The 275,956-nt window shown below is 54.0% G+C and overlaps 9 protein-coding genes across 43 annotated transcripts in view; 7 read left to right on the forward strand and 2 right to left on the reverse strand.

Moving 5' to 3' along the window:
- SIGLEC1 (sialic acid binding Ig like lectin 1) overlaps positions 1-2,385 on the forward strand; it is a 20,149-nt gene extending 17,764 nt beyond the window's left edge. The window contains exons 19-22 of one of the 3 annotated variants that reach the window (XM_055698425.1): positions 162-458; positions 1,263-1,362; positions 1,462-1,540; positions 1,923-2,385. In XM_055698425.1, the coding sequence (XP_055554400.1) occupies positions 162-458; positions 1,263-1,362; positions 1,462-1,540; positions 1,923-1,940 (494 nt within the window). In that variant the 3' untranslated portion in view covers positions 1,941-2,385. The remainder of the gene's footprint in view (positions 1-161; positions 459-1,262; positions 1,363-1,461; positions 1,541-1,922) is intronic. The other 2 variants (XM_055698416.1, XM_055698432.1) reach the window with 2 other exon arrangements.
- Positions 2,386-12,522: 10,137 nt separating this feature from the next.
- On the forward strand, positions 12,523-39,630 carry VAX2 (ventral anterior homeobox 2). 4 transcript variants are annotated; one of them, XM_055700815.1, is made up of 4 exons: positions 12,523-13,118; positions 13,587-13,850; positions 18,457-18,644; positions 35,805-39,630. In XM_055700815.1, exons 2-4 carry the CDS (start codon positions 13,589-13,591, stop codon positions 36,291-36,293), a joined length of 939 nt encoding a protein of 312 aa, XP_055556790.1. In that variant the 5' UTR covers positions 12,523-13,118; positions 13,587-13,588; the 3' UTR covers positions 36,294-39,630. The 4 variants fall into 4 exon arrangements, 3 of the variants coding, with proteins under 3 accessions (XP_055556790.1, XP_055556789.1, XP_055556788.1); XM_055700814.1 differs by having other exon boundaries at positions 12,523-13,106; XR_008730653.1 differs by lacking the exon at positions 12,523-13,118 and having other exon boundaries at positions 13,481-13,850; positions 35,805-36,651; positions 38,900-39,630.
- Positions 39,631-40,774: 1,144 nt separating this feature from the next.
- On the forward strand, positions 40,775-62,993 carry ATP6V1B1 (ATPase H+ transporting V1 subunit B1). Its single transcript, XM_055700604.1, is given in 15 exon segments — positions 40,775-40,847; positions 52,354-52,409; positions 54,004-54,102; positions 55,450-55,543; positions 57,571-57,648; positions 58,018-58,157; positions 59,061-59,162; positions 59,350-59,447; positions 60,354-60,477; positions 60,917-61,067; positions 61,554-61,638; positions 61,868-61,970; positions 62,428-62,493; positions 62,495-62,558; positions 62,659-62,993. Coding segments are annotated over 15 exon segments (1,500 nt in total). The 3' UTR covers positions 62,826-62,993.
- Positions 62,994-63,381: 388 nt separating this feature from the next.
- Positions 63,382-75,867, forward strand: LOC102054491 (shootin-1-like). 7 transcript variants are annotated; one of them, XM_055722959.1, is made up of 19 exons: positions 63,756-64,266; positions 64,882-64,949; positions 65,269-65,332; positions 65,617-65,711; positions 65,876-66,002; positions 66,656-66,753; positions 67,005-67,086; positions 67,337-67,431; positions 67,721-67,867; positions 68,293-68,446; positions 68,597-68,720; positions 69,070-69,119; positions 69,584-69,693; positions 69,860-69,919; positions 70,114-70,321; positions 72,052-73,578; positions 74,178-74,316; positions 75,037-75,166; positions 75,615-75,867. In XM_055722959.1, exons 1-16 carry the CDS (start codon positions 63,915-63,917, stop codon positions 72,333-72,335), a joined length of 2,118 nt encoding a protein of 705 aa, XP_055578934.1. In that variant the 5' UTR covers positions 63,756-63,914; the 3' UTR covers positions 72,336-73,578; positions 74,178-74,316; positions 75,037-75,166; positions 75,615-75,867. The 7 variants fall into 7 exon arrangements, with proteins under 7 accessions (XP_055578965.1, XP_055578976.1, XP_055578934.1 ...); XM_055722990.1 differs by lacking the exon at positions 63,756-64,266 and adding an exon at positions 63,382-63,540 and having other exon boundaries at positions 72,052-74,316; XM_055723001.1 differs by lacking the exon at positions 63,756-64,266 and adding an exon at positions 63,382-63,540 and having other exon boundaries at positions 65,272-65,332; positions 72,052-74,316.
- TEX261 (testis expressed 261) lies at positions 75,163-82,025 on the reverse strand. The gene is made up of 6 exons (XM_055723010.1): positions 81,875-82,025; positions 80,949-81,028; positions 80,298-80,451; positions 78,264-78,331; positions 77,050-77,152; positions 75,163-76,622 (listed from the first exon to the last, which is right to left on the reverse strand). The coding sequence occupies exons 1-6, from the start codon at positions 81,942-81,944 to the stop codon at positions 76,507-76,509; spliced, it is 591 nt and encodes a 196-aa protein (XP_055578985.1). The 5' UTR covers positions 81,945-82,025; the 3' UTR covers positions 75,163-76,506.
- A 19,350-nt stretch (positions 82,026-101,375) lies between these two features.
- NAGK (N-acetylglucosamine kinase) lies at positions 101,376-104,326 on the forward strand. 2 transcript variants are annotated; one of them, XM_055724226.1, is made up of 10 exons: positions 101,384-101,442; positions 101,848-101,932; positions 102,177-102,275; positions 102,388-102,529; positions 102,636-102,746; positions 102,819-102,931; positions 103,372-103,459; positions 103,705-103,802; positions 103,880-103,958; positions 104,039-104,326. In XM_055724226.1, the coding sequence occupies exons 1-10, from the start codon at positions 101,414-101,416 to the stop codon at positions 104,221-104,223; spliced, it is 1,029 nt and encodes a 342-aa protein (XP_055580201.1). In that variant the 5' UTR covers positions 101,384-101,413; the 3' UTR covers positions 104,224-104,326. The 2 variants fall into 2 exon arrangements, with proteins under 2 accessions (XP_055580209.1, XP_055580201.1); XM_055724234.1 differs by lacking the exon at positions 101,848-101,932 and having other exon boundaries at positions 101,376-101,442.
- Positions 104,327-105,519: 1,193 nt separating this feature from the next.
- Positions 105,520-124,767, reverse strand: PAIP2B (poly(A) binding protein interacting protein 2B). 4 transcript variants are annotated; one of them, XM_055724253.1, is made up of 5 exons: positions 124,650-124,714; positions 116,437-116,600; positions 114,192-114,346; positions 108,600-108,776; positions 105,520-107,647 (listed from the first exon to the last, which is right to left on the reverse strand). In XM_055724253.1, exons 3-5 carry the CDS (start codon positions 114,336-114,338, stop codon positions 107,591-107,593), a joined length of 381 nt encoding a protein of 126 aa, XP_055580228.1. In that variant the 5' UTR covers positions 114,339-114,346; positions 116,437-116,600; positions 124,650-124,714; the 3' UTR covers positions 105,520-107,590. The 4 variants fall into 4 exon arrangements, with proteins under 4 accessions (XP_055580228.1, XP_055580220.1, XP_055580246.1 ...); XM_055724245.1 differs by lacking the exon at positions 116,437-116,600 and having other exon boundaries at positions 124,650-124,767; XM_055724271.1 differs by lacking the exons at positions 116,437-116,600; positions 124,650-124,714 and adding an exon at positions 124,537-124,629.
- Positions 124,768-126,094: 1,327 nt separating this feature from the next.
- ZNF638 (zinc finger protein 638) lies at positions 126,095-192,846 on the forward strand. 5 transcript variants are annotated; one of them, XM_055709723.1, is made up of 26 exons: positions 126,095-126,204; positions 149,944-151,564; positions 159,039-159,100; positions 159,370-159,408; positions 162,044-162,351; positions 163,766-164,106; positions 165,039-165,185; positions 165,559-165,690; positions 166,083-166,141; positions 166,310-166,353; positions 167,468-167,539; positions 168,014-168,196; positions 168,316-168,390; positions 169,362-169,414; positions 170,163-170,294; positions 170,487-170,615; positions 170,943-170,984; positions 173,199-173,339; positions 174,923-175,048; positions 178,685-178,731; positions 182,967-184,392; positions 185,026-185,091; positions 187,488-188,484; positions 190,448-190,540; positions 191,559-191,677; positions 192,535-192,846. In XM_055709723.1, exons 1-26 carry the CDS (start codon positions 126,110-126,112, stop codon positions 192,592-192,594), a joined length of 6,609 nt encoding a protein of 2,202 aa, XP_055565698.1. In that variant the 5' UTR covers positions 126,095-126,109; the 3' UTR covers positions 192,595-192,846. The 5 variants fall into 5 exon arrangements, with proteins under 5 accessions (XP_055565698.1, XP_055565494.1, XP_055565566.1 ...); XM_055709519.1 differs by lacking the exon at positions 126,095-126,204 and adding an exon at positions 134,539-134,747; XM_055709591.1 differs by lacking the exon at positions 126,095-126,204 and adding an exon at positions 134,539-134,747 and having other exon boundaries at positions 190,451-190,540.
- A 4,387-nt stretch (positions 192,847-197,233) lies between these two features.
- DYSF (dysferlin) overlaps positions 197,234-275,956 on the forward strand; it is a 104,429-nt gene continuing 25,706 nt past the window's right edge. For 2 of the 16 annotated variants that reach the window (XM_055713924.1, XM_055713995.1), the window contains exons 1-49: positions 199,429-199,567; positions 201,713-201,768; positions 202,547-202,638; positions 205,696-205,801; positions 206,475-206,589; positions 206,739-206,932; positions 207,089-207,217; positions 207,911-207,973; positions 208,165-208,215; positions 208,307-208,337; positions 208,987-209,102; positions 209,317-209,443; positions 209,766-209,869; positions 210,751-210,819; positions 210,897-210,940; positions 211,089-211,171; positions 212,738-212,779; positions 213,442-213,557; positions 213,862-213,975; positions 214,490-214,667; positions 215,384-215,508; positions 216,466-216,572; positions 221,377-221,569; positions 222,121-222,276; positions 223,259-223,390; positions 223,815-223,981; positions 224,593-224,707; positions 224,827-224,932; positions 225,488-225,630; positions 226,715-226,888; positions 233,102-233,195; positions 233,547-233,624; positions 238,381-238,562; positions 239,489-239,629; positions 240,729-240,758; positions 241,372-241,398; positions 242,256-242,297; positions 245,095-245,196; positions 245,728-245,889; positions 246,414-246,579; positions 246,917-246,990; positions 255,371-255,433; positions 264,107-264,205; positions 264,929-265,057; positions 266,489-266,644; positions 268,337-268,428; positions 270,680-270,850; positions 271,422-271,564; positions 274,069-274,208. In XM_055713924.1, the coding sequence (XP_055569899.1) occupies positions 199,474-199,567; positions 201,713-201,768; positions 202,547-202,638; positions 205,696-205,801; positions 206,475-206,589; positions 206,739-206,932; positions 207,089-207,217; positions 207,911-207,973; positions 208,165-208,215; positions 208,307-208,337; positions 208,987-209,102; positions 209,317-209,443; positions 209,766-209,869; positions 210,751-210,819; positions 210,897-210,940; positions 211,089-211,171; positions 212,738-212,779; positions 213,442-213,557; positions 213,862-213,975; positions 214,490-214,667; positions 215,384-215,508; positions 216,466-216,572; positions 221,377-221,569; positions 222,121-222,276; positions 223,259-223,390; positions 223,815-223,981; positions 224,593-224,707; positions 224,827-224,932; positions 225,488-225,630; positions 226,715-226,888; positions 233,102-233,195; positions 233,547-233,624; positions 238,381-238,562; positions 239,489-239,629; positions 240,729-240,758; positions 241,372-241,398; positions 242,256-242,297; positions 245,095-245,196; positions 245,728-245,889; positions 246,414-246,579; positions 246,917-246,990; positions 255,371-255,433; positions 264,107-264,205; positions 264,929-265,057; positions 266,489-266,644; positions 268,337-268,428; positions 270,680-270,850; positions 271,422-271,564; positions 274,069-274,208 (5,433 nt within the window). In that variant the 5' untranslated portion in view covers positions 199,429-199,473. Of the gene's footprint in view, positions 197,337-199,428; positions 199,568-201,712; positions 201,769-202,546; positions 202,639-205,695; positions 205,802-206,474; positions 206,590-206,738; positions 206,933-207,088; positions 207,218-207,910; positions 207,974-208,164; positions 208,216-208,306; positions 208,338-208,986; positions 209,103-209,316; positions 209,444-209,765; positions 209,870-210,750; positions 210,820-210,896; positions 210,941-211,088; positions 211,172-212,737; positions 212,780-213,441; positions 213,558-213,861; positions 213,976-214,489; positions 214,668-215,383; positions 215,509-216,465; positions 216,573-221,376; positions 221,570-222,120; positions 222,277-223,258; positions 223,391-223,814; positions 223,982-224,592; positions 224,708-224,826; positions 224,933-225,487; positions 225,631-226,714; positions 226,889-233,101; positions 233,196-233,546; positions 233,625-238,380; positions 238,563-239,488; positions 239,630-240,728; positions 240,759-241,371; positions 241,399-242,255; positions 242,298-245,094; positions 245,197-245,727; positions 245,890-246,413; positions 246,580-246,916; positions 246,991-255,370; positions 255,434-264,106; positions 264,206-264,928; positions 265,058-266,488; positions 266,645-268,336; positions 268,429-270,679; positions 270,855-271,421; positions 271,565-274,068; positions 274,209-275,956 lie in introns of those variants that run through there. The other 14 variants (XM_055713943.1, XM_055713934.1, XM_055714007.1 and 11 more) reach the window with 14 other exon arrangements.

A 275,956-nucleotide genomic window follows, 5' to 3' on the forward strand; every position in this document is an offset into this window, starting at 1 on the left:
ACTCTCCAGCTTGGGGGGGCACCATCAGCCCCGGGCTGGGGGGACTGGAGCTGCTCCAGACTGGAGGAGGGATGCATTAAGCAGCCCTTGGCGAGTGTCTAGGCCAGTGTGGCAGGGAGACCCCACCATGGCCCACTGCCAGCCTCATCTCCCCCCACCAGACCCCCCCCGGGACGTGTCAATCAGCACCTTCCTGGAGAACCGCAGCGGGCGGGTAGGCATCGTGCTGTGCACAGCTGACAGCCACCCGGCTTCCACCATCGCCCTGTACCACCATGGCCACCTCCTGGCCTCCAGCCTGGCCCCCGCCACCACACCAGGGGTCCGCAGCACCCCCTCCCACAACAGCCTCCGGGTGGAACTGGGGGCTGTGGGGCCGCAGGACTCAGGGGAGTACACCTGCATGGCCGGCCACCCCCTGGGCAACGCCACGGCCAGTGCCTACTTCAACGTGCACAGTGAGTGGGGCTGGACCATGTGTGGTGTCTGCAGGGAGCGGGGAATTTTGTGACAGAAAGATAGTTTTGGAGCAGTGGGGGAGCAGGAGTGGGTTGAATCGGCCCTGAGTACTTAGGTGAAAGGGAAAACAGGGAGGATTTTACTGCAAGAATTGGCAATTTCCTTTCAAGGAGCTTTTCTGTAGCATCCCAGGTTGGGGCTGAAGGCTGGTTCTCATGAAAGGGCTAAAAAAGCTCACAGAAGCAGAAAATTGAATTGAATGCTGCAGAATGATCAAAAAAGTGGAGGAGGAATTGGCCTGGGTTCAACAAACAGCAAATCATGTTGCTGCTGCTTGTTGTTGTGCTGGGTGACTCCCCCTGCCCTGTCCAGCCCCTGCCTGTCCCCAGGTGCTGGCAGGGAGCAGCACACCAGCCTGCCTGACCCCTTGGTGGAGGGGACAGTGATGTGGGCAGGGGCAGCAAGTGTCCCCGTGTGGCACTGTGCCACCCTGTGACCCCCCCATGCTGTGTCCTCGACCCACTGACTGGCTGTCCCCAACCCTGGTGACCCGGCAGTGGTGCCAAGGAGTGTCCAGCTGTCACAGCCACCTCCCCAGGGTCCCCTTCACCCCTCATGGGGCATACTAAGGCTTTGGGGGAGTCCCACACACACTGTCCCCATACCAGGGCCATGGGAAGAAGGGCCAAGGGAGGTCACCACCCCCCCCCCCCCCCGCAGGGGTCCCTGAGCCCACTCCAGTCTTGCCGAGTCGGCAGCCCCAGCACTGGCGGGGATCTGCCCTGGCTCCCCTCTGCCCACAGCTCTCACCCACCTCCTGGCCTTCACCGTCCTGGCCGGGCTGCTCATGGCCGTGCTCTGTGTGGCTGCCCTGGCCCTCCTGGCTGTCAAGCTATGGCCCAGGTAACGTCCCTGACTGGGACAGGGTCGGGGGACAGGGACTCCTGGCTGAGCTGCGCCATGGCAGGAGCAGGGCTGGCAGCTCCCTCTCCTCCTTTGCAGGATAAAGAAGTTTTGGGGCTGGTCCAGTGCTGATGACACCTTCGAGCTGAGGAGCAAACAGGAGCAGGAGCAGGCGCAGGTAGGGACCTTGGTGGGGCCAGCTTTGAGGACCCCCCCACCCTGAGCTCCCAGGGGATCCCAGTGACAGGGGGTCCATGGGGTGCACTGTGCTGGAGAGCATCTTGGTACTGCTGCGGGATGCAGGTCTGGGCTCACACACTGACCAGGATCTGGGCCAGCCAGGTGGCTACGTGCTGGTGCTGCAGCCTTGGCTGGCATTGCCAGAGCTGGGGAAAGGCCAAGAGGGGCAGAGGGCCAGAATTTCCCCCTGCAGTCTCATCCAAGAGGGGCTTCACAGCACACACTGTGCTGACCCCTCTGGGAGATGCTCTGGGGGCTCCCCTGGCCCCACGGGCTCCAGCGTGGGCAGGGTTTCCCCAACCAGCCCCAACCTTTTCCAGGTAGATGGAGCTTCTTAAGCTGGTGGCTCTTTCCAACTGATGCTGGAAGCACACAGCACTGGCCTAGCTGGATCCAGGCAGCCACTACCCTGGGGATAATCCATCTCCATCCCCTCCCGGTCTCCTCTGCCCCCGTTCCACCGCGCCCCTTGTCCCCCCCCACCATGGATGTTGTTCTCACACCGGGTACAGTCTGTGCTTGACACCGCGCATGGTGCACCACATGTGCCAGGCACCAGCAAGCTGTGACAGCTCAGAGCTGCTCTCCAGCAGTGAAACCTTGGGAAAAAAATAAATCTCTGGGTGATTATGCAAGCCTGGGGGCAGCCTCTCCATCACCACTGCCCTCCTGTCCCTCCACCAAAGCTGCCACTCCAGGGTGCTGCCCACCTTGGTGCTATGCGTGCCAGGGCATCCCTGTGTGCAATTCCTCTGTTGGGAAATAAAACCGGAGCAACATGCAGCCGGCGTCCGTTGGGATGAGCTGGGAAGGGTTTTATCACCCTGCTTTGGGAAGGGTGGAGGAACTAGGTAGCCACAGGGCTGGGCAGGGCTGGTTTGCCCAGGGATTCTCCCGTGTTGGCAAGTGATTCCTTCCCTGCTCTCTCCTCCATGCTCCCTCCAGAGCCGGGCTGTGGAGCGATGGCTGTGGCTGCAGATGGGGCTGCGGGGCCAGTGGGAGATGAGGGACGTGATGCTCGGAGACAGTCTGTGATCACAGCATCCCATTTTCCTGGCATCTGTCTTGTCAGTCCCGTTGGACAGGAGGGCAGAGGTGTCCCCGGTCCAAACGTGTCCCCTTGGTGCCTGGGAAGAGGTGGGGGATGAGGAGGAGCCTGGTCCTGTCAGCTCCGTGCTGCCAGAGGGGAGCTGAGGCTGGGGGCCATGGGAGGGCTTCGCTCACAGAAGTCGTAGCCCCCAGCAAGGAAGTTGGCTGCTGGGCCATGTCCCTTCCTGGCCTGCTGCCGTTAGATGTCACTCTGCGGCCACCTTGCCGCTGGACATTGCTGGCCACCCCTGGACAGGGGCTTGGTCGCAGATATGCAGCAACCAGAGCTTCGGGGCATGGGGCTGGAGCTTCCCAAGCACAGCTTGGGGCTGCGAGGGCCCAGGGATGATGCTCTCCTCATATGGGTGCTTAATCCCCCCTTATCTGCCTGTTCAGCTGCCCCTGTTTGTGCACCGGAGCAGCATGCTGCTGTTCCCGTGGGCTGTGGGAGTGACAGCCAGCGCCTCTGCCCACGAGCCATCCCCTCTGCCACTCCACCTCCCTGCACTCAAAGTTACAGAGCTACCGGCCATTCCTAGCTAATCTCCCTCTCGCTCAGCTCTCAGGATCGCACAGACCCTCATCCTCCTCGGGTGCATCCTCCCTGTGCTGCGGCTCACAGTGCCGTGGCTGCGGTGGATGCAGCCTCTTCCCCTGCATGAGCAGGATGGTCCCTCAGGTGCGGGGCTCAGGGACAGCAGCACCCCAGGGAAGGAGTCTCACCAGCAGTCATGCAATATACCCCTGTGCCTGGGCCCAGAGTGAGAGCAGGGCCCCACTCAGCTCACCAGAGGGCTGTGTGCTGGGAGGCTGTCCCTGTCCTGGTCCCCAGCCCCAGCCCTGTCTCTGTCCCCATCCCCATCGTTATGACCTGGGCTGGTGACAGGACTTGGGGCACAATGCCACAGCATTCTCCTGCACTGGGAAGTGCCCAGATCCCCAAGCCCAGGCAGCCAAAGCCTCCCCCAGTGCTGGGCTTGCAGTGAGGGGCAACACCAACGGTGTGGGGAACAGAACTGGGGGCAGCTCAGACTTGGCACTGGGCAGGAGTGACTCCGGCAGAGCTGTTCACGCTTGCAGCACTGGGATGAGGGATTGTAGGGACTGGTGCTGTCTGGGGACTCTGTTGTGGCTGTGGTGGATAATGCTGGGGACACAGGCAGTGACCAGGTCCTCTGGATTTGGAGCAGCTGTTTGGAAGCATTTGGCACAAGGTTTCCTAAAGCAATTCCTGCCAGCAGGTACCTGCAGGTGTGCCAACGTACACCAGCCAGGGGCTCGTGCAGCCTGTTTTCTGCACTGGGAGATGGAGACACCAGCCTGGGGGTGGGGGGGAGCCCCATACAGTGATCCCCCAGGAGCTCTCCCCCAAGTACCCTGCAAGGCCCTGTGCTCTCTGAGTGAGGGGCTGGCTTTGCTCCCATGGCCTCAGCTTGAGTCTGTGTATGCTCTGGGCACTGGGATGGGATGGGATGGGATGGGATGGGATGGGATGGGATGGGATGGGATGGGACAGGAGCAGTACTGAGCCCACAGGTCATGGGCAGGGTGATGGGCAGGGTGGCAGGCAGGGTAGCAGCAGGCATCTCCGACCCCAGCCCTTTGCAGCAGCCGCTGTCTCCTCACTGAGATCCCTCCAAGCATCTGGCAGCAGCAAGGTTAAATCTCCATTGTCTGCTAAACTGCAAGCCCAGACGGATGAGTTCAGATGGAGCCGGGGTGACCTGGGCAGATCCATCCCTCTGGCTGGAAATCACCTTTTCAAGGTACCTTCATGGCAGAGCCCTCCAACCCCACCACAGACAAAGCTGCGTCCTCCTCCACCACCTGCGCCCACACTGCTCTCTGCCTCCCAACCAAGCCCTGGGCTTTGCAAAGGGTCCCCGTGCACATCTATTCTCTCCCTCCCACATCTCCCCAGCCTGAAGTTAATTAATTCTTGCCCAAAGTCCCCTGGGCAGCCGACCTGCTCCAGCTGGCCCCTCCTGCCCACTGTGCCTGGCCGCTTGCAGGGGAGGCCAGGGCAGATGCTGCTGGCTGCCATACATGCAGCTGTGCCAGATGCCAGCTCTTCCCAACAGAGCAACCGGTGCAGCCTGGTCCTGGGGGCACAGAGAACAGGGTGTGGGGAAGGTCCCACCGGTTACAGGACCTACATCCAACCCAGAGCAAGGGCAGCACGGAGACAGGCTGTTTGCAGGCACCGGGCAGCACGGAGGGAGAGCTGAGGGATTGCTGCTGTAATGCTAAACCTCTGCAAACCGCCTGCCTTGATCTGCACGGAGGGGCTCAGTGACACAGGGAGCAGCAAGCAGGAAGGTCTGGGGGAGGACCAGGGTGTACACAGGCCTTCAACCAGCCCCACAGCTGCAGGAACACCCCGGCACCGTGGGCAGGGAGCCAGCGATTACCTCTGGGCCCTCTGAGCTCCTTCTCCTCCTTTCCTTCTGGAGCGACACACATTAAGCCAAATCCTCCCGTCACATGGTTTAAAGACAGAGCAAGGGAATAAGGGCAGGTCAGAAGGTGAACTGGAGGCCACGGATTTGCCATCGGGCAGAGGACCTTGCAGAAATGTGCTAGGCATTTCTCCTTGGATAAATCAGTGCGCGCTTTGATTTGCTGTTTGCAGTAATCCTGGGGAGTGCTGAAATGCGCCCAATGCTGGAGGTGAGGGTGGTCTTGGGGCATGCACGGTGCTGGGCTCACTGTCCTCGCCCTGGGCTCGCAGAGCTGTCTGTCAGTGTCAGCCCGGCCAGCCTCGACACGGCAGCGATGCTAATGGCTCTTGCCATGATGGTTGCTGGCCTGCTGGGATGAAAGGTCCCGTTGGGTTGGGAAATGAGCCCACCCGCTCCGTGCGAGCAGTGGTGGATGCCCCCACGTGGATACGGCTCTCACCCCTGCCCCTGGCCCAGACCCTGCCAGCTCTGCGGGGGAATCAGCTCTGAACCACCAGGTCGGTCCCGGTGGCGCGGGATGAGAGTGTGCTGCCAAAACAAGACACGTGGGGCAACATCATGCTGCCCACCTTGTGGTGCCTCAGCATTTCCTAGGATTTACCCCTAAACCCAAATCATCGGCAGCCAATTCCCCAACACTCCCAGCGGGCATCCTTCCCAGCCCGCTCCAAGGGTGTCCCTGGCCAGGGCCACCTCTCCTCCATCCCAGCTCATGCACTTTTCATGTCCAAGGTTTAGTACCCTCTGTAACATCTGCTAAGTCCATTCAGCTTCTTCCTCACCAATGTCATCAATTATCTGTAGGTTGCCACTAACGGCAGGCTGATGGCAGCAAGGCTTGGTGGCTGCAGTGGGACACCATGCGGACCACCCCTGCCTGATGCTCCCGCTGGGGTCTGAGTCAGCTGTGATGGACACAGTGGTGGTGGCCAGGTGACTGGACACCCCCCCTCCTTCCCCTGCCCCCGCATCATGCACGCTGCCCAGTTCCTGGCACGTGGCTGCACCTCGTGGCTGCGGTCATGTGGGGGGGCTGGGCTGGGGCTGGCGCAGTGGAGGGGACGGTGCTCGCCATAGCCCTGCAGACCCTTCGCAGTCCCCTCAACCCACAGTAAACACCCACGTGCTGTGGAAACCAGGAGGAAAAGCTGGTCTCTGCCCTCCCGTGGCTGTGAGGGTCATCTGGGTCTTGCCCAGACCCCCAGGAATCCCATCCCTTCTTCTCTGCCTGGGGTCTCTTCACCCCACTAGCCCACGGGGGCTTGGGAGGGTCTGTGCTGCTGAAGCACCCCCAGCCCCAATGCTGCCTGCATGCCCTCGGGACCCCACTGCTCCCCCTGAGAGCAGTGAAGGCTTATTGCTGTTCCTTGCTGCGCCCTCCCTTGCCTGCCAGGACCATCAGCTCAACCGGGGCCACTGTGGGAGCCCACACCCCCAGGGGCTCCACAGACCCCTCAACAACATTAATTTGATGTTTATTAACTGGAATCACCTGCGTGCGGCGGTGGTGGGTGTCTGGGGGACAGAACATGGTTTGGAGCCAATTCCCCCCCTCCTCGGGAGCAGCAGGCCCAGGGGGGTACACAGCGGCTGCAGGGCCCCGCATGAGGGTTCTGGGGGACCCTGGGGTCTGGGAAGAGGGAGGTTTCCAGCAGAGTAGCATCAAAACATGGTAGCAGGTCCCTGGGGCTGTGATCACATCCACCTTCACACAGATGGTGGCACACAGCATGCCAACAGCACCCACACCCTGTCACCTGCGTGTCCCCGCAGCCCTGCGGGTGGGTTGGGCTGACGAGCCCCCAGTGCTGGGAGCAGCCGGAGGGCAGGGAGTGATGTGCAGGGCAGGACATGAACCCGAAAACTGCCACAAAACACTGAGCAGCATCTCGTGATGCAGAATAACCTGCAATTGCACTTCAGAGAAGCCAAGCCCCTTGGTCTGCCCATCCTCCTCCTGGCCCCCACTTCTGAGTTCCAGCCCCCTGCCCGGCTGGCTCTTGGCAACTTGTGGCCCCGCGTCCCTTGCTGGTCTGGGTGCTGCCGTGGCTGTTTCAAGTGAAGATGCTGGTCTGTGGACACCCATGCGCATCCAGCCTTCATTGCAGGGATGACATTGGCTGCACCAGGCTCCCCAGCAGCCGGATGCAGCCAGAGATGAGAGAAGGGTAGGGGGGGTCCTGCAGCTGCACCACCTTCCCCAGGGTCCTGTGCACACCTGGAGAGGGTAAACTGAGGCACAGATAACACAGCCTCTGCATGTGGGGGTGCTGGGAGAACATTGCACCCCACTCCCCCAAGCCAGTAACTACCCAGAGTTGGAGCTAGCAGGATGCTTGGGGTCAGGCCAGTGCCGGGATGTGGGGGGCTCTGGGGCCAGGCCTCTTCTGGGCCCACCGCCCTGCTATGCCAAGCCAGGGGGAGCAGAGCTGCCCAGATCAGAGATGCCAGGAGCAGGGATCCCAGGGCAGAGAACCCAGAAGCAGGGTCCCTGAAGCTGGGATCCCTGAAGTGGGCACCCCAGGAGCTGGGATTGCAGAGAGGAGGTGGGAGAGGGGATCCCAGGAATGAGGATGCTGGGGAAGAGGATGCCAGGAGCGGGGATGCCAGAGGAGGGGATTCAGAAGTGGGATCCAGGAGCAGGGATGCTAAAGGAAGAGATCCTGTGTGCGGGATTGAGGAACAAGGATGCTAAAGAAGGAGATCCCAGGAGAAGAGTTCAGGAGCGGGGATGCCAGAGGAGATCCAGAAGTGGGATCCAGGAGCAGGGATGCTAAAGGAGGAGATCCCAGGAGCAGGATCCAGGAGCAGGGATGCTAAAGGAGGAGATCCCAGGACTAGGATCCAGGAGTGAGGATGCTAAAGGAAGAGAGCCCCAGAAGCAGGATCCAGGAGCGGCGATGCTAGAGGAGGAGATCCCAGGAGGGGGAAGGATGTGGGAGCCCGGACCCTGCCGCTCCCCGGGTGGAGGTGGCCCCGCCGTCGCGGGCTCGTTTGAGGCGGGGAGCCCCGGGGATGGAGGTGCTGCTCGCGGGCTCGGGGCGATGGACGGGGACCCCCAGTGTCGGCGGGCTCGGCCGCTGACGGGGCGTAGGGGCCGCCGTGTCGGGGGGGGGGGCTGCGTTACTGGCCCGCCTTGATTTCGTTTGATTTCGTTTGATTTCGTTTTATCCGAGCGGGCGCGGCGGGGCCGGCAGGCCGGGCTGCAGGGAGGGCACCCACCCGCGGGGCAGCCCGGTGGGGCGTGGGGGCGGCCCGGGGACGGGTGGTTCCCGCCCGGGAAGGTGGGTCCCCCGCCTGCCCGCCACCGGGGCCGCTCTGGGCTCCCCAGGACAGCGGCTCCTGAAACGAAATCTGCGCTGCCGGGGGGGCGGGGGGGGCAAGTCAGGGCTGGACACCCCCGGGGGGAGCCCCGGGACCCCCAGCGCTCCCCACCGCCCTTCGCCCTTGGCGGGGTCCCCGGAGCAGCCGTCAGAGTCCGGGGCGGGCGGAGCCGCCGAGGCCACCCGGTCGTCACTTGTCCCCGGCGAGCAGCCCCGGGGCCCCGTGGGTGTCCCGTGCGTGTCCGCGGGGCAGCGACCCACGCCAGTGCACGGCAGCGCTGCAGAAGGGTGGGTGCACCCTCCGCCCGGGGGGACCCTGGCAGGGCGCCCTGCCCACGCACACCATCACCTGTTGCTGGTTCCACCGTGCCCGTGCACACCCACCCGTGTCCGTGCACGGGTAGATCTGTGTCCACCCACACGTGCACCGTACAGCTTGTCCGTGCACACCCACGCCGCAGGACGTGCACGGTTCCACCCGTGTCCGTGCCCGCTTCCGTTGCAGCCCTGCCTACGGCTGTGCACGGTCTCGTGTGCACACGCACCCGCAATGAAGAAGGAAATTTGTGCGTGCCTACGGTGTATCCCTTCACACCCACGCCGGAACGTGTACACTGGTACCACGGGGCTGTGCACGCTCACCCGTTTCTGTGCACCGTTCCACTGTGGCCATGCACACCCACCCGTGTCTGTGATCATTACCATGTGTCCGTGCACACTCACCTGTGTCCATGCACCGTTACCGTGTGCCCATGCACACCCACCCGTGTCTGTGCATCGTTGCCGTGCGTCCGCCCACACTCACCCGTGGTGGTGCACCATTACAGTGTGCCCATGCACACCCACCCGTGTCGGTGCACGGCTGTACCGGATAATTGCATGGGCTGTACCGGGGGCAGCCACCCCGATTGCTGTAAAAACGAACAACCAAACAAACCTCAAAGCAACAGCCCCACGAGAAGGCGGCACGGCTACACTTTGCCCACGCGCGGCTGTGCCGTGTCCGTGAGTCCGTGCACGGCCACACCGTGCGCCTGCAGCCCCGAGCCCCTGCAGTCCCCCCGAGCCCCGGGAAAGCCGTGCACACTGACACTGGCCGTGCACACTCACACCGAGTCCGTGCACACTTGCACCGGCCACGCACACTCACACCGAGTCCGTGCACACTCACACAAGGTCCACGCACATTCACGGTGTGTGCGTGCACACTCTCGCCGTGCCCGTGGACATTTACAGTGTCCGTGCACAGTCACACCTTATCCGTGGACATTTCCCCCGTGTTCGTGCACGGCTCTCCCGTGGCCCTGCACATTCCCTCGTGTCCATTCCCCATTTCCCCGTGTCCCTGCGCAGTCCCCCGTGCACCTTTACCCGTGTCCCTGCACAGTCCCCCCGTGTTTTCGCACGGCTCCCCCGTGTCCCTGCACATTTACCAGGTGCCCCTCCACAGTCCCCCCGTGTCCGTGCCCAGACCCTCCATGCCCCTGCACAATCCCCCCGTGTCCCCGCCCAGTCCCGCCGCGTCCGTGCCCAGACCCCCGTGTCCCTGCCCAGACCCCCCGTGCCCCCGCCCCATCCCCCCGTGTTTTCGCACGGCTCTCCCGTTCCGCGGGCGCCCGCCGCCGTTACCGTGCTCCGCCGCGCTGCCCCGGCCTGGGCCCGGCTCCCGCCCGCGGCCCCGCTGCGCCGGCCCCGGGGCACCCTCGGCGGTGCCCCCGCAGCCCCCAGCCGGCAGCACTGAGCTGGGGCCGGGGGTCTTCCCGGGGCTCCCCGTTCGCTTGCGGGGAGGGGAAGGAGGAAGCGGAGGAGGGTCCCCCGGCCCCGGACGGCCGCGGGTCCCTTGGCCCGGCAGAGCCGCGCGTGGCTGGCCGGGACTCCCCGGGGGTGGCGGGCTTGGTGGCCGGGGAAGCCCCGGCTCCGCTCCCGGCGGACCCCCCGGCCCCCGCCGCCCGAGCCTTAGGCCCGCAAGGCCTCCGGCGTGGGCCTTGGGCCGGGGAACGCGGTCGCACCGAGCCAAGCCCAGCCCCAGCCAAGCCGAGCCGAACCGTGCCGAACCGGGCGCCCCCCCCCCGCCCCCGGCACGGCGTTACCTTGATGTCCAGCGAGCCGGGGGTGCCGGGCCCGGGCAGGTCTGGGCGGCGGCTCGGGCCCCTTCGCCAGGGCATAAACCGGCAAAACGAAGGAATATTGGGTGGGTGGATGGTGGGGTTCGCCCCTTCACCGGCCGCCGGAGCGGGGGGGCAGCGGGGCGGCGGCTGGGGGGGGCTCGGCGGGGATGGAATCAGGCGACCGCCGGAGCCAGCCAGAAAACGGGGCTGCTCCGGGAGAGCGGGGCCGCCCTGGGCCGGGGTCTGCTCCGCACGGCCCGAGGGAGAGAGAAAAAATTGCAATAATCAATAATAATAATAATAATAATAACAGCAATAATAATAACAACACAAGAACGGTACTAACGCTAAAACAAAAACAATAATAATGATGTCATAAAAATAAGCAGCATATTTTTTTTATTATTATTATTGCTATTATTATTGCCGACGAGAGGGCAGGCGGGAAGCTGCCGCCGCCCCGCTGCCCCTGCGCAGCCCGAGGAGCAGCGCGGAGCCCCCCACCCCGGCTCCTCGGGAGCGGCGGAGCCGCTTCGCGCCCGGAGATTTTCCCCTCCCGGCTCCCCCGCCACCTCGGACCCACCCAGAGCAAATCCCTTTGCTTTGCAATTAATGCCACCATGGTCATAACGAGGAAAAAAAAATTGACATTGGGGGAGCAGGAGACCGGGGGGCTGCGGCGGGGTGCGGGGGCTACCCGGGCTGCGGGGCTGCTTCCCGCCCGGTGGTACGGCGGCCCGAGCCGCCGCCCGGTGCCGGGGCTCGGCGGAGGGAGGGTATTTCGTTACAGTGGCTCCCGGGCAGCGGCTGCCCTCCGCCTTCCCCGGGGGAGAACGACCCGGCCCCGCCGAACCGAGGGTGCGGCCCGCGGCCACCGGCGCTCGGTGAAGCCTGCTCAGCCTTTCCTCCGCGCCCGGCCGGCCGCGTCCCGGCTTCCCGCTCTCCTCCTGCTCTGCCTTTTTCGTTTGCTTTCTTTCCTTTTCCTCCTGCTTTTTTCTTTTTATTTCATTTCCCTCCATTTTATTTTATTTTTGACCTTTATCGGCTTTTATTTTCTCCGCGCCGTTTCGGTTACTCCAGGGCTGGACACAGGCTGCGGCAGAGGCGGACGCTGGGGCCCACTGCAGCCCAAGGGCGCACTTGGAGGCCTTGAACTCCCCGTCCCTGGCAAGCCCCCTGAGCCGGCCGCCTTCTGCCGCGGCTGGGCTCTCCCTCGGGGAACCGGGCCGGGCCCAGCCCCCGAGACACCCTAACCCCGGGCGATGCTCGGTGCGGCGAGCAGCAGAGCCGGGTGGGCGTCGAGGGCACTGGTTTGGAGCCCCGGTCACTGGGCATTGAGCTCTCGGGGATGCTGGGCTCTCGGAATTGGATTAACAGCTAATTTATTTATTTTTAATCCACCGTCATTCCAACCACTCCGATTTGAGGGGATTCGGGACGAGGCTGAGAGGGGTGCCGCCCGCCCGCTCCCCCCGGGGAAGCACTCCTGACGCTTCTCCGCCGGGAGCTGCCCCTTTGCAGAGAGCGGCGGAACGGAGTCCGCCGAGGCGGGGGTGCTGCCTGGGACCCCCTCCCCGGGAGGCCGCCCGGGGGCCCGGCCGGCCCCGCTGGGCACGGGGAGCGGCTCGCCGCAGTCCTGGTCCCGGTGCCGGTCGCCGGGGCGGAGGGGCCCGCGGCTGCCGGGTGCGGCTGTGCCGGAGCAGGGCGGGGATGCTCGGGGCAACCCCACTGCCCGGTCCCGGGGAGGAGGTGGGGCGGGGACCCTCGGGCTACCAGAGGGCACCGTGGGGAAGAGGGGTCGAAGTCCCCCCGTCCCGGAGGGGTGCGGGCAGCCTGGGGAGCAGGGGGCGTGGGGGGAAACAGACCCGCACCGGGGCAAGGTTATTTCTTTATCCGTTTCTACCTCGGCTGGCCCTTCGCCGAGGTGGGGGTTCCCCGCGGGTGAGCCCCCCGAGAAGGGGTCCCCGCGGGAGCCGCCGCCCCCGGCCCTGCCCGCACTCCTGGGGCCGGGCAGCGGCCGCCGAGGGGCTCTTTGTTTACCAATCGGTGGCACGGACCGGGAGAGCAGGAAATTGCGTCTGTGCCCGGGCCGTTAATTTAAAATCGCCCCTTTCCCCCATCGCCTTCCCCACGGCCCGCTCCCCGCCGCGGCGGGGGCTCGTCCGCCCGCTGCCGGCTCCGGCGGCCGGGGGATGCGCAGAGGAGCGCGGGGGAGGGCCGGGCCGGAGGAATAAGGACCCGTCTTCTTCCCCGGTCCCACCCCCGGCCGCTTCCTCTGCAGCTCCCTCCCATCGGCCTCCCCTTCCCCTCCGCCCCCCTAAAATCACACACACACCCCGCTTCTCCCCATCTCCCAATACTGATTTCCCCGCACGCGAATCCCAGCGCAGCGCGGCGAGCCCCGGCACCGGCTGTTCCCCCGCCCGCTCCCGCCGCCTCCCCACCGGCACCGGGACCGGGACCGGCGCTCCATGGAAGGGCAACGGCTGCGGCCGGAGCGCCTGAAGTTTGCCCGGAGCGAGGTGCCGCGGGAGGTGGAGCTGGGGAGGGCGCAGAGCTGGGGGGGGGCTCGGTCTCCTATCAAAGTTTTTAACTCCTTTTTACCCCCCACTCGCACCCTCTCGGGACGCCCCGACGTGTCCCACCGCGCCCCCCCCGCCCCCGGTACCACCCCTGGGCCGGTGGAGCGGGGGTGTGTGTGCACGGTTTAAATGCCAGCCCCCGGGGGGGGAGCGGGCTGGCTCCGCCGCGGAGAGGCGGGAGGGCGACGGGCCCCTGGCGGTCTCCGGCCATGGGGGTGAGCTGGGGCACGGTGCCCCCAGCTCTGCCAGGGCGCTGAGCCCCGGGGGGGGGTGGGGGGGTAGGGAGGGGCGGGGAGGGGAAGGGGTCTGGGGAGGGGGGGGCTCCCCTCCCCCCCCCGCCTAGTCTTGCCTCCTCTCTCCTTCTCTCTGTCTCTTTCCCTCTCTCCCTCCTGATGTTTGATCCCGCCGCGGCGCCCGCAGGGATGAGCGATGGAGGGGCCGAGCCTGGCAGGAGCCCCGTGCTGCTGGCCGAGCCCGCAGCCACCGGGCGGGCCCGGGAGAAGGCGCCGACCCGGGCGGAGCTGGAGAGCGCTCTGCGCGGCGGCGGCGGCGGCCGCGGCGGCTTCAAGGACATCCCGGGAACGTCGGCGGTCAGCCCCGGCTCCTCCAAGGAGTGCGCCCCGGACAGCGAGAGCCCGTCGGGAACCGGCGAGGCGGACTACTGCCGCCGCATCCTGGTGCGAGGTATGGGCAGGGTCCCCGGGCCCCGCGCTGCGCTCCCCACACCGGGGCACTGCCCGGCTGCACTCGCCCCCGCCGGCCGGCTCCTCGCTCCTCGCCCCGGGGCCGGGGGGCAGCGAGATGGGGCACGGTGTGTGTGTGTGTGCGTGTGTCGGTGTCTCCCCGCCGCCAGCCCCGGCACCGCTTTCAGCGCATCCCCGGCCGCTCCCGGGCGCTGGCCGGCTGCGAGTCCCGGCCTCCCGGCCCCTTCGCCGCGGCGGCTACTGCGGGCTCCGCTCCGTGCGGCGGGGCCCGGGCCGGGCCCCCAGCCCGCTCCGCCGTGCGGCTCCCGGCAGCGGGGCCGGGCGCGCCCCGCCTGCCCGCCTCGGTTTGCGGCCGAGGGGCCGCGCTCGGCCGGGCGCAGCGGGCCGAACGGGGGGTCAGGGGATCGGCCGCGGGGCCACAGAGCCCCCGGGCCGGCCGAGCCCCGCCGGGGGTAAGGGCGGGCAGCGGGAGAGGGGTGAGAGCATCGGCTTTGCTTTAAAGCGTTGTCGCAGGAGAAAAGCGTCATGGAGCGGTGGCGAGTTAGGGGCTATTTTTTTTTTTTTTCTCTTTATAATATCGCTTGCTCGCCCGGGGACGGGAACGCGGCGAGCTCGGGACGCGGCGGGACCCAGAGCCGGCGCATCCCGCCGAGCTGCCCACGCTCGGCCGCCCGCCGGCCCGGGGCTCGGCGGCAGCAGCGCGGCTTGTACAAGGCGAACCCCCAAAGTTTGGGGTGCCGCGGCGGGGAAGCGGCAGGTGCCGAGCGCTCCCCGGGGCGGGGGCTCCCGGGGCGGCGGCGCGCCTCCATCCCGAGCCCTCCCCGGGGATGCTCCGCCGCCTCCGCCGCAGCCCGGGGAAGCTCCGCGGCCGCTCGGTGAGCAGGGCCGAGGCCGCCCGGCCTTTGCCCCGGCGCCGAGCCGAGCGCTCGGGCAGGGCGGCAGGGAGCGGAGCGGCGGCCCCGACCCGGCCGTGCCCGTCCTCTCGTGCCGCCCCGGGGCCGGTGGGGCCTGGGCCGGGTCCCAGCTCGTTCGTCATCCGCGGGCCTGGCACGGCGCGGCGCGGCTCGGCTCGGGCACCCCGGCCCGCCCAGAAGCTGCGAAGCGGGTGCAAACAGCCCTGCCGGCCGCCGAAGCCTCTTTCCCGGTTGTCGCGATAGGTGACTGTCGCCGACAGCCCGGCTGTCGCAGCCCCAGCCCTCCCCGTGCACCTCGGCGGGGGAGCGGGCAGTGCTAGGGAGCAGACCTCGGGGTGGCTGCGGGCCCTCGGTGGTCGCCCAGGCCGGGGTCAGGCCGGGGTCAGGCCTCCCCTCCGCCCGGCCTCGGCCTTACCGGGGCCGCCCCGACGGGCCCGGGGCAGGGAGCAGACCGGGGGTCGGTCCCCAAGCCTGGGGCAGGGTCCCCGCTTCATCCGGCCCCGGGGACCCCTGCCTGGCAGCGGCTGGTCTCACCATCTTGCTGCAGCCTTTACGGCGCGGACAAAATGGTGGCGGGGAGAAACGCTGCAAACCAACAGGAGCGGACCCGAAATAAAGCGAGGGGACAGCGGGGGGCACAGCCGGTGGCGGGGCCAAGCCCCTCGCTCCAGCCGTGCCCTGGCCGGGCCGCGCTCCCGGGGGTGGGGTAGGTGCCAAGCACTGGCCGGCGCCAGGGAAGCGCTTCCAGGTCAGTTTTCTGCAAAATGCGGGGTTTTCTTAAAAAAAAAAAAAAATTTTTGAAATATATTTTAAAATCTTTTTCATTTCGGCCCTGGCTGTGGGGGCCGCTCCCCACCATCCCGCTGCCTGCCACGGGGCTGGGACCGCATCTCCCCGTGGCTGCCCGGTGTGGAGTGGCTGCCCCGGGGCTGCCCGTCCCCGGTGGCTTCGGTGTGGCCGGGGCTCCTGGTGCGGCCTCGGCCTTTGGTGGGATCCCGTTGGGAAGCGGCGCGGTGGTCTGTGCCCAGGTCCCGCTCGGCCGGGACGGCACGGTACTGGGCACTGGCCGGGACGGAGCCTCCAGCCGGCGCAACGGGGCGCCCGGCCATCCCCATCTCATCGGGGCGGCAGGGCTGGCGGCCACCCTTGGCCGCGGGTACGGCCGGGGTGTGAGCCGGCAGTGGGCAGGTGCTTAGGGGATTAATGAGACGAGCCGGGCCGCTCTGGAGCTGGTCCCACTGGCAGTGTGGGGGCTGCAGCCCCGGTGGCAGCTGGAAGGGGAGGGGGCAGATCCCGGGGTGCTCCCTTCCCGGCCTGGTCCTGTGGGGGTTGCCCCGGCACTGTGCCTGGGGGATGCGGGTGGGTGCAGGGACAGTGGTGCTGTTTGGGGGGCACCAAGAAGGGCCGCGGGCTCCCGTGCCCCCAGGCGCATCCCGAGGCGTGTGTGCCGCCAGCCCCGGCGTGGAGAGGGATGCATTTGGGGGTGTCGGAGCGGGCATGCACCCCAGAAATGCCCTGGCAGCTGTGTCGGTGCAGAGACCCTGTACACATGGGTGCGTATGGTGTGTCCCTGTGCAGGGGAGAGGTGTCCCTCGTGCACATGCGTGTGCGCGTGGTCTGTCCCTGGGCCTACCGGGCCATCTGTGCGTGCCGGCTCCGCTGTGTGGGTTGGTGTGCAGGATGTGTCCCCCAGCCTGCTGTGCTGTGCTGCAGCGTGTGCAGGCTGTGAAATTGCTGTTCACCAGCTCAGGGTTTCCTGAAGCTGCTGCCCACTCGCCTTCCCTCCCACTCCCCCGCCGCCTCTGCCTGCCCTGCCTCGTCGTATTTAGCCACTATGGCGGGGAAGAAGTCAGTGACCTCGGCCCCAGACCTCGTCTGGGGGGTGTCAGTCCCAGGCCTGGTCCTGGACATGCTGCCATCAGGTGCAGCCTGGCCGCAAGAGCAGAACCTGTCGCCTCAGCCCCGCCGGAGCAGCTGCTGGAAAACCCTGGACAGCCACGGCAGGACCTGGCGGGTGCTGGGGGTCTGGGGTCCAGCAGCTGATGGGCTCTCAGGAGGGGTTTCTGCAGGCAAGATGGTGTTGTGGCCTTCCTGGCATGGTGGGGGTGGCCGTGGGCCCCCCCAAAACCTGGCCAGCCAGGCAGTGGGGAGGATCGGCGGTGTGCCATAGGGCTGCGACCTGCTTGTGCTGCGGGGGCTGCAGCGGGGGGTTTTGCCTCTTCCCTGCCACACTGGCACCGCGGGCTCTGCTTCCTTCCCTCCCCTCCGCTGCTGTGCCCAGCCCGCTCCCCCCACCCCGTGCCCCAGCTGCTGGGGGGAAATAACAATAAATAATACCCGTAATAATGCCGGCAGCGCCGTACGGAGCGGTGAGGGTGGAGGGGCAGCTACTTGCAGCTGCGGCTGGGAAGCATGGGTGTCTCTGTTAGCCACTAGTCGCTGGCAGCCCCGGCTGTTGTTGTGTTGGGGGACCATGGCGTGGGCACGGGAGTGCGGACGTGGTCTGGGCATCATCTCTGCAAACACGTTTTCCCTTGCAAAATGGTTCCCAGGCTGGCGTCCTGATCCCACTGGAGATTCCCTACCAGAGATACCTCCAATCCCTTTCCTTTCTGGCAGCCCCATGCTCACCCATGGAGTTTGGGGGTGTGGATTGGAGCCCACACTGCTGGTCCCAGCAGACCCTCCCCAGTCCCTCTGTGGCCCTGGTTCTCTTTGTAGTGCTGTGCTCCAGCTTGGAGTGGGCTGGCCCGACCGGGATGGTGCCTCTGCCACGTACCACAACATAGCGGTGGGAAACCGGCTTCGGGACTGGGCACCCTCTCCCCACCCTGTGCTTGCCCCCTGCTCCCACCATCCCCATGCCAGCTCTGCTGTCCCTGTGCCGGCTCCATCATCCCTTCCCAGGCTGCTCCTCACCGTTTTCCCCCTTCCTGCCCCAGCAATTTTATAATTCTTTCACGCCTGAGTCAGCCAGAAAGAGATAAAGCCACTTACCTCCAGCCAGGGCTGGGGGGACCTCGGGTCCCCCTGGGCTTGGGAGCCAGGAGCCCTGACAGTGGGGCCCAGCACCGGGCACCCTTTAGCCAAGAGCTGCCCCAAAGCAGGAGCTGCTGCTCTTCAAGAAAATAGCCCTTCAATGAGAACAATTCTGGAAAGGAGGGAATTGTAACAGAGATAATTTTTTTCTGGAAGGACAGAAATAAAAAATAATATATATTATTATAATGAAAAAAATTAATTATAACTCTTTCTTGGTATAGAACTCCTTTCTGCTTCTGGCTTTCAGAAACTATTATTTCTGTGACTAAACAGTCTGTTTTCCTTAAAGACTTTTTTGTTTCTATTTATCTCTTTGAGGAAAAAATAATAATCGTGAAGACTTGTTACCGTTCCCTGGAGGTTTATAAACTTGCAGTATTTGGGGCCAGAGGGGACAACCGAACTATGGGATGTTGCTTCTTTTAGCTGCAGCTTGGGGGATTTTCACAGTTACTGCTTCAGCGAGCCCCCCAGGTGGGCAGCAGCCCTGATGGGGTTTAACTCAGCTTTTCCTCCCCCAGTAACTGGCCTTTTGGTCCAGTTCCGCCACTGCTTTTCCTCCCCCCCCCAGCTTTTTTCCTCCCTGGAGACTTTTTTTCCTGACAGCCTTTCTCCCCGCTTCCCTCTCAGATGCCAAAGGGACGATCCGGGAGATCGTGCTCCCCAAGGGCTTGGACCTGGACCGGCCCAAGCGGACGCGGACATCCTTCACAGCGGAGCAGCTCTACCGCCTGGAGCTGGAGTTCCAGCGCTGCCAGTACGTGGTGGGCAGGGAGAGGACGGAGCTAGCGCGGCAGCTCAACCTCTCCGAGACCCAGGTAAGCGTCGTGGCGGCTCCTCCGTGGTGGGGACGTCCTGGTGGCCCTGCAGCGTGTCCGCATGCAGCCGGGTGTGCCGGCCACCGGTGTGCTGAGGGTAGTGGGGACAGGCAGAGCAGGCAGCAAGTGGGGCTGGGGTGGTTGAGAGCCGGGGCTGAGCTGAGTCCCCGGTCCCAAACCCAGGCGGCGGGGCTCGGTGCTTGCTGGGGTGGAGGAATGCTGGCCAGTGTTTTGGTCAGGAGCTGGGGCTGAGCGTGGCCAGGGAGAAGTGTTCATGATGCTATGGGCAGTGGCTCTCCTCCAGCCCCTTCCTCTTGAGCCAGAGGAGTGGTCAGTTTAGGGTTAGAGGGGACAAGGGGCAGCCCTGAGTGGTGTCTGTTGGGACCCCCACCCTGCCAGTTGTCGTGCTGCTCCCCCGTGAGCAGCATCCCCCTGGGAGGCTCTGGCAAAGCAGGGAAAGGATGAGAGCAGGAGGGCATCAGCAGGGACCCTTATGGCAGCACCCACAGTGCAGGGTGGGCGAGCAGGGTCAGGCGGTGTTGTGGGTGCTGCTGGGATCAGGTATTTGGCTGTGTACGAGCTGGATGGATCCCACATGGATCCTGCACCCCGCCGCTCCCCCCTCTCTGTAGCCTTACTCTCCCACTTCCAGCGAGGTGGGATGCCACTGGGGACTGTCCTTGCAGACTGGGGGACCCCTGAGCTGTGGCGTGGCCTGGGCATCTCTTCTCCATCACACCCCACATGCCCGGCGCCCTGGGCATCTCTTCTCCATCACACCCCGCATGCCCGGCGCTGTGCAGAGCTTTGCCAGTGGGGTGGGATTTTCCCGGTTCTTCTCTGCCAAGGTTTGCCTAGTGTGGAGAGAGCTGGGCTGCTCGGAAAACCCTGGGTGAGCAGAGGTGGGAGAGGTTGCGCGTGTTTGAAAGTTGATGTTGATGTCTGCTAAGCAAATAGTGCATCTGCTGGGGTTGTGATGGTTTTGGCTTGAAAATTCATGCAGAAATAGTAAGAATAATAAAATTAATGGAGTCTGCAGTGCCAAACAGCACAGCTGGGAACTATGGAAAAACCCTGTCAGCCCCTTCTCTGGCCAGTAATGCATATTTGGAGGCAGCTACGTGGTTTCACCGATTCAGATAGGAAATAATTTCGATTTTTTCAACCCCCTCATGGAATGAACCTATCCCAGCTGTCAGCAGCCAAGCCCCCAGCTCCAGGCTCCCCCTGTGTGCTGACGGGCTTTGGTTTTGGGGAGACCCTGTTGCTCTGTGGTGCTTTGGTATTCGTTGTGCAGCTGCTGCACGATCCTGCAAGGGGGATTAGAGGCCCTGGTGCACAAAAAATAAGTCGCTCTCGGCTCTTTTGGTAGCAGAGTGGGTTTGATTTTTGGTAAGGAGCGGGTTTCTGTCTGCGGGATATGTGCACAGAGGCGCTGGTTAGGAGCAAAGCAGCTGGGTGCTGCACAGGGGTCCCTCTGCGTGGGGTCCCAGCTGAAGCTCTGGTCCCAGCATCACCTCCAGGGAGCTGGGAGGAACATGGGTGGGCTTGGCCGTGCTGTGCCGGGGGAAGAGCTTCATCTCCCTGGCAGGCACGGGAAGGGATGGGCAGCCGGTGCGTGGGGCAGAGGGCTATGCCGAGCAGGGTGCCGGCTGCCGCAGCCCGGGGCCAGGAGGGCGCAGCCTCTCCATAGGGACTGATGTCTGCTTATTTACTGCTTGCTTGGTGCCTCATTGCTGCCTTCATCACTCAGTGAGAAAATTCACACCCTGTAGGCCACGGCTGTCTCTTCTCTTTTGCTTCCTGCATCCTCTTTTCCCCATCTCTCTCCTTCATCTCTGTCTTTTTTAATCCCTTTCTGTGCTTTTCATACCATTTCTTTCCCTACAGCAAACTCCCAGTTGTACCTTCCTGGCTCTCTGCTGCTGTCCGTCCCTCCCCAGCCACCACCTTGCCTGGGGATGGCAGTGCCAGGCTCAATGCCTGGCTTCCTCCTCTCATTAGCAGGGTGCAGGTCCTTGTGGGTCATGGTTTCAGGCTCTCTGAACACTCAGGCGTCACCCCCCACCCCAGTCCCTTGCTGTTCTTGTGCTGGGAGGCTTGTCCTTGTGGATGAGAGGTTTCCTTCATTGCTGTAGGAGCTAGGTGATGGCAGGGTTTTACAAGACCCCGTCGATCTGGAGGGTATTGTGTGGTTCCATGCAGCATGCTGGTCTGGTCTAAATGTGGCTGGGACACTGGATAGTCCCCACCAACTGCTCCTGTCCCACCAGGCTCCTCTGTGTCCATCAGCTCAGACAGGGAGAAATCCAACATTTGCAACAATCAGAGTATTTTGGATACTTCTGGGGATTTTCCTCCCAGCGTTATCCAGCAGCAGCTCCCAGGGCTTAGGGCAGTTCATGGTATAGTTACTCCATCTAAAGTTTTGTGGGTGGATTCCCGACCAGCAGCATCTTGTGGCTCTTTCTTGGTTGACATTTGCATTGTGCTGGTGGTTGGGACAGTGGGACGGATCCTTTACATCCCCTCACTGGGTTATATCTCTGTTTCAAGGTTAGGAAGCCAGCTGCTCCCAACTTTGCTCTCTGCTGGCATCCCCGGACACAATGGGAGCTCACTGTGTCCCACTATGGGACGGGAGAGCAAAGCAGAGGGGCATTAAGGAAGGGGCCCCCAAGAAGGTTTTTTTGTGTGCCTGTGAATGTTCAGGGGGAGAAGAATGATTCATCTCCACTCCTCTGTGAGAGGAGAGTGGTGCAAGCAGCGTGATGAGATAGGAAGAGACACGATGTCATCACAGCTGGAGAGCTGCAGCCAAGCATTCCTGTAAGTGGGTCCGCCGATCAGGCTGCACCTCTGAGAAATCCTGCTGGAGTAAAAAAGGGCCTCTTTTAGGCTCTTATTTTACTTTCCTGGCATCTGATCCTGCTTTTTGGCAGACTTCGAGGCAGAAGGCTATCGCTGCCCTTGGCAGGGAAGCCAGAATGACCCACCTCCATGCTGGGGAGCAGGGATCTTCTTGCTTTCTTGTCTCTGGCCCCTGCCTCAGGGAGGGGGGATCACCCAGGGCAGAGGGAGGATCACCCAGGCTAAGGCAGGGAGAAGCAGCACAGCCACTCCGTGCCAGGGGGAGGCTCAGAGCCGCGCATGCCGGAGCAGCAGCAGCTGCAGAAGCTGGTGCCCAGATGAGCCTGCCCTTGCCCTGCGCAGGGCCACCCGCTGTTGTCCCTCCATGGCCACCTTGCCATCTCTCCAGAGCCAGCCCTGCACCTTGTCCCCCATGCCTGCTTGTGGGGCTTAGCTAGGCCTGCTGCACCCAGAGCATGTGTGTGTGGGAGTTTCGGAACCACTTGTGCTCTGGTGAAGATGAGGAGGGTGCTTCGACCTGCCCTAGCTCTCTCCAGCCCAGGGAATTCACCTCATCCCTGCAGGGAGCCATGTACCTGTTCTGCGTCGCTGGGAGCTGCTTGGTCTCCAGCCCAATGCCATTTTGCTTTTTCTAATTAATCCATGGATATGGTTAGTGTTAAATGAGTTTAATTAGCCCGTAGAATATTTTCATTAACTTGTCAAGCAGCGGCCTGGAGATGCAGATGTTCCGGCTGCTGCATCCCAGGTGAGCTGTCATCCCCGGTGAGAGCGGCAGGGGGGCTGCCCCAGCCCACCCTGGCACAAGCCGTCCAGAATCTGGCCCCCTGTGCCCAGCGGAGAGTAGCCCGTATCCCTGCATCAGGCTTTCTCCAGGCAGCACATCCCAAGGCATTAGTGGAAAAGTGTCCCTTCTTAGTGTCATTAAGGGATAGAAAACACAAGGCAGAGAGGAGGCTGAGGCAGAAGGACCACGGGGGGGATGGCGAAGGGAGGATAATTCCCACAAATCCCCCGGCAGGAGGAGAGGCGGGATGGGCTCGCCGAGGGGATTTGCCTGGGCCAGGAGGCTTTGCTCTCTGGGTCAGGAGTTCAATGCCAGGCTCAGGTTCAAGTGACCCGGTGTATTTGCCAGCTCTTCTTGCCCTCCTTAGAGCAAGGACAGAGGAGTGACACTACATTGAGCAAGGGCCCCTTCTGAGGGCTGGGCACCCAGGTCATGACAGGGCTGGTTCTGATGTTCTCCACGCAGCACCCAGCACTGAGCTGCCAAGAGGCATCTCACCCCTTCCCAAAGGCAGGAGCTCTGGGGGACAGGGCTGTCCTCAGTTGAGGAGGGCACAGCTAGGAGCGCTGCTGGCAGCTCGTGGACCCATGCACCGCCTGGAAGATACTGGTGAACTTTTGGGCTCTTTGGCTCCTGTGCAGCATCTGAAGACCTTTTGTAGAGGAACGGTGGAGCACAGGGTGGAGAGAGGTCATAGCATCATGCTTCTTGCTTGCCTGGCCACTGGAAAGTTGATGGGACCCCCACAGATCCCCTGGTGTTCCCCTCACTGCGGTGGGCTCCATCGCAGCCGGGCTAGCGGGGCTTCCTGGGGACAAACCCTTGGGCTGTCCTTGGCAGAGGCTGGGCTCCTACAGCTCTGTCACTGCCGGTGGCCCAGCACCCTCCGAGCAGCGTGTGCAGCGTGGGGAGGGTACTTGCAGCACAGAGCTTTCAGGACTGTGATCCCCTCAGCGTGGAGCAAAGCACGTGAGAAAGCAGCTGAGCCAGAGAAGGGGCAGGAAAGTCTATTTATAGCCCGGCAATTAAGATGATGCAGTTAAAAATGAATCGCACCTCTACTCGTTAACAACTATTGGTCTCTGCAGTGAGAGAACAGTGAAACAGTGGTTGGTGCCAGCACAAGTTGTCCTCTCATAAGGAGAACTGCAGGAGGGCTGTGGTCTGGAGGAGGTGAGGGTCACCCAGAGCTTGGTGATGGGAGCTGCAGGCTAGGGCTTCCCCAGGGCACAAGAGGCAGGTAGGACCGTAATGCTGGTCTGCCTGCTCAGAGCAGCACACTCCTCAGCCTTGGGGCCTCTGTGAGTCCTCAGGGTGTGGGGAAGCTGAATTTTCGAAGTTTGTTGGAAAACCCTTTTCTAGACCATGCAGAAAATACCGGTGTCATGGCTGAGTATGTTCTTTTCTGAGGAGGCCTCCATCTTTCCACCCCTCCATCCCTCCATCCTTCCACCCGTCCTTCTACCCATCCCTCCTCCCATCCCTCCACCCATCCCTCATGCTCTGCTGTGCATAGAAAAATAGTCCCGGACATCTTCTGTGGTTCACGTTGCCTCTACCCCACTGCTCTGACGGCATTGCTGTTCCGTGTCATGGTTGCTCACACCGACTGTTCTCCTGTGGGTCATTGCTCCACGGGGAATGTTTTCTCCCCTCTGCCTGGGAAGCTGCAGCCCTGCTGGCACTGTGGGGTGCCCCATTCTGATGCATCCTGGTTTGATGCTTCCACCGCCAGTGCTGTTCCCAGCTGGGTGCTCCTGTCCATCCCCCTAGACTGCTTCTGGTGGAGCTTTTTCTGGATGGGCTGAAGGGTGCCCTGTTTTCCTGGAGGAGTTCTCTGCCAGACTGGGTCTGACTCAGCTTCTTGAGGGACCTGGGGTGCCTGGAACTGGCCCAGGGGATGTGGGGATGGTGGGATGGGGAGGCAGGTAGCTGGGGGAAGCATCATGTCCAACCGTGGTAGCCTGCAGTCAGCTCCTGCTGCCAAAGCCTTGGGTACCGAGTCTGCTCTGAAGTGAGTAGGAGGCAACAGGGCACATCAGCTTGGGTGATCCTGTATTCAATGACTCCCAGGTCGCATCCAGATGCTGGCTCTGATGTGGAAGAGAGGGGAGTCCTGGGTCCCGTTGCAGGAGGTGACCACTGGAGATGCTCGGTTTCTTCCAGGGTGACTCTGAGCATCTCCAGTAGCTTCAGGGTGCCTGTCCCACATGCCAGCCCGTGTCAGAGCACGCTTGTGGAGTAAACCTGCTCACATGGACAAGCTAATCCCATCCTCTCCTCGTGGCGGGGACATGTGGTGGGGTTTACCCTGCAGCCGCGGGGCCCTGGGCTGGTGGCAATAAGTCTGTGTCATAACCAGGTACCACACAGCGGCAGGACCGGGCTGGCACAGCCTGCCCACTGCCTCCGCCTGCCTGACCCCAGCCCTCTGGGTTCCTCCAAAATGCACCATTTTGGCGTTTTGTTTCCCAAAGCATGTCAGGGAGCACTGGCTTCTTGGTGGGGGATTGGAAAACATTTCTAGGAGAGGAAAGGAGCAGCTCTCCTTCGGAGGGAATGAGGGGAGCCTCTGGAAATAGGGCTCTTATACAGGACAGCTGCCCCTGTGATGAATTAGATAACCTGAAGTATCAGGGTACCTCTACGGTTCTCAACTGGCACTAGGCAAAATGGCCGATAAAAGTAAATGTGAAATCATTGAGATTTTTGTCATTAAGCATTTTCGATCAGAAGTGCCTGCACAGTAAAAAACAGTTTTGATGGAAAATTTCAATACTAAATGTTGCGGGAAGGCTGGGTGTTTCCAGAGCAATCTCCAAGGCTTTCTCAGCACACTCCAAGTAAATATAATTTAAGAAAAATTGTTTCCTAAAAATGACAGTTTCTAATGGAAATTGGTTTGAGTGACAGTTTTGGAGCTGTCTCTGATGCTGGGGCAGGAATCTCAAATGTGATGGCCCAAACCCCAGCCGCTGCCCGGGGTCCCACGACCTGCCCGCACACTCTGGCCAGGTGCTGGGTATCAGACCCGCGGGGCCGGGGCTGCGTGGAGAATGTCCCTGCCGGGGTGGGATGGACAGTGTCTCCCATCCTTTCCAGGCAACATTTTCAGAAACCCCAATAAATGGGGGAAACCAGCCAATTCCTCCGAGGAGACCAACGGTTTGTCTCTACCCAATTTGGGTGTGTTGGAGGATGCTTCTCCCAGGTCACCTTGCTCTGGGGCCACCGGGCTGGGTGGTGAAGGACAGGTCACCCCTGGCAGACCTGCCTGCAGAGCCCAGCCCCCTCCCTGCTCCTTCGTTTCCATTCACAAAGGGCGTGGGAGCACCGGGATGTTCTGTTGTGAAGCAGAAAATATCCTGAATTTTGGAGCAAAGGCTGAGGACATGCTTCTGCCGGGATTCTGGATCAGCGGTGGGGTGAGGTGGTGCTCAGGGGACAGGCTCCTGGCTGAGGGCACACAGCAGCTCGGGGTCAGGTCCCACGGTGGGCTGCAGCTCAGCACGGCTGGAAGCATGGCCCCGTGTGTGTCTGTCCTGGGTGCAGCAGCGGGTTTGGAGTGGGGGGTGGTGTTCAGGGGCGCAGAGGGGCTGGGGGAGAAGCCAAGGGATGAGTCCATCCCCACTCTGGCTGCAGCTGGGGAGAGGCAGATGGGTCATGCAGGCTCTGCACCGTTATGAAACCTCTGGGCAAGGCGGCTTTGGGCAGCGAGCCCGCCAGCTTACACAACGCCGGGGCCCGAGCCTGTGCCGAGCCTCACCAGCCCATGGCCCCACGCGGGACGGAGGGAGGAGGAGGAGGAAGAGGAAGGGTGGCCGGCAAGCTGTGGAGCTGGGGCTGGCTGGGTCTTGCCTTCCTCCGTGCCGTGCCGCAGTGGGCATCAGCTGATGGCGGCGGGGAGCTAATCCGGTGAGGAAAATGACCTCGGCCGGCAGCTGTGAATAGTCCTGGGTGGCCGGCGTACCGGAGGTGTGCGCAGTGTGGGATGCATGATGGCACCGGGATCAGCCCCGGGGCAGGGCTGCCAAATAATAAACACCATTAAAAAGCAGTAACATATCCCCCAGCCCTGCCCGCACGGGTGCCGGGGCGATGCTCATGCAGGTCCTGGGGGAGGATGAGCGTCATTCCATTGGGAGGCCGAGGGGCTCAGGTGTTTTGGGGGCATTGGGGGATGCTGGTGTGTGGGAGCACATGTGCTGGGGCAAGCAGGCTGCAATGAGCAGGTGTGACATGCCCACTGCTTGGGACTGGGGTGGGCAAGGAACAGGGGCTTCGGGCTCCCACCGGCAAACCATGATTGCTCCGGAGTGATGTCCCACCGCTGCTTGGCCACAAGCCAGCAAAACACATCAGTTAGGTGCCAGCTGATATAAAAAGTTAGCTGAAGAGAGGCGAGGGCACTGCCCGGTCCTCGGCTGGCCAGCGTGGCCACATCCTGCTCTGCAGGCTCTGGGGTGGGGATGAGAGCATGTTGGGCAGCGTGTGGGGGTGGATGAGTGGAGCAGGGGCAGTGTGAGGCAGCTACTGGGCTGAAACCCTCAGCAGATCCCTGCATCCCTGAGCACCGTGGGGCAATGGGCTCCTGCCCTGTGCCTTTCCATCCCCGAGCGTGCGGGAAGCTTGGCTTGCTGGCAGGGGGTCTCTGTCGGGATTAACCGCTTGGAAATAATTTGTTTTGTAGCTGGGAGGTGTTTGTTTTGTAGCTGGGAGGTGTTGGAGGGCAGGGATCGGAGCAGCATCCCGGCTGCCAGCATCTGCAGGGCAGGCTGAGCCATCGGAGAAGGGGCTGGGGGAGGCTCAGGCGCTCCCTAGGTTCGTGGCACAGGGTAGGAGGGCCCAAACCACTCACGTGCTCCATCCCGGTGGCACCAGGCTGCCGGTAGCTGTGGAGAGCCATGCTCGTGGCACACGCTGCCCCATGGCTGCTCCCGGACGCTGCCGCACCGGGCTCAGCCGGGCTGCCGGGAGCAGGGCCAGGAGCTCCCGCTGTGCCATGGCACGGATGCTGCATGCCACCGCGCCTGGAGCTGGGAGCCTGCTCGGAGCTGACGCCACGGGCTGCAGCCGCCGCTCCAGCGAGCAGGGAGATGCCACGTCCTCCCTGCCTGGGTCTGTCCCCTTCCCCAGAGCCCTGCCTGCGCTGCTGCCTGTTCCCTGCCCGTGCTTGAGCGGGGAACTGGCATGCTCAGTGAGCCCCTCGAGCAACTGCAGGTAGATGTGACCCCGTGGCAGATGGTGCGATTTGGGGGGTTTGCGTGTGCGTCTGGCCCCTCCGGTGCACACACGCGTGGTGGGGCATGTGCGAGCACAGGTGTGGCGTGCGGGAGCATGGCAGAGCAGGGTGCAAGCGTGCACACAGTGCGCAGAGTTTGCAGTGTGGGGGTCTTGAGCGGGAGCAGAGGGTGGCTCAGCAGCCTGCCTGTCCGTCCTGCTGCTGGGCAGGCGCAGATGGACAGATGGTGCCGTAGCAGAGCACCCGCACCGTGCCGCCCTGAGAAGTTCAGATGCTCGGTGACATTTTGCATCGCTTTCCCTTTGCGAGGAGAGCAGGTGAACCGAAGCTCTTCTGCTTCCCTCCCAGGCGGGGAGCAGCGGTGGTGCTCCCTGACACGTGGAGAGGGACGCTGGAGGTTCCAGTGGGCTCCTGGAGCCTGTTCCTGTAAGGGTGAATCCTTCCTCGTGGTGGGGGATCCATGTGCGGAGAAAAGCCAGAGGATGGAGAAATCTGTGGGTACATCTGTGACCCTCAGCAGCTCATTCAGTTGCATAGCAGGCACTAAGAGTGTGTAGAAAATAAAACAATATAAAAGAAAATGTTAAAAATAAAAAGAATTGAATGTAATGGAATAGAATAGAATAGAGTAGAATAGAATAGAATAGAATAAATATAAACAAGAATAGAATAAATATAGGGTAATATAAACCAGAATAGAATAAAAGGAAAAAAAAAAGCTCCTAGCTGCCCGGGTCAGACAGGCTGGGACCTGGGCAGCAGCGCGGCCGGCTGGGGTTGCTGCAGGGACCCCCCGCCGGGCTCTCCGAGGGCTCCACGTCCCACTCCCAGGCACGCTGTCTGGTGATGGTGGCCCTGTGGACACTCCCGCTGCAGCAGGAGATGCTAGGGAGCAGGGGGAGTTGCGGTGTTGCTTTCCCGGCGGCAGTCAGTGCTGTTTCTGCACTTGCCTTGCCCTTCTCTTTGGAGGGCTCACTCGGTGTTTGGGCAGCGTTTGCTCTGGTGAGGCTCTTATGTGATCGGGGGGGAATGGGCCAGGGGAGAGCTTTTTTTGGGAAGAAGGGAAAACACGAATATTTTTATAATAATATATATGATATATATTAAATATATACAAATATATTCAACCTTTACATCCCTGCTCCAGAGCTGCTGCATGGCGCTGCCAGCTCCCCTGAGACCATTCTCCTGGCAGTTTGGGATTTGTTTTTTGTGATTTCTTTTCCCCTTACTCTCTGTAAATGGGAGCGTGGTGGGAGTCACGTAGCCCACAGCGGATGAACTTGCAACCCGAGGTCCTCGTGGAGCTGAGCCCCCTCCTATGCTGCTGGGTGACAGCAGGACTTGCAAGGAGAAGAGGGCAACGGGGTGGGAGGCTCCGTGGTGCCATGGGGAAAGCTACCGCTGGTTTTCACACCACGCACCGGGAAGCACATCCTGAAATGATGAAGCAGCAGGTTTCAACCTTCTGAGCTGCTTTTCCACCCAATGCACAGCTGAGTTCTCATACTCTTGGTCATTCCTAGTTGGACACCACATCCAGCCTCTCCACCAGCGAGAAAGGATTGACCTTGCTCTGAGCAATAGGTATCTCCAGCTTCTGGCGTGGTGGAAAGAGGGAGTGGGAACAAAATCTGCAGCTATGGGCAGGTCGGTGAGGTGATGGTGGTGTTTTATTGTGTGCTGAGGACTGTTGTAATGAGTCCTGAAAGCTTTGGGTGGGTCTGCCAGTCTGGGACAGACCGGACAGACCTGTTACAGCACTGGGGTTATTGCCTTCCTTTTCTGCTGGTGGGTATTGCAGTTCATGCTCTGGTGGCACCCACAGGTCCTGGGGTGTGTGTGGGTGCCCACCATGCTCAGTACTCAGACACCAAAGCAGAAGTGTTGCTGTCCCTAAGCAGAGGGACAGAGGGGTGAGAGGTGCCAGTGTCCCATGGGGTTGGTGTCAGAGGTGGGAACCGCATGCCTGTGTCCCAGCTAGATACCTTTGGTCCTGTCTTCTTCATATGCCGTGGGACGCTTAGACCTGGCTAAGTCTTCTAGGAAGGAATATGCTTTATTAACACTTTGGTTAGAGTCTCTGCTGTGGAAGCCAGTTCTCCAAAATTAACCTTATTGCTGTGTTCAGCCTCGAGCCATCTCATGCTGGCCAAGTACCAGCGCTCTGGGCTCTCAGTACATCCATGCATACATACCAGAGGGGGGATGCACGATGAGGTGACCACATTTGTCACACATGACCCACAACCTGCAGGTGAATGTGGATGGTTGCAGTGAGCTACGGCTCCCGTGTCCCTCCCTGGTGAATGCACACATGGCTGGTGGCTACTCTGCTGCTGTGTGGGTAGGCTGAGGGCCTGATTTTTTTATGGAAACACCTAGCCCAGGATGCTATTTTCCTGCTTGATTTTCCTGCTGCAGGACCTAGAAAAGTCACATGCTTCCAAGCACTAATGGACTTGAAAGGCAGATGGACCTTTCTGACCAGCTTGTAGGACTTTCCTCCTCACTCTAGTCGATCCAGGGCATCTCTCTTAGGAGAACCTTCTGTGCTAACCAGACAGCCCAGCACAATGGCAAGCACACTCCTGCCCCAGGAATGGAGCTCCACGGGAAGTTATCCCCATGGTCCACCTATAGTGTCTCTGCCATTCGAGTCTGCCTTGCTTCAGCCCAGGGATCATGTCTTACTCCTGCTCACTCTGACAAGACATCCCCTGCTCTTACCAGTCTCTTCTGTGGCAAGAGACCGAGGAAAGCAGAATTTCCAGATACAGAAGCACAAGGGGTTTCATCCCGAGATCCCTCCAGCCACTCACCCCATAGAAAGGTGGACACTAGATCTGGTCACGGTGATGGATTGAATGCCCAGTGCCAGGACTCATTCTCCAAACACTCGTGTACATCTATAAATCCGCAAGCTGTGCTTCATACCTTCAGCATCATGCTCTCTCTTGCATGCCGTGTCTCCTAGGGCTTTCAGAGTCATCTTCTCTACACGGTTTGCCTTCTCCCTGTCCTCTGAGAGTCACCTTCCTTTTCTGGTGAACGCATGACCTCTCATGTCCTGCTCTTCAGTCGCATCCAAATGCATGTTGTTGTCTATTTGTCTGCATCCAGGCTTGACCTGACATGATTGTCACGTGTGGTCCTGGATCCCACAGACCCAGGCAGGGGATTTACAGCCTCCAGGAGCCATGGGCTCTTCCTGGGGCTCCTCTGGAGCAGGGGGAGGCTCCCCCCCCATCCCCATGCCCTCCCTGACCATCTGTCCTCGCTGCCCCCTAGGCATCTGGGGATTGGCCTTTCTCTCTCCATTCCCAGGGAAAAGGTGTCCTTGCTCTCACTTTCTTCTTCACCCCCTAGTCTGGCAGGAGAGCTGGAGGTGGCTGGTTTCCTCCCACAGCCCTTCAGTTATTAACCATAGCTCACCGAGCTGGTAACTGAGAAACAAAATATTGCGCACAGGGCTATGTTGCCTCCTCCATAGACGCTGGAGATGTGGTGTCCACCAGAGATGTGCCAGCATGGTCCTCCCTGCCCTTCCCCCAGGCCAGACTAGGAAGGGTGTCATTGCCCCATCACAGTCATGCACTAGTTCACCCAGTAACTTGGACGAGGAAGACAGCTGCTTTTTTAGAGAAGGAAACGAAGCCAATCTGGTCAAAGCAGATTTCAGCAAAGCACTCGCTAAGGTGGCCGATGGGGAGCTATGAATGAAACCACAGCAAAAGACGGGTAGAGAACTTGTGGTGTGGAGGAGAAACTGTAACTGAGGGGAGATGGTGGAGGGGATTGCTGAAAGACGAGGGATCAAGGCTGGAGGGAAATTACTCACGGACTTGTCAAGGACTGCGTCTAGCTGAGCTTATTTACATCTCCACTGGTAGAACTCAGGGCTTGATCATAATGGAGGATGAAAAGGACATGGATCTACTAATTAATGACAAGCTGTATATGAACTTTAGCCGTGAAGGCAAATGTGATCTTGCTCATCTGATATGTCACTAGTGCAGATGGGGAAAAGCTCACGTCAGTCTACGAGGCATGAGGAAACCTTATTTAGCAGAACACGTTCAGCCTGGGTCATGGTGTTCAAGGGCAATGGGCGCAGAGGTGAGGCAAGGATGGGAGAACCTCCTGCAGGAGGATCAGGCGTTGGGTGAAGGCGGGGAGGGCTACAGAAAGTTTCTATCTATGCCTATCAATGGAGGTATCATCACCGGTGGCGTCAGCCAGCCCAGATGAAAGAGGAGTGAGAGCAAAGGATATTCTGGCTGGGAAGAGTCTCCCAGAACAGGGAGACAGGACAGTCTCCCAGCAGCAGCACTGAGGAGGAGGAACCCAATGGGTTTTCTTCTCCTAAGGACCATATTGCCACCCTTCCCCAGCTGAACCCCATGTTGAGCCATTGGAGACTGGCGTCACCTCCACCCTTTACTCCCTCTTGTCCTTCAGTGTTTCCCCTCATGTCCCCAGTGGTGTGGAACTGGGTTTCAGCACCAGAAATTCATGCACATCAATATCCACTTCAGTTTCTATTGATCTATTTATTGGACTTCCCCATCTGTATTGCTGTTAATTGTTGGTATTCAGCGTCATACCCAGAGAGATGACGGCTGCCCCGGGAAAGTTCCTCCCCAGCTGACCAAGAGCTCCCGGGAGAAGTGGCAACACAAACCAAATCCTGAAATGCTCAGGAAAAAGGAGCTGCCGTGGCCAGCTGGAGGAGGAGGTGGAACAGAACAGACCTCTGAAGACCCTGGCAAGGTCCCTTTGCTTTTATGGAGCTGTGTTTTACAGCCTGTAGAAGACAACCAGAACGTCAGAGCTGACCTTAGGGGACACAGAGGCTGAGGAGCTTCTCTCCACTGGTGGTCAGTGGTGGAAGAGGAGAGAAAACAGTGCGTGGGGTGTAAAGTGATCCTGTCCTTGCTATATCTTTCCAGCCACTGGCATCTTGGGAAGCGCTCACCACGAGGAGGTGCCTAGATCTTCACGTTAAATCTTGATGGGTCTGTTCTCCCATGATTTTTCCGAGCCCCTTCTTCAGCCCACTCATGTTCTGACTTCCAGGGCACCCTGCAGCAGGGACTAACACCATCTGTGCTGCCCAAAGGGGCTCTGCCTCCCACGTTGCTGTGGTTTCTGGCTGCTACCTGGCGACAACCCCTGATGCCTCCTAGTCCTTGCTTTAGGAAACCCCCTGACTCCCTGTGGCGGTTCCCCTTGCCTGCGCCAGCTGCGATGCTGCAGAGCAGGAGCATGCCGCACCTGCCTCTTCCCCTGGGGCTCAGTTCTTCCTTCTGCAGGGTGCTGTGGTGTCTCTGCTTGCCCTTTTTTGATGCGTGGTGATGGGGCTGTGCCTCCGCTCAGGTCACTGGTTCCCAAGTCAGTAAGAGCAGTAACCTATCAAGGGACACCCTGCCCTGGCTAGTGCTGCTCAGCACAATGCCAGAGTGGGTATAAGGAAGAAATTGTTTATGATGAGGGCGGCGAGGCGCTGGCACAGGCTGCCCAGAGCAGCTGTGGATGCCCCATCCCTGGACGTGTCCAAGGCCAGGTTGGATGGGGCTTGGAGCAACCTGGTCTAGAGGAAGGTGTTCCTGCCCGTGGCAGGGGCGTGGAACGGGGTGTGCTTTAAGGTGCCTTCCAACCCAAACCATTCCATGATTCTGTGATTCTGTGCCCTGTGGACTCCTCCTGCCATGTTAGAAGCTGTGATTCAGTGTGCTTTGCAATGCAGAGAGCTTTGCAGGGGCTGTCCGTGCCACAGTTTCCCTTTGCACTGAAACATGGTTTAGTGGTGGCCTTGGCAGTGTGGGGTTAGCGCTTGGACTCCATGATCTTAAAGCTCTTTTCCAACCTAAATGATACTGTGAAGTCCCTGTGCAGCCTCAGAGGGTCTCTGAGACCTGTCAGCATCTCAGGGTACCTGGAGGCGATGAACTCAAACCAGGAGGGCGCAGGGACCAGGAAGAGAGGGAGGAAAGCTGGGGGTAGGCTCCCAGCCTCCAAGCCTGGGCAGCAGGCTCAGACGTACACCAGGCTGAAGGAAGCAGGGTTTGGGTTGGGCATGCGACAGCAGAGCTCCGCAGCACCCTGGTTTGGGGCTGAGGGATGGAGATGGCTGAGAGGGTGGGCTCCATCCATCCATCTCCATCCTCCCTGGCACAGCGAGGCGAGGCTGGGACTGGGCTGCTATGCCCAGGAAAGGCCAGGAGATGCTGAGCCTGATCTGTGGGTGGTGGTGTCGGGAGTGGGAAGGGTGGGTGCTGGTGCACCCTCCCTGCTGAGGGGATGAGGATCCCACTGCCACCTCCCACTGCGCACCCGGCTGGGCTGGGAAAATGCGGCTTGTGGGCACTCCTGGGCACTTCATGCCCATCCTCAAGGACATAATCATGCTGATGGGGATTTTTTTAGGCTCTCACTCTTCCAGAGTTGGCTGGCTGGGGGATGCTTTGAGCAGAGCACGCTGGGGTTCTACATGTTTCTGTAGGGATTTACAGCAGAAGCTTTGTTAAGATGTCAACAAAGATGCAGGACTGTGGGGCTGTGTGAGTCCCGATTGGCACTGCCACCCATGCACTGGGGCTCTGTGCTCCCCAGAATGTGGCAGCTCTACCAGAAAAGCTGGTGGGCTGCGAATTCTGCATCAGGTCGCTGTGCCCCAGGCTGCGGGACCGTGGGAGCAGAGACCCCTGCCTGTACCTGGGGGGGACAGTGGGGAGGGGATGTCAGCCCTGGGGACCTGGCTGGGCTGTGACGTGAGCCCTGCGGTCCCAGTGGCACTGAGGGATTCAGGATCCCTGTGTGGGGCCAAGCGAGTGAGTGGGCGTGCATGGGCAGTGAACGTCCTTGGGAGCTTCCATGCAGGGCTCTGTGGGTATGGGGGGGTAGGATGTGGGCTGGCAGTGGCCCGTGGTGCCAGGAGGTTTCAGCTGTGGGGTATGAGCTCAGCCCCGTGGTCCTGGTGTCCCCCCATTGCCCAGGAGCACCTCCCACTGCTCCTCCCTGAGCATCCCCAGCCTCCGGCCGGCTTCGCCCAGACGTCGGCTCCACTATTATGTCCCCTGAAAGGGGCCAGGGGGCTGAGACCTCCTCCACCCCCACGCTCCATTAGCTCTGTACTGTGGGTCTATTGTGCCAGGGGACGCGCGAGGGCTGTGTCAGTGAGTGACTGTCCTGCCCCAGTGAGTTTCCGATGACTCGGATGAGTGAGACCTGCTGGCCCCAGAGCAGATGGGGACAGAGGCTGTGCCCGTGTGCTGGGGTTTACTCCCAGGGGCCGGTCAACATCCAGTTCATCCACGCAGGTGCCGCCCCGCCATCCACCACGCTCTAATCCGAGTGTCTTCCCATCCGTCTCCTTCCCTCACCTCCATCTCCGTCCATCTGTCTGTCCCTCATGCCTCTCTCTGTCTCTCTCTCTCTGCCTGTCCTACCCCTCTGCTCTGCCAGGGAGGGACAGAAACAGGGGGCTGCCCTCCCAGGGGAGAGGTTAGGGGGTGTGGGGGCAGCCATAGGGGGACGGGAGCCACGGGCTGGGGACCAGCTCCATGTCCCACCCTGGTAAGTCAGGTGCAGTTTTGGGGCTGGGGGTGTCCCATGGGGGCCACAGTCCGGACTTGCTCCTTTGGCCAGAGGCAGGTTGGGGCGGGAATGTCCCCAGCTGGGTTGGGGCACAGGAGTAGGTCTGTGCCCAGAGATCCAGGGCCACCAGAAGCCATCCTGTCCCCTAACATGTTCCCCTGCACCGTAGCAAAGCCAGGGACCCTCCATCCTGCCCTGTCTCTTGGCCTGGTGAGGGAAGGGTTTGCAGGTGGGGGCACAAGCCTGGGTTTGATGGCCACCACAGAGGAGAGTCCAGCACATCCCGTAGCGCAGCAGCCCCGGGAGAGCCAGCACAGGGCAGAGCCGGGCAGCAGCAGAGGGGCTCAGCCCCGGGCTTCTGGCTCCCGGCTCCTACCCTGGGTCCTACCCCGGGCTCCCACCCCCAGGCTCCTGTCCCACTCTCTCCTGGTGACACCTTCCAGAATTTGCCATTTCCTTGGAAGCAGCAGGCGGGAGCGACTTATCCACAGTCCCTGTGGCGGGGGATGGATCTCACTTGGGCGTTTATTTTAATACGTTTCTCTCTCTCGTATCTCTCACTCTCTCCTGGTTCTCGCCTCTCTTTCCCCGGCCCCCCTGCACTCTCTTTCTGTCCGTGCCTTCCTGTCCCCCCACCCCGTCCCCCCGCTCCCCCCCTCAGGTCAAGGTCTGGTTCCAGAACCGGCGCACCAAGCAGAAGAAGGACCAGAGCAGGGACTCTGAGAAACGCTCCACCACCACCTCCGAGTCCTTTGCCACCTGCAACATCCTCCGGCTGCTGGAGCAAGGCCGGCTCCTCTCCGTCCCGGCCCCCCCCAGCCTCCTCTCTCCCACCTCCAACCCCATCGGCAGTCCTACGGGCAACGGATCTGGCTTGGCCACCCCGGGAACCACCTCTCCCGGGCTCGGCGGCGGGAGCAGCCCACCGGGACCGGGAGCCTTCAGCCTGCAGGTCCCTTCTCTTGCCTCTTCCTCCTCCTCCTCGTCCTCGCCCAGGCTGCCGGCCGCCCCGCTGTGCTTTGCGGGGCCGTTCCTGGGCAGCCTGCACGACCTCCCGGGCGCTTACGGACTGGGCACTTCTGCTTTTGAGCCTTACACGCGGCTGGAAAGGAAAGACAATTCTATACCCAGCAAGAAGCCAAGCCCTTAAATGAAAATGAGTGTCAAAAGGTGTCCCCCCCTCCACCAGCCCCCACGTCCCCATGCACCCTGTGCCCCCACACGGGGTTTGATTTGGCAAGTGGGATGTGGAAGACTATTCGCCTTCTGTCTGGGGGGTGTGTGTGCCCGTGCGAGTGTGTGCACACACGTGTGAGTGTGCATGCCTGGCCCCCCCACCCCCGGCACGCCAATGCAGCCGTGGATGGCTCCCTGCAACTCCTTGCTGCAGGGCTGGCGCTGAACCTGCTCACACCTCAGGGGGTGTTCCTGGGTGTCCCGTGTCACCAGCGATGTCCTGTCCCTCACTGACGCCGCTGGATCTGCCAGGGCCACATTCCCTCCTTCAGGTATCGCCCACTCAGGGTCTGGAAGATGATGCTCTGGTCTGTGCTTCGTGGGTTGAGAGAGGAGCAGCTCTGGGCGATGGGGCACTGGGGGGGGGTTGCTGATGCCCCATGGTCCTTTGGCACCCCATACAGGTGGGACTGGAGAGCCCCGGTCCCTCTGGACTGTCACTCTGGGGTCTGTGCTGTTGGGGTCACGGCCAAAGCCCCGGGGAGCAGGAGGGCACCCCAAAGGGAGAGCACAGGGCAGTGCTGGGCTCTGTCCCTGCCATGCCACGGTGTCCTTGGGCAAGTGTCAGGCCTCAGTTTCCCCACCTGCAAAGGGCTGGGTGCTCTGGCTGAGGCTGTCTTGGAGCATCCCGGTGGCTGTGGGGTCCAGGTCCCCTCTGCCAGCAGGGAGCACCGCTCCTGTGGGATGCTTGTCCTTGGAGGGCAGGGGAAATGGGGAGGTTTGGGGGGGACCGACAGTGCTGGTGATGTCTCCAGCCCCCAGCACTGGTGGTCCCTGCGCTCTGGAGCAAGCGGCCACCCCAACTCCTGAGACATCCCCAGGCTCCTCTGTGCCTGCTTGTGCAGAGTTAACCATTGTCCTAGACCCTGTCCCACCCCAGCAAACCCCCAGGAATGCCGGAGAGGCCTTGGATCCCCCTGGGGGGGCTGTGGTGGGTTGGGGTCAGGCCACCATCATGCATCCCAACAAGGAAACTCCACCGAGGGGGATGCAGATGCATGGGCAGTTGTGATGCTGGGATCTGCTCCTCTGTGTCAGGTCAGGTCACGGGTCTCTTTGCCGTCAGCGGGAGCCCAAAGCACCCCCGTCGCCATCCTGGGGTGCTGGGTGCTCAGCGCTGGCACTGCAGCAAGCCCCACCCTGAGCACTGGCCTAGCAGCATCTCCCTGCCTTGCTCCCATCACCTGGCACAACCAGGGTCCAGCCCTGAGAGGTGCTGAGCACCCACTGCTTGCAAAGGCAGGGCCCTGCCCCTCGGGCAGCCTCAGCTGCTCTTCCCGCCTCAGTACCCTGATTCCAGGGGGTGACGATGGCTTCCCGTAGGGCAGGATTTGGCCTCAGATGTGCGGTGCTGGGGCCATTCTCAGGCAGGGCACGGCACAGGGATGTTGTGGGGGAATGAGCTCCATAGGGTTGATGGTGGGCTTGGAGTCCTGCTGCTGGCAAAAATAAGAGAGACGTTGCATGAGGTGGCCCTTGGGGAAAGGGGCAGCATGGGCCCCTGGCATCTGCTGAGGGAGGTCTATGCTGGGCAGAGTCTGGCCCTTCTGTGGTGTGGGCTTTGCCTCGGCAGGGTACTCTGTGGTGGCATCACCTCAGCAGGATGCTTTGCAGTGGCATTGCCTTGGTGGGGTACCCTGCAGTGGCATCACTGTGGCAGGATGCTCTGTGGTGGCATCACCTCGGCCTGGTGCCCTGCAGTGGCATTGCGGTGGCAGGATGCTCTGCTGGCACAGCCCTGGCAGGACACCCTGCAGAGACATTGCTGTGGCAGGATTGGGGGGATACCCTGAGCCCCCTCCCTGTGCCCAGGAGCTGCCATGGGGCTCGTGCCCCCTGCACACCCCCAAACCGAGGGGCTCCCGCATCCTCCTGCTGCGGTTTCATGCAGAAGAATAATTACCACTGAGCAAGTCGCTGGCCTGACCCAGGCCGAGCGTCCCTGCGTGTGCTGCAGCCCCCCCGCCCAGGCTGCTGCTCTGTAGGGACTGGTCCCTAAGGGGGACACAGCTGCTAGCCCACCTGTTCCCAAGATTTTGCAGGGAAATATTTAAAATAAATGATTTTATGAAAAGGTTTCGGTGATTTTTATTTTTCCTTTAAATCAAGCATTTCTATGAAATAGTATTTATTGATCACCTCAAGTCTGGAGCACTTTATGGGAGTGAGCCCTCAGGTCTTGTGCTGCTCTGCAGAGCTCAGGAGGGGTCGGCACCCCCCCAGCTGCAGGTGGGGAAACTGAGGCAGGGTTTGCTCAGAGATGCAGGAAGCAGGGACAGCGTTTGGCTCACGTAATGACCTCCCCTCTCCTGGCCCACCTCAGACCACAGCTCGCTGCCAACACCTCCGTACCTCTCCCTAAATGTATTTGCTGGATCTCTTGGTGCCCTGGGGTGCTGAAACCCCGACACCCCAATGACGTATTTGACTGAGGTTTTGGATTTTGACAGGACAACGACCTTCTCCCTTCCCTTCATCACTTAATTTATATTTATATTGCCGTTCTTCATCCTTTCCCAGTCTGCAGATGTGGTATTCCAAGACAGAGAGCTGAGGCGGGCAGAGCAGGCAGCAGGGAAGCCGTGCCCACCTGGCTACGCCGAGATGGGGGAAATGCTGCCATCAAACCTCCCCAGGATTTGTTTTGCTTTGGTTTTCCCTCTTCCCCCTGGGAGCAGCTGAACTGCAGGAATTTCCGGAGGGTTTTGGACCCTGGTTCCTCCCACCCTGGGCTCACTGGGAGGAAACTTGGTCCAGTTTGATGGAGAAGTGACCCCCTTGCACCTTCATGGGTGGAGGAGGTTTGGGGGCATTTCAGAGAAAGCAAAATCCAGTTTTATTTTCGAGGGAACTCCCAAAACCTGGGAGTTTTTGGGGTAGTGGTCCTCCCAGTGTGTTCACCCAGCTCGAGGCATCTCATGGGTCTCCATCCTCCTCCCATGCGGGCAGGGGGAAAGGTGGAAAGTGAGGCAGGGAGGCCATGGGCTGCCTTGCAATGCGATGGGAAGCCCTTTCTGCCAATTTAAACCCAAATGCTGCTTTCACAAAGGCTCCAAACCTGATCCAAAGCTGCTGCTTCTCCAAAGTTTCTTCTCCCAAAGCAAACAGCCCCAGCGAAGCTGTCCTGGTGGGGTGGGAAGGTGCCGTGGGGAAGCCAGCTCGCCCCAGCCTGCCCCGCTCCGCTCGCCTCCGGCAGCTCCTTGTATGATTGGAAAAAACATAAAGGTTAAAAAAAAAAAAAAAGTACTGGATGTAAAACTTTAACAAATAATGTGGTTTCTTATGGTTTCTAATGGTTAATAAAAGTTATGTCCTGCCTCCTGCCTGCCTCCTCCTCCTCCATCGCCTTTTGGAGTGGTGGCTCTCGTGGGGGGCTTGGCAGGGAGGTGTTTGAAGCCCGTCATTGCCTGCTCTCTGCTGTCCTGTGTGCATCGTCAGAGCCCCCCCCCCGAGCATGCACACTCGGAGGTACCTCCGCTACAGCCCCCCCAGCAGCACCCCCTCACCCCCCCCCCCGATGCTCCCCCCTCCCCAGCAGACACAGGGCTGCCCTGTGTACTCGTCCCCGTCCCAGATGCAGCCTGACAACCCCCCATTACCCCTGGCACGAGGCTCCCTGCCCCCCCAGCCTGCCCCCAGCCCTGCCCTACCTCTGCACAGACCCACAGCCTGTGGTGGGCGGGGGGGGGTCCAGACCCCTCCCCCCTACCTGTGCCCATAAACCCACCCGTACCCCAGACCTCCCCCCAAACTGTCCCCACCTCTGCCCTTGCCCCTAATGCTGCCCCGAACTCCACTTTTACCCTATCCCTGTCCCCACACCTGTCCCGACCTTGTCCCCATCCCATCCCTGTCCCCATCTCCATTCCATCCCATCCCCATCCTATTCCCATTCCCGCTCCACCCCATCCCACCCCCCTCTCCATTCCCATCCCCATCTCATCGCATCCCCATTCCCATTCCCATTCCCACCCTGTCCCACCCGCACCCCCATCTCACCCCATCTCCATTCCCATTCCCATTCCCATTCCCATTCCCACCCTGTCCCACCCGCACCCCCATCTCACCCCATCTCCATTCCCATTCCCATTCCCATTCCCATTCCCACCCTGTCCCACCCGCACCCCCATCTCACCCCATCTCCATTCCCATTCCCATTCCCATTCCCACCCGCCCCCACCCCTTCCCACTCCGTTCCGCCCCCCCGCCCCGTGCCCACCGCTCTCAGCCGCCCTTTCCCCGCCCCCGCCCGCCCGGCGCCCGGGTGCGGGGCTGGGGGCCCGGCCGCCGCGGGCCGGTCACGGCGCACGGGGCGCGGGCGGGGCCGGGCCGGGCCGGGGGTACAAAGCGCGTGCCGCCGCCGCCCGCCCCGCGCCGTCCCGCTGCACCCCGGCCATGGCCGCCCCGGCCGCCGCCCGCCAGCACGTCCTGGCCCTCGCCCGCCGCCCCAGCGGCAGCCCCCGGCTGAGTGAGTGCGGGGGGCTGGGGGGGCACGGGGGGGCGGCACGGGGGGGCGCGGCGTCCCTTTGCTTCCGAGCCGGGGAGGCGCACTGGGTGCGGTGGTGTGGTGGGGGCGGGTGGTGGCGGTGGGACAGGCAGGGAGAGGTGGCAGGGGGGCAGATAGGGACAGGTGGTGGCAGTTGGGCAGGCAGGGACAGGTGGGCGACGCTGGGGCAGTCAGGGGTGGCAGGGATGGGCGGGTGGCAGTGGGGCAGGCAGGGGTGGCAGAGACTGGTGGGTGACACTGGGGCAGGCAGGAACAGGTGGTGGCAGTTGGGCAGGCAGGGACAGGTGGGTGATACTGGGGCAGGAAGGGATGGCAGGGATTGATGGGTGGCAGTGGGGCAGGCAGGGGCAGGTGGTGACACTGGGGCAGGCAGGGACAGGTGGTGGCAGTGGGACAGGCAGGGATGGGTGGCTGGCAGTGGAGCAGGCAGGGATGGGTGCTGGCAGTGGGGCAAGCAGGGGTGGCAGGGATGGGTGGGTGGCACTCGGGCAGGCAGAGACAGATGGGTGGCCATGGGGCAGGCAAGGGTGGCAGGGACAGATGGGTGGCAGTGGAGCAGGCAGGGACCCTGGCTCTGGTGGCCCTCTATGGCCCCTACTTGCAGGCAGGGGTCCTGCCTTTGCTGCCAGGAGCAGGAGGGAGCACAGGGGCCATGTGGGTCTCAGGAGGGGCACAGGGGCTGTCGGGGGGTTGTCACCCATCCTGGGGTCTGCAGCTGCGGGGGCTGGCAAAGGTGTTGCAGACCCCCTGAGAGCTGCGGGGTGTGCGGTGGGCTGCGGCCGATCCCACAGTGGTGCTGCGGGGCACCGGGCAATGGAGCCCATCCTGACCTACTGCAGCGGGGGGTAAATGGGATCAACGTTCTCCCCACCCACCCAGCTGCTGCTCCGTGTCCTCTCTGGGTGTCCACTGCCCTGGTGGCCCCCTCTACCCCCCCAAAACGGTGCAATGCTCCTGTCTGCAGGTGTGAGTGCCCCCGGGGTCAGCCACGTGTGGGGGGAGTGGGGGGCATGACGAGGCGCCAGGGGACCCGGGCTTGCCAGGGAGGTGCTTGCCGAAAGCCATGTTTGCTGTGGCCTCCCAGCCCACTCGTGTGGTGGAGCCTGAGGCCGGCCACGTCCGTCACGGTGATGTCCGTGTGTTTGTACTGCCAGGGCTGGTGCTGTGCCGTGCAGGTGTCCCCTGCGCAGCACCCGTGGGTGCTGGCAGCTCTATCTGTCCCTGCATGCCCCACTCGCAGTGGTGCAGGGGTCCTGTGGGCAGCACTGGGCTGCTGGCACCCTCAGCCCACCCCCACAGGCTGCACCCCCCAGCCCAGCCCGACCTCATCGAGCCCACCAGCCCCACATCTTGGGGGTGGGGCATGACTGCCCCCCCAGCGCCCTGCCCCGGAGCCCAGCAGGCTCTGAGGCATCAAGGACGTTTGCTTTGACCTTTGCGCCTTCACTCCCGTCTCAGGATGGCTGCAGGGAGCTTTGCTGTCACCTCCCTGGTCCCAAACCGGGTGGCTCCGGGCTGGCACGGTCCCGGCTGCCCCCCCCCCGGCACGGCTGAGTGCAGCCGGCTCTGCCCGGCTACCTGCCCGTGTTTGCTGTCAACAGGGCGCTGGGAGCAGCCACCCATGGGTGACTTCTGTCCAGTTTGCACTGGGTGACAGGCAGCCCTTGGCCGCAGGAGGGGCACTGGGGGGAGGGGGGCAGGGGGAGGACAAGCAGCCAAGGCTGGTTTTTGTCGCACGAGGGGCAGGTCCTACCCCCGTGCAGGCTCAGCGCACAGGCTCTCGCTGCTGCAGCCGCTTCTCGGTGCGCCCGTGGGAGGTTTGCTGGGCTGGGAGAGCAGCCGCCCCCATCACCTGCCCGGAGCGAAGCCCCCACAGAGCAGCCCCCCACGAGCTGCTCCACAGTGGTACGGCCTCTCTGCCCCAGCCAGGAGGGGACAGGGACCGAGGGCTGGCACCCGCGGGATGGTGGGTCATCGTCCCCACAGGGCGCAGCGTGTGGCCAGGCTCCTGTGGGGTCTCCATGGGCTCTCCCCTCCCTGCAGCTGTCAGCCTGGCATCCCGCATGCGGAGCCTGGCACGTGGCCCCTGTGCCCGTCCTGGCTTTTCAAGGCAAAAATGCCCATTTTCATTTTTCAAGGCAAAAAGTGCCTGCCATGACCCTGGCCGCCGTGCTTTGCCCCCCTGTCGCTGGGCTCCAGGAGCTGTATGGGCAGGGTCAGCTTTGCCAAGCTGGCTGTGCAGAGCCAGACCCCCAGCAGCCACATCCAGGCTGGGACAAAGTCCTGCCTGGGCTGTCCTGTCCCCACTGTATGTCAGAGGTGGGAGACGTGTGTGTGAGGGCTGTAACAAGGTGATGCTCTGCAGCCCCACGCACCGGGGGGCATGGGAGTGGGCCCCTGAGGCTGCCCCAAAAATGCACTGCAAGGTGAAGGTGAGGGTGGGAGCCAGGAGAAGGGACCCCACCAATGTGGGAGAGCTGCGGGGGGTACCTGGGGGTGACGTTTGGAGCGGTCTTGGGGATGTATATCGAACACTGCCCCGTGCCAGGGAGGGCCCTGGTGTGTGCTGCTGCTCCGGCTCCTCACCCTGTGTGCCCCACGGCAATGCCATAGCCTGTCCCCAGCCCCATCACTGGGTGCTCAGCGGCCCAGGGTGCCTGGGGTCCCAGCGCGGGGCCCTGATATGGGGTCCTGGCATGGCACTGGGCATGGCAGCAGCTACAACAAGCTCCAGCTCCAGCCCAGCACCGTGACCCACAGCCCAGCACCCAGCACTGGGGCGACCCGGGGGGCTGAGCCGAGCCGTGGGCAGGCAGGGCTGGCTGGCAGGAGTAGGCAGAGCGCTGCCTACACTGCTCTGCTGGGGCCAGCTCTCCTGAGAGGCAGAGGAGGTATTAGCAGCTGCTTCCCCGTGCTGCGAATCCATTAGCACAAGCGAGTGGAAGAAGCACTTATCACCTCCTGGCCTTTGGCTTGACCCATCTTTACAAAAAACAATGCAGCGAGCCATGCTGCTGCCCGCACGTGGACTCAGGGCCGCTGCCCACACGTGGGCTTGGGGCTGCTTCTGCAGAGTGGGGTGCCCCACGCCCTGCCCCATGGTGCACTTTGAAAGTGGCAGGCATGGGCTGGGAGCAGCTGGAGGGCTGGTCTGCAAGGGGATGCTTGGATGGATGGATGGGTGGATGGATGGACACATGGATGGATGGATGGATGGACGGATGTGTGGATGTTTGGATGGGTGGGTGGACATTTGGGTGTTTGGATGGATGGACACATGGATAGATGGATGTGTGGATGTTTGGGTGGATGGATGGATGGAGAAATCTTGCTGGCAGCAAGCCCAGTGACACAACAGCTGTGCCATGTGATTGCAGCCTGGCAAGGGGATTTTGGTAGGACACATCTTGGCTTCTCCTGTGCCATGTTCCAACCAGCCCTGTTAGACTCATCTCCTGCTGGGACTCTGCACTGGGTCCAGGCGTGGTGCTAGCCCTGGGCTGCCCCAGGCAGGGGACGGTGCCTTTGGAAGCTGTGGTTGGTGGGGTTTGGGACATGGCATTGCCCGCTGGGGACACGGGAAGCAGGAGAGGAGGAATCAAGGAGATCCCCAAGCCCTGGGCACCCCAACACATCTCTCCATGGGGGCTGCTGGTGGGCAGGGGCTGGGTGCTGAGCCTCACAGGGCCACATCAGGCTGTGCTGCCAGCCCAGGTGCCCCCAGCCTCCGTGTGGGAGCTGTGGGGCGCTCAGGGGGGAGCGAGGGGCTCATAGGGCTCAGCACCAAAACACAGGATGGAGGAGAATTAAATTATCTGATCTCTTTGGTTTATCTGCCCTTAATATTCCCTGCCTTGCCCAGCAATTTGAATTCAGTTTCAGACCCGAGGTTGCTCGCTGGGAGAGCAACCCTGAACCACGGCGTGGCAGAGACTCAGTGGAGGAGCCCAAATTTATCTCCCTGAGAGCCTTGCGGAGGGTTCCTGGGAGCCCCAGCAGCTGCAGCAGAGCCCAGGCCTGCATGGCAAGGGCCGGGGAGGGCAGGGACAGTGGCATCATGGAGGGGCACCGCACAGGGGATATAGCCTGGCCCTGTGGGGACCTGCAGGTGGAGGAGCCTGCAGAACATGTGAGCCCCATATACCCATTTCCTAAGTGAAACTGGATTTGTTTTGTACTGCCTTGTCCCTGGGCAGAGGGAGGTTGCTGGTGGTGCAGAGTTGGGCTTGCTGCTCCCACAGCCTTTTTCCCATCTCACAACGATCCAGCTCTGCCCTGCTCACCCTCCCTGGCACTGCCACTGTGGCATCCTGGTGCTGCAGATGGGAAGGTTGTGGATGACCCCAAGAAGATGCCGGCAGCCCCTTGCCCTCTGTGCTGGAGCTGCCGGACTGCTGGGAAGCAGAGCTGGGCTCATGTCCTTGGCATGGCTGTAGGAGATGGCAGCTGCGGTGAGTCCATAGGGCTGGTGAGGGGGCTGGCGGGTTCCTGGGGGCTGCAGCCGTTGCGTGCCTGTGTCCTGCTGCTGGCCGAGCCTAGGCAGGTGGGTTCTGGCTCTTCCCCATCCTCCAGCCCCTGCCTGGAGGAGCCATCCATCCTCCCACCCCAGTAGTAGCATCGCCAGCACCCCATGGGCCATCCCACAGGGGTGGGATCCTCTGCCCCATGGTGTGGCAGGATCCCCCAGCCCCACAGCTCTGGTCTCCATCACTTCTCCTTTCCCCTTGGGGCCATCTCCTCCCCTCAGCGTCTTGAAAGCCTTCGGCCCAGCTGATGCCTGCATCTCCTGCCCGGGGCTGGGGTTCAGCAGCCCTGCTCCTCACCGCCCGCCCCCCCAGCTCTGTTTTGTCTGATAGAAAATGCGACAGCAAGCCCAGCAAATTTTTTTTTTTCTTTTTTTTTTTCCTTGGGTTGGCTTGTTTGGTTCACGCTTGGCTGGCCCTGCCATTCTTTGCCTTTCCTCACATGACATGCAGGTGTGTATGGGAACCCTTGGCCGCCGGGTCCTAATTAGTGGCATAGAGTGTGACCCCCCGCCGGGCTTTTCACCGGCTCTGCCGGGCTGGGGCAGGCCGGTGGGTTTGACAGCGCGGCACAAAGTGACACATGGCACAATGGGCAGGTTGTGGAGGGGGAAAGCGGTCACTTAGGGATTGTCGGAAAAGTCCCAGGACGGCTCCGGGCTGCCGCACTTATCATCGGTGCAGGATGAGGCTGCTGGGCAATGCTGATGCTGGGCTTTTGGGGGGCTCAGCGAGGGGTGTCTGGGGTGATGCTGCCATGCCTGGAGGATGGGTCACCACTGCAGTGCTGGTGCCGGTGCTGGGCAGGGCTGGCCGGGATTTTGAGGTCAAAGTCACCTTCGAGGCCGTATTATTGCCCCATCCTGGAAGCTGGGCTGCAGCACCTCAGGTGTCAGCCTGGGCTGGTGTTTGGGTTAAAAATTAAGCACGCGTGTGATGAAATGGTGAGCAGCATCCAGGGAGGGATGCAGGATGCATCCAGCCTGATCGGGAGCAGCCATGGCCACCATGCCTTGTGCTGTGCGCACCCAGCCCCCTCTTCCCCGCAGGGTGTCTGCTGCCCGTCGCTGTGGGGTGCCAGGTCTGGGGCCACACGGTGGGACCCCCCCTCTGTGCCTGCCAGGTGTGAGCTGGGGGGATGCTGGGGACCCATCCTGATGCCCTGTAGTGGCTCTGGACCGGCTCTGGACCTGCTGAGACACCTTTTCATCCCCATCCTCGCTCTGGGCCAGAGGGGAGAGGATTTGGGGGATTTTTGGGCTGTTTATCAGTGCCGTTTGCTATCTTTACTCCAGCTTGGTTCCCCTTCAGCCCGTGCCATCCCGTGCTTCAGTCCACATGTGGGTCTGGGGGTGGGAGAGGGTGTTGGAGGTGCTGGTGGCCTCATGCAAACCCCAGGTCTGTAATTTGGGGTAGGGGATGTGCAAAGTCCCTCAGGCAGCGAACAGGGATGAGCATCCCTCCTTGCACACCCAGTCCCAGAGGTCAAGACAACCATTGCCGGGCAGAGTTTGCCAGGCAAATTTGTCCAAAATCTGCCTCGATCGCTTGTGAGAAGGTAATAACCTTGCGCAGTTCTCTGCCAGCCTCTGCGCGGCCGGGGCTGGAGGAGGACGGGGCAGGGCTGCATCCATCCCCTCGCCGCGGCGGGTGCCGGGACCACCACCCCACGGAGGCCGGGAGCGAGCCCCCCGTGCACTTTGGAGCAGAGCCCTAAGGCGTGCTGGGGCTGGGGGCGCCGGCAGCGATGCCCGGGCAGGGGCAGGGGGCTGGGGAGGGCAGGGCGGTGAGGGGGAGCAATTAGTGGCGGGTGTAGTTGGGTCGGGTCCTCTTTGTCACCGGGGGCCCTTCCCCCCCTCCGGCCGCCACGGTGGTTAGTAGTGCGTGAGTGTCAGGGCTAACAGAGATTGCATCTGACAGGAGCTGTGAATTTGGGGCTGGGGGTGTGGAAAGGCCAGGTTGAAAGACTTTTCTTTTCTCTTGGCCCCTCTCCCCCTGCCTCCCGTGCCCTCCCCCCCCCCCCCTCTCCCCGGCCATGCCCCCCGGCAGCCGGCCGGCCGCCGCAGCCCACCCACCCCGCCGCTCCTCCCCCCGCTTGTTCATAACAGCTCAACATCTTAATTATCTGAATTAGTGCTTTCCGGTAGCAGGGGCTCCCCCTCCTCTGCCCCGTCCCTCCCCATCCCTCTCTTCCTCTGCCTCCTTCTCCTCTTCGGTTCCCCTAGCCCTGGACCCCTTTGGTGGGCTGTCACTTGGTGTTACTGTCGTGATTTCCTTCTCTATCGTGATAGAGCCCTTTTGCACTGCAGGGGTGGGCACGGGTGAGGGGGCTGGAGCCATGCAACAAGTGCGAGGCAGGGTGGCACGGGTACCGGCACCCGCTTTTCCGGGGATGGCTGGGTTGGGGCAGGCAGGGGCTGGGGGCGAAGCCCTGGGGCTCCCTGCTTTGTGAAGCCAGGAGCTGTGCGTTCCTTGGTGGAACGTGGGATGCTTTGCACAGAAATCCTTTGCAGGAGATTCATTTTTTCATAGCGTGGGCTGCAGTGTTGTTGGCACAGAGAGGCAAGCCAAACCAAAGGGAATCCCCCGGGTGGCTGGCGAGGCGAAGCCCCTCTGAGTTTTTTAATAGGCTTTTCAGTGGAAATGGTGAAGAACAGGGAATCATGGAGCAATGTTTTTTATCACCCCCCTGTTCATTTCTCCATGACCAAGCCTGGCCGTCCATCTGTCCATCCCCTGGAGGCCCACTCTCCAAAAAGCCCTTTTTGGCTGGGAAGATGTCTAGGCACCAGGCCAGGCTGCCGGAGCTGCGGACCCTCCAGCTCTGGAGATCTTCATCCCCCTGGGACGGGACCCTGGGAGCAGCTCCAGGTGACCCTGCTTGGGCAGGGCTTGGACCAGGAGATCTCCAGAGGTCCCTGCCCACTGAGAGCAAGCCTGGATCATCATCTCTGAAGTCGGAGGTGACATTGCAGAGCTGTGTGGCCAAGCTTGGACTCTTGGGTTACATTTCTCCCTCTGTATTGGAGATGCTGGTGATGTTGCCACCACCCCACAACCCATTCCCAAAACAAAGTCATGGTGGGGGAAGAAGGGGAGCCGGTGACAGCAGAGGGCAGCTCCTCTGCAAACAGACTGGTGTAGCTGGAGAGAAGCATGACGGAAAGGCAGCGCTGAGACCCTGCACTGCCAGGGACCCTCATGAGTCTGGGCTGGGGAGCCTTCCCTGCCTCAGTTTCCCCATGAGGAAATGAGAGGAACAGCGCTTCCCTCCCTGCGTGATGGCTGGAGGGCAAATATATATGCATATATGTTAGTTAAAGATAGGTAGATTGGATAGGTGGGTGGATGCAGAGCTGAATGAGTGGGTGGGTGGATAGATGGGAGGATGGATGAGTGGAATGATGGGGATGGGTGGATGGATGGAAGGATGGATGGGAAGATAGGCAGAGAGCTTTGCCAGCGATCCAGTGTCGCAGCCACAGTGGCCTAAGTGGTGCTGCCAGAGGGTCCGATGCCCTTGGTGGGAGGAGACAGCCTGGTGCAGTGGAAGGGAAGCCAGGAGGGTCCCGAGGGGGCTGGCAGCCATCAGGGCTGGGTCAGAGACCACCATGCTTGGGAGAGAGGGATGAGCCCTGTCGCCCTGTCCCATGTGGGTGGCTCTCCAGCAGCTGGAGCTGCAGAGAAGATGCAGGGAGAGAAGAAAAGAGCCCAACAAAACCTCCCGAGGGAAGGGAAGCAGGAGAGGCGGTGGTGGATATTTTGTGAAGGAGCTGGAAGGGGAAATAAAAGGCAGAATGGTCACTTTGGGAATAAAGGAGACAAAAGCCGAGGAGGTTGGTGGCAGAGAGCCGGCTCTGGGTGTGCCAGCCCCCCAGGCTGCTGAATGGAGGACAGCAGGAACTGAGTGTAATTGGGTAACGGAAAGAAGGCTAATTAGCTAATTAGCTTGAGAAGTGGGCCCATGTGAAACTCGTGAGGTTCAACAAGGCCAAATGTAAGGTCCTGCACCTGACTTAAGGCCATCTCTGGTATCTGTGCAGGCTGGGGATGAAGGGATGGAGAGCAGCCCTACTCAGAAGGACCCAGAGGTGCTGGTGGATGAGAAGCTGGGCATGACCCAGCACTGTGTGCTCGCAGCCCAGAGAGCCACCTGTGCCCTGGGCTGCATCCCCTGCAGCGTGGCTGGCCAGGCGAGGGAGGGGGCTCTGCCCCTCTGCCCTGCTCTGGTGAGACCCCCCCTGCAGCGCTGCCTCCAGCTCGGGGGTCCTCAGCACAGGAGAGACGTGGAGCTGTTGGAGCAGGGCCAGAGGGGACCACGGGGATGGTCAGAGGCTGGAGCAGCTCTGCTGTGGGGACAGGCTGGGAGAGTTGGGGGGGTTCAGCCTGGAGAAGGGAAGGCTGTGGGGAGACCTCAGGGCACCTCCCAGTGCCTAAAGGGGCTGCAAGAAAGCTGGAGGGGGGCTTTTTACAAGGGCATCTAGGGATAGGACAAGGGGGAATGGCTTTAAGCTGAAGGAGGATAGATTTAGATCAGATCTTAGGAAGAAATTCTTTGCCATGAGGGTGGCGCGGCTCTGGCACAGGCTGCCCAGAGCAGCTGTGGATGCCCCATCCCTGGCAGTGTCCAAGGCCAGGCTGGACGGGGCTTGGAGGAGCCTGGGCTGGGGGGGGGGATTGGGTGGGCTTTAAGGTCCTTTCCAACCCAAACCATGCTGTGATTCTAATTGCAGAAATGGCAGGGATTACTGGCACCTGCACCGGGCCAGGGGCTGGGCGAGGGAAGCTGAGTGCTGGGGCCCTCCCTGGCTGTGCTGCTGGGGGTGGCCCTGCGCTGGGCTGTGGGGTGGCCCGGGATTGGTGCTCCCAGATGTGGGATGCAGCCAGCAAGCGGCAAACAGGGCCTGACCCCTAGAAATGAAGTTCTTGTGGCTGGTCCGGCTTGGCTGCTTAACACATGTGCAGGGCTGGCTCCAGCACCGGTGCTGGCATCACCAGAAGGGTAGCCAGGATGCTGCGGTGTAGGGACCCGCATCCCACTGCCCTGGACCACCCATCCCTGCAGCTGGTGGGAGGGAGGCTGGCAAGCTCACCAGCTGGCCCAGCCTCTCCAATCCGATTAGGATCATGAGCAAATCAGAGAACTTGGTGTGAGAAGAGAGGGCAGGGGGATGAAAGGGCCCAGTGGGGTCAGCAAAGCAAGGCCCTGCCATGGCAGGCATTACAGCATTTGACACATTGGTAAAATGATCAGGGACCTGCAATTGCCTGGGAAGCTGCTCCCAACCCTTGCATTCCCCATCCCTGGGGACCTGCCTCCTCTTGCTGGGCTTCATCCCTATTTGTCATCCTTGGGCTTTACATCCCAGGAGCTTCCCTGCCCTACAGTTATCCCCAGGGTCTTTGTAGTCACTTTGGAGAAATTGCATCCCCAGCACCCTTGTTTCCTTGGCTGAATGCAGCGCAGTCCCTGGTGCCCTGAGGTCTCATCCTGAACTGTGGGGTCCCAGGCTGGCACCCCAGGCAGTGCCACTTTGCACCCTGCTGGCAGGACCAGGCAGGATGCTCGGAACTTGCCTGAGTGGTGGTGGCTCTGGAAGTCTGTCCTCCAGCCCAGCAGCATCCAGCTAGGGTTGTCCATCCCAGGTCTCCCCTGGGGACAAGAGGTGACTGTGGTGAGGGGGGCAGCTCTGCTGATGTGCTGCTGGCGGAAGGGCAGTGGGAGATGACAGGGCTGTGCCCGTTGCACAGCATCTGGGGTGCTGTCTGTGCCCGTGGGTTTTGGAGGGTGTGTGGGCTGTGCTGTAACAACGGGGCTGGGCGGTGGAGGGAACGGGGCGGAGGCTGCTGTGGGCATGGGATGGACGAGGAAAAGCCTGGTGGAGATGGGGATGCCCTGCTGGGAAGGGAGCTGGGATCTGCAGGAGCTACTGGAGTGGCCAGCACCTTGCCAGGGCTGCTGTGCCACTGGGATAGGGCTGCTGAAGGTTGGGAAGCTCTCCTGGTGCTGCTGGATGAGGGGGGGTTGAGCCAGGGAAGCTGGGGGACAGGGAGACGTTGCTCATCCTGGATCCAAAACCTGCTGGTTGTGGTGGCATCCCTGGTTGTGGCATCCCTGCCCGGCACATGGGGGACCTTATGAAGGCGATGCAGCCCCCAGGCTGGCTGCTGTGTAGCCACTGGCACAATGGCAGGAGCCACTGTGGAGCACAGCCATGCAACGGCACGGGGAGGGGCACAGACCTAATCCTGCCTTCACTGTGCCACAGGCAGCATTTGGTGAAGGATGGCAGCCGCGGGGTGCGAACCGGTGTCTATTGCGGTCTGGGTGGCTGAGGGAGGCACCAGGGTCTCCCTGCATGAGGGGGTTCCCATAGTGGGAAAAGGAGGGAGTGACAGGCCAGTTTTGGGGTGGAAACTGCCTGCCCCTATCTGTGCTGCCAATGGCCCCAAGCCCCTCTCTGCCTGGGTGGGATGTGGCTCTTGCAACTTGTTAATATGTATTTTCCACAAAAGGGCTTTTTATTATGGTTTTTAAAAGCAAAATCTTGGTGTAAGGAAAAACTGTGCTTGGAAAAGCAGAATGTTGACTTGCAGAAAGTCTTTCAGTTTGCTGGTGGGGGCAGGCTGCTGCTGCCTCGCTCCTGGCTTTGTGTCCTTCCTTCCTGCACATTTTTTTCTACTTAAGTTTTTTATATGAACTGAAATAAAATTATTTTAGTAAAAGTGACATTTCCTGCAGGATGGATCTTCTGGGTCTCAAGTTTAGCAGCTGCTTGGTCTGTAGCTAGGATAAGGGATGGGATAGCAGGAATGGATGGTGCTGAGGTGGAACAGAACCTGCCCTGCTGGTGCTGTGGCCCCCCAGCCCCCGCGGTTTGGGGGTGACAATGCTGGGAGCATCCCCTTCTCCGGGGGCTGATGGTGTGTCCTTCCCCTGACAGCCTACCAGACGGTGTGTGGGGTCAACGGGCCTCTGGTGGTGCTGGACAATGTGAAGGTAGGACCCCGTCTGCCGATGGGTGACAAGGGGACCCCTTGATAGTGTCACTTTGGGCTGTGCGGGGACCACCGTGCTGTCCCTGCCCGGGCCTGACTGCCAGACCCCGTCCCGGGCGGGGAGGGTGCAATGGGGGAGCGTGTCCCTGTCCCCTCTCCCTTGTCCCCTGTCCCCTGGGCTGTCCCCTCCTCTCTGGGGTCCGTCAGCCAGCTCCGAGCTCCCTCCTCTGGACGCGGCCGGCAGCAGAGCCCGTGTGCCAGCCTGCACACGTGTGTGGGCGTGCAAGCGTGTGTGCTGGCGTGTGCACGGACATGGGACGCGTGTGAGCGCACGGGTGGCCGTGTGTGTGCGCTCTGCATGGGCACCCTGCACTTGCCCCGTGTCCCCCCGCACCCAGGCACCTGCTGTCCCCCTGCCTGGGCTCCAGCTCCTGTGCCTTGTCCCCTGTCCCTCTGCCCAAGCTCTGGCTCCCATCCCTTGTCCCCTGTGCCCCTGCTTTAGTGCAGCTCCTGTCCCCTGTGTCCCAGCCCGAGCTCTGGCTCCTGTCCCCTGTGCCCTTGCCTGAGCCCTGGCTCCATAGGGGAGCCTGCTCTGAGCGAGACCACCGCACAAACCCTGTCTCAGCCCATGTCCCCAGCACCAGGTGTCACCTTGGTGGCACCCTGCCTGTCCCTGCTCCAGGAGCAGGGCCTGTGCTCACTTGGGTGGGTGTTGGGCATCTCAGCATCGCTGCGTGGCCTTGCCAGCTGGGACCCTCCGAGGGGCTTTGTTAGCTGGTGGCTCATTTCTATGGCCCCTTCCACACCGAGCCTGGCAGGATGGAAATTAAGCTCAATTAAAGAGCATGACCATGGTGGGTGTTTCCTTCACTTTGTTGTCCTTTATGCAAAGGTCTTTACAGAAGAATTAAAGTCCAAAGTTCACAGAGCTGGAGCCAGCCCCAGTAGCTGGGAGCAGGGAGGAGGAGGAGGAAGAGAGCACAGGGTGTGCTGGGCAGGCACGCTCAGGGAGTGAGCCCCCTTGAACATTGTCCCCAGAGCAGGACGTATCCCTCAGCCAAGGGGCTGCTGAGAAGTCCCCTCCATCTGCCCTGGGGGTCCCAGCTGGGTGGGAAGGCTGGGGAGGTTGGTTGGTGTCCTTGGGGGGGCTGCAGCCCTTGTCCCTCAGAGATGCCACCGACTCCGGGGGGTTTACCCAGGGCTGTGGATGTGCTTTGGCAGGCTCTCAGAGATGCTGCTTTATGCAGGTGATGGGTCTGCCTGCTTCTGGTATGGAGAGGGGGTTGAGTTTGTTAGCTGTCAGGCTTGGGGGGCGCCTGAAAGCACCCCTGGCAGGAGGGGGCTGTTGGGGAAACTGAGGCATGGAGCAGTGCCACAGCCTGGAGCACGCGCCGGGATGGGGCAGGGGCATCAGCCGCTGAATCCCCCCCTGCCAGTGCTGGGTGGCTGCAGAGAGCATGGACACCCCAACCATTTCAGGGGAAACTGAGGCAGCACTGGCAGGCAGGGCTGGTGGGCAGGGTCTGCAAGGGGTGGCCTGGAGTGGAGGGAGAGGAGCCCCCTGCACCCATCTCACACCAGCCCTGTCCCTACAGTTTGCCCAGTATGCTGAGATCGTGAACTTCATGCTGCCCAACGGCACCCGCCGCAGCGGGCAGGTCCTGGAGGTGATGGGCTCCAAAGCCATCGTCCAGGTGAGCCCAGCGTGGCAGGGATGTGGCGGGATGGGGGACACACCGGGACAGCATGGCTCAGGGGTCTGCCTCCTTCCAGCCGTGGCTGCTGCAGCCAGCACAGCCTTGCTGGGCTCTTGTCCCAGCTCTCTGGTGTCCTGGGACAGGCAGTGTCCTGCTGTGCAGCTCCTGGCTGGCCCATGGCCCTTTGGCTGGAGCGGAGGGAGCTGTGCCGGGGCTGGTGGAGTGGCACCAGTGGCGATAGAGCTGGTGCCTGCTCAGGGCAGGAGTATCTGGGTGCCAAAGGCAAAATGATGACATCTGTGCAACTTCAGCAAGATGCTAGGGCCAGATGTGGGCACGACCCTGTGCTGGGTCTCCGTTCTGCTGTGCCCATCCTCCCCTCGCTTGAGCTGCCCACCCAGCTCCCCTCCCCGTGTCCGTGCCAGGGAGAGCCTGCCTGGGTGATGCCGCAATGATGGGACCCCCCATCCCTTATCCCTACATCTTCCCCACTGACCTCCTTGTGCTGACCCCCCCAACCCTCCTGCCACCAGTCCCCTGCGGGACCAGGACCGGCAGTGGGTTCCTGGGGTGCTGCCCCCCAAAACCAGGGCAGCCAAGCAGTGGGGTTTCACCGTGAGCACTGGGGCTGTTTGGGGCTATCTTGCCCAATTAGCTGGGGTCCTCTCCCACCCAGGTCCCCCCCCAACCAGCCAGCCCAGGGCTCCGGGGTGGCTGCACAGCTGCAAGCCACCAAACTTCGCTCCTCTAATGCCGCCCGGACCTCTGCAGCGCCCTTTTAATCCTATTAGGGAGTCAGCCTCAGGAGGAAAAACAAGAGGAAAAAAGGAGCCTTTTGCAGAAGCAGCTTTGCTGGGGGCTGACCTGCACGCACCTGCACACACCCAGCTCCTGCGGCCATCACCTGCCCTCGTGCCTGCTGGCATCCCCGCCAGCTGTCTGCCCCTGGCATTCCCAAGCCTGCCCTTCTCCCAGGGGCCACATGGCTCTAATTAAAGCAGCGATCTGGAGGTTAATTAATACAAATGGTGTCAAATATTATACCGATCAAAATGCCTTGGGTTTCCCTGCCCGAGGCCCTTCTTGCCGTGCTCATTGCATTCACAAGAGTGTGGTCCCCCCTCCCCTGCCTCCCACACGCCAGAGCCCCTCAGCAGGGAGTTTTCTTAACCCTGGGGTCTCTCACCCTCTTTTATCACCTCTCCCTGATGAGTTTTTCGGGTGAGTGCAGATCACATCACCTCCCCATGGAGAGCCTTGCTGCCCCTGAGCCCCATGGCCCTCTGCGCCTGCTAATCCCAGCTAATTGCCACCCACCTGCCTCTTGCCCTGGGGTCTCCACAGGTGTTTGAAGGAACATCTGGGATCGATGCCAAGAAGACCTCCTGCGAGTTTACTGGGGACATCCTCCGGACCCCAGTTTCTGAGGACATGCTGGGTAAGCCCAGCCAGCCGCTGAGCCCCCATACACCTCGGTGCATGCATGGTGGGGTATCCAAGTGCAGGCAGCCAGAGGAGTCTGGGGGTCTTGGAGTTTAGCTCTCTGCTGCCTAGGGGCTGAGCACATTCCTGGGCATGCTCTCTGCTCCTGGGAGAGTCACATCCAGTGTGGAGAGATGGTGACCCTTGTACAGGGCTAAAACATCCCCCGGGGCCCACTCTGCCCAGTTATCCCAGGAGAAAAAGCTTGGGCTGCACTGGAAGAAGATTTCCCGGGTGAGGAGAGGCAGATTTTTGCCCATGGTCATGCCGTTAGGACTCCCATTACCTTGGCTTTAGGAGAGCAGCATCTTCCCAGTCTCTGCTGAGCCCTGAGATCTGCCCAGGTGTGAGCACAAAAAGGGGACCTGCCACCCCTGTCCCCACAGGGTCATCCACCTGGGCAGAGCTGGGTGCTGGCAGACCCCCCCGGCCCCAAGCAGACTCCCCTGGGGCCGTTCAAGTTCAGCCGCAGGGCCTTGATCCCCCTCCCCAGATCCTGAGGGATTCTGCAGCCCCCAAAGCAGCCCCGGGGACTCGCAGGGGTTGCAGCCGGTGACAGCGGTCACTCAGGGTCCCGACAGAGGGATGTGGGCTGACGCACGGCGTCGCTCCCCGGTTGGGAGCCGAGTGTCTCCTGCAATCTCCTTCCCATCTCTGCCGGCAGCGCAGAGCCCGGCCAGAGCCCTGCCTGCAAAGGGCAGCGGAAAGGGCAGCCTGGCTGGGAGCGGGCGGGTGTCGAGCACGGTACGGCAGCGCACGGTGACGGCCGGACAGGTCCCGGCTCCCCGGCAGCGGGGAGGGAGGCCCCTGCTCCTTCCCCAGGCGGGGTCCCCCTGTCCCCACACGGGATCCATCCCTGAGCCCCCCCAGGAGGGGCTAGGGGTGGGCAGAGGTACGCGGAGTCCATCCCAAGCTGGCCCCGCTTGTCCCTCCGAGCCTTCCCGCCCTGTCTCGGGGGGGGGTTCATCTGGGGGTCTCCCAGGTGCTCGGCTGCATCACCCCTTCCCTCCCCTCTGCCCTGCTTTGTGTCGCGGCGCTGAGTTCAGTGGCTGCACGCCGGCAAGATGTGGGTGCCCAGCGAGCACCAAGGTTACTGACCTTTCATGCTCTGTGCCTCCGCGCCCCGGCCCCGCCGTCAGCTTGATCTGCTCTGACACGGCGATGCTTCCCCGGCCCGTGGGGACCTCGAGAAAGTCCCATGGGGGTGGCAGCAGCGGGCGGGGGTGCCGGGGGGGGCCGCGGAGCTGGCACACCGCCTTTGCCGCTATCGATCCTGCAGCTCGGAGCTGGTCGATGAGGCTGAGCACGAGCTCAGCAGCTCTCCGGGAGCCTTGTACCCCCTCCCCAGGGCTGGTATGGGGGGGGGTCTTGGTGTCATCCCACCTTCACGGGACCCGGGAACCCCATGGGGGAGGTGATGGAGGCTTGGATGGCATGGGGAGGTCTCTGGGGATGTGGCTCTGTGTGCTGGCATCTTGCTGTGGTGTCACCCAGCCCTTGGGTGACATGGTCCCTGCCTGCCCCAAGCAGTGATGTGGGCACACCTTGTCCCCTGGCACAGGGACTGGGGATGCCTGCAGCCACCCCAGGTGCAAAGTCCTCTGCTCCTCAGCCACAGCCACCCAGCACCCACGTCCCCTCTGGGGCACCCCAGGCAGCTGGGATGTCCTGTGGCACCCATAGGTGCCCTCCGTGCCCTCCATTTCCCAGGTTTCCCCACAGCTGGGGGTACTCAGGAGGGGCAGGATAGCCCCCAGGTGCCCCTGCACGCTATGGGGGGCTTGCAGGAAGACTTCAGCAGACCTTCGGTCTCGGAAGCACTGCTGACTGTCCCAGCACTGCCTGCAGCAGCACAGGGCACCGGGAGCCGGATGGAAACCCTGCCCTGCAGCCACGGAGCAGGCAGCTGCCCGCTCGCAGGGCTGGGTGTCCCCCCTCAGCTGGTGCCTTCAGCCAGGGACCTCTGAAGCTCTCTCCTTGCAGGTCGGGTCTTCAACGGCTCTGCCAAACCCATCGACAGCGGTCCCCCGGTGATGGCCGAGGACTTCTTGGACATTAATGGTGACAGCTCTGGGCACGGCGTTGCTTTGCCAGCTTCTTTTACCAGCTGCAGGCAATGAGGGTCTTGGGGACAGTCTGGATCTGGGGATCACACTGTGCCCTCATGGCTGGAGCAGCCCCACGGTGCCATCCCCATGCCACTCTCAGGGGGGGTCCATCCATGCCCCTTGGAGTGCCCTGGGTGGGGGTATGGGTGCAGGGGTGGTGGCTGGTAAGCCCATCCCACCCCAGGGCTGGTGCTGGGTGATCGCACTGCTCCAAGAGCCTGCTCCTTCCTTATCTCCAGAAGTTCATGCCTAATTTTTGGCACCAACCGGGGCGATTCCCCCATTTTGGGGTACCCTGTGGGTGCCTAATTTCCTGCTCCAGGCCAGCCCATCAACCCCCATGGCCGCATCTACCCTGAGGAGATGATCCAGACTGGGATCTCGCCCATCGATGTGATGAACAGCATCGCCCGGGGCCAGAAGATCCCCATCTTCTCTGCTGCCGGGCTCCCCCACAATGAGGTGGGTCCTCACGGGGTGCTAAGCTGCTGATGCAGCCCTGGCAGCAGGTGGAGGATGAGGATGAGGATGAAGGAGGCAGTGTGGGGGGATTTGGGAGGGCTGGAGCCTGTCTTCTGTGTTTTAACTCCTCTCCCCACTGTGCTCTGGTTCTCTGCTTGCCGTGACGGGGCCAGACCCACCTTTTGTGGTGGCTGTTGTGTTCCCTGAGTGCCCCCAGCCATGCAGGGTGATGGGCTGGTGCATGCGGGAGAAGGGAAGCTCACGTTATCTTGTGCCTCAGTTTCCCCATCTGCACAGCGAGGGGTAAAGCAAACCCTGGCGTGACAAGAGCTGCACTGGCGGCAAGGCAGAGCTGATCCAGGCTGGTGTGGGGTGCCTGAGCCAGTGGGGCAGGGGGCTGCACATCATCTCGTGGCCCCACAAGCATGGCTGTACCAGGGGCAGGCAGGGCAGGAGGCAGTGGAGATAACCAGCCTGATCCATAGGCGCACCAGCGTGGTGGGTGGGCAGTGCTGCCCTGACCCCCTCAACACAGACAGTGGTGCGATGGGGTGGAAAACCATCCCTGACAGATCGGGAGTGACACAGGAGGGTGACCATGGTCAAGTCAGGGCCCGGCACAATGGGCACGGTGCCATGGCAAGGGGGCACGGCTGGCTTGGGGTGGGGGGGCTGGACCCCACTCCCCCTTGACCTGTGGGGCTGGGTGGGCAGCTGGGGGTGCTGATGCCTCTCCAGGGATGACCTCTTCTCCGCTGGTTTCTATTCGTCCTATCTCTGTCCCCTGCCCTTTGCTGCTGTGGGGCTGTATCCTGGTCCCAGGGGGGCCGTGGCCCCTCCAGTGGGGGGACTTGGCTATGGGCACTGGCCCTGTGCTGCCCGCCTGTCTCTGTCCTGCTGCAGATTGCTGCACAGATCTGCCGGCAGGCTGGGCTGGTGAAGAAGTCCAAGGACGTGATGGACTACCATGATGACAACTTTGCCATCGTCTTCGCTGCCATGGGGGTGAGTTAGTCCCGGGACAGCACAGCCCAGCCGACCTCAGCAAAGCCTGCTGAGGAGCCCAGACTGCATGGAACATGTAGGCAGCCTGGCTGCCGCCTCCCTGTTGCTGCCACGGCAAAGCCTGCCTCAGTTTCCCTGTGCATGAAGCTGCCCTGCTCTTGCTGACCAGCCTCTCCCACCTGGGCAGGTGAACATGGAGACAGCTCGCTTCTTCAAGTCGGACTTTGAGGAGAACGGCTCCATGGAGAATGTGTGCCTCTTCCTCAACCTGGCCAATGACCCCACGTGAGTCAGCCTTGGGGCTCTGGCATGCAGTTCTCCTCTCCTTTTCTCCTTTCTCCTCTCTGTTTCTCCTTTCTCCTTTCTCCTCTTCTTCGTTTCTCCTTTCTCCTCTTCTTCGTTTCTCCTTTCTCCTCTTCTTCGTTTCTCCTTTCTCCTCTTCTTCGTTTCTCCTTTCTCCTCTTCTTCGTTTCTCCTTTCTCCTCTTCTTCGTTTCTCCTTTCTCCTCTTCCTCGTTTCTCCTTTCTTCTCTTCCTCGTTTCTCCTTTCTCCTCTTCCTCGTTTCTCCCTTCTCCTCTCTCCCCACTGAGGGCCTGATCCGTCTCGGGTGGATCACGGTGCAGAGCCTGGTGCTGGGTGCAGCTGGGGGTCATTAGGGTCCTGCTGTGTGTGGGACCCCCAGAGGCTGCGGGTCCCTCTGCTCCCCAGCAGTCAGCCCTGCTTCTGGGTGCTGCAAGCTCTGCACTGAGTAGCAGAGAGGGGCTGCAGAAGTGTGTGTGTGTGGCACATCTTGCACGGTGCTGAGTCCCTTGGGCTCCTCCCTGTGCCCTCCTGGCACCCCCAAAACTGCCGCTGTGATGGGATGGGGAGCAGCCTCCAGTGCAGCTCAGCGCGGGGCACTGGGGAGTACAGGGGGGTGCACACAGGATGGGAGGGGCAGCTGGCACTGAACCCAGCCAGTGTTTGGTCCCCATGCTTTCCTGCAGTGGCTGGGAGCCGATGCCTGGGTGGGCAGTGGGTGCCTCCCTCCTCCTCCTCCATGGCCATTGCCTGGTCCCAGCTCAGGGACCCCGAGAGCTGGGGTCCCTCCTCTGGGCATCCTTGCCAACATGCTGCAGCCTGCCGGGCTCTGAGGATGCTCTGCCAGGGTGGAATTGGGATCTGGGGGTGCCCACGCTGTCTCCCTTGCAGCATTGAGCGGATCATAACACCCCGCCTGGCCCTGACCACTGCTGAGTTCCTCGCCTACCAGTGCGAGAAACACGTGCTGGTGATCCTGACAGACATGAGCTCCTATGCCGAGGCCCTGCGGGAGGTCAGCACATGTCCCCCGGATCCGCCCCAGTCCCTGTGTCCTCCCTGTGTGGCAGGGGATGAGGACTGCCCACTTGGGCTGCCCGGGATGCTTGGGGTGTTTGGGATGCTTAGGGTGCTGGGGGTTCCAGGGTGCTTGGGGTGCTGGGGGTACCCAGGGTGCTCAGGATGCCTGGGCTTCCAGGGTACTTGCAGTGTTTCGGATGCTTGGGGTGCTCAGGGTGCCTGGGATGCTTGGGGTGTTTGGGGTGCTGAGGAGTGCTCAGAATGCTTGGGGTGTCTGGTATGCTCGGGGTGCTGGGGATGCCTTGGGGTGCTCAGGGTGCCCAGGACACCTGGGGTGTCCAGGATACTTGGGCCACTTGGGATGCCTGAGGTGCTGGGGGTGCCTGGGGTGCTTGAGCCCCCCCAGCACTAATGGCAGCTCCCCTGCCCCGCAGGTGTCAGCAGCCAGGGAGGAGGTGCCCGGCCGCCGCGGCTTCCCTGGCTACATGTACACCGACCTGGCCACCATCTACGAGCGGGCTGGGCGCGTGGAGGGCAGGAATGGCTCCATCACGCAGATCCCCATCCTGACCATGCCCAACGATGGTCAGCAGCCCGGGGGGGACACGGCACGTGGCCTTGGGAAGCCACAGGGCTGGGAAATCCCAAATTGTTCTGTTTTACCACATTCTGGGGGAGATTGTAGGATCTGTCAGGGTAGCAAAGCTTGCTGGGATGATTTACGGTTATTTCCACACACACCCCCCCCCAAGTTGTCCCTCTGGCCCCCCAGCTGGAGCAGAGCGCTGGGTTTCAGCCAAAGGGTGTAGCTGGGGGGCTCACACTTGAGGGGTGTGGAGGAGGGGGATGCGTAGGCATGGGCATAGGGGTGCACACACATGCAAGCCTAAACCAGGTGGGTCTCTGCCTGGCAATGGGGGGAACTGGCTCTTGCTCACAACCACAGGCTGGTGCAGCTTCCCTGGGGCCACGCTGCGCCGCTCAGCCCCAGCGTGGGGCACAGCCATGTCCCCTGCCCGGCTGAACAGCCAGACCTGCTTCTGGGGCTCACACCATCCTGCCTCCCCTTAGACATCACCCACCCTATCCCCGACCTGACGGGCTTCATCACTGAGGGGCAGATCTACGTTGACCGGCAGCTCCACAACAGGCAGGTTCGTTCCCGTGCCCCTGCCTGGCTCTGTGCTGTGGCGGAGTGGGGTTGGATCTGGCACCACTGTCCCCCTCCCCGGCATTGGATGGGGCTGGAAACCACCTGAGAGCACCAGGATGGGGGTGCCAAGGGCAGGGGGGAGTCCGAAGTGGGGGCAGCAGTCCCCTTGCCAATACCCAGCAGTGCTGGCAGTGGGCAAATGTGTGTGTGGGTCCCCCTCTTCCTGCAGATCTACCCCCCCCATCAATGTACTGCCCTCCCTCTCCCGCCTGATGAAGTCGGCCATTGGGGAGGGCATGACCAGGAAGGACCACGGGGATGTGTCCAACCAGCTGGTAAGGGCTGGGCTGCGGGGTGGGGAACCGTGATGTGCAGTGTGGGAAATGGAATCATCTGTCCCTCCAGAGCCCTCCTGCTCCTGCCTGGGGCTGAGATTGTGGTGCTTTTGGCCATGACAGATATGAGCACTTATTCCTGTCATCTCCTTGACATAAGGGAGAGTTTAGGTAAGGGGGTGGGATGCTTTACCCTTGGAAGTGGAAAATCCAGGGGATGCAAAGCCCCAGAGCACAGCTGGAGCCGTAGCTTGTCCTGCTGCAAGAAACCCAGGCTGACAGCAAGCTGGATTGTTTTCCATGCAACATATATTGTTGCCTATAATATATATACACATATACAATTATATGTATGCTGCTCCTGGAGCTGGTCAGGGGAGAGGCTGTGCTGCTGCCCGTGCTTTGCCTGCCCGGTAGGTTGCACAGTGTCTGTCCTGCTGCCCTGTCTGTCCCACAGTACGCCTGCTACGCCATCGGGAGGGATGTGCAGGCGATGAAGGCGGTGGTGGGGGAAGAGGCGCTCCTCGCCCGATGACTTGCTTTACCTGGAGTTCCTGCAGAAGTTCGAGAAGCAATTCATCACCCAGGGTGAGGCGGGTGGCTGGACCCCAGCCCCCAGCCGAGCGGTGGTTTGGGGGTTGGACCAGACCCCCCAGCATGTCCTTGCTCCTGCCTGCTTCTCTTCCCAGTCCCTACGAGAACCGGACCATCTTTGAGTCCCTGGATATCGGTTGGCAGCTGCTGCGCATCTTCCCCAAGCAGTTGCTCAAGCGCATCCCTGAGAGCATCCTGGCCGAGTACTACCCGCGTGATGCCAAAGCACCGGGCCAGGGGCCAGCCAGCACGGCCCTCTAACCCCTGAGCTCTGGGCTGAGCTGGTCAGCTCTGGGGAGCAGCCCTGTGTCCCTGAAACCATCCACAGGTCCCTCCTGTGGGGCTGCTGAGCAGGTGCAGAGGGCTGTGGGTCCTTGGCACCAGCATCCCAAAGCGGTCAGAAACCTTCTCTCCTTGCTCAATAAAACCAGCGTGGTCACCAAAACTTCGATGTGCTGTTGCACTTCCCACCGTGGCTGTCTCCTTCCCACCCCTGGTCCCTTCCCACCCTCCCTGTGGGAGCAGCACTCCCTGCCCAGCCCAGGCAGGCAGCCTGGTGTGGGCAGAGCTCCACGCCTGGTAGGGCAGAGGTGTGGGAAGCTGCCCAGGCACCCACTGAGACACTTGGCATCTCCTCACACTATGGCATTTTTGATTTTAAGATGACCCGGAGGTGGAAAGGCCACGAGAGGGGTGCGTTTGCTGCAGGGCTGCACGCCCGAGCATCTCCCTGCATCAAAGCAACTTGCAGCAGGGGCAGAGGGAGTTTCGGTTCCCCCTCGAGCCCTCGGTGGCTGCTGTGGCAGGGCCAGCCCTGCCTGCACCGGGGTGCTCAGCCCCCGCTGTAGCCGGTTTCACTTCCCTGCAGCAGAAGGGAGGGTGAGGGGGGCAGGGCACCCGGCCAAGCAGGGGGTGCTGGGTGCCATCGGCCCTGCCACCATGGCCTGGGCTGGGGAAGGTGCCGCGCAGCTGGCAGGTAAGGTTGGGGATGGGGGGGGGGCTCGTGTGTAGCTGGATGTCCCTGCATGCCTCAAGGCAGGGTGGTGGGGGTGGCTCTGGTTGTCCCCTGTGACAACCACCGTGGTGGCTCTGGGTGCCGTGGTGGCCTCTGGGTGCAGTGGGCTGAAGGATGGTTTTCAGGGGGTGAAAACAGCCTGGAACTGTGCCTGGAGGAGGGTTGTTGCTTGTTCAGCCCCTGTGTCGCGGAGGGGTGAATAACCAGTGTGTTGTATTTAGGTTGGCTGCCAGCTCCCAGGCGTGACATGTCTGTCCGTCCCTCTGCCACCCCGGGCTGTGGGACGTGCCTGTCCCAGCTGCCAGCTGCTCTTTAGGGCTTTTGCAGGCATTTGCATGCTCGTGCAGCTTCCCCTTGCAAGAACCGAGGCTGGGGGAGCAGCATTGCTTGCACAGCCTCAGCTCCACAGCTGGCCCGGGGGTCCCGGCATGGGGGTCCCAGCATGGGGTCCTGGCAAAGGGTCCCAGGGCCTTTTCTGGGCAGCACACATGTCCCGTGGGTGCCTTGCAGGCAGTGTACGGTCCCAGCAGTGGTGGCTGGATTACAAATGGGGGGGATTTAGATTCCAGAGTGCATTCCCCACCAGATTAGCTCTGTTACGGGAAGGGTGGGAGGAAGGTGCTGGATTCCTGCCCTGCTGCCGTGATGTACCACAGCCACTCTGCGAGCTGTCCTGGGGGCAGCCAGGTAAGCAGCCACCCCCCCAAGCCCACCAGCCCAGCCCCTGGAGCACCCGATGCGGTCTCACATCCCCCAGACCATTCCCCAGTGCCACAGGGCCTGGCTCGACAGGGAAGCTCAGTGGTGCTGGGGGCTGTCCAGTCCCCCTGTGTCATGCTGCTGTCCCCCCCACACCTGTGGGCACCAGCTGAGCCCAGCAAGGACACAACTCTGTGGTAGCACCTCTTGGGCAAGCTGTGGGCAAGGGGTTCCTGTGGCAGCGGGATGCTCTGGGGCAGCTTTTCCCTCACTCAGAATCTCTCACTGGGATTTTTCCCACCTCCTCCGAGCAGCCCTGTTACTCCAGTGCCCTCCGCTCCTTTGCTGCCCCTGGGTGCTATCAGGTCGGAGTTTTGCAGGCTGTTCCTTCTGCTCCAGGTTGTCCTGCCCTATGGACTTTCCCCATTGCCTTAGGACACACGAGTCCAGCAGCACTGACAGCCCCCTGGCCTGTGGGATGGGGGGTGCTCAGTCCCTCTCTCACAGAGCAGCATGAGGCTGAGAAAAGCAAAGGGATGGAAACATGTCTCGGGTTTCCACCTGCATGGGTGACCTTCTGGTGTGCTTTTGGTTCCCCTGCAGCCATCCTGGAGTCAGGGAGCAGTGAGAAAGAGGATGAGGATGAGGATGAAGAGGCAGCTACGGTGCAGGTATCACTCATGGGCTCATTTTCTGTTTTATTTCTTCCTCCTGCCCCTGTAACTGAGGTGATGAAGGGCTGGTCTCCCTGTGCCCTCCCATCCAGCCGTGGCTGTGTGCCACAGCACCAGGGTTCTGATCACCGGGGTGTCACAGCCACAGTACCCTCAGTGCAGCTGGCAGCATCCAGGCGGCTCACTGGGACCCTGCAGCACTGTGCCAATGCCAACGTGATGCTGTGCCAATGCAAAGCCATACTGCATGCCTATGCAACGCCATGATGATGTGATGCCATGCCAATGCAATGCCATGTGTGTGTTTCTCCCCCAGCAGCATCCATCCCTTGGCCAGGAGGTGGGTGAAGCGGAGGAGCAGCTGGCCAAGCTCGAGCAAGGTGAGCCCCGTCCCACTCCAGTGTCACATCCCAGCACGGTCCTGTACGGGGACTCAGGGTTGGCTTTAGCCAGCAGTGATGGTCTCAGTGGGATGGTGGAGGGGGAAGGTCCCTGCCATGGTGCAGAGCCAGGTGCCATCTCTGGTCCTGGGTGACCTGGTAGGGCTCAGCTGGTGCTTAGCGAGAGTGGCTGTGGTCAGGGAGGAGGGCAGGGTGCTAGCTGGGACCCCCACCCAGCACTGAGAGCTTGGCAGGTGCCTGAATCCAGCTTCTGCCACTGCCAGCATCACAGGCACTGCTGGTTGAGCTCTCAGCACTGGAGACTGAGTTCGAGATCGAGAGGACATGCCGGCAGCGAGCCGAAGCCTATGCAGCCCAGGTAGGGCTGGGCAGTGTGCCCCCACCACCATTCCCCCCACAGCATCCCAGTGCCTGCAGCCCCTCGCTGTAGGTGCAAGGGTGCCAGTGCATCCCCCTGGCACACCCAGCTTGGTGGGTGCAGTAGCAACCCCGATGCTGGGGGGTATCTCCATCCAACCCCAGGTGAAGCAGGAAAACAAGCAACTGAAGCGGCTCAGCCTGGCACCAATAGCCCCCGCGGTGCCCCCCGAGGAGCTGCGCCCCGAGGAGGACCCTGACCCTGCCCAGCACTATGAGCAGCAGCTCCAGGGTGAGCCGGGCTGGGGGCTTCCAGCCAGAAACAGTGAAGCCAGAGGCAAAGCACTGTCCCTGTCCTGATGCACCCTCAGCCCGGCTCAGCCTGGCCCTGGGGTTTTGGGTTGTGCCTGGGTCTTGTTCTGGGTAAACAAGGAGAAAGTAATGCTAACATTGAACAAAAAACATGAAACGAAAGCGCTGTTGCTCACGCTTCCTCCTTTCCCATCCTGTTTTCCCGTGTTGTCAATTTGGGCTGTGTTTGCAGCCTGATACTCCTGTCAGTACTGTGGGGATGCACTTCTTGAGGGAGCACCCCCCTGCCGTGGGATGCACACTCCAGCCAAACCCTCCATGACGAGGTGATGCCATGGCTTTCCCGGTGGGCTGAGCTTTGGTGGGGGTGGGAGGATGCTTAGGGGCAGCTTTGGGCAGGTAGAAGGGTGCTGAGTACCGGTGTGCCACTGGTTGCTGTCCCACCGTACTGCACGTGTCTGTCCCTCTGGGTCACCTCCCAGAGCGAGCTTCCAGCAGGGTCACTGGTGATATGGCCAGGATGGGGGTGAGCTGGGGGGGCTGCTGTAGCACCAGCAGCCTGATCTCAGGGACAGGCTCCGGGAGGGCTGCACTCCCCTTTCCCATGCCCCTTGCTCCCCGCTTCCTTCCCAGATCTGCAGGAGAAGATCTCCTGGCTGCTGGCACAGCAGAAGGATCTCACCATCCAGCTCCAGGACCTGCAGAGGCAGAACCAGGACCTGCAGGACCAGGTACCTCCTGGGACCCTCACTGGGACCCCCCAGCCAAGCAGGAACCCCTGGGTCCTCCTTCATCACCCTCCCCCTTTCCTTGCTCCTGCTCATCTTTGTAGCTCCTTGCTGAGATCAGGACAGGGTTTTTGGGAGGGAAGACCCCGACCTGCAGCCCCTTACCATCTCTCTGATGTCCCCGGGGGGTGGACTGGGCATGGCAGGCCCCCCCAGCTGAACTCAGGGCTGAGCAGGGGCTTGTCCTGCGGCAGCTGGAGATGGGGCAGGAGGAGCAGCAGCGCTTGCGGGCAGCCCTGGGCAACAGCCAGCGGGCACTGAAGTCCTTCAAGAGAGGTGAGCTGGGTGCTGGGTCCCCATGTCCCCTCCCTGTCCCCCTGCCAGCACGTGAAGGAGCAGCTGGCAGCTCTCCAGTGCCACCCAGTCTGGTGAACCAAAGGCAATGGTGCAGCGCTAGGAGCTGCAGCTGGATCACCAGGACATGGGTGTCCCTGTCCAAGGGAGGTGGCTGTGCCGAGATCCCTGTGGTGGCACACCCCTCCCCGTGCTGGCCTGGCCCTCCCTGAGCCCCCACTCTCCCTGACAGTGTCCCAGATTGTCACCCAGGATTACTGTGAGGTGGTGCAGCAGCTGGAGCTGGAGCAGGACCTGCGCCTGCATGCCGAAGCCTTCGCCCATGAGGTGCGGCCAGCCCCCGAATCACCCTACCTGTGGGTGCTGGGGGGGCACGTACCCACGGCAGGTCAGAGAGACAGGGGGCTGCTGGCTCTCAGTGTAGACTCCCAGTACTCAGCCCACTGCTGGCTTAGCCCTGGGTCCTGAGAGGATGAGGATGCTCCCAGGCACCCATCACGGTTCCCTGGGATGAGGATGGATGGGGTTTGCTCCCAGCCTCCCCAGAACGGGATTTTCTCTGGCTGGGGTGAGCCTGGGGGCTCGCTCCCTCCCTGACCCCCTTCCCCATGGGCAGATGTTGGTGCAAAAGAAGGAGGCGAACAGGCAGAGCACGATCCTGCTGCAGAGCGCGGAGCCCAGCACCCAGCTGCTGGTGGCCCTGCAGGAGGTGGCACGGCTGACCCGGGCGCTGGAGGAGGGCAGGCAGGAGCAGCAGCAGCGGGTGAGGAACTATCCCCAAGGGTGGGTGACGTGGAGTGGGGGGAGCAGGGCTGGGTCACAGCACAGCTCCAGGGCTGGTGGTGGTTTCCCTTGGGTGTGGGAACTGGTTGGGAGCAGGATCAGACCCTTCCATCGCCTGCTCCCTGCCCATCCCACACCCTGTGATAAGCCTGGAGGGGTTGTTCTTCCATGGATTTCCACTAGCGCATTTTGGGTGCTACCACACTGTGGGAGCCCCCACACTGGGCTGGCACCCCCCCCAACCCCCTGGGCTGCCATCACCCAGCCTAGAATTGCCCTAAAATCAGCTTAAAGTTCCTTGCAAGCAGCCAACTTGTGGGACTGGGGAGCATCCATGTCCCTGGCAGGGATGGCACCGGGGGTCCCCAGCTCCTGGGCTGCACCCAGCTCCCCCTGCTTCTACAGGTGAAGGAGCTGGAGGAGCAGCTGAGCAGGCGGCCGGAGCCAGAGGAGCTGGATGTGGCCCAAGCTGCGCTGGCCACGGCAGAGGATGAGAAACTGCAGCTGAGGTTGCGGCTGCAGGAGGCTGAGCGGCGGCTGTTGAGCCTGGAAGAGGAAGGTGGGTGCTGTCACCCCTTGCCCGACACAGGCAGGAGCCTGCAGCGGTGCCACAGGGATGCCCACGGCGCCGCCTGCCCACGGCTGGGCTGGGCTCAGGCTCCGAGGGGCAGCAGCCCTCCCACGTGGCCCCAACCATACCCTGTTGCAGTGGCGTTGCTGCAGGAGAAGCTGGCCCAGGATCCCCCGCTGCAGAGCCAGACCCCTGAACCAGTTGCACGCGTACCACCACCACCACCACCGCTGCCACCACCTGCACCCGCTGTCCCCGTGGAGTAAGTGACACCACTGGACATCCTGGTCACCTCCTGTGGAAAGCAGCTCCAGCAGCCCAGGGGCTTCCAGCTTGTCTCTGCCATGGCAAATAAGCTGGGCTGGGGGCAAACTCCTCTCCCCCCATGCCCATTGCTCTTGCCCGCCGTGCCAGGCTGTCCCCAAGCCATGCCTGGGCACTATCTCTGGGCAGGGGCAGAGCTGGCTGCAGGGGCCAGACCCCAGCGGGATGTCGGGGAGGGTGAGGTGGCTCTGGCTCTGAGCCGGGGGGGTCCCGGGGGCAGGCTGGGCGTTTGTGTCTGGCATTCTGGGGGCGAGGGGTGCAGCTCTCACCTCTCCTCTCCCTTCCAGCCCACTGGCAGCAATCAGGCAGAGGAAGGGGCTGGCAAACCTGCAGCGAAGTAAGTCCCCCCCACTTCCTGCATCCTGGGGAGGTCCTGGTGCCACGGGGGTCCCCTGGCAGTGCCACGGGGATGGCAGTCCCTAGGCAGGGAGAGATTGGCGTTTCTCTGGGACAGAGGTTTGCCAGCACCGTGTTGGTTCAGGCATCTCCCATCCATCCAAAGGTGTTGCTCCAAGCTCTCACTGTGGAGTGAGGGGCACCCCACCAACATACCCCCCCCCCCCCCCAAAGAGGGTGCTCAGGCCCCAGCACCCCTGTCCTGCCCAGCATGCATGGCTGTGCCAGCCACAGTCCCCGGCACAGGTGGGAGATGAGCCCTGGCAGGGTTGTACCTGGGTTTGGCCTCGAGAGAGGGACCCCCCAGGCTTGGGGGGACTGCAGGGTGGCAGCAGCTCCCCACCCCAGCATGTACTGAGCCCTGTCATGAGTGCATGGGGTCTCAGCATGGTGCTCCCTGCACAGCCAAACCAGAAGCTGACGATGCTAAAGCTCGAGCTGTGCAGGAGATGATGGAGCGGATAAAGAATGGGGTGGTGCTGAGGCCCGCCAAGGACCGGCTGCCCCTGGGCCAGGTAGGCAGGAACTGGGGCTTGGCCACTGCCAGACACCCCCATCCTATGTGGGAATGTCCCCAGGGAGCCCTGGGACTTGGGGTGGGTTTGGGGTGCATCAGCAGCCCCGGGGAACTGCAGGGCCAGCAGGATGGGGCCACATCTCCTCCCTCCTCCCCTCCTGCAGGGTTCGGCAATGGTGCCCGGCAAGCAGAGGAGCGCGGCGCTGGAGCTGCAGGGCATCCTGGTGAGCAGCCCTGTCCCCCAGTGGGTTGACACCAGGCAGTGGTGTGGGGACACTTGGGTGCCACTATCCCCAGCTGCAGCTGTCCTGTGTGGGCCTGTGCCAGGCCTGTCCTGGCTGGCCGGGATTGCATCCCTGGGGGTCCCAGCACCTGGATGTGGCCCCTCAGCATCTGAGCCGTCTGCGGTGTTTCCTAGGGTGCCATGAGGAGGGCGAGCAGGAGGTCCAGCCAGCGGCAAAGCAGCCTGAAGGGCAGGGACAAGCAGCTGGAGTCCATCTTGCAGCGGCGGCGCTGGGCGGTGGATGCATCCACACCTGCATCCCCACCTCCATCCGCGGCGCCCGGCACTGGCTCCCTGCAGCAGGACCCTGAGGATGCTGGGGCTGTGGGGAGACCGGATCCTGGTATGGAGTAGGGCTTGGTAGCAAGTGGATGTGGGGGCTTGGGCTGGATGACCCCCCCAGAGTGAGAACATCCCCAGGGCCAGGTGCAGTGTCCCCTTGGTGTCCCACCGCTAGCCCCACTGATGCTCTGCAGTCCCCTCCCATCACCATCCCTGGTGACAAGCTGCTGGGTGCTGGCATGGGTCCCCATGGGCTCTGCTCTTGCTCACACCCCACTCAGCATCTCCTCTCCATCTGTCTCTCCATTTCTCCCCAGGGGACAAGGACATCGGCACAGCTCCATTCAGGTGCTCATCGGGGAGTGGGGAGGGGGTCCCGTTCAGACCCCGAGCAACAAGTGGCCTCCCCAGGGCCCGGCCCCTCTCCCACCTGGCCAGAGGCAGGGGAGAGCCAGGGTAGAAGCAGCTTCATCCCCTGCTGCCCTTCGCCCAGCCAGAGCTGCACGGCTGTGGCGAGACAAGGAGTGAGCACGGTGGCAGGAATGGCTGCTCCAAGCTTTCACCCTCATTTTCCAGTAGCTTGCATCCTCTTGTGCTTTAATTAAAGCAAGGTGCCCCTGGGTGCCTGCATGCCACGTTGTCACTGGAGTGGCACATCTGCTGGGTGAAGGGGGTGGCAGTGGGATGGGGATGGCACTGGAGCTGCTGCAAACTGGTCCTGGTGAGAGACCTCATGGGACCGGAGCAGGGCACCCACCCTCCTGCCACCCCAGGGTGCCTGGCAGCTGGGCAGGGACACGCATGACAGCACTTACCCACTGTGAGGAGATACTTGTGTTCCACTCCCTTTGACATCTGAAGTCGCCACGTTTAAGGAGGTAAATGGCACCCAGACCCTGATGGCAAGGGACTGGGGCTTGTGTCAAGGCAGAACGTGCTGTGGTGTCCCATGTCCCCTGCTGCGGTGCTGACCAGGGGATGCAAGACCCCTCTCAGTGCCAGTGGAGCCCCTGGGAAAGCTCTGAGCCCCAGCTGGCAGCATGGAGGGGCTGGCACCGTATGTCTGCAGGTGGGGCCCCCCATGGTGCCCTTCGTCTGCAGCTTTTGTCTCCTGTGTGGGACCCTGGGGAGTGACACCTAAACTCCTGCTTCTGGTGAAGGGAAACCCCCACACCCTTGAAGGTCTCGGGTTTTCCTTTGGATTCCCCGATCCCTCAGGCAGCTCCCACTGGGTGATCCCCATCTCTGCATCCAGCCTTGGGGAGGGCTGCACCCCCATTGCCGGGGCCGGGGGGGCGGGGCAGGTTCAGGTCAGCTGTTCCTGGGTTCCCAGGAGAGTATGGTCCAGTCAAATCCACTTCTCCTGGTACGCCAATGTTGGGGAGCCCAGTGCTCCCAGGCTTCACCCAGCAGCAGCCCAGGTTGAACGGTCCCTCTAGGCCCGCAGCTCCAAGGCTGGGGTCCCCAGTGAGCCAGCAGACCCCCATCGCTCAAAGGGATGATGCTCTTCAGCCTATGCCTGTTTTTGACCATTGGGGTGCACAGGAGATGGGGTTTCCCCTCGAGCTGCTGACTCTAAGGCTCAAACCCTGCCATACCCATGCCACAGCTCTTCCTTTCAAACCCAAACATAACCTTAATTTAATTGTGGTTTCTCCAGCTCCGCTGTTTTATGGCAGGCAGGCAATGCCGAGTGGGGGAAAGGCAGTGAGAGCATCCTCATCCCTTGCACCAGATAGTTAATTTGCCGGGGAAATTCCCCTTTTGGTCTCAGGGCTGGTGTCATTGCAGGCAAGTTGTCCAGTTCAAGACCTGAACTTGCAGCAGGGAGAACGAGCTGGGTCTGCACCAAGCCCCTACGAGAAGCCAGAGCTGCAGGTGGCGGCTGCTCAGCCATCAGCATTGTGCCAGAGCGTGGTTTTCGAGGGGGAAGCCATGTGATGGGGAGCTGGTGGCTCCTCAAACGTCCCTTCTGCAGGCGGAGGGGGGCACCCCTTCCTTCAGACGATGCCACAGGGACATGGAGGGTGTTAGGGCAGGTTTGTGCTGCCCATCACTTGTGTGGGCCCCTATAGAAGCAGGCACATACATCCTGCATCCCCTATAGAGGGCTAAGCCAGCTGCCCAACCCAGGATGCCTTCTCTCTTCTCCAGTTTATGCCATTGTGTACCACAGCAGCGCACCAGCCGTGGCTGCTCCCGAGGAGCGTGCCCATTCCACACTGCATCTCCCTCCCAAGGTTAATTATCCTCCCTGTTAAAAACACCGGTGTTAGTTGTAGTCTGGATTTATGTACCTCCCGCTTCCAGCCAATGATTTCATAATGCCTTTTTGCAGTAATTAAAGAGCTGTCTGGGATCAGGCCGAACGGCCCAAAGCACTAATGACATGCCAGGAAACCTGCTCCGCGGCCACGGTGGCACCGGAGAAAGGGTGAGCTGGCTTGGATGCACCCAAGGAGGGGACAGGTCCCTGCCCAGTGGACCTGTGGTAGCTGCGGTCCCCCGTTCCCTGAGGACAGCCTGGAGTGTTACAGCACTCCATCACTCTGCTTTTTAAAGTACATTTTCTTTCTCCTTCTTGAAAGCATAGCCAACTTGAACTAAAATATTTAAGGCAAGGAGCTGATCTTTCTAATTACCAAGTGTTTTTCGTCCTGGCCTTTCGATTCTCCAGACACCTGAGGGCTATCATGTGGAAAGCAGACAAGGAAAGGCTGCTTGTGAGATGTACGAGCTCACCAAACTAAAGGATGAATGTCAGCTTGTTCAACAGATCCTCTTACTGGAAAAGAAGGCAAGAGCCACAGGGACCACAGCACCGAGACCAGCTTCACCAGTTCAGAAAGCCCAGGGAGGCTGGAGCCAGGCTGCCCCCCCTGCTCCTCCTCTCCCCTGGAGCTGAGTTTCTCCAAATCCAGGTTTTTAGGCGATTCCAATCATGAGGGACCCAGCACCACCGGGCTCTCACCTTTCGATCCCTGCTGAATCCGGCCTCCTCTGTGCACCTGCTGGGAGCCATCGGGGAAAATGTCGCGGCCCCAGCACGGTTACTCATCAGCTGCCTGCCCTTTCCCACCGCCGTGCTGCCCGCTCCGTATCGAGTGAATTCCTCTCCCCTGATTACACCCTCCAAACACCCATGAAAATCAATGCCGGCTCTGCTCCCGCCGGATGGGAAAGCCGTGCCCAGCCGGCTGCACCGTCCCCAAGCTGCTGGAGCCCCCGCAGCCAGGGCAGAGGGGCCGAGCAGGCAGAGATGCTCCGGAGGGCAGCTGTGTATTAATATACATGACTCTTCAATACTTAATCACAGTGGTAATTCACACTTCTTTTTAAGCTACAGCTTCTTGCAAACCCACTGTGGGTGGGCTCTGGAGCATCCTTGCCTCAGCCCTAGGAATAATCAGGGATTTTAGATCTTATTCACCAGGTTTCCCAGGTTTCAGGGCAAGGAACAGGGCGTTTTGACCAAAGCCGGGCTCCCGTGAGAGGGTGCATTTTCAGGAGCCAGCCCCAAACCTCTCTGGTTACAGCAGGAGACAAGAGCCCAGCCGGGGAGCAGAGCATGGTCCTCACAGCCCCACAGCCTTACCTTCTCCCGTGCAGCTGTAGCCTTTGGGGGTGTGTGTGTGTGCTTTTGCTGGTGCTTGCCTTTTAAATATTTATAGGGTTTCGCTCGCTATTACTCGTCTTCTCTGAATCTGGTTCAGCTCAAAGAAATGTGTGTCATTAACATCTTAAAACACCCGATGATCACAAGCCATAGTCAGGAAAAATGGATTTGTCATCTGGAAAAATACAAAGTAATCTACCCTTGCTTTCTGGCTAAGTGAACAGGCAAACAAGGATTAAAAAGACTTGGTAAAAGGGACATTAGAGCTACTGATCTTCTCCATTTACATCCTATCCACTAGGTTAGTGGCAGGAGTCCCAGGGCTCTGCTTTTACTGCTGTACCCTGCAGAAAGAGCCCTCCATCATGCCCTGCTCTTCCCATCGTGGCACTGACAGCTCTCAAGGAGTTTTCCATCCCTCCTGCATCATGTTCTATGAGGTAAAACTAAACTTAAAACCTGAGCAAAGGCTGGTGAGAGGCACGGTGCTTGCCCTGCCATCCTCAGCCATGCAGACCTGGCTCAGGGGGGGTTTTGCCTCTCCTGCTGCCCCTGGCCAGCGCCTCTCGCCTGCCCGGGCCCAGCTGCCTGCACCCGAGGCGATGGAAACTGTGAAGCACAGTTTAGAGCAGAGCTGTGAACACACATCCAGAGCTTCCCAGCAGCCTGCTGCCCCCCTGGTGCCACCCCCTGCGCTGCTGGCCTCCGCCTCCCTCCATGGCTGGAGCCCTATTCTTCAGCCTAAATGTGGCCAAGGTTAAGCTTCAGGGAAGGGTGCAAAAGCATCCGGCTTGTCCTTCTGCTTGCCCAGGCAGTGAGCAGGGGCAGGGGGGCCCAGCGTCCCCCACCCTGTGGCCTTGAAGCAAAATTACAGCACAGCACCCGAGCCAGGGAGCAGCTTTGCTAGGAGCTTCCCAGCTCTACAGGCAAGGCCAATGCTCTTCTCCTACCCCTACCCTTGCATCTTCTTGCCTGCTTTGCCTGCTGCTAATCACTCTGCTTTGCTTTCAGTGCTTTTACCTTTCTGCAACTCCCCGATAACAAAGAGCTCTGTATAAACACCTCCTGCTAACCCCTTTCAGTGATCAGCATCTCCCAAGGCCTCTGCAACATGCCTTCTGCAGCCCTCGGGTCCCCTCAACAGCTCTCTTGTCCTCCAGTTTTTGTCTAAAAGTATAAAAAATAACCAGCAAGCACAGAGGGTAATTTCCTTACGTGACACCAGCTCAACATGGGAGCTGAACACTTGTGAGCCAGAGGGACGCCACCGCATCCAGCCTCTCCAATAAGGTGAACTTCCATCTATAACCTTTATTAGAGGAGCAGCTCTCAAACAGAAACCACACATCTACTGTATGAGCATCAGATCACACCAGTGTTAGTGGGCCCTGAACATACCTGTGGCAGGGAGGGGTGTGGTGGGACCACGTGCCTCACTTTTGCCTTCAGCCAGAACTGGCCACAAGAGGAAAATGAACCATTTTCTTCTGAAACACCTCAAAAAGCCTTCCCAAGCTGTGAAATGCGCTGTCAGTGCCCAGGCATTCCTGCGCTACAGCCGCACACAGCCCTGGCTCCTGGCTAGCGTGGGGACACCTGGCTCTGGCACAGGCTGAAGGTGACCAGCAACAAAGCAGAAAGGGGGAGGATAAAAAGAGGGGGTTTGTGATTACGACGAACAAGAACAAAGGGTTCACCTCCTTCTCAGTATGATCATCTACTTTTTTTTTCCCTTTAGGAAAGGAAAGCCCTGGTGAGTTTAGCAGCACTGGGAACACCAAGCAGATGAAACCCAAGGGAAGTCACGGTGACCTGCTCAGCATCTCATTCCCCTCACATGGAGTGGAGAATTGCTTTCTGTGAAATGGCTTCCTGGGGCCTCGCTCAGCCAGCCAGCACTACTGCAGCATCCTGGCCACTCAGGGAGGCTTCCAGCAAAACCAGAGAAGAGAAGAGTGGGTATTTCCAACATTAAAATCACACAAAACGCAGCGTCGAGTCCTTCCAGGTCACCTCCCTGCAGCTGCAGAGCACAGGGAGAAGTGCCTGCCCTCATGCTCCCCTCCCAACGCATGCCACACAGAGGGATGCCGGCATCCTCCAGTGCTGGCAGGCTCCCAGCAGGAATATGCGGGAGTTTGACAGTTTGATTACTTTATTCTTTTTTTTTTTTTTTTTAATTAATGGCTCTGTGTAAAACTCATTTAAACGTCAAGCACGTTCTGCCACCACTCTGAGGGAATGGTTCCCCCACAGCCAAACTACACCATGCGCAAACTCCTGGCTTTAAACCCCAGCAGGTGACAATGCCTCCCAGGTCCCTGAGCAGGGTGGGCAGCGCTGGGGGGGCCAGACACTCCTTGCGCTCAGCTGGAGCCAAACATCCTTCTTGCACACAGTCCCGGGGGATCAGCAGAGCTGTATAAAAAGGTGCGAGCCCTCCCCGCGCGTGTCCAGCGCTGCTGGCACCTCCGGTCACTGCCCAGTTTATACGTTCCTAGCAAAATCCCTTTGAGAAACATCAAGGAGGGTTCGAGCAAGGCCTGGGGACAGTGCTCCCTCGCAGCCCTCTGCACAGTTTGGGTCTGCCCTGCTCCGTCACCGCAGCCAATGTTGGCTGCCTCCGGGGCTCAGTAAATCTTCTGTCGGCTAGGCAGGATGGCCTCCTTGATGAAAGAGAAGATGAGTAGGATACCGGAACGCTTACCCCTCTTCCCCTTGGTGAAGTAGTTGGAAACCACGTCGTCTGCAGAGAAAAGGGAAAAAACAATCAAACACAAACCCACTGACGGCCATGGGAGCCCTGGGATGGGTCATCTTGATTTCAGGGCAATGCATGAGCTGCCTTTAAAGCATGGAATTTTTCGGTTTGCTCACATCTAGCCTGCCTGGGTGCTCCCAGCAGCCACTGACAGGGAGCCCAGATCCTGAGCTCCCTTTCTTGAAGGTGTAGGGAGGAAAAGGACAGGGCCCCAGGACCAGAGAGAAGCAGGATGCAAAGCTGGAACAGCCCTCACCCTGCAGAAGCCCCCCTTTTTCCTGCCTTGGCTTTTGGAAGGGTTTACCCAACTAGCTGACCCTGCTCCCCACTCTGTGCGGAGGGAATGGGGTAGGCTGAGCACAGCCCCTGTCAAAATCCAGCAGGTGTCTGCCCAGGCTTTGGGAATGCTCACCTCCAGGCTGCACCGTGGAAGGCAGGACGTTCTCTCCAGCCGACAAAGAGACAAAAAATGCAAAAGGAATTAACCACAGGCAGAACGTGAAGTAGGCGAGAACCTGCAGGCAGAGCAAGAGAGGCAGTGAGGACTGAGCCACAATGCACCCAGGAGCCCTTCACACACTGACTTCTGTCCGGGCTGATGCCCACAAGCGCTGCCTTAGCCCCAGCTGTAGCTCCCTATGACACACCCCACGTTCCCACCTGAACCCCTCAAGAGAAAGGGCACTGAAGGGAGAGAACTGCAACTCAATCTCTCCCGAGTCTCTCGGGTGCAGAGATAGCATTGCCCTGCAAAGCTGATAAGGGGATAAAATTCACTCAGTAACTTCCACAGAAGGACAGGGCACACAGGAAAAGCCCTTGCTCCTGTCTTAGGTGCCCGAAAACCCTTACTGCTCCCAAAACCCAGAATTAAAGAACAGAATTAAAAAGGAGGAAATTGGTCGTGCTGTTATTACTAATTAAATCCTCTTTACACCTTCCAGGGACTAAAAGGAAGAGCCAAGACCTGGGCTTGGCTCCTCCTGCCCTGGGGTGGGACGCTGGTACCAAGCTGCCACACCAGCTTCCCTGTGCATACAAATGCTGGAGAAGTGTTAAACTTCATTAAAAGGTTGTTGTTTCTTTTATTTTTGGTGAAGGGTGTTTTTTTGTGTGTGGTTTTTTTTTTTTTTTTAAATTTGCACTAAGTGGCAGCTACTGTTGGGCCCAAACAAGCCTTTTGGTGAATCTAGACCTTTGTCTTGGCAGGTGTGAGAATGGTGACACAGAAGAATTAGTGTGTAGAAGACATAAAAATAATGAACAATAATTCCAAAAGGGAAGTTACTTGTGGTTAGCTTATAAAAAAAAAAAAAAAGATTATTTTCTACTTTCCTAGTTTTTAGCATTTCAGAAAAAAAAATAATCTGTGCTTAACATTCAGTATTTCTTCTGCTCTGGAGTTGGGTGAGAAAGGCCCAAGCCCACAGCTGAGAAAAGAAACCGTCATTTCCCTGGTACTTCTGAGGGAATGAGCACAGGAACCCCCAGGGAAGGTCTACGAAAAATATCCTCAGCGTGTCTTACTGCTGACTGAAAAAATAGCATTTTCCTCTTGCCCCTCCCACCAGCAGCTCCACGCTGGCTGGAAGAACACGGATCGACTCCTTCCCAAAGGTCTCTCACCTCAGAGAACAGGTAATACTCCTCGGCGAAGTACTGGAACGCTAAGTAGTGATTGAATATAACCAGCACTGCCAAAGGAAAACACAGCAAAGTCAGTCTCCAGCCAGGAAAAAATACCATCTGCTTATTCCAAGGCCCCCGAAAGAGGACATCCACCTCCACTGCCGCAGCCCCTGCGAGGAACACCTCCTCTGTCGCACGTCCCCTTCCCCTCAGCCCCTGTACACCTGGAATCCTGCTGTTGCTAAAATATTTTCACGCATCTAGTGAGAAATGGTGTGAGCAGCCAAAGTTCCCTCCCCCAGCTCCATACCGTGCAGCCCTGGTCGAGTCCCTCGTCCCTCTGGTGCTTTACTTTCAGTGTCCCCAAGGGCACCCTGGAGAGCCCAGCTTGACACTTGCTAATGTTGCGTAGCGCTGAGAGAAGCAGCGAAAACCCCTGTGTCCCTGACAGCTGCTGCGGAGAGAAGCTCTTCTGCCATCTGTAAACCAAGTCAAGCTGAAATGCAGCCAGGACAGGAGGGTTAACGCTGTCCTTGGCAGCGAAAAACACCACTTAGCTCTTAAGAAGCAGGAATCAGAAATTCTTTTGCCTTTTATCTGAGACACCAAGCCCAGGAGCACCAGCTCAGCACAGCCCCAGCAAGAGACAGCCCCAACACAAAACGCTGCACCCTGCGCTGCTTTGCTGTCCCTCTAGCCTAAGGATGTCACCCAAGATTCAGATGAGAGTCTAGGTCTGTCAGAAAACACACCTCCTGGTCTACACACCGCGGGAGAGCTACATGCATTTTCAAATAGTGGATAAAATCCTGCCTACATGAACGCTTTGAGGAGCAAAGGTATTTCAGTTGTACACAGACAGCACCCTGAAATATGCATAAGGACTCCAGAAAGTCACAATGAAGGAAATTTTGCCCGTTTGCTACTTAAGGTGTCACTACAAATCACTCAGAGCAGAGATCTGAAGCCAGATCCATGCACAGGACACCGAAACACGCAGGAGACTCGGCAACTCGCAGCAGGAGAAAACCATTTGACCTACTCAGAGCAGCCAAAACCCAGTTTAATTAGCACAGCTGCTGGCCCACAACCTCTGAACTCCCATGTTTGGCCCACGACATGGCTCTGGCTGTTTGTCAGCCAAGCACAGCAGACAAACTAAGCTGCCCACTTTGGTCAAAATATCAGTGCTGCTAATCTGAGCCCCTGCTCAACCCCACATCACAACCCTGCGCCAGCTGCTCAGACAAGAGGAGAGACCGTCATGCCTGACCTGCCCCAGGGTTTGCCCAGGCAGGGCCAGGCAGCCTGCAGCCCAGCCAGGGATGGAGCTACAACGGCTGCAGAAACAGGCTTGGCGAACACCACAGGAAAGGTGCAAATGTGGCAAATAAAAATCCCCAATTTAAGCTCAGCAACACACTTTTCTAACTATACTTTCTACAGTAACCCTGCTGAACTTCTACATTAATTGTGAAAATTTGTCTCAAAGCTTTTCTTTCTCTAAACATAAGCTCCTTATGATCACACACACATGCACCATCTCACACAGCTCAGCGTGACACCAGGATGCAATTAAACATGCCAGGTTTTTTTAGTTTGCTTCAGATCCCTTCTGTTCTTTATCAAGACCCAGTGAACACCCAGAACAGGAGGTTTACAGGAGAACGCCAAAGCTTTGGGCTGGCTAGGATTTCCTTTCCCCAGTGCTGCTGCCTGAGTTTGGAGCAGAACTGGCTGGAGGCGAGGCAGCGGGTGCCCGAGAGAGCCCGGCATCCCCAGCTCTGTGCCAGGGCACACAACCAAAGGCACTTCCCACATCACCATGCCCAGCCCACAATTACCGCAGCCACATCATCAAACACCATTGAAAAGTACAGCACAAAGCTCAAAGTCCTTTTAAAAGCCACGGGGGCTGCAACAGTAAAACCCAAACCTTTGCTGCCACCCAGAGCCCACCCGGTGATGGGGCTGATGAGGCTTCCTCCACCCCTACGCCCACTCCCATAGGAAGGTGACAGCTCCACTCACCGCAGGACAGTATGAAATTGGAGGACGTCAGGACGATGAAGGGAAAGGTCTGCAGCAAACCGAAGTAGACCAGGTTGGTGAAGAGCCCTACGCCCACCATGAAACCAGGAAAGTGCTCGAAGAGGTAGAGGCCAACCAGCACAGCTGAGGAGAACTGGAAGAGAGAATGGGGGTTGCCTGGGGCAAACACAAAGGTGCAGACAGAGAGATCGTGGGCAGCTGCATGGGCAGGAATCCTGCTGTGATTTTTACAGTGGTCTGATGACACATCTCCCCACGCATCTCCCTCTCAGCCCCTTGGGAAAGGTCCAAACAAGAATGCCACCTTCCTGGTGCAGCTCCTGGTAGGACGTACTATGGCTGGGCCTCAGTTTCCTCAGCCAGGGAATGCAGTGCCACCCAGGAGGAGTTAGGCAGGATCACCACCTCCCTGGTTAAATTAAGCGAAGCGCCAATCGAAGCAGCCCCTGACAACCTCCCTCCTTGGGAGACAGAACTGCCTTGGGACCAGGGGAAGCAGGAGCTCCCCAAGTGCTTGTTGCCTCTGCCCAAAGCCAACGTCCCACATCACAGCTGCCCTGCCAGCCCCGCTGCTGCCCCAGAGGCACACTCAGTGAGAAGCCGCCCGCTTCTGCGAGCACAGGGACTTACCCAGATCATGTATTTGATTATCCTCCTGGTGACAACTGTGTACTCCTCAATCAGCTCCGCCAGGTAGTACAGCCCAGCAGCTGCAGGAGAAACACCCAGCTCAGCCCCGCGGGCCAGAGCAGGGGGATGGGAGGGACCGAGGTAAACCCCGGTGCCTTCAGCTGTGGGGGTCCGTGCTCACCCAGTGCGGGAGGGACTGAAGGGCAAGGGTGACACCCCCCTCCCCACGACACTCTGGGGCACCCAGGGGACCTCAGGGGCACCCAGTCTCTGGAGGACCCAGAGGCACTGGAACGCCAATGGGACGCCCAACCTTTGGCTCACTCTGTGGCACCCAGGGGCCCCCAGTGTCTGGGGAACTCTGTGGCCTCGGTGGCATGCAGGGGACCCCCAATCTCTGGAGGACCCAGGGCATCAGAAACACCAATGGAACCCCCAATCTCTGGGGCACCCAGGGTGTCCCCAGGGGTCCCCCAGTGACCCCCTATCTCCGGGGTACCCAGGGGGCCCCCAGTCTCTGTGGCACTCTGGGGCATCCAGAGGACCACCAGTCCCTGGAGCACTCGGGGACATTGGAAGCACCGACAGGACCCCAACCCTCGGGACATCCAGGGACCCCCAATATCTAAGGCACCGACGGCACCCCCAACCCCTGGGGCACCCAGGGACCCCCAACCCCTGGGGCACCCCGGGGTGCCCGGGACACACCGGCCAGGCCCGGGCCCCCGGGAGCTGGTGGACCCGCGGCCCCTAACCGTGTGCCAGCAGGAGCCCAGGCTTCCCCATCCCGGGCGTCACCTCCCCTATCGAGAAACACACGACATATCACGACAGCCCCTGGGCGGAGCCTGCGGCCGGGCCCAGACCCCGCGCGGCGGCACCCCCGAGCGCCCCGGTCCGCGGCAGCCCCCCGGCGGCGGCCTCACCGATGGCCAGGGTGACGAAGGCCACCTGGATGAGCAGGGACAGCCAGCTCAGCACGTAGATGAACCACATGGCGGGGCAGCCCCGGGCCGGGCCCCGCCGCTCCCGCTCCTGCTCCCGCGGCGGCGGCGGCGGCGCTGAACACGCGGCGCCGGAACAAGAGAGACCGGCCCGGCCCGGCCGCCCGCGCCACAGCGACCCCTGCAGGCGGGGAGGGCTCCCGCCCGCCTCCTACTGCGGGGCGGGGAGCCACGGGGGACCCCGAAATGTGCAGGGCCCCCCAGAACTGTACACTCCCCCCCCCCGAGATGTACAGGGACCCTCCAAAACTGTGCAGGGACGTTGAAACGTGCTGGGACCCCCAAAACTGTGCTGGGACCCCCAAAACTGTGCAGGGCCCCCCAAAACTGTACAGAGATCCTCCAAAACTGTGCAGAGCCACTGAAACGTGCTGGGATCCCCAAAACTGTGCTGGGATCCTCAAAACTGTTCAGGGACCCCCGAACTGTGCTGGGACCCTCAAAAACTGTGCAGGGACCCCCAAAACTGTACAGGAACCCCGGAATGTGCTGAGACCCCCGAAAATGTGCAGGGACCCCAAAAATGTACAGGGATCCTCAAAACTGTGCAGGGACCTCCAAAACTGTACAGAGACACCGAACTGTGCAAGGACCCTCCAAAACTGCAGGGATCCCCAAAACTATGCAAGGACCCTCCAAACCTGTGCAGGAGTGCCAGAATATGCTGGTACCCCCAAAATTGTGCAGGGACCCCCGAACTATACAGGGATCCCTGAAACTGTACAGACACCCTCAAGACTGTGCAGGGATTCTGGAATGCGCAGAGACCCCCAAAACCGTACAAGGGCCCTGAAACACGGAGAAGCTCTCAAACTCCCAGAGACACCCCCAAATTGTACGAGATGCCCCCCGAACTGTACAGGACTCCAAACTATACAGCCCCCCCCCCCAACCATGCAGGGACTCCTCCAAACTATACAGGGACCCCCAAACGGTACAGGGACCCCCCAAACTGCACAGGGACCCCCCAACTGTACAAAGACCCCCACAACCGTATAGGGACTCTGAATCACACAAGGATGCCCCCCACCTGCACAGGAACCCACGAAGGGATGCCCCAAAACCGTTGAGGGACCCCCAAACTACATAAAGATACCCCCCAAAACTATATAGGGACCCCAAAAATGCATGAGGACCCCTGAAACTTACAGGGACCCCCTCCAAACCGGCATAGGGACCCCTGCACCCATATAGAGATCCCTTTCCACCCATATAGAGATCCCCTCCCATGTGTATAGGGACACCTCTTGCAGATGTATAGGGCCCCCAGCACCTAAACAGGGACCCCCTGTCCAGCCATACAGGCAGGTTCACCCTCCAACACCCACAGGGATACCCTCTGCACCCAGGCAGACCCCCCCATGCTCTACAGGGACCCTTGCACCCATATAGGGGACTTGCAACCTGTATAGGGACCCTTGTACCCACACAGAGAGCACACAACCTGTACAGGGACCCCAGCATTCATATAGGGACCCCACAACCTGTATAGGGACCTCACAATATATCTAGGGACTCCAGCACCTATATAGGGACCCCAGCACCCATATAGGGACCCCACAACCTGTATAGGGACCCCAGCACCCGTATAGGGACCTCACAGAGACCCCCACCCCAGCATCCTCACACCTGGCCAGCCCCCAGCTTCTCCCTCCCCTCCAGCTGCCGTGGGGCTGCATTGGAATGCACGGGACTGGGCTGCTGCTGGGCTGGCACTGACCCGCACTGGGATATACTGGGTGGGTGTCCCCCGCCTGGAGCCGCTGTGCCCCCTCCTGGCAGCCTCCTGCATTCCCCCCTGCACCTCTGAATCCCTCTGCATCCCTCCTGCACCCCCCTACACCTCTCTGAATCCCCCTGCACCCCCCTGCATCCCTCTGAATCCCCCTGCATCCCTCCTGCACCCTCTGCATCTCTGCATGACTCTGAATCCCCCTGCATCCCCCTGCACCTCTCTGAACCCCCCCCTGCATTCCTCCTGCACCCCCTGCATTCCTCCTGCACCCCCTGCATCCCTTCTGCACCCCCTGCATTCCTCCTACACCCCCTGAACCCCCCTGAATCCCTCTGCATCTGTCCTGCACCCTCCTGCACCCCTCTTGCACCCCCCTGCAGCCCCTGCATCCCTCCTGCATCTCCCTGCACCCTCTACATCCCTCTGCACTCCCTTGAATCCCCCTGCACCCCCTGCACCCCCCCTGCACCCCCCTGCATCCCTCCTGCACCCCTGCATCCACCTGCATCCCATTTACTCCTGCACCCCTCTGCACCCCATCTCCCCACTCCTCCGGCACCGTTGCTGTTCCAGCCCAGGACAGTGGGGTGCAGCTCAGCCCCCTGCTCCACCGGGCAGGAGCCAGGGGACCCCTGGGGAGGGGAGCAGGGGCCGGCTGGGGCGGGGGGCAGAGTGGGCAAGGGGGCAGTGGGGGAGGCAGCTCCTGCATTTGCCTGTAGCACACGGCTGTGGTGGGGTTGCATGGGCAGCACGCTGTGCACCCCGAGCTGTTATTGGAGGGTTGCACGGGCGCCCAGTTGTACCCCCTGCGCTGTTACTGGAGGGTTGCACGGGCACCCAGTTGTACCCCTGAGTTGTTACTGGAGGGTTCCATGAGAAATGGGTTATTTACCCACAGCGCTGCCAGGTGCTGCGAGAGAAGCTGGGTGCACCCCCGAGCTGTTACTGTGGGTTATGTGAGCATCGTGCCACATACGTGATCTGTTTGTTACTGTAGGGTTGCTCGAGAAAAAGGGTTATTTACCTGCCGTGTTGTCAGTGGGCTGCGAGAGAAGCAGGGTGCAGCCCTGAGCTGGTACTGTGGGGCTGCGTGAGCATTGTGCCGTGTATGTGACCAGCATGTTTGTTATTGTAGGGTCGCACGAGCACCAGGTTGTACCCCCTCAGCTGTTATTGTAGGGTCGTGCAAGCACTGTGCTGCGCACCCTGAGTTGTTACTGGAGGGTTGCATGAGCATCATGGCGCACACATGACCTGGTTGTTATTGTAGGGTTGCACAAGCACCAGGCTGTGTACCCGACCTGTTATCGTAGGGTTGTGCGAGCACCATGCTGTGTACATGACCTGTTTGTTATTGTAGGGTCACACGAGCACTGTACTGCATATCTTGAGTTATTACTGTAGGCTTGCACAAGCACCCAGTTGTACACCCTGAGCTGTTGTGGCATTGCACAAGCACCAGGTTGTGTATCTGACCTGTTTTTGTAGGGTTGCACAAGCACTGTGCCATGTATGTGACCTGTTTGTTACTGTAGGGTCGCACAAGCACTGTGCTGTGTACCCTCAGCTGTTACCATGGGGCTGCGTGAGCATCATGCCATGCACGTGACCTGTTTGTTATTGTAGGGTCTCAACGAGCACCCTGTTGTGTACCTGACCTGTTTTTGTAGGGTTGCACAAGCACCACACTGCATACATGACTTGTTTGTTATTGTAGGGATGCATGAGCACCCGGTTGTACCCCCTGAGCTGTTACTGCAGGGTTGCACAAGAACCACGTTGTGTACCCAACCTTTTTTTGTAGGGTTGCACGAGCACCGTGCCATGCACACAAGCTGTTTGTTATTGTAGGGTTGCACGAGCACCAGGTTGTGCACCCAACCTGTTTGTGTAGTGTTGCACAAGCACTGTGCCGTGCACACGAGCTGTTTGTTATTGTAGGGTTGCACAAGCACCGGGCTGTGTACCTGACCTGTTAGTGTAGGGTCGCACGAGCACCGTGCTGTGTACCCTGAGCTGTTTTTGTAGGGTCGCCTGAGCACCGTGTAGGGTACCCCACCTATTACTGTGGGTTGCCCTGTGCTGTGCCCCTGTAGGGGTGCAGCCCCTGGCAGCACCCCCTCTTTGGGGCAGGGCTGAGCCGAGTGGGATGCCGGGGTCCCCCAGGGTGTGTGACCATCCCTGCCCAGCTCGGGGTGCCAGCAGGGTGACATGGAGCCAATGACTGGCTGGGCTTTTCTGGGCTCACCCCGACAATTCTTGGGGTGCAGCAGCATTGGCCTGGCCACCACCGGCTCCCAGCCCCCAGGACAGAGTTGGGGGGATGGGGTGGGGGCTGCAGCACCCCATGGGGGTTCTCCACCCACAGCAGCTGCGCTGAGCCCCCCCAGACCTCGCTGATGCCCCACAGAGGTGGATGGGGATGCAGGGGGTGTATGGGCAGGGGTGTGTGCATGGGGGGGGTGTGGTGGGGTGCAAGGCGTGTGTGTGCGTGGGTGTGTGTGAGCAAGAGGGGTGTGTGTAATGGGAGTGTGCAGGGGGTGTGCATGCATGGGTGTGTGTGCACGGGGGGTATACGAGGTGTGTGTGTGCATGGGGGTGTGTGCATGGAGTGTGTGCAAGGTATCTATGTGCAATGGGTTGTGTGTGCAAGGAGTCTGTGTGCAAGGTGTGTGTGTGTGCAAGGAGTCTATGTACAAGGTGTGTGTGCAAGGAGTCTATGTGCAAGGCGTGTGTGCAAGGGATCTATGTGCAATGGGGTGTGTGTGTGCAAGGAGTCTATGTGCAAGGCGTGTGTGTGCAAGGGGTCTATGTGCAATGGGGGGTGTGTGTGCAAGGAGTCTATGTGCAAGGCGTGTGTGTGCAAGGGATCTATGTGCAATGGGGGTGTGTGTGCAAGGAGTCTATGTGCAAGGCGTGTGTGTGCAAGGGGTCTATGTGCAATGGGGTGTGTGTGCAAGGGGTGTACGTGCAGGGGGTGTGCAAGGGGTGGCCATGCGGGGGATGTGTGGGGTGCATGCGCATGGGGACTGCGTGCACAGGGCAGGGGGTGCACTGTATATGTGGTGAAGGTCAGGCCCCGGTCCCGGTGCTGCTGTGGCAGAGCCAGCCCGGTGCTAATGGCCCTGGCACACCTGACACTGGCTGCGGCCCTGGTGCTGGGCCCGGGGGGCTCGCTGACTGAGCACCGGCCCCCATATGGGGGGCTCCAGCCCATCACCCCAGCCCCAGTGCTGCCCCAGGCAGCCAGGAGCTGCGGGGGGAAAGGGGGTGCAGGTGCAGGTGGGTGCTGCCATGGCCCCTGGGAAAGTCCCTCTGCTCCTCGTCTCCCATCACCCAGTGCCTAGCATCCCTGCGCTCCCCGCTGACACCGTCCCCTGCACCCTACCACGCTCCTGCCCGCACCGAGGGCAGGCGGGGGGCAACTGCAGATCCCGGGGGGTTCAGGGTGCAAGGCACCTGCTTCCCCCCAGCGATGCCCCAAAACAGCCGCAATGCTGAGCGCTTTCCATTGCAACAACATGTGGGTTTTCCCAAACTAGTGCCCGGCGCCCGGGGTTTGCTGGAACAGGCAGGTTTCCACACCGGTGCTGGAAATATCTGCTAAAAAACGGTCCCTGGAAGCTGCCGGGAAGCTCTTTGGAGAAGCAATCACCTGGATTTAGCAGGATTCGTGCTGGGAGCGGTGGTCAGCAGAGCCAGCAGCCCCTCCCTGTGCCCCCCGGCCTGAGGTTTCCCAGTTTCCGCGTGAACCCCCCCTTGTCTCCCCCTCGGGGGAGCCGCCGTTTCTGCAGGGTCTGCTCAGGCCTGGGCCGGCAGCTGTCAGCTGTCCGCTCCCGAGGGAAGCTCCGGCTGGAGCGAGAGCTGCGAGCTCAGGGCTGTGAGCGAGTGCTGGGGAGCGGGGAGCGAGGGGGGCAGTTCTGCCTTTTGCACCCCAATGTGCAACTGCTGCCAGTGTCAGCACCCCTCGCCACTTGCCTGGGTGCTGAGCACCCTCGGTACCCAATGCACCCCAGGGCACTGCAGGTATCCTGGGCACCCTGAGGACCGTAAGCATCCTGGGCACCCCAGGTACCCCAGGCATCCCTGGCACCCTGAGCACCCTGGGGGCCCTGAGCACACCAGGCACCCCGAGCACCCCAGGTATCCTGGGCCCCCACGGTACCCCAGGCACCCTGGGCACCCCAAACACCCCAAGCATCCTGGGCACCCTGAGCACCCTGGGCACCCCAGGTATCCCAGGCACCCTGGGGACTCCAGGCATCCCAGGTAGCCCAGGCACTCCAAGCATGCTGGGGACCCCAAGCACCTTGGCCATCCTGGGCACCCAAACAGGGCAGCCCCCATGCCACCCCCACCCAGGGACAACCAGGTTGCAGCTCCCAGGCAAAGTACCCGCATCACCCCGTTTCCCATCCCACCGGCACCAGGGTCCCCGGAGCCACCACGTCCCTGTCCTGGAGCCTGCAGCCTCGGGGGATGCTTAGCGCTCAGTCTCCATGCTGCTGACCCCAGGGTGCAGGATCTGGCCTGGACAGGCCCTGGGGATCCCATGGGACCCCAGCAAGGGCCTTTGGGCCCCTCTTCGTGCTGCAGCGGGTGGGTGGGCATGGCCCCACACTATCTGTGGGGCTGGGCTGCGCGGGGGCTAATTTTTTTGAGTGTTTTTTTTTTTCTTTCCTCCCTTTTTTTCTCCAGTTCAAAATGCAACAACAAAATGGCTGCCAAGTTCATCTCCATGCCCTGCTGGGAGCTGCCTCCCCTGCCCGCACTGCTGGGGCACCCAAGCACGAGTAATGTGCGAGAGCACCCCAGGAGGAGGCGCGACCGGCTTTTTCCCTTCTCTTTACAAGCTCTTTATGTATTTGACAGAGCTTTTTGCTGCTTCCCACACCCCCGCACCCCCCCACCTCCTTCTCTGCCTCCCCGCTCCCTGCCCGTGTGGCACAGGGCACCCCGATTCCTGCTCCCCTGGCCACCCGGCATCCCTGGGCATCCCCAGGGATCAGGGTTTCCTTGCTCCCCACCAGACCCTTTTCATCCTCGTGGATCAGGGTGGGGGTTCCTCCGCCGTGGAACCCCATGAATCCTGTCTGCCACCCCCTAGTCCCAAGCATCCCCATGGAGGAGATTTTGCCCCCCAATTCCTGAGCAAGCCCACAGATGGGATTTCACCCCCCAAGCCCCATGCACCCCCACGGATGGGATTTTGTCCCCCCAAGCCCCACACAGCCCCACGGAGGGGATTTTGCCGCCCAAATACTGGGCATCCCCATGGATGGGATTTCAGCCACCCAAGCCCCACACAATCCCATGGGTGGGATTTGCTCCCCAACCCCACACATCCCCATGGATGGGATTTCACCCCCCCAAGCCCCACACATCCCCACTGGTGGCGTTCTCCCAGCCCCCCCAGCTCCCCAGGCATGGGTTTTGCCTTTGCCATCCTCACACCTCCCCACACCAGGATGCCTCCCACACCCCACACACCCCACCGCCGCCCCCCGGGTCTGGTGGGGGGCAGGCAGGAAGGGGGGCAGCGGCTGCGCGGGGCCAAGCCCCATTCCTTATGCATCCCTGCCCTGATGCAGCCTGACAGGCCAGTTGCATTTGGTACTTCGCACATCAGCGGCCGGAGCTGCCTGCTATTTTGGTTGATGCTAATTTGCTCCGTGTTGGGCTGTGGTTCACGCTCCGGTCAGCCTTGCCTGATACTATATTCCCGTTTGTTCCAGTAAAGGTTTTTCTGTCAGCTCCCCTTAGCCTTGACGTGCTCCCCGAACTGTGAATGCAACGCAGTTGGGGACTGTGCCATGTGAGCCTGTCAGCTCAGCTCCGCTCAGCGGCTGGCGCTGGGGGCACCCCCGGGTGGGGGGCACCCCGCGCCCCCCGATCATTGCATCTCAGGGAGGGGAGAGGCAGTGGGGTGAGGTAGGAGCAGCGTTAGGAGTGCCGGTGGGATGGGGAGGTATGGAAGCTATAGGTACCAGTGTGATATACCGACCCCAGCCACCTGTGAACTGGCTCCCCCGCCCCAGCATCAATCCAGCGCACCCCAGCTGAGCCCAGCAGGTCCCTGTGGGGTGGCAGGGAGCTGAGCACATCCCCATGCGGTGGCAGGGAGCTGAGCATGTCCCTGTGGGGTTCTAGGGGAGTCTAGCCACCCTCATGGCATTCTAGGGGAACCCAGCACATTAATGTGGGGATCTAGGGGAGCCTAGCACATCACTGTGGAGTTCTAGAGGAGCCCACTGTGTCCCCATGGGGTTCTAGGAGAGCCCAGCGTGACCCCATGGGGTTCTAGGGGAGCCCAGTGCGTCCCCATGGGGTGTCAGAGGAGCCCGGCAGGTCCCCATGGCGTTCTAGGAGAGCCCAGCATGACCCCATGGGGTTCTAACGGAGCCCAGTGTGTCCCCATGGGGCAGTACAGGAGGAGCCCCCATGCTCCTGCCCCATACAGGTCCCATGCAGTGCCACCAAGGTCCCCAGTCCATGGTGGTTCCTCCCAGAGGGACCCCACAGGGGCAGAGGAGGTGGCCAAAAGCCTGGCAGGGCTGGTGAGACGGCCCAGGGACCACTACCCTGGCTGTGTGCTGTGGGGTGCTGTGCCTCAGGGACCCCCAGGAGGAGACTTCAGCCACCACTTGGGGAGTGCAAGGGGCCGCCCACCATGGCCCCAGCTCCCAGTGCCCCATGATCCCCAGCTCCCTGGTGGTGAAAGCATCTGTGGCTTGGGGTGCTTCCCCAGCCTTGGGGTGCCCACCTGGATTTGGGATGCTCATCTGGATTTCAGGTGCTCCTTTGGCCCTGGGATTCTCACTGGATTTGGGGTGCTCCTCTGGCCTTAAGGTTCCCATGCAGATTTGTGGTGCTCCCCTGGCTCTGGGGGAGGCTTTGATGTTCCCACCTGGATTTGGGGTGCTCCCCTGGCCCTGGGATGCTCCTCATCCCTCACAGCCCTCTCTGCTCCATCTCCTGCCCCTCTCCCCTTCACTTGTGGAGTGTTCGTGCCTGCCTTTTGCCTCCAGCTGGGTTTTGGGGGTCCTGTCTCCCCTCGGCGGGGTGTTCAGCAGCCACTTACCAACCCAGGCTCTCCCGAGCTTGGACTGCCCTCTAGTTTCCCAGCTGGCAGGGACACACAACAGGAAGCTCCTGGAGTGGCTTCTCTGCAGGGCACCCAGGACACCCACGCAGTGGGTGCCCCACTGGTGACACTGCTGAGCCTGGCCCTGGGGCTGGCAGCCCTCGGTGCGGGGACATGGGCACAGTGCCGGGGCATCGTCACCCCCCAGCTCTGCCTCGGGTCCCCTCCTTCCTACGGAGCCCCCCATGGGGGCAAGGGGTGCTGGGGCTCATCCTGCACACACCAGCACCCATGAATGCCCCACACAGCACGTAGGGGGTGCCAGTGCCCTGGGGGCAGTGTGGCCTGCAGCGCTGTGACCCCAGGGCACACGCATGGCCTCCCACTGCATGCACAGCATCGCGCTGCACACGCAGTGTCCCACTGCATGCCAGCACCCACGTGGCACAGCTGTGCACCAGCACCCATCCAGCACACCAGCACCCATTTGACCCACCAGCATCCATCCAGCACACACCAGCACCGGCCAGCATCCATCTGACCCATAAGCACCCGTCCAGCACACTGGCACACATCTGGCCCACCAGCACCCATCCAGCACACCAGCACCCATCTGACCCATCAGCACCCATCCAGCACCCTAGCATCTCCCAGCACACCAGCACTCGAGTGGCAGGGTGCCGATGCAGCACCCCACAGCATCCCCACGGCACCCCCTTGCCCCCTCCACACCCCACGGCACCCTCATGAGTGGGGCAGGCAGGGGGGTTCTGCCCTGCTCCACGCCGTGGGATCTGGGGGGAACAAGGGGACAACCTGGGCTTCCTCCCCATGGCCACAGGGGCTGTGGGAGGACCAGGGGCCCACCGATGACCATGAATCCCCATTGGTGACCCTGGCCCATGACTGCTGGGGCGGCAGGGGGCCAGGGGCTTGGGGCCAGCAGGGGATTAGGTGGGTCGGGGTCTGCCTGAGCCCCTGATCACGCTGAGCACCCAGCCTAGGTGCCCAGGCACCCATGCCAGTCTGCATGGTGATGCAAAGCCGGAGGTGGCAGAGCCGGCATCACCTGTGGGCTCTCATCTCCTGGATTGTCCCTCAAATCCCCCCCTGCCACGCCAGATGGTGGGCGTTCCCTGCCATGGCGAGGGGGTGGGGATTCTCAGGTGGCTAGTATGGGGTTGAGCACCCCCCTGCCCATCCCACACTGGTGTTGCACCCATCAAGGCAAGAAGGGGCTTTTTTAGGGGACACCCTCCTGCACCCCAGCATCACACTCTGAGACTTCGCTCCTGCCACCGACTCAGGGCTCAGCACCAGGAGATGCCCAGCACAGACCCCCACGGGTGCACGGAGACCAGCTCTGCCCTGGGAAGCAGGGTGCAGGGCTGTGTCCTGTCCCGTTCCCCCCCAGCACTGTGGGACCCCCAGCTGCCACCACCTCAGTGGCTCAGCCAGCAGTGCCATGCCCGGGGAGGCTGTGGGCAGTTGATGACACCAGCTTGGTGACGCCAGCCGGGTGACGCCAGCCCGGCTTTACATCCCTCCTGTGAGCCGGAAAAATCCCTCCTTTGGAGTTTATTAACTCATTTTCAGAGCCCAGCCCCGCCGGCTGCCGGAGTGGGAGCTAACTAGGTCAGGCGTGCGCCTCTGCCGCCGGCCAGCGTGGCCACGCTGGGAGCCACCCGCCCACCAGCCAGCCAGGGGACACGGGGGGACACGGGGGGGGCCCCGCAGACAGTCCCGTCCCCCCGCCATCCCTGGGGGCTGACGCACAGGCGGGGGCCGTGTGTGTAGGCAGCCACGTGCAGCCCCCCGCCGTGTGAGCACACGCCTTCCCACGCGTGTGTGCACGGCCGCGCGGCCGGTGCAGGCTCATGCACGCGTGTGCCCCTCCTACAGATGGGGAAACTGAGGCACGGGGATGTGGGAAGGTGGTAAATGGTGCTTCAAAGGCACCCAGCCCCAGGGTGGCCTCGGGGTGCCCCTGTCCCGGGGGATCCTGCCCCTGCCGCTCCCCAGCCTTGCCCTGTAATAATATCAATTAGCGAGGCACAGATCAGCTTTAATGAGCGGCGTCCAGCAGCTCAGCCGCCCTCTGCCCCCGCTAATGCGCTGCCTCTTGCGAAGCAGCTCCGTGGTCCAGATCCCCCCACCCAGCACCAGGACCCCTGTGCCGGGGCTGAGCTGGGGCTGGAGGGGGGGGGACATCAGCGTGGGAAATGCTAAGCTGGCAAAAGTGCTTGGAGGGTGGGAGGGGGGTCTGGTGTAGGACAGGGGGTGGGGGTCCGGCCTGCTGGTGATGGACACCCACTCAGCATCAGGTTGTTGAAGGGCATCTCCCCATGCATGGGGGGAGCCAGGATCTGTCCCTGTCCCCAACCCTGTCCTTGTCCCCATCCCCTTCCCCTTCCCTGTCCCTGTCCCAATCCCCACCCGCCTCTTAACCCCATCTTTATCCCTCTCCCTATCCCGGTCACCACCCCCCTCCCCATCCCCATTCCATCTGCATCGCTGTCCCTGTCCTGTCCCTGTCCCCATCCCTGTCCCCACCCCACCGCAGCTGACCGGGGAAGGTGGGAGCGTGGTGCACAGAGGCAAGGTGGGCTCTGTGGGCGATGGACATGGGTGACATTCCCAGGTGGAAATGTCAGGAGCACATCGCTGTGCTCAGCCCCAGCCCTCGGAGCTGCCGCTGCTCCTCAAAACATGCGGCAGCCCCCCAGTGCCATGGGGGCCACCCTGGGTGTCCCCGGTGCCACAGCCCCACAGCGGCTGCTCAAGCTTGGACCCTTCCCCATGGCCCCTGCCACGGCCCGTGCCCGTGCCCTTCCAGTGGTCACCTCCATGTCCCCCCTGCAGGTGTCTGGGTGGAAGGTGGCAGAGCGCAGCCACAGTCCTGCGGTTGTGACAGCTTGCCATCAGCCTGTCCCCTGGGCAGGCAGCGGGGCTGGAAACATGTGGGGGGTTGGAGGGAGGGAGGGATGGAAGGGTGGAGGGATGGAGCTGTGGAAGAATGGAGGGATGGAGGGGTGGAAGGGTGGAGGGATGGAGGAATGGAGGGATGGATGGAGGGATGAAGGGATGGATGGAAGGATGGATGGAAGGAGGAATGGAGGAATGGAGGGATGGAGTGGTGGAAGGATGGAGGGACAGAGGAATGAAGGGATGGAGGGGTGGAATGATGGAGGGATGGAGGGAGGGATGGAGGGGTGGAATGATGGAGGCGCAGAAGGATGGAAGGATGGAGGGATGGAGGGGCAGAAGATGGAGGGAGGGATGGAGGGGCAGAAGTATGGAGGGAGGGATGGAGGGGCAGAAGTATGGAGGCATGGAGGGATGGAGGGAGGGATGTAGGCATGTAGGGGTGGGAGGATGGAGGGACAGAGGAATGGAGGGATGGAGGGGCGGAATGATGGAGGGGCAGAAGGATGGATGGAGGGAGGGATGGAGAGATGTAGCAGTGGAAGGATGGAGGGACCGAGGAATGGAGGATGGAGGGATGGATGGGAGGACAAATGGACAGATGGACAGATGGATGGACTCTGTGGGAATGCACAATACAGAACTTACCGCACAGACGGCACCTCTGGGAAGGGAGCGGGGTTACGGAGCCAGGGGAAGGTGGCCGGGCGCAAGGAAGGACAGACGGACAGGGCCCGCTTCACCAGCATGTCCGGGGCTCTGCGCTCCCAGAGCTCTCCTGGCCGGCGCCTTGTCCCACTGCTCCTGGTGCCGGTGGCACAGAGGTGGCCCCGTGCTGTGCCAGACCACACCGGGAGGCACTGAAGCCCTGGCACCACTGTGCCGGGATGGGAACAGGTTCGAGGAGTCAGCTGCTCAGGGTGGGTGCTCCCAGGTCACCTCAAATCCGATCCCAAGGGCTGCCTGGCCACAGCACAGCATCCAGCCCCTCTGCAGCCACTGACCCCATCCCACCACCGCCCCAAGCCCCATTTCGCTGCTCACCAGCCTCTTCCTCCACGCAGAGTGTCCCTGGGACAAACCCAGTGCTGGCCCCAGACCCCAGCTCAGCACTGCACCCAACCCACCCACCACCGTGGACCATTTCCCAACCCACCGGCAGCAGGATGGATCCAGACCCCCGAAATATATCTCAGCCCCTCCAAGATCGGCACTTCCATGCTGGCGCCGAGGGCAGCAGAGCAGAATAAACCAGCTCCCGGTCACCACGGCGGGGCCTTCCTCCCACCTCTCCCTCCTCTGCCTCCTGAGCTGGGTCCTGCACAGCAGCGGGTGACCCCGGCACCCACGGGATGCTTGAGCTGATGAAGTGGGCTCAGGCAAGCTAACGAAGCAGGGCTGAGCCCGAGCTAACGAAGCGGGGCTCAGCCCATGTCCCCGCACGCCAAGGTCCTCCCTCCACCCTGGTGCCCTCGCTCGCTCTCCCCACGCCCCAGACCCACGGCGGCTTCGGGGATGGAGCCACCGGGGATGCCCAGGGTCCGCTGGCATCAGGGTATCCCCCGGAGCACTCCTGGCTCCTGCACCCCATTTCTGGGGGTCTGTGGAGGGCTGCAGTGGAGGAACTGGGGGGACTGACTGCCTGTTTGCCCGCAAACCCTAAATCACCGTGTCTTACCCCAAGCCGGTGTGGGGCACACGCACCTCCCACGTGCCTGGGCTTCAGTCCAGCCAGGGAGGTGACAAGTTTGGGGACAGGGTCAGGAGGTCCTGGGGTCCACTGCCCTCCAGTCACCGTCCCCCAGCCAGTTGGAGGGATGCAGTCGGGGTGCTCCCGGCATCACCCCACCGGCTCCCTGCCACTGAGGGTGGCATCCAGCCCACGCGGGGACATCGATGTCCCATCCCACGGGCCTCATGGGACACACGCCACGACCCCACGGACTCACCCGCAGCTCCCGGCCCCTCGGCAGCTGCCGCTGGCTCCGCTCAAACTTTACCACAAGTTGAGACAAAGGCAGTGGGTCCGGTCCCCTGTCCCCGCTGTCCCCAGACAGCCTGGTGCCACCAGGACTTAATGAGGGCATGAGGGCGGTGGGCTCAGGGGCTGCACACACACACACACACACACACACACACACACACACACACACACACTGCAGCTTAACCCTTCCCCTGCCGCTTGTCTCCATCCCATCTTTGGGGTAGCTGGGGATATTTTGGGGGGCTCCCTTGTGACCCTGGTGCTCCCTTAACCTGGTGTTGGCCTTGGGGGGTCCCAGCCACAGCCCCCCAGTGTTCCCCACCGTGTAATATTCTTGGGAAGGATGTGGATGCCCCCAAGCATATTCATCTCCCAAGCCATGCAGAGTGGAGTGGCCATGGTCCCTGTCCCATCATGTCCCTCTGCAGCACCCCATGGCCACAGGGCACCCCCCAGCCCTAGGAAGGAGGGTCCCTGCTAGGAAGGAGGGACCCCCAGCCCCAGGTCTCACCCGGTGCCCCATGGCACAGAGGACCCCCAGAAGGGCTGGAGCCAGCAGGCAAAGGGGAGAGCTGACTTCAGTCTCTGGCTGGCCGCTCCAATGGTGTCCCCATCCTGGTACCCCGGGACCAGGGAACCCCTGGCAGCAGCAGTGCTGCTGGGCCATGTGTGGGATGGCCTGGTGTGTCCTGCTGGGCTGGAACTAGCCTCCTGCCCACAGTGGGCCACTCTCCCCTCCACTCATCCCTGTCCAACCATCCCCACCCTGTTGGGCTCCCTCCTACACCTCTTCCTACCCGACCCATCTTCCCCCACCTACTCCTTCCATTCTGATACACCCGCCCACCCATCCATCCGCTCAGCCATCCACCTTCCCTGTCTCTCCAGCCACCCCATCCCTCTGCCCTTCTGTCTTCTCCACCCATCCATCCATCCATCCATCCATCCCTCCATCCATCCATCCATCCATCCATCCATCCATCCATCCATCCATCCATCTATCCAACTTCTCAGCCATCCAGCTCTTCATCTTCTCCATCTTCTCCATCCATCTGCCTCTTCACCTCCATCCATCCTTCTATCCATCCATCCACACCCATCTGCCTGCCTGTCTTCTGCCTCCATCCACTCAGCCATCCACCCCTCTATCCTTTTTATCTATCCACCCCTCCACCTTCTCCATTCATCAGTCCATCTGTCCATGCCTCTATCCCTCCATCTTCTCCATCCATCCGCCCATCCATCTGCCTGTCCATCCCTCCATCTTCTCCATCCGTCTACCCATTCCTCTGTCCCTCCACCTTCTTCACCTTCTCTGTCTATCCGTAAATCCCTCTACTGCTCCATATTCTCCATCCGTCTGTCCATCCCTCTATCTCTCTGCCTTCTCCATCCGTTTGTCCATCCCTCCACTCCTCCACCCCTCCACCCATCCGTCCATCCACCTACCCCTCTAACCCTGGCACTTTCCCCAACTGTCTGTCCTTGCCATTCACCCTCCCCTTGGTCCCCTCCGTCCTCTGTCCCCCCGCCTGTCCCCCCATCCCCCAATTCCCCCCACCGCCCTCATCCCTCCCCGCCCCCAGCCCCTGCATGGGAGCACTGCCGGGGCACGGCAGCTATCACCCGCTGTCACCCACAGTGGGGGCCGCGGCGCCCGGGGGGGGGCTCAGCTGCCTCTGCCACTCGCTGTGCGGATGGGAGCTGACAGCTGCCCCCGCTCAGGAGCGATGCGCTAACGGGGGGAAGGGGTCTCCTCTCGTGGTGAGGGGGCCTGAGTCGCTGGCCCTGGCCCCCCACGCCAGGGGCTGGGGGCAGAGGGGGACCCCGGTGTTACAGTGGCTCCTGGCCCGCAGACCTGTTCTCCGGCACCAGGATGAGGGTGATGGCTGAGGGGGTTGGGGGGGGGACCCCCGCGCTGGGGCTGGTCCCCGTGGGAGCCCCCTTTTGGTCTGATCCAGATCCCACAGCGTGCCTGGGTGGGGTGTTGCGACGGAGGGAAGACACAGTCGCTCAATATGAGTGATCAGCAGACTTCGTTTATTGTCCCTTACAGTCACCTTTTATGCCTTGTTATAATTAGCTCATACATATTACAAAAGTTAAGCTCATTATTGGTTAGTTGCCTAAATACCAAGCCCGCCCCTAGTTTCTCTTCTGTAGTTTTCTGTTCCCACCTGCAACATTCTTTTCCCACCAAAATCTTCCTGTTATTGTGTAACAAGAACAGCCAAAGACAGTTATTTTTGCTTTACTTCAGATAAGCTGAGAGCGATGTGCATTGTTGTCCAGCCAGCTGGACTATGTCTATGTGACCCTTTTCAGCTAGTCAGTTATCCACAATTCCCCCGTTTTTATTTTGGGCGACATAGGCTTGGTTGACCATTTTCAATAACAGCATTTTAACACAGGAAAATACACAGCCAACTTATAAAATCTCAGTTCAGAAGTATAATTCCTGAAATACTTGAAAAATAAAGTTAGCTTGAAGCTTTAATTTAGATGCTCTTTCTGTTCCAGTGATATAAAAAGTTTAAAAAATTCAAAGGTAATTTTAAAGTTCTGAACATGGACTAATGCAAGCTCAAAACCCAAAAAGAAACCAAACTGATGTTTGACTAGGAATATTTGCAAATATTTTAGTGGAAAATCCCTGACCATTAACAATTTTCTGTCCAAATAACAACTGCCTTTATGCAACCAACCAGTCCATACATTTTCTGAAGAATTCCTCATTGATATCAAAGAATTAACAAAGGGAAAAAATTAGTTCTAAGCTATATACATTCATAAGTGGATTTTTCAATAGTTACATACAGATTTACACACTAAGCCATAATGGCTTGTAGGTGATACACACAAGAAGAGTACGTTGCTTATCTGTCTGAATGTCTATGCTAAATTTGACAACTATGCCACAAGCCAAGCCTACATGGGTGCTGTGTTATGCACGTTCCTTAACAAACAGAAGTATAATAGGTAAATTCCCAAGATCTAGTCCCCAACCTAATTATATTATTTTGTAGCCAATTAAGGAAAATAACACAAATGTGCATATCTACATGTGCACACACCTTTTAGTTCAGAACCAATCTGTGATATAAGGCCTTAGCCTTATGGCATCATCAAATCTTAACGAGTACAGTAATTAAAAATGCAGTCTTACTGTAAGTGCGATTTATGCTGACATTCCCTCAAATGCTACACGTGAGTATTTCTCACTCAACTGCCTCAAGGTAAAATAGTAGTATTCGTTAATATGTATTAAAAAATCATTAATTCTCTACAATAGCAGTTGACTTCCATAACACTATGTAAGCAAAAGAGGCCTAAGATGGGTTTTCTGAATACTAACAATTTATTTTAGACTGTCTAAACTCAGGTCTTGAAAGATTTCACTCTGCCAGACATAGAAACACTGTTGCACTCCAGTTGTGATATCCCTTTTCCCAAGTTGTCACATGCACATCTCGCTCAAGCAACATTATTGTCAAAGTTTCTCTCTGCTACATAAAAGCATGTTGCACTTGTAGATATAAAAGACAGCACGCTTACTTAGATTATTACCTTATTACCTCATAACTCTTAGTATACCTTGTATCTCTGATTTCATCACTTCAAAAATTCACCAGAAGCAGATAAAACCACAGCATCAGACTAAACTACACCTTAACTGCTGATTCAAATAAAGGCATTCTCTTCAGATATGCCTAATGCTTACAAATAGTGTTGGCTGGTTTTGATCAAGAAACTATTATTACAATAACGATCAAAAATAATAATCCCGTTTGCAAAATGCCCTTAAGCCAGCCTCCTAGTCCCAACCAATTTCCACATTCAGAATACAGCATAAATACAGAATACAGAATAAATTATCTCCATCAAGGCAAAAAGGTTTCTCTTTAAGCACAGAGATGTTTGCTAGTTCAAGGCAGAAACCCATTTCTTGTAGGGGACATCTGAAGCACTTTTTTTGGTGGGTTTGTACTCAATTCCGTATTTTTCCTTCAGAAGCTTAAGCTGTTCCTCTTGTTTCAGGAGTGTTTCCAACTCTGATTTGTCGAATAGGTCCGTATTTCCCAAAAATATCATACATTTCCTCCGCTGTGATTTCATACGGCAGGTTCCGAATATAAAGGATCCGATTGACCTCTGGGGGCAGCCAGATGTCAGCTCGCTTGGCCGCTTGCATCGCCATGGCGCCGATCGGAGGGGGGGGGGTGTGGGGGGGTGCCGCCTCGGAGAGAAACCGCGGCCGGGAAGGGGCCTGCCGGGCTGCGCGCCGCTCGCCGCTGCCGCGGGGGACCCGGATGCTATCCCATACGCTAATAACCCGGGTAATGCCTTGTTACAATCTATGTCCTGAACGCTCCGCTTTTCTAAAAAGCATATGAGCGAATCGTACGTCGCTTGTCTCTCCATACCTTCGTCAGCGCTGTTGCAGCCTTTGCGAGACTTCGGCGACGCGTGGCCGGCGGGACCCTCTGTAGGTGCTCCCGGTCGCGGGGACTGTGCCCTTCCGCCTCCTGCGCTGCTTTCGGCACCGGTACCCGAATCTCCGTCGAACCGTGGCTCGCAGGTTCAGCCCTCTCTAGGGTCCCTGTTCGGGCGCCATTTGCTGCGACGGAGGGAAGACACAGTCGCTCAATATGAGTGATCAGCAGACTTCGTTTATTGTCCCTTACAGTCACCTTTTATGCCTTGTTATAATTAGCTCATACATATTACAAAAGTTAAGCTCATTATTGGTTAGTTGCCTAAATACCAAGCCCGCCCCTAGTTTCTCTTCTGTAGTTTTCTGTTCCCACCTGTAACCTTCTTTTCCCACCGAAATCTTCCTGTTACTGTGTAACAAGAACAGCCAAGGACAGTGTATTTTTGCTTTACTTCAGATAAGCTGAGAGCGATGTGCATTTTTGTCCAGCCAGCTGGACTATGTCTATGTGACCCTTTTCAGCTAGTCAGTTATCCACAGTGGGGGGCTGTGTGCGTGGGGCTGTGTTCCGGGGGGGGCGGGGGGGAGCTTTGCGTCTGCGTGGGGCTCTGTGTGTGTGTGTGTGTGTGTGACACTGTGTGTGCGTGGGGCTGTGTGTGTGCGTGTGTGAGAGAGAGAGACACTGTGCGTGTGTGTGGGGCTGTGTGTGTGGTGGGGGGGGCTCTGTGTGTGCGTGTGTGACTGTGTGTGTGCGTGGGGCTCTGTGTGTGTGTGTGAGAGAGAGACTGTGCGTGTGCGTGGGGCTGTGTGTGTGTGCGTGGGGCTGTGTGTGTGTGTGTGTGAGAGAGAGACTGTGCATGTGCGTGGGGCTGTGTGTGTGTGTGGGGCTCTGTGTGTGTGTGTGTGTGTGTGTGTGTGAGAGAGAGACTGTGCGTGTGCGTGGGGCTGTGTGTGTGGCGGGGGGGGGCTCTGTGTGTGTGTGTGTGTGTGTGTGTGTGACTGTGCGTGTACGTGGGGCTGTGTCCCGGGGACGGGGGGGGGGCTGTGCGTGTGCGTGGAGCTGTGTCCCGCGTGGGCACTCAGGGCTGCGTCCTGCGTGGTCCGGTGTGACACGCTTGACCCCCGTAGCCCCCGGATATCGGGCCCTCGTCCCCTGTCCCCGTTCCACGGGCGCCGGGGCTCGGTGCGGGGAGGGCGGGGGTTGGCGGGGCGGCAGAGGGACCCGGGGCGCGTAGGGCCAGGGGTGGGGCCAAGGCGGGGAAGGGGCGCGGCCACGGGCGAGGCCTGGCACGGCACCGATGGCGACTGTCTTCGGCGGCGTGGAGGGGTGAGGGGCCGCCCACGGGTGGGGGGTCCCCCCGGGGCTCTGCATCCCGTGTCCCCAGACCCCCGGCTATCCCCAGACCGGGGGGGGAGCTGCAGCCGGACTCCCCCTCCCCGAGCCCCCCCTGCCCCCCCGGGTCCCCCCAGCCTGGAAGGGGGGAGTCGGGGCGGGGGGGGCAGGGACCCAGTTCAGTGGGGCAGGATGGGAGCTCAGCAGCCCCCACCCCAGGACCCCCCATCTTGATCGCAGCACCCCCGAAGGCTGGGTTAGGGGCTGCAGTGGGTCCCCGGGGGGGTTGTAGAGCTGGGGTGTTGGGCTGAGCGAGGGTCCCCTGCACCCCCCTGCCCGCTTTGGGGGTGGGAGGCACACGGGGCAGTGGTGGCAGTGTGTCCCCTGGTCTCCCCGCAGAGGGGGCACCCACTCCAGGGTGGTGCTGGTCTCCGGAGATGGCCGGATCCTGGCCGAGGTGGAGGGACCCTGCACGAACCATTGGGTGAGCTGGGGGACATCCCCATACCCAGCCCGGAGGGGTGACACGGGCCGCGGGGAGGGCAGGATAAGGGGGAGGGGGCTGGCTGAGGTTGTCCTCGAGGTGCTTGGGTGGGATGAAGCCCCTGGAGAAGGTGCTGGGGTGTTGCCGGCAGCTCGAGGCCAGTGGCGAAGCTTTTTCTGCCATGTGGGACCCCCCAGGGATGGAGGGGTTGGGGGCTGGTTTCAGTGTGTGTCCCCCATCCCAGCTCATCGGCTCCGAGAAGTGCCTGGAGAGGATCGAGCGGATGGTCCGTGAGGCCAAGAGCAAAGCTGGCATCGACCCCCACATCCCCCTCCGCTCGCTGGTGAGCCTCCTGTCTCCCCCACCGCACTCCCCTGGGACCAGCATCCTCCCCAGGGATGCTGCGGCTCCGTGTGTCCCCCCTGGCGGTGACAGGGAACCCCGGCGTGGGGCAGGGGCTGTCCCTCAGCGGCGGTGACCAGAAGGATGCCATCGCCAAGCTGGTGGAGGAGCTGCGCCGGCGCTTCCCCGACCTCAGCCAGAGCTACTGCATCACCACTGATGCCGTTGGGGCCATGGCCACCGCCACCGACCGCGGTAAGGGACAGCCAGCCCCAGGGCGATGGCAAAGGGGACGTCCAGGTGTAGGGCAGGGTGGTGACAGCATGTGTCCCCCTCTCCTCCACCGGCTCTGACCCCGCAGGTGGCATCGTCCTGATCTCAGGTACTGGCTCCAACTGCAAACTCATCAACCCCGACGGCTCAGAGACGGGCTGCGGTGGCTGGGGACACATGATGGGTGATGAAGGCTCAGGTGAGGCTGGGGGGTGTGAGGCGGGGGGGGGCACCGGGGGGGGTCTCAGCCAGCTCCACCTTCCCTCCGCAGCATACTGGATCGCGCACCAGGCTGTGAAGATGGTGTTCGACTGCATGGACAACCTGGAGGTGCCACCCCACGATGTCAGCTACATCAAGCAGGCCATGTTTGACTACTTCCAGGTGCTGCTGGGAGTGGTCCTTGGGGGGCGGGGGGGCTCTAGGCTGCACACCGGGGTTGGGGGGTCTGGGTGATACTGCAGGCTGCATGCTGGGGTGGTGGGGTCCCAGGGCTCTGGGCAGGACAGTGGGGTCCCGGGGGCTCTGGGTGGGACATTGGGGTCCCAGGGGCTCTGGGTGGACATTGGGGTCCTGGAGGCTCAGGGGTGGGATGATGGGTCCCAGGGGCTCTGGACTGGGCCACTGGCATCCCAGGGGCTCCAGGCTGGGACGATGCGGTCCCAGGGGCTCCAGGTGGAATGGTGGGTTCCTGGGGGCTCTGGGCTGGGACATTGGGGTCCTGGGGGCTCTGGATAGGATGGTGGGGTCCCGAGGGGTCCCGGTGCTGACAGCTGGGATGTGGGGCTCACCAGTGGGTTTCCCCACCGCTCCCGGCATTGCAGGTCTCTGACAGGATGGGCCTTCTGACACATCTCTACCGCACCTTCGAGAAGTCCAAGTTTGCAGGATTTTGCCAGAAGCTGGCGGAGGGTAGGGAAGCCCCTTCCCCAGGGGAGCACAGGTGGAAGGGGCCGGATGGGGCATCCCACCCTTGGTCCCCGCCTGGCGACTTTCACCCTCACTGGCACAGCTCCCCAGACCCCATCTCTGCCCTGTGCACCCTCCATCCTCATCACTCCCCCCACGCAGCCCAGCCTGGCTTGTGGTAGCTGGGTGCAAGCCCCGGGGGGTGCAGGGGGGGTCCCAGGCCCCTGTCCCACCCCCCCGCCCCACAGGTGCCCAGGCTGGGGACCCACTGTGCTGCCACATCTTTGACAAAGCTGGCGAGGTCCTGGCTCGCCATGTCGTTGCCGTGCTGCCCAAAATTGACACGGTGAGAGCCGACGGGGATGGGGATGTGGCAGGTTGGGGGGGTCCCGGAGCCACCTCTCACCCACTGCCCCCTCCCAGAGCCTGTTCCTGGGGGAGCTGGGGCTGCCCATCATCTGTGTGGGCTCTGTCTGGAACAGCTGGGAGAGGATGCAGGCAGGTGAGTAGAGGGATGGGGGCTGCTGGCAGGGGGTGTCCTGCAGTCCCCTGTAACCCCAACCCTGCATGTCCCCCCGCCAGGGTTCATCCGCATCCTGGCACAGGCGCGGGGGGAGGCCCCCAGCCACTTCTCCCGGTTCAGCCTCCTGAAGCTGAAGCGTTCCTCAGCACTGGGGGGGGCCCGCTTGGGCGCCAGGAGCATCGACCAGGCTCTGCCCTTGGACTTCACCGGCAACGTGGATGTCTTCTACACCCATGTCTTCTAGTCATAGCCCCCCCTCCGGGACAGAGAGACTCTCTGCATGTGGCGGCGGGGGTTTGGACACACATGTTTTGTAATTTTGCAATAAAAAGGTTGCACTGCTCGAAGGGAAACGGGCTGGGTGCCAGTGTGAGGGGCTCGGCCATCACAGGGGGAGGAACCAGCCCTGGCATGGCCCTGAGCTGTGGTGGAGCGGCTGGAAAGGATTGAAAATGGACCTGGCAGGTTCCTGTTCGGTGCCCGAGGAGGACAGGCAGCGGCTGCCACAGCCCCGGCATCCTGCCCATGCCTGTGGCACAAGCAGGGAGAGGGTCCTGGTGCTCAGGGGGCAGCCGGGCCCCAGCAGAACGGGAGAGGGGAGCTGCTGGGGAGGATGAGTAAGAGGAAAGAGGGCGCCTTTGGGCTTGAATACCCAGGGTGCACAAAGGCAGTGAGGTGCAGGGACTAGAGCGATGATGGGGTGAAAGGAGTGATGCTGGCGTTTGGCAAGCAGCAGGAAGGACTCGGTGCTGCTGGGTGCTAACAGCAAACAGCAGTCCTGGCAAAGGGGAAGGCTGGGGCTGGGCTGGTCTTCATTTAAAAAGAAAAGAAAAGAAAAAAGAAAAAAAAAAAAAAAAGAGAACCCCCTTTGTGTTTCTTTTTGTTTGAAATAAACAGCGAGGGGCTGTGCGCAACCTGAAGCACAAACCCAAAGGCTGACTCTTCCTGGAAGGAATCACTGGGATGGGAAGCACTGGGACAGGTAAAGTGGAGCCGATCCTGCAGGGTCACCCAGCCACGCCGGGCTGCTCTGTGCCTGGCTCCATGTCCCAGCAAGGCTCTTCCTCAACCAATGTCCTCATTCAGCAGCAGGATGAATCTGTGTCCAGCTGGGGAAAGAAGCAGCAGCAGCAGCCTCCATCCAGGGCATCGATGCTGGGAATTGTCTCCTCTGGCCTGCAACATTTTTTTTTTTTAGTTTTATTTTCTCAGTGCCAAGGTCCTGACCACACATAAACTGGAGCTGTTTCTTCCTCCAGCTATTTCAGGCTCTGCCCAGCAGAGCCCCAGCCTTTGGCAGAGGATGCTGGAAGCCAGCACTCCCACGGCCCCACAGCTGGGAAGGAGGTAAATCCTCTAGGAACTTCAAACCACCTCTGACCTTGGTTGAAGCAAAGAAAATCAGAGGCACACACCCAAACCTCATGTGCAGGGATCTCTGCTTGCACGGCAGGGAGCCTCCTGCCAGGACCAAGTCATCAGGTGGGGCTGGTGTTGAATGGAGACCTTACTCCTTCTCCAGGCAAGGCTTCTGCACCACTCAGTTCCAAAAAAAGTTTATTTTTAATAATGCATTGTCTGAAATTTACAGCATGTCAGAGGGTGGGTTTGGGTTTGGGTTTTGGTTTTTTTAGTAAGAAATCAAATAGAAACCAGAGAAAGGGATGGGGGAAAACTGCACTACCACTACAAAAGAAGTTTGCTCAGCATACAGCCGCCCTTCCCCACACCCTGGGTTATGTCCTGCAAAGCCCCAGGCACAGCCTGAGCTCCAGCCACATAGCGGACGGAGCCTCCGACAGCTGGAAGCAACCGTGCAGGTGCTGAAGGCACAGGTTGTACCGGACAACAGGAGAACTCAACCCAAACCAACCCACCCCCTCTGGGCAGCAGTATTTAAGATGGGCACCTATTCAGAAAGAAATCTTCAACAGGTTGCCAGCTCCAGCTGCGGTAGCATCAGGGTTCAGCGCTGGTTTTAAGACGGGAGATCTGGTGAAGTACGGAGCGCACTGTACGGCAAGCAGCTGAGAAATCAGCTCAAACCTCCCTCAGTGTTTGTGGTCCACAGACCCCGGGCCCTCCTGCTGGGCTCACTGATGGGCTCCAGCGGCAGAAGTTGCGGCCACTGGCTTCGCTGTGCTGAGCTAATGGAGTCAGACCATTGAGTGGCCATTAGCTTCCATCTCTGCAAACCCCTCAGGGATCTGTAATCCCACTCCATTAACTACTCCATTTAAGTAAAAGGAATACTGGAAGTAACAGTACCCGGGAGGTGAGATTTACACGGATGAGCAAAAGCTCCCATCCACGTTACTAAAGCCAGTAACTATTTTAATCGTTAGGCTGCGCCCCTCACCGAGACGCTCCTGCTTTCTCTGGGTTCAGATTTCTGATGCTGGCTCTCCAAAGGAGCCCATGGAAGCACAGGACTTTAAATACTAGATACCAGAAGCGCCCAGGGCTGTGGTTTAGAGCGCTGAAGCCCAGCCAGCTCCTGCCAATGGGGAAGGAGGTCCTCAAGAGCAAGTTCACCCTATGAAGGCACAGATCCTGCCCACAGCCACTCCAGTGGCTCTGCCTGGAATGCCACCCCCCACCAGAGCCTCGGCAAAGGGGACTGTGGGGACCAGCACAAAGACACTGCTCGTCACCTCCCAAAAACACCCTTCTCAGTCTAAGTCTTCGGGTGCTCCTCAGGGGTCAGACTCATCTTGACAGAGGATCCCTCTCCTCTCCCAGGGAGGCTGCTTGACACCAACTCCTTATCACTCCACTCTGCTGAGAATGACTCTATTCAGTTTTGCTTGGATTTATTTAAATGAGAAATGAAGGTACAGATGCTTCAGAGCCGTAGCACATAGTGCTGGATAAGTTCAAGAGTTGGGGGTGGGGGTGGGGTGTAAAAATTCTTTAAGGAGAAAACGTGTTTTGTAGGAGCAGCCCTCCCCTTGGGATGGATGGCTGGGATGATGTCTGATGAGTCTGGTCTCCCCTAAGAGCTCCTGCAACCGATTAAGCAGGCAGGACTCTATCTACCAGAACAGAAGCATATGAGTTAGTGTTCAGCACCTATCAGAGAGCTGGGCAGGCTGCTGCTTGGAGGAATTTAGGGTTTACAGTCTTGTTACACTTCACCTTTCCTTTAGTGAAAGAAATCCTGTTTAACAGAAACAAGGAAAGCCAGTGCAGCTCCTGGCCCAGGCTTGCTGCCTCTGGGGAGGGAGCAGGCAGGCAGGGGGATCCCTACAAATCCTACTTAAACAAGAAAACATGACTTTTCCACTAGCAGGCTTGAAGCACACATTGAAACGGGCCTCTGAAGCAGGGGGAGTGCTGGACTTCAAGACAGACCTAAGGGCCACAAGTCCTAGAAAGCAAAAACTGCCAAAAAAAGGTGACAGACAATACAAAGGAAGAGTTTAAAAGACACAAATAAAGAAGAAGGAAAAAAAAAAAAAAGGTACTTGAAGCGTAGAGCAAGATTTCGCCACATTGCAGCAACTCTGTTACAGCACAGAGTCCAGCTGGGGGCTGATCCCCTCCCTCCTTCCCCCCCGCCACCTTCCCCCAGAGTAGGGGCACAGTCTTTCCAAAGCCTGCCTTGATGGTCAGTACTTCACGCCGGGTACAAACTCCTTGGCATCTGGATTCAAGGTGCTTTTGCTCTGGAAGAGAAGAGGGAAGGGGTGTGTGTGTGTGTGCACCCATCAGCAGTCCAGATGCTGGCACCTCCCCAGCAAGCATCGCCCCACAGACCCACGCCCCGAAGGAGCCCCGTCCTGACAGCCACTTGCCAAGGAGGATGGAGGCTGTTCACATGTGCAAAGCATCTGCCCTGGCCCTCGTGTCCTTGCAGGCACCCAAGATGGTGTTGAACAAGTGCTGGCTCAAAAGTATCTGCTCCCAGACTGTTTTTTTTTGGGGGGGGAAACACAAGAGAATCTGCCGTTTCTGTCTCTCCCTGTTCTTGCGTCAACACAGGGCTGCTGGTGGATGTGCTGTGAGGTGCAAGCGGCTGTTTTATCCCCCTCCACGGTACAGCAGGGAGGTAAAGCAGCTCAGTCTGAGCATGGTCAGCAACGCTGGGCCAGAACAATCCCCGTTGTGCTGGTCCATACAGCCCTGCAGCACGCTCCTGCCTTCAGGGATGAAAACAGGCATTGCCTTAACACTGCTGCTCTTCCAGCCACCCTGCAGGTTTTCACCCCTCTAAATCAATCTATACAAGCTTGGGGCGCTCAGCACCCCTGCAGCAGGCCTGGGTACTCCTCCTGTACCTCACCAGCCTGCCATGACATTCCAGCTCTGTCCAAAACAGCAAGAAAGGTCCCAGCTTGCTCTGGGAACCAGAGCCCAGCTCACATGCAAGTGGCAGCCCCACCCACGACTTCCGGAGACAAAGTTCTGCAAAGCTGGCTATTTCTCTTTATGATATGCAGCTTAAACAAAATCCTTGCTGAAAACTCCAATGCATCGTCACCGGTGTGTTGTCACCAGTTCTCGCATCGACACCCCACTGCCACTCAGGAACCCCGCCAAGGAAATCCACCCCCCTTCCCAGGACAGGACTGTCTGCTCTTCACCTGGCCTTGCAGCACATCCTCCCGAAGTCCTTACCAGAATGTCCTCTGAACTGTGGCCATCGCCAACGGAGAGCCCGTTGAGCTGCTGCTGCAGCTGCCCCATGCCCTGGGGCAGGTCACGCGATGGAATGAACCAGTCCTGGTCTTCTTCCTCCAGCATCTCCTGGAAACAGCGGTCAAGAAACTCCTGCTCCTGCAGCTCCTCCTCCACCTGTCCAAAGAGACCCGTTAGTCACAGGCACACCGACACATCTTGGGTGTTTTCCATGCACTGTCCCCACCTGGTAAAAGAGTCTGCAATGTGCCTACCTCACCTTGGCATCTGCCTATGCCTCAGAAACATCACATGACAGCCAGAGCTGTATTTTAAACCTAAATGAACACGGCTTTGTTGACTTGCCTGTAGCCAGCCCCAGGCAGCGCAAGAGCACAGAAGCCGGCACCTTTTGAGTGGAGCAAAGCCGCACTCAGACATCGCTTCCCGGCCGCTGCAGACTGCCAGGGAGATGCAGTCTGCAAGCACATGTCACCAGGTGAATCCAGAAGGGAACAGGATAAGATTTAGGGGATATCCAGATGCATCAACACATGCATGGGATTTCAGGCTGCCAGGCTCTAGCAGAGCTTGCTGCAAAACCGATGGGATGGCCAATATAAAAATCACAGCTGGGAAACAGTACTAGAGGTGTGTGGTGTTGTGCAGATCCCCTGCTATGGAGCAATGCTGTAGCTCTGCCAGCCTTTCTTGCTTCCCGTGCTTCTCTGGTTCATTAAACCGGCTCTGCTCAGCCTCCTTGGCAGACCGCTGCTCTGCAAGCACTGACGCAGGGCGGCAGTCGGCTCCTGTTAAGTGCACCATGGATGACGCCATCTTCGCTGCAAGAAAACTCCCAAGGCCGAGGAAAGCCACGGGACCTGGCTTGGGCTTCCAGAGCTGCTCATGCAGGGGTGTGCAAGCAAATCGAAGCAGGAGAGACAGGCAGGAGGGGGTCTGGGGGTCCCATCCTTAACCTCAAGTGGGCCTGTACCACCACTGGGTTGCATTAACCAGTTGCTGCCATCTTCCAAGCTGGTTTTCTCTGGATGCTGACTCAAGCAAAGCAAGCAAGGCAGGGAGCTGGGCAGCTGCTGGCCGCCTGCTAAACAGGCACGTGGTTGCCAGAAAATGAGCAGATGGGGCGACAGCCAGAAAACAGCATGACTGAGCAGCTGTTACTGAGTCCAAGAGGGCTGAGTGAATCCATGAACTGCAAAACACTCTGAAAAGCTTAAAAACACTTCTATTTTACAAGAAACCTGAAACTACAATCAAAGCTGTCTTCCCGGGAGAGGGGGATGAAGAGGAGCTCTGCAACCCACCATGCTGGTGCTACAGCCCCTGACCTGCAAATGGCAGTGGGCTCCTGGGGTCCCTCTGCCCCACCATGGAGTTTACAGAGACTGTTTGTCACAAACAGCTTGTGAAGGTAAACCTGGTAAACCCACAGTGCTAACAACTTCCAGGTTATTCACAGCCAGTCCCTGTTACACTTTAAATCACAGCTGGGAAAACTCCTTGCGAGGACTGTTAAAAGCTCTCTCACAGCAACCAAACCTTGGACCCTGTCTCTAGCCTCAGCTAATGGAGAGCTTCTTGCCACTAGCCTTGGAAACTGGGTCTGGCCAGGGGAAAATTCCCTTTACTACCAGCAAAACATGCCATTGCTATCCTCAGCTGGGTTTCCAGAGGCTGTCCTTGAAACTACATGCTGGCACTAGCACATGAAAACAGGATATTAAAAGAAAAACACCTCAGGACCTCTGGCTCGCACTGGCAGGAGATAACGACTACCCTGGGATCCTGTACTTCTACTGGACACCGATGGAGCAAGCCCAGAGCCTTGTGCATCTTGCAACATTCAAACCCAGGTGAATATTCCCTCTCCTCTGAGTCTCGGCACTGCTGGCTGTACTCTAACTGCAGCCCAGCAGCACCTTGTTCCCCTTCCCACACCAAAGCCTTTATGATGCATGCAACAGGCCATTGGGCCCAATGCCAGCACTAGCTGCCAGCTGAGGATGTGGTGACAACATCGATCCTGGACCAGGGAATAGGGAGGGAGAGATCCTGGACATGCTCACACCTGTACCTGCCTGCTACCCCTCTAGCCAGAAACCATCAACTCCTTTGGACTGCATTGTGACAGCCTGAACCAGGAGAGAAAGGGTTTAGTATTTTCTCAGGGCTCTTCTTGAGCTTCCTATGGTATTTAATGCAGTTCTGTCACCTCCTGCCCTAGGTCCTTCTGCACCAACCTCACCTGCTGCCAGCAGAGTTTCTTCTCACCACAACAGCCCACCACTCCCTTTTTGCCCTCTGGGACATGCTGGCTCCGTGGGAAAAGGAATGTCGCTAGCATAAATAGGGGAGGACCATGCCAAGAAACTCATGGGTTTCTGAAAACACCTGCCTGCTCTCCTTGCTCAGGGCCTGGATGGCAGAAAACCTTTGTGGAGGAGACAAGGAAGCAGCATGGCTTCAGAAAGCTGAGGAAGAAGGAAGAGCCAGTGGGTCTGGAAGAGGATTCAGCCCCAGATCTTACAGCAGCCCCAAGCCACTGGGGTGTTAAAGAAAATGTATTTTGAATTAAGAACTTTAAAGTGCTGAAGCTGCTAAATGGCAGAACCAGGCCTCATTCCCTGTATAGCCCTAATCCAAGGCTGGTTTAAAACTTAGTCAAGATAATCAGTAGGAGAATAGAGAAACAATAGATGATCAATTGCATACACAGGTGCTCTCAGAAACACAGGTGTTTCTACGAAAAAAATCAGCTTACGTGAATAGGAATTGCTTGTTCAAAACTAAGTCTGCTTGAAGGATTGTGTGAGTTAAAGCAGACAGAGACTGGAACCGATTAGATGAATCAACGGGGACAGAGTCAGGTGATGGATTCGCAGAACTGACAAGACCAAAGGAAACTTCAGATATTGACTAACGATTTGGTAAGTGTATATAAGCTGTGCTGTATCCCTTTGTTCTCTGCCGCTCACTGAGGTGGTGGCCCAGCTCTGAGTTGTGATTAAAGCAAGCCTAAGGGTACCCACATCTCTGTGAATTTCTCCTTTAACATGAGGCACAGATGGAAAGCCTGCAGAAGCCACCATCGCCACTGAAAGGGACTTGCCTGCTGTTGTCCCCCACTGTGGCCCCATCACTGCCATCTCATCCTTTCCTGGGGGCACTCAGAAGCAACTCCAGCCAGGGAGCACAATAGAGCAGCTGAAAGGCATGAGGTATGGCATCCTAAGCCGAGCCCCACAAGATCCCATGCCAGCCCAAGGACGCTCCTTCCAGGAGTGCTGCCTTCTGACTGACAAAGATCCCGGTGCAGGATAGCTCTTCCTACCCTGGCTGGTGCCCCACCAGCAGACACAGGGATTTCAAAGCCCTCGAAGAGTGACTCCAGCTTCTGAACGAACCATTTTCCCCCTAGTAGCATTTCACCAGAAGCTGGACGAAGGGCTGAGCTCCCAGGGCATCGCTAAGGGTTTGGAAGTGCAGGAGTGAGGGCTGGCAGACCAGGAAAGCATCGGCAAGTATCTCAGAAACACAGAGCCCAATACAGGGAAGCCCTGAGGCCTTGGCTCAGTTTTCCTGCCTCCTCCATCTCCCTCTGCCTGCGCATGCTTTCCTCCACCCTGCTGCTCCACCCCAGGATGCTCCCTCTGGTATGGAGCTGCAGTATGGTTTGCTTTGCACTTTGCCTTCATCAGGCTTTTAATCAACACAGCTGTCCTGGTTTTGGCTGGGACAGAGTTAATTTTCTCCTCAGTAGCTGGTGCAGTGCTGTGTTTTGGATTTGGTGCAAGAACAATGTCAATAGCACACTGATGGGTTTGGTTGTTGCTGAGTAACATTTATACTAAGTCAAGGGCTTTTCAGTTTCTCATGCCCTGCCAGAAAGAGGGCTGGGCACAAGAAATTGGAGGGGACACAGCCAGGACAGCTGACCCAAACTGGCCAAAGGGATATTCCGTACCATATGATGTCAAGCTGAGTATATATAAAGCTGAGGGAAGGAGGAGGAGGGAGGGACATTTGGCATTATGGCATTTGTCTACCCAAGTAACCATAACGTGTGATGGAGCCCAGCTTTCCTGGAGATGTCTGAACACCTGCCTGCCCATGGGAAGTGGCAAATTAATTTCTTGTTTTGCTTTGCTTTCACACATGGCTTTTGCTTTACCTATTAAACTGTCTTTATCTCAGCCCTTGAGTTTTCTCACTCTTCGGATCCTCTCCCTCATCCCACTGTGGGGGGAGTAAGCAAGCAGCTGCATGGTACTTGGTTGCCGGCCAGGGTTAAACCATGACAGTCCTAAACCACCACACAGCACTTTACAAACATTAACTAATTAATCTCGCACATTTCCATCATCAAAGCTGCTAGTGGGGACCAGCTGCTGCCTAATCGCGTCATTAAATAAAACAAAAGCCTTGAGTCACAGCCTGCTAACAATTGCTAATGTGATGGGCAGCACAAGGCTGCTGCACACTCACCAGGAGTTACTGTCAGTGAGTGGTTGCAGTTTCCTCCTGTGGGAACAAGACTGAAGTATTACCATATGGAGATTTTTTGCTGAGAACACCAGTAAAGCTGATGAAATCCTCCTTTGGTGACCAGGGGTGTGGTGGGGACATGAAATCCCTCTGCCCAGCCTGCCCGCAGCTCCAGAGGTGCTTCCCTGCCAGCCTCCTGACACCCTGGTGATGGGAATCCGGTGCTTGGCCACACTCACGGGGATGTTTTAGGGAGGGCACAAGCATTCAGGAAGGTTCAGGGCTTCTGCCTGTAGCAGACCTCAGCCAGCTGAAGGGGTGGGCTCCTTCCTCACCCAGTTTGAGGTGTCTGACTTGTCTCCAGCTACTGGGGTGATGGCAGAAGGGACCAGTGAGCCTCCAGCAAGTTATTCCCTGCTGCCTCCTGCTGCCCTGGCATTTGAAGATCCAAAGCAGAAGCATGAGGATGTTATGCGGCTGCTTGCCCTGCTCCAGCTCACAGGGTTGCATCGTTATTCCACAAGCAAAGGCTGTTCCAAGTCCCACTACAATCTACTAGAAACTCTCAAAAGCTTAGCTGGCCATTACAGACACAGCATCTAGTGGCCAAGGCTCCAACCAAGTGGTCTGGCTGCTCCAAGTGTGTTTGGGACCATTTCACTGAAATGGAGACTTCCACACGAAATGAGAAGTATTAACTGCAGGAACTCATTGCTGAGATAGCCAAGCTACAAATGCTCTCCAATTTTGAGCACTGTTTTTTATGCTGGTCCTCTGCCCTCCAGCTGAGCATGCAGAAAGGGAAGGTCTCTGTTACTGCAGCAAAGCACAGAAAATGATGGTGCTGTCACCACCCCTCTGAGAAAGATCTGAGAGGGTCAAAGGCATCGTGAGGTGTTTTTTTCCCCATGGCCTTACAGGCAGATCCAATATAAACAGGATGACTCTCCCCTTGAGCCACCATCTCCACACAGGGCCCACACAGGCTGTGACTCACACTTCAGGGTGCCCATCAAAGGAAAATTTTCCCTCACCTCAATTTTAGCCGCAGAAACACAGAGCTGGCAACCACCCTCCCAGTCTTACCTGTCTGTTAAAGTCTTCTTCATTCTCCATCCACATGTATTCTGCAAAGGGGTTGTTTTCCTTTTCATCGTGGCCATTAACTACTTGGTCCTCTTTGGATTTGGGACTGGATGCCGTCGTACTGGCGAGGTCGGAGCCATTCATCATTATTGACTCTGGGAAGAAAAACATAGGGTTGAGGGAGCCACTGGGGACCTCCATGACCCCCAGCTCACCCCAGGCCCCCCAGCTCCCATATGGGCGCTTGCCACTGGCGGTGCTGATGGGTGACAACTCAGGCTTCCAGCACAAGAACCTGATGCTTCCAGGCTGCTTTTATCAAGGCACAGCACTATTTATGACTCCCCTCCCCTCCTCAAAAGCACTAGAAGCAGCACTAAACCTCCCTGGCAGTGGCAGCATTTATTTTTCATGGTTTTGACCAATCAAGGATAGCCTGAACATACTTGGTCTGGACTTAGAGCAAGGGGTGACCTGACCAGCAACTCCTGGAGAAGCTGTGAACAGGGTTTGGAAAGGCATCAGGCACCTTAAACCTCATCCATCCATCACATTTATTTTAAATCTGCCACAAAATACACCAGAAGACCACAGCTGGGTTATCACTACAGTCAACACACCAATACCACAGAAGCAGATTGCCTCCTACCCTAAAATGCTGAAATTTTTGGCAGAGCATATGCACACCAGCTCGTGTCCCTTTGTCTGCCATAATTTCTTTATTTTTAGATGGCATTTTGCAAAAGCCTGTTGGTTTGCGACATGAAGGCTGCCTGTTTCTAAAGCAGGCATTCAGAGTCCCAGTAGCGTGGCTTGAAGCTAGACAAACCTTACAGAATCCCAAATCTCAATTTCCAAAAGGCTCCCAGGAACAGATGGAGGACAGGACAGACAGACAGACAAATGAGACAATAATTCAATAGCAAAATCCTACAGAATAGCAAAACACGGAGTAAGGCCAGCACAACTCTGCTGGAAAACATCCAAAGATCACGTAATGACATCCTAGCTGTATGTTTTACTCTCCCCTGGTAAAGGCTTTATCTGGAGCTGAGCTGCATCCAGCTCCAGCACAGCACTGGGGCACAGCGATGAACTGGAGAGCACCCTGCACAAGCAGGGGCTGGAAAACACAATTTCTGGGGGTGACTGGCAGAAGCAGGTTGGTTTGGTCTCAAGGAGGATGACAGGAGGGAGCCCCACACAACAACCCTTTAGGTACAGATGGAGGCCGCAGAAAAAAAAATCAGTCTTTTGTTTTGTGGGTACAGAAGGGGGCTCAGTTTTTGCGGCACTAAAAATTGGATTTGGAGGAGGGGTGAGGTTGCAGAGGCCACTAGTGACAATAGGAAATAATGCCCTTTGCAAGGGGGCAAGCCTCTTCCTGAAAGTTTCAGGGAACAGTTACTGATGGGCACCACGGATGCCTAATCCAACTTTAGGAACACAAAGACAAATTAAACGACCTCTCAGAGTCTCCATGAGCCCCCCTACAAGGCTGTGGGAGCAAGCAATGACCCCACTGGAGCCAGGTCTTTTCTGCCTCCATACAGGTCATAGCTGCTGTCAGATCTGCAGCCCAGCAGCCGCTCCGATCACCTGGAAGTGGGGATTCCACATTACTCGATAAATGCAGCCTGCTCTAGGGGCCATGCAGATTATTCTCACTTTCAGGAGGAATCCAAAGCACAGACAAATACACAACAGCCATTGCATGTCAGTCTCTGAAAAGCATCTCCACCAACAACAAAGGTGTGCAGCCCTGGCATGCTGATCCTCTTGGGTCCCCGAGAGCAGCACAGCTTTAACATGGCTGCTTCTCGGCAAAGGAAAAAGGGGAAAAAGGGGAAAAGAAAGAGCTGCAAGGCCCTCAGGCTGCCTGCAGCCTCAGGACACAGCACCACGCCATAATGAAGCAGCCTTTGTTATCTGCAGAGAAGCAAGAAAGGTTCTGAATCGAGCATGGAAACTTCAACCATGCCAAAGCCAACACGGCGGCTCTCCCAGGATCAACGAGACTTATTGACGACAGACAGCTCAAGTCTGGCAAGAGGCAGTCACAGGGCAGGCGGGAAGGGGAACAGAGCTGCAAAGCAAGCAAAAATGCACGAAAGGTTTGGACGGGGGAGCTCTCTCCCTCCCTCCCTGCTCGTCTCGCCGCCAGCGCAGATGTCTGCACAGGCAGAGCCCAGAGCCCAAGGACACACGAGTTCTGAGGAGCTGGCAGGGTTCACAGCTTACGTACAGCGTCCAGAGCCAGGTCCTCTGCACAGACAGGCAGGATGGGTGCTGGGTAGAGCCAAATGTCGTTCTGTCACCCTATGTCAGGCGGTCGCTGTCAAAGAGACGAAGCGAGGTGCCTGTGCTGGTCCAGCAGCTCTGTACCAGCCGCTGCAGACAACAGTTTAGCTAGAGAAGCAGCATGACAAAAGAGGGAAATTTTTTGCAATGTTTTATTTTATGGTTTATGTAATTTTTTAAATTACAAAAAGAAAGAAAAAACTCTCCCCTCCCTCCTCAAGACTCCCACAAGCACACTCCTTACTAATCTGGCTGCAAAGAGACCTTGCTCCTGTGGTGCTGGCTCTCAGCACAGCTTTGCAGCTCTTTCTGAACAGCAAAGGGGTTTTTCCACGAACACTTGGCCTGGGTGACCCAGGACCCATGGCACGGCTGTGGGGAGCTATGGGTGCCACGGGAGGAGGAGAGGCGGAGGAGGGCGGTGTGCTGTGGTTTGGGAGCAGAGACATGAAAGGATGGCTTGTGTCTAGTTTCCCTTCCAGGTTTATAACACAGCAGCAGGACTTTCATCGCAGCTCCCGTCAGCAGGACAGGTTTTTCAGGCATACAAGAAGCTGCGAAGGCAGCAGCTCTCAACACAAACAGACCATAACAGCAGGGCAGCCCAGAGCACCACCAGCACCCCAACATCTGCATGGTGCCTGCAGCCCTTTGGCCATCCACACATCCCACTCCAGCACCTGGAGCAAACTGAAGGGCTCCCACATCCCCAGCTGCTGCCATGGGGCAGGCAGGGTCTGGGGATGATGGCTGAGCTTGCCTTCCCGATTTCAGCTTCACCATCCCCTGCAGACGGAGAACTGGGACTCCAGGAAGGGACCCTGCTGCTGGCAGCCCTGGGCACATCTGCTATGGTCCCCAGGCTGTGTAAACAGACCTACTGCTCACCAAAATCGGAGCATGGGAAGTGTTTGTACCTCCACATCAGTGTCAATGCTACTTGTTTATCACCAACAGGACCGTTTTTGTTTGTTTCTTTTTTCCTTCTTTTATTTTTTTTTTTAAACACACAGGTGTCCAAAGCCCCATTCCCAGCCCCTCTCAGCAGACTCAGAATCCCCCACATTCACTGCATGGAAGTTGTTTCACTGTGGTTATTGCACACATTTCCCTGCCACACACTCTTTTGTTAGATTTAAGCCATCCCAAAGCTTCCTGAGCCATCCCACAGTCCTCACCCACAGCCATCCCCCACCTCCAGAGCCAGAGGTTTCTAAACGGCCCCAAGCAAAAAGGGAGCTCAGAGAGGCCAGCACAGTCATTTAAGCATCACAGAGGGAGACAGGAGCCCTTCTGTCGAGGGAAGCCCCTGCGCTTTGCTGGGAGAAACAGGAGGCAGCAAGCAGCAGGCAGGAGAGACAGGCTGCCCCACAGCACTGGGACAGCCGGCTGCCATGCCAGCTCGTCCCTACCGGAGGGTAACTCCTGCCTGCACATATCCTGGGTGAAAAAACTCATCCAACAAGACAACAGGCACCCAAACCTCCCACCAGTGCTAGCTGGTACAGGGTGAAGGGCAGCAGATACCCGGGGCAGGGGTACGTACAGCAACAGCAAAGGAACAGCCTATCTGATGTACTACTTCAGTAGCCCAAACACAAAAGGGGAAAAAAACCTGAACCACCACCACCAAAGTGTGTTTTTATCTCCCATTTTTCACAGCTGGGTCTGGAGGACCCACGGTCATGGTTTTCCCCTATCAGCTGGTGCCTGGAGCATGCCAGCAGTCCCTCACAGCAGCCCTGGCTGTACAGGGCCATCCTTGCCTGGAAAAGCAGCTTCCAAGATTGTATTTTCCAGTCTGACCGAGCCAGGCTCAATGTATGTTTTGGTCTGCGTGTTATTTATCTGAGTCACCGGAACAGCACTGTAACCATCAGCCTGTTGATGCTCTACCAAGAATGCACAGAGCCAGGGTAATTTTGATATATTGCTGAGACACTGCAGCAGACTTACTGCTCTGAGCTGTGGCTCCCCATTAAAACTAAAATAAATAAAAAGCCTGCCCTCTTATAGTGAGGGCTGCTTGGATTTGTTTCTCCTTTCCGCTGGAAAATTAGGTAGATATATATAAAAAAAGTAAACTTCAACTTGGGGACTGAGAGCTCTGAAAACACATCCAGAGCACACAAATCACCTCCTGAGAGCTGCACGTCCTGATCCAGAGCACAGCAAATCCCAAGGAGCTATGCCGTGGGGCTGCCTGCAAGGCAGTGAGGCAAGCCTGGGAGGTCCCTGCTAGTCTTTACAAGCATCACCATCGTTCTCAATGCTCCTGTACTCGCCTGGAGCTGGAACAGCAGCCTGGCAAGGTAGGCTTCCTTTGCAAAAGGTACTGGACATAACATGAGCTGGGAACACAGAAATTCAGCCCCGATCTGGTATCTTGGGTGATGCTTCAAGGCTACAGACTTTACAGGATCAGAGACCAGCTGGGGCTACCAGACCATCCTGGCTCAATCAGCCTGGAAATAGTCACAGAGGCAAATTAAGCACAAGTGACCGAGACATCCAAGGACAAACTAATCAGCACAGCTCATGCAGGAAGATGCCAAAACATTACCACCATCCCAGTGCTGACACCATCTAAAAGGGATGGACTTTTTTTTGAGGAAAGATCCACATTTCTGTGTGGACACATCCCTTAGCCCCTGTGCTGCTGTGCCCACCTCCCTGACCCGTCTGCATGCATTTCTGCTGCTGCGCTCTGATCCTGCGCTGGTGCAAACCCTGCTGAGGCAGTTGGATTGTGCTGTGTGAGATGTGCTACCCTTGCTTCAGAGCAGATGCTGCAAGGCCAGGCAGGCTGCCTCATCCCATTTGGCTCCTGCTCCTTGAAATTACGAAGTGGAGCAACATCCCCTTGTCACCGTGTTGAGATATTTGATGCAAGAAGGGCAGCAACTTTGTGGACTGGCTCTGCAGGAGGTGCGGAAGGACTCCTTAGAGCAGGCAGCACCCAAGCATGCTATAAAAGGGGGCAGCTGACTCTGAGGGAGAAAAGGCTGAAAGAGAGAAGCAAGTGCACCAGGACAGCAGGTGCAGCTACCCACTGTGCTGCAAAAGGAGCACAGGAGGTGAGAACTTGATGCAGAGACAGAGATAACACAGGGCAATGCGCTCAGAGTGGCAGGGAAGCAAGCTAATCTGGCAGGCAAGTGTTTTTTCCAGCAATGAGCCACATGCAGAGTGCTGCATGTCCACAGGCTGCAGCACTGGCTGTCAGGTGGGAAGGGGTAAGGACAAGAGGCTGGAGACAGTGGGATTGCACCATGGTTAGAATGAACTGTCCTGGGAGAAGAGCGTACATGCAGGAATGCTTCAGGCTCCTGTAACAGAGCAGCATAAGGCATGGAGAGTTCATTAATAATCTGGATAATGCACTTCGATACCCCAGAATTACACATATGGTTATCTACTCCTTCAAAACAGGCTGTTAGACTGTCTCCTTAACTAACTCAGGAGGGTAACACACAGCAGAACCAACCAGGGTTGGTTACGGCAGGACTGAGTACCTCCTGGGAGGCAAGAACCTTTGTGAGTCCCACTTCCAGCTGGTTTCTGCCCCCATGAGAGCACCCCTTTCTTATGCCAAGCATAGCATGATCCATGTTCCTCCCCTTTGCCCCCAAAGAGTTAACAAGTCAGCACCAGACAGAGAATCGAGCACAGCTGCGCACCTGGCTCAAGGCAATGGACATATGGTCCTCCTTACCCTCACAGGCTGGCTGGCCAGAGCCAAAACCTCAGCGGAGGCTGCTTCGGTGGGGAGCGCCAGCTTACGTGATGGAGGAGGCTGGCCGGCCAGGGCTCCCATATCTATAAATAGCTTTGGGAATCATTGTGTTTGCAGACGGGCTGGTCGTTCAGCAGGAAAACGCACCCATCACAGCTCAGACTTCAGAAAAAACAAATCACCAACAAACCCATGAGCCCTTCTTTCTCTGTGCACTTTAAAGGCTCCTCTCCCTCCTGACTGCCCTGCGAGTGCTTAGGAGCACAGCTAGGTTTGCAAGGGCTGTCACTGTGAGGGAAGGCAAGAGGTTAGTGCTGCATCCTCACCCTAGCTGCACCTTGGGTTTAACACCACTCCAATTTCAACTTCTAGAGCATTCATAAAAAGAAACCCACTGTTTCTCTCCTCCACTGAACCAGTGCGGAAATGCTTCCCATAGACAGAAGAGGCATACTGGAGCATGAAGTCCTTGACTAGAAGCCCAGGACTGATCCATGCCCAAGCAGTGCTGGGCAAGGAGGGGAGGAGAGGGCTGGATGTTTTTGCAGGCCACCTCTCAAACTCCTCCAAAACAGCAATTAAGAGAAGGGCAACTGGTTAGCCTCAGTTCCCAAAGGGACCAGATTCCCCTATTTCAGCTCGCGCTACACAGGTTGATCAGGTTCAGCCCCACTTGCAACGCCCTTGCTCCTTGCACCAGCCTCTCCTCCTGCCCACCTGTACCCCGCACAGTGAACGAAGAGATTACCTTGCTCTAATCTCCGTTTGCAGATAAGGTCTCTGCACTTCAGAGTCCCAGGCTGCACGTTTTATCTCCCAGCCATGTAGATTTTTCCAGTAGCCATGAGCGTTGCCAGCTACCCTGCATGGCACTTGCGGTGCTCCCCTCTCTCTGCTCCCAGCTGGGTCTCACTGGGGAACCTGGCCTGACTGGGTCTGACTTTTTCTGCTAGGCTGCAATCCATCTCCAGCCCAGCCCACACTCGATCACCACCCTGACGTCTTTCAAGTTGTTGGTTTTGTTTTTTTTTTTTTTTCTTTCCCCAGGCTTCTCCTTCCCATTATACTGGTGTTTCAGGTTTTATTCCCTACCACCAACGCTGAAGCACTGAGCTGACAAGCTGCTGCAGACCTGGGGGAGTCACCCACTGCTCCCTGCTGTCCTCAACCCATTGTAATTAAAGGATGTTAAATCTTCCAGGTTATTCTGGACTTCTAAGGTTAGGCTGGACTCCTGGTACTACTCTCAGGTGCTGGGCTGCTGCAGGGGGTGACAGTCCCTGCCTGCAGCAGATGTGGAGCTTTCCATTTTCAGATCTCAGTTGCTGAGAAACTGCATCCTATTTCCATCCCTGATCTGGGGGATAATCTCATACTGTGCTATTTTAATCTGCATCCACAAGAACAATCCCCACTTTGCTCAGGCACAAAATGAAGTGCCACCAGATACCCTGTCATTTTGAAATCACCAGAAACATCAAACACCGCTCTTGAGCTGTGTCCAAGAAATGCTCAGAAACCTAATTTCAAACTCATCCTAAACACTGCTTTTCATTGAGCTACTTTTAATCTCAGGCAAAGACAACACATTCAGCACTCAACAGCTCACAAACAGGTCCTGCTGCTCAGCAAGATTAACGCTGCAATACACTGCAGCAGCGATACGGCCAAGTAGCATCACACATGAGCCCACAAGCAGCGATATTCTGCAATTTAAGGGAATTATTAACAGAAATTGTAAAGACTTCAAAACACAGCATCATCAAGCAGCACCTTCCAGCTCCCTGGGCAGTTGTGGCTGCTTTTGGTCTGGGAGGGGAAACTTTATCAGAGCTGGGAGATGCTCTTCTCACAGACACACCACAAGCTCCCCACACAGGGACATCCACAGGGCAAAGCAGGGACAGTGTTCCCTGCCTGCCTGTGGGCAGGAAGAACAGAGAGCAGAAAAAGCCAGCGGTACAATTTCTGCAGCAACAGCAGCTGGAACTGAGATCAGGGCAGCAAATTGCATGCTTTGTGAGGGCTCTCCAGATTTGCAGGAGCAGCTTTAAGTCTGTTCGGGCCAGAGGCCCGACCTTTCCAGACACCTCACAGTGCATACCCTGTACTTGCATCCCCGGCTTTGCCTGATCCGGCCAGATGCCTGCCCTCCACACCACTCTGACTCAGGGGAAGCAAAGCATGGTGAGACCAAGAGGGCTAAGGCAGACGGGGCGATTCGACCTTTGTTTTGGGAGCTCAGGTCTGCACCTCGGCAGCTGGACCACGCTGGCTCCTGGACCACGGTAGAGTGGTCGCAGCTGCCAGGGCTTGGCCTTGCTCTCCAGGCCCCCAAAACCTGACAAAATGCGCCCTGTCAACAACAAACAAGAGCAGGCACTGGGCAGGCTGGTTGGCGGCTGCCTTCCAGCAGCCTGGATTTTGGTTGCTGACAACACTGGCATGGATCAAATTAACACTGGTGGAAGGGCCAGCGCGATGACAGCTCCGGGGACAGACACTGTCCTTGCGCAGCTGCGGTCCCTGGGGCGCAGTGGCCAGCCTGGCAGTGATGGATAAACAGGCAAGAGGTGAATTGCTGAGGGTCTTGCTTCATTGTCCCGCAGCCAGCCTCAAACTGCAGCTCACAGAGGCTGCCTGACAGGGGAAAACAAACTGCTGCTTCAAGGGAGGGGAACAAGCCCACTTCCCTCCTTGACTCTTCACTTCCAGAACAAAAGCCTGAAAGTTTGCAGGAGGATATCAGCATCCAGCTCCGGCTAAAAGAGCCCTGGGATACACTGTCCACCTGCATACAGCTGGTGTTTTCTGCCCGTCTCACTTAAGTACATGGGGAATCCTGCAAGGACACATGTGCATCTTAGACACGATGTGCACGCGTGCCTGGCTCTTCCTTTCTCAGCCTGGAGAAGGGCTGTCCCCTCAGCTTGCCACCCAGGAGCTCTTCAGGGGGAAAAACTGCAGACTTCGCACAGAAAGGAAACGTGGACATTTTCAATGCAGTATTATAACACATATTTTTGTCTCAAGCTATTAGGAACCGAACAAACACAACTGGGAGCTTCATGCAGCCTTTTCTGCGGCCTCTATGGCCAAGGCTGACAGAGGAACAAGGATCCAGATCAACTGTACCCCAAAGTGACACAGCCCAGTGTGCATCCTGTCAAGCAGTTACTGCGTTAGACGCAGAGAGAAGTTTCCCTACCTGGCTGCGATGCTCCTGTAGCAATACCTGACTTGTCACTGCATGCCAGACTGAAACCTGAAGAGCCAGCACGTAACAAAATACCTGAAGGGCACAGCCAGGAGCTGGCTACACCATGCTGAGCTTGCTGGTGCCATATTCTGTCCCCTGTAAACATGGATGGCAGAGGCAGGCTGGCCCAGGCCGGGGAGAGCAACCTTCTCCCAGCCCAAACCCACCTGTGTGCCACATCCCGAGCTTCCATGGCACCAGCTGGACTAGTTTTTCTAGGCAAAGTTAAGAAACCAGCCTCCAGTCACTGTAATCTGAAAAGAGAGCACATCATGCCACCTGTCTCCAGGTTAGGCATCCCTCCAGAGTGATGGCAGCGTGCGGGACCACTGTGCCTGTCCCCTGTATGCTCTGCCAGAGCAGAGATCATGCCGTGGGAGCGGATCTGAGTGGGTTCCCCTCCCCCACAGCTTTGCTGAACGCATCCCCTCCCCACAGCATGGGTCAGCAGGCTGGTGGCACATTCCCCTCACCCCACCCCACGGGTTGAAGGCCTGGCCCATACAGAGGGGAGCCTGGGGGCTGTTTGGGGAGCCTGCTCCCAAGGGGTGCCAGGGGATCAGGAGAGGACAAGGGGCTGGGAGGTGGGAGAACGCGCAGCTGGAGGCTGGCAGGGCCCCAGCACTGGTGAAACCAGCTAGGTGGGCCTTCTGCTGGTCTCTGACAGGGGTGCACGACTAATACCTGGCTCCTGGGCATCCCCCGCATCTGCCTCCCCCTCGGGGTCAGAGGCTCCTCCGGCAGCCCCAGCCCCGGGCTCCCCCACTTTGGCTCTACACGGCCTGCATGTCCCGGGGGAAGGAAGCTCCCCTCAGCACATCGTGGGGCCTGCCACCCGGTCTCCAGATCCGAGCCATGCTGGCTGACCCACGGCTCTGCTCCCCGCGGCCGTCCCCCGCCGGCTGTAGGACACCCCGCCGGGCGCAAGGCCGGAGCGCGGCCGCACAACCCACAGCTCCCCGACCGAAGGCTACCGGAGCCCTGGGGTGGCGCCGGTAGAACTGCGAGGCACGGCCAGGGCCTGCGAGCATCGCCCGGCGAGGCTTTACCTCAGGCCGGGCCGCGCTGGGGCCTTCCTGGCCTGCACCCACCGGAGGCCCGACAGCCCCCCCCGAGAAGCCCGTGGGGCACCGGGTCCCGGAGCCCCCTGTGGCCGCTGTACCTGCGGGCCGGGCCGGGCCGGGCCGGGCCAGGCCAGGCCGAGGCCGGTGCCGCTCCGCGGGCTGCCGCTGCCACTGCCGCCGCCGCCGCCGCCACAGCCCGCCCAGCGTACCGGGGACACGCCCAGTGCAGCCGTCTCGCCCCATTGGCCAGCGCCGCCGCAGGTCCCCGCCCCTCCGTTCTCCTCTCTGAGCTTGATTGGAAGAAAGGCCGCTCGAGCATGTCGCTATTCAACCATCCCACTGTCACTCTAGCTTCTAGTCCCACCCACTGTACCGCTGGCTGATTGGTGACTCGGATCCACCTCCTAGCCTTCGGATTGGTTAACCTCGAAGGGTCGGATTGGTTGGGCGCACGCGTTGCCCACGTTGGGTTAGACGGGCAGCGCTCAGAGCTGGAATCGTGGCGGGGTGGGCGTGACCAGACGCGATGTAAATAACCACATCGCCCGCCCCTTCGCTCAGATTCTGATTGGCGGGCGCAGCGCTCAATGGGGAGAGGCGGCACAAACCGCCCTCCCTGCCGCGCGGGTGTGCTGCTAGAGAGCGGCTGATTGGCGGGTCGATGTAAACACACCGAGGGGGCGGGGGTTTTCCCCGAGCACTGCTGTCACGTGGCGGGCGTGTGGGACGAGGGGGCCGCAAACTTGCAGTGGGAGGGCACAGTATCGAGGGAGGGGGGGGTAGCCCTGCAACTCCAGAGTGGGGGGACCCGCCTGCATCCCCTGTTTTGGGGGCACCCAGCGCCGTATCCGCTGTACCGGCGGGCCCTGCTTGCAGCCCTCGTTTTTGGGGGCACCTCGGTGTGTGTGTGTGGGCACCTAGCCCTGCACCCGCAGAGTGGGGGGAGCACCGGGCGGGGGCCTCTCGGTATAGGGGGGCACCAGCACTGCACCCCAGTTTTGGGGACACCTCGGTGCAGGGGGGCACCCAGTCCCGCACCCCCACAGTGGGGGGAGCACCGAGGGTGGGGCACCTCGATGTAGGGGGACACCCAGCCCTGCACCTCGGTTTTGGGGGCACCTAGGTAGTGGGGGCCCCCCAGCCCCCTATCCCCAGTGCTGGGGTCCCCGCTTGCACCTCCGTGTTGGTGGCACCTTGGAGCAGGGGGGGCACCCAGCCCCCTACCCCCAGTTTTGGGGTCACCTCGGTGTGCGGGGGCACCTAACCCTGCACCTCCAGAGTGGGGGGGCACAGGGGTGGGAACACTGAACCCCGCACCCACAATGGGACACACACACACACATCGAGGGGAGGTACACCCAGCCCCTCCCCCCGTGTTGGGGGACCCCCAGCCGCGCACCCTGGCTCCCCCCGCGCCGCCGCCGCGCCCCCCACGCCCCCCCGGTCCCCGTGGCCGGCGGGCGGCCCCCCCGGCGGTGACGAGCCCGGGCCGGCTGCCAGCCCTGAGCGGCTCCGCGCCGGACAGCGCCCGCGGCCACCCGTACCCCGGGGCCCCGAGATGCCGGTGGACGGCAGCGGGGGCTCCGCGCCCCAAAAGCGGGGCCCCCAGCGCCCCCCGGCCCCCGGCCCGCTGCCCCTTGACCCGCTCCGACGGTGAGTGCCACGGTCCCGGGGGGTGGTCCACGCTCGGGTGAGTTTGAGCCTTTCTCCAGCCTCTCAGTGCCCCCCAAATCCATCTGCGCCCCCGGCCCCCAGCCCCTACACTGGGGTCTGGAGGAGCTGGGTGGGAGGAGCAGCCCCTCACCCCGGCATGGGGATGGGGTTTTGAGCACAGCTGGGAGGGGCTCGGGTGCCTGTGGGATGGGGGTGCACCCGGTGGGGACCCCCCCGGCAGAAGGGGGTGAGCCAGAATTGCCTCCTACTCTTCATGGTGACCCCAAACTCTTTCCACCCTCCGGGCTGGGATTTTGCAATGGCAGGGGGGGGAAGGGGGGGCAGCCTGGAGGGGTCCCTTTGCCCTCCAGGAGGTGAGAAGCCCCCCTGGCAGGAGGCTCCACCGGAGGGGATACATAGTTTGAGGGTCCATTGTGGGATGCTGCATGGTCCAGGGACCCTCAGTCCTCCCCAGGTGGCAAAGTCCCAGCGTCTCTGCCACTGGTGTCCAGGATGTCCCTGGGCATGTCACTTAGCCCTGCCACAGATATGTGGCAAACCACAATCGGCTGGGCTGGGGGACGAGGGGAGGGGGTCCAGGTTCCCACCCTCCCCTTGTCCCCCAGCCCAGCACCTAGACGGTCACACTAGCCCCGTGGCCACCACACTCCCCTTGATGGCTGGAGTGGCGAGCTATTTCTAACTGCATGCCCTCATCCATCAGGAACCTGCTCATCACCAGGTGCTAATTTGGGGCGAGCTGAGAAACAGGGGCTGGGTATTGACGGGGGGACGGATGGACAAGGTGTCCCCAAGAGGCGAGTGGGACGTAAGACGAGCGGGTTGCTTGGCTGAGGTGACAATCCCTCCCTCCCCGGTCGCTGCTGTCCACTTGGGCAACCTGCAATGTGGCACCTCAGGGACAAATTACCTTCCCGGGATGGCTGCCGGCTCCTTGTATGGCTGAACGCTGGGCTCTGCCACCAGACAGGATAAAAATAGCCCGTGGCCAAAGGGCCTGATCCAGGGAGGTGCTGAGCATCCCCCCCCCCCCTCCCGGCACAAAAGGATGGTGCATTGGGTCTTGCCCATGTGGGTTTTGGGGTGCGGGAGATGCTGGTGGGGGTCTGGAGGCCCTGCCAGGCAACTGAAGTGGCAGGAATGGTCCCAGAGAGGCAGCAGGGATGTCCCCGAGCTGTGGGGATGTTTGTCCTTACTGCCCGTAATGGGAGACATGCCAGAGCCCAGTGCTGCGAGCAGGGTTCCGTCCCACAGCTCCAGTGAATTTGCTGTTGATGCCCCCTGGACCCCCACTTGCTCATCCCCTCGGGCGTTTGGGGGTGCAAGAACCCCCTGGAGCTCCCGCACACAGGCAGGCCGAGGACCTGAGCTGCTGTGGGCAGTGTTTTGGTGGCTTCCGCGGGGGTCACTTTGGGAAAACAGTCATGACTTTCCCCACAGCTCCATCCCCAGGTCCTGTGGGCTTAAAGGGACGCATAACGGGTAAGGGCAGCCCCACAAGGTCACCGAAGACCATTGAGTGCTCGGAAATGCCACTGACGTGCCTGTCACACACCACCCCGGCCCCAGCCGCCGACAGGGGAATGTCAAACATAGCCTCCCTGGGCACTGCATGTGGTCCCAGCCACGGGGATGCCTCTGCGGGGATGGGGACACAGGGCTGCACGTCCCTCTCCCGGCTCTGTCCCTAACAGGGACACGGAGCTGCACGTCCCCTGCCCGCTGCACGGAACCAGCCCCATCCTCCAGCACTGGTCCCACCAGCCTGTGCCCACAGCTCCCCATCTGTGCCCACGTGCTCCTCCACAGCCCTTCCCTCCCTCCTTCCCAGCTGTCCTGCTACCACTTCGGGGTGGATTTGCATAGTTTTGGGGGTACTGGTGACCAAAGCAGCCCCTAAAAGGCCCTTTCTGGGCTCCTTTTTGGAGCCAGAGGAGGAAACTGGGGAGCCCTTTGGACTGGGAGGGGAGAGCCATGGACATTGTCTGTTTTTCCCCCGTAATTCCTGTGTGCTGGTCATTCCAAACCCTGTCAACGCCCCCCAGACCCAGAAATGTCCCTCTGATCCCAAACTGCACCAAGGGTCCTGTGGGATCCCCCCAGCACTGTCACACGGGGGGGAGGGGGGGGGGCATGGAGCTAGCAGGCTGGGGGGATGCATGGGAGGTGGCACAGAGGGGACGCTGATGAACCTGTGGTCCTCGTCCTGTCCCCTATGTTAAACGCAGCTCAGGGGTGGCCCTTGGAGGCAGAGGAAGGGGCTGAGGCAGGAGAAGGATGTGGCCCTGCAGCAATTTCAAGCTACATCAATCGCTGTGACTTTTAAGCCTGGTGTGACCATGCCAGGGGCTGCCAGCACTGGGGCTCCCAGTCTTCCCAGCTCCCCAGCTCCCAGTCCTCCCAGTGCCCCAGCTGAGGAGCTGTGCATCAGCTCACCCGTCCGTAAAGCATCCTCTGGAGCTGCAGGCATGCCCGCGAGCTGTTTGAAGGCACGGGTGGGTGACCGGAGGCTGTCCTCACAGCCTCAGTGCCTGTGTCACGCAGTGTGAGCCCCTGTGGTCCTTGGGGACTGGTGGCTGCCATCTGGGGCGAGGGGCTGTCACACACCTGGGGGACAATGTGGGGAAAGCACAGTGAGCTTCCCTGTGCCCACTCCATGCTGCAGCCGCTAAAATGTCACCCTCATCAGGCCTCGCCGATGAATTAGTAAATTAACCAGGTGACTGTGGGAAGGCAGGTCCTTTGACACATCCCTCGTCTCCTGCTCCAGCCCCACAGCTCTGGCTGTCGAGGGTGCAGCTGGGAATGGCAGGCTGAAAGTGAAGCCTAGGGGTTCCATCCCACAGTGGAGAAGCAGCGGGAAATGGTGGCTCCTCTGTGTCCCCAGCCAATCTGGGTAGCACCGAGGGGCAATCCTCTGTTGACAGCGGATTCAAATGTGAAGGATGCTGCATGCAGCAGAGTGAGGGGTTTCTGGGTCTGCTCTCGCTCAAGCTTTGCAGGAAACAGAGCCTGAATAACAGGGTGTTTTATGGGGGTTTCCAGCAGCCCTGGCACCAGTGGGCAGAGCTGCTGCTTCTCCAGGGGCTTTGCTCCTGCATCCATCCCCCTGCACAGGCAGAGCCCAGAAGGACCCACCAAGGAGCTGGACACGAGAAGGGGCAGGGCAGCACGCTTTGCTACTCTATCAGGGGGGCCACCCCTCTTCTCTCCTCCATTTCATTCCTGCTCCTTGGAACCACGTGGAAAGATGTGGAGGGGATCTCACTGCAGTGGGGGATCCCCACAGGATCACCCTGCCTAGTTCTGTGCCACTGCAAGATGCTGCTCCTACTCTGAAACTGCTTTTTAATCTTGCCAAGCTCAATAATCTCATTTTATTCTGACAGCCTCATTTATATCTGTGACTTCATCTGTGTGCTCACCATCTCACTGTACTGATGCAAACTTGAGTCCATCCCACCTCCCCAGGCCTTGCCTTACTTTACCACTATTTAAACTGAGCTTTAAAATTCACTCTCACCAAGATTTTTTTTGAAGCTCAGCATCCAAACTGAGCAGAGCATCTGTGGCAGGAGATAGGGAGTAGATGTAGAGTCATGGTAAAAATGGAACTTCAGGGGCATTCCCAGGCGGGAAGTGGTAATTTCAAGCCCTGCGTGCCAGGCTGGGAAGCCAGTCCTCATAGCAGCCAGCCCAGAGAGCCTGCCTGGCAGTTCAGGATCCACTGGGAAAGCTCTCAGCTCAGCCCAGCAGCTCCAGCGGAGACGGATGTGGTGGCAGAGCATGAAGGAAACGTTCCCCCAGTAAAGCCCAGCTCCTGCCCTGCAGAACAGCAGCTGCAGACTGGGGCACATGACTGCAGAGGGGAGCACATTGGACAAACACATCCCTGAATCTCCAGCATCCATAAACACCTCCTGGCAGAGGGACTTGGCTGTGCTGCCACCGCTCGGGCCCTTTTTAAGCTGCTTTTAAAACATCTGCTAAGCCCCTGCTTATAGTCAAACAGGATGTGCTTTGAGGGCAAGCAGGTTTTTTTATGGGGTAGAAGAAACTGGCGTAATTTTTACAGCCCTTTGGGTGATTCTGCTCAGTGGGGAGAGTGCAGGGACCCAAGGAAGCTGTGGAGGAGTCTGCAGGAAGGGGATGTCTTGGTGCCCCAATGCTCCCCGGGTCTGCAGGCTCTTCTCCCAGGAAGCCCAGGGACTTGCTTGCATGGGCGATGAGGAAAATGGGGCTATGGGATCCAGATAGGCATCATCCCATGCTCAGTTCTTCTGAATGCACAGCACAGGCACCTCCAGCCACAGCTACGGCAAGATGAGGAGCCAGAAAACCAGATGGAGGTCCAGTCCTCCTTAGCACAGGCTCTTCCTGTCAGCTGGGACTTTCACAGCTCCGAGGTACACAGCATCCATTAACGGCAACCTCCTCATTGCTGTAATTGACAGGGGTACCCCCTTGCGTAACGATGGTGGCACAGAAGATGCCTAAACTTACCCAGTCGTAACACAACTGTGTATGGGCTGTGGTTCTCCCACTCCTCCAGCCCCAGCCCTGGCTCTCACCCCTTTTTGGGGGGTGTGACATATCTTTCCTACAAGGTGTAATCACAAAACAACTCACCCAGGATGCTTCAGAGGGCAGCACAGACCTGCTATGTCTCTTCTGCAGGGAAAGTGCCTGAATTCCCACTGCTCCCCCATAGCCCCACACACTGGGCAGAGGGACTGGACATCTGATGATGTAAAAGCAATTAATTGCATCCAATCCGTTCCCAGAGCCGGCTCTGGGCTGAGACAACCCACACTGTCACGCGGAGCAGGGATAGTCACCAGATACCGATGTGTCAGGCAAAGAGTATGTGGGGCTCTGCAGCTGCCAGTCAGGTCCCAGGGTTCACAGCCTAAAGGACTATTAATACCCATCAGCCTGGAGCAGGACCAGATCGGATGGAAAACACAGACTTTGGGGAAGGCTTGACAATATGATGGGGATAGGAGAGCAGCTGGGAGCCAGATAATTTTGACAAGCAGCCAAAAACCTGCCTGAGTGAAGTCCTTTGCATAAGGAGACGCTGGCTGCATCAGCTCCTTCCCGACTCCATGATTTACATCTCTTCTGCAAGATGTAGCTGGCACCTTGCATGACACGTGCCTGCTCCCCCGCAGCAACTGTCCTGGCCCGAGGTTTCGGTGACCACCTGATCTAAAAGTGGATTGCAGATCTGAAAAATCCTCTCTTCTCACTTTCAGGCCACAACCCAGAAGTTTTCTCCCCACACCACCACACCCCTTGTGAAATATAGGGTGGTTGATGGTGAGCTTCAGGGCCAGCACTGGAGAATGCACTCAGGTTCCTGCCACTGCGGCCCCATCTCTCCTGTGCATTGGGCTGGGCTCTCAGGTCTCTCCTGGAGTTATTCTTGCAGCAGGTTTTGTGCTTTGGCCATGTATAGGTCTCTTTTGGGGACCTGCTCTTATTTTGACCCAGAGCAGCGTGCCTAAGAGCTAAAGGGGTGAAGGCACTTTGGGATTACTAAGCATCCTTAGTAAGAGCGAGATTCTTTGTGTTCTCACACGGATGTCCCTTGTTTGTGTTTTAAATATTCAGAATGAAATTTTATATGCTTGTCATTCATGTCATTTTGCAGTTAAAATGATCAAAACCATGTCCAAGAGCAAGGCCTGGCAATGTATCCTCAGGCTACTTAGCATTGCATTTGCAAAGGGCAGCTTCCTGACTTCAGCTGTGGCTCTGAGCACCCTACATCACACCTGGAACTGTGTCAGGAGCTCAGGGAGCTTGGCAAAGAACCAGCGAACACCTAAAACAAGCTGGATTAAGAGACCTATCCAGCATGCCATGGGGATTTCTTCACAGGAGCAAGGTTAGGACCTGACTCTGGCTGAGGCTTTTATGAAACTATAAGACTTCAATCGTTTTGCATCTCCCAGATTTTGCAATTAATGAGGCAGAGTCCCACAGCAAACAGGTCCTCCAGGTGTCCAACCCCACTCACAGCAGAGCTGCTGGGGCTCAAGCGTCTTGTCATGTAACTGGAGATTGTGTCTGGACACTAGGATATGTCGGACAGGTCAGGTTGCACAAGCAGCCCAAATGTTTACATTCCCAAAGGACTTAATGTTTAATTTGTTTAGTTTTACCATCTTAACAATGCCTTTTAAGACTGCTGCTGGATATTCAGCAAATGAGACCCTGGATGTGATTCCAGCCTCATTTGTGCCTGGACCTCAGTGTGATTAGACTCGGATTTACTTTATTTTCAATTGTTTTGTTTTACAGCTTTCAGGGCAGCACCACAGGAGCAGGATAACGTTCACACTCCATGTAGACAGAGTGCTCATCTTTTTATAAAGGCTTTGACCCAAATGATTCTTTCCCAACAAGATGTTAAAAGTTTCCACAGCAGGTGCCGGGCAGAGTTCATGCTTGGGATGCTCCTAAACCCACAGTTAACTCTGTCAGAGTCCCACAGTCTCACCATAAAAGCCGATCCTGTCTCTTAGTTAACAACAGATTTTCCCTTCCAGAGTATCTTGTCAGCGAAGATCTTTGGGCTGGCCCCAGAATGGCAAAACAGACACAGATCTTATAATTCAGCTGTAAATTTGATTCAGAAGTTTAGAAATACAGCTTCCAAGCCTCCGGAAGATCCTAGCTTCTTACTTCCCCTTGCTGTGGTCTACAGAAATCATGGGTTGCAGGACTAGACAGCTCTAAGCAGGTTTCAGAAGCCAAGAAGAAATGGAAATCTTAACTTTTAAAGACTTTTAGAGTTTCCAAGACTGTGATGTGCTAGGTAGGAGCTGAAACAGGTTTGGAGATGAAGACCAGCAACCTATTTTTGTGTCAGCCCAGCTCTGTCAGAAAACCCAGCACCAGTGAATCATTTTTGCTAGATGTATGCAAAATGTCTGCAGGATCTCAAACAACAAAGACGACAAACGCCCAAGCAACTTCAAAGCAGCACAGCCAGAGAGATCTGCATGGCAGACAGTCCACTGGCACTGCTCAGCCCACTCCCAGTCTGCTAAAAAAGCAGCCGAGTGGGTGCCTGCTGTCTGCCACATTTGCAGCAAGATGCAGTGCTTTCAGCAGCTCTAAAATATGCTCTGCTGCACAAGCAAATGGTGTGGTTTTGGGCAAAGCTGGTCACAGGCCTGCTTTATACAACATATGCTTTGGGGGCAGTCACCATGACACAGCAGCAACATTTCTGTCTGTCCCTGTGGTTAGGTTTGGCATCCTCTTTCATATTTTCAGGAAATAATGTGGCAGTTCTTAAAGGAACCTCCTGTCTCCTCAGAGAGGAGTGTGTGACTTCATGAAGGTGCTTCATGGGTAAGAGCACAGTGGAGCCTGGAGCAACAGGAGCTCCCTGTGCCAAAACCTTGCAGGGCAAACCAAAGTGACAGAGCTTTTCAGACTCTTCTTCTCAGGCCAGAACCAGCACCACAGTCCATAGTTAATGAAGGAAGTCTGTATTTGGGGACACTGACTCACCATACCCCCAAGGGAAGCAAGCTTGTTGGAGGTACCACATATTAATGCTGCTGCTCCAAAAGCAAACACCATTGCAGCCAGCAGCACAGGCAACCACAGCGAGCAAGTGCCTCAGAAGTCTCATACTCCATGCTGGTATTCACTGGAAAAACTGGCAGCTCCTGGTCAAGCACAGGACACCTTGAAGATGAAGTCAGAGGGTATCCACACATCCAGCTGGGGCTGTACATGAGGCTAGAGAAGCATAAGGCAGGAGCCACCTGAAAGGAGAACTCCAGAAGCAGCTGCTGAGGACAGCTCAGGCAAGGAAGGACTGCTGCTCAGTACCTCCATATTTCCAGTTTCCATAGCTGCAAGCCAACTACCAGCAGCAGGGAGGGAAGGAAGCACCAGCAGCCTCACCCCGGCCTTAAGGTGCAGCTGCACCGCAGGCCCCAGGCCTTCGGCAGAGAACCGAAGAGAAAGCAGGCCGAAATAAGAATAACAGGGGGATACAAGGGGAGGCACGATGCCAGGCCTACAAAGAGCAGAAGGCATCAATAAGAGCACTTAGAGAAAACCAACACCAAAAGCCACACAACACCCACCACACCCCGCCTGGAGGAGCACTTATAGAGGGGCGAGCTCCCAGCATGCACCGCACCAAGAGCGGCCCCCACGCCAGGCGCATGCGCATCTCCTGCCCTGGGCGGGGGCGGGCGGCCGCGCACGCGCACCGCGGGTACCGTGCCCACACCGGGGCCCGCCCCGCCGCGACCTCGCGGGGCTCAGGGCGCCTGCGCACGCCCTGTTCTGCGCATGCGCCTCCCGCCGCGCACCGCCCCTTCTGCCGCGCGCATACGCAGTGCCCGTTGTCTCCCTCCTCGGGGCAGCAGCTCGGCGGCCGCGCTGCCCGGCCCGGCGCGGCCCGGCCCGGTGGAGGGAGCGGCGCGGGGCAGCGGCGAAGCGGAGGGTGGCTGCCAGCAGCGCGGCTCGGCTGTGCTTGGCCGGAGGTAGGAGCTGGGCTTCGGCCGCCCCCCGCCCCTGTGTGGCGGCGCAGCGGGGGCTGAGGGGACGCACGTAATGGCGGCGGCGGAGGGAGGCCGTACTGTCACTCCCCCAGCCCCCTGGGCCCGGCATCGCTCGCCCCCAGCAGCCTCCTGGCGGGTCCCGGGAGCAGATCCGGGGCCGGGGGGGACAGGCGGTGTAACGGCCTCGGAGGTCTCGTTTGCCGCGCACCGGTCGGTACCGGCGTGCTGCGGCGGAGCGCCGCCCTCCCGCCGTTTGGTTCGTTATTTTGCTACCGGGGGGTGCAGCACGGCGCCGGCTGGCCCCGAGCGCCCTGCCTGGCGCTGCAGGCGCCCGGCGGCACGGCTGGCGTCGCCGGCTCGGCGGCTGGATGTGTTCCCCTCGCAGTGCAAAAAGGAGCTGAACAAATGCGGGCAGAGATGAAAATAGCGGGTACAGCGCTTACCTGCGGCACCGGCTGCGGGGCGCGGCGGGAGCACGGCCCGTGCTGGCTCAGCCTCGGCTTTTACCTGCCTGTGAACTTGGGGGGGCAGCGCTGCCTGCCTCATTCTTACCGCTGTTCTGTTCCAGCTGGCTGTGGTTCCGTGAAAGCCCACACCTTTAGTTAAGCCCATAAACGTAGTAGGTTACATGGAAACAAAGTTATCTGGCAGTTTGGGAATGGTGGTTTTGGCGTTAGAACTGGCTGTTGACTGAAGTAATGTTCATATGGTTAGCTGGGGAGGTTGGTTTTCATCACCATATCCTTCGAGAGCTCGGAATGTAGACGTGTATTCTGGTAGCTCCTACTTGTGCGTTGGGGTTAACAAGATAGCTGTCCCATTTCTTGACTTTGAAGGTGGTAGCAGTTGATCTGAATTGGTCAAAATAACCAAAACAATGTAAAAAATTCTCTTCACCCAAGACAAAGTGTTTTAGCACCGTAGCATAATCTTGTTCGTAGTGCTTACCCAGGAACCTGGCATATTTGGGGATTTGACCTTTGTTTTGCAACTTAGACAAAATGCTTTAGTATTTTTGCTCGCTTGCAATTATTTTAATACAGTAATTTAATACAGGTTGTTATTTTTTAAGAATTTCTTTTTCTATAGGATTATTTTTAACAGACTAAAATGTGTTTTTTGAAAACCAAATAAAACACACTTGTCCATCTTGATTTATAGCTGAGAACTGATGTTGAAATGTGTGTTTGGTTTTTGCTTATGCTCTTCTGTCTTGGTATTTGACCATTCACTAGACATTTAAAATGTTAAATCATAACTGTGTTGTAAGATCTTCAGGAGGGTGGATATAAAAGTGAGATAGTTATTTTCCCTATTGCAAAGGCACTTTTCAAGGACAAGAAGTATCTTTAATTGCATTTTTTTTCTGATTTAAAAAAAAAAGTAATCTGCCAGTACTACCAGAACAATCATGCTCTCTCAAAGGGTGGAGGACGTGAGGGACTAGACTGATCTTTTCTTCTCCAGCTTCTATGACAACTGATAACAACTGTGTGATTTTTGTCCAGGGTGGGGTTCCAAGTGATTATAAAACCTGCTGCTTCCTGCTATATGGCTGGATTCTTCCCTTCTATTTCCCAAGTATCTTGAAGTTTGGTTTCGGGGCTGAGCTCAGTGGAAGCTCAACTGTGCTTGTTTTAGTCCTTCCCAGACAAGGAGCTTGTCTGTGTATGAAATGGGAAGAACATTGAGGCCTTTATTTTTTTTTCCCCCGGTGTTTCACATTTGACGGTAAATAAAACGTTTCCGTATTTCTTTGCCATCAAGTTAAACATTGTGAATGGAGTTTGGGGTTATTTTTTTTTAGTAAATTTGAGACAGAAGTATTACTGTTTGCTCTTTGTCTGCAGTGCGCTGGGGTACATCTCCACATCAGGCACGCAGAGCTCTGTACGCCTCAGAGCTGTTGCAGGTATATAAATGTACTTGTGAAGCAGCATGCAGGATTTGTGCTTGTTGCTTCACCCTGGCTGGCAACTAAGCACCACGCAGCCACTCGCTCGCTCCCTCGATGGGATGGGGAGCAGAATTGGGGGGAAAAAAGGTAAAAGCTGTGGGTTGAGATAGGAACAGTTTAATAATTGAAATAAAATGATAATGAAAAGGGAGATAAGAAAAAGAGAAATAAACCCAAGAAAGACAAGTGATGCACAGTACAGTGGCTCACCACCTGCTGACTGATGCCTGGCTGGTCCCTGAGCAGTGATGAGCAGGCCCGGGCCAATTCCCCCCAGTTCATATACTGGGCATGATGTTCCATGGTATGGAATAGCCCTTTGGCTAGTTTGGGTTGGCTGTCCTGGCTCGGCTCCCTCCTGGCTTCTTGTGCACCTCTTCACTGGCAAGGCATCAGAGACTGAAAAGTCTTTGATTTAGAGTTAGCACTACTTAGCAATAACTAAAACATCAGTATGTTATCAACATTGTTCTCCTCCTAAATCCAAAACACAGCACTGCATCAGCTGTTAGGAAGAAAATTAACTATCCCAGCAGAAACCAGGACAGTAGTGCTTTAAAATTTGACATGGAAAGTGAAAATTGGAAAAGTCCAGTAGATTGCTGCTGCTAATGGTTCATGAAGATGCTAAAATGCCCTTTTTTTGTCTTAAGAATTACTTGCTGAAAGATTTGTGCTGATTTTTTTTTTTTTCTGGTGTGTGAATATAAACTTGATGCATTGAATGCCATGAACACTGGAATGGAATAGTCTTTGGAATATTCAGTGAATTATGTTACTGAGCGGTTCTGGCTGGGCTGGAGTTAACTCCTTGCAGCAGCTCCTGAGCTGTGTTTTGGATTTGTGGCTAAACCACAGTTGATCACCACTGGTGTTTTGGCAGTTGCTGAACAATGCTTGCACAATGTCAAGGCTTTCCCCGCTGCACTCCTGACAGTAGGCTGGAGTAGGTGGGAAGCTGGAAGGGTACATAGCTGTGAGCTGGACTGGCTAAAGGGATATTCTATACCATGTAATATCCTGCTTGGCGGTAAAAACTGGGATAGAGGGAGAAGAAAAAGATGTTTTTGGCTTCTAAGGAGGACGTTGCTTGAAGCCTGGCAGAGTGCTGGTCTGCTTGTGGGAGGTGGTGAGTAGTAATTGCCTTTGCTTTGCTTGGTTTTGGTTTTTTTTGTCGCGACGGAGGGAAGACGCAGTCGCTCAATATGAGTGATCAGCAGACTTCGTTTATTGTCTCTTACAGTCACCTTTTATGCCTTCTTATAATTAGCTCATACATATTACAAAAGTTAAGCTCATTATTGGTTAGTTGCCTAAATACCAAGCCCGCCCCTAGTTTCTCTTCTGTAGTTATCGGTTCCCACCTGCAACATTCTTTTCCCACCAAAATCTTCCTGTTATTGTGTAACAAGAACAGCCAAAGACAGTTATTTTTGCTTTACTTCAGATAAGCTGAGAGCAATGTGCATTTTTGTCCAGCCAGCTGGACTATGTCTATGTGACCCTTTTCAGCTAGTCAGTTATCCACATTTTTTCCCTCGCTTTCCTTCACCTGTTAGATTGTCTTTATTTTAAACCATGGGATTTCTCTCCTTTGTGTTCCCCCATCCTGCTGTACTGGGGAATGGGGGTGAGCAGGCAGGTCTGTGGGTGTTTGGCTGCTGGCTGGCAGCAACACGGAGTCACAGAATGGTCAGGGTTGGAGGGGAGCTCTGGAGATGACGCAGTCCAACCCCCTGCTAAAGCAGGCTCTCAAGCAGGCTGCAGAGTTGTGTCCAGATGGGTTTGAATGTCTCCAGGGAGACTGCCCAGCCTCTCTGGGCAGCGTGTCCCAGGGTTCTGCCACCCTCAGGGCGAAGTAGTTCTTCCTTGTATTCCGATGGAACACACCACAGTCCTTTCTGGAGCTCAGCGAGGGGCATGAGGGTGATTGAGATGTAACGACAGATCTGATTGGAGTGTGCTATGCTGTATTTGTTGTTCAGCTGCTACTTGGTAGGGCTTTGAAGTGGCAGCTTTTAGCCTTTGCTGTTTACTGTGTTGTTTTGTGGGAACCTGTGGTAAAAGTGAGGTATTGAGCCTGGTCTAGTATTTGACTGCTGCGTTGCTGTCATCCCAGTACTCTGAGAACCGTCCCCTGCAGATAAACAGCAATTACACCTTCCTCCTCTTCTCCTCTGGGACAGATTCTGCCAACATTGTTGCAATGGCCCTTTGGTTTCTTGAACATCCTGGTGTAACAAAAATGTTCGTAGTGTTGTGTACTGTGAACCCTGTTTTGAATTTGGCTGTTGTAATGGTGGTTATAGTGTCCCCCTGCCAGGAGGGTCCTGCACACGCTGCCATCTCGTCAGACTGTGAATCCACTGATCCAAATTCAGATCTTGGTGGATCCTCCAGTAACCACTTGGCTGGGGACGGCAGATGGGAACGTGCCCTGTGGCACCCAGCTCTTGGGTGGGTGCCTAGAGCGGCTTTCACCTCGGATGGCCTGGGCGTTTTTGGCTGAGCAGGCACATTAATACTGCTGAAATGGCAGACCACCTGAAGGAGGGATGCCTTGTCTCTGCCAAAAAGAGGCAGCGGCTTCTAGTGCTGGTTTGAGACCTGACCTGTGCTTTCCAGGCTGATGTTCAGTGCTGTCAAAGGAGCTGGAGGGTCCTTGGATCTGAGGAAAATATGAACACCATGGCTAGACCAGAGGCTTAGTGCAGGCATCTCCTGTTAAAGGGGGGATATCCCCTCAAGGATCATCTGGTAGGCAGTGGTGGCAAGTAGAGACCACCTTGTCTGTTATTTGAGGGAAGTGGTGGAGGTGAACAGCAACCAGGTCTCCAGGGATCTGAGTGATGTCCAGTGCAGAGGTTAGTATTGAATGTGCTGGTGTCATACAGCAGTGCCGGGTGATGGTGGGCTGGCCAGACATCAAGGCACTGGCTGTGGAGAAAGTGGTTGGAATAGAATCTCCTCTTCCTCGCTTCTACAGGCTGGTGTCTCAGCTGTGAAGGTTGCTGCACAGTTGGCCTTTCCCAGCTCAGGGGAGAGGGTCCTGCTGATGCTGTCTGTGCAGCTGTGGGGAATCACAGAATCCCAGACTGGTTGGGGTTGGAAGGGCCTCTGGAGATCACCTAGTCTAACCCTTGCTAAAGCAGGCTCTCCTCGAGCTGGCTGCACAGAGTCACATCCCGGCGGGTTTGAATGTCTCCAGGGAAGGAGACCCCACAGCCTCTCTGGGCAGCCTGTGCCAGGGCTCTGCCACCCTCAGGGTAAAGAAGTTCTTCCTCATTCAGGTGGAACTTCCCATGTCACAGTTTGTGCCTGTTGCCCCTTGTCCTGTCACTGGGCACCACTGAAAAGAGCCTGTCCCCATCCTCTTGGCATTCAGCCCTTAAGATATTTGTAGCCATTGATATGACCCCTTCTCAATCGTCTCTTCTCCACGCTGAATGGGCCCAGCTCTCTCAGCCTTTCCTCATGAGGGGACTGGAGCATCTTCCTTATCATCTCGATAGCATCTGCTTGACCCTCTCCAATAGCTCCCTGGGGAGCATGTGAGGAAGTGGGGACCTAGATCCTGTGTTGTGAATTGTGCAGAACACCTAAAAAGGGTCCATCCAGGAGGATTATCTGGGTGCTGTGAAGCAATTTCCCAGATGCAGTCAAAGGGCTGAGGATGCCTGTTCCCTTTCTGGTTTGATGAAGGGACATTGGTCTGCTGTGGCAGGAGTCGGGTAATGAATGCTCCGACCAGGAGTAGGGAGGCCCTGTCAACATTACTGTGTTGAGCAACACAGCGTAGAAAGTGTTTGAGAAAGGAAGAGCAATAATCCAGATCCTTCCGAAGGCTGTTTTTGCCATAAAACAGAGCAAGATCAAGGGACCTGCAAAAGAAATCTGGTTTTCAGGACTGGAGGGGTGGACATCATGTCCCTGTGGATATTGTCAATGATAGCTGTCTCCCCACCAGCTGACAAAAAAGAAACCACAGCTTTCCTAGGTGTTGTGGGTGTTGCATGTTCTGGGTTGCAGTCAGCTTGTGAGTCCTCTCTGTTGAGTAACCCAAAAGAGGAACTGTTTTGAGTGGGACCTTGCGGCTGGCCTTCAGACAGATCCAGCAGCATATGTTTGGTGCAATTGCCCTTGGGCCGGGCTGGACAGGACCCAGCTGCAAGGAGTGGAGCACTGCAGCCCAGCCTCCCCGGGAGCCTTGAGCAGAAAACTCCTGGAGAGACCCAAGGCCACCTCCAAGGGTTGGGAATATTTCAGTGGTTTGTGTTGCGAAGTGGTCCCAGATCTGGCTGGGATGGGGCTTGGTGCTATGTTTTGGATGTCTGGTTAAACCAGCGTAGGTAAGCACTGATGTTTTGGCTCCTGCTAGGCAATTCTTGCACAGCATCAAGGCTTTCTTGTCTGCCACCCCACTCCAAGCAAGCGGGCTGGGGGTGGGCAAGGGGCTGGGAGGGGACAGCCAACTCGAACTGGCCAAAGAGCTGTTCCAAGCTGTGTAACGTCATGCTTGGCAATAAATGCTGGGGTAGAGGAGAAGAAAAGGGTGTTTCTTGACTTCCAAGGTCATGTTTTTTCAGCCTGGCTGAGCATCTGTCTGCCTGTGGGTGGAGGTTAGTGATTGCCTTTGCTTTGCTTGTGGTTGTTTTCCCCACTTCTGAGGGGGGGGATCTAAAGACCTCTTAGACTGTCTTTATGTTAACCCCTAGGTTTTCTTGCCTTTTGCTCTTCCTATTCTGTCCTGGTCTGGCTAAGGTGAGGAGGTGGTGGGCAGTGAGTGAGAGCAGCTGTGCAAGTGCTTGTCCACTGGCTGAGGTCAGCCCCCTGCATGCATGTATATCGTATTTTGTTTACATTTAGGAAACTTTAGCTTCTGTTAGTTTTTCCTAGGTGCTTTCGTATTTGAGACGGCTATGTAATGCTTTCTGTCAGTGTCTTACTAATACTTGACGACATTAATTTTACGTTTAGCTCAGGCAGTTGCTCATTTTGTGCATCAGGTTTATGTAATCGGTTTATACGGACTTACACACAGAACTCAGTTCTGATTTTCACTAGTTAGCAGTGGGGCAGGACTTGGGGGCAGTTGCTTTGGAGTGCTCCGGGTGGCCTGACCTGTGGTGGCTGTGCAGTTTTGAAGGTAGGAAATTGTGCAGTTATCCTCTGTCACTGAATTCAGCCTGGGCAGCAAGAAAAAATATGACTGACTGCAAAGAGGGTGAGCCTTCAGTAGTCGCCTTTGTAGCCAGGCAGTGATAAACATCTTGGTGAACTGCCTTTTAGCAGTGGTCTGCTCGAGCTCTGGCAATATTGGGGAAAAAAAAGAAGTCCTAAAGAGGCAGGAGTGAATTACAAGTTAGTGCTTCAGATTTCTGCAGTCTTACTCTTGAATTTGTTCTGTTAGTTGATTTTGCTTTTTGGGAGGTGCTTGTTGGGTAATGACAGAGTATATAATAGGATGCACATAATAAAACTATTTCTTTCAAAATGGAAGTGGTCTTTTTAGTACGTTTTTGTAGGTTTGAAGGAAACCAAGGAACAGATCATCTGGTTTGATTTTCAAGCTGTCATAATGTGTGTAGTTGATCTGGTATTTTAGGGAACAAGTCTGACTTGTCTCAAAATTTCTCATATTTGGGGTCTGGAATTCATGTTGCTTATTTTTGATGTAGTTGGACTGGCAGCGATGGAGGAGTGTGGTTTAGATGCAGTTTGTTTAATGCTTAAAGTCCTACTGAGCTGGAGATCAAGCTGTTCTGGTAATGGCTTGCTTTAGTTTATTTTCTTTCTGTTGGTGTCTTGCTAACCGGTGCTGTATGCTTCATGTTCCGACTGCATGAAGTAGGGCTTGTTTTGTACCAGCTTTGGCTGGGATGGAGCTAGCTGTCATCACTAAGCCAGTGTTGGTCATGCACCCATGTTTTGGCTGCTGCTGGACCCTGCTTGCATAGTGTCCAGGCTTCTTCTGCACCCCAGAGTGTGGGCTGGGAGGGAGTGCAGCTGGGACGGCCAACCCAAACCGGCCAAAGGGATGTTTCACATTGTGTAATGTTGTGCTCAGCAGTACAAATGGGGTGGAGGAGCAAAGAGGAGGATTTTGGCTTCCAAGGAGGTAATTGCTTGGAGCCCAGCTGGGCACTGGCCTGCCTGCAGGACGTGGTGAGTGATAGCCTTTGCTTGGCTCCCTCCATTTCATTTCTTGCACCATCTCTGTCTCATCCCATGAGCTTTATCCCTTTTCCTGTTCCGCTAGGGAGAGGGTATGTGAGGGAGCAGCTGCGTGGGTGCTTGACTGCTGGCTGGGGTCAGCCCTCTCCACGTTTAGAATCACATTTCTGTCAGTCCAGGCAGGACGATCCTTCTGGGGTTCCTGGGCTTGCCACTGCTCTGGGTGTCCTGAGGATGTTGGCCATGGGTGAATATTTGGTTAGCAGTAGTATTGGTCTCTGCAGGATGCCCGGGTTCCTAAAGTGTTTTTATATTGAAATGCAATCTTTGTTTGACTACTCTGTAATTGGTACATTACCGGGAAATCCAACACCATTTATAGAGAGAAATCAGCAGAGAATTGTCCTTTCCGTGACTGTGCAAGACTATCTCCTCAGATAAAGCTTTCTCTTGTGACTAGAGAAAGCAGCTTCCACATTCTTATGAAGTCTTATTGCCAAACTTGCAATGTAAGCCTCCAGGTTTTATTTTTTGCTGTTTGATTTTTGTATTGCACCGCTGACTTAAAGGTGTTTCTGTTGTTGATAGACAGCTGAACTGAAATGGTACAGCTTCAAGATGTAGGTACTAGTGTTGAAGGTGAAAAAAAAACCGAGCTTGAACTCAGTGGCATTGTTGGTCAGTGCTGCATTTCCCATTTTCTGCTTGCAGGAACTTCTCTTATTTGCTTCAGATCTGCTAGTACCCACTGCTTTTTGACTGTTGCTTTCTGTACCTGTAAGAGAGTTTTGTACGTATTTTTATTGGCTTACCTCCAGATCAGTTTAGTGAATTGTCATCTTGTTAACATCCGTCTCTGGGTCACTTCGGGTAGGTGGCTTTTGCCTTGCCCAGAGAGAGACTCTGCAAGCAGCCTAGAGAGAGTTTTAAAATGCAAAACGATTTATTTATTGCTAAACATGCACTGAGGCTGGTAGGATTTAACAGACTGCTGGTCTGTAGGCATTAACGTGTTCCCGATAGGACAGCCAAAAGGCATTTGCTGACCAGATGGGCATCCAGAAGAGAGACCTTTGCTGCTCCCTGAAACGGCTCCTTAGTGTTGTTAGTTTGCTGTCATCCACTGATGTCATCCATTAACACCACCTCCCTGTTGTTTTTTCTTTAGAATTTTTATTTTTTTTACCATACTTGGTGGTTTTCTTACTGAATTCTTGAGCTGCAGATGACACCTGTCTGCCTGTAATCCTGCCTACCCCTGCCTTTTTTTTAACTCTACACATCTGTAGAGAGAACAAGTCTTATCAGAGCTCTTTCCTACAACTATTAACGTTGACCAGGCTGCTGAGAAAACTGTCACACAGCTGAGCTGCACTAGAGGTGGACCTTGGACCCTTAAAACACAGGCGACTGGACCTCTGGGATGGGAGGAAGGTTACAGGGAGAGGGTAAAAGCTTATTCATAGAATTATAAAGTGGTTTGGGTTGGAAGGGACCATCTAGTTCCAGCCCCCCTGCCATGGACAGGGACACCTTCTAACAGAACAGGTTGCTTCAAGCCCTGTCTAGCCTGGCCTTGGACGCTGCCAGGGATGGGGCATCCACAGCTGCTCTGGGCAGCCTGTGCCAGTGCCTTGCCACCTACACAGTAAATATTGCTAATAGCTAATCTAAATCTCCCCTCTTTCAGCTTAAAGCCATTCCGCCTTGTCCTATCCCTAGATGCCCTTGCGAAAAGCCCCTCTCCAGCTTTCTTGCAGCCCCTTTAGGTACTGGGAGGTGCTGTGAGGTCTCCCTGCAGCCTTTTCTCCAGGCTGAACCCCCCCAACTCTCCCAGCCTGTCCCCATAGCAGAGCTGCTCCAACCCTCTGATCATCTTCATGGCCTCCTCTGGATGTGCTCCAACAGGTCCATGTCCTTACATTGGGGGCTGAATTCTAGTTGTATCCTTGAGCCAGAGAAGGGGCAAGACCATCCCGTACTCACCATCTGAGCAAATGGTTGGATGGGGCTTTGAGTGATCTGATCTAGTGGAAGGTGTCTCTGCCTGTGGCAGGGAGATGGAACTAGATGATCTTCAAGGTCCCTTCTGATGCAAACTATGCTGTGATTCTATCAAATGTAGTTTTTAAGGGTCTCCAGTGGGTAAGCAGGTTAGCCAGAACTTTTTGGTTATCCATCTGTATTGGGAAGCTTAGCAAAATGGACTGGTAAAATTGAAGGGAAGGCAAGAAGGGTATCATTTGGCCTTTCTGTGATACTCTGAAATTTTAAGTTTCAAGGACTACCTTTTCCAGGAGTCAGGTAAGCACCATGGTCTTTGGGGAATCCGCCTAGTTTTCATTCACTTAGGATGAAGCATCAGCAAGGTGCTTTGTCACTGCTGTAAGACTGGTCAGGATGTCACTGCACCAGGAAAAGCAGTCCGTAGGATCACAGACACACCCCAAACAAAGCTTCTTCTGAAGAGGAAGGTGAGAATCTGTCCTTAAATGTCCTGACCATTGTTTCCTTAGTCTTGGCATCACTTTATCTTTCAACTGTCATTTCCAGCATTTCTTTTGAAAAGGTCAGTCATGAGACCCAGCTGATTAAGGCTTTGTTGCAGGCTTGCTGCTGTACAGAGCTTGACTGTCAGGATGTCAGAAGAGAATTTGAGCGAAGGGCTTCCACAGGCAGGAATGCTGTTTAAATGTCTGGCCTCTTACTGCAACTTCAGATGTAGATAGGGTCAGGTGACGAGGAAACTAATACCTTAGATGTGCTCAAACGTATTTGTATTGTTGTGGGTCTGAGTAAAGTCCTCAGTGTTGCGCTGCAGCTAGGTTTCAGAGTCATTAAGGGCTGTACAGCACAAATATGGATGCCTTTTAAAATCTTGGCTTTAAGAGTACTTTATACTTAGGTTTTGAATTCTTTCATGAACTAGCCTTTTGATCACATAAATGACAAAACTGTCTTTTGTATTTCTGCAATTATTACTGTTGATGGGAAACTTAATAGTTCTCCTTTGAGAGGGAAATTCTTAACATCTCTTTTCTTGACCCAGGCTAAATGTGAATGCCACATCTGTTCTGTTTACTCGAAGAGGCTGATTTTGGTGTGTGCCTTCTAACACCACGGTGGCTGAGGGATTGGCTCTCATGGTCTTTTTTGTTACGGAGCATCCACTTGTGAGGCTGTTTGTTTTTTAACATTTTTGGAGGGTAAGTTAGCAGGCACAGTATTACCATGTCCTGAAGAGATTGCAGCATTTTGTTCACTGATTCTGAGAGAAGTCTCTGACTACTTTGCTTAATTAATGTCTCAGGTAAAATGACATTGCAACCTTTAGACTGTTAATTGAAGAAATTTTTGAGACTTAGGAGAAGGAACGTTAACTTGTTAGCATGGTCTGTAGCAATGGGTATTGGGTACTGTTGAACACAGGCTATTGGACCTTTGTTCTACTTCAGTAAGGCTATTTTTATGTTTTTAGTATCCAAAACGACGTGTTTTCCTCATTTTGGAGCACTGTTGCTAAAACTGTCGTGGTTTAACCCTGGCCAGTCACTTGGCTCTATGCAGCTGCTTCCTCACTCCCCCCCTGGTGGGATGGGGAAGAGAATCGGAAGGGCAAAAGTGAGAAAACTCTTGGGCTGAAGTAAAAACAGTTTAATAGGGAAAGCAAAATCTGTGCAGGAGCAAAGGAAAAGAAGGAATCCATTCCCCGCTCCCCATGGGCAGGCAGGTGCCCAGCCATCTCCAGGACAGCAGGGCTCCATCATGCGTAACGGGGACTTTGGAAGACAAATGCCATCACTCCGAGTGTCCTCCCTTCTTCTTCCCCAGCTTTATATGCTGAGCATGACACCATATGGTATGGGATATCCCTCGGGTCAGCTGTCCCAGCTGTGTCCCCTCCCAGCTCCTTGTGCCCCCCAGCCTGTTTGCTGCGGGGTGGGGTGAGGGGCAGAAAAGCCCTTGGCTCTGTGCAAGCGCTGCTGGGCAGTAACGAAAACAGCCCTGTGCTACCAATGCTGTTTGCAGCACAATTCCAGAAAACGGCCCCATACTAGCTGTGATGAAGAAAATTAACTCTAGCCCAGCCAGAACCAGCCCAAAAGTGGGAAAAAGTTATCTCCAATGTCAGTTGAGAATATTCACCGAAAAGCAGAAGAAATTAGATCAGTTTTGATTTTAAATAGATTATCCCAGTAGCGCATTCTGAGGCGAAGTGAGCATATATATACCCATATCCCCTGTTGATCCTGACTGCACCTTAGGAGTTTGGTGGAGTGATAGCTTTAAAAATTATTATAAATCAGGACATCTCATTGTGGCATTCTGGTACTGACCTGACCAGGCAATGTTTTGGCTGGCTTTTTCTGTCTGCCGATTCCCAGATCACCATCTCCTGACTAGGCTGACAGTGTGCAAACTCTGACAAGAGGTTTGTAGAGGCATATGACTTGTGGCAGTGGTTCAGGATCCTGGGGTGGGAGTGTACCTGATCACAGCACGCTGGTGACTTGAGTGGTCTCCGCTGCCTGGAAATCTAGGTAAAAATTCTACCTTGTGAAGTTGTGGTTTGCTTCTGAACAGATCCCTTGGAAGATTCGTCATCCACTGAATTAAGGTTCAGTTTGCAAACCAATGTCCTGGTTTTGGCTGGGATAGAGTTAATTTTCTTCCTAGTAGCTGGTACAATTCTGTGTTTTGGATTTAGGAGAATAATGTTGATGACACACTACTGTTTTTAGTTGTTGCTAAGTAGTGTTTATATGAAGTCAAGGGCTTTTCAGCTTCTGGAAACCTGCCAGCAAGAGAGCTGGGGGCACAAGAAGCTGGGTCAGGACAGCTGACCCAAACTGGCCAAAGCTGGGTATTCCATGCTGTAGAACATCATGCCCAGTATATAAACTGGGGGTAAAGCTGGCCAGGGGCTGCTGCTTGGTGACTGGCTGGGCATCGGTCAGTTGGTGGTGAGCGATTGCATTGTGCATCACTTGCTTTGTATATTCTAATTCTTTTATCAATGTTGTTACTATTTTCTTCCTTTTCTGTCCCTAATAAACTGTCTTTATCTCAATTCCACAAGTTTGCTCATTTTCACCCTTCCCCATCCCATGGAGGGGGGAGTGAGTGAGCAGCTCTGTGGGGCTCGGTTGCTGGCCAGGGTTAAACCATGAAAACCAGCATGTTTATTTTTAAAATGTGCTTTACTAATGTATTCATGCTTGTTATGGATGGCTTTGGTATAGTTCTCTCTCCAGCTGCTTTGCAAATTAGTGGGCTGACAGGGTTTTTTTTGCCCTGCAGTGATGCGAGTTCCAGAGGACCGCACAACTGAAAGGCAAGAGATTACTTTGTGCGTGTTTGCTTAATAGTCTGTTTTGAAACTGTCTTGAACAAACTTGGCCTATCATGCAGTTACCATTTAAATATGATTGAATTTGTTGAGGGAGGAGGGGTATTGGGTAAGGAGTCCTGGATAAGAGGCCAGAGTTTTGGGATTGTTGTCTGGTAGGAATCTTTTCTTTATTATAGCTTCCTCTGTTTTTGTAATGGAGAGGAGAATATGATTAATGTTTCTGAAGCTACTGTTTCTGCTTGGCCTGCCTTCAGTTTGTACTTAGTTAAATAATTGCTAATAAAACTCAGAATGGTTAACATGCAGATAGTAACAAGTTAGAGGAGTTCAGCTGTAAAATCTGAGTCTCCTGCAGCTTGTATGTGGCTCACCTCTCTCAAGTTGTAGCTGCATGTAATTTTTATTTTTTGACTTGTGGTCCTCAAGCTTCAGAACTTCAGTCCTTATAGATTACAGACATGAGAGAGGCACCTACATTTACTTGAAAAACTTTTGTTTGGAGTCAAGTGAGATTTGCAGACAAAACCTGTGATGGAATTGGTGTTGGTGAGACAAGAACCTCAACACTGCAGAAGTATAGCATGCAAGTTCAGAAACTAGGGGTGTCTGCAAGTCCTATTATAGTTAGGCTTGGTGAAAACCTACTAGTAAAGCTCATTCAAACCTAATGTATTGCTGCAAGAAGCATGGAAACAGCAGGTTATCTGGGTTTGGGAGACAGCAGAGTGATGAGGGGTGGAATTAGGACTTGGGATCCTTCTGACTGTGCCGATGCCACAGGTTTGGAGCATGGGTAGATGAGGCACCTTGCTCTGAGTATGCTGCAAGAACGCATTTCCAAAACTCTGTGGTATTTCATTTTTTTGTTAGTGTGAGCATCACTTTGTCTTATTCTGCCTGTATTTGTACATTCTTTTACTGCCTTCCAGGTCTGACTTCTCAGTGGTTTCATCTGAAAGAAAAGAGCGGTTTCCATTGCCATTGTGCTTTTTTTATGCTTGTATGTGGATGGTTTCAGTCTCTATATGATTTTATACCTTTCTGTTAGTTGTTTCAATATAAGATCTTGCCTTTAACATCTGGGAAATGGAAATTTTCTAGCCATGGAATTCAAATGTTGTCACACCCTTTGAATACTTTCGGGCTATAGTAGTTTACCCATGAGAGTGGTCATGGGAGTGTCCCTCCTGAAAACTCCTCTGCTGTCTTCAGATCAATTCCACAGTGGCTTGACATCCAAGTTGTAACTGTTTTGAATTCTCTACATGATGGTTTCACTTACAATTCATACCTCATAAACAGTTGGAGAAGGTTTTAATACTTTGGCTTATTGCTCGTAAAATAGCTGTAATTGTAAATAAATCCAAACGATGTTGTCATCAAGAACTGAAACACCAAGTTTCAGCAAATGCTGTTGAAAGAGTGTCAACACTAGGTATGTGATCTGTGACACTGAACTTGTTGGGCAAAGCTTGTTTACGTAACTGTCTGTTGTCTTTTCACTGCATATTAAGATTTTATGCGGTGAAAGAAAATGTTAATGTTTGACAGAATTTTGAGTGCAAAAGTACCATTTAAACTGTTACTAAAATGCTGTTTTGTGACTTCGGTTGTTTTTGTCACCGGTTATAGAATCCACTGCATAAAGTAGGCGAAAAGATAAAATAATCTAATACTTGTCTTTTAACTTTCAGCTTTGTGTTATTCTTGGAAAGTTTCGCACCACTTGTGAATTCCTTGAACCTTGGCATTGCAAGCCCACTTCTGTTGGGCCCTCCTCCTTTACAGCTTGCACAAATTAAGACACAGTTGGCTCTTCAGCAATTGACCTCAGTTGCTACCAACCGTTCTGCACCTCCTTATGCTTGGTTAAATCAGGCATTTCTGAAAAGCGCAATGTTTAGTCCTAGAGGAACTTTACCTCAGAGGCCGAGAGGACCTAATCCATCCGGCACAAAGCCTCCAGGCTCCTTTAGGGGAGGAGGTGCGGCAGGTCTTCAGAGAAAGCCTGCTCCTGGAACACCTCAAGGGATATCACAAAGATTTTCGGGCCAGGAAACGTTTCAGTGGACGGGTTCGCAGAGGATAAACGTTCGGGTAACTCTGCACAGGGCTGATCCGAGGAAGGTAAAAGAGAAGACGAACCTACACCAGGAGCAGAAGGGAGAGCCTCGCACAAGTTGCTGGGATAATAGCCCGTGCTCGGCTGGGACAACTGGGCAAAAGCCACCTGCCTCAGCGCGGATCGCAGAGCAGAATTCAAATGCCCAGAACCGCTACACGCCAGAAAGTGCTTCCAGCATTTTAGCGAGTTTTGGGCTGTCTAATGAAGATTTGGAGGAACTCAGTCGCTATCCAGATGATCAGTTAACGCCTGAAAACATGCCGCTAATCTTGAGAGAAATACGGATGCGTAAGATGGGTCATTCTTTGTCTGGTTTGCATACTCAGAGCCGAGGAGAAGAAACGATTGGTGGTACAAGTGGTGGCGCAGCAGTCAAGAGTAAAGTGATTGATTATGGGCATGCGAGCAAATACGGTTACACTGAGGATCCCCTTGAAGTGCATGCTTATAATCCTGAAGTGTTAACTGAAGATCCTCTTGAAGCACGCGTCTATAATCCTGAAGCATCAAGTGGAGAGAATAGAGAAGACTTCCAACGAGAACAGAATATGTCGATGGGTGTCCCACCATCCAGTGTGACGTGTAATCCGGTGTTTCCAGTTGAAGAGTTAATAAAACCAACGGGGTTCCAGAATGACTCCTCAAATACTCGATCATTCTTTCCAGCTGAGACTACAGGAAAGGTGTCTGCATTGTGTGCAACACCCCCTGGACTCCCCGTGGTGAAACCCGTATCCCAGCCTGCAATACCGCCTGTCATGCCACCTATGATGCCACCTATAATGCCACCCTTGGCCCAGCCCATGATGCCACCTGTCATACCGCCTCTTGTCCAACCGTCTATGACCCAGCACGTAATGCCACCGATGACCCAGCCACCCTTTTCAGCTGAAATTCTTGCAGCTATGAGCCAGCACGAAAGAATTCAGCACGAATCTGGGACAAGCCAGTCTAATGCCCAGAGCAGCTCAGGAGCAGGACAGAAGCCCTTCCAGACACAGGCTGAGGGCCCAATTAAATCTCCTTTTGGTATTGTGAAAGCATCGTGGCTTCCAGTGTTTCCCCAGTCTGATGCCCAGAAGATAAAAAGATTGCCCACTCCGTCAATGATGAATGACTACTATGCTACATCTCCAAGAATATTTCCACATATGTGTTCTCTGTGTAACATTGAATGCACTCATATGAAGGTGAGTGTCTTTCAAAGATTATTGCATAAACTTGTACTCGGCATCTTACCTGCTGCACTGTTTTATGAACTAATTTTTTACTGTGCATTAAATGAATTGTGATGCTGTTCATCAGTTTGAGTGCTTACGTGCAAATTTCAAAGTGCTAGAAATGGTGCTGGTAAATTATTGCAACTGCTGCACAGTGTGTTCTGTTCTAAGTTGCATTTCAAAGTTGCATTTCAAAGTTGCCACACACATTGATTTTTTTTTTCTCCCATTTTTAAAAATATTAAAAACTATTTATGTCCTCTACAGCGAGTCTCAAATGACAAAACAAACCCTTTATCAGTGGAGTAAAATACTAACATCATCTGGGTGACTAAAATGTGTGCAAAAATTGTGGTAGATGAGATGTTCATGCATTCAGCCCCCCTCCTGCAAAGTCTGCATTAAAACAAAGCAGCCTATTTATCTGCAAAAATTTAATCTTCCAAGTGTGGTCTATGTGACATTGACTGTTCCAGAGACTGAAAACTAGCTCTGAGGGACACACAAAATGCTCTCATTCATCTGACTGAGCTTTCAGCTATGAAGCAAGTAACAGTTTCAGCTCTTGCAGGAAGAAAAGGATCTGGTGGATACTGGGAGAGAGAAAAACGTTCTGAAAGCCAAGACCTAGGATTGATATATCAAAAATACAGGAGAACGAAATCTTGAAAATTGTATAATTAGTTATTATTTACATGTGTTTAAATTTTAAATAGTCTTCAACAAATGGAAAAAGAAACACCTGTGGGGAGGTGCTCTTTTGCAATTTGGCAAAATCATGCAAGATTGCTAGGCCCTATTTGTGCTATGTATTAAAAAAGCTGAATTAATAGTTAAGACTGTGACAGCTGCATTAGGGGCTTCAGAGTAAAAATACATTTTCAAGTACTTACACACCGGAAGCACTGAAGGCCAGGGAGAAGTGCAGCTGCTTGGGCAGGCTTGAAAACTTAAAGGGAAGTTTGATTTAAAATGTAAAATGGAACAGGGCAACATATTTGGGTTTGTGTTGATAAATGGATGAAGCACTTTGGAAAAGTGTAATCTGTTTAAATGTGAATTATTCAGTGAATTATTCAGTAGCTTGCTTACTGGTGCTTTCTGAAATGAAGCAAACGTTATTACTAAAAATACTTCTTGACAAATTAGCTATGAAGTTTTCTGGGGAGATTAAGGGTTGTAACTTCTTGTCCTAATAGCACTACAGCATAGCAGGTGTTCTCTAGACATCCTGATCTGCCTGCAGCTATGCAGCCTTTTCTGTCTGTCATGGCTGCTTCTAGCTTTGGCATATTAACTTTATGGGTTTTTTTCTTTATGTACATTTGCTGCTGCGTAGGCAGTTCAGACTGTTTTGAGACCTCACACGGCAAGCTGTGTTTAGACAACAGCGTTGCAAAATAACCATAATAGTTAGGGTTGTGGTTTTTTTTCTTGCTGCAAAAAATAAAAGTGTGTTCAAGAAATGATTAGTCTTGTGTATTTGTGAATTCTGAAGAATTTGCCTTACTTCCAGCTTTACGGTTTGGCATTACAAATAAAAGTTGTCTTTGTCTCAGTTGCATTGTTAAAGACTACCTAGACATTCAGTTTTTTGTCTGAGTGTTACAGAGGAGGAAGCATATGAAACAGCATCTTCAAACTGAACAAGAAGTGATGGGGCACTGGCATAGGGGAAATTGATAATCATGTGTGGTATGACTTGTACTAGGAAGTGGTTGTTTCACACAGAGCATAGATACTGTTTGCCACAATGTTGTGAAAACTTAGTTGAAAAATAAGAAGTTCTGGGAAGAAAAGCCTTCTGAGGTTACGCAGAGACCCTCTGATGGCACAAGAAGTCCTGGATGAGCGGATGGCTGGAGGTGTATGCTGGGGAAATTTCCTAACACACTTCCCTAGCCAGCCCCTGTTGCGTGCCATGGGAGTAGAGGTGCTAGGTAAGCTAGGTGGACCTTTGGTCTCTGCAGCTCACCTGTAGGTGAATTGGAACTTTGGAGCTAGTTTTAGGTCATCGTGATTAGATGTGATTTCTGGTGCATAGTACCAAAGACTTGTGCAAAGCATTTGATGTCATTTCGCGTGACACCATTGTCTTCAAACTGGAGAGATGTGGATTTGATGGATGGACCACTGGGTGGATGAGGAATTGGCTGGACAGCCGTACTCGAGAGTTGTGGTCAACAGCTCGATGTCCAAGCACAGACTAGTGGCGAGTGGTGTTCCTCAGTGGTCAGTAATGGAACTGCCACGGTTTAACATCTTTGTCGGCAACATGGACACTGGGATTGAGTGCATCCTCAGCAAGTCTGCCAACAGTGCTAAGCTGTTGTTGCAGTTGACACGCTGGAGGGAAGGGATGCCATCCAGAGGAACCTTGACTGGCTTGAGAAGTGGGCCCATGCAAACCTCATGAAGTTCAGCAAGACTGAGTGTAAGGTCCTGCACCTGGGTCAGGGCAATCCCAAGCATGGATACAGGCTGGGCAGAGAACAGACTGAGAGCAGCCCCAAGGTGAAGGACTTAGGGGTTTTGGTTGATGAGAAGCTCAACATGACCTGGCAATGTGTGTTTCCAGTCCAGAAAGCCAACTGAATCCTTGGCTGCATCACATGCAGCGTGGCCAGCAGAGTGAGGGACAGGGCTCTGCCTTCTGCTCTTGTGAGACCCCCCTGCAGCGCTGCCTCCAGCTCTGGGGCCTCCAGCTCTGGGGCCCCCAGCGTAAGAAGGCCAAGGACCTGTTGGAGTACATCCAGAGGAGGCCGTGAAGATGGTCGGAGGCTGGAGCAGCTCTGCTGTGTGTGTGGGGATGGGCTGGGAGAGTTGGGGTTGTTCAGCCTGGAGAAGAAGAGGCTGCGGGGAGACCTTAGAGGACCTTCCAGTACCTAAAGAGGCCAACAAGAAAGCTGGAGAGGGACTTTTTACATGAGCCTGGAGCACTAGGACAAGGGGGAATGGCTTTAAGCTGAAAGAGAGTAAATTAGATTAGATATTAGGAGGCAATACTTTACCATGAGTGTGGCAAGGTGCTGGCACAGGCTACCCAGAGCAGCTGTGGATGCCCCATCCCTGGCAGTGTCCCAGGCCAGGCTGGATGGGGCTTGGAGCAACTTGGGTTGGTGGAAGGTGTCCCTGCCTGTGGCAGGGGCTGGAACTGGGTGGACTTTAAAGTCCCCTCTAACCCAGGCCATACTGTGATTCTGTGAAGTTGTAACAAGCATTTTAAGAATGCTGTGTTATAAACATGTTTTTGTAATGTGGCGAATTGGAAAGAAAGTAGGCGGAGTGGGTAACACGAAACAGGAATGGGTGAAGATGATGCAAGATAGCAAATGAGGAAAACCTCTTTCTCCAATGCTTGAAGGTACTGGATATCTGAAAAACAAAGTTTCAATGATGTTAAAATGATGGTTTCAAAGTTCAGAGTATTCATGGTGATGAGCTTTCTTTTTTTGTAGGTTCTTTTAATCCAGTCTTGTACTGATGTACAGACTCATCTAGGATTCATTTTCTTGCCAAGGTTGAAGCAGAGGCTGCATTACCTCTTGGAAGGGAATTTAAGTGTGTTAGATGCTGTTGGTTTGTTCAAGTGACAGGATTGCAGCTGGGTGTGAGACCCAAGTCCTGCTTTTGAGGGTCAGTCTGCTGCTGAAGCTACAGTGACTGTTAGTGGCTAAAACTTTGTGTTTGCATCATCTGAACTGTATCCCCCTTGTTCTTCCAGCTTGGCTTTCCCAGAAACATTGTGAAACACTGGCTTGGAGTGAAAAACGCTTCTGTTGTCCAAAGCACCTGATCTGTTCTCCCTGCAGGTCTTTCTTTTTAAGTATCTAATTTAAAGAGGTCTGATGAAATCAAAGCTGAAAATGGTCTTGAGATGTCTGCACAGTACCAAAATAGAGTTCTGTGCTTTGAGTTTTGAGTGTCATACAGCTAAGTAAGTAAATGTATTTTCTAGCTCTTTTGTAATCTGAAAAGAATCCTGAGCATCTCTTCTACAGAACTACTTACATGTATTTGAAGGTGTTGGGTTTTTTTGCTTATACTATTCAAAAGTCAAAAGTTATCTTCCACCTCCATGGCATAGCTATTGTAGATCTGTCCATGAAAAATATATTTCTCCTTAAGCTTTGAAACTTTTTTGTAAGGCATATGGATAATCCTCATGTGTAGTGATACATGGCAGGTCAGTGGCTGTGTAATACGCTTCTTGCAGCTGGGGTTGGATGTGAAGAATGCTCCAGCTGTTGCATGCAATGGATTTTGGATATAACTCTTGTTTAGCATTTCTTTTCCTCTAAAAATGGCCTGCTGGATCCTTAGCAATAAGTGGCAGGGGCCTCAGTTATTTGACGATGCCTTCAGCCACCTCGGTTGAGCCTTGTGTTGTGCTGAGGTGTGTGTTCGGTTTGAACTGGGCGAAGTCCTTTTTTTTGAATCAACAGTGCAACTTTGGACTTGGCTATCCATGGTCCTTCAGACAGGTATCAGCTCTCTAGCAGACTACTTAGTTCTCTGAAATATTGTGGGTTTGTGGTAAACTATGATTGTCGTGGACTTGAAAGTTAGTTGTTGTTGGAGCAGCATCAGAAATGTGAAAGTTTTGTCCTTATTTTTATCTTGTGTTAGGAAGGTTTCTGTAGTTTTGTCAGAGATGGCTGCACACAATACTGCGTTATAAGAAAAGGTATACTCCAGAAAGGTGGGCTTTTTGAGCATTAAAAATTTAATTTGAAAAATTAATTGATGCTGAGCTGGCTTGTTGATGCAGAAGGTATTCTCAAAAATTTATGCATTTGTGTCCTGCAATTTTTTTTTAGGGGAGAGTACCCAGTTCTGCCCATAGTTAGGTGAAACCGCGCCTCGGTGTTGTCTTCTTTCAAATATATTTACAAAACCCCCAATATATTGAAACATTTTGTGAATGCTTCACAGAGCAGCTTCATTTTCAACCTGAAATTGTGGTTATATTGGAATAATGAAGTCATTTCTCAGTCTTCAAACATAGGTCACTTTTTGAGCAAAGCGGATTTGCAATATTGCAAGCACGAGGGATCGTATTTGCATATGTTACAATTTTTCTTTTCTAGTGAGGGTGATGTCTTCATGGTCTTTACGTTGTTGAAGTCATGGGGACTCAAGGTTTTCCACAGAGAATTGCACTTATGATTCCTTTGCTGAAGTAAGGGCACAAAATGGGGTCTGGTCCATTTTACTCCTAGTTTTCTATGCAATGCCTTGCTGTGAAAGCAGCACAACAAGTGCAGGTACTATCCCTGTGCGTTATTGTCAGAAGAGGTGAAGTTGGAGGCTGGAGACACTGTGCTTTGTCGGCTTCTGCTTCAGGACCTCTCTGGAGCGCTTGTGTTGGGAAGGGATGCAGTTGTTTTTAGGGAAGGATCTGTCTTTGGGGACAGACTTGCCAGAGGGAGCGGAATATTTTTGCAGACCGAGAAGGGCAAGGAATTAATCAAAGAGGAGGAATATGCATAAATCAAGACCCCTGTAATTCTATGAAATGCAAGAGGGCATTGGCATAATGAAGACTTGAAGAAGAGAAGAATGTTGGGTTTGTTAGGGAGGAGAATATCCCTTTGTAGGCTTGCCAGTCTTGTTAATGCTCGTTGGACCGGTAGCTAAAGACACTTGGAAGCAAAAAAACCTCGGCCCTCGCAGGCACTGTGCGCGCTTTCTTCGTTTGGGACCACGGAAGTGGGATGCTTGAAGCCCAATTTCCTTTCATTTCCACAAGCTAATTTGTTTTAGCCCTTGAGTAATAGTCTTTCTTTTTCCTGTCAAACTTCAAGACTCCAGAAAAATAGCATTCTTAAGAACAGGATTGCTTAATAATGGCTTGTTATTAGGGAAAATAGCATGTAACGATGAACTGCTTGCTCTTGACGTGTATGCATGCTGTATATTCACTGTGTGCGCAGATCTACAGCTGCAAGTTGTTTTATCAGTCTGTTCAACTCTTAACGTGTTTTGGTTTGACTAGTGAGACTAGTGGAAAGCGTCTTCCAAGTAATATTGTTCTGACTTTATTTGAAGAGCTAGAATGAACAGAATTTTATGAACATGGCTAGTAAAATCTTTCAGTGCCTTTCTGACATTAACTAGTATATCTGTTTCTTCAGGAAATTATAATAAGTGTGGTGCTTAAAATGTATTTTAATTTCTTTAAACCCCATGTTTTTTTGTACATGGAGTATAAATAGTTTGGGTAGTTGTCTTGTAGCCCATTTGAGTGTTGATAGGCTGATCGGATCATGTAAGTGCAAGGAACGGCTGTTTTCACCACATTCTCTGCTGTCAAAATGCACAAAACTGTGCCCTGGTCACATTAATTCTTCCACCTCATAGGCTTTGAGTAAACCATCATGAGCTTTTCTTTTAACCAGTGTGTTCAGCACTTCTGTCAATGAACAAGAGAGTTTGATACTGCCAACTACGCATTTTATAATCTTTTGTGTTATAAACCAGCATGCACTTAGAAAAAGCGATACATCATTTCACAACTGCAAATTCTTTTATGAAGCCTTGCCTGTCAGTTGCGTTATTCAGCCATTATTACCTGTTTTAAATTGTTAAAGCAGCTAGAAATTGGTTTTTTTAAGGATGCTTAGTAATTATCACTGATGACATACTATACCTTACAGTTTAGCACCCTGCGATACCTCTTCTCCGCTGCAAACTGACTACAGCAGTTGCTTTCACAGTAGGTTCGGTTTCCCGTGCTGGGGGCTGATTCTGTGTTTACAGTTAAAACCATGTTGAAGTATTTTTCAGGATTGAGGGCTTGCATTATACTTCTGGATTTGTCTCATGCTTCACCCATCAGTTATTCGCAAGCAAAACTTTTTTTAAGTAATTATAATCTTAAAAAAAACCAGCGCGGGTGTGAAAATTTTCATCGTTTTGGCTGACCTTTAGTTGTAACATTATTATGAGCGAATGCTTTTGAGCTTAAGGCATGCAAAGTCAGGCCCCTCTAGAAATGGTATTTGAGTTCGTTGCCACATTGTGTCAGTTCTCTGATGTGTTCAGCTTAATTTGCTGTGTATGTGTTCATCAGCCTGACAGTCTGTGAAGACTGCTAATAGTTTTCTTTCTTTTAATATAGCCGGCTATTGGATCGAGCTTTTGCATTAGAGTGCAGTGACAACAATCCTGTGTGTTGCTGGAAGTAACAGATTCATTTAATACAATGCCTTTTGTTCATCTTCCACTTAGATTCCTTTGTGTTCTTTAAAAGCCTTTTGTAATCAGTAAGTATTTTAGTCTTTTGTGTAAAGAGTAAAAACCTAGGTGAGGAATTTGGCTTAAAATCATTTGTTAGGTTAAATTTTATGGAGGGTAAAATATGACAGCAGTAGAAATTGTGGTCAAATGCTAACATTTTACACTTTAATCAAACTTCTCTGGATGTCTTTTTTTCAATTAGGACTGGATTCTGCATCAGAACACTCCTTCTCACATTGAAAGCTGCCGCCAGTTACGTCAACAGTAAGGAATCTGTTTAAAAAGTTCACTTGGTGTAAAAAGTGTTGTCTGTGCATGCACGTGGTCTGTGAAACTGTCACATTTCCTTAATGAGTATCTGAGTGCTATGCTACATTGGCTTTAGACCATCAGGGTAAAGGATGAACCAACACTGGGTGCTTCTGAAGGAGCAGGAACGTTTCTCTGTAAAAGCTACTGCATGTAAGCAAAACTTGCGTTCAGATGGCAAACGTGGCTTTTTCACTGATGTTCTATTTTTTAACATTTAACAGATACCCTGATTGGAACCCTGAGTCTCATTCCTCAAAGAGGTAACTGCTTCTTGATTACAGGTTGTTTTTAATTTGTTGCTGTTACAAGCCTGTGGTGGTTAATGCTGCTAATTTTCCTGTTTTGCTCACTGGCAGGCTTTGTTAGTGGTGTCATGTTTGTGTTATGAAATGGTGTGGGATGCTTTTGTCTTAAGTTCGTTTAATAGTGTAAGTGGTGTAGTATCTAAAACTCTTTCACAATGATGAGAGTAAACGTTGTAGAACTGTCTGAAGATTGATACAGTCAGCAGCCTCATCTTGAACCTTCCTTCTAACCGTGCTTGAGTTAGTGGTAAGTTATTGGATGTGATATAATACTAACCGAGTGAGACTGACCAGTGTTGGGTCACTGATTAACCTGCATGAGTGATTTCTGACTTTTAGAATCTTTTTTCCACTTAAGCCACTCTTTGCAACTTGAAACCTATTTGACAATAGGCATGCTAGCGTTAGCTCTTATTTCTCATGCTGTTCAGTCCCTACATCCCCTGGGGAGCTATGTGATCACAAGTAAAAAAAACCACTGGAATTCATGAACTCATGTCTCTTCTGTCCTTTAAAATTATGCGGTTTACTATTAATTTCTTTTAAAAACACACCCTGTGAACTAATTCTACTTGAAGCTCAGCAAGATTGGGTTATTTTCCTAGTTTAGTATTTGTACATATCTTGCGTACAAATAGAGCTTTAATTTTTGCTAGATTTTCCTGTGAGTACGTTAATTAGTTTGACATTCTTCCTGGGAAGCTAACTATTCAGTTAAAAATGTTACAAAGCTGATTATGTAGGTCAGGTTAATTTGCAGAGTGCATCTGAGGTCTCACCATGTTACAAACAAAGAGAAATGAAACTTTGAAGAGAGAAAGCAAACTTTTGAAACTTTCATGAGGAGAATAATTATATTTTAAAACCTCAAATTGAAATTGCTGTCCAGTGCTGCTGATGTTACATACAACCCTTGCAAAGGAAACTGCTTACAGCTGGAGGACCTTAATAAATTGGAGAAGTGTTTAATAGGAGTTTTTATGAGTGAGAGTGCGTACTTGCAGGTGGGGCAGGAGTTGTTTTTTAGGGTGGTGCTTTCTTAAATCCTTCCTGATGACAGCATGTCTTCAGCTGTGAAAGTTAGGATACAGCTGTAGGCTTTCAGTGATCACAGATGTGCAGAGCTGCTGGGTGCAGCCTTGGGGCAAGGTCGATGAGCTTGTGATGTACTGTTGCCCCTCTGGTTTGCCCTCTCTGCTTTTTATAAATTGTGCTGGTTTGTTAATATATTCAAATGGTCTTCACTGGGCACAGGAATAATGGGGTTTATATGGATTTTTAATTATGTCTGAAACTTGCTAATTAAGTAACACTGTGAGATATCGGTATGTGAGGTGGGTTGGAACATCATTTAGGAGAACTGAGGGGTTTTCAGCTGTCCTTATCTACCTGCTGGCCAAAAAGGTAGTTTTGCTTCTCATCCCCTTCTCCTGTCTGTCAGTCATTGGTCCTTTCTCCTTAAGCGGTTTCATCTCAGAGGAACTTTGTCTATTCAAAGTCTTAAACAGTAATAATAGGGCTCGATGTGGTGATTCATTAAGTGCTGATGCTCTAGATTACCAAACTGAGATTTGCTGTTACAAGCCTGTGGTGGTTAATGCTGTTTTCAGTTGAAATGTAAACGCCTCTTCCATGTTGTGTTAAGAGAAATCTGTTTTAGTTGTCCGGCATACAATCTTCCCAGTAAGTCTAGTTGTACTGGATGTAAATGCAACTGTGTTTCTGTTAGTTTTGCTACGATGTAATGGCTAGTGAGATGCTGCTTTCTGTGTCGAGTCAAAGGACATGCTACATCGCTTCTTCCAGTTTCAGATCTCAAAGGTGCCTTGTTTGCTGTACCTGGGTTTGAGTGCTGGTGCAGTGCCTTTTCAGCATCAAAGAATTCAGTGCGGGCTGAAAAATCAGACAAGTGCTTGGCTGTAACACACCGGCCTGCCATCTGACAAGTTCATAAAAAATATTTGGGATATTTAAGCATATACTCTTATGCATTTTCCAAGTTTTCCCTTTTACTCCTGTGATCTTTCCTGTCAGGGTTTTCCTATGCCTGACTACTTTTTGTGTCTCTAAGAGGGACTATTTCTCTCATGGGCCTCTTCACTGTTACTTCTTTCCACGTTCTTCATCATTTTGCCACTTCTAGGTAGCATAAGTATGCAGTGGATGTATGTTTATGCAGTGCTTTCACATTCCTCTTTCAGCCTCAGTCAATCTTTTAGACACAATGTCTCAAGGTTGCTTACTTCCAAACTAAATTTGGGAAAAGCAAGGAAAGTATCTTATATTCATTACTTAGTCATGTATCCTTTTCCTGTTATTTTTTCATAGCCCTGCAGTTATAACTTCAGAGTTTTCTTTGCAGCTTTCTGTTGTTTCATGCAGGTTGTTCTCTCCTACTTGCTTCTTTTCAGTTCTGTCTACCTGTCCTAAATTCACATGGCAAACATGTTATCTGTCTGTTTGTTAACAAATTAGACTCTAACCTTTTGTCAGTGTTGGTTCTTTTTTGCAGAAAGTCTGTTTCAACAGACTCGGGTTAATGATTCTTTGCTGCCTTGTCAAAACTTGTTCTATGCCTTTATTCCATTAGAAATGCTGGTGACAGAAAAGAAAACCAGACCCCAAAGCGTCGTTCCAACTCTGCCAGTCCCAGTCCTAGACGTTCGAGGGTCACAGGCTCCAGCTATGTTCTTCGCCGATCACGATCAAGATCCAGGAGCCCTGGCCGCTTCAGGCCAACGAGGCCAAGAAGTCGAAGCCCGCGGCAGATGCGTCGACTTAGCCCCAGACACAGGTCAAGGTCACCGCAGCGATCAAGAAATCCACTAAGAACTAGTCCACGGCCTCAGAGATCTTCCAGTAATGATTGGTCATCAAGGAGGTCAACCCGATCTCAAGGTAAGGGTGGATACAAGCTGCCAAATTGAAACTTCCTTTAATTTCTGGAAAACTGAGTTCATTTAAAGAGGTTTATCTGTCCAGGCAGTCACCTAGGTGTTTTTCATAGGAAAATTCTGTTTTTAAAACCAACCTTTGCTGTTGCTTTGTTAGAAGTATGCTTACAAGAAAATGGGCATTCTGAAAGGTCTGATGTCTTCTTACCTAGTGTCAGGAATTGTTTAATTGCCTCAAATAACTGCTGAACCAAGTGTCTGTTCCAGGTGTGCTCAGTGTTTAAGCCAGTAAGGACAGTCAAGAATTAAAAACAAAGGAAGGCTCTTCTTCCTTCAGCATCAAAAAGGTAGTTCTGCAAAGGCAGTGTGGATGAGGAGAAGGAAAATGGAATGCTCAAAACCTGCGTTGCATGGAGGTGCAATTGACAAGGAGAGCACAGTGTTCTGCAATAGTTTTGTTGAGATGAGAGCCTGGTGCCTGAAAGGCTTTCAATGAAACATTCTAACAGTTGAGGTCGTTGCACTGTTTTGTGACTCTCCCTTCAGCTTACTTCTTGCAGTTTGCGCTTCTAGGACTTTTTAAATAAGCTCTGACAGTTCCACGTAGTTCATTTTGAGCTCAGTCTCTGGCTGAAATACCAGTTCGTTTGGAGTTTTTGTTTCTTTTTAAATTCTGAAGAGAAAAAAATAGAGGAATTTTAAAAGGTTGATTTTTTTCTTTGATGTGTGTACTGTGGCTATGTTGTTTGTATGCTTTCAGAAAATTAAGAGGTACTGAGCTCTTTTGGGGAGGAAGTCTAGGTGACAAGTTGTGAAGGGACAGGCAGGTTCAAAGAGATCTTCAGGGTAAAATGCAAACCACTGTAATGTAGAAGAATAAGGGGAAGGAGCAATTAATAACAAAAATATAAATTTTCCACAGAAAGAAAGCATACAGGAAATAAATGTGTCAGATCATTAAAGAATAATTTAAAACAACAGTCTGTATGACAAAGAGCAAGACAGAGGGATACAGAAATTAGGTAGAAGGCATCAAGATAGTAAGTACTGCTGTGTGTCAGTATGTGAGAGGAGGATCCAGGTCTTGAAAACGTCTTTTCTTACATTCCCTGACATAAAAAATTAAACAATCATTCTTTTGCTCTAGCTGTTAGAATTTTTGTAGATATCATCCCCAGTGTCACATTGTCAAGTTTGAAACAGCACAGTGAAAATGGTACAGAGGTTTATTTTAATTGTTATTTATAGGCCATATCTGCTAAAGTGTGATTAAGGCTTTTTTAACTTCACCAGGGCTCAAGATTAAATCAGGAGTGGGTGGTGAAACTGAAACTGTAGAAAACCAAACAGCAATGTATGTAAATTTTCTTTTAAAAACAAACAAACAGACCTCAGTTTGTATTCCTGTCCACTCTCAGACAGAAAGGCAGCTCTGGAGGCAGTAGTGAAAAGTTTGGGACCTGGCTTTGTAGCAGAGTTCAATAAACATAAGTCACTTCAAGCAGCTGGGCAAGGATCTTCGGGATTGGGAAAATCACCACCCTCTCATGGACTCCTAGGGAAGATGCCTGGAAATATGAAGAAAGCATTGAAAACAGGAGTTTCTCCAAAGGCTTCAAAGACAGACGTGCTTTCTTTGCCTGGGTCAAGTTCTTCATCTCCTGAAACTGATGATTTATCTCAAGGCAAAGAAATGGAAGAGGATGAGGAAGACTTACCCACAGGAACCAGTGGACCTCGTCCTACTTCTTCTAATAGGGTGAGTTTCTTAATGTTTTTCTCTGTGATTTTAAGAATTTGGGTAGTATCTCATCTCAGGGGGTCACTTGTGGGAAGATTAACAGTTCTGTTTGCTGATTCTATGCAACAGATACTGCCATTTTGATGCAAAGATTTGCTGGCTGCAAGTAAGTGATGATTTACACAGCACGGGTTTTTTAACTGATGTGAAGCAAAGCCTCTCTACTGCTTTCCAACAGCAGAAAGAAATGTCTGTTAAATTGGGGTCTTTGTTTTACTGGGCACTTGTTTGTATGAAGCAGGAGTGATGATATCTGTTTGGAGGAGCTTACTGTGTAAATAAAAATAAAGGATAGGAGGCAGAAAGTGTTCGTTTTGCCCTGTCAAGCAAAAAAGATGAGGCAGAGAAATTTAATACTGTTTTAAGAAGGATCTTAAGCCAGTGTTGTCTTCGTCCAATGCACTGACCTTTTGGATCTCTTAGAAACACCACCTATAAACCAGATTGTATTTTTAACTGTGGTAGATGCAGTCATCCTTAGTGGTCTCTAGCCTCTAAATGATCAGCAAAGAGAACGTTGCCTGTGCTGTTGAAAGCTAATAGATAGTATGGAAAGGGAAATAGTGGAATTGTGCAGCTCCTTACCCATACAGCCTGGACAGCTGGAATTATGTAGGCCTGTAGCACTTGATATAAACAGAAGGGCTGTGTTGTGTTACTCGGTAATCCCATGACATGTCTTCTAATAACTGCAGATTGAGACAGGGTAGTAGAACAACAAAATTGTGGCTTGGTCCTTGTGTTAAAAAAGCAAAAAACCATCAAAAATACCCCAGTGAAGTAAGCGGTCTGTCTATTTTGGAGTAATTTTTATTGCAGATCCTTTTTTTCTTCCTTTTACTGGACTTGACTTGGAAAGTGTTTATTTTTGTTTTGTTTTCAATTTGTAGCTGTTGAGAGATCAGTTGTTGAGTTGTGGGACAGTCCTTCAAATATCTGATTTACCGGATGATGGCTTTTCAGATCAAGATATTAAAAAAATTGTTCAGCCTTTTGGCAAAGTTAGTGATCTCATTGTACTTCGCTCTAGAAATGAGGTGAGTTTTCCTGTAGAGTGGTTTTCTTCTGTCAGAACGATGCAAAAAAATTCGTTGAGCAATGAAAAAGCGTTGTATTTGGATCCTCAGCTGAACATAGGATAAGGCTTCCTGAACATGTAATCTTGGAATAGCTGGAAATGTTAAGTTTATAAATATTCAGTTCTGCTTGCTACCTAAGTTGTAAATGTTAGAGGAAAGTTGGATGTTTTTTGTATGATACTGAAACCCAGACATTTTCATTAAACTCCACATGAACTTAGAGAAGTGCATGCAGGTCTGTTGTGATGCAGATTTTCTTAAGGAAAAATTGCAGTGAATTGCATCTTGTGCCTGTAATATAAATAAAGCCTGAAAGTGCCATTTATTTTAGGCCTTCTTGGAAATGAACTACAAAGAAGCTGTGATAGCAGCTGTGAAATATGGTGAAACTGTGCCAGTGCTGGTAAACGGGAAACGGGTGAAAATAAGTGTAGCCGAAAAGCCGAAAGCTTCTCCTGGCCAAGTAAGCAGCCTGTTGGTGAAAAACATGACGCTTCATGGGTAGCTCAGTATTTTACTCCAAAACTGGTGTGCTCTAGAAAAATAGATCTAGTAGTTTTACTATCTTTTTAATTTCCTTTTCATAAACAGCAGTCTAAAATACACAAAAGTACTTCCTAATTAGTTTTCCATTTTCCTTGGTTAAATTTGGTATTTGTGAATAGTATCAGTTTAACAAACATTGAAAGCTACAACCTATATTTATATATACTTAATTACCATTAATAATTATTAATACTATTTTAATATGTATGTATGTGTATATATATGTCTTTGTACCTATACACATACACACACATGTGTAAATAAAGTATAAATGATGCAGCAAAACTTTTTTCTTTCTGTCCCTTTCAGGCCAAAATGAATGTAAAAAAACGGGCTCTGAATATTAAAAAAGTTGCACCAAGTACAAAGTAAGTGCTGCCATTGCATGCGTTAGTGTTAGCTGTAAGGGCTGGAAACCAGATGGGTTCAATCTGTTTGGTTTCTTGTGTTTTACTGTTTTTAAGATTTTGTAGCTGTTTTAACATTCATTACTTGTCTTTAAAATTGACTTATTTTTTTCCCCTCCCTCATAATAGAAAAGATCAGAACACTATCACTAAGACAACTAAATCCATTACAGGTGAGGTTTTGGTTACTTTTTATCTGATGATACATCTGTTGTTGCCTTCCCTCTTTGTGCCCTTTTCTTTGTTTTTATGTGAATGCTTTTCATAATAGTGACTGAAAGTGAGTCCAGAGGGCTCCCAGGAAATGTCTGGTCTTACGCTTTCAGACGTCGTCTTTTTCATGGAACCTTGTCTATCTTTCTGTATAAAAAGCCACAAAACACAGCTCTCAAGTAGCAATAAAAAATCCCCACCTTGACCTGTGCTTATAATCTGAAATTTTAAACATTTGCCCCATCTGTTGGAAGATGTGTGGCACTTTGAGCTCCATAAAATAAGTGTAATTCTTCAAACTGATTTTAAGCCTAGTGTGTAACATATTTAAGGTTCTTTCACAATTAGTGCTAGTGCTTCTCAGTGTCTTATGTTCCTTGAACTTTCTAAATGCTTCTAAATTTCTGCCCTGGTCTTCTAATGATCCAGACAGAAATGATTTCAATTACTATAACTTGGTCTGGCGGAAAAACCTGGATGTCATACTATTAGAGAAGAACTTTTTTTTTTTTTTGTTAGTATTTCAATGAAAACAGGACAAACTGCAGTAAATACATCAGAAGCCAATGAAACTTTACAAAAAATTTGATGGTATTATAATATGACTTTTACTTCTGGTGTCTTTTTTTTGTTACTTATTTTATTGGCTTTCATGAGCAGTTATTCTGAGCAAACTAGGGACCAGACATTATAGGAAATTGTGCTTTTTAAAGATGTATGTCTTGAGTCAATCGTCAGCATGGTGAGAGCATCCAGCATGCCTCAAAGCTGTCTCACAAGTGGAAACTGAATTGTTTTGTCAGTTAAAAAAAGAGAACACAAACTGTTTTGCAGGAGCAAGGTGTTTTCACCAGAATCCTGAACAAATTCACAAAAGATACTCTACTTGATGGCTTTCATTTGGTAGTTTGTTGGAATTAACTTACGGTTTAGATTTTGGGGTTTTAATTTTTTTTGTCGTATCAGTTGAATTGCTGCAGATTAAACTGGTTTTGTATGTATTTTTATATTCTTTGTAAGTAACTTAAGTAATAAGTGTTTCTACTAATACTTGGTTTTGGATATTTTATGTAGGTAAAAAAGAAAGGACTAAGAAGTCAGTGATGATGGGAGATAGTAAAATCAAGAAAACTTCAAATTCTGCAGGTAAGACAAATATGAACTTCCACTCATTATGTGGAAAACACAGGCAAGTGCTTTTCTGTACCCTTGCCCCTTTCCAGAACAGTTATTTAAGGTGGTGAGTGTAAGCTTTTCACACCTTTTACTGGGCTTGCCAATGCAGTAGGTGGTTAGGTAGGCAAGCACTGTTCTCATGCCTTGCAGCTTGGCTAATGCAGTGATTATCAGTGCTGTTTGTAGATCTAGAATAGCAAAGCACTAGGGAAAGGAGATGAGCTTGGGGAAGCAGACCCTTTCATGCAACCACAGACTTACACTTGTTTTGCAAAACTGTTCCTGTATGTACAATTTCTGCCCATTTGTGACAAGGAACAGGAATTTATGTGATAGGTCTGTGAATATCTGCCAGAAAAACATATAGTGCAGTTCATTCTCCTTTTGCAAATCGATTAGTTTAATATGTTGAAATGCAGTATGCTTTTTCCTGTGGTTACCTAGCAGTAAAATCTGTAGATGAAGACCTTCAGACAACAACAGAAGTGGAAACGGAAGTTGGGGAAACTAAGCTCTTGGACCTGAAGACCATTACAGAAGGGGACAGTGTTACAGAGCCTGTAACAGAGCCTGAGAAGCCAGCAGAGACTCAGTCCAAAGGAGTGACTAGTCCTGCGCCTGTACTGGGTAATTCTGATACCATAACGCCACTTTTAAGTTACTTTCCTAGTAAGTTAATAACATAACTAGTTAAGTTATGTGGAGTTTAACATTATGATATTGTCTTGAATTTACTTGTTTTTTAGAGAAACTTGCACAGATGCCTCAGGTGGTGGCGTTGGGCTTGGATGAGTTTAATGAAGCTTCCTTAATTGATCAAGGTAAATTGCAAACTGACAGGATTTTTCTCATTTCTGTCTTAAACCTCTCTGCTATTGTGAACTAAATGAGAATTTTTAAGTCCAGGAAATTAAAGTGACACAGGGTATCGGAAAATAAAATCTATTAGAACAGGTTCACTGACCGAAACAAAACTTCATCATGACTGAAGTGGCTAAAACCCCCTGAGATTTACATCTTTCAGCAGACACAAGATTTTTACCTAGACCTTTTCGGTGCAGCCAGGCACTTTTATTTACAGCTCATTAGAGCAAAGGATTTGGGCTTTCTGTCTGTTCCGTTTACCACTCCACCGCCGATTGTTTTAATCTCATTGCTTTACATTGCCTGCTAGAGCTGGTTCGATAGGTGCTGTTTCCCCCATATTTTCTAACTGATTAACAACAGACTTTGTTTTAAACATCGCTTAAGTGTTTATTAATTCTCGGTTACTATGCATGCATAGTGGAGATAGGTTCAGCAAATATGACCTTGCCCTGTTAGAGGCAGGTACAAACATTTTACAGGAGAAGCGTTTTTCCTTTACCTGCGCTTGCCTCTCCTGTATGATTGCTGATTTCCTGATGTCTGTATTTTTCTGAGCCTTTCACATATCGCTGTGGACTTGTCCCAAGAAAAAGACTATGTGGGCACATTGGGGGGACCTTCAGAGTCATGTGGTTGTGATTATTCAACTGATAAGGTCTCAGTGTCAGCAAAGTGTGTGCATGCTAATCAAGGGATTGTAATTAATTTTTTTTATGCCTACTTAAACCTTTTCTTTCTGGAAGCATTTACATAGTGCTGTGTATGTTCCACCAATGTAATTTGTCACTGTGAGTTAAATGAAGGACTATTTAATTTTTCATGGTGGCAGTGGTGATAAAATGTAATGCAAGGTGTTCTTAAAGCTCTGCAGTATTTAAAGAAATCTGCTGTGCTACTAAACTACTCCCCTACCCCTTTTTTTTAGAAGCTCTGATAACGACCACAAAGAGTGAAGAATCAACAGAACCCGCTAGCAAGGTCAGTCGAAAGGTGATTTTATCTGTGGAAGTTTTTAAGTACACACTAGTGCCATTTCCAAGTCTTGGTGCTCTCTCTGAAAACTGCCAGATTAAATCCCTTGCCTGTTAATTTCTTGTAAGAAATAATGATTATTAGAAGAATATTAGACTATTAATTAATAAATAGTATTTACTTTCTCCTTGCTGTTTGTGATTTGATAGACATCTACCATTTCACTCTCTGGCTTTCTGTTTTTTCCCTTGGAGTTCGTTAGTTACACCAAAGCTCCTTTATGCTCTGATCATCTGTATTGCCCTGCTGTGGGTTTCTTCTCTTGAGATACAGTATTTGCACATCAGTCCTACAGTATTTGCTGTGTGGGCATGTCATGAATATAAAGTAGTGGCATAATTATAGGGGGGGCTTGGTTTGGTTTGAATTTTTGATGAGTTAACAAGAGAGCCTAAGGTGTGTGTGGAATTAGCTTAGGTGTAGATAGTCTACAATGAAGCTTTAATTAAGGTGATTGTATGATATAATTAGAGAAAAATGTTAATAGAATATGCTTTGCTACTAAATCCTAGAAAGGTTATATGATCTTTGGTTTTGGGGTAGTTGCAAATATTATAATATGCTTTCAAGAAGTGCTTCATTCAGTGTAACGGTGGTTTTACATAGTAAAAATAAATGGTCCCTTCAGAAAATGCAGCAGTTATGATTTAGAGTTGAAGAAATACCAGTAACATTTACTTTCGCTTGTTTGCAGGAACTTGATGATACCTGTGTGGTTCTTATTTCAAACTTGCCTGAGAAAGGATATTCTGTTGAAGAAGTTTCCAACCTAGCAAAGCCCTTTGGAGGACCGAGGGATGTGCTAATTTTATCATCTCATAAAAAGGTATTCTAATTGGTATTAGTAGTGTTTTATCGTAGAAGCCAGGACATGCTTCCACCTGTAAAAAAGCAGCAAATGCTTTTTTAACAAATGTAAATGTGATAATGTAATAATGCAATGCAGGAAGCATTGATGTGAGATGCTCTTGATAAATTAAAGTTTTGTTAAATTTTTTTGTTTTCTTACTTTTAAAAGGCCTATCTTGAAATAAATAGAAAATCTGCAGATTCCATGGTTAAATTTTACACCTGCTTTCCGATGTCACTGGATGGAAATCAGCTCTGCATCAACATGGTTCCTCAGTATAAGACTATAAAAGATGAGGTAAGTAATAAAACGTATCGAAATTCTAGGATATGTGGTAACATTTTGATACTGAACAGGATTTTGAATTTAAGCTGACTTATACTCTCCCTGTTTTATGCATTCTGATGGTTTGTGCTATTGAAGCCTGATTCTGTTAAATGTCTTTTTGGATCCTGGTCTTCTGAAATTAGAATAACACAAGTGTCAGTAGTGCTGATGCTCTTGATTTTGTTCATAAATCAGAAACTAAAAAGTTGGGAGTTAGTGACTGCCAGTTAGCTGCTGCTAGTAAAGCTGTATTTTATAGTTCAAATCTTACAATGTCTTTTTTTTTTTTTGTTACAGGAAGCAATATTTACTGCTTTAATTAAAGATTCTGACCCTCAGGTAAGTTGCTAGCAGTCTAACTTTTCCTCCACATGCTCTCAAAATATGTTACTTTAAATTGGAATTAGTATCCTTCATACTGAAATATTACCTAATTTAATTATTATCTAAGCTTTCTCTGGAACTAGATGCTTATATATATTCTCATGGACGAATGAGCAGGGAATAGAATGAGTAAATGTTCACTTAATTTAGTTCTGTGATGCGTGAAGTGCTAGGAATTAAACATTTAATAGGAGTCCTTTGAGACCCTCCCCTTCTGTTACGTTTTTTCCATGTTTTAACAACAAGCTGCTGACCACTGTAGCTTGGCGAATATGCAGTGTTTGCCTGTATGGAATGCCACCCGTTTTCCCAGTGTGCTTTATAGACAGATATTTTGGTTTAACTATCTAAACCACCTCTGTGCTTTGTTTGGTGTAGTGTGTCTCCCCAGTTGTCCCTCCTGTTCCTTCACTGCACGCACTGCAAGCTGGCCAGTGACGTACAAAGCGTTTTAATACAGTGTAGGTAGGTAGAGGTTAATGAAATTACAGCTTTTATGTCTTCTGTGAAAAACATTTTCAGGTTATTCTTGATAGAGACTCAGTCATTGTGTCTGAATGTATGTCTCTGGGCTGAAACAGTTGGCACAAGACCTTCACAGGAGTGACTTTAAAAACAGCAGTCTCAGGAGCTAATTGTATTTGGTTAAAAAGCATATTGCAGAGAGCCCTGCCAGCAATAAATCACTTTCCAAGAAACCCCCAAAGGCTTGAATTTTCAATTGCAAGTGTGTCTGGGGGATATCTCCTTTCTCCTGTGATTGTTGGTTGGCACTAGCAGAAATACGTGAGCATTTGCTGCGAGTGCCCCTGCTACCATATCCTACTTATGCCTCTGGTCTGCTTGTGGTGAAATATTTTTTTTCTGCTCCTGGTAAAGTGATGAATAATGGAAGAAAAACATACCAGACCTGGGAAGCAGAGGGAGCAAAAAAAGTCTTGCTTGTTGGGAGTGAGTGGTGTGTTTCTAAAAGACACACAGCTTTCAGGTATTTAAAGATAAGGCTTCTTTAAGATTTCAGAAGTCTGCTAGTACCTTTGGATTTGTGTTCTAGGGACCTTTCCTTTGATCGTAGAAGCATGGCATGGTTTGGATTAGAGGGGGCCTTAAAGCCCATCTAGTTCCACTCCCCTGCCACAGGCAGGGACATCCTCCACCAGACCAGGTTGCTCCAAGCCCCGTCCAGCCTGGCCTGGGACACTGCCAGGGATGGGGCATCCACAGCTGCTCTGGGCAGCCTGTGCCAGCACCTTGCCACACTCATGGTAAAGCATTTCCTCCAAATACCTAATCTAAATTTACCCTCTTTCAGCTTAAAACTATTTCCCCCTCATCCCATCACTACCCGCCCTTGTGAAAAGCCCCTCCAGCTTTCTTGCAGCCCCTTCAGGCACTGGGAGGTGCTCTGAGGTCTCCCCGCAGCCTTCCTTTCTCAGGCTGAACAACCCCAGCTCTCCCAGCCTGTCCCCACAGCAGAGCTGCTCCAGCCTCTGACCATCTCTGTAGCTCCCTCTGGACCTGCTCTAGCAGGTCGTTGGCCTTAAATTTTTCACAAAATACTTGGTGCCTGGGCTTAGTCCATGGTTCTGCTGGCAGTATGTGGCTGGTGATGGCTTTCCTTTGCTGTCAGCCCACATGTACATGCTGCCACCAGGATCCTTCCTGGTCAGCAGAGAGTTGCTGGTCTCCTTGATACTGTGTTCCCACAGCAGTGGTGGTAACTCTGAAAATTGAGAAATAATGTTTGACCAAGGATTGTTATGTTATTACAAACTGAGCAAGTAAACCAAATTGCAACTTTAAAAACAGGGTTGGAGTCTTTTGGACATGTTTCTGTGCCTTGACCGATTTACAGTCTGACTAGGTAGTGTCTGCTTTTACCAAATCTGACTTAAACTGCAGGGATGTTTTGCAGTATCGCTTTAAAATAGAACACTCGATCTTTTTGAGTTTGTTATTCTTTACTGGGAAGTATAGCTGAGGCTTTTGATGTGCTGCATAATAAACGGAGAATCTGGTGTGAGTCTGAAAACATGAACATTGGATACGTGTGAATGCTTTTTTTCAGGAAACTGAGCAATACAGAAGTTTTCTGTGAGGCTTTTCTAACCTAGTTCAGTAGTTGCCAATAAGACAGCTGAAGCAAGTTTTGCCATTGCTTTTCTTCAGGTGAATACTGAAACCATACGTAATCAGTTTGTGCATCTTGGGAACTTGCCAGATGATGGATACAGAGAACTTGAAGTAGTTTGTGTGGGACTTCGATTTGGAAAAGTAGGCCATTACGTTGTCCTGAAGAATAAAAACAAGGTAAATGTAAATATAAATTTTTTTTCTATGTTGCAAAATAGTGTACTAGGGGAAAAAAAAATAGGTTTTTTATTTCCCAATACCAAGAATGTTTTGCTAATGATAGATCAAAGTTTCTGACTCTTTTCGCATTCATCCTGAACAGGAAAATAATTTGTCTTACTTTTTTGGGGGCAGTGGGGAAGGGAAAAAAAAAAAACCAATAAAGAAAACAAACTTTAGGTCATTACCTGGCCTGAACAACACAAGAACAGTTTAAGCTCTGAAAGTAAAGCTTCCCAAATGTCTGCAAAAATTATTGACTTTTGATGTTAGAGGTGTAGGTGGGAGGGAAATAAGTTCCCATTCTGTAGGAAATTTGGGGAAAAAAGATTAATTTGTTGTGAGAAGTGAAGCTGTCAGAATTGCTGAGATTACTTTTTGTTACAGGACACTTCAAAACGTCATGATTTGATTTTAATGTTTTAAAAAATTCTTTGATATTTTAATATTTAATGTTGCTACTTTTGCACTTAACATTGGATTTTTTATTTTATGAACTAGATTTAATTGTTTATGTTTTAACGATTAAAATGGAACTGTGCTGTCTTTATTACAAGCTATTTTAAGTGTCCTGCTACTAAACCGTAGAACAGGTGAAGATGCTTTTAAGATGATAGTATTTTTCTTTATTTTAAACTTACTGCTTTAAAAAGTGACAAGGAGAACGCTGCAGTCAGTGAAACATCTAGGGTGAATTTCTAGACCCTCAGCTAATTCTGTCGCATTGAACATAAAATGCTTTATTCCATTGAGTCAGCACTTTGTGATAGTATTTGATGGACATCTTGCTTTCTGATCTGTTTTCAATAGCAAGAGATGTAGTCAAGATCCCAGCAGGGCACGCACAGGTGGTTTCTTTTGTTTTGTTTTTTTAAGGAAAAAGTAAAAAAAAGGGGTGGCTTATTTAAGGCTTGCTTTAAATTTAAACAAACAAACAAGAAGAGGTATTACCAGGTTTAGAATGCAACTTGAATAGTTGGGAATTTTTAAAGGTGATATGTAAAACTCTCGTACTATTATTGTACTTGATAGATAAAAAATAAAGAAGTGAGAGATTTCTAGTATAGCAGGTAAAGTTTTGTGTGTAGTTCAGTTTACTGTTCCCCTGATAGATGTAATTTTGCAGATTTTTTCATGGGCATGCCCTTCCCCTCGCCTTCAGGGGAAAAGACTTGTGAGTTAGAGCAGAATCAAAGAGGATGAGTCTAGGAGCCCAAAGTGGGCTGGATATGTGGGTAGGGAAGCTCCAGGCTCCACTCTTTTGTGATGTAGCTTCTTATTTAGTTCTGAAGATAATTCCAAATGGAGAAATTTGTCTCTTCAACCTCTCAGAAAGAACAGAGCCCGCTGTTCTCCATATCCAGAACAGGATTCCATCAAAAAAATGCTGCTTATAGCTTATTTCAGATGAAGATGTTGAAACCCTTCAGGAATGCCTGGGTATCATATGGTATACTAACTGGATTTACTAAACATATTCTACAATACAGAAATAAGATGGAGTAACAGTTATTTGAGGCTTGTGCTTTTTCTCCTTTTAGGCAATTCTACAGCTGGATAGTCCCAAATCAGCCAGATCAATGTACAGCTTCCTGAAGCAATATCCGTATAATATGGGTGAGCATACATTGACCTGTACATTGTCACCCAATGGAGAGTTTGTTGAGGTAAGATTTCTTTTTTGATAATACATCATTTCTGTGGAATAGAGCAACCCTTCCATGAAGAGCAGCTAATGGTGACAATGTCAGTATTTCCTTCGGTATTTGCTGTCATTGTGGAGGAGAGTGAAAAGTGTGCAACAGCTGGGAAGTTTGTATTCTGGGAGGTGGCATAGGTGTGAAAGTATGTGTTGCTGTTTGTCTATCTTTTGCCTCTATTTCACAAACGTGTATGGAATCTCTTGCCACTGATGAAAATATTTCTTAATGAAGGATAAAAAGAAAGAAGAAAGGAGGAAAGCAACTCTTCAGTACTGGTTAGAAAAGGATTGATGATTGACATTAGTAGAGTTTTTCTGATCTAGTTCGATTCACCTTTAGCAGTTCATCTGTGATAGTCCTCTCGATTCCAGACTCCGTTGCGATGTCAGCATTGGCCTATGCACCCACAGCTGCTGCCATCTTCTCTCTTAAGAATGAAATTACTTGCAGTATTGAGCAGCTCCCAGTTTACTTCTGGTGACTTGCTGAAGGAACAGCAAGCTGCAGCAGCTGAACACCAGAGAGGAAGAAGCTTGGTGCATTGGATAGACAAAGAGTTTTAAGCAAGAAATGCAAACATCAGCCACATGCTAATAGCATTCCAGCTTCCAAAGTGGGGAACTTAAATCCAGATGTGGTATCAAGATCAAGACCAAAATGTATATAGGGTTTTTCTGTTTGTTTTGTTGGCGTTTTATTGTGGTGTTTTTTTCTCCTTCTTTTTGCCTCTTTTTTAAAAGTGATTATCCATGCGAATTCCATTCTTGGAGCTCTCGTTCCCTGTGTGCTGCTGTTCCTTTTCAGCTGCATGACTTTGGGATACCATTTAAACAAAAAGATATGCCTGGAGGGGCAGGGCATCTTAGGTTCTTCCTTTCACTTGTGTTCAGCACAAGAGAAGGTTTAACTTCAGGAGCCTAATGATAACAAGGGCATCAGTCCTTTATTTCAACAGGGAGGGGAAAAAAGTCATCCAGACATGTACTTCTATTTACCAAGCTGGCAGAACTGTCAGGATTATTTGCACTCTTAATCACAATTATTTGCACTACGAATCATGATGAATTTCAACTTCTTTTAAAGAATAGGTTGTATACTGATCATGGGCTTATATCATAGTTTGTTCTCTATTGTGTTGGCAGTTTTTTCTGCTTTATTGAAAAGCATTTTTATTTGTGAAATCTGTAGGGTGTGGTGTTTAGAATTCCTGTTTTTAAAGACATACTGTGTCAGCAGAGATTTTAGGTGTGCGTTTTTGGCGGGGGTATCCTGCCAATAGTTGTCACGTTGCATCTGTGATAGTTTAGGACATAGGGCGATACACAGCTAGATGTGATTTGGGCACAAATGTTTTTCGAGTGGATTCATCATGCCCCTTTCCAAGTAAATCAGCAGTCACTGTGCATATGCAGAGCCCGCTGTGAGTGAAGCACTGGTAGCTAAAATCAGATGAGCATGGGTGCACAGAGTGCTCTTTTCTCTTCTACTAGATGCAAGGGCCTGGATTAGATGTTGCAAGAGTTTTTTGTCTTCCCCCATTGCAGAGATGATTCTCCCCGTTGCCGACTCTCTTTGTATGGGAGAAAATATGCTCTTCTTCTGAGCTGCTTTATTTTTGTATTTCAGTTCATATGGTGAACTTCAGCTCACGACAAAGACCATAAATTGTAATTGTGTTAGATGATGTCAGGTGCATTTAAGGGTAATAAAATCTTTTATTAGACTAACTTTGTAGCTGAATAACTAAACCTTCAGACTTTGGAGCTTTCTCTCAATTCTAGAGAAACTAAGTAATAAGCTCACTTAGCACTGAAAAATAAGGAAAATATTGTTCATTAAAATGCTAATGCAAAGGAATGTCTGTCAAGGATGCATTGTGGGAACACTGTGTGATTCAAATCTGCTTTTTATAGCTGTTCCCTATAGCTTGTGTAGCAGCAGAATAACATGTCTTTGTCACTATAAATGTTTCATCAGAGCAGAGTTCAATGCCAACAAAGAATGGCATTCACACTCTGTTTTCAAAATAATATTTCTTTCCAGCTGCACACTTTGGGTGATACAGAGTGCTTGTCTGATTTAGAGAGGTTGACCAGCCAGATAGCTGTAACTAATGCCAGTGGCATAGTATAACAGCAGTAATATAAGTGCTCACTTCATCACATCATAGTTTTGTTTCTGTAATTTTGCTGATGATGTCTGAATTTAATACTGCTGAAATAACAAAAGTATGGGGAAACTCCTGTAAGAATGAAGGAGGATGTGCAGCTGGAATACAGATTGATAGAGCACGGCTGCAGCTGCTGGCATGCCAGTCTTTGTCAGTGCGACTGTCACAGCTTTTGCATAAACGTTAAAATAAACCTGGACTTTGGAGACATACTCCTAAACTTTATTGTTACCTGTATCTGAGATGGAGAGAGAAATGCCTGGTCACACTGATAAGAGGAAAAACTGAGGTTTTCTCCATCTGCCGTTTTTACTGCATTTTGAGCCTGTTCCCTCTTGTCCATCTTCAGTTGCGTTGCCAGAATCTGGATTATTTGCCTGGGTACCATAGGAACATTGAGCTTGTAGCTCCATTTGCCATAAGCTATTTTCTCTAGAAGCCTTTCAATCAGAAGCTGGTCTGAGGGAAGAACAAAATCATTTTTAATTCATGGTAACATGTTCAAATTACTTTGGCACTTATCTCTGTAATAAATGTTTTTAGAAAGGGAAAACTGAAGGCTTTGGAATTACGTGCATAAATAAAAGATTAAAGTGAATTCTATGCACACTGAATTTATCTGATGTTCTTTCTGGTAGTGATACTCTTCAAATTAATTTGTGAAATGTCTTCAGAAAAGAGATTGAGATTTCAACAGCGAGTTTTTAAAGGTTGTTTGGGGTATTTTTGATTGCTCGGGACTAAGCTACTAACTGTGATAGCTGCGGAGCTTTGATGGTTTGTGGTTGTCTTTTTCTGGAAGACATTATTTAATTCAACATTTATTCCATGAGTTTATTCTATGTAACAGAAGGTAGAAATGTGTAGTTGTACAAGAAATGAATGCAGGTTATAAGGAACAGAAACTGGCTTTGGGTTTTCTGTAGATACTTGTTTGACTTGGAATGTAATTTATCTTTAAAAAAAGTGTGCTTCTGGTTTTCTGTGTAATACTTTTTGTCATGCTAACTGCATTCACCCTGAGCTCTGTGGCCCTTAGCATCCTTACCAATACAGGAATGAAGGTGCTGTCTGGAAAAAGATGGGTTTAATGTCCCTCTCCCCCAGATACATCACAGACCAAAAGCTAATTCTGCTCAAAACCATGACAGCTTTGAAGATGAGGCGACCAAAACAGTTAGTGGTGTGCCACATGTTCTGTCTAGCAAACTTTTTATTAAAATCTCTTACAGTGCCATGTACTTGTATTGTCATCTCATGAAATCTGTGTTTCGTGGGGAACAGTTTTAGAACAATTTACAGTCATTTGGTCTTTCAGGTGATACCTGCCTAAATTTGGGTTCGTGGTGTTATTAATTAGCTGGGTTATGCAAATTCCATGCTGATGCTTCTGAAAGTCATAGGTACTGAACCTCCTTTTTGCCTTTCAGGCTGAAGTTGTGAAAAAAGAAGTGAAGGAGGAACCAAGCAAAGGAAGGTATGCTTTTCAAATATTCAAGGTTTTTTTATATATCTCTATTGTTCCTGGAATGCGTTTCCAAGATCAGGCAGATTGCTGAGCCATCTCTCTAACTGAGCTTGACAAAAAGGCCTGCTGTGAGATCCATCAGCTGTTACTTGCTGTTACTTCTTTGCAGCTTGTGTGTGTTCTGTGTGTGCAGGACATGTAGTGTATTGCTGTAGAGCTGTAATGTTTGTGATCTCTTTGAAATCTGGGGCTTTCAAAGAACATGGTCAGATGGAGTGAAATCCTGTTTTCTGTGTAGTTTAAGTTTGTTATTGTTTTACTAATTCGGCCAGGATTTTACCACAGGTCCTGGAAAGTATGTTTGGATATACATGTTGGTAAGACAATTTTTTTGTTGTATTTAACCAGGAAGTGATTGCTTTATTTTGTCCTACAGTGCTTTCCTCTGTCAGAGCACCTGCATCTATTGTTTCTGTTTCCAAATGCTAAAAATAAACTGAAACTTCCTTGTTTAACTTATTAACATTAACTTCATGTGGTGATACAGGTCCCTGAATTGATTTTAAAAAAATGTTTAGATGCTGTATTAACACCAGAACCTAGAAATGAGAAATGATGGTTTTGGAATGTTCTATTTAAAATTGTTTTACGGATGCTGCTTGCAGTAAAATTTCTATTTGTGGAGTAACTATTTGTTGGTTTTAGAGTCTTGGTTATGTTCTCTCTATAAATGGATAGATCATTATAAGATTTCTTGTTAACAAATATGACTTAAAACACCTTCTGTGACTCAAATCCATATTTCTGGATAAGTTTTATAATTAAAAAATCCCACCAAGAACCAGAAACAACCCCTTGTGTAATAATGGTCCCAAACTTCAGTTTCAAGTAATGCCATTATACTATCATGGGCTGTTGCTATATTTCCACAACCTGTTTCTTTCCAAAGTTAGGCACTCCTCATTTCACAAAACTTCTACTCAGACCCTAGTTGATTTTGGAAGCGTTCAGTTTCTAAACTGTCTGTGACTCACATGTAGGTAGACGTGCAGGTAACCTTTTTGATTCCGGGCCGGTGGGCTTTAGTGAGCGGCGGTAATTAACCAAAACAAGTGAGTCTTACCTGCATCCTAGCTGCTGCTCAGCATCCTGCTGTGGCTGATCAACAATGGGAAAACCGACATTTTTCCCTACAGATAACACTAGACACGTTCTCCTTGTCCAAGACAACTGTCATCTTGCGAGCCTTTGTGACTTGACTGATTATCTTTTTTCGTTACATTTTATAAGAAGCAGAAAATACCTTAAATATTTATATATGAAGACCTTGTCATGTGTTTCTGGGGAGGGAAGGACTAGCAAAATTTGGGGAGCAGAATGGGCTGCCCTCTGGGTTGCCTGGGATGATGAGGTGATCTTAAAAAAACCTTAGGGATGCTTCTGGAAGCTCATTTGTCATCCAGCCCTAGTAGGTAGCTCATCTGACTTCGCGGCTGAGGTGACTGACGTGTTTATGTGAATGCCTCTGCTCTTTTCAAGGATGCTGATGTGTTTTGTTGGGATTTGTTTTCCTCAGCTAAAATAGCTGAAACTTTTCTTGTCCAGGTTAGGACTTGAGGACCATCCCACTACTATTTTTAATCCTGAGCTGACATGTAGCAAGTGAGTTGTGTCTCTCCTGCGATACAGCCTCTGTGCTGGCATTTCTAGGGCTGAACTCTCCCAGACTTTCCCTTGCTAACTCAGGCAGTGCTGGCTGCGTACGGCAGCTTACGCAGGGACATCCTGTGCAGAAACTGAGCACCAGGTACTGTTGGTTTCACCTTTTATGCTAACTTCGGTGCAGGAAATGCGTCTTGCAGGTCTATGGGCTGTTTCTTTCCCAATGCCTAACAGGTCTTTTAAGCGCCTTCAGCTTTGTCAGGCTCCCTCATCTTTATCTCTGCGCATCACTGCCTCTGCAGAGCTCTCCTTCCACTGATTTGCAGTCTGGTTTGAATCTCTCTGTGTATTTTGGACTAGCCCAGGGCTTTGTGAAAGGCACAGGGTGGGTGTTGGCCTGAAAGGATATGCGAAGTCCTGAGGCTTCAGAGACTAATACCTTATTTGAATTATGTAGAGGATAATACGCATGTGCTACTCGCTGTAAGCTTTGTAGTTAGTGTATGGTTCCAGTGTTCACTGACGTTTTTCCATTCCCTGCAGAAAATGTATAAACAGAGGCTATGGAGTGGGTACAGTTTGGCAAGGTGTTTGAGCTTGTATCTAATTAAGCTTTCTATGCATCAGCGACAAAGGTGGGCTTTCAGAGCTGCCCTTCTGGGCTTTGGGCTCTGACTTACCCAGGTAGCGCTTTGCTGCGCAGACACATGAGACTTTAATCTCAATGGTCTGTAGGATGCTCAAATAGAAGAGAAAATGGGTTTTTCTTTTGGAGCACAAACAATGTTTAATTGGTGTCAAAGTATCTTCTGTGTTGTGACTGAGTAAACCAATACTGTGGCATAAAAAGCAGATCAGCCCTAGCAGATCAGCCCTGACGGCAGAGCCACTCATGAGGAATGCTTACCCCAAAACATTTGCAAGTAACAAGTTTAAATTGATTACAGGTCTGAGGAGCCTGTTAGAGATGAGCAGGATGTTGGAATGAGTGAGGTTGCTTTTTCTTTCATACAGCTTCAGTTGCTGTGAGCTGAGCTGCTCGGGCTCTGAAGGGGGTTCCCGGCGCTTTGTGGGGCACTGCTGGGAGCACACAACACTCCATTGCTCAAGCAAAATGCTGCAGCCTTGCTGCTTTGCTAGGGGAGGAGTGCCCTCATATCGTGCTGCAGGTATCCATCTGATGCATTGTCATGATGTATTACATCTGTGCCAGTTTTAAATTGGTGTTGTGAAAGATTTTGAGGCAGAATTCATATCCCTTCTTCTCTCTCCTCTCGCATTTTGTAGCAGCAGAGGACAGTGCCCTTGGGCCTGGAGGAAACCTTCGAGACTGGTGTTTCTGCTGTGCTTGCGTAGCACAGATGTTAACTGAGTTTGCCTGTTTTCATCTTTCTGTTGACTCCATGTATTGTGTCTTTGTCTCGTTAACCCTCGCATCTGGCTACTTCAGGACTTAACATTTTTGTCAGCGCTGAGTTCCATTTGATCTAGCCTTCCATTTTCTTGCTGAACATCATGCTGGGGGTATTACCAAAATGTCAGCCTTCTCTGCTTGTTTTTTTTTTCATGAGGGTTTATACAAATGTGCACCCTTTTTTCATAAACATAGGTTCTGAGAAACCATAGCGCAGGCTGCTCCGTTGTGCATAACCACCGATTAATTATGTGTGTTTGCTGCTTTTGTGTTTGTTTTGACACTTAGCGAGATTGTCAGCATTGGTATTCTGCCACCTTTCCATCTAGAGATGCATGAGGTGTTGGGATGCTCATTTTCTCGAGCATTGTGGGAAAAGGGGCACAGACATCTCTGATTTCAGTGTCTCCCAAGATCATCTATGGAGGATTCTTTCTTTCAGAGAAGAATAATGCACTTCCTGTAACTGAAGTTCTCTGAAAAGTGCTATCCTCTGCATTGTCATCTTGGGCTTTATTATCCTGGGAGCTGACAGTGGGATTATACAGTGCAAACAGAGCCTGGCCAAAAGGAGCTTCTGTGCATGTGTTGTGTTCCCCGCTATTGTGCGAGGTCAATGTGGTTTAAAAACAAAGCAACCCCTCGCTCCCCCCAAACGTGAACTAAAAAAAAAAACCAAAAGATCAAACTTCAGACTCCTAGCTACTGGAAGAGTTCTGTTGGTTAGTGACTGCAGCGTCTGCTGTCTTCAAACATAGCAAAACTCTGGTAATTCCTTTATACAGAGAGACTGGGGCATGTATTTTTGCTGTACATGCACTTTCACAGTCTGCCTTGCATCAGGGGATCTAAATTTTAGGAGTCCATGTCAGTGCTGAGGTGACGGGGTACACCTGTAGTGACCGCTACCTTGAGAGGTCTGACTGCAAGTAACACAATTCAAAGTGTAAGAGGCTTGCGATATACTGAGGTGGATTAAACAGAAGCATAAAACTAATCAGCTATTCGCCTCAATGTTGTTAACCATTTTAACACTGATAGGCTAGATTTCCAAATGCTAAGCACTAATGCATCAGGAAGTCCCCCACCATTGGCGTCAAGAGGTTTCTGCTAACTGTAGAATTCTCAACATAGTTTGATTTCTTCTGTTTTTTTTAAATGCATTTAGCTCTGGCTTGAAAAAATATCCAGAGGGATCAGGAGTGGTGCAAACAGCAGCTGCTAATCCTCCAGTAGAGCCTAGTGTGGCAAAGAAAGGACCCATTTCCATCTCTAATGTCAAAGACGAGATGTCAGCAGTACAGATAGAGCCCTCTGAGTCCCATCTTGAAAGAGCAGTAAGGGGGTCTGCTGCAAGACTGGCAGAAACGCCTGTGGAGGAAGCGGATGCTGGAGTTGAAGTTACTGTGGCATCTATCAAGTTTGCTGACACCGAATCGTCTGAAGCGAAGTCAGAAGAGATGCTGCTGCTGCCTTCCAGTGTGGAGAAAGAAGAGGCAGTTAAAGATAATGCTGAACTAGAGCTGTTCGAACCTGCTGTCGTAGCTGCATCAGAGGAGGAAATTAAAGCAGAAGATGAAGAGTTGCCTGCTCCTGCCATTGAATTGCCAGAAGAGTTGTCCGATGTGGGTAAGGCTGAAGACGTGCCGTCAGGTTGTGCTGTGAAGCCGGCAGCGTGGGAATCAACAGGGGCCGTCCCTGGAGCGGTGCCCCCTGATTCTGACGCAGCTTCGGTGGAGGTGGTGTCATCAGTTGTCACACAAACAGACAACAAGTTGGATGCTCCTGAAAAAAATCCTGTTTCTGATGCTGTGAGAACCGAACATGAAATGTCTGTAACTCCGATAGCGGAGAAGAAACCTGTGCTTAGAACTGGGGTGGCCATGGAGAAGAAACTGGATGTAGCTGGAGCCGACAGAGAGACGAAACCAGAAGAGCCTGCATTCAGAGCTGGAAGAGCTGTGGAGGAGAACCCTGAAAACTTTTTGGTCAAGACTGGGGCAGAGGCAGAGAAGAAACTTGAACAATCTGTGGCCAAGGTTGGGGCTGTTGTGGAAGATGATGCAAATGCTGTCAATGAGAACAGCGAGGGAAGTTTAATCAAAGCCCATCAAAATAAAGGAGCAGGACCAGCAAAAACTGATGAAGCCCACAAAGCAGTTACGTTAAACTCTTCTTTATCTGTCAAGGAATTTTCCTCTGTTGGGAGAACGATTTTAAAGGCAGTGGTGTCTCTTCCGGATATATCAAAGTCAAGGGTTCCAGTACAGAGAAAAGAGCCTTCCCTGTGTAAAGGAGGGGAACAGAGAGCTCCTTTGAAACCTGAGACCCAGGGCCAAGCAGCAGTGGAGAAGAACATCGCATCAAAAGAAGCAGGTCACCCGAAACCTGGTAACAGCCGATCAAGCCTGGGCGATGGCAGCGGCAAATGTAAAGTGAACAGAAGTTCTGTTGTTGATGGAAAGGGAGGCAATGGGAGGAATTCATCTCAGCAAGAGAAGGACTCACGAGAGGAATCTAGGGCTAGTTCAAAACAGTCTCAAGAGGGAGAGAGTAGATCATCCAGCATGAAGAAAGACAACAGCAGCAATAAGGTGAGGAGGGCAGGAAGGCCGGTTCAGTGTGCCTGATCAGTAACTAACTCCATGCTTCTCTCAGATGTTGAGTATGGGACAATGAGATTATGTTCCCCTTCCCTTTTCCATAAATCACTCAGCTGGTTTGGGCCAACAGACAAGTTGGAATAGCGAGATGGCGGGCAACCAGTTGCTTTTAGATGCAGTGTGTGCAACGCAAGTATGTAACTGGTTTGAAAATGCTACTTGGAAAAAAATGCAGGAAGGTATTTTTGAAGTGAGTCTTTTATTGAGTGTCATAACTTTATGTTCTTGGATTAGTTCTGAATGGGAATTAATAAGCTTTCTGTCCTTTTGTGAGCTGATATTTGCTTTGTCAAGTCCTACACAGACACTGGTTACTGAAAAGAGGCTACTAAGCAAGGTATTACCTGTGACTTGTTGCTAGAGACTGTATGCCTGGACTCTACCGCTGACGGTTGGCTTAGATCTGTATTTGCCAAGCATGTGATCAGAAGCAGCAATCTGGACAACCTAAAAAAGTTCATTAAGGGAAAAAATAGCGGATTTTTTTTTAATATTATTTTTTTCTCTTGTGGATGGGTTAGTTGGCTTAACTGGTTTCATGTGAACTTTTGTCTGATTTTGCAGGCTTCTGTTGGTGGCAGTGCTAAAGCTTCAAAAAGTGACACTAGCAGCAGTGCAAAACAAAAGGAGGTAAGGATACAACCACAACTGAACTTCACATACAGATTGTCTTGAAAGTGTGTGTGCGTACGCTAAGAATCTTTAGCATCCTTCCCTAGAGAATTTTTTGTATTACTGGCTGTTATGGACTATGGGCATAAAGCTATAAGGTCAAGTCATTTGGAAGAGAAACTTAATTCAAGAAGTGAGTGTTAAAAGGAGGTGGTTTTTTTAGTCTCGGATGTTATTTGAGAAAGAACACATTAACTATTTGGATCCCCAGCTACCTGCATGAGATCTGTGTTTGTCATCACACTTGTGAGAAGAGGGAAGGAAGGCTGAATTCCTCTAGCCCCTTACAAATGATTTTGTACAACAGGAGGTAGTTAGAACATCTCCATCCATGGTACCCTCTCTACGCAGAGGTGTATTTCCAAGTGGGTTCTGCAGAGCAAGGATTACTGCACGTTTTTGGTGCAGTGTTGGTTTGAAGATCAGCTTGGGAGTCTGTAGGCTCAGCTGCTAAAAAGCCCGCATTCTTATGTGAAGGTGAAAAGAGATACCCCCTCTCTCCCTGAGATAGCTTGGGCTTTGGGAGAGAAAAGCAGAAAGAAGGTAATAAAAGCCCGTATTGATGAGTTTGTAGAAGTAGCATTACAGGATCAAATCAAAGATCTACCAGGTAAGTAGTGGATCCTTATGGAAAATGGATTTCTGGGATAAAGTTTGGAGCCCTACATCCTTTTACTAATCTTAATCCATATAAACTTTCTGCATCACCAGCACAGTGTGTTTGTGAAGTTGGTGGTGGCGATGGTAATAGAGAACACTTTCACTACTGAGGTTCTGGATGTGTGTGTTAATCCCCAAGGGGAAATTCTCCAGCCTTTGAAAAAAGGCTTTGTAATGCCAGCTACTTCTTACTGCTTTATTCCTCACTGTTATAGCTGATGAGAACCAAGATCTGTGTTCTCCTTTTCATGGAAGGAAGAATGCAGTAATGTTTGATTTCAGTTGAAATATAACCAGATACTTCCTTTTTCTTCGCCATGGTCATATTTGCATTAAATATTCAAGTTTCTGCATCAGAATGTGGTGGAGGCATGCGTTATTTCTGGTATTTGTTAGCTTTTTGAAAAAGAAAGGGAAGAAAAGCCATGTAGCCTTTGAATTTCAGATTACTTTTTCTGCTGGAAAAAAGGTATTTCTTAGCTGCAAACTTACTCAGATTACAGAGGAGTTTATCTTGCCTTGGCCTTAAAAGTTCTTCTTTGACAAGAGTTTTTTCATTCTTGTGTGGAATACCGACTGGTATTTGGCAGCGGGATGAATATTTTTTGGGGGAGAATAAAAATAATTCAGACTCATTCATTGAAGAAATTGAATACATAATTTGGGGTGGAATGGATATTTGGGTGCATTTTGCTGTCTGAAATTAATTTACTCATTGGCTTCAAGTACGCATCTTTTCTGCCTTATCCTGCCATCCTGATTATAAGCGTGTAGCTATTTTATAGTGAACAAATTATAATACTGTAGTCAAAAAACGTGACTGCTGTCTAATCAAATAACCTAAAAGTAATTCAGGGTTAATTCAGTCTTTTCTTAAATTCAGTATCTATCCATACATCCTCCTCCAGATGCTTTCAGCTATCTACGGCATTAAATTACTTCTAATTCTTTGCAGTTGCCCTAGAATAAATTGTGTGAGCCCTGATGGGAGCTGGCATGGTCAAACTGCAGGGTAGGAGGAGTTTTAGATGCAGGACATGGTCCAGTAAGAGCATGCTGCTGACTGAGGAGAATTAGAAAAGGTCAGGCTCTGCCCTCTTAAGCATAAAAAAAATCATTAAGGCGTTTTCCAGAAAGCTGGAGCCATTTGTTAGGAAATTGAAACCAAAGAGGCAAGATGGAACAGTTGAGTAGTCATCAGGATACAGAATGACTTTGCTGGATCAAAACATCTGATGTAGGCTCCTGTTCTGTAGCAGCAGCCAACAGCATATGCCTAGGGAAGAGAATGAGATACTGACACAAGGTAATAGTATTTTTGAAGGATGCTCTGGAGGTATTCAGATTTTCACTAGTCTTCCTGCGAGTGCAAAAATCACGAGTATTCAGGGCATCGACCTGGTTCGTTTAATAGACATACATTTTTGTCTATTCACCCACTGTGTTTTTGAAAAATGCTTTGAGTTTCTGAGTTAAATCCACTTACTTAACACAAATGCTGATAATGAAAACTTCTATGTGAGACTGAAGGCCTGAAAATTTGTTTCTACCCTCAAGTTGCATTTTTTTTTTGTTCCCCCCTTGAGGCAGCTTCAGCGTGTAGAGATTTTTCCATAGGCACCCTGTGGATGGAGGTGTTTGTGTCAGTGTGTGAATGTTTAATTTTGTTATATTCACATTTTTACACTTTCTAGGAAGAAGAGCTGTTTCCATTTAACCTGGATGAATTTGTTACTGTGGATGAGGTGGTAGAGGAAATTGAGTCTCCTGTTAAAACACGGCGAAATCCACCAAGGGGTAAGAGAAAAGATGGTGCTAAAAACAATTCTTCTGAGCCTAGTTCCAAGAGAAGGAAAGGGAAGAGCTCTGTGGCACGCATCGCTGAAAGTGAACACTCTTTTGTCACTTTGGATGAAATCGGTGAGGATGAGGATGTGGCTGCACAGCTAATGGGAGTTGTGAATTTAGAAGCGCTGAGTGACCCACAGGGCCTCGTTGTTGTGGATGAAGTGATGGAGGAGGAAGAACTTATGTCAGAAGCAGTAAAGGATCCACAGTCGCTTGTTACTTTGGATGAGATATCTGAGCAGGAGGACTTTAGTTCTCATAAAGATGTCCCTGGGTCAGTTTTCGAGGAGCGGGTTTTGAAAGCTGAACCCTTGGTAACTGTAGATGAAATTGGTGAAGTTGAAGAGCTGCCCCTGAATGAACCTGCAGACTTGAATATTGAGGATGTGCTGAAACACAGGGAGGATGATAAAGTGGCCGCTGAGGATACTGGAGATTGTGCTTCCTCGCAGGTGCCCGATGATCCCAGCGCTTTAGTGACGGTTGATGAAATACAAGAGGACAATGAAGATAATCCTCTAGTGACTTTGGATGAAGTTAATGAAGATGAAGATGATTTTCTGGCAGATTTCAATCGTCTAAAAGAGGAGCTAAACTTTGTTACAGTAGACGAAGTTGGAGAGGAGGATGAGGAAGAAGAAAATACTTGCCCAGAGAAAAATCTGAATGAAGATGAAGATGATGAAGACATTGTTGCTGTTGCAGGACCAGAAGAGGAGGAAATTGCTGCCATTGCAGGACCAGAAGAGGAGGATATTGTTGCTGTTGCAGGACCAGAAGAAATGGAAATTCTAGGAGATACGAGTCCAGAAGAAGAAATGATTGCAATCTCAAAGTCAAAAGGTAAGGAATCTTTCATAGGTTCTAGAGGGGAAATAAAAAATAAGATGCTCATAATCAGTGCCACGCACAAGGAGATCCTTGTAGCAAATAGAGGGAACTGAAAAAAACAAATATTTGACAAAATTAATGAAAGAGATGCTGGGGAAAAAAATGGAGACTACCTAACGCTGTAGAGATTATATATAGCCTTTAATTACAGGGCCAAACTTCATTAAAACAGGTAAGTCAAATGAAATAGACCAGGGGTCCTCAAACTACTGCCCGCGGGCAGGATACGGCCCCCAGGGTCCTCAATCCGGCCCCCGGTATTTACAGACCCCCCCGCTGGGGGTTGGAGGGGGAAACCAAGCAGCCGCAGATGACTGCCTGCCACTGCATCTGCACGCTGGCCCCCGGTTTAAAAAGTTTGAGGACCCCTGAAATAGACTAACTGGTACAAAGACGTAACAGCTTCCAAACAGGGTCTAAAGGAAAGAATGTAGAACATCATCTGCATTGTGGAATTAGCAAAGGGTTAAAAAAAGTCCTGACACGGAGCCAAGTAGGGAGGGCTATATATAACTGATACACAAGAAGAGTTTTGGCCAAAGCGTGGGTAAGGAAAGGATCTATGTGATGTCTTCCACAAATATCGAGTTCTCTTTCTGCCTCTGCTGATGCAGCTGAGCACTGACACAGCACCTTTTGTTCTGGTGTTTTGGAAAAGCTTCTCTCCCATCTCATGCCTATTGCCTAGCAGGAGCAAGCTGACTAGTGCAGATGTGGAGGAGTTGCAGAAGCAGCAGATCTCTTACTTAAAACAGAGTATTTTAAACTTCAGTTTCTATAAACATTAGGAAAAGGATTAGTTGATTGTATGCACCCCCAAAATTACTTAAATGTTATATATTGTTTTAATCTTGTACTGTTACAGAACATAAGTTTCCCTGTGATTAACAAAAGCATTTAGTGAAAATGCAAAATACCTTCTGTTAGAAAGTCAGCTGTAAAAAGACCTCTTAAAATATTCAAGCCCTTGAGTTGATTTCTGATCTAACTGGTAGTGACACGTTGTAATAAATGTATTTGATACACAGTAAATAAGTGATTTTAGTTCCTCTTTGTATAATAGAAATTGCAGGCAAAAGAGTGGGTACGGCAAAATCTGCTAAAGCATCTTGGGGTGCAAGAGACTGATGCTGCCCATTGCGTTCCTTCGACAGCATCCTGGGTTCGTTGTTAGGGCAAACGATTTGTTGCATTAGCTTTGTTTAGGATATGTTGATACCTAGATAAATATTTGAATATAGAATTAGAAAGAAACCAGATGTTTTTGATGTGTGACTCTTCACCTGCCAGTCAGACTGCTTCAGTAGTCTAAACCCCAAAGACCTTATTTATCTTGTAATGGAGGAGACTGTCAAACTCCTTATCTCCAGAAAAAATCTTAAAATGTTGGGTTTGATCTTTCCTTAGAGCTGATTAATCTGATAATTTTATTCTGTTGGTTTTGGCTGGTTCTGTAATGATGCTGAATACTGCTGTCAGACCTGGAGCTAGATTAATCCAGCTGTTGGACCTTCAGCTGGATTAATTCATGAAGTTTGGTAGCTTGTATTATAAAGAAGTTTGAGATTTTTGGGATCATCATCACAAAGTTGGTTTGAAGCTGTTGATAAGAGGGTAGAGGACGGTAGCTGAGAGCGGCAGTGGTACGTCTGTGAAGAGTGCTGTGTGGTCAGGAGTGCTTTTGGGGTCGCTCACCACAGCACCGGGGCTGTATTTGGAAGCCTTACCTGCAGGACTGCTGATGTCAGGCATTCCTGAAAATTGCTCTATGGAAAGACCAAACCAAACAGTGGAGAAAACAGCAAGGCCCGTACAGATGGTGTGTGTTTGAAGCAGTAACGAGCTGTTATAGCTCTATAGAATATGTGTTTAAACTAGCAGATACTTTTCTTTAACATGCATTTATGGCCTCCAGTAGATCAGCTGGGATCAGGAGATAAAGAACCCGAGTCTAAGCGAAAGAAAATGGCTTCTTCAGATCTATCGAAGACGCAGAGTGCTCCAAAAGGTAAAACCAAAAAAACCCAAAACAAAACCAAACCCTACCCCAAATGCTCCATACTTTTCTTGCCGGAAGACAGCTTTTTTGCCCCTTTGAAAACGCCTCCTTTGCCTTGTTACCACATTTAACTTTAAAGTCATGGCCCATAATCTGGTGGGTTTTGTGATTTGGTTTTTTGTTTTGCTTTGTGGTTTTTTAATCTTGGGTCCTACAAACGCATGTTTGACAAGTTTCTGCTGTTGGCTCGATAGCAGCACCAAAATGAAAAGTTCTTTTTTCCTAAAATTTACAAATGTAGGCTAACGTATTTATAATTAGCACGGTGCAGTGTAATATCTGCTTACTGTTCTAATTCTGTTAGGAGTTTTATTACCAACTTGCAACGTATAGAAATGAAGGAACTGCTTACATAATTTTAAAACCTGTTTAGTTTTAGGCAGTTCTGTGAGGAGCAGGGAGTTGGACTTGATGATCCTTGTGGATCCCTTCCAGCTCGAGGTACTATAATTCTATGTGTGTGTGCATATATATATATTTTCGAAGATCCTAATCTAAAATACTTTTCTGTAAAACTACTGACAACACTTGAACTAGCAAAAGAAGTTGCTAGGAAAATACAGATCCTTGCCTGATGGCTTGTGTGATAATCTCTGCGACAGAAAATGCTTGTGTAACGTGCTGCAGGACAGAGGTTAAACTCGGCAAGAGTGGTATATAATAATACTTTCAAGGCCAAAAGACGCTGAGGTAGTTGCAGTGAACTTCAGATCCAGAAGGTCATTTGCCCTGTTCGCAGAAAATTGTGTCCTTTGTTTATTGAAGTAGGGCAGGTAACCAACTTGGATTAAACCCCCAATTTTTGGAATACTGAAAAAACTTAACAAACTTCCTCCCAGTAATAGCAAATTGTACAGATTTGGCTAAAGGAATCCAATTTTTAAATATTTTTGAAAGCTGTGTTTTGTTAATGGGCTGTTTCAAAGCTGTGTTTTGTTCATGTGAATGTTGTGTGCTGTCTCTTCAGATTTGGATTACCTCCTTCCAAAGGCTGGCTTTTTCTGTCAGATCTGCTCACTGTTCTACGCAGATGAAACGTCTGTGAAAAATCACTGCAAGACACTGCTTCATCAGCAAAACATGGAGGTAATGCTCGAGCTTCTCCAAACACACAGGGGTGCAGAGAATTACCGTTCTAAAAATGGTTGCTTTAATGAGTGATACTAATTTCCTAGTGGTGCAGGGAGCTCGTCTTAATACTTCAAGGGGGTTTAGTTTAAAACTTGGACACAGACACTGTTAAATTACTCATCAGCTACATAAAGCCTTCCTTACCTGGGAAGGCATGGGGAGGATAGCTGTTACCTTCCCTTCATTTTTAAGAAATGATTTTTAAAAACTGCGCAGGTGTCCGAAAGCATGGTTTTGTCAGATTTCCTGGCTTGCTGAAACCGCAGATTGGCTGAAATATCTTGCAGATATAAAATGACCAAAAGGTCACTTTGTCAACCAGAAAACTGAAGTTTGGGATCAAAACTCCCCTCAGCCCTCAGCAGCACATCTTGCTGTGTCCCCATCCGGTGGGGAGAGGCAGCCCCTTCTGGGTGAGGTGCCGGTGTGAGGGGTAGAGAACTGGGAAGGTATTTATCGACATAGGCTGTTGTAAGGTAGGTGTCATGAATACGCGGCCTGTGGGGAATATTGAATAACTATTTTATATTTCATGAGCAGACACTGGTGTCTGTCACAGTGTGAAATCCTGATACCCAATAAATATTTTGCCGCACTCCACTCAGGAGCTTCACTGCTCGGTGGCTATGTGGGGGTCAGTTTGCGAGCAAAACTAAATGTTTTTCAGTACAAATCGCGTGTTACCAGCATAAAGAGCAGGGTGGCTTTTGGCCAGTGCCTTTGTGAACTTTGCACTGGTTTAGAGCATGATCTTGTTGCAGCTGAGGAATAACACAGCAGTATAATTTCATTGGCTGCCCTTATTTCTACAGAAATTCATGGCCAAGCAGAAGGATGAGGATAACGGTGGGGAAGAGCGGAGTTCAAGGTGATCGGAGGAAAGAAGAATTCTTTCAGTGAATTAAACTTAGGGTCCAGTCAATTTTGTGTATTTTGTTATGTTTTAATTTGTAATTTTGTTTCAGAAAGAATCATTTATGTTGTATAAATTGAGCTCAGTATAGACAGACTAAAAGAAAAACATACGGTGGCTTTGATTTATATATCAAATCATCTGACTTGGAAGAGACTTCTTTTACAAGTGTTGACATAAAATAAATGTTCTTACTGTATAGTTAACACCAGGGGATTGCGTTTGGTGTGATTTATTGTGTTTTGTTAACTCTGGATCACAACAGAGAGTAGGAGGGAATTTGTTCTTGAGTTCTCCGTCCAGTGCCACTTTACAGAGCTCTCAGCAGGCGAAATTTCACATGCTACATATGCTCCGTACTGCTCCAGAGCAGTGACCCTCATGGTGAAGATTTCAGTGATCCTGTGGATTGTTATGTTCCCTTTAGCTGGATTTTTTTCTAAGGCCTCTGTGATCTCATGGTAATTTTGGGAAGATAAAGCCGAGGCCGTGAAGGGGAGCAGAGCGGATTCCAGCACTGTTAGCATGCCTGTCATTCCTGCAGTCAGCCAGGGAGGTCACCATCTCTTGCTGTTTCTCCTTGGTGACCAAGTTTGCTTGTTTATTTTGGGTTGGTTTTGCCTGTTTGTTCCAGTCTGTCGGTCAAAGCCTGTGGAGCACTCAGCAGCATGGCTGAACATGGCAATTTTCTCTTCCAGTGTTGCTCACTGCTCCGTCTGGGGTTCTGACTGGTGTGCTCTTAGCAGTGGGTCACAACTGTATCATGATTGACTTTGAGCTTTTATTTTTTACCTAGCCACTTGAAATTTATTTAAAAGACTGGTTTTTGAAATCCACCATTGTCTCTGCTACTCCTTCAGACTTTGGGTAGTTGATTTTGGTTGAATTCTGTTCCTGGAGGAAGAGTGCAGAAGCATTCTTGCAGGTCCAAGGAAAAGGAGAGACTTTGCTGTTCTTCCTGGTGGGGTATTAAAGGTCATACCTGTGCCATAGCTGGGGCAAAAATCCTTGTGCCTGCAGACCTCTGATCAGGAAAGCACCGAAATAAACTGAACATGGGGTTTAGCAAAGGAAGCACCTGTGTGTTGCTGGTGGGGAACATGCTCCTTGGTGGGACACGATCCCACGGAGCCCATCAGGCTCGCAGGACCTTGCTTCTTCAAGAGCAAGTGTGTGCAGAAAGAGGTACTTTGTATTTCACATTTTGAAGTTGTTGCACGATACCGAGCTGGTAAGTGTCTTTAAACATCCATCTGCTGCCTGAGGTCCGTGCCATGTATGTGCGAAGAGGACAGAGCCTGCTCTGAAGGCTCCAAAAAGCCGACTTTGCTTTGGGCTGCTCATGTAGTTGACAGAGCAGTCACGCTGTCTGACAGGCAGGCAACAGAATTTTGTAAATTATTGCTGTTTGGGCTTCTCTTTTTTTTTTTGTTTTTTGTTTTTTTTGGGGGGGGTTGGTTTTTTTTTGTTTTGTTTTGCTTGCGTCCCTTGATAAAGAACGTGAACTGGCTGCTGGTGTATGCTGGTGAGTCACTGCACTGGGCTGTCCTGGCATGTCCATCCCCTGCCAACAGATAAGTGTCTCAAAAATTCGGGTGAGGGATTTAGACCAGCAAATCCTTGGCAAGTCAGGGAGCATGCTTCAGGGTAAGAACGCGCCTGCGTTGAGAGTGCGTGTAGGCCCGCCTCCCCCTGCTCTCTTCAGGGTCTGACCTCTAATCCAAAGCAGTGAGCAGCACAGATGAGACTGGCATAATGCTATTTAACTGCTTAATTACCCAGTTACCCTTGGGTTAGTAGTAATTCATATAGAAGAGAATTCAAAAATCCTGTTTGAAATAATGGGATGCAAACTGGAATTTAGTGTGAGGAGCACCTGCGGAGCTGTGCTGCCAAGCTGTTCCACAGCTGGGAGAGACTGGAGGCTCCTCGGGGAGCTGCCAGTGGCATCCTCCACTGCCCGGCACCGCTTGGGACCTTTGCAGCGGTTTTTCCCAGCCTCACCAGAGCACAGGATGTGGCCTTCTGTCCTCGTTAGTCCCATCTCCTGTACAATGCAGCTTTATGTGTGCTTCTGAGTTTTCAGTTGCTCTGTGGAGTTGGGAAGGCAATTTCTTGCCACGGTTTCTCTTTGTTGCTTTATCTGTGCAGAAGACGAGAAAACAATGTTGTTCTTCATTCCTGCTTCTGCCACGCGAGCTTCGGTCCCAATTTGCGTCTGCTGAGCGTATAGAAGGCTGAGGGGGGAGAGAAGCACCCTGGGGACCCACCGGTCTGTTGGGGTCCTTGGCTGTGCTCTGCTCCCACACGTGGCTCTGACAGCTGCCAAGTGGGCCTGGGCTTGGTGGTCGCCGGTTCTGGAAGCAGCCTAAGCTCATCCTCCCACTGCTCCCCCTTCCCTGCTTTGTCTCCCCTTCACTGAAGGCTTTGGGGTGATAACCACGCTTTCTTCCCAAGCCTGTAGCTCTTGCTTTAAAAGAAGCGGCTTTTCCTAGACTTGATGCTCGGAAATCACCTGAGATGCCAGCAGCTCTGCAGTTTTAGATGCTACTCCGAGGGCAAGGTGTTGGCAAATGAAGAAAAAATTTGTTTGTTAATTGACTTGAGCCCTGCACAGCCTCCCCAGGTACACCCCGTCAATGGGGCTGGGGGCAGCTCTGGGTGCCCAAGGTGGGTGAGGGCAGCAGCTTGGGGGGCTTCATCTTGGCTGAGGCCCTGATGCCCACTCGTTGCCTGCCTGCTCCCAGCCCAGAGCTGGAGGCTTCCTGTGACCAGGAAGATGGGATCCAGCACCAGCTGCCATCTGGCTGCGCGGCAGTGTGGCTCTGGAGGATGGCAAGGGCTGTGGATGGGGACTTGGTCAGTAAATCCTATTTCTGCTCTGCATCTGCTTCCTCTTCGCTCGCAGCTCCCCGGACCCTGTTTGTGCCTGGCCGAGAGACACCAGAATAAAGACACCAGATGTTTATCCATCCTAGATAAAGCCAGGTAAGTGCTGCAGCATCCCAGGAAAAGATGCAGGAGTGGTGAGGGCTACTTAACTGGGAATTTTGAGGAAAAAAACATCCTGTCCCTCTCAGGGTGATATGGAAAAAAAAGTAGGAAAAATGAGATAAACCTCCCCAAACAGAATTACAGCACGAGCTATTATGGGTTTTCTGAAGTTTGCTTCCCAAAACGTGTGGTGCTGCACTTCATCCTGGGCCAACCAGTGCTGCAAACTGAGGTTATTTTAGAGCTGCTGGTAATTAAACTGGCCACGTGCTGTGTGCCCTGTCCACTTGGCACATCCATAGGGACGCTGCCGCAGGCGTCTTGGCTGCGGGTGCCTTGAGTAAAATCTGCGAAGCTTTTGCAGCAGCGTTTTTTTTTCAGGATTTTTTTTCCCTCCCACTGGGCATCGCTGAGCTCAGCCCAGTGCTCACGGGGTGCCCAGCCAGGCGAGCTTATTTGAGGGTCTTGGAAAAGAAATAGTCCTTGTAGGGCTGGGATGGTGGGGTCTGTGGGTCTCTTGGGGCACCAGGATGGGGACTTAGATGCTCTTGGAGCCAAGATGGATGGACAAGGGACAAAGTGGCTTTTTCAAGGGATTTGTGCTAAATATCAGAGGGATGCAAAAGGAGGGAGGGATGGAGCGGCGGGAGGGGGATATGGGTACTGGGGGGGCCCTGCGGCTGGGCCACGCTGCCTCCTGTGAGTGCGCTCGGCTTTAATCACCACTGATAATTAAATTTCAGCTAAATATGATAACTCTGCTGCTTCCGGAAGGTTTCTGCTTTGGTGGTCAATCCCTGTGCTGGTGTCCTGCCAGGCATCGGTTGTTGGTGCAGTGGTTAGTGCCTCAGCAGTGCGAAACAGGTTTCAGGTTTAGATAATGTGAAAGAGGGTAAAGGGGAGTGATGCGGGTCAGCAGCCAGGGGGGTGCAGAGTGGGAAGAGGGGTCCTGGCCTGCCTGGGAGGGAGGGACCTCATTGAGCCCCTTGCTGGGAAACCCAGGGGTAAAAATAGCCTCCCTGAAATAGCCGGGTGCCGTAGCTGTCCCCACCTGTCACTGCACGGCTGATCACAGCTGTGCCAAAATGGGACACGTCCTTCTGGGGAAACTGAGGCAGGGGACGGCACGTGGGGAGGGTCCCCCCCCACCCATGGGTGCTGCTCAGCGCAGGGGTGGACTGCTTGCGGCGGCACCCCCGGGCTGGGAGTTTGCTCTCATGGGAGGGACCCAGCTTTGTGCCCGGCTGAGGGGTGGCGCAGGGTTGACACTGAATATCCCTCGGCTCCCCCGCAGAGCCCACTTTCCCACCCCAGAGCTAATGTTGACCCCCCGGCCCTGGCCTCAGGGTGAGGGGCTGGGGCTGCACCTGGAGGCTCCCCAACCCGCTGCTTGGTGGGGGGGACCAGCCCTAAACGCCCCCCCGCCCTCCATCCTCCGGGGGCTCTGCCAGCCGCCCCAAGGAGCGTGTGTGTGGGGTCTCCCCCACGCTGCCCCGCCTGCGGGGCCGCATCCAGCCCCGGCCGCAGCCGTTCCCCTTTAAGAGGGGCGGGTCCCGGGGGAGGGGGGCGGTGGGTCCCGGGCGGGGGCCGGCGGGGCTGGAGGCGGCCGGGCCGGAGCGATGCTCCGCGTCTTCATCCTCCACGCGGAAAATGTCCGCACGCCGGACGCGGACATCAGCGATGCCTACTGCTCCGCCGGCTTCGGAGGTGCGGGGAGGGGGGGTCGCGTTGGGGGGGTGGTGGGGGTTGCATCGGGTTCTGTCCAGTCGGCGGGGACGGTGCTGGAAGGGGTGGGGTGGGGTCCTGCGTCTTCATCCATCCCGTGCCCGCCCCGCCCCGATCTGATGCGCCCCCCTCCCGCAATGTGTGGTGCACGCAGCCCCCCACCCCCGTGGGTCCCGTTGCCCCCCTGCTCTGTGCGGAGTGGATGCGTGGGGAGTCCCCCCTGGGATCCTTCCTTACTTGAGGGGGAGAGGGGGGCAGAGCCGCGGGGGGGCATAGCTGAGCGGTGACGGCACCCGCCAGCCGGGGCTATTTCTGGCCTCTGCTCGGCGCTGGGAGTGCTGATGGGCAGGCGGGTGCTGCCACGCTTGCCCGTGACCCCCATGGGCGAGGGTCCCACGGGTGCGTGGGGCTGGTTACATGTTGGGAACCTGCCGGACACCCACTTCCCTGGCCCCCCACCCCTCTGCCTGCACCCCCGCAGTTCTGACCCCCCCCAGCCCTCTCCCTGGGCCGGGTGGGGGGGGGTCCCTTTGCCCGGGGATTCATTCACAGCGCACCCACATCGCAGCGGGCCCTATCCTGCGGCACCCCACGGCTGAGCTGTTGCTTTGCCGGGCTCGGGGGGCTCTGCCGTGGCTCCCCATGAGATGACGGGGCTGGGCAGGGTGCGGGAGGGGGGGGCAGTGCTGGGCCGCTGTCTGTCCCTGGTCCCCTGGGTGGTGGCAGTGGCCGCAGGGGAGCCAGCCTAGGCTGGCTCCCAAACCCTCCCCGTGAGGGGTGGCAGGAGACTGAGATACCCACTGGCCCCTCGTGGCTTGTTTATAATGCTCTGGATATCTTTAGGGTGAAAAAGCACCTTTTTGGGGCTGTGTGTCAGCAGCTGTGCCTGGCTCTGTGGCTGGGGGGGACTGTGACCTTCCTTCGTGGCACAGAGGTCCCTGCCCCACTGTCACAGTGTCCCTGTCTGTGGTCATGGCTGTGGGAAGCCTCTTGCCCACCGGGCTGAGCACCAGCTTTTCCCTCCCTGTGACAGAGGGACAATCCCTGCCTCTGCTCCTGGGGACAGGGAAGGGGGTGGCAGCAGGAATGTGTCCCCCGCAACCACTGGTGTCAGCTCAGCCCAAGGGTGTTGATGCTCTGCAGCCCTGTGGTGTGTCACCCCCACAGTCCCAGTGCTCCAGTGTTACCAGGGGCTTGTGTGTGTGTGGCATCTCCCACATCCTGCTGCCTCAGCATCCCCGGAGGTGTTCCATCCCCAGGGTCCACTGCTTGGGCATTCCTGCAGCTCACAGTGCTCCCTGGTCCAGGTACTTGGTCACCCTGAACTTGCAGCATCCCCAGAAGCTTGTGCTTTTGCACCCTTGGGCCTTGCAGTACCCCTGGGTCTGGATGATTCACCATCCCCAGGGCTTGCAGCGTCCTTGGGGCCCCATGCTCAGGCACCCCCAGGTCCCACAGCACCCCAAAGCTTGCAGCATTCCCAGTCCTGGTGATTTACCATCCCCAGGGCATCCCTGGATCCCGGTGATTTGTTTACCATCCCTGGGGTTCACAGCATCCCTGGATCCTGGTGCTTGGGCGTCCTCGGGGTTCACAGCATCCCTGGGTCCTGATGATTTAATTTACCATCTCAGGGGCTTGCAGCATCTCCAGATCCCAGTGCTCAGCCATCCTCGAATTCTGCAGCATCCCTGGGTGTCACTAATTTATTTACCATCCCCGGATCCCGGTTCTTGGACATCCTCAGAGCCTGCAGTACCCCTGGATCCTGGTGCTCGGGCATCCTCGGATCCTTGCAGCATCCTTGGGTGTCATTCATTTATTTACCACTCCGGGAGCTCGCAGCATCCCTGACTCCCGGTGATTTAATTCACCGTCCCCGGGTCTCTCAGCATACCCGGCTCCCGCGTCTTTGGTAGCCCCGTGGCTCGCAGCATCCCGCCTCTTGCAACCTCGGGAGCCACCGCGCTGAGGCGCTCCGTGTCGCCGTCCGGGCAAGCTCCTCCGGCCGCCGGGGGGTGGGGATGGGGGGTGGGTGGGAGGCGGTGAATGGGGGGCCGGATCGTGCCCGGGGCCGAGCCCTCTTTGGCTTCACCGTGCCCTGCTCCATCGTCCAGCCATGCTGCGTTGCTTGCTCCAACGAGCCAGCCACCTCCCCAACTTGGACAAGGGGGACAAACAAAGCGACCCTGTGGCCAGCCTGACTTTCCGAGGTGAGGGGACCCCAAATCTTGGGAGTGGGCAGGATTATTGCCTTGCTAGATTCTTGTTTGGTTTTACAGCTTCCTCCAGCAAAGCCCGGCTTATGCGGGGCGCCCGGCCAGGATGTATGTCCTGGCTGGATGCCCCGCAGAAGCCGGGCTTTGCTAAACCCCATCCTTGTCCTAAATCCTTGCAAAATTCCACCCCCTCACCCATATTGCCCACTCCACTACCCAGTGCACCGTAACCCCCTCCATCCCCACCTTCTGATGCATCCCGTGCTGACACGCATGATGCATCCCAGGGTCCCTGGGGTGGACTGTGATTTTTAATGCTCTTCCTCCGTGATTTTGGGGGTGTGCAGGGTTGTGGGGGACAGTGAGAAATGCTGTTGCCTCGGTGGGGATTTTTCCTGGGGGACGACAACAGTCATTTAGTACTGCCACCCAGTGTCACGGCATCTAAAAGGGGGTGAGCCGCGGCAAAGAGCAGGACCTGGCTTTGCTGCAGGGTGTCGCGCCTTTGGGTGCTCTCAGTCGCTCTTGTACTTTGCTCTCGTTAAGGTCTTCTAATTAATAATATGAGATTGACAAAAAGAAAGCTTTATCTAGGGGGTTATGGCATTGCTGTGGGTGTTGGAGGATGAAGGTCGGGGAAGGGAGCGCTGCATTTGCACCTCGAAAGTCCTCACATGAGGATGTCACTATTTTTTTTTTCTTTCTTGACAGCCATTTCCTGGTGGTGGAAAATGTCCATTTTTAGAAAAAAAAAAAATAAAGAAAGGAAAGGGATGAGTGGCTTCTGACCTAGCCTTTCCTGTGCTGTGTGGGGTGGGTGGGAGGAATGGTGCTGCTGCCAGCCCCTTCCCTGCCGGCTCCGGGACCCCTCGTGTGTTCCACCCCACCGTGGGTGCTGGGTGCTCGCCCAGAGTGGGCTCCATCCATCCCCCGCCAAGGTGCAAAGCAGCTCTTGGTGGCCAAATCACAGTCCTGGGAATGTGGGGGGAATTCCAGGGCTCTGCATCCCATAGGCATGAGGCATAAGCAGAAGACGTGCCTTACATCGAGGGTGTTATCTCTCAGGCTCGGTGACATTGTCCAGAGGTGCCGTGTTGGGGCGATGGCAGCTCTGCCTGCCCCCGGCCCCAGCCTGGCTCCCGCGGCCACTCCAGCTCCGGGCTGGGAGATGGAGAAGAGACTGGAAATCTTTTATCTGAAATGAGAGAAATCTTAAAATCTGAAACAGGAAAAGATTCATTTAGTGATGTGAAAACAACAACAACAACGAAAAAGGAGAATATTTTGAATGAGCGCCTCAGGCTCCCCGTCAGTCCTGTGTGCCATACCCACAGCCTGGGGTACCTATATATATCTATAGGGCGCTGCAGGGCGCCTGGCTGGTGTCCCCCGGGGTTTGAGTCACCGCTATTGTTCGGCTCTTCCTTTTCCTCTTCCCCCAGTCCCTCCCGTGATGTGGCCCCTTGGGGCCGGCGTTTGGCTGGTTTTCAGTGTAATGTGAAGGTCGCGGTTTCAGGGTGCAGCTGTTGTGGGGGGCTGCTCTGGCAGGGCTGGAGACCCCCAGCACCACGGCTCCTCAGGATGTTGGGTTTGTGCTGCTTTTAACTGCTGCTGCCCGACTCTGCGCCCTGGAATGGCTGCGGTCCCACACCTGGGGACCAGGTGACAGTACCCCCATCTGCGTCTTTTGGGGATGTTAGTGGGCCAGCCCCCCCCCAGCCTGTTCAGTGTGCAGGCATCCAGCTGGTGGTCACAGGGGAACCTGCCTGGGACTGTACTGAGGTCTGGTGTGGGGGAGGAGGATGTTTGGGTCCCCTGTGACATTTTCCAGCCCAAAATCCCACACAGCAGCCTTTGGGAGCCTCCTCTCCGCCCTGCTCATGGGGAATCTGAGGCACGGTGCATTGAAATGACTCCCTCAGGGTTTTCCAGCAAGGTTTGTGGCAGGGCTGGAGCTCAAAGTGGGGCTCCAGAGCCTATGTGTGCAAGGAGCAGGGCCTAATCCTGCTCCTGGGAGCTGCGGGTATCACTGGAGGCTTCCAGCCTCACATGCATGTGGTGGATGGAGTTTAATTTTGGGGTCTTGCCCCACAGTTAGGCAGGGAAGCTGGTCTGACCTGTCTGTGTTCCTTCCTGCAGGTGTGAAGAAGAGGACTAAAGTCATCAAGAACAACGTGAACCCCGTATGGAACGAGGTGAGTGTGTCTCCATCCTTGTCCCCATCCCCACAGGGAACAGCCTGGGCATGGAGGGTGCTGTGGGACTTGGGTGCAAGCCCAGCCAGGTGACCCAGGCACAAGGGGCTTGGGGGACCTGGTGATGCCCCGGGATTGTCACCTCATGGAGGGGGTTGGGGTCGGTCCCCATCACCCCACCGTGGACAGCTTCATGTCCAAGATTCTGGGCAGCAGAGGAGCGGAATTGAGCCAGCTCCATGCAGCCCTTTGCTCCTGCCTCTTCCCCTTCCATCAAGATCTTATCGGGGCTAGGCACGCACATTAAAAGAAGCTGTTTAAAAATATTGCAGCTCAAAGGGAAAACAAGTGTGTTTTATTCATCAGTCTGGCCCAGGGGAGGATATTTTTTTCACGAACCTTCTTCCTTCTAACCCTGACCTGTTCTTACATGGCTCAAAATTAAAAAAAAAAAGGGTTTTTGGTGAGCAATTAACACTGTTTTGGTGCAGAAATGCTGTGTGCCAGCTCCCGTTTTTTGCTCCTTCACATTTAATCCATGATGAGGGGAAGGTGTTTGCCTGGGGCATCATTTTTCTGTGGGTCTGCTGGGAAATTTTGCTCCAGGCATGTGCAGTGCTGAGACTTGTGCTGTCAGTATAGTGACAGTGAAATGGGTCTGGTGTTTTGGTTCTCCACTTTCAAAAGACCCCGGAGGTGCTGGAGCCGCTGGAAGCTGGCATTGAGCATCGTGGCCTCGGCTGGCCACTGACCCTGGCTCCTTTCTTATCCCTTCCAGGGCTTCGAGTGGGATTTGAAGGGAACTCCCCTGGACCCGGGTGCTGAGCTGACCGTCGTTGTGAAAGACCATGAGACTGTGGGGCGGAACAGGTGGGTTTCTGGGTCAGATGCTGGGTGTGAGCCCCCTGCCCTGCTCCCACCACCAGCACAGCCTGTGCATGCACAAGGCTTTGCACAACAGGGCTGGGGAGGGGGCTTGGGCTCTTCCCTGGCTCCGCATGTTGCACCCCAGTGCCGGCTGCCCTTTGCCACGGTGGCGGCTGGTGGGAGGCGAGAGCTGCATTTCTGGGCTGCTTCGCTCAAGGGCTGGGGAGAAAAAAACAGTATTTGAGGGCCAGGAGCACATAAGGGACCCTTGTGCCCACCACCGCCCCCGGGCTGTCGCACCAGCACAGCTGCCTGTCCCAGGAGCAGTGCTGGTGCTGTGAGGCCATGGTGATGGGCACTTGGCTGGGGACTTGTGAGACGGCAGCCAAGCTCCTTTCCCAAGCATGCTGTGCCGGCAGAGCTGGAAAGGGCGGCGTTTGCAAAACAAACAGCCCAGGGCGGTTTCCTTTCTCACAGCAGTTCCTGGTGCCCCTCACGCCAGGGACAGCAGAGGTTTCCCCATGGATCTGGGGTCTCCCTCCTTGCAGTGATGGCGTTAGGAAGAAGGGTGAGAGCAGGTGGTGATGCCGCCCCCAGCCCCGGGGTACTCAGCCGGCAACCCACGTCTGCATGTCGGGCTCCTTTGGTCAGGATCAGTGCTTGCACAGGATAAAAAATAAAGGAAGGAAGTTATTTTTGGGCAGCGGAGGGTTGGAACCTGCTGTCCTGCTCTGGCTGGGATGGGGTGGATGGCCCTGGCGTGAAGTATACCATTTCCATGTCTGGAGCCGATGCTGGATTTGCTCTTGGGCTGGAGGCCAGCGGAGGTGGAAATTGGGTCTGGTCCAGTTCGGTGGCGTTGTGTGTCTTTATAAATAGCGAGGGGAGGATGGGAGAAGGGTTCCGGCTCCCAGCACAGGGAGATGGTGTCTACCAGTGTGGGGAGCAGCCACTCCGTTGTGACCCATGGGGACTGAGATGCTCTTGCGAGTGGTCCCCTCTCCATCACAAAGGTGACAGTGGAATTTCGCTTTTACTTCCTTTGGGAGAAAATACCAGCCTGACCACCCACATGGACGCTGCAATACCCAAATGGGGCAATTACCTGGTGACTGGCAATTAACGCTTGCTGTCTGAAGTCACAGAATCACAGCACGGTTTGGGTTGGAAGGGACCTTAAAGCCTACCCAGTCCCACCCCTGCCATGGGCAGGGACACCTCCCACCAGCCCAGGCTGCTCCAAGCCCCATCCAGCCTGGCCTGGGACGCTGCCAGGGATGGGGCATCCACAGCTGCTCTGGGCAGCCTGTGCCAGCGCCTCGCCACCCTCACAGGGAAGAATTTCTTCCTAATAACTGATCTGAATCTCCCCTCTTTCAGTGCAAAGCCATTCCCCTTTGTCCTATTCCTACACGCCCTTGTGAAAAGCCCCTCCAGCTTTCTTGCAGCCCCTTTTAGGTACTGGGAGGTGCTCTGAGGTCTCCCCGCAGCCTTCCCTTCTCCAGGCTGAACCCCCCCAACTCTCCCAGCCTGTCCCCACAGCAGAGCTGCTCCAGCCTCTGACCATCCCCGTGGTCCCCTCTGGCCCCGCTCCAACAGCTCCGCATCTCTCCTGTGCTGAGGACCCCCGAGCTGGAGGCAGCGCTGCAGGGGGGTCTCACCAGAGCAGGGCAGAGGGGCAGAGCCCCCTCCCTCGCCCGGCCGGCCACGCTGCAGGGGATGCAGCCCAGGGCACGGGTGGCTCTCTGGGCTGCGAGCGCACAGTGCTGGGTCATGCCCAGCTTCTCATCCACCAGCACCTCCGGGTTCTTTTGGGTAGGGCTGCTCTCCATCCCTTCATCCCCCCAGCTGTGCTGGGGTGGGGGATTGCACCAGCCCAGGTGCAGGACCTTGCACTTGGCCTTGTTGAACCTCATGAAGTTCACATGGGCCCATTTCTTGTGCTTCTCCAGGTCCCTCCTCTGGACAGCATCCCTTCCCTTGAGTGAATCACCTGCATCACTCAGCTTGGTGCCATCTCCAAGTGGCTGAGGGTGCACTCAATTCCACTGTCTATGTCCATGGAGAAGATACTAAATATTATTGGTCCCACTATGGACCCTTGAGGAACACCACTCATTCCTGGTTTCCACTTGGGCATTGACTGTAACTCTTCAGAAGCGGCCATCCAGTCAATTCCTTACCTAACAATCAATCCATCAAACCTGTGTCTCTCCAATTTAGAGTTATGAAGGTTCTTGAAGACCGTACCAAAGGCCTTCGAGAAGTCCAGGTAGATGTCATCCGTAGCTCTTCCCTTGCCCACTGATGTGGCCAGTAGAAGGTCACCAGATTAATCAGGCACAATTTGCCCATGGCGAGGGCACGTTGGTCATCTCTAATCACCTCCCCGCCTTCCATGCCTTTCGACATGTCTTCCTGGAGGATCTGCTCCACGATCTTGTCGTGCTGTTAGGACAGGAAAAAGTGGTCTGGGGGCTTTCCTGGCTCTGGGTGGCAGGAGCTGGGCAGCAGCACTGGTCCCACTCTGCAGCCAGCCCTGGTTTGTGGGGGAACTGGCACTGCTGGCTGGGGTGGGAGGTGGCATGGTGCAGGAAGGGTTGACCAGAAGTGGAGCACCAGGGAGATGCTGAAACTCAGTAGGGGAAAATCGGTTTTATGGTGGTTTAAAATCCTTCTGGATGATGGTGGCATAGGGATACCAGCCTTGGCCGCCAGCTTGGATCTCACCCACCCCTGGGGAAACCCCTGCCTCTAGCAGCTCTGCTTTCTCCGCTGGCAAAGGAAGATCCATCAGCGCTTTGGGCTGGGGCTCCTGGTGCCTCAGTGTGGACTTTTAATGCTTTTCCTTGCTAAAAAGTGGACAAAGCCCCTGGAGATGCTTGCCCCTGTTGTTTCATCTGGGCTGGCTCTGAGTCACCAAATGTCCCCTCGGGCAGCTGCCAGCAAGTGTCCCCCCCTGCCCCTCCCCTGTGGGTTGGTGGTGCGTGCTGGGTTGGCAGCATCTGCAACTCCTCAGCCCCTTCCCCTGCCCATGTCCCTGGTGCTCTTTGCCCCCAGGTTTTTGGGAGAAGCCCGAGTGCCCCTGCGAGATGTCCTCTCCTCCCCCAGCCTGGCAGCCTCCTACAACCTCCCCTTGCTGGACACCAAGAAGCAGAGCACTGGGGTGAGTCCATGCGCCCGAACCAGTATGAGCCATGTCCCTGCCAGCTACAGCTCCCAGTTGGAGACCAGTCTGAGCCATGTCCCTACCGGCTGTAGCTCCCAGTTGGAGACCAGTGTGAGCAATGCCCCTGCCAGTTGCAGCTCCCAGTTGGAGACCAGTGTGAGCAATGCCCCTGCCAGTTGCAGCTCCCAGTTGGAGACCAGTGTGAGCAATGTCCCTGCTGTGTAGCCACGGGACGGGGATGTTCCCGCTGGGTGTCCAGCAGGCTCTGCAGGGGAGCGCCAGGACCACCCCTTGCAGCCACTTAAATCTTGCATCTCCCTTTCCGCAGCTCCCCTCTCCCCGAGGGTTTCCCTGCCTCTGCCTCAGCATCTCCCTCCCACTCCCTTCCCAGAATCCAGCCCTGGCTCAACCCAGCCTGGGGCTGCCATCTACCGGGATAGGGGCTGGGTGGCCACAGTGCTGGGACCTTGCACCCCATGAGCCCTGGGGCACGTTTCCCTGCTGTCCCCCTCCTCCATCCCTTTTTCCCGGTATTTATCTGGCTGCTGCGGCTGTTTCGACTGCATCCTCCATGTCTGGGCAGAACATCATGGGTGGCATCTGGCATCGAGGCTCAGACCCTGGGAGAGCATTTCTGGACACTGTATAACAATTATTTCTTTTTTTCCAGGCTTTTCTCATCCTGCAGGTGTCCTACATCCCCCCACCAGGAGCTGTCCCCCTGTTTCCCCCACCAGCCCCTCCTGAGCCAGCACCGGCCACTGCTGAGCCCGACACGGTCACTGGTAACGAGAAATCTTCACGTGTGACACCAGGGCGGGGATGCATCCCGCCGTAGCATCACAGTTTTTGCAGCTATACCCCTCCCCCTGCGGTTCTGTGATGCCTGGCCCCACTTCGCTCAGTCCTTCATCTCCCTTCTCGCCCTGTGCAGAGACGACTGGAGACGAGGAGACAGAGGATCAGGCAGCGACGGGGGATGAGACTGAGCCCTCCTCCTCCTCGGGGCCACCGGGGTCTGAGCTGCCCTCGCTGCCCCGCAAGCCCCCCGTGCACCATGTCCAGGGGCTGAAGCGAAGGAGGAGCTCACCCAAAAAGCCTCTATCCAACAAGCCGCAGGACTTCCAGGTGGGGATGAGATGCTCCCCTTGAACCCCCCCTCCTCGTGTGCCCCCAGTGTGTCCCTATGGGGGGTTCATCACCTGCGAGGTGCCCCCCTGAGGTGCACATCCCAGGGTAGGACCAAGCCCATAGACCCCTGCCCTGTCGTCTTTCCCATCCCAGATCAGGGTGAGGGTCATTGAGGGCCGGCAGCTCCCCGGGGTCAACATCAGGCCTGTGGTGAAGGTGACGGCCACTGGGCAGACCAAGAGGACGAGGATACGCAAAGGCAACAGCCCCTTCTTTGATGAGGTGAGGGTTGGTCCCTGCTCCAAGTGTGGCTGGGGGCACCAGGAAAGGCTTGGAAAGGTTATGGGTTGGGGTCCTGAGTGATGGAAATTCCAGTGCAGCCCAGAGGCTGGGGTGTGGTGATGGAGACTGTAAAGGGAGAGCAGCAACAGCAGCAGGAAGCCACAGCGAGCTCTTCGGCAGGGCAGCATCCCCTGCGTTTGTGCAGGGCTTGTCTTGGTCACCTTCCCAAGGTGACTTGTGTCCCAGAGCTGCTGGTAGCATCCTGGTGACATGTTCTGGGCAGGGCTGCACAGGGTTGGGCAGCACAGGGATGGGCATGCTTAGAGAGCTGCAGGCGACTTGCACTGGGGACAAGGCTGGGGACTTCAATCCCACCTTTTGGGATGTCCCCAAAGCCTGCTTCAACCTGCAGCTGTGCTTTATTTGGATACCCTCTAGGGGAACTGGTCTGGATGTGCTTTTGCAAACCAGCCCTGCAAAAGCAAACCGGAGGGCGATGCTCACCCAGGTGCACCAAAGTCACCCAGCACAGCCCCTTCGGAGGCTGTTGCTATTAACGGGGTAGGGTCTCACCTAACCGGAGGGGAAGAGGCTCCAGCCTGCGGAGTCAGGGACATGGGAGGTGTGGACAAGCCCTGGTGGGGAAGGCTGGGGCAGACCTTCACCTTGCACCCTCACCCCTCTTCCCTGCAGACCTTCTTCTTCAATGTCTTCGAGTCACCGTCTGAACTTTTTGACACACCCATCTTCATCACGGTGAGCTTCAGAAAACATTGGTCCTGCCCCTTGGGAGGGCTGGGGTGATGCCTGGGGCCATTGCCCTGTCTCCCCTCCCTGCAGCACCCTGGAAAACATCCCCCTATTTCTCATGCGGGCATGCAGCGGGGTCCTCCATCCTAGGAGGATTTGGGCTGGATTTACTGTTTTTCCTTATTTTCATCCTGCAGGTTGTGGACTCTCGGTCTTTCCGGACGGACTCGGTGATCGGGGAGTTTCGGGTAAGGCCACTTTCTCCCCTCTCTTCCCCTGTTTTCTGCCTCATTAATCCACAGGGTGAACACTGGCATTTCTTTTTCATTTATTACACAGATGGATGTCGAGACCATTTACTCCGAGCCAAGTGAGCACAGCGGGCAGTCGGGGTCTGGGCCAGGGTCACTGTGGGACGTTGCTTTGGGAAACACTTTTTTGGGGGCCAAAAATTCAGGAAATGCACACACGTCACAGCTCTCCCATGTATGAACCTATGTCCATCACCACCACCCATTTATCTTCCCTTTCCCGAGACATGTGTCCTTCAGGCTTTCGTGTCGTTGTGCCACCGACTCGCTGGCAGAAAGCCCCACCAGTTCACTTTTTTTGTCTTGAGTCTGGCTCATTATTTTATCATTTAACTATTATTTTATCTCAAAGAAGATAAAAGAATGCTTCTAAAAAATGTCCTACCCTAATCACTGCAGAGAACAACTTGGTAATTTTGGCTGTAAAGATGGAGAACTATAAGGCAAATCCCTTGATAATGTGGTTTAACTTTTGGTCAGCCCTGAAGCGGTCAGGCAGTTGGACTAGATGATCATTGTAGGTCCCTTCCAACTGACATTATTCCATCCCATTCTATTCCATTCTGTTTTCATTCTATATTCTATTCTATTCTGTATAAAAGGAATGTAGTATTTATTATCAAAAATAACACCCAATGGCATCCTTGGAGCCATCTCCCTGCCCATGTGAGGACCAGCACGTAGGTCTCCATCTCTTTTCTCTCCCAGAACATGCTTTCCTCAGAAAATGGCTGTTGCTTTCTGACCCAGAGGACTTCTCCGCGGGGGCCAAGGGCTACCTGAAAGTCAGCCTGTTTGTGCTGGGGCCTGGAGATGAAGCTCCTGTGAGTACCACCCTGGCTGCGGTGGGGGGACCTTCCACCCGTGGTACTTTCCACTGCCCTGGGCCACCAAACCTCACGCCTGTTCCCAGGGAAGCTGCAGCTTTGATCTTTCTCCATTCTGGGGCCTAGGTGCAGGGATTTTGGGGTTTTGCTGCTCATCTCAGGACTTTTAGGAAGATGGGTAGTGTTTTCCTCTTGTCCTGTTGTCCTGCAGCTGGAGAAGAAGGAGGTCTCTGAAGACAAGGAAGACATCGAGGGCAACCTCCTGCGCCCCACCGGGGTCACCCTGAGAGGAGCTCACTTCTGCCTGAAAATCTTCAAAGCTGAAGACTTGCCCCAGAGTAAGTGTTTCCTTTGCTGGGCAGGAGTGTGCCAGGTCCAGCCCCTGGCATTGCAGCGTGTTGCAACGTGCTGGAGAGGGATAGAGTCACAGTTAAGGAAACTTTATCCATAGCCTTGATCCAAAGGCCTTGCAGATACTGCTCAGCCATAATGTACTGGGAGATAAGTCTCTTACTGGTGCAAACTGGTTTTACCCTCCTGCTCGTCCCCACCTGGCTTGATGGAGATGCGTAGCCTGCTTGGTGGGGCAGCCTGTCTGGAACCGGGGCGTCCAGATGCTGCGCACTTCCGTGAGCTTTCAGCATCTCCTTCTCCTCCCAGTGGATGATGCCGTCATGGACAATGTCAGGCAGATCTTTGGCTTCGAGAGCAACAAGAAGAACCTGGTCGATCCTTTCGTGGAAGTCAGCTTTGCAGGCAAGACGGTGAGCAGCCAGAGCAGGGCAGCTCCTCCGGGTCCCTGGGGCTGGGATGGTGGCCGTGCACGGGGAAAATTTGGTGCTTTGCTGGAGCATTTGCAAAGGTCCCATCAGTCCTTGTCACACCTGGTTTTCTTTCCCTCTGCAATGACACGTGCTGCAGCCCAGCTCATGTCCCCAGCCCTGTCCTGGTGTGTGCGGCAGGAGCGGTGCCACCAGACACGGTGTGCCGGGCTGCACTGGAGTAGTTTCTTTGCTGGGCTCTTCGTGGTGCTGTTGCATCAAAAATGGGGACGGGGAGGCCGAGCTGCTGGGGGAGGGCGGGTACTGCAGCAGTGGAGGGTTGTGCTGCTCTTCTTGGCACTGCCTGAAGTGGCCGGCTGGCTGTCCCCAGTGCCGCTGAATGTCCCCCCATGACCAGCCAGGGTGTGGAGGTGGCTCTGCTGGCTTTGCAGAGCCGCAGCCTGCTCCCTTTGAATCCGGGTCTCCTCCAGCAATATGCCCAGGAGCTGCTGCTTGTCTTTTGATCCGCAGCAGCACTGAAGGGCTCAGAGTCTCCTCTGCCCATAATTCTTTCCCTGGGGACAGTGTTGGGGTGGTGCCAGGGGCTTGGGACATTATTTTGAGCAACCACAGTGGGAAGGGGGTGAGTTTCTGGTGGTCCCAGGGTGGGGGGTGGGAGTGAGATCCCCAAGCAGCCCATAGCATCCTCTGCCTCCTGCACAGAGGGGTTTACCAACGCGATGCAGAGCGAATGGAGTGTGTATTTTGGGGAACCTGAGGCTTTCCAGCTGCGTGGATAGGGCATGTGGCAGCCTTGCTTTTCTGAAGTGAGCTGTGAGCACTGGGGCAGCACTGACTTTTCACCCCCCATCTCCCATCTCCAGCTCTACTCGAGGATCCTGGAGAAGAACGCCAACCCGCAGTGGAACCAGTGCCTGACGCTGCCAGCGATGGTAAGTGGGGGTGCCCCCCCCAGCACCCCCCCCACCCCCACGCAGCTCACCACTCCTTTCCCTACCTCTTTTCCCAGTTCCCTTCCATGTGCGAGAAGATGAGGATCCGGGTGACCGACTGGTGAGTGGGGAGAGGGCTCACCGGAGGGGCTCCCTGTGCCTGCCTGTGGGCAAAGCAGAGCTGGAGGAGCAGGATAGGCAGGGGGAGGCCCCACAGGAATCCCCCCTCCCCATTCCACGGTGTGACAGCATCACGGGTTGTGTTGCAGGGACCGTCTGACGCACAACGATATCATCGGCACTGCTTACCTCTGCATGTCCAAGATCTCAGCCCCTGGTGGGGAGCTAGAGGGTAAGCCGGGGGCAGCAGGACACGATTTGGGGTGCATGGCCATGGAGGAGCACTGCATGATCACGGCTGGAGGCTGGTGTTGGTTTGGAGGATGTCATGGCCACGATGGTCCCTGCACAGTCACCAGGACGCGGTGCTGGGGGATGCTCTGTCCTGCGGTCTCTTTTCTGATTGGACCTGGCCCCTCCTGATTTGTTGTTTTGAGGATCTTTTTAAACTAAAAAAAGGGAAGATTTAGATTAGACATTAGGAAGAAATTCTTCCCTGTGAGGGTGGCGAGATGCTGGCACAGGCTGCCCAGAGCAGCTGTGGATGCCCCATCCCTGGCAGCGTCCCAGGCCAGGCTGGACGGGGCTTGGAGCAGCCTGGGCTGGTGGGAGGTTTCCCTGCCTGTGGCAGGGGTGGGACTGGATGGGCTTTAGGGTCCTTTCCAACCCAAACCATGCTGTGATTCTGTGATCTTCAGCTCCTCCCAGGGGTGTTGGGATGGGAGGCTGCAGGACCATGGTGTGCCAGAGGTATTGCTTCCTCTTTTCGTTGCTGTGCGGAGGTGGCTGTGATCCCCTGTGTGGTTGTTGGCAGGCAGTGGTGTCATTGTTGCTGGAAGATGCTATGTCCCACCTGTGTGTGCCCCTGTTTAGTGGCTCCTCTTTAGGTGGCATATAGTGGTTGTCACGAGGTAGGATGGGGGTTCAGGCCAGCTTGTGCTGAGGAAGTGCTGTTGCAAGTCCCAGGGGTTTTCCGAAGCAAAGGACCACTGCAGAGGTGCTGGCAGGGATGGGCTGGGTGACACTGACTGTGTCACCTGTGCCAAGTGGGAGGGCAGGGAGCTGGGACACGATTGTGGGGCTGCTGAGAACCAGGGCAGGGCCAGGAGCAGAGACTACCCTAACCTGCATGAGCGTCTCCCACTGCTAACGGCTTGGTGGCATGTGCAACCCCACTGGGACCCCCTCGCTCTGCCCCCTTTGCTTTGTGCATCTCTGAGACTCTTGGGTGCCCTGCAACCCCCCATCCCGTCATGGGCATCCCCACGCGGTAGGGGCGATGGATGAAGCTGGCAGCAGCTACCAGGGCTTGAGCCTGGTGCGAAGCTCGTGCCCCGCAGCCTGTGCCCTTCCCAGTGCATGCAGGCATGGAATTGGGGTGCAGCACTGTTCTCCACTGTGGTGCTTGTGTGTCCAGCCTTCCTCTTCCCCAGTTAAACTGCAGTTTCTGGGCTGGTCCAGAGAGAGAGAGAGGCCAGAAAGGGAGGAGGTGCTGGAGGCTGCAGGGGGTCTGCCAGCACACACCACCACTTGATCTCGAGGAGGTGCTGGGGAACTGTGGCTCCATCCAGCTTTTGCGACACATGGAGCATCCTGCAAGGATGCTCAGATCCTCCTCTTCCACACCAATCCTATGGTCTCTGGGAGGGCGATAGGGCTGTGTAACAGCCTCCCCCTTTCTCTCTCTGTCTCTCTGTCAGCACCAAAAGCCCATGAGAGCATCCACCCTCGTTTCCCATAACCCTCCGTGCTCCTCTGCCAGCCTTTCCTAACCTCTCTCCTTTTCTTTGTGCCTCAGATGAGTTTCCTGCTCTCGCGAAGCCTCTGAAAGCCGCAGACCGTACGTCCCCCTTAGCCTCTCGGTTTGCAGTCGCTGCTTGGTAATCGTTTCGCTGGCTCAGTTGCTGTCAGGGCTGGAATGCTGCCCGGAGCTGGGGCAGAACCGTCTGCGTCATGCCTGGGCACCTTGGTGGGAGGTGGGGATGGCTCCAGCTCAACCCCACAGCGGTTTTGGGGTGTCCCTGTTGGGCAGTGATGTCTTTGCAGCCTTATGTGTGTTGTGTGCTGAGCCAGCTGTGCAGAGCTGGCTTGGGAGCCTAGGGCAGGACCCTGCAAGTGATTTCTGCCCCTTTGCTCGACATTTTATAAAAACAAGTGATTCTTTTCCAAGCATGCTTTTACTGCCTTAAGAGGAGCATGGGGCCAGCTCTTTGGCTGGTGTAAATCCCCTGTGCTGGTTCGCACCAGCAAAGCGATGCTCCCCTTCTCTGGGGTCTCTTCCTGGGACTGGGAAGCTCTGTGATCCCCACACAGCCCCACCTTGTCTTTCCCCTGAAAAAAGGTAAGTGGTGGTAGGACTCAAAGGGGTTGAAAACTGCAGCATTTTTGTGGCCTCCAGCCGCATGTGTGTGGTCCCCATGGTCCTGCAGCAAAGCCCTGTGGGACATGTCCCCGAGGTGCCTTCGGGAATCTCTAACAGCTCTTTTTCCCTGCGGTCACCAGTGGATGATGGGCTCGGGTTCCTGCCGACCTTCGGTCCCTGCTATATCAACCTCTACGGCAGCCCCCGGGAGTTCACCGGCTTCCCTGACCCTTACGAGACGCTCAATTTAGGAAAGGTGACGTTGGCTTCTTTCCAGCACAACCTAAAATAAACTACCACTTCTCCTTGCCAAAAGAAAGCTGCTATTAACCCAAACCGGCTTTGTTACTAGGAGCTTGCACTGCATTTTCTGTCGCTGGCTATTCCCACTAGCTAAACACCTCCTGATGCCGCGCCGCTGCCCAAGTGCTCTCTACCTTGGAAGTGCTTGCAGAAATACTTTGCCTGATCTGCCGTGAAGCCCATTGAAAGCAAAGACAGAGCTCGCCTGTGGGGAGGGGGCATGGGGGTCCTGACGCCTGTCCCTGGTCTACCCCAAGGGCGAGGGAGTCGCGTATCGTGGCAGGATCCTGGTGGAGCTGGAGACCAAACTGGTGGAGCATGTGGAGCAGAAGGTGGAGGACATTTCTGTGGATGACATCCTGCGGGTAGAGGTAACAGGGTCTCCGTGGGGTACCCCGCCTTGTGGGCTCTGGGGTTGGCCCTCTGGCATGTGGGGCACTACAGAAGGGGTGTGGGTGTTGGTCCTGGGGGGTGGATGTCCCATGAGCAGTGGAGTGGTCAGTGAGCTCCTGGAGGGTGTCTCCTGCTGCGTTTCCATCCCAAGGCATCGAGCTCGCTGCATGGTGGCGAGCAGACCATGGTGAACATGGAGGGGTGGGAGGTTTGCATCAACTCCAGCACTATTGCAGATGTGCTCCTTTTGCTCGTTCCTTCAAGTTTAAACTGCATTTTTTATGGAAGTTCCTAGCCACCTCCTTTGTCAGGTGTTTCCTAAATATCACACCCCAGATTCCCTTGCTGCAATGTATGCTTTTCTTCCCTGCAATAAACCTCTCCATCTTGGAGGCCTCACTGAGCTGGTGTACACCGGGGTAGTGGAGGGTCTGTGTGTAGGACAGCAGTGGTGGTGTCTTCCCTGTGGACACAGTCCTGTGCCCGTTGCAGAAGTACCTGCGCCGTCGGAAGTACTCCCTCTTTGCTGCCTTCTACTCGGCCACCATGCTCCAAGACGTGGATGATGCCATCCAGTTTGAGGTCAGCATTGGCAACTATGGCAACAAGTTTGACAACACCTGCCTGCCCTTGGCCTCCACCACCCAGTACAGCCGGGCCGTCTTTGATGGTGAGAGATATGGGGGTGACCAAGCACTGGAATGGGCTGCCCAGGGAGGGTGTAGAGTCTCCATCCTTGGAGTTATTTAAAACTCAACTGGACAACCTGCTCAAGGTTGACCCTGCTTGAGCAGGGGTTGGACCAGATGATCTCCAGAGGTCCTTGCCCACCTCAACCATGCTGTGAAGGGGGAATATGTTCCTGCTTGAGCAGGGGTTGGACCAGATGATCCTTGCCCAACCTCAGCCATGCTGTGAAGGGGGAATACGTGTCCAGGGAGGAGTGGGGAAGCCAGGACTATTTCTCTCAGGTCAGTGCTGGCTTGAAGTGGTTTTTGAGCAGCTCCTTGGCACTCACAGTGCCTGTTTCTCTTCAAGGAAGAACCAGTGCTTTGGGGTGGCCTTTCCCTGGCCTCTGCGGGTCTCTCGCTCTGGCATGAGAAGTCCTCACCCCACTGGGGTGGTTGTTGTAGTTTCTGTCCTCAATGCTCTGCAGGAACTGCTGCAGCCGTGGAGGTTGATGCACTTCCCTTTGCACCTTGGTGTGCATTGCTCTGTTGCACATGGGGTTGGGGAACATAATTCTCATCCTCTTGCTCCAGAAGAGCCCCAGAGATGTGCTTCTGTCCAAGATACATGCCCCCCTTCGTCTCTGCTCTGGTCCTGAGGAGTGGGGTCCCACATCACTCCAATACCATGAGCTCACCAGTGTGCTGTGCTCCCCAGGTTGTCAGTATTACTACCTGCCCTGGGGCAATGTGAAGCCTGTGGTGGTGTTGTCATCCTACTGGGAAGATATCAGCTATCGGACTGATGCGCAAAACCTTCTCCACCATGCAGCAGACAGGCTGGTGAGTGCCACGGTGGCAAGGGGCATTGTCTACCTCCTTTATGCATCCTGCCTGGGGGGACAGGGAGAGGACAGAGGCCACCTCCAGGCTTGGTTAGGTTTTGGGGTTTGATGACTCTTGTGCTGTGGAGGGGAACTCTGTCAGTGTCCTGGGTGCCCTGCTCAGCCCGTGGAGGGGAAGGGACCACCCTCATCCCCACTGGGGTGACAAGGTTGTGTGTAAAACGCAGCACTTTGCTGTCACCCACTTGCCTATTGATGCAGGTGCAGGAGGCATGGAGCTGTTGGAGTGGGGCCAGAGGGGACCACAGAGATGGTCAGAGGCTGGAGCAGCTCTGCTGTGGGGACAGACTGGGAGAGTTGGGGGGGTTCAGCCTGGAGAAGGGAAGGCTCCAGGGGGACCAGTGCCTAAAGGGGCTGCAAGAAAGCTGGAGAGGGGCTTTTCACAAGGGCATGTAGGAATAGGACAAGGGGGAATGGCTTCAAGCTGAAAGAGGGGAGATTCAGATCAGGTATTAGGAAGAAATTCTTCCCTGTGAGGGTGGCGAGGCGCTGGCACAAGTGTCAGAGCAGCTGTGGATGCCCCATCCCTGGCAGTGTCCCAGGCCAGGCTCGACGGGGCTTGGAGCAACCTGGTCTGGTGGAAGGTGTCCCTGCCCGTGGCAGGGGGGTGGGACTGGGTGGGCTTTAAGGTCCCTTCCAACTCAAACCATTTTATAATTCTGTGCTTCCTTCAGCTCCTGAGCTATTGGGATTTCTTGGTGTATTTTCTGTTGTTTCCCCTGGAGCTCCAACAGGAGCAAACCTGGAGGTGCAGAGCCCTGTTGGGACCCAGGCTGGAGTTTCTCATCATGAGGAGCAACCCGGGCCACTGGCTGGGAGGGTCCCAGACATGGGGTGGAGCTGGGTGCCAGGGGGTTCCCCGCTGTGCAGCTCCTCTTCCCCACCTATCATGCAGGAAGCGAACCTGGAGAAGGTCCAACTTGCCCTCAAGGCCAACCGCTTGCCAAGTGAGCTGGATGCCCTGGGTGCCCAGCTGATGGATGACGTCATTGCTGACTGCAGGTATTTTCTGCCAGTTTTGAATGTGAGCCTTTTCATGCCATTTATTGTGAGATCACTTATTTATTTTGGAAGGGTCAACTTTTTTTTTTTTTTTACTTCCCCCCCCCCCGCCCCCTCTGAAAAACGCCAGTCATTTGCTAATGTTTGCTTCAAAGGTTGCTGAGCCAAGGCACGGAGTTGAAAAGGTGACATTTAAGGCAAGTCATAAATTTCCAGCCTTCATGCAAGGGCTGCAGCGTGGCTCACCTGAATGAGTGGCATTGTGTCGGGGCAGGAGCCGGAGCCAGGCCAGCCCAGCCAGAGGGATGGTGGGGCTTGTGGAGTGAGGAGCCACCCATGGGGCTTCCCGGTTGAGTCTTGTGTGCACCACGTAGGAGGCACCCATGCAGAGCACCCAAAGGGGTTGTTCAGCTGTGCATGGGTATTGTGTCCAGCGGCTGGACTGGGGGACAGGGATGTTGCAGGGCTGGATGGCACAGCCATCCCACCATCCCTGTGGGCGGCACCACCAGTGTCTGCTGCTGCTTTGCCTTTCTAAGCACTTGAACATGCGTTCAAGGGAGGCTGGCATGGTGCCACGGGCTTCCCCTCCCTGTAGCCTGTTTTTTTGGGCTGGATTGCTCTTCGTGGGGATGAGGACCCGCTCCAGGGAGCATCGCTACAATATGACCATGGCACTTTATCCAAAGGACAGCTCGGCTCTCAGGAAGCTGTTTCAGGGGCTGACCTCACCAGGGTCTTCGGGCCGTGGTTCCCCCTTCAGGTATGCCCATGAAGATGAGCTCCAAGTCCTGGCCCATGCCCATGCCTGGCCACGCAATTTCCCTGCAGCAGCTCCATGCCATCTGTTTGGGGAAGGGCCGTAGTAGTTGATGTGTTTTTAGCCCCAGCAAGCCCTTGCCAAGGGGAATGAAGAGAGCTGCTGTGCCTCTTGCAGCTTTCTTGCCTCAGGAGCTGGGTGGATAGCAGCCAAGCTGTGGAGGCAGCTCTGTGCTGGCCTTGGACACCCCACTGGTGGCTACTGGTGGCTGTGTCAGGTAGATGTCCTTGGTCACCAAGCTTGTGTGGTGATTCTTAGTATTTTACCTCAGCAGAGAGGGAGAATTTGGTTTTCTTGGCTGTCACTTAAGCCATCAAACCTACTGGAACCAGTTGTCCCTGACCCCTTCCACAACAGCCACCAACCTGCGGGACCATGCCACTCTTTGCCTGGGCTTATGCCAGTCAGCTAAGGTTGGGGAGATGGTGCTGGGCTTGCTGCCAAGCCCTAGGTCTCCCTTTCTGTCCCCTTTGCTCTTTGAAAAGCCCAAGGAGAAGTCATGGAGGTGCTGGGGTGCAGAGGGCATGGGGTGCAGCCTTTCTGGGCCCTCCTGTGACACCCACATGGGACCAGACACCTCCTTCCTTTGGGCAAGGTGACCTTAAACAAGCTGACCCTGCTCTGCAGACCTCCTGGAGGACACGCTTAAGAAAACACACACACGCACTTACAACCTCCCTATTTATTTGCTTTTGAGCCTCATAAAGGAGATGTGTTTCATGCCCCCTCCCCCGCCTGCTGGCTCCACTGGAAAGGTCAGAGCCATCCGACAGGCTGTCAGTACCCCCCAGCTCCTGGGCATGTGGGACCTGAGGGATGAGCCATAGCTTTGGGTTTTCCAGAGATGCTGCACCTTCCAAAACAAATTCAATTAACCGGGAGGGAAGGGGAAAAATGTGGCTGTGGGATGTGCCAAGCTCGTGGTTCCTGTTGGCTCCTGGACCCTCTCTGTGTTCGGCTCCCATGGGATGCAGCTCCTGTGTCTCTGTGAGGGCTTGGTCTGGGGACTGGGGCTGGCTGGCAAGGGTGGTGCCCATGGTGGGGGCAGCTGGAACAGCCCTGATGGCTTTTTGGGGTGTTTCGCACCCCTCCATGTGCTCTGCTCTGCTCTGCGGGGGATGAGCTGAGCCATGTAGCTGGACCTGTCCATGGCTGCCACCGTGCTGCTGCTGAAGCCTGGTCTCTGCGCTCAGCCAGGAGAGACTTCCTTTCCATCCGGATTTTGGAGGGATGGGAATACCCCTTGCCACTCTCCAGTGCTCCCCCATCCTCCTCCGGGTCAGGACCTCCCCAACACCTGTTCCCAGTAGGAAACCAGCGATGTGCTGCTGGCATCGCCTTACCAATGTTTTTCCCAGAGCTTTGTGTGAAGAGATGGAAGAAGGCCACCCTGGCAAAGAATTGGAAGTAGCAGACAAATGGACAAAGCCAGGGAAAGATGAGTCCTAGCAAAACCAAGTCCCCCAAATCTTGAACTGCAGCCAGTTCCTGGCAGCTCCTGCAGCTCCTTTGTGCTGGTGAGCAGCAGCACTGTCCTGGAGGGTGGGAGGGTGGGTTTTGTCTTTCCTCCAAGCTCCTGACCCTTTCTCCCATGGCACGAGGATTGCTTTGTGCTGGAGCTGGGAAGGGAGCTTCCTGTGAACTGAACCCTCCGCCGTTCCATGCCAGAGCTGGGAGCACAGCAAAATATGGAGGGGATGGCTGGAGACACCCTGCTGCAGAAGAGGGCCCGTGTTTTTGATTGTCCTTTTGTTCTTCCTCATACTTTGTCCAGTTCTGTCGTGCCTTTCCCCAGGTGGAAGCACAATGTTCACATGAGGATGCACTATGCATTTCTGTGCTGGCACGGTGATGTTCTCCATTCAGCCCTTTTGCTTTTTCCTATAATCCATGCGTGGAGTGGTAACAGCCAGTGCAGGACCCATGCCTGTGGACAAACTCAACGCTCCCATCTTTTGCCACCTGCCTTATAGCCAGCTTTTTGTCCAGGAGATGGCCATCCTCTTGGTCCAGGGTGGCAGAGCCCTTGGGGGAGGACAGTGCTGCCGGGGAGCCCAGGCAGGCTGTACCGGTACCCCAGCATCGCTCCGCAGAAGTCCTTTTGGGTCCAGGTTGTCCACCTCTCTGCTCTTCTCTTCTTACTTGTGGTTTATACCAGTTTGTCAGATGCTAGAGTCAGGCTTGCTGATCTCAGGTTCCCCTGGATCCTCCCAAGTTTCTTTGAGGTTGCCATCATGTGGCTCATTCCACTCCTCTAATCCTATTAATATTAACCGATATTAAGCACAAAGCTGCAGATCCCACCCAACTGCCCAGCTGTTTCCTACCTGAACTGCAGGTGATTTGCTGCTCAACTGATTCTTCCCAGTCCTCTCCTGGCTGCCAAGGCAGGACGGACCCCGATGAGGGCTCTGCCCTGATGTCCTCCTGGCTCCCAGCTTTTTTGCTACGAAAAAAGCTGCTTCCAGCTCTGGCTGACCAGCACCCATTCCTCATGTCATTGAACAGGGACAGTTCTTTGGATTTTATGCTTTTAATGGGGGCTCCTCCACATTTGTGCCTTTTTTTGTTTGTTTTTAACTACTTTGTGGTATTTCTACATTTCATTTGGTGGAGTCCGTGGTCTTTTCCGTTTTCCATTTGAGCCAAATTTATCTTAATTTAACTGTTGTAGTTGTTACAGGTCTGTCAGGTGTGGCACCTATCTCCAGGAACAAGATGTCTTCAAACCCTTTCCATGCTGCTTGTATGATTTAACCCTTTCTGCTGCTCTTTTCCACAGCTCTTTAACACATTCCCTCCTTTTTTGCTTAGTTTTATAGTTTGTCTTCCTGAAGTTAAATTCAACTGCAGTGGGTATATTTAGGGTGTTTTTTTTTCTTTTTCTTTCCACGCTCCCTGTCCCTGCAAGGATATTGAAGTACCTCCTAGTTTCTGCCAGAGTGGTGTTTGCTTGGCGGGTGAGCAGTGTCCTTCCCGTGCACCGGTGACAGTGGAAGCCATGGAGAATGAGTGGGAGCTCAACTCAATAGCATCTGCCTCTTAATAAATACACAAAAAAAGCATGGAGACACAAAACTGAGTTCATGGAGTGCGATTGGTCTAACCATGGAGGGCTTGGGGCTGCAATCCTGATATGGTTTTTTTTTAAATTTTTTAAATTTTTTTTTTTAATTTAGCTCTTTGCACAGGATGTTCCTGAATGATCAGGCTAATTACCAACACCCACAGCACTCCAGCTCCCTTTGGGAATAACAGCAAACCCAGTTCTCTGTAAAAGAAATGAAAGAACTAAATTTCACTGTCCTGGTATCAGCTGTGCATCCCTCCCTAAGCCTCCCATAACTTTGACTTTATGCAGAAAGTAGATATTTAATTTGCAAATTTGGCCAGACCAGGTCATTAACCTGGGACAACCTGTCCCAAGCAGGTACCGTGGTGTGCATCCATCCATGGCGTGTCTCGAAGAGCATAGCTGGGCAAGAGATGCTGTCCTTATTTATCATGCAATGAAAACAGGGCTTATGGAGCCCAGTCCCAGCCCAAGGGGGGAGCGCTGCAGCTGGCAGGGGGCTGCAGGTTGGGAGCTGGGAGAAAGAAGAGCATTTATAACAGCAGCACCATAATTTACTGCATTTTACAGGAAAACCTCTAAATGGCTTAGCGCAGTGAAGATCCTTCTGGACTCCCGAAACATTTATCCAGCAGCTTGAATCAATTTATATTAAAGTGTGTGTGTGTGTGTGTGCACGGTGTGCATGGCTCAGCCAGGGCCCCATCCTGGCTGCTGCGGGTGATGCGTGGGGGCTGCAAGTGTGGTTTGAAGCTCCTTTGCTCTTGGCATTGCTGTGTTCCCCAAATCTATCTTGGGCAGCTTGTTAATTCTTTGGAAACTTGCTGGAAAGGAGGAAAAAAAATTAAAAAGACAGCAAAACCCCACCAGAGGGTGAGCTGCTAACACCGCATCTCTGCCCATCCCCACAGCCTGGCCCTGCCCGACGTCCTGGGAAAGCCGGCCAGCACCCACCTGGACCAGAGCATGTACCGGTTCCGCAGCGCCAACTTGGAGGAGATCGTAAAGGCAGCCCTGAAGTTCAAACACGAGGACTCGAGCCTGTTGGCAGCCCTGGAGCAGGCAGAGGACTGGCTCTCCAGGCTGAAGGCCATGGCAGAGGAGGTAACGCTGCTGTGGTGGTGGCAGGAGCTGCCAAGGCGGGGGTGGGGGTTGCTCTTCCCAAGCCCTCCGCCATGGTGCTGGTTTGGTGCGATGGCTGTGAGCAGTCACCTGGTGGCACAGTGCAAAGCATCGATACTGCTCTCTGAAGTCAATCCTGGCCCCCCATGCAAGGGTGGCACCCATGCCCCCCCGCAGTGATGTCAATGAGGTAGGAAGGCGCTAGGTTTGGCACCCAGCTGTTGAGGTTTAGCCTGCTCATGGCAGAGCTTTACAGCACGGCCAGTGAACCCTCAACCAAAGCTGCTACAGTGACCTGGGCTGGCTGTGGAGGGTAGGGCTTGGGGAAACATGGGGTTTCTCTGCCCTGGCCAGACCAAGGTGGGATCTGGAGCTGCTGAGGTGGGATTTGGGTTGACTGGTCTCTCTCCATGGGCTTGGGTTGGCAGCGGGACCCGGGGCACGGCTGCTCTCCACCCTCCTGCATCCCTCTGTGGCTGATGTGCTAGTATGGAGCCCCCCTGGTTTTACGCTATGGCTTTTGTGTTTTCCAGCCCCAAAACAGCCTGCCCGATATAGTGATCTGGATGCTGCAGGGAGACAAGCGCGTAGCCTATGCCCGCGTGCCAGCCCATGAGGTCCTCTTCTCCAGAAACATCTCCAGCTGCTGTGGGAAGAACTGTGGGAAGCTGCAGACCATCTTCCTGAAGGTACATTGGCTTTTTGTATATGTGCATACCTCATGTTGATTTTTAAAATGTTTTCACCTGAAAAAAAAAAGAGAGAAAATCAAGCAGGGAAACCTGAAATCCCAACACAACCTTAACCCATGAGTGCCTGGGGCTCCAGGGACACCCAGCCCCTGTTGAAGTTGGCTCCTGCATGGTGGTGCTCCTGGTGGAGTTCAGCTTCCCTTACATGGTTCTGCAGCAGATCCCTATGATTATCTTCATTTTTGCAAGTTCCAGGGCAGTGAAGGTGGGCGCACTTTGGCCCACATAGTGCTTTTTAAAAAAATATGTTATATTTTTAATTTTTAAAATTTTTTTTTATGTTACTTTATGTTTTTCAAAATTCCTGACCCTCTGCCACCCCAGGAAATTTAAGCTGCGGCCTCCTCTGCCAGACACTTACTGTGCTTTTCACATCTCAAATGATATTTCTTTGGCCTTTTGCTGCATGCCAGCTTGGGAGCAGACAATCAGTGCTGAACAAGCTCTAAAAAAATAAAGTCAAATGAAATAAACTGAATAAACCCCAAAACCCCAAGCCCAGCTGGCAGAAAAAGATGAACCAAAATATATATTTTTTTTCTGTACTTTAGCTCTGGATGGAAAACTAGCATCACTTGAAGGGGGAAAAAAGTGACTGAGAGAAAAAAAAGGGCAGTGAGACATCTCCCTGTTTATTCTTTCTATTTTTGCCGAAGTACCTTGCCTGGGTTTGGTGTCCTAGCCCTGGAGGGCGTCTCACCGAGACACAAAAGCCCTGACCACCAGAGCTTTGAAGCTCCTCAAGGTTGTCCCCAAAGTGCTCTTCATGCTGTTGATGTCCCAGTTCCCAGGCATGCTCTGTGTTCCACCTACCCAGCTGGGGCTATGGGGATTTTGTACCCATGCCACCAGCCTTGCACCCCAAGCATCCCCCGTTAATGTCCTCCCTGGAGATATTAACGGGCTCTGCCTTTGGCAGTACCCACAGGAGGAGGCTATGGGTCCGAGGATCCCAGCCCAGATCCGAGTCCAGCTCTGGTTCGGGCTGTCGGTCGATGAGAAGGAGTTTAACCAGTACGCCGAGGGGAAGCTCTCCGTCTTTGCTGAAACCGTGAGCATCTCGCAGGACCACCATGAAGGGTTGTTTTTTTTTCTCTCTGGTGTGGGCAGCAGCTCCACCATGGAGGGGAAGGGGTGGGCTGGACCCCAGGTGAGGGCACTGCCAGGCTGGGGGTCACATCAGCCCCTACCCACTGTGAGAAGAAAGAGCTGTTTCCACCAGCATCCAGCCTGAAAGGCTGTGGAGGAGGTCGGTAACGAGCCATAAAGGCTCACTGTGGCTTCACATCTCCTTCCACCTGCTGAGGGGGGAAATGTGGGGGTGCCCGTGGGGGTGGGGTGGGGTTAGGCTCTTCCCAGGAGGTCTGTCCTCAGGATGGGGCTGGGGCTCTCCAGGAAAGAAGGGATTATTCCTGAGATTTCAAAAGGGGTTTTGTGCCTCCAATGCAAAGCCCTCTCTGCTTTTGCTCCCCTAGTATGAGAACCAGACCAAGCTGGCGCTGGTGGGGAACTGGGGCACGACCAGCCTGACCTACCCCAAATACTCAGATGTCACCGGCAAGATCAAGCTACCCAAGGACAGCTTCCGCCCCTCCGCAGGATGGACCTGGGCTGGGGACTGGTTCATCTGCCCAGAGAAGACGTGAGTGATGGCTTTTTGCAAAGAGCAGAGCCTGGGTGGGCTGTCCCAGGCACCTCAAAAACCTGAGCAGATGCTAAGTTGGTGGCAAGGTCATGCAGAAAGCTGGATGGAGGTCTGGGGTGCCGTGGGCCTTCCTGCTCTGTCTGCCCCATCCTTGGTAGGCAGCAGTGTTAACACAAAATGCATGGTCTCTGTGCTGGGTGATGTTCCTGGGGTGGTGGGTGCTGCACAGGTGCTTGCGGAGGTGATGGTCCCAGCACCCAGCTCACCGTGGTGCCTGTGCGAGCCCCACGCTGAGGAGCTTTGGAGGTGGGATCCCAGGGGGGCACTGAGGGGGTGGGAGGGGTCGGTGGGTGCTCAGCACAACTCTGCTGTCTTCTTGAATTGGATTTACAGTCTGTGTCTCGGGCTTCACCTGGGCCAGGTCGCTGAGGTCCCGTGGGACCTTTGCTTGGTGCCTCGGGGTGGAAGATGTTCAGGAGGCAAAGCGTGTGCTGGAGTGGCATGGCCGGCCCTCAGAGGGGAGGCGACACGAGGCTGTGCTGCTGCCTGTGCAGGGCTGGGAGGGCAGGAGGGCAGCCCCTGACGCCGTGCCTCTCCCCACGGTGCAGGTTGCTGCATGATGTGGACGCTGGGCACCTGAGCTTTGTGGAGGAGGTGTTTGAGAACCAGGTCCGTCTGCCTGGAGGCCAGTGGATCCACATGACCGATGCCTACACTGACGTGGTAAGGGTGAAGCAGGTAGCTGGGGGCTGAGCACCACCCCAGGAAGCCCCCGGGGGCTCAGGGAAGACTTAGGCATCTGCTGGGCATCATTTGGTTGAAAACATCCCTGCATCCCACAGAACGGGGAGAAGGTCCTGCATAAGGATGAGATTGAGTGTCCTCCAGGCTGGAAATGGGAAGATGTGGAGTGGGACACAGACCTCAACAGAGCTGTGGATGAGAAAGGTATCAGAAAGCCGTTTTGGGCATCCATCCTGTTTTCATCCCATTTACCCTGCCTATCCTGGTGTTTCCTTCCACGGTCCCAGCCAGCATCAGGGATAACATCTTCATGGCTGTGTGAGCTGTCCTGCTGGCTCCAGGAGAAGGGGGTCAGGCCCTGGGGGTACCCTCTCCCCCTTGCTCTGACTGAGGCTGGGGCTGTGGGGTGGGCAGCCACAAAGGCAATGCTTTCCTTGCTGTTGGAGATAGTCCAGGCTGTTCTTTTGGAAGATCTTACCTGGCTTCTGGTAAAAGAGAAATGGAAAGCATCATGGCAGAGAGCATCCAAGATGGTCACAAAGGCTGGGGTTGCCTGAGGAAGGAAGGACAGGGAGGAGAGTCCCCAAGCTGTGACTTTGAGCCAAGGGCTGGCAGTTGTTGTCTGCACGGACCAGCAAACTGGTACCTGGACAAACCTTTGCTATTAAAGCTGTTCCAGTCTGGATATACAAGAGAGGTCCCTGATGGGAAGCAGGGGCTCTTCTCCCGCCTTCACCCAGGTGTTGCGTTCTCTCCAAGGCTGGGAGTATGGCATCACCATCCCGCCGGACCGCAAGCCCAAGTCCTGGGTGCCAGCCGAGAAGATGTACCACACCAACCGGCGACGGCGCTGGGTGCGGCTTCGCCGGAGGGACCTCGCACAGATGGAGGCCATGAGGAAGGTAGGATGGGGGCAGGGAGAAGAGGGTGAGAGCGGGTTGGGGCCATGTCCCTGTCTCTCCATATGAAGGTGGAGGTGCCTGGCCTTCTGCAGAGACCTGCTGTGCTTTGGAGCCTGGTGGCCCTGGTCTCCACGCTGGAGCAGACAGCAGCCTCTGTGGTTTCCGCCATGGGGGTCAACGTCTCCCAGAGATGGAGACTACTCCAGGGGGGCTTGGTTGGGCTGCGGGGCGGAACAGGGACCTCCATCAGCACCGCGAAACAGTTCGGGGAACCAGGGCTGGCAGAGGTCCCTTGTCTGTTCCCTCTCCAGGTCCTGCTTCCCTCTAGGTGGTGCAATTGGACTGCATATGCCACCGCAGCACTGCTGCTCTTCCCTCCCCACAGCCAGTTCTCAAGACACTTGCCTCCCTTTCCAGCACTTTTTCTAGATAGTTGTGGTTGGAAAGCATGGAAAGCCCCTGCCGCCCCATTTGCCAAAGGGATGCAAGTGTCACAAGGAGGTGACAGCTCTGGGGAGAAAAAAAACCTTCATGGACTTATGACTGCTGTGGCTGATGATGGTGGCAGAGCTATGGTGGCCCTGCAAAGGATCACAAGTGGTGGCAAAGTGGAGGGAGGGCAGGCTGGGAAGGTGGAGGCACTGGTGCTACACAAGCCAGGGCAGGATGCAGCCCTCTTCTTGCTCAGCATGGCCAGCTCCCAGCCCAGCGATGCTTTTCCAAGTGGGTTTCACCCCAGGGACTGGATGGATCCCCAGCAGTGGGCTTGGCAGTGCTGGGTTAATGGTTGGACTCAGTGCCCTTAAGGGTCTTTTCCAGCCTCAATGATTCTGTGATTCTGTTCTGTGATTCTATGCTGGAGAGGTTGAGGGAGGACGTGGGGTGGAACAACTGTAGCAGGCAACACCTTGATAAGACTGGACCCAGGTTTGAGTGGGTGCAACCTTGGTCCTGGAGAGCCCTGTGCACGAGCGGCTTTGCCCCTTGGCTGTGCCAGCATCCCACCGTGGTCAGCTGCAGAGGGGCCATGGGATGGTGGGACTGAGCCTGCCACGCTGAGCCCCGGCGTGTCCCTGTCTGGCAGCACAAGCAGGAGGAGCTGGATGGGGAGGGCTGGGAGTATGCCTCGCTCTTCGGCTGGCGCTTCCACCTGAAGCATCGACGCACCGACACCTTCCGTCGCCGCCGCTGGAGGCGCAGGATGGAGCCCCTGGAGCGCACCGGGGCCGCCGCTGTCTTCGCCTTGGAGGGGGCCCTGGTAGGTACCCACCCTTCCCCAAAACACTGCTGCCTGGGAGCGGGAGCCCAGTTGGGTCTGCTCCCACCCTCCATCCCATCCCTGGGAGTGGAGCTGGAGCAAAGCTCGTTATCTGCCGCTCATTATCTGCCACTCGTTATCTGCTGCCTGCACCCGCTGCTGTTTGTTTAGCTAATATTCTGGCTTTCTTAATACACAGGGTTTCATAATCCTTTGGCTTTTCCAATAACTAAATGAGAACCAACCACAGCAGTACAAAGCCCCTATTATAGGACTTCTTATTATTTTTTTTCCCCTCTATTTGGCTTTTTTTCCCCTCTTTCTCTGCCCTGTCCTTCGCTCCGTCCAGCGTTTGAACTCAGCGGCCCCTTTGGGACACAAGCGGCTCCATGGCATTCGCCTGCATAAGCCCTGAGCCCACACTAGCCCCATCTCGGGGGGGGGGTCTCGGCTGCCGCCCACCCCCAGGGCTGCCAGTGGCGCCCTGGCTTCCCCTTCACCCTGGCGCCTGTTGATGTGATTTTTTCAGCCAGACGCTTCATCCCTCTGCGTCCCGGCAGAGGCGATTGAGGAGGATTTAGCTGGAAAACCCTGTAACATGAGGTGTGTGTCCGTGCACACGTGCGGGTGTGTGTGCACACCCGTGGGGCTGTGCAGGAATGCCCCCTGCCCCCCGCCCCCATCTCTGTGGGTGAGGGGATGTGGGTGGGGGGTGTCTGCTGCTGGCTGCCTTGGGTCTCTGCTCCATCATGCGGTTCTCCAAGGGACTCAGCTGTGCCCTCGTTTTGCCTGTGTTGGCTTGCAAATGGAATGGGTTTGTGAGTTTGGCTGCTGATGGACCCGTCTGCTGGGAGGTACCAGGGGATGTGGGGGAGACCTGAGGGAGGAAAATCCCCTCCCCATGCATGTGGGGCAGAGGCTGAAGCAAAGGGGAAGAGGAAAAAAAATCCCCATTAAAATAGCAATTGTGGCAACGTGCCTGGGAGCTGCTGCTTGCTTCGCTCCCGGTGATGCTGACACAGTGGCACGGGGTTCCAGGTTGATGTGGGCATCCCCTGGTGTCAAGGGCATGCTGCTGAACCCCCACCTGCCCCAGGCTGCTTGGGCCTGCTCCTTTCAGCCCTTTACCCCCAATGCCTGTTAGATCTGATGGTACATACTTTGCATATTTATTTTCCAAGCATTTCTTAGCCATGTCAGTCAGTGCTGGAGTGCCCAGTTCTTAGCAGCCTCCCAAATCTCTCATTTAGCTTTATGCCAGAGTTACAGATGTAACTTCTATTATATTATCACATAAAAAATCCAGTTTATTGTTTTGCTTATTTTCTAACTGAAAACAATTCTAGCAAAAAAAGCAGTTGTTCTGTGTTGCCTTGACATGCCTTGCTGTGCCTTGCCTTGCCATGCCATGCCTTGTTTTTCTCTCTCCCCCTGCCCCAGCAAACACTGCTCTGAATGTCACTGCTGCCCCTGTATGGCCCCAATGCGGACATCCTGTTCCCTTATGCCAGGCATGAACCGTAAATTTTCCCTGCTTGAGTGTCAGCAAAGTGTGAGGGGAACGCTTCGAGGTGACTGCAGGGTCCCAGGGGGCAACCAGGTCCTGTTGCTGTAGGACTGTGCTGCTCCTGGGAGCTGACCCGTCGCCTGGGCAGGGTGATGCCATCTGACAAGGAGTAGTATTTACATCAGACGCAGAGATTTTGGGGGATGCTGCCCCCACAGGGGACAGCTTGGGAGGGAGCAGCCCGGGAGAGCAGCAGGTGAATCCCTCCCCAGCCCTGGCTCTGGCACCCAGCAGCCTGGCGGGTGCAGGACCAGGCCACCCGCCCTTTGGGCTCCACTCACCGCGTTCCCCTCCGCAGTAGGTCATTCTGGCTTGCCTTGGTGCCCTCATATTTTGGGGTTACTGGCCACATTTTCTGTGGTTGCTTGGTTTTCTGTGCATTGCTTTATAAACGATCTTGCCATACTTTCTGGTTTTGCAGCTTCATGCCTTTCCAGCTCTTCTTTCTCACTTGAATGACTTACATATTTTTCCAGGATGCTCCATCCCGAAATAATATCTAAATTTATCTGGCGGCTCCTCTACAGCAACCCCAGACCCTCTGGACCTGCACAGGGTCAAACCCTCCATCCACTGGAGCCGCACGTGGGGACTCAGCAGAGCTGGGAACAGGGTGGTGGGGTGAAATGATGCCAAGGATGGCAATGTATGAGCGGGTGCTGAGGGCTGGGAAGGTTGGGCACTGATTTTTTGCCACATCTGTTTTTAATGCTTTTTTAACACGGGCAGAGCAAGGCAGCTTTGGCAGGCTGAGGTCTCAGGTATGCAGAGCTGGGAAGGGCACCGGGATGGGGCAGTTCCAGCTGCTGCCACCGGCTCCCCTCAGACTGAAGCAGAATAAAGATGCTGTCAGGAGAGGGAGCCTGGAGCATCCTCCCAGCTGAGGTTTTACCCAGGCCTGGGGCCAGGGCTGCCACTGGCATGCCACCGGCTGCCGGAGCCTCCCGAAGCCCCTCCTGTCTGCTCTGTCCTGTTCCTGTTATCTGCCACCTTCTCCATGAAAGGCATTTGTGCAATTTTGTGGTTGTGGCATGGGTTGCCGTCCAGCAAGGAGCCGTACAGCGGTGCAGGCAAACCGAAGCGGAGGGAGGATTAAAGTGCAAAGGCAGACAGAACAAGCCAACACCCCAAGTGCTAATTCCCCGAGCTATTCAAAAGGGTTGGTTCCAACAGGAAGATAATACCAAATACGACCAGCAGGAATGCGTCTTGGATGCAGAAATGTGTGGATGGGTGCTTGGGTTTTCTGGGCCTCCTTTTTCCCAGGGATGCTCAGCCTGCATTGCTCCCGCCTTGCCAAAGTGAGCAGTGGTTGCCGTTTAGGCATGCTGGACCCCAGCACCTCGGGGCCAGGCTGCCCCAGAGCTGGGAGCAGCCAGCACGCAGAGCCCCAGTGGGTTGCCCGGCTGCTGAGAGGTGTTTTGTAGGAGCTGGGGACTCCTTGGCAGAGGCTTTCCCCAAAAAATCCCACTCTGGCCGTGCTGCCCCTGTTGAGATGAGCAGCTGCAGTCCCGGGGACACCTGTGGGGCTCAGCACCTTTGCAGGGTGAGCTCAGCATCTGTTCGGATGGACCCTGCAGGGTGTGAGCATGCGCTCCCAGCTGGCCTGGCTCCCTGCGGTGGGGGGGGGGGGGTTGCTGTGTGACTGGGTCACCCCAGGTCCTGCCCCTCACCCATCCCCACTGCATCACATCTGCCCCCAGACCCACACATACTTGCATGCGCACGCGTGCACAATTTCTTTTGCCTGCTTGCTCTCCCCAGGCACGCGCTAACTCCTGCTTTTGCTTGCATTTTGCTGCTCACACATGCTCCACCCTTACCCTGACCCCAGGCAGCAGGGCGGCAGGGGATGTCCCCCAGTGCCCTGTCCCACAGGGAGCAGTGTCAGGGCCAGGCAGCGTGGATGCTCACACGGTGGTGCTGCCCAGAGCCAGGCCAGGTGCTGCTGCGAGGACTCGTGGTGCTGCCATGCGGCACTGGGTTTTGGTTGCCTGGGATAAAATTAGCCTGATGGGTTTGGGTGCCCGTTGGGGTATGTTGAGATGCCTCAGATGTTGCTTCCCACTGATTCACCTGCTCTTCCCTGCTGGCCCCAGCTGTGGGCTCTGCAATGCAGAAGGATGGTGGCTCTTTCCTTTCTGGTCTGCTGTTTTCTCGACAGTCCTTGGAGCCTTCCTGCAGCCACCCATGTCTTGGGACTGTCCTCGCGTAGCTCAGGGTAGGACTCTGCTTAGGCAAGTAGACCTGTGGTGAGCCCATGAGCGTGCTGGGCAAAGCATCTTGTCCACTGGGTCACCCGCTTTGCCCCTGCCATGACCACCCTCTCCTCTCTATTGCCTGTGACTTGGCATCCCCCTCTACCCCCAGGGACACCCACAGAGCGCCTGGTGCTTATTGCTTCTCGTGATGGGTCCCAGCTGGCTAATGGGGAGCTTGAGACCAAGAAGCTGGTGATGCAGAAGGCTTTGAGCACTCTTGCCCATGCCCAAAACGTGAAGCCAGTGTCACGCCACTGCTTGCAGCACTGTCCCTCTGGTTTTGCCTGTATTCTGCCTGTATTTCACCTGTGCACCAATGTCCCCCCATCCCAGTATGAACTGGGCAGCTTTCCTTTCCCTTGGGTTTGCTGGCTTGGCCATCGCCTCCATCATATTAGCTTGTTCCTGAGTTTCCCTCTCTGTGACATTGTGTCCCAGTTTTTTGGGATCTGCCATTTGGCAGCTCACTTCTCACTGACAGTCATTAAAAGAGAAGGACCGCAGGACATGGTGTGGCCCCCAGGCACCACTTTGCCCTCAGTCTGAACTGTGGGAAGCCCAGAGCTGAGCTCTGCAGCTTGAGGCTGTCTCCAGTTTCTGATGGAAAGCCCAGTGGCTTTGCCCTGGAGCTGCAAGCAGCCCCCCGACCCTGCAAGCCCCATTTTCTCCCATCCTTCTCCAAAATCAGCTGAGGGAAGCCTTTGGTTGATGGAGAGCTTTGGGTTTTCCATGCCAGGCTGGAAAATCTTGCCTGTTTCTGCCAGTGTGATGCCCCAGCTTTGGCTCTTCACCAAATGCGGTTGAGACACCACTGAATGGGTAGGAGAAGAGCAGGGACGTGAATTAGACCAGGGGGATGACTGCCAGGGTGGGCCTGTGGTGCCACCGGGGGTTGGCCAGGGTGGAAGGCACCAGTGCTGTAGCTTTGTGCCCAAACTACCAACCGGCTGCACCAAGTGGGGGGGTCCTGATGGGAGAGCCCAGCTGCAGAGGAGCCCTGCTGGGGGCAGAGCAGTGGGATGAGGGTGCCTCTGTCCCCCGGTGCTCCTACACCCACGGCACGTGGCTGCAACCTTGCCCTATGCACTGTGCATGGGCTTCAGCTGCAGGACCCAGCACCTGGGAACCCCGTGGGGACAGGGTGAAGGGAGGAGGACGTGGGGGTACTTCATCCTGCGTGCAGACCCCAAAGAGTAAACTACAGTCCTGAGCAAGAGCGTTTTCCAGCTTGCTCTCTCCAAGGCATGCTTTCCATGGTGTTTTGGGGTGTGAGGAGCCCCCCTTCCTCATGATGGACAGAGCCGGGGGGTCCCCAAGCCCTTGCTGAGGGCATCAGGGAGCAACCCCTGCCTGTCTTGGCTGCCGGTCTCCTCCACTTGCCCTTCCCCAGGCTAGCAGTGGATGCAGGTTGGGGGGGGACGGGACTGCAAAGACTGGCGGTCTGCTGGGCAGAAAGGTCATAAAAATAACTGAGGAGCTATTCATCTCCTGCGGGGAGGGGGGCGAGGGAGGGAAGGCAGTGCTGGAGGTTGCCTTGCAAACCCTCGGCGCGACCTCACCGCCGTAAATACAGCGCGAACCCCAGGGCTTCCTCTGCAGACAGTGTCATGGTAATTGCGATTCCTGCCTGGAAAGGCGAGGAGGGCTCTGCAGACCACCTAAGCTCCTGACTCATTTTTGGGACCAGGCGGCTCTGGAAACTCCATCGTGGACCTGCTTTTTTTTTCTCTTTTTCCTTCTTTCTTTTTCTTTTTTTCTCTAAACGCCCCTCCTGTCTCTCCCTGGCATTTGATAATTGAAAAATTTTTAAAGATCAGATTTACACTCGCCAGGAAGTTACCTTTACGCTCCTTTTCCTGCAACTAAATATTTCAAGCCAAATGTGGCAATTAGGAGGTGATAAAAGGCTGGCTCTCCCAGGCGAACACAAGAGGAGGGAATAGTGATGGCCAGGGTCAGCCAAGGCAGAGAACAGGGCATTTGGCTGCATTTGACACTGTCTGTATCACTGTTCACAAAGTTTATATTCCATTAATTTCCTCGCTAGGGGACTTAGTGAAATTGCTTTAATTGCTGACTACTGCTCTGAGAACGATGAACTTCATGGAGGTGCTTTTCTATGCTGGTGAGATGCTGGGAGGGGATGTGAGCTGGTGATCCTCAGGCTGCTTCTGTTGTCGTGTCCTGTTTTCTCTGGGGTCCCCTCTGCCCTCCTGGGGCAGAAGAGCCTGAGAGTCCCTCCATGGGCTGCCAGCAGGCACTGGAAGCCCAAAGTCCTCTTGGACACCAGTATGGATGATACCCTGGAGGACTCCATCCTGCGGGGAGCCCCCGGCTGTGGGGGTGGTCCTGGCATGACTGACCTTGCCTTGCTTTCTCTTGCAGGGAGGAGTGACAGACGACAAGAGCGATGATGGCAAATCCGTTTCCACCCTTAGTTTTGGTGTCAACAGACCCACCATTTCGTGCATATTTGACTGTAAGGGCCCAAGGGTCAGAGGGGAGGGTGAAATTCCCCGGCAGTGAGTCCCAGTGTGGGGTCTCTGCTTTGGAGACCCCATAGCCGAGCATTTCCATCCTCTTCCTCTCGCCCATCTTGAGTGCAGGTGGATGGAAAGGGGTGGGTGGGCAAGGATGGGGCACGGCTTGTTCTCCCAGGAGCATTGACATGCTCAGGGCTCACTGCTCACCTGGGGAGCTACGGGAAGGATTAAGCCAAGCTGCCCTCAGACCTGAGCCTGGGGCTGGTTATAAAAGCCCAGCTATACTCCTGGTGTGCTACACTCATCCCCAGACTCATCCCTTAACTGTTTCACATTCCTCTGTACAGGTGGGAACAGGTACCACCTCCGCTGCTACATGTACCAAGCACGGGACCTGATTGCCATGGACAAGGACAGCTTTTCGGGTAAGCCCTAATGCTCCTGTCCGCTTGTTTGTGCTTGTAATTAGTGCTGTAATGAATGCTGGGGAGTAGTGGGGTCTGTAAAGCTAATTTTGGGGTATTGATTGATGTGAAATGAGGGGTGTTGAGCAGCCAAACAACACAAGGCAGCAGCATAAGGCTTTCCCAAGGCAACCATATGTGAGAAACCAACCAGAAACCACAAGTTACCCAGGTCAGCCGTGAGTCAGAGCTGTTTGCTTTGCTAATAGCTCCTTCTCCGCAGCCTGAGGTGACGCTGGGTGGCAAGGCTGGGTAGCAGACAGCTCAAGGACATGACAAATAAAAACAGAGTGGCAGGCAGGGATGTTTACTGTGGCACATCGCCACAAGCCTCCCCGCTGGGCTTGTGAGCTGGGGGATCGAAGGGAGGACAGACAGCTCTGGGCTGGTGTCGAGATGATGGAGCATGGGGCAGAAACCGCTGTGAGATGTGCTCAGAAAAATTTAAAAGGGTGTAATTAGGACCTCAGAGCAAACAGGCACCTTCTTCTCTGGGATCCTCATGAAGTTTCTGGTTGGATTTACGTGCTCTCAGCATCCAGCTTGCTCCCAGCTGGTTGAATTCCTTGCAGGGCAGGAGGGCAGCAGTCTCCTGGGTCTGGGGCTTGTGGAGGGGATTTGTCCTGTGGTTTGGGGAAGGGATCAAGGCTGAAGAAGGGAGACCCTGTTTATTAGGAATGAAAGAATTGACTGAAAATGCGGTTGGAAAGGAAAATACCCAACAGTGGCAAATCTGTAAAACTGTTCATATTTGTTTTCATGACCAAGCATTAAATTGAGCCGCTGCTCCTCTGCTCTCCGTGCTGGAAACTTTGCAAGGGGGCTGGCAGGCAACCATTGGGGGGTTTCCTTAGGGGAGCTGATGCCTGAACTGGGCCTCCTTCAGACCTGACTGTAAAAAATGTCCCTTCATGGAAAAAAAGTGTGGTCCCAGGTGGAGATAAAGAGTGTCCTGGTCTTTGAGCAAGAAGCTTTCCATGTCCTGCTGCTCAACGCATCCCCAGTGCAGCTTCAGGCACTTCTGAAACTGCCAGACTTGAGTTGATGTGGTCAGGATGTCCTGTGCTGAGCTCATACTTTCTGGGCTAGGAAATCAAGTCAGAATAAGTTATTTTATCTGTTGGGCAGCTCTGTTATCTTTTGGTGCTGAAGGGTGCTTGGGTGTAGGTGATTTGGTTTTAGGATCGTTTTGTTCGCAGCAGAGACCGAAGTGTGGCTGCAGAAGTGGGAGGACATGCCAGGAATGGTCCTGTGTGTTTGACCTGAGCAGGGACCAGCCTCCCCGGCAGCCGGAGGATCCCACATCCTCTTCCCCATGGGCTGGGCCATCCCAGCCAGGTGGCCCCGCAGCTCTTTGGTGCTTGTGACCAAAGCTGCCTTTGCCAATGCCCGTCAATGCTTTGGAGGGTCATTTTGAGGTGGGAAGGCAGGATGGTGGGGATGTTGCTGTCTACCTCTGAGTCAGAGATGCAAAAAGCCCCTCCTCAGTTCATTAGTCTGTGGTGGGGGCCACATCTGAGATGCTAGCAGGTCCCAGGGTGGGTATCCCTAAAGCACCCCCACCCCTCCACAGTGCTGCCTGCAGGCAGGAGGCATCCAGCATCCCTCCAAAGGCTGTCACTGACTGGCTACCACGGGGATTTGCAGAGGGGCTGGGCAAGGGATTGCCCACCAGCGTTGGCATGGGTGTGATGGATCTCAGATGGGATATAGGGACAGCCCTCAAAAGTCGTGCAGTGTGGGGACTCACAGTGGGGAGCAGCCTGTGGGGACAGATGGGCATCGCCATGCCAGGCTGCAAGACCACAGTCCCAAGGGGCTCCTGCTTCCCCAGTGTGATGAAGCAGAGGGGCTTGTCGGGGGAGTGGGCAGAAATGCCCTGGAGAGGTGCAGAGCACCCAAACAATCACCTAGTGTCTGCGCCCACCAAGGTCCCGTCTCCCCTCTCCTCCACAAAGGGTTTGTTGTTCGAGGTGGTGGGGACCGAGGTGATCTCATGGCCTGATCGGCGGAGCAGGGAGGGGAGTCCCTTCCCTTGGAAAAACCCAGCCAAGGACAACATGAGTAACAACATGCCACAATGTGGAATTGTGATCTCTGCTGCCTTAACAAAGCATAAAGGAGTTCATTAAGGGGGCTTTACACAGTTATAAAAATAAACCTTGTGTGCACACGAGGGTCTAAACAAAGGGGCTTTATAGAGGCCTCCTTTAAAAAGAAGGGGGGGGGGGGAAAGAGCAAAAAAGCAAATCCAAATCCATGGTTTTTTGTTTATTGTAACGCATTCTGCTTTCCTCTTACTGGAAAAAAGCGCGTAAGTGGAAAAGGTTCTTCCCAGCGTGAATAGTGCTCTCTGCAGCCGGTCACCTCACGAACAGCCCCGGCTCATTAAACATGTCTGCTGTGGCACCGACGCTAAGAAAGAAAATACGTTTCCCTCAACCCACCCCGTCCCTGGAGGAGGGGAGGGAGGGTGGGGGATGCTGCCCTGCTCAGCCGGCCCCGCGTTCAGGTGTCTGGGGGATGCTCCTCCACCTCCAGGGTAGGCAGGACACCTTTTGCTCCCGGTGTCAGTTCCCAGGCTCCTGACAGCGCTGGGGTCGGGGTGTGCACACCGTTTTGAGGATGCGGGGACCTGCCAGGACTGTGGGGGGTCGTGCAGCACTGAGCACTAGTCGTTGCATTTGATAGGGTCTGCCACGCTCCTGGCTGCTGGCAGGTCTCTTGGAACTGGCTTTAGGATGAGCCAGGTGGTAACTCCCTGGATGCTGCTGGACTCCCATACAGTGTCTGGTGTATCTGTGTCTTGTGGTGGCACGTCACGCTGGGTGCCAGGTGGAGGAAGTAGCCTGTGTCCCTCCAGAAAGGCCAGTGATGCCTCCTGGCACCATGGAGGTTGGGCTTTGCAGGCAACCAGAGCTCAGGGGTCCACCTGGGACCAGTCGGGTGGGACGCAGCAGTCATGGAGGTCTTGTCCCTGACGAGGACAAGTAGGTGCTATCAGGTTATGAAGGTTGTTCAGTCTCCACGGGGTCTTACAATGTGATCCCATGGCATCTTTCAAGCCTCTCAGCCACCTTTGATACTGGTTCTGCCACCTCCCGTCCTGTCCCCATGCCCAGTGCCACTGCCGCCGTGGGCTGGATGTCCACAGCAGGTTTGGGCCACATGCTCTTTGAAGCTGTCTGGAAGGGAAGGTGTTAGAGAGGACTCAGGTTTCACGTTTTCGTTGTTGATTGATCTCAGGCTTCCTGTCTTAATTGCTTTTGTTGTTAAGGGAGGCTACTCCTCATAGTTTGGTGCTGTCTCACAGTGAGAAACCTCTGTTTTTTTTCCCAAGTTGGGGGTAAGGCATCTTGGTCCCAGCTCAGAACCTACAAACAGGGGTCTGATGAGACCCTGGAGTACCTGAGACATCTGCATGGGACTGGCAGATATGATGCGGCAGCCCTAAGGGTGACCCCGAGCCATCTGGTATGGTAGCTGGAGGCCAGGTGGGATAACCCGGAGAACTGGGAACCCAAAGCTCTCCTCAAGATGTGTGCTCAGCCCCCATCCCTTCTGGAGACATCAAAGACCCCAGGAAGGAGGCAGTAACATCTCAGTCACCTTCTTCATGGTCTGGTCTACACAGCAGGAGATGACCTGGCAAGGGTTTGTGCTCTCTGCTGTGCTGGGAGGTGGCTGTGTTATCTCCGTTGGAACACTCATCCTCCTAGAGTCACCTTTTGGGAAAAAAATCCACACCTTAGGGCAATAGGTGAACCATTTGTACTACCTGACTCCTGGTGGACAGAGTGAGGAGTCATGAAGATAACCTGGACCAGGATGGATCAAGCCAGACAGCGAGGAAATTTCTAATGGAGCAGTGGAGTGCTGGGAGATGTGGCTAGGGAAGGTCATGGCGTCTCCACCAGCTGAAGCTATCACAAGCCAGAGGATAAGGTTTACATGGTCTCATTGGATGTCCAAAAGGTTTTTGACAAAAAATCCTTCATCAAAGATTTTTAAGGAAAGGAGGCTGCTGTGGGATGAGAAGGAAGGTCTTTGCATAGGTAGACAGCTGAGTTGTGTGGGTCGCTGTGCTTGCCTTGTCCCGAAATGAGCTGGAACGAACAGGGCTCTGGATTGGCCCTTTATGAGGAATAACTCCATAGGCTGAGGCTCTTCAGCTTGAAAAAGAGATGTTTTAGAGTTGGTGTGAGAGAAACCTGCAGAACCCCAAGTATCGGTGCAGGTGGGTAGGGGTGGACCGCTACATCTCTCCTAACGCAAGAACTGGGGGGGCCTCAGGGGGAAATGGAGGGAGCTGGGTGCTGCAGAAATGCATGAGGGGCTGGTTCTTCATGCAGTTTTGTGTCCTCACCAGAGGATATGGTGGGTTCAAGAGAGGTGGGACAAAGCCATGGAAGACAGCCCCCTGCAGGGTTGCTTAAACATACAGACATCACATCGTGCTTGGAAAGACCCTGAGCTGTGAATAACCAGTGTATAGGGATAAGTGTTGGAGAACTTGGCCTCATTCTCTTCTTAGCTGGGGTTGCCTGGGACGTGATGGGAATTTCACTGCTGTTTCTAAAAGACCCGCAGCTCCTTCAGCCTGTTCACAGTCCTCCCTGCACAGCCCACTGGCCCTTGAATGACTGTCAGTTACTTTCTCCTTCCTAGAGTGGTAGCTCTAATTCATCCTTTGCATCTTGTCTAACATTTCTTGCAGATCCTTATGCCATTGTCTCCTTCCTCCACCAAAGCCAGAAGACAGTGGTGATCAAGAACACCTTGAACCCCACCTGGGACCAGACACTCATCTTCTATGAGATAGAGATCTTTGGGGACCCCCAGAATGTGTCTGACTCCCCTCCCAAGATCGTGGTGGAAATATATGACCATGACACCTATGTAAGTGTGGCATGAGCTTGACCTTCATGGTGTGAGTGGGCTGGGGTGGATTCGACAAATGCATGGCACCATTCCTGCCCTCTGGAGTGCAATGCTGTAACATCTCCAGGTGGCTCAGATGTTGAGCTGGACACTCAAGAAGACAAGAATTCAGCAAACAGCTCTGCTAGTGAAGTCCTTGGTGGCCTTGCTGTAGTTACCAATGCTACCATCATGTTTTGCAAAGTGGCTAAATTAACCATATTTTCTTGTGGAAAAAGGTTGGGACAAGATATATAGTCATGCAAGTAGAGGACCATATCCTGTTGTTCGCTCGGCTGCCTGGAGGTGTCCAGAGTGCCTTGTAGTGGTGGCATCTGGGGGGCTGGTGAGATGACCTTGAGTCCTTCCTAGAAAAAACTGGGCTGTAGCCTGTCACAAGAGCAGAAGGGGTTTTGAACTGCGGGTAAGAGCAGTGCATAAGTGAAAAGGACTCAGGATACATTTCAGGAATGTCTTAGGAACCTCCCAGGAACCCTTCTGCCCTCCCTTCTCCAAAAGACACCAGCAGGAAGCAGGAAGGGCACCTGAAGATCTGGTTGCAGAGCAGTGAACAGGCTTTTGCAGAGCTGCTGATACTTAATGCTGTACTCGAGCTCCTGCTCTGGAAATTGTGTGATAGATAAGGATTTCACCTCCTGTTTAAGCCAAAATGTGTAAGATAGAGTGTATTTCCAACCCTAGTAGTTACAGGGAGGAGTTTGAAAACTTGAGTCTATATGGGCATCAAACTAATCTTTTTTTCAGAACTGGTCCCATAATGGTTCAAACATTGAGCCTGATTTTTGAGTGACAAGGGTCTCGGCTGAGATACGGGTGTGTGGTGATGGACTCCAGCGGGAAGTGGGGTGGGATGAAGGCTCTCTATGCCTGTGATTGCCTTTCAGGGTGCAGATGAATTCATGGGGCGCTGCATCTGCAAGCCCAGCCTGGTGCGCTCGCCACGGCTCTCCTGGTACCCAGTCATCAAGGCAAACAAAAACGTTGGGGAGCTGCTGGCTGCCTTCGAACTGATTCAGAGGGAGAAGGTAAGCTCCCCGTCCGGACCTGATCCTGCCTCTAATTGGAATGCTAGCTTCTTCCCTTGGAGCAGCATCCAACCTTTGCTCGGTGCTGAGTTATGTCCACCTGGGCTCTGCAGCTGCCTGTCCTCGGTTTCACCAGGACGGCTGCTCCGAGCAGTCCCGGCCGTGCTGCTTGGTGCTGGCTGCACTGTGGTGCTTAGCAGAGCCGAGGGTAAGATGCTCGGTGCCGGACCGAAGCCTGGGCTGCCGGCAGGCACCGCGTGTGCCCTGCCAGCCTGGCTGGCTGTGGTGCTGAGCTCAGGGCCTTGGCACCTTTGCACCGAGGGTGCATTTGGCCCCGGATCGCTGTCCTTTGCCCAGCGTTAATTTCCGGAGGGGGTTTATGAGAGCCGAAGTGGGCGGTTACTCCTGCAGCAAGCAGCCTCGCTCGGTGCGGCCGTTCATGGAATGAGCCACGGGGGAAGGAGGCTGTGCTTCCGAGCCAGCCCGAGCGGGAAGACTCCTCGTCATGCCCCAGTGTGCTCTCATGTGCTTTCCCACACTCCCCGTCCCGCTGCACGCACCACCCCCTCGCCTCTCTCGTCTCCAGCTTTTCCACTGGCTGTGGCGCCTGGCTGCAGCCCAGATGTGCCTCAATGCCAGGGAAAGCGGATGGGCTGGAAGGTTAAATCTCCCTGTCCCATTCCTCCCTCCCAGCCCTGAGGTGCTAATTGGGAATGAGGGTCCCGCAGCTCCCTCCTCCGTCTCTCCGATGTAGGTCGCAGTTCTGCTCCTGGAGGGATGCTGCGCTCTGTGCAGGATGCGGCTGGAGCTGCTGGGGGCGGTGTGGGGGGTGTGTGTGCTGGGTGCAAGCCTTGCTGCATCACTGAGGGGCTGCTGCAGGGGGGCTCTGCTGCCAGGACAGGGCACTGAATCGTCTGCACACAGCCTCTTCTTCCTCCTTACCGCCTCGCAGAAGTTACTGAACTGGGTGGGGAAGACCTTGGAAAGGGGAGCCCAGCACTGGGCATGGGGGGCAGCATGTGGATGTTTCTCTGCCGGATAAAGCTGAGTTAGTATCGGGAGGGCAAATGGAAAGTATGTGTTTTTTTTGTCTCCATAGCCGGCTGTCCATCACATCCCTGGCTTCGAGGTAATGCCTTTCTCCTGTTTGCAGCTCCTAGGCTCTGTGCCCCTCCAGCTGCCCCCTTCCCTGCCCCTACAGAGCTGCTGGGTCCCAGCACCACCAGCTGCTCCCGCAGAGGTTTGCAGTGGACCCTCTTTGCAGCCCTGCTTCTGCAGGCAATTTGTCCATCCTGTCTTAGAGACTTATTTTAGGATGAAGGAATCCCCATGCAGAGATGCCAGTTTCCTTCGGCTGACGAGTGAGTGAGGCAGCTCACTGCTGACCCGTAAGTCAGGGCACACGTGTCCCATTCCAGGTATAATTCCTCGGGTGTTGAACACACCATTACCTTCATGCCCTGCAACAGTTTCAGCATTCTCATTGCACAGGGCTTTGCTTCCCAACAGCTCCAGCGTGTTTCCTACCCTGCAGCCTGTCTGAGCAAAGGCATTAACTGATGCTGGGTTCTGGATGGTTTTAAGTCACCTGCACTGATTTCTTCTCAAACCTCAGTGCATGGGGTGTGCAGGAAGTTGGAAAGCATCCTTTTTCTATTCGGTTATTAGATACAATTACAAGCCTTACGATGGGCATATGAGTGAAAATTGCTCTAAGGCTGTATTCTCCTTCTTTTCTCCAGAATGAGCTGTCTTCCAGCCTGGATGAGGTGAGTTGATGAGATTTAGTTGTCTCTTCATCTTGGAGATGGACAAAATTGTGCCTCCATGGGGCAGCTGCTTTTTTTCGGATGAGTCAAGCCAATAGCATCAGGATTTTAGTAACGTGAGTGATCACTGGCAGGCCAGGGCAGATGGGCTCCGTGCTTAACCCTGGAAGTGTTCCCGATGGCAGGACATGTTGGGTAATACTTAACCTTTGTGGGATGTGTGTGCATGGGGTCTACTGGCATTCAGCCCTTCCAAACAAAGCGTGCAAAAAGCCAGAATGCTGTGCTGACCTTTGGCTGGACCTCAACTGAAATCCCTGTTGAAAATTTTGCAGCTTTTCATGGGGAATTCACCATGAACTGGGGCACGTGCTGGACTGTTCTAGTTGCTCTGAAGGAAATACTGTCATCAGCATCCCAAGCTGCTGCTTGGGCAACCTGGCAAAGCTGCTACCCAGAGCTTGTGCATCCTACAGAGCAGATCACAGGCTGAACCAAGCGGTACCAGGGTAGGCTGGTGTCTTGGAAAACACAAGGCAGGGAGCTGAAGAAGGGGCACACATCTATTTAAGCGTGGTGGCCCTAGGAGCCAGCTGACCCCAAAGCCTGGGAGATGAGCTAGAGAGGGACCTGGGGCATGCAAAGAGCCTGGCCACATTTCCACGAAAGGTTGGATGGGGTAAACACATTTCTGCAAGATGGGTTTCTTCCACCCAAGCAGTATTTCCTGATGTTGTGGGGCTTGCCTTTGTGCTCCATTTGGGCTGAGGTGGATGAGCTCACGTGAACATAACCATCTCTTTGCTCTTTCTCCTCCATTTCTTGCTACTGCCATTTCTGGACGAGGCACTCCACAGCTCTGCACCCCTGCCTTGTTCTACGAAGGGCTCCTTCAATGGGTACCTTTAATGCTCAGACACTTGACTCTCCTCTGTCCCTTTGCCTTTGCCCAGAAACCAAGCAAAGTCCCAACAGAGACACTCAGAGAGACCAGCTCCTTCAGATGTGGCTTGGCCTGACCCACCTGCCCTGCAGGAACCCCATCCAAACCAACCCACCAAGGCTGCATCCAAAAGAGCGATGCCAGCCTGAGGTCTCCAGTGCCCTGAGCAGTAAATAACAATCTTTATGGAGAATCTGGCTCGTACATGCATCATTCAGGCTTGTGATATATATGCATGACCAGGTTGGCACCAGATTCCTTCTACTGCATTTCTGTTTGGTGCAAATGGGAGCAGCTTTCTGGGGCTGGATCCCCTCCAAGCACTGGGATTTAACCCACTCTTGAAACAACATGGCCTAGCTGCTCACTCAAATGGGGAGATGTTTCCAGCCACTGTTTTGACTGGGCTGATCAGTGTTGGCTTTTACTCATCCCTCTTCCAACCCTGTATCAAAGTCAGGGTTGGACTGGACTATCTCCAGAGCTCCCTTCCACCCTGATTCCCTCTGATTTGTCCTTGTTCAAACCATCCCAGCTGCCCGCAGACCCCACAGGTCTTTTCATGGATGTCTCTCTCCTCCATCCATCCTGCTGTGTCTGGGCTGAGAGCTGTGTCTGGGAATTGCTTGTTCCCCGCTCCCACCCTAAACCCTCCCTGCTCCTGCCTCATCCCCAGGACTCGCTGCTCATTTCTGTCCCATCTGGTGAAAGATTTAATGCTCGTGTATTCAGCTGAGACCCAGGAGGATGGCTGCAAAACAACCAGGAGAGCAGCAGGGATTGAGAAGGGCTTAGAAATGGCTAGTGCTAACTGAAGACATGGCAGTGCTGGAAGCCAAGTGTGTGCTGTTGGCTTTCAAAGCCATGGTTGAACCTGGCGCAGAGAGGGGACAGGCATGAGCTCCTTCCCCAAGGCTCTCCCTTGTTCCCACAGAGAAATGCCAGAGGATAGAAGGATTGAAATGATCTCTAGTCCAGTGATGATAAGGAAATGCAAGGTGTGATATTTGCATCAGTTAAGATTTAGGTGCCCTGTTAGGGAAAAATCCTCCCTTTTTGGGAGCAGACTGTGCAGCCATCTCAGAGGAGCTGTGTGGAGCTTGAGCCTGCCTTGGGGTTTGAAGACGGGCTAGGTGACTTCTGCATCTCTATCATGCAACTTAAATGCAACGCGAGCATCTTTAAAGCTAGAAATGAGCGTATGTCACTATACAAGGACAGACTGAGGCTCTTCTTGGTTCCATCCATGCTTAGGCACCTTGATGTGCTCTAAGTGCTGTGGGTCACAAACAAAAGTTGGGGATAGCTCTTCAAGGGCCATTTGTTCTATTCCTCCACCCCAAGGAAGGATCAGCTCATGTTGATGGTGCAGTGTCAGAGCAGCCTGAAATTAAGGCTCTGGGTAAGTAGGTGGGTTACCAGAAGTGCTGAGCACCCATGCGATGCTGGGGATGCTCTGCCTCTCTCCTCCTTAGGCACTCACCTCCCAGGTAACCTTCCCTTTCCCTGCTAGCACTAACCACTTCTGCGAGAGGGTGGGCCATGGTGGAGAGGACTGCCTGCCCCAGATTTACCATCTGCCCCACAAGGGAACCCAGACATCTGCCCCGAAATGGAGTTACCAAAAGTCATCAGCTAACAAGCAGCTTGATTCAGCAGCCACCAGCAATTGCCAATGAAAATTAAAGCTTAGCATTCAGTCTATCTAACATGCCACCATGAAAAATCCCTTTGTAGAGCATTTATATGCATACATATGTAAGGCTGAACCAATCCTATAATTGAAATACATATACACACTTAATTTAATGCAATAATACTCCAGCCTGAAAGGAATGCTGGTCTCCTAAATTGGTTCCAACTGCCCTTGGTTGAGGGTTGCATTTTTAGAGGTTTTGCTTTCATTCCTGCCTTTTCGGTGACTCTGAACTCGAAGATGCAGGTCAAGAAGAACCTGAGCGCTGGGAGGGCTCAGAGCCCGTCCTTTGCGAGCAGCCAGGGAAGTCTGGCTCCCTGCTTTCCTCCTCTGTGAAGGCAAATTTTGAATCCCTCACCTCCTGTCCAGATTTGGTCTCACCCTGAAGGAAATCTTTGGTAGACACTGTGCACAGGCAGCTTCGCCTGAGTGCTGTCCTGTGGCTGGCAGCTTGGCAGCTGCCAGTTATGGTTTATTGCTGAGCTGTTGCATGAACAACCGCCCCTTCCTGCATCCACAGGCAGTGCTTGACACCCTGTCCCATGGTGCTGCCCCTACTAAACTGCTGCTTTTCGGGAGCTGGCCACAGCATCTCACCCTGTCCAGCTCAAGGAGCTGTATTTCACTGTTCATCCCCCCCACTGCTGCTTTGTCCCCTCTCCGCATCCCACTGCAGAACTGTCTCACCGTGGTCCCAGTGTGGGACGGATGCAATTTCACCCCTTCCTCCCCTAAAGGGCGCTGAACCTTGATGGAGGGCAGATTCCTCTTAGCAGATCCCTCTTAGTTGCCTGGGGAAAGATTCAGAGATCGCTCTCGCCAGCAGATGTTTGATCTTTCCCAGGGTCAGATTAAAGGGACAGAAACAGTTTGCAAGTTCATTCAGCCTCCCAGCCCTCATCTCCCCCTGCCTAGCTGTTCCTCTTGCAGGGAGATGAGTTTTGCAGCAAGAAGGAGACTCTGGGTGGGGGACGCAGCACAGAGGGAGGGGTGTGATGGGGTTGGTGTCCCATCGTGGCGTGACCTGATGTGCTCTTTGCATCTTTGTTCCCTGCAGTCTGCAGACTCTGACCTGCCATACCCCCCACCCCAGCGGGAGCCCAACATTTACATGGTCCCCCAAGGAATCAAACCGGTCCTGCAGCGCACAGCCATTGAGGTGAGTGATGGGGAGCGCATCAGACCGCTCCCTCGCAGAATAACACCCTAAATGTGTGTCCCTAACGGGGGTGGGGATGAGACCCAGAAATGGGATCCAAGCGAGACTCTGTGGATACGGAGCCCCATCAGGGCTGGGAGCTGGTTCTGCTTATGGGTTATTTGTCAAAAAACGTTACCTTGCTGGGAAAATGAGTCTCACCAAGCAGTCAAGATCTAGGGCAGAGCACAGCTCTGGACCACACTTGCTTGTTGAAAGGACATTCTGCCTCATGCCAGGATGATATTTTTCCAAAACAGAGATGCTCCATTGATAGATAAGCAGTTGCGGACCTGGTATATTGGTGCATACACAGAAATGCTCACTGTGTGATCTGGCTTTGCCCAGCACCACCTGTCCTACATGGTTGATTCATCTGTCCTCCACAGTGGGCCAAACTTCAGGTCTACCTTTGTTACTGAGAAGCTCAGTGAGAGACTCGGAGGCAGATTTTTGGCTTAGTCCTTGCTGTCTGTTTTCCTCACCCTTCAGATCCTGGCCTGGGGACTGAGGAACCTCAAGAGCTACCAGCTGGCCAGTGTCACCTCGCCCAGCCTGCTGGTGGAGTGCGGAGGCCAGCTCGTGCAGTCCTGTGTCATCAAGAACGTCAAGAAGAACCCCAACTTTGACATCTGTGTGCTTTTCATGGAAGTGGTGAGGACATGGCCCCTCACAACTACCTGGCAGGAGGCTGTAGACAGGTGGGGTTGGTCTCTTCTGCCAAGTAACAAGCAACAGGAGAAGAGGAAACAGCCTCAAGTTGCACCAGGGGAGGTTTAGACTGGGTATTAGGAAAAATTTCTTCACTGAAAGGGTGGTCAGACATTGGAACAGGCTGCCTAGGGATAGGGTGGAGTCACCGTCCCTGGAAGTGTTCAAAAAACACCTAGATGTGGTGCTTAGGGACATGGTTTAGTGGTGGCCCTTGGCAGTGCTGGGTTAACCAGTTGGACTTGATGATCTTAAAGGTCTATGAGTCTATGATTCTCTGATTCTGTAGCAGAACTGGTTGGGAAGGACCTCTGGAAGTCCCATAAAGATGCCATAGGTCATCATAGGCATCTTCACTAACCTGTGGTGAATCTAATTCTGTCCTGCCTCAGTTCCCTTTGGGGAGGTGCAGAGCTGCTACCTCCATGCCCTGTGTAAGTAATGCGTTCCCTCCCCTCTGCCCACAGCGTTTACCCAAGGAGAGCCTTTACAGCCCCCCCATCATTGTCAAAATCATCGACAACAGGCCCTTCGGCCGAAGGCCCGTGGTGGGGCAGTGCACCATCCGCTCGCTGGAGGACTTCTACTGTGACCCCTACCGCGAGGAGACAGACGGTCCCCAGGAACACTCGGGTATGTGCTGCCATGAGGACCATGCTGGCCGCACACCCATGCCCTTCTCCAGGAGGAGCTGTGGGTCCCTGCATGCGTTGCTTTTAGCTCACCCCAGCTGTAGGTCTGGTACAAGAAGCTCAGGAGGTGCCAAGGAGGAGTTTAGCTCTGGGGTTGGTTGGTGCAGTGGGCTGTCCCTGGGTCAAGCTGTTCAACCCACGTGAACGTGAGCTTTGGCTGGTGTGAAGGCTCTGGGCAAGGCTGAGGTGGCTGCTGGAGGCTGGTCCCAAGGTGGCTCGGCTCTGGGGTTTCTAACAGCTGGATGTTCTGGTCATGCTCGTGCTTGCTGTGATTGCAGATGATGTGAGCCTCACGCCCAGGGATGACGTCCTAATTGACATCGATGACAAAGAGCCTCTTATTCCTGTCCAGGTATGGATGAAATCGCAGCGGTGGGGGGACACCGGTTTCTTGCTTTGCATGATACAGGGGAACTTGTGCAGGTACTGGGCTGGGGTAGGTTGTGAGGCAGATATGAGGTCGCGTCTGGTTGTAACCTTCCTTCTGCAGCTTCCAGCTCTGTTTGCACCCCCTCTTCTCCACCATGCCACAACAACCAACCACAAACTCGCTCTTCTGCCCCCTGTTTAATGTGAAGTGTCAGATCTGCCCCTGGGGGAGGGAGGCAACAGACTCTCTCCAGGTCACTCTTCCCTTCAGCGCCTCTTCCTCAGATGTGTGGTTTGGTTTGGGGCTGCAGGTTTGCAGTCATCCCCTTCTGGCTCTGCCATGTGGAATGCTGTCTTGGAAATGACAGTCACTGCCCCAGAGAGCTGACAGCCTTGAGGGGACTTACCCCAGCTCTGGAGAGGGTGAACTGGCACTGGCAGATGGGACAGTTTGCCCAAGGCCACGCTGGATGCAAAGGTTCCCCGAGGCTCAGTTGTCCTTACCACAGCCATGTGGCCAGGTTTCTTTTCCCCAGTTTTGCTCTTTGTTTGCAGGATGCTTTGCTGCTTCCAAACCCACTCGCTGCTTTTGGCAGCTCCAGTTACTCTGCAGAGGGTCACGGTGGGGACCGTGATTGCGGAATTACCCCATGGGGTGGGAGCTGGACATGCTTTAGCAGGGAAGGAGGGATGTGTTGCTGCTGCTTGAGAAAATCAGCTTCTCTATGCCACGAGTCTGACAGGTCTCAGCTGTCCTTTGTAGCTTGGTCAGGCTGGGCATGCCACTGGGCTTGCTGTTCTTCCTTCCTGCAGTGCAACTGGAAGGTGTCTGGCCACACTGGTGACAGTGGTCTGGGTGGTGCTTCACATTTGTTATAGAAATGGGTTTCCCTGCCAGCAATGTGTCCTCTTTGAGGCAGAGTCCTGCCAGTGCTGACATATGCGTGTGATGCATAAGTCTGTAGGTGAGCCTGATTGCTCAGGTGCAGCTGAAAGTATTGTCAGAGGCATTTGGTGGAGCTTTTCATGGTCTCCTATTCCCTTTGGTGTTTTTAACGTGTGCTGGCATGTCCTCCCTCCCTGTTTTAAAGGTTGTGGGTGCTGCATGGTACCTCAGGCTAGAAAAGCCTGAGCTTTCTGCAAAAGATCTGCCTCTCGGGTCTGCCTCTTGCCTTGCCTTTCTCTGCCCATAAAAGCAAGATGTAGAATGTGGGTGTCAATGCTTCTGCCCTTTATTCATCTCCTTGGTGGCACCTCAGTGTTTCTGTTCAGGAGGACTTTACGATCCACTGATCCGTGCCGTCAGATAGCTGAGGTCATGTCCCAGGATGGACTCAGGCTGAGGCCCCAGCATCAGGCTGTCCTGGAGATTCGGAGCTGGAGCAGCACCTCTCTCCTAGCTGCATCCCTCAGGCTACACCGTCTGCTTTAGGTTTGTGCCAGGCAAGTCCTGCTGCAGCCGAGCAGGCATTGCTTAAGCAGAGTGTGAGTTGTGGGCTGCAACCTCTGCCCAGTTCAAGGCTTTCAGGCGCTGGGCTAAGAAAAAATGAAGATTTTTCTTAGCAAAGGCTGTATGTGTGAGACTCCAGCCTGTCGTGGTCTTGACTGCACCTGGCCCTGCTCATGCCTACCTATCCCAAGCACTGATGAGATCCAGGCTGGTGCTCTCAGGCAAGGTCACCCTGCAGTCCTTGCAGTGAGGCATGTCAAACGGTCTGGATTTTTGGGTTCCCCACCAGCTAAGAGGTGGGACTTTCATAGCCTCAGCTCCCTGGGATGCTGGCATCTTGTCCAGAGATGCTTCAGTATTGATTAGGAGCTGTACAGTGGGGTGTGAAAATGTTGGCCCAGGTGAACAAGTGTTGTTGAAAGGAAAGAGCAACTCCAGACAGAAAATACTACTGACAACCTAACTGACTTTCCCTTTGCTTGCCATTTGCGGATCTGTTGTAATAATTTACAATTTTGCTTCATCTTGTATCAGTAAAATAACTGAAGCGTGCCTGTAAAAAACACACCAAAATGAGTCTTGGAAGAGGAACCTTTGCTTCTGCAAATAACCCCCCCTTTTCTAGCCTAGCACAGAAAGCACTTGGGAGAAAAGCAAGTGGGTCAGGGAATAATGTGCGTAGAAGGGTTGGGGTACAGATTGTGCCTCTACCTCTGGTGAGCTGTGTGATGCTGGGCGAGCGATGTCCCTTTGCTGCACCAAGGAAGCCAGTGGCACCCAGTGCCTACACCAAGACCCTCTGCAGAGTCAGCTGTGGGTGGGATGGATCCCCAGAAAAGGGTTGGAGCACCCAAGGATGGGTTTGCTGCTCTCACAGTGGCGGGCACAGACTTAATTCATGGGCTGGGAGCACTCCTGAAGGACGAGAAGGTGGTGCCTGGTGGCAGAAGCCACGTGGAGTTTGCTTTAGCTGTGGGCTAAAAAACCCCAGCAGAAGGTTGTTCTGGCCCCCTCCTGACCCACAGGCACAGATGGGGCAGTGATGGGTGGACTGGGTTTGTGTCTGCAACTCCAGCAAGCTGAAAAGGCAGAATTTCTCATTTTTAAATTGAGAAACCTACCCAACTTTCAGCTTGGTTTGACTACATTATTTTTTTGGGGGGTATATTTTGCAATCCAGCTTAAACTTCCACCCCCCCACCCCCCCACCCCCCCCTTGCCTTCTGTTTTTTTTTTCTGGTCAGTTTTCAGTAAAAAATGGTGTTGCATAGCACAATAACAATATGCAGCCCTTCCAACATGCAGTACTGCTCTTCAAGAGCATCATGGCAACGGTCTTCATGGCAGTCCTCTGCTGCCTTTTTCTGATGGCAAACCCATTCCTTAAGCGCAACTGATTTTAGAAAAGGTTTCCTTTCCTCTGACCTTCATCTGCCAGTGCCGTTTCTCACCCGTAGGTGCTCCTGCTCCTTCTCCTGTGACTTTGGTGGAGGTAACAAGGGAAATGCAAGTTCCCTCTGGGAACCCAGGGTTTTGACCCAAATCTGCTTTGTTGCAGGCAGCCGGCACGGCTGGGGCTGGCTGCCGCAGGACGAGTCGGGTGCTTTTAGCCCAGTCGCTAATTACCCTTTTACTCTGCTTAGTGGAAATTTCCCTGCTTTGTTTTGCCAGTGCTTTATTAACCCAGCGGCTGCTTTTTTTGAGAGAGGGGAGGAAAATTTCCTCCCATAAATATCCTTTATGAGAGCCACAGGCTAAGGCTCTGCTGGGTGCAGGGAGGGGGCTGCAGCCACCGCAGGACCTCAGCCTGGGGGGCTGCATGGAGCTGCGGTCCTCTATGAGCTGGTGCTGAAGGTGCCTGGCCAAGGTTGCACTGGATGTTTGGGCTCTGTGGGGCTGGTGGGGCTCCCAGTTTGCACCGTTCTCTGCCTTTGCTGTCTGGGCAGGGTGCGGGGAGCACCCTGGGGTGCCCCCACCCTCTGGTGCCGGTTGGAGGGACTCCCTGCCTGCAGGAGATGCCTCTGCCCGATTCTGCCATGCCTGCTGTTGCGTGAAATGCTCTGATCAGATTGCCATGGCTTTTTAAGGAAAAGGCATCTTTTTTTTTAAGGTTTTTTATTTTCTTTGGGCACTTTCTAGAGGCAAAAAAACTGAGAATGTTTTTTGTGTTAATTTTGCAGCACTTCATTCACAACCCAGGGCTTGCACTCTTCTTACATCTGCGCTCCAAAAATGGCAAAATTTCAAAGTTCTTTTGGCCTCCACCTTTTTATTGCAGTTAGTTTGGAAAAGAAAATGAAAAATTGTCCTTCATAGCTTTTTCCCCGCCCCCCATCTTTTGACCGGTGTTAACCATGTACATGCTTCTTGGTGGCAGGGGGTGTGCAAGCCAGAGACCATATAGGTGCCATGCAGACATATGTGCACCTGTATTTAAGAAACCGCATGTGAAAACCTCCATCACTGTTGAGGTGATGCTTTGGCCACTTCCAATTGCTGTGGGACCTCTTGGAGATGCTGAGCAGGGTATTTTGGGGTAGTTTGGGAGGCACAGAGGGATCATGGTATGCAGGGACCTCTTGCACGTGCAGCTCAGCACCATGCTGGGTGTTGAACATGTTGGCGGAGTGGTCAAAGGTGGCAGAAGGTGACAGGAGGGGTGGGAGGAGAGGGGTAGCCTGCTCATCCTCCGAGTCTGTCCTGAAACCTGCCTCTCATTAGGCTAATTTGGAGTGAGGCCAGAAGCTCTGTTACTGTGTGTATGCAGTGCCCTGGCACAGCAGGGCCATTTGAATGGCAAACAAGAATTAATCCCCTCCCAGATGTGGCGGTGCGTTGTGGGGAAACTGTTGCTTTGTGAGCTGCACCCCATCACACAGGCACCACAGGATCTGGCCCCGCTCCCCCTATCTCCCCCCACCCCGGCACAGGCAGCTCCAGGCAGGAGCAGGGCAAGGGAGAGCATCACCAAGGGCACCTGTTTCAGATGCCTACGCTCACTCAGAGCTGGGCTGGTGGGTTTCCTGTGAGCAGGTTGTGACGGGGGGAGGAAAGAAGCAGTTTCTGACCCTCCTCCAGCTACCATTCTTTCCAAAGCTTTGCTCTGGATGCTCTTGTCCAAGCATACTTTCTGCTCTGTACCAGTTTTTAAAGTCAGTGCAGTACCTGAGGGCTCCGGCAGAAGCTGTAGGCACCTCTGATGGCATGCCAGATCCTGGTCTGCCTGTTTTTCTTTTGAATTACACCCTGCCACTCATCCTTCTTCAGGAAATTTGCATGCTTTCTGTCCAAATTCATGGAAAAATTCTCTTTCCCTCGTTCTGAAGTTTTTGCCTGAGACTTTGGGGTGCTCCTTGATGGAGATCCATACACCATGGTAGGCTACACGGATCAATGTCTCATCCTCAGTCCAGCTTGCTCTCCATCCACTACTTGCATTGAAAATTAGGGCTGTTGTCATGTCTGCAGCAGGTTGGGGTCCAACCCAGGGACCCAGTGTGCTCCCAGCAACAGACATGTGATTCTACTAGAGCTAGAACTCTGCAACCCGGAGCTGGCCCTGGTGGCCAAGCTCTCGCCTGGCAGGAGGAAAGGAGGTTTCCTACTGACCTGCTGGCAAAAGAGGCATTTTTGGAAGATGACAACCAGAAAATGGGACCCCTGTCAGGGAACAGAGGGGTTGTTGGCAGCCAGATCCTCAGAGTTTCTCTGCTGCTGTTTGCTTCTTGGTGGAGCTGAGGACCTACCACCACCCTGGTGATGTTGCAGAGCAAGGAAAACAGTTCCTGGGTTTGGGGCTGCAGACAGGGAAGATGCATCTTCCTACAGCATTGAACCCTTGCTTTGTGCTGCCAGAGCCACAGGCACGGAGCATCCCGGTTGGAGTCCCACTGGGAAGCTGTGGTCCTAGCTGGTGTTGGGGTGGAGAAGTTGGTGACAGCTGATCCTCTGTGAGATCCCCAGAGCTTGTCCCATGGGCTACCTGTTTGACAGTCTCTCCTGAGCACTGCCTGTGGGTGATCCCAGGTATCTTCTCCCTCTTGATACTTGCTCCCCCAGGCAGCTTTTGGCTGGGATGTGGGGTAGATCTGTCTGTAGGAAACCCCAGCCCACCTCCCCATTCCTGCGTGCAGAACCTGTCATTAGGGGACTCAGTCCAACAATTAGAAAACATCCAGGAAAGCATTTATGGGCAGTGGGTACAGAGGACAGAGGTTAAACCTCTTCTGGCCTCTGAGGATGCCTGTGAGGAAGGAGGAGGGCTGTAGCAGTGAGTGATGGAGGTGAAGGTAAAGGATGGCACCTCCGGCCGATGTTGCTCAGCCTCAGGTTGCAGAAAGTGAAGTGAGGTGACCTCTTGCTCATGTATGACTTTCCTTTAACCAAAACAAACGACACCACATATTGCATTATGTAATTTATTTATTTATTTTCAAACATCCAGCAAAGGTCAGAAAAATATTTCCCTAGCAATGCCCCCAGACCTGAAGGCAGGGCTTTCTTCCCCAAAAATAAACGCGGTCAACAGAAGTAACGAGCCAGGTTTCCTGCGATGTTCCCAAGGACGGTACGGGTGGAGCAGCTCAGCTCTTCCCTCGGGGAAAACACTGAGGCTGACAGGGCTTTGCCGGGCTGCCTCTGTCCCGCACCTTTGCAGGCACTTCACCGTAATGTTCCCAAACCTGCTCAAACCAGCCTTTTGGGGACAAAAGCTGTGGCCGGGGGACAGACCCCCTGCTATAGGTGCACCAAGCATCTGCTGGAGGGGGGCCTGCTGCCCGGTGGTGCTGGGTGGGCACGGGGGCTGCAGGGGGCCTGGAACAGGCAGTGACAGAGGTTTGCAGACCGAGGACCCCCAGCTCTGCCATCAGTACTTGGTCCCTGGGGTGGTCTGAAGCCTATTGGGAGCATCTATGGGCCGGGGTCAAACTGGGGGAACAGCTTAAATGAGAGGTGAAAGGACAGGAAGGGGGAGAGGGATATGGCAAAGCCAAAACACTCCACTGCAGCAGTTCGGGGAGGAAGACTTTGACATTTCTTTTACTGAAACAAACATTTCACAGACAAAACACCCAAGTTATTCAGTTTGACCCCAGATTAATTCTTCTCTGTTTGTTTGTTTGTCTTTCACCTTCACCCTTTGTTTGGGGAGCGGAGGAGGAGGGAGCCTGTTCCTGGAAAGCCAAACCAAAATTCCCACCGCGTCCCTCCCTAACCCCTCCGTTTCGGCCCTGAATGTTGTTCCTGCTGAGCCCACGCTCTCCTGGTGGCAGGCACGGCGTGGGGTGTCTGTTGCTTAGGGGGTCTGACACCCCGCAGCCACCGGGGTCCCTCTGCCCTGCTCTGCTCCCCGCCAGGGCCGGGTCTGCAGGGTGGAGGAGCAGTCCCAGTCGGCAGAGGCTAACTTACTCCTTCTCCCTGGGAAAGGGGATGGATCCCAGGCCAGAAGCCCATGCCCAGGGCTGTGGTCTCCATACTGCGTGCTCTTCCAGTGGTGACCTTGGAAGCAGGAGCCAGGATTGTTCCTGCTCGTGCATGGGTGTGTTTCATCGTGTGGCTCCAAAGCCTTTCTCCCTCCTTGCCAAGCCTGGCTTTGGTCCCTTCTCTGATGGATGACTGGAACAAAGGATCACTTTGTTGTCCTCATCTGAAATAGAGAAAACAAACAGATGCGAAACCCCTCTGCTCTGAGGTTGTTGAATGTGTTGTCCCTCTCGTCCAAGCGGGGTGAGAAGTTCAGCCTGAGGTCTGTTTAAAACAAGTCTATGTGCACATGAACTGCAAACATCATGGTTGCTGAATGTGAAGAAAAGAAGCTCGTAAAACTCAGAGAAAAGTAATTTTTCTGTAGCAAGGTCTCCTGGGCTAAGCCCTCCCAGTTTTCTTCTTTGGGAGATGCCCATGGAGCAGGGTTTTGTAAGGGCTGGGCACATGCAAGGGGGTGCTGGATCAGCCTTTATTCCTGCCTGCTCTGCATCCTCTGCAGCCTCTCCCTGTTCTCCATGCTCTTTCCTGGGCCCTCATCCCCATGGGAAGCAGATCAGGAGGGGCAGCCATGAGGTCCATCTGCAGCCCCAAGGGATGAGCAGTTTGTTCCTTCCACTCATGGATAAAACAGTCACAGAGAAGCTGTCTCCCACTAGCTTCCAAGAGTTGCCTGGGTGCTGAGCCTGGCGGAATCTTGCCCCCATAAAGAAAGCTGTAAATTCAGTGTTTCCACCTTGACCCAAGGTGTGATGCAGGTCTGGTTCGATGGGTCAAAGCAGAGTGTTTGGGGACAGTGCTCCCAGCAGCACTGTCAGGCTTGGCCTGATGCTCAAACCCAGCTATTTTTTGGTGAGAACGTCACATTCCTCCCCCTTCTTCATCTCGAAGGAAGCACACTTTGCAAGATGGAAACAGAGCTGCTGCCCAAGGCAGGGATAGGTGATGGCAGCTCTTGGTTTGCCCAGGACAAGCTGCACTTGTGCTCAGCATCTTATTTGTCCCAGGGCTTGGTCCTGAGCTCCCCTAATCCCCTTCTGTTAAAAACACCCTGAGTCTGATCCCTCCCTGGCTTCTGTGATGAGCCTGGCTCACCGTGTTTGCGAGCCCTCATTGTCCGCAGGTGGAGACGCTGAGAAATTCTAACAGCTTTTCTGTAACGTGGGTTTTTCCTGCAGTTCTCCTTTAATACCCCATTTATTCTTTACAACCATTCAAACCCAGTGCCATTTGATGAACATCAATGAAAAGCCAAACCCTGCTCTTGTGCCAAGGATGCCTTGTCTGGGGAGACCTTATAACCCAGGGGAGGGGGAAAGCAGCACCGTTCGGGTTCATTTATTTTATTTCTCCTAAGTTGTGCTTTTGCTGATGTATGTTAAACACTGTTTCTCTAACCCCATTGATAACCAATCATTTTAATTTGTAGCTTGCGGAGGGTATGACCAGCTCAGCATTAATTAACATACCAGCTTCTTGGGCCCAGCCTCATGTATGTATTGCTTAATTTCTAACTTACTTGCTTGATTAATGGTTTTTATGAATGATATATGTGCATATATATATATATATATAAAGATCTGTAAAAATTTAGGCATTTCCTTTTGTGAAAGATGCCCTCACTGTCCTAGAGAAAGGGCAATTTTGTCTTGCTACAGGTGTGTGTGCATCTCAACATCATTTTCCTTCATGCTAAAGACAATGAGGTTGGTTTTGGGAGGAGGGATGAGGATGCTTCCTCCCTCTTGTCCTGGCAGAGCTGGCAGAATTATGTATGTGCTCGAGGTCTGATGTCTTCCCAACAGCTTCTCGCTTCTTGGTGCACAGCAGCAGAGCCTGGTAGCTCACTGGAGATGGTGTGTCCCGGATGGCTGCAGTGGCATGATTGAGGAGTTGATGGGGCTTCTGTGCTCCTCCATGTCCTAGCTCAGGGACCATCACAAGTCCTAGGCATCATGTCGGTGTAAGTTGAACTAAGATGATGTTGACCTTACATGAGGAGGAGGGTTTCACCGCAAGGAGGGTTTCATCTCATCAGCAGGACTTTGCACAGTCCTGGTCCTTGCAGGTATGCAGCCTGGTGCCCTCAGAGTGTGGGGATGAGATGCTAGGCAGTGCCCAAGCAGTGACAGTTCCCTCCTTGGAAAGTGTCTCCTGCTCCCTGTATGCATTTTATTAGGATATTAGACGTTAGGAAGAAATTATTTACAGCGAGGTTGGCGAGATGCTGGCACAGGCTGCCCAGAGCAGCTGTGGATGCCCCATCCTTGGCAGTGTCCCAGGCCAGGCTGGACAGGGCTTGGAGCAACCTGGGCTGGTGGGAGGTGTCCCTGCCCGTGGCAGGGAGATGGGACTAGGTGATCATTAAGGTCCCTCCCAACCCAAACCATGCTGTGATTCTGTGATTTTTTTCATAAGAAAATCAGATGTTGGGGTCTTCCTGGATTTTGTAAGAAGGGCAGTGAAGCTGCTTTGCTTTCTCCAGGCTGATGCTCCAGAGAAACAAGTCTTTTCCATGCCCCAAACTCATCCCTAGCAGGGTTGTGACCTTGGGGCTCTTCACCCCTCTTAGATCTCTCTTGATACTGGCCTATGAGTTACAGGAATAGTCTTCCTTTGAGATCTGACCATGCAGGATGGAAGGAAAGATCAATGGGGCTTTCACTTGCTGAAAACAGAGTAAAAATCGAGCAAGCAGAACATATAAGAGATGGGTTGCAGCTTCACAGCAGCTGTAACTTTTGCATGCAGAAGTTCCTGATGGGCAGCTTTGTAGGTCTTGGCATAGGGTTGGAGGCACATTTAATGTCCAGCCTGTCTCTCCATAATACAGAGATAACGTGCTTTGTTGGCCCTAGGCGCATCTCTCCAGTATCCCCTTTATCCTCTGTACCTGCGTAACGTTGCTCGCTGATACAGCTTCCTTTGCCGCACAGGCGGATGGGTGGCTGTGCTGGGATGTGGAGTATGGAAACAAAAGCCCCATAAATAGCCTCCCCCTTCCCTCTGTTCATCAGCATTTTTCATTTACGTGAGTATGTTTTTGTTTTAGTTCAAATAAAATTTAGGGAAAAAAATCAGAAAAAAAAAAAAAGACAAAAGCTGCAAACCATTAATTTAAAATAAAAGCAACACAATATTAGGCAGTAATAAACCCATTCTCCTGGCCTTCACCAGGACCCTACAAGAATGTGATTAAATGTAATAAACCTCATGTCACAGAGAGCTGCTGATGCCTCCTGGGGAAAACCATCCTGTTTTGGAAAGCAGGTCACCGAGACGGTCCGTGCACGTCTTTCTTCCCGTCTCCTGCTCCTTTATAGCTGGGGAGCTTTGCACGAAAGCAGGAGCTGTGGAATGAGGCATAGGGGCTGCAGCTGGTTAAATATTAGGAAAAAAGCTTTTACAGCCAAAAAAATCCAGCCCAGTTGTGGAGTGTGCGAGGGAGCTCCTGAACTTTGCTGGGTTCTGCCTCTGACCGTGGCGTTAATGACCTGGAGGAGGGGGAGCATGGTGGGGGATTGTGGACTTGCCCCTCATGGAGAGCTGAGCTTGCAGACCAGGTTGCCCATTTCTTGGTGAAGTCCACAAGAGTTGTTTTTTTTTTTTTGTCCCTTCATCTCGAGCATCTTTTCTGCCTCCCAGCATGCTGAGAAAACCTTGAAAAACTCCAGACCCACAAATGGCTCTGGGAAATGGAGCAGGAATTGCTTGGGGGACCTGGTGAACCCCCGAGGTGGGTGGTGGGTATCACTTCTGTGGCATCGTTCCCCTGCACCCACCTGGGGGGTAAAGGCTGGGAAGAAGTGCTAGTGTGGCAGGGATGTCAGATCAGGGCTGCCAGAGCTGATGCTTCAGGCTCTGCCTGGAGCCTGCATGAATACAAGCACTTAATCTGCAATTGTTTATAACCTAGTTCATAAACCCTTTCTAATCTGGCCTCTCTTCGCACTCCTCTGGTGTTGCTGTTGCCAGAGTCCTCCTAGACAAAGTCAGGAGTTGGCCCTTCGTCCTTCTTTCGTCCCTCTTGAGAATCTTTGGCATAAGCGAAATGAGACAGTTTTGCAACAGCAATGTCTTGTGGATCCACTTCTCTGCTCCAGATCTGTCCTCTTCCCGCCGCGCTGAAATCCTGGCTCATCTCTCTGGAGTTCAAGTGATTCAATCATGTTCAAAGGGTGAAAGAGAGACTCATGACTTCTTAAAATGTCAAAATAAGCTCTCTCATGAACCATTTCCCCCTCTCTGCCTGGGAGGAGCACTCTGTCATTATCCACAAGACCCCCTCCTTGTTGTCTTGTAAATCCCCTTTTCAAACTGTCCGACCACCCCGAGAGGTTGGACACTGGGCTTGGCCAGCATCCCCTCAAAGCTCTCCAAGGACAGAGGTGCCATTGCCCTCCGTGTCTCTGCCATGCTGCCCATCTGAGCCGACCTGAGAGCGATTGGGATGAGGTCCTGGTGACCCAAGGGGTTTTAATTTGGGAAAACACAGGGGATGCAGGACAGAGGAGAGCCCATAGCCATTGTCAGCAGAAGGTGCAAGACACCTCTTGCTAAGATCAAAGCTTATATTTGTCAGCTGAACTGTGAGTACAGCTCAAGTAGGTGTGGTATAGATGCCGCCACCAGAGCTGGTCGCAGCAGGATCCCTTTACGAACAAGGGACTGTAAAAATCTCTATGGCTTTGGCCTCTTTTTGATATCTGCCTTAAGAGCAGGATTTAAATGGAAAATATATGGGGCAGTTTCCCATCCTTCTCCTTTTCTACGCAGCAAGCACAACGGGAGCCGAATCCCGAGTGGGGTCCCCGTGTTCTGTATTAATGATAAATAAGAGTTATTAGTTCATTGTTAAGGGCAAGAGGAAAATACATCAACGCTTCTGAAGAATCACTTTAAAATGTTCGACAGATACGTCTGGGACTTACCAGAAAGCTGTTTGTGCAAGCAGGGAAGAAGGATGGGGTATCTGGGGCGGAGACGTTGCATTTTGAAGAGCCACCAAGGGGCTTTGAGGACCCTTTAGCAGGGTGTCCTTGTCCATGTCTCCGCTACCCTGCTCAGGCTCAGGATCAAAGGGGCAGACAGGCTTCTTCTCCTGAGAGGTACACGTGAGCTTTTGAGTCTGGATGAGTGAAAACGTGAGGTTAGTGTGAAAGGCCGGACGTGGGCGGCAGGTGGAGGGACCAAGGTCTGTAGGAGAGCTGTCCCTTTGCAGAGGACCCCCATCATGGTTAATGCCCATGCAGCTCCTGCATTCCCAGCTGTGATCCCAGCAAGATCTCCTCTCCACCAGACTTAACTTGCTGGAGCAGTCAGGCAGTTCATGAGCATCTCCCAGAGGAGAGAAGCTCACGAGGCGCTCTCAAGCACCTCTGAGCTATGAAGCTGCAACGAGGAGCCTCTGATCTCTCCTGAGAAGCACTGTAAGGTTCTTTCTATGCAGTTATTCGTACCATTATTTTAGTACCATGCTTTCGTTGTAAGAACTACAAATAACCCATCAAATGACAAGTTAGCAAAGCTAACCCAAGCCAAAACCAAAAAGTCAAAATCTGTAAACTATTTGGAATAATTGGTTATTTGCTGTGTTTGCTAGTTCCAAATCAGAGCACATATTTTACGGCTTATCCTGTTACTGTTAGCTGGAAGAGCTCTTGGTGTTGGATATCTCCTGCTGAAAGCGGTCGCCAACCCGCTCTGGAGCCCCGTGTCGCCCTTCAATCCTGCAGTCTGTTTTTTATCCCAGTGTTTCATGCACACTTGGGGAGGCACGGCACTGCCACGGACGATGGGTGGAAGCCCTCCCTGACCAATCTGTGTAGCAAACTGGTTTTCCACCAGCTTTCCACCAGCTTTCCACCAGGGGAAAGCATCCCCAAATATAAGCTGTGGGACAGAGGAAAAATAGTGGCAAGAAGGTGCGTGGGTGGCTGCCCCCGGGTGACCGTGGCTGAATGTAGGCTGGTTGAACAGGATGGGGAAAAAAACCCACTGAAAACAAAGAGTTTTGTCCACTTCTGAGCAAATTCAGGAGTACAGTAAAAAAAAAAAAAAAAGGTGAAACAGCCAGAAATGGATAATTTCTTTTTATGAACATCTGCCAGTTCACACCTTGAGGGTTAACAGAAGGAGAAGCCAAGTCCTCTTGCAGCCTCCATGTGGGGGTGCTTGTGGTTTTCTCCTCCTCCCTCCAGCCCTGCTTTCTGCACGGTACAGCTCAGAGCTGCTGCAGATCCCTGGGACAGGCTGAAGGAGCCAGGTGAAGGGACCAGGTTAATGAACCCAAGGATAACCACAAGACCAGTCCCTCCTAGTGAAGAGGTTGGAGGTCAAGGATGGGGTGATTATTAACATGAAAAAGCCTTTCTCCAGCTCCCAAGGTCTGGCAGGTGCAATGTCCCAAGCCCAGCTGGTGGCACCTCCACCCTACTGTCTTGAGCAGAGCATGGCCTCCCAGCAGGAAAATCTGATTTTTCCTGCCTCCCAGGCACTTCTGCAAATTCTCCTGGTCTGCATTTGTAGGTTATGGAGCCCCTTGGGGAGTAGAGACTGACCCTGTCATGGGGATAGCTGGCACCTTGGCTTGGGTGGTGGCTGGCTGCTCGGTGGCAGAGCTGTGGCGGGGATGTCTCCCACAGCAGCGAGCTGCTGGGTTTCCTGCCTGGGCGTGCTGATAGAGCAGCAGAGGGATTGGGGATGTGGTTGGAAAACCCCAAGGAGTGCAGCTGCGGTGTTTAAAGACATTTTTGTGTTCCCCAGCTGTTTGCCATGGCCTCTCTGCTGGAGTTCTCTGCGCCTGCAGGAGGACAGGGCTGGGCTGGGTTAGTTTAGGCGGGTAATGAGCTGAGCTGACCAGGCTGCCTTTGAGCTGGAGTAGATGAGGATGCTAATACCACCCTCTCCCAGAGATGCAGGGTGTCACCTCCTGCAAAAGCGTGGTAACAAACAGCTGGGGAGCTGCATCTATAAATGTCCGAGATGTTTCTAGAGGGATCTTCTCATCCCAGCTGCAAAGCTTTCCCATTGCAGGAAATCTGCCTCCCAGATGTGAGGTGCGAGTACATTTGAGTCTGAGGCAGTGGCTTAGCTTCTCTAGAGGCAGTATTTATTATTGCTGTAATTATATATATACATTCACACAGGGAAGAGTGTGTAATCGGTAGAAGAGCAAGCATAAGTATTAAGACTTCAGTTATCTCATGCCTGCTCTGCTCCTGGCTTTGCTGTCTGAAACAGTAACATGTCTGTGCCTCAGTTTCCCCCACCTGTGAGGTGATAAGGACTAAGTTTCACCAGAAGCCAATATCTCCTTTGCGTGGCAACTTCTTCAGTTTCCACACCTCCTTTTGCTCCCGACTGAAATGACCATTTCAACATATTATGTGAAAACTGGGTTGTGCTGGCCAAGCCCAGACTCCATCTGGGAATGCATCCGATGGGACGGGCTTGCAGTCACAGCAAACCCTGGGCAGTGAGGAAAAAAATCAGTCTGGCTCAACCTCCCTGGCAAAAAATGAGGTTAAAACTGGTGCATTCTCTGCTGGATAAAACCAAATGAGATTGGAAATATCCTGAGAGCCGCTGGGATGACACAGGTCTGCATTTCGGGGTCTGGGGGACGGAAGGATTGGACAGCCCTGTGCATAGCCCTGGGTAAAAGTCCTACGTGAAGACCAGGCACGGCTTAAACCTCCTTCCCTGTTAGCTGGAGGGGTCAGTGAGCAGCGGCTGCTGGCTCTGCTGAACCCACCGCCTGATCCAGAATGCCCTTAAGGCTGTGTCTGAAGAGCCTCATTGACTTCAGAGGGATCTGCACACTCAATTGAAGTTAAGCATGTGTCTGAGTGCTTTTGCTATGTCCAGGCTGTAATCCCAGAAATGTTTCAAGTGGGAAGTTGCAGCCTGCTGGTGAAATTCTGTTTTTTAAGGCATTTTTTTTTTTTAAATAAGTATCTGAATTCCTTTATTTTTGGAAACAACCATGCTTTTGGCTATAAGACATTCCTCCTTTCTGGGATGCCCCCCTGGAAGGGACTCTCCTGCTGCCCCTGTCCTGGATGCTTACAGAGGTGCTGAGAAACTGATGGAATGGTCCCATTCAGGCTCTTGCCTGGTGAAATGGTCCTGGACCCTCTTCTGCTGCTCCTGTGTTAAAAGTTGACTTTCCTGTTTTAGCAGAAGATGCCAAAGCCACGAACACTGGAGCTTGAAAGCTCTTGCCTTTATCTAAGTATGGAATGGGAAAATGTTTGCAATCCTGACTCCAGTCTCATTTGGCGCGCAGGTGCCAGCCCACATTACGGTGGTCCCCGCTCTGTGGGAGCAGTGGTCCTGAGGGAAGAGGGAGTGGATGGGGAGACAGCAAACCTTCTGGTAACCATGACAGCAGGTTGCTGCATCTGAGTAAGCTTCTCTCCAAGCTAAAATTTTAGGTTTCGGTCACTTGATGTTAAATTTATCTCAAGTGATACTCACCCATGGGTGCGTGTCCTGTTGTAGGGTCCAAGCAAAGCTCAGAGAGGGCATGAGGGATGCTTGAGGTCCCTCAGCCTTCTGTGCTAGGGCTCAGGGCACAGACCCCAACCCTGAGGACCCTCCTGTACCGTGTCCAAGGTGAAACACTGGAGGTGATGTTGGCTGTCGCCTGGTTGCTAAAGGAAACCCCTGAATTCAGCTGCTTGCGACTGGAGCCATTGCTTTCTCTGGCTTTCCCATTTGCAGGCAAATGGATTAATGTCCTTTGCTATTAACATTCCAGCTGCTCCCCTTGCCTCCTTTTTTTTAAAAAATTTTTTCTTTCCCTCTTTTTTTTGGTAACATCAGTAGAAATCAGCAAAAATATCTAACCAAATTCTTTGTCTTGGGGCTGCAGAAGATACCATGGGTAAGTTGTCAGATTAGTTTAAGTGCTTTCTTTGTAACTCAGTACCTGTGGAATGTCGTAATAAAGCCATGATGGTCAGAGTGTAGCTTTTTAAACAATAAAACAGGGGAAGTGATGAAAGGCAATTTTTTTTTTTTTTTTTTCAAAAAAAGAGAGGCAGCAGAGGCCTCAGAGTTAATTTATGTAATATTTCTATTAAAAACAATGTCTATTCAAGACAGCAATTTAAAGCCTGTGCCGTTGGCTTAAAATATAAATCCAATAAACCTCTATTATGATTCCTCCATTAGGTCAGTGTGATGGAATTTTGTGGACTTCTAAAATAAGACATCATTATTTTTCAGGAATGTTTCATGAATCACAGTCAAAGCCCCTTCATCTTTGCTTGTATAAATTTCAAAAATGGTGCACTTATAAAATATATACATTTGCTGAAGCTGACAGCAGGCTTTCTTCTTGGAACAGCATCTTTGGAGCTGAAATGCAGTTTGTGTAGTAGATGAGGCAAATGCTTGTTAATGGTGTGACGGCTGTGGGCTGTAGTGGTGTGCACTGAGGTTGCGTGAGATTTGCCCATTTCTTTGTATAATATCAATGAGAAGAGAGTTATGGTCTTCCTGAGAGAGGTGCAGCACCTGAGGACCTTTTCTTTTTAGTGGAAGTGTATGGATTTTATGCATTCATTTGCCCATGTGCTTTGTTTGGATGGGGAGGTTGAGTGGTGCTGGGATACAAACCAGAAAGGCAAGCCCTATCCCCAAAGCCCCCCAAATCTTCCAGGCAAAGCCTACAGCAGGGGCCAAGTTTAAGAGCAGCCCTCACATCCCCCCTGAATTTCAGGCTGTCAGGACCATGTCAGCATGAGAGTTAATTTGTCTCATCCCCTGTGTGGTCCTGCACCGAGGTCCTGGGAAGATCACCACCCAAATGGCCAAAATCTGCCCGAAAAACACCACAAGTTTATTCTTGTGAGCTCATCCTCCCATGGAGAATCATCCTCTCTGCTGCCTGGTCCAGGTCTGTGGCAGCTCTGTGGCTGCAACAGCTGGATTTTGATGGGAAGCATCCCAAAACCACCTTGAAACCAGGGAGTGAGGAGCTGCAGGTTGGGTTTGCAATAGCTTCATTGTCTCTGCAGGACAGAGACCTGCCAAACCCAGGCTGTGCTGTGGGGCTGGCCACAAGTTCAGCTCTAGCAGTTACGGGAGCTGCTGCTGCTGTTGATCGCTGGGTTTTATTTGTGGAGATGTGTAACTTTGGTGTCCCGTGCTGCAGGAGGAAGAATTCATTGACTGGTGGAGCAAATTCTATGCTTCCACAGGAGAGAGGGAAAAATGTGGCTGCTATTTGGAGAAGGGCTTTGACACCTTGAAGGTAAGTGGTCTTGGCTGGGTCTGGCTCATTGGACTTGCACTCTCCATGATGTTTTTCCACAAGTTTTGATTTTTTTTTTGGGTGTTCAGGCTTTTTTTTCTTTCAGGTAAAAAAACCGCAATAAAAATACATCATTTTCCCCAGATAACAGGTAGTTTTGCTTTAAAAATAACTATTTTAAAAACTCAAGTTTCTTTGCAAAATCCTTTCTGGTAACTTTGCACTTTGCAGCTGTCAAGAAATTGTCCCTTCTCTAAGTGGCAGAGGAGATGGGGAGCTGCCACCTTGAACAGTGTTTGGGAACAACAGGGAAAGCCAGAGATTGCTTAGGAGAGGGGAGATTTAGGTACATGTTTATAAGGAGTGCTAAAATTAACACAGAGACCCAAGTAAGACTAAAATGCAAAAGACTGCCTGGTTAAGGAAAGCATTCCTAGCAGGAAGGTCTCTGGCTGATGAAAAACCCTCTGCAGCACCTTGGCTTAGTCTGTGTCTTCCATGATGTGCTGTTATATATTGTAGGGTTGCCAAAAGTCTGATCTTCATCACTGTCCCGTAGGTGCAACAAGGGTGACAGGTCCCAAGACTCTGTTCCTGCGGGTGGAATCTCCCTGGGACCAAGGAGCTTGGGTCAAGTCTTGTCCAAGATCAGTGGGGACACGCTGCTGGACCCCCTCTGCCCAGGAGCAGTCCCTGCCCTTGACCCTGTCTCTCCCTCCCCAGGTCTACGAGACGGAGCTGGAGAAGGTGGACGACTTTGAGCATCTCTCTGACTTCTGCCACACCTTCAAGCTGTATCGTGGCCGGTCGCAGGACTCAAATGATGACCCCTCAGTTGTGGGGGAGTTCAAGGTGTGATAGTCTCTCTACCTATGCCTGATCATGCAGGCCCCTGGGTGGAAGGTCTGGCTGCTAGAGTGGGATGATGTCAACTGAACTGGTTTTGGGTAGGACTTCAGTGAGAAATGGGCCATACAAGTAGACTACTGGGTCCAGTCTGAACAACCTGCCTGTGCAGGTCTGGCTGCTGTGTTCCCAACAGCGAGTGCCTTGCATGCTTCAAACCCAGTCCAGGCTGTGCCATAATCCTGGAGCAAAAACCCGTCTGAAACCGATGCTGGGTGTAAGCGATGGAGCATCTTCTTCCTCTGGGGTGGTGGTGGGAGCGTGTGTGAGGACTGATGGTCTTGCCACGCTGGTGCTGCGAACTCTGCCTTTGGAGATGTATGCCTGGTGCAGAGGAGCGATGCATCCTTTGCTCTTTTTAACCTTTAGTCTATTTGCAAGAGAAGATGCGGATTAATTTTTTCTAGCTTTTCTTTTTTTTTGTTTTAATATTCCTGCTCTTACTCAGCACTCTCCTGACCCTAACAATATCCAGAGACTGATTCTTGACACTTCACTGGGAGGAAATCAACTCTGATGAATAAAACACTTGTAAATTTTTGCATTTTCTCTCTCCTCCTCCCATCCCTCTCTCAGGAACTAGCTGCTTTGTTCAGGAACCCTTAAAAATGTCCCTGCAGAAAAAGTCTCAGCCTAAACCTTTGCTGGGGGGCAGTTTGCATTGGCAGCAAGACCCCTTCACACCTCTTTAATAGCTTGAAGGCTCAAACAACAGTGAAGTAGAAGAGGTGAAGGATGAACAGGCTGAGGGGGCTCTGTGTTAGAGGTCTTACAGCAGGGGTCCTCAAACTATGGCCCGTGGGCCGGATACGGCCCCCAGGGTCCTCAATCCACCCCCCGGTATTTACAGAACCCCCCCACCTCCCCCCCTGCCGGGGGCTGGGGGGGGGGAACCAAGCAGCCGCAGATGACTGCCTGCCACTGCATCCGCGCGCCGGCCCCCTGTTTAAAAAGTTTGAGGACCCCTGTCTTACAGAGTTTGCATTGATGCTCAAGCAAGTGATGAAGGATACAGGTAGCTTGCCACCCTGCTCCCAGCTGCCTGGATCATGAAAAGCCTGGCAGGACATGGTCTGGTCTGGCAGAAAAAAAGAGGGTCAGGATCTGGGCTTGGTACCTGGCATTACAGTAGTTTTAGTTGCCCCATCCCTGGAAACGTTCAAGGCCGTTGGACGGAGCCTTAAGCAAACCTGGTCTAGGGAAGATGTCCCTGCTTATGGCAGAGATTGGACTAGATGACCCTTAAAGGTCCCTTCCAACCCAAACTGTTCTGTGATTCCACACAAGCATTCAGACTGTTGTTGCAAGCCTGCTCACCTGAGACCCACCTGCACATGTGGGTACGCAAGCACAGCTGAACACCTCTGTCTTCTACAGGGTTCGTTCAAAATTTACCCTCTCCCGGATGACCCGCGAGTCCCAGTGCCGCCTCGGCAGTTCCATCAGCTGCCAGCCAGAGGACCCCAGGAGTGTCTCGTCAGGGTCTACATCATCAGGGCGTTCGACCTCCAACCCAAGGACACCAATGGAAAGGTACCCTGCTGGGGAGAGCTCTGGTGGACCTCCGTGCTGGCTCACGGGGTGGGCTTATCCAGCACAGCAGCCCAAATTGATCAAAATCTGCATATATGGCTTAAAATTTAGAAACAATCAGGACAGCAAAAAGGAGAAAATCCACCCTTTCTTTCTGCCTCCATTGCAACATCTGGGAATCCCAGGAGCCAACTTCCTCCATTCTGAGGGATTTTTCAGTAAGGCTAGTTAAAATAGCTAAATGCATTTGATTTTTTTTTTAATTTGTTTTTTATTTTGGTGCCAAAGGAAACAAAATTGTGTCTTTCACATGATTGCTTTTTGCAAAGCTTTGCTAGTGCAAGAAAAAATTAGTGCAAAAAGAAAATTGTGTTTGTTCAAAAAAGAAAAATGTTCAATTTGTTTCAATTTGCAAAAAAACTCATGGAAAAATCCTTCTTAACTCTTTCTGTTCCACTGGAAAGTAGGGAAAAAGTAAAAAAAAAAAAAAAAAGGAATTATTTTGAGATGAACATAACAAAACTGCTTTTTAATCTGCCCAGTTTTTGAAAATGGACTTGGAATGCAAGTTTTCAATTTCTTAGAAATCTCCCACAAGAGACTCCTAAGGATCAAAAAGGAGGAGAAGAAACAATGCTGGTTTTTAAACTGAAAATTGAAACCAATCCAGCTTTGACCCACAGCCTTTCCCCCTATGCTGTGATGCCTCCTGAAACTCATCCCAGCCCAGGGGACACGAAAGGAGAGGCCTGGACACCCACTGCATCCTCACATGCAGACCTTCCCCGAGCACTGCTTTTCCATCCTTCGCTTCTTAAAACAATCTGCAGGTCAAGGAAAAGTGATGAGAGACTTGGCCTGGGGGGTTTGAACATAACTAGCCAATGTATTTGCCTTTTTTATTTTATTTTTCTTAATGTGAGCTAAAATGGTGGGTCCCTCTAGACACTGGACTCCAGCCGGGTGACATCTTTTAGGTGAAGCTGGCTTTTTTTTTTCTGCTTTTTTTTTTATTTTTTTCCCTTCCCCTGGTAAAAATGCTGACTTGAGTTAATTTAACCACTTTTCAAATTTATGCTGGTTTCCCAAAATAGTTTTACTTGTGAGAGAGAAGCTTAAAAACTTGCTAAAAATGTAAAAATATCTGATACAATTTTTAGATGCACAGTGAGTCTTTATGTTAAAGTATGCTTCCATGCTTTTTTTTTTTTGTGAACCATATTTTTTGAAACAAAATCTTTCCCTTTGACATTTTAGTCCCCTGCATTTGCAAAGCTATTTTTGAGTAGACCTCAAACTTAAAAAACGATGACCTCAATGGAACCCCAAAATAGGTGACTCAGATGAGAACAGGAACATCCTGAGCCCAGTCCACCGAAGAAGCCATAAGTAGGCTTTTTTCATGCTCTTTTATTGCTTTTCCATCCCAGTGGCCTCAGAAGGGCTTGGACTCTTGTCCCGCACTGCTAACTGGTCCTTCAGTCATCCGCAAAGAGGGATTACAGGTAGCTTTTGCGGATGGTCACAGGTTTGTAGTTAATGGTCAGACTGTTCTATCCTTGCAAATAGTCATTAATCAAGGGCGGTGGAACATCCTGCTTGCTGGGACAAGTAGAGGCAGAGTTATTCCTTTGCCATCAGTGATGCTGTGCAATCACTCTTTCTCGCATTTATTTTTATGCCCATCTTTAGTGCGATCCCTATGTGAAGATTTCAGTGGGGAAGAAATCCATAAATGACCAAGAAAATTATCTTCCCTGTACGCTGGAGCCTGTCTTTGGAAAGTAAGTTTTGATTCAGTTTGGAGTCCATGTGATTTTTTATGTCATACTGAGGAAATAGTGCTGGGCCAGACAGAGCTTCCCATTCCAACCTACAGTCAAGACCAGGTTGGATGGCGGTTGGATCAACCTGATCGAGTTGAAGATGTCCCTGCTGATGGCAGGAGGGTTGGACTAGATGGCCCTTAAAGGTCCCTTCCAACCCAAACCGTGCTCTGATTCCCTTGGCATGCTCTCGGCTCATGTCCAACCTTGCTGAAGTGTGTTTGGCCTTGGCTTGACCACCGTCCTACCCACCATAGCTCATGTTCACCTTCTCCCTGAGACTTCTGAGCTGTGGAGCATGGGCTGGGGGGTCTGCTCTGTCATCAGTGGGTTGTTCAGGCTTGAGATTCCCCTGTGGAGGCATCTGCCTCATCCCACTGATGGGTGAGAGAGTCTGGGGAAACTGCTTGCCCCTCATTTAGGCACTTTGGTTAAATGTCTGAAGAGAAGACATGATGCGTGAAGATTGGTTTGATTAGGCTGTGGCATGGGATTCCTCAAAATCAGATGCTCTGAAAAAGAAATATCTATAAACATGATATGGACTGGTTGGTTGCCTCGCAGTAGGAGCACAAATGTGGTGAAAGGCAAAAGATAGTAATGTTGTTTTCAGAAAAGGGTATTTGTCAGAGCTGGAAAGCACTATAAGGACCAGGCAAAACGGAGGGAGGCAGTGGAAAACCTGGTGCTCGGTTGCCATGTGTTGACAGGACTTTGGTCTCCCAGAAAAGCTGAGATTAGATGTACGGGGCTATGCTTCAGCACAAACAGGGGTCACACCCTACTCCACAGGATGTCCAGTTGGTTTTCTTAGGTGGCTTTCAGCAGCCCAGGCTGCAATGCTGTGATACCTTCCCAACAAAGCAAGAAAGAGAGGGAAGTACACCATCTACAAGGGTAGAGGAAAAGGGAGAGGGATGGCGAGGGTGATGCTGGTGAGACCTTGGAGGACAGTGTGCATTAGACAAGCCTTTTACTCCTCTCCTTCCAACTGGAGATGGTGGCTCTGCCTTTCCTACGGTGAATGCAAAGTGGTTGCTCCCCATCTAGCATGAGGAAGCCCTGGTCTCCCGTGGGCCAGGACCTGCTGCCCCGTCACAGAGCCCACAGCCAGACCCGGGTGAGCTCGGCTAGGCTGAGCAACTCCTCCTTTGCCAAGCCTGGCTCCCAGCCAGAGCCCGTCTAGACAGCGTGCTGCACCTCCCACCCGGTCTTTAAAGCAAGATGTAAAACCGAGGCCCTGGCTGCTGTCGGCTATTAAACCTCCCTTTTCACGAGCTGTTCCCTGGGCGGCTGGCTGCCGTCCAGCTTGAGCTAATTACTTTCTGCTGACCCCAGTTCCTCCTGCACTCTTAATTGGTGGCATAATCACTTACTTCCCCTCCTTAAAAGCTGCTGCAGGGTGGGAATGGGCATCGTGTTTCTCCCCGGCATTGCCTGCCTTTCAGCGGCAGGTGGAGGTGTTCCTGGGAGTGCTGGGTCAGACCTTCACCATCCTGTGCACCCAACTGTGCCACCTTCCATGTCGCTGCCATCCACGAGCACCAGCTTGGAATGGGGTGTTGTTCTGGCAGAGTCTTGGTGCTTTGTCTCTTGCTGTCCTTTATATGAGGAGGGAGAAGAAGGTTTGCTCTTGCTGTATTTTATGTCAGGATGTGGACTGTGGTGTAATGGTGGCAGAGGAGACGGCACAAAAGAAAGGTGCTTAGGACCAGGGGGAGAGGACAAGGAGGCTTTGAGGGTCAGTCTCTGATGACAAGCTTGGCCCGGGCAGGCTTGACTCCTGTTGTGGACATTTGCTCTTTGCACTCAAAAAGCAGATGGTTTTCGAAAGCTGTCATTTCTGCCCCTTTCAAAATCCATGGCAATGATGATTCCTGACTCTCGCCTGCTGCTCTTTTTCCTTGGATATTGCAGTGACCACCATCCAATTAGCAGATGGAGAAACTAAGCAGGGGCAAAGTTTGCTCAAGGATAATTCAACCAGGCAAAAATAACCCCAAAGCACGCTTGCTTAGTTGCGTACCTGCAAGCTAAGCCAGTACAACACAGTACTGACAGTACTGGACCAATGTGACAAAGATGCGTGGTGGGTGTACTGTCCTTCCTGGCACTGGTGGGTTGGGATGTGGTGTGGGTCTGTGTCCTGTGGGGCTCTCAACAGCACAAACCTCCATCTCATGGGCATATCACGGCTCCCGCTGTGCAGGATGTTCGAGCTGAGCTGCACTCTGCCCCTGGAGAAGGACTTGAAGATCACACTCTATGACTACGACCTCTTGTCAAAGGATGAGAAGATTGGGGAGACCATCATAGACCTGGAGAACCGGTTCCTGTCAAAATATGGGGCGCGCTGTGGCCTCCCCCAAACCTACTGCATGTAGGTACTGCTGTGGGCTTGGGTGGTGGGTCTCTGTAGCTGCTGGGGCTGTGCGGTGCCAAGCTGGGCATGGGGACCAGGGCGATGTCTCAGCCCAGGGGTCTGCTGTCCCCGGGCTGTCCCAGGGGCACCTGGGTGATGCTGTACTTCACCGCATAGGTGTGTCTTGAGACAGATTCACACCAGAAAAGCCCCACAGTTGAGGAGCTTCCCTGAGTCTTGGCTCTCCTCCAGGACCATGAAATGCCTCAAATAACATAAGTGTCCTTGGGGAGATCCTGTTACGTCCCTGATGCCTCCTGGGCACACCATGGTGAGGACACCTGCCATGGGCACGGCCAGCTAAGAGGTGACATGGTGGGTCTAGGGGGGCTATCAGGGCACCCCAGCCCTGAAGACTGGGGCTGGGTGGGCTGTGGGACTCACAGCCCCGTTCACCAGTGAACGCAGAGTGAGCTGTACCTTCCTCCAACCAGCCCTCTTTGGTGTAAGGCTGCTGCTGCCCTTTGTTGAGGCTGAAAGATGCTTCATCACATGTTGAGCTGCTGTTTTTCCTCCTGTTTGGTTTCAGCTCTGGACCCAACCAGTGGCGAGACCAACTCCGTCCTTCCCAGCTGCTTCACCTCTTCTCCCTGCAGCACAACTACAAGGCTCCCACCTACAAGTCTGACCGGGTCATCTTCAGGGAGCAAGAGTACATCCTCTCTGAACTGGGTAAGGTAACAGGGCTGCTTTGGGATAAAACTTTTCTTTCTCCAGAGCAAGGGATGGAGCTGGAGGTTGTGAATGTATCATGGTGGGGGTTATCATGGAGACCATGACCAGGTGATGGGCATGTTCTCCTCACCTTGCTGTCCAGGTTGGCTCTGCACCTTTCCCAAGCTTAGCTCTGCCCCAAAGGCTGCAGGTTGCATTTGGACCTGCACCAAACCCTGGGTTCAAACCTAGACAGGCAATCCAGCCAGGTTAACTTTGGCAAACCAAATACATGCAGTCTGGGAGCTGCAAAGTCCATTGCAGCCAGAGAGGCTCCAGCCTGATCTCCCAGCTGCTGCTTGTGCTTGGAGGAGCAGTTGTGCTGTTTGCATCTCTGCTTTTTGGGGTTGGTGTCACTAGAGGGAGACAATATCATACACACCGTGACAATATCATACACACCGTGCCCAGCGTATCACACCATGACTCATGCCTTGAGGGGCAAGGTGTGTTCTAGGTGGGAGTGCAAAATCAGCCTCTGCCAGCAAGGAGAAAATATCACCAAGTGTTGGGGAGGCATCTTCTTGTTTGCACAAAACCCACCAACACTGACACCTGCAATATCCTGGGCATCAACTCATGCCCATCTGACCAGCATCCTTGGGGGCAGGAGTTCGCCTTTTAGAGACGACTCTGCTTCAAACCGTGGAAGGGGTGTTTTGGCCTAGGGAGGAGGTGAAGCCCCTCCGTACATGGCCCAAGGGCTGCAGTCTGACTTTATTAAGGCCACTACAGTATTGCAGAGCTACCAAGGAGGACTTGGCCTGCAGAGGCATGAGACAAGGCACAACCTAGGACTGATCCCTCTCCCTGCTCTTGGGAACTGAGGCACAAATTCATGGTTTTCCCTGTGAGGAGGAGTAGGAGTGGGGAAGCAAGGGCTCCTTTGCAGCCTCTCGTTATACGAAAGGTTTTCAGCAAGGGCTGGAAAGGTGTTAAACCAAGCGGGGTCTTCCCCCCTCTCCCAGCCCCTGCCTTTCACCTTCCTCTGCTTTAATGGCAATCAGTTCAAAAAACAGAACAAAGTCTGATGCTTGACCTCAAGGAGATCTGGAAACCAGCTGTGTTCGCAGAGCAATGTCAGATCTGAACCTGGCGGTATAAAGTGAAGCTATTAAACACGAGAGCATGGGTTTTACAAGCACTGCACCCGGACCATTATTCCATAACCCCCACATTTGTTGTTTTCTGAGAGGGGCTTTTTCTTTTTCCTGTGCATAAACACACACACACACACACACACACGCACACATGCCAGGTTTCCACTGCTTGGGAAATAGCCCATATGTCTGAAGTTAACCACTTCAAGATATTGCCAAGAAAGGAGCTGGGATATATCACCTGAAAGTTGCAGAGCTGTAATAATATTTATGGAGCGCATTTAATTTCAAAGGTCCTCAAAGGTGCATGGCCTTGAAACGCTACGGCTGAAAGGCAACTGTCTTGGGGGTGATGTCCTCCACCAGCTCCAGCATGGCATGTGGGATGGGGAGGCAGGAGCAGGCTCAGCCGAGGCCAAGTTGGCCATCCTTTGTACCTGGATGGATGTAACAGGGATCCTGAATGCTGGGGCAGAGAAAGCAAAAAATGTGCATTATTGATATGTCTTATCTGGTTCGTTTGTGGAGGGTCTGGTGTGGAGCGAGTGAGGAGGTGGAGGTGGTTTCAGATCTGCTCATGGATGGCTTGGTGTTTGGTGTGGCTGTTGTGTCCTGGCCCGTTTTGATGAAAGACCACACATACCCCTGTGGGAGCAGTGAGGAGCAGAACAGGGACTAGGACCAGCCATGGGACTGTGCTGGTGGTGCCTGCGTGGCCATCCTTATCCTCTCATTTCTGTTTTTCACCCCGAACGCAACAGGGAAGAAACGGGACCCCATAGGGAGCTCACTCCCACTGCGCTCCCTTCTGCCCAGCTGAAGGTCCTGGGTAGTTCTAAATGATGGGACTGAATATCCATCACCAGTGCTTGCAAACAGCACCAGAGCAGATCCTTTCATCTTACTGCCCTGAAGAGCTTTGCTCACACATTAGATAAACCTCTGCTGGGGTTGGGAATGGCAACATGGCAGCATCATGGGCTGGAGGGCAGCCTGCAGCCCCAACTGCTGTGGTTTTAGGAAGCTTGAACCCTTGGGCATGTTCAAAAACTGGACTCTCCTTCCCATGTCCTTCAACTTGGTCCTTGCAATGTTTCACCTGCTGTGATTGATGGGGGGGGATTTGCACAAGGGTCCCCGCAGGTCCCTGTCCTGTTGCATGGTGATTTGCCTGCACATCCCACTGGGAGTGGGTTGCCCTGTGCCCAGGAGGGTTTGTGATGACAGTGGATTTGCAAATGGAGGCTGTGCTCCTCTGCTCACTCCTGGCTGCCGTGAGACTGGTGGGCTCGTGCTTGCTCCTGTGGAGCGGTCAGAATCCGGCCATGGCACGGTGTAACGCTGCTCTTTGCTCTGTGGCAGAAGATGGCAAACCCCTCAATCCACACCTGGGGCCGGCAGAGGAGCGTCTTGCCCTGTGTGCCCTGCGGAGGCAGGGTCTGGTGCCGGAGCATGTGGAGACGAGACCTCTTTACAGCCCTCTCCAGCCCGAAATCGAGCAGGTGGGTGGTGTGACATGTCTAGGACAAGACCAAGAACATCATCTCCTTTTGATCCGATGCTAACCAGGTGGCTGTCTCACTGCAGAGCTGTGCTGGGGATACCTGCCCCAGGAGATGGGCTTTTCCCAGGGAGGGGAGTCAGCTGTCAAACACAGACTGGAGCTCAGCTCCGTCACTGACTTGCTCAGGGTGCTTGGGGAGGTTGATTCCAGCCTCCTGTGTTCATTTGCATCAGCATTTGCTCACAGCTTTTTTTTTTTTTAATTTTTTAAATTTTATTTGTGGGAAAGCCATTTCTGATCGGAAAGTCTTAATTCTTCTGTAACGGTAATGACACTGCAGGCTCCTTTGGCAACACAGTGACGTGATTTCTGCAGCATGAACCTGCCCTCAGAAGCGTAAAGCGTTAGTGCTGCTGCAGACTGGATATTTTTAAGCCAAATGAAAACTAAACAGGCTTCCATCCAAAACCAATCAAAAGCCAGGTATCCCTGCTTAGCCTAACCCCTTTCCTTCAATTAACAAAATATGTGTACTTTATGCTTTTGGATCAAGAAATGCTGCTTCCTGCAGGACAGAATGATTAATTATCATCTGTCATACACATTCCAGTTGCGTTGCAAAGGCAGTTTCAGGAGACTGGCTCTGCAGCTGGTGTGAGCGTGCGCAGCCGCTGGCCCGTGCCACCGCAGCTGTTTCCCTGCTGTGGCTCATTTTTAAGCCGACCTCCTGTCCGGGGATGGGACAGGAGGGCTGTCGGCAGAAGTAAATGCACTGGCAGCTACTCTGAGCATCTTTCCATGTTAATTCACCTGATGGAAACAACGATTAGAGGGAGGAGGTGGCTGCTATCAGTTGACAAGTGGGTCTGTGCTGTTCTTAGAGGTACAGGTGTCATGGTCTTGTTGAACCAGCCATGGGGACTAGGAAGGGTGCTTCCTGCGTGACATGGGGTTGCATACAGGCAGAGCAACTAGGACCTGCCCTGCATCGCTGCTTCTGACCAAGAGAATCCCCGGAGGTGATGCTGGGTCTAGGGGATTAACCTGTGTGCCTCAGTACATGCTACATTCCGAAAAGCATGGCTCTGACCTGCTGCAGAGCCACCAAGCAGGCTGGCTCTGTCAGGCTGTTTGTAGTGAGCTAAAAGCCAGGTTGGGCTTTTAAAGTTTTCTGCTGAAATGGAAGATTTTCTTGCCAAAAAGTGAGCAAACCACAAACCCCTCTGTGATGGGCTGATTGTCAAAGGATGGTGCTTTTTTTTTTTTTCTTTTTTTTCTCCTTCAACCCTTGAGACTGCACACTAAAATATTTTATTGGCACCCATTGGTGTTTTACAGTAAAAGACCACCTAAAAACAACCCCTCTGAGATTTCAGCTGCATTTCTGCTGCTTTCTCCCTGGCAGGATTTTGTGAAAGTGGAATTAGATTCTCCTTTCCTCATCCCATCCTCCACTCCCATGGTCAGAAACCCATCAACCAGCTGTCCAGCTGGTGGCAACTGGTGACACCATGGAAAATGAGTGAGCTACTTGCTTCTCCAACATCTCCTATGGACCTAGTCTTTAGTCTGTCCCTATGTAAAGATAGTCAGCTGTGGAGAGTAAAGACAGAGTGCATCTTCAGTTTATCCAGCTTATATGTCGCAAGCCATTAGCATACCTAGCTATCACTAAGATAATTTAAATATAATACTTAATGACAATTTTCCAATAAGAAAATCTTAGTTTTCAACTGAGGAATGCTG

Source organism: Falco cherrug, chromosome 1 (assembly GCF_023634085.1).
Source record: "Falco cherrug isolate bFalChe1 chromosome 1, bFalChe1.pri, whole genome shotgun sequence".
NCBI classification, from domain to species: Eukaryota; Metazoa; Chordata; class Aves; order Falconiformes; family Falconidae; genus Falco; species Falco cherrug.

Bases quoted from the DNA above. Each gene is read 5' to 3' on its own strand.
- VAX2 (XM_055700813.1), top strand. From the start codon at position 13,559: ATGTTTGATCCCGCCGCGGCGCCCGCAGGGATGAGCGATGGAGGGGCC. The intron at 13,851-18,456 runs GTATGGGCAGGG...CTTCCCTCTCAG, and splicing joins CCGCCGCATCCTGGTGCGAG to ATGCCAAAGGGACGATCCGG. The intron at 18,645-35,804 runs GTAAGCGTCGTG...TCCCCCCCTCAG, and splicing joins TCAACCTCTCCGAGACCCAG to GTCAAGGTCTGGTTCCAGAA.
- LOC102054491 (XM_055722965.1), top strand. From the start codon at position 63,915: ATGCTCGTGCAGCTTCCCCTTGCAAGAACCGAGGCTGGGGGAGCAGCA. The intron at 66,754-67,004 runs GTACCTCCTGGG...GTCCTGCGGCAG, and splicing joins ACCAGGACCTGCAGGACCAG to CTGGAGATGGGGCAGGAGGA. The intron at 70,322-72,051 runs GTATGGAGTAGG...GTGTCATTGCAG, and splicing joins TGTGGGGAGACCGGATCCTG to GCAAGTTGTCCAGTTCAAGA.
- TEX261 (XM_055723010.1), bottom strand. From the start codon at position 81,944: ATGTGGTTCATCTACGTGCTGAGCTGGCTGTCCCTGCTCATCCAGGTG. The intron at 81,029-81,874 runs GTGAGGCCGCCG...TTTCTCCTGCAG, and splicing joins CTTCGTCACCCTGGCCATCG to CTGCTGGGCTGTACTACCTG. The intron at 77,153-78,263 runs GTGAGAGACCTT...CTCTGCCTGCAG, and splicing joins AGTATTACCTGTTCTCTGAG to GTTCTCGCCTACTTCACGTT.
- NAGK (XM_055724226.1), top strand. From the start codon at position 101,414: ATGGCGACTGTCTTCGGCGGCGTGGAGGG. The intron at 102,276-102,387 runs GTGAGCCTCCTG...GGCGTGGGGCAG, and splicing joins ACATCCCCCTCCGCTCGCTG to GGGCTGTCCCTCAGCGGCGG. The intron at 102,530-102,635 runs GTAAGGGACAGC...CTGACCCCGCAG, and splicing joins GGCCACCGCCACCGACCGCG to GTGGCATCGTCCTGATCTCA.
- PAIP2B (XM_055724245.1), bottom strand. From the start codon at position 114,338: ATGATGAATGGCTCCGACCTCGCCAGTACGACGGCATCCAGTCCCAAA. The intron at 108,777-114,191 runs GTAAGACTGGGA...CTCTTTGGACAG, and splicing joins AAGAAGACTTTAACAGACAG to GTGGAGGAGGAGCTGCAGGA. The intron at 107,648-108,599 runs GTAAGGACTTCG...CTTCTCTTCCAG, and splicing joins ACAGTTCAGAGGACATTCTG to AGCAAAAGCACCTTGAATCC.
- ZNF638 (XM_055709519.1), top strand. From the start codon at position 134,554: ATGCGCCTCCCGCCGCGCACCGCCCCTTCTGCCGCGCGCATACGCAGT. The intron at 159,409-162,043 runs GTAACTGCTTCT...TTATTCCATTAG, and splicing joins GAGTCTCATTCCTCAAAGAG to AAATGCTGGTGACAGAAAAG. The intron at 170,985-173,198 runs GTAAGTTGCTAG...GCTTTTCTTCAG, and splicing joins TTAAAGATTCTGACCCTCAG to GTGAATACTGAAACCATACG.